Consider the following 285,000-nt stretch of genomic DNA (forward strand, 5'->3'; position numbering starts at 1 on the left):
CATCCATCCATCCATCCATCCATCCATCCATCCATCTATCTACATTAGCAAACACTAGTCACAACATTTTAGTCTACAGTATACAAGGCTGGTGTAACCTTCAATCACAAACATCTCTACAAACTGCTTAAGTACTCAAACTGTATAAAGCTGGAATACAATACAACAAATAAAAAAAACACTTGTTTTTTTACCTGTGATTTTAACTGATGCCACTTTAGGTCAATCTATAAACAGGTCTCTCATATATTATGTGAATGCTTATTCATGCCAAAAGCAGTGAATGTCTGGACCAGAATTAACACAATGGCATGACTAAAGTGACATTTCCTCCTAAACTCATGCATCTATGAATTAGCCCAGCAGGTTTTTTTCCTTCTGGTTGAGTTGATGAGTGTGTCGTGGGCGTGTGAATGACGCCAAACGTACGGCCTGATACAGGCGGCGTCTGGATGAAAAGTGCATGTGTAAATGACTTCTAAAGCTTCCTACGCTGAACACAAACAGACGCCAATGCAGGGGAGGATTTTCTTCTTTTCTTCTCTTTTGGAGGGCTCCAATCTCTAAAAAGGGGAGGTTCATCCAAAAAATCTGTCATCATCTACTCACCCTGGTGTCGTTCCAGAACCACATGACATTCTTCCTCCTGTGGAGCACAAAAATAGGATGCAGAATATCAAAGCTATGTTTTTCCAAATATTTTTTGAAAGAGATATCCAGTTCAACCATTAAAGTACCACACTGTGCTGCTCGTCATCATTGTTGCTTCAGCTTCTTTTTTTATAGGTCACAAGCAGTTCATGACCTTTAAATACGTCACAGGCGAGGAAGTTTCATAAGCTCTTGCCTGACTTCACTGATTACAATCCCTAATCTATGGCTTATTAAGACATGATATGTCAACATTGTGACAGGTGCCAGTGGATTACGCACTTCCTCTTATTCATCCAGCAGACGTGCCAAGCAGACGCTCAACCCGAGCAAAGTTCGGCAGACTATGACGTCATTGCAGGGATAATGGAGTTTCCTTTTTCCCGTTTTAATTGAAGATGGATAATCCTGTTTGTGCATTTCAGGTCAAACCATTCAGATGAGGATTAACTGGAATCATTTATAAATGATATTGCTTTCCCTTTTGAAGAAATCATTAGCTTTTAATGTACAATATCATTTTTATAAATAGCTTTTTTAGTGGTAATAGAGAGGCTGGGTATGTGTCAAGAGGGGGAAAGTCAAGTCAGCTCTGAGAGAGTGAGAGAGAGAGAGATGCGGAAATCTTTCCGTTGAGACACAGCAAGGACAAACTATCGATCTGATCTGCACTCCTGTCAACGCAGACCGTCCAGAGCACAGAATCACACCGTCTCTCTCTTTCTCGCTATTCTGCACTCTTTAACATCACACATGCTTTTAAAAAATTCATATATTGAGATATTAACGAGCTACAGATTTCCACAATAATTCCGTAAAGTATTCTATTCTGTGAAGTATAAGGTTGAATCTCAAAAATCATGTCAAAGAACATATCCAGTTCATATTTCACCCCAAAATCAAAAGTAAAAATTTGACATTATATTTTGCATTAATAAAATGTAGCTTATTTTAGGATCATTTAATATTTTTGCATTATGACACTGTTTTCAAGAAAATCTTTACTGCTGTAATGAGAATCAACATTGAGAATAATTAATTAAAAGGGGTCCTTGATTATGATTTGACTTTTTTAACTTTAGTTAGTGTGTAATGTTGCTGTTTGATCATAAACAACATCTGCAAAGTTACGACGCTCAAAGTTCAATGCAAAGGGAGAGATTTTCTTTTACAGAAATCGCTTTTTTAGGACTACAACAAACGGCTGGTAGAGACTACAACGAGCTTCTTCCCGGGGTTAGTGACAACACTAACCCTAAAATGTACATAAACCCCGCCCCCGAGAACATGCAACAAAGGGGGAGTGGCCATGTTGGGCTGCTTTAGAGAAGAGGAAGAGTTGTTGTAGTAGAGTGTTGTTGTCATGCCGTCATTTTACACCGGACTGCTTCACAAACGAGGGTCAATTCAACACAAAAGATGAACATGACGGCACATGCTAGTGGATGAGTTGAATCAACTCCACAGCAACTACATCAATTTATCCACTAACCATTCAGAAACGTCCAGTTTCATTCTAAAAGTTGTAACTTCTTCCTGAGTTTCTCCATCAGTGTCGACTCCGGTTTGAACAATGTAAGGCTGAACACTTTCGTCATTTTGGCTGCGCGAGATTCTCCAGCTTTGTTGTTGTTGAGCTGTTAAAGCTCCACCCTCTTCTGGAAAGCGCTAGCTCATTTGCATTTAAAGGGACACACACAAAAACTGTGTGTTTTTGCTCACACCCAAATAGGGGCAAATTTGACAAGCTATAATAAATGATCTGTGGGGGATTTTGAGCTGAAACTTCACAGACAAATTCTAGGGACAACAGAGACTTATATTACATCTTGTAAAAGGGGCATTACAGGTCCCCTATCATTAAAATAACATCACAGGTTTGAGTCAGGGCTGTAATAATGTCTTTTTTGAAGAGTTGAAAAAGAACAACCCCATACCTTTTTAAGCAATAACGCATGTCTTTGCATTAAAAGGAGCAAGAACTGATGTGAATCAGTCGACCTGTTGACCTTAACAGGAAATCTGTTATACTGTATTTCCATATCAGAACACACAGTGACCCCAAAAAGTTTGGAGCCTTAAGCTGCGCTGCATGGAGCACATATTGATTGCATTAAATAACAAAATTCCAAATCGAGTGGCTGTACATGCGTGTCTCAGATGCTGTGGAATCTTTTTACTTTGATTTCTTCATCATTTTTTTTTTCAATGTCTTTCAGGCAACTGGTGTTTTGGTGATTTTTAGTGGATGTATGAAGTCAGTTCACGCAGGTGTCCTATAGAAGAACTACAGGTGAAGTTCATCACATGAAATGATCAACTTGTTCCACTAACAACAAACAAACCAAAATGTCCAACATTGTATATAGCGTTTTATCATTTCAAACCCACAAACCTTTCTGTTGCTTGAACTTCTGCTATCTTTTAAAAAAAAAAAAAAAAAAAAAGCCACTTGATTTGATATTTTTATATCTAATGCAGTGGCATTGAAATGTTTCCTAAGTGTACTTTTTGGGGAACTCTAACTGTACAGTTACACACAGTATGTATTGGAAATTCAAACTCTGTGATCAATACAGCAAAGTTTCTTCAATAGTTCTTTGCAGCATTTTAGATACACTCTTTAAAAGAATGCTTCCAAAAGGGTATTTTTTACAGCAATGCCACAGAATAACCATTTTGGGTTTTCCAAAGATCATTTCCTAAAAGAACTATTGTTTTCTTAGTGTAAAGAACGTTTTAAAAAAATCTAAAGAGCCTTTTTTAAACTATAAAGAACCTTTTTGTGGAATGGAAAGATTCCATTGATGTTAAAGGTTCTTAATGGAACCATCAATGCCAATAAATAACCTTCATTTTTAAAAGTGTATCAAAAACACGTGACTATAAAGGGTATTTGAGTTTCTATGTGGTTCTTTGGAGAGATTTTTTTAAGTTGCTGTAACCTACCAACCCTGAGCAATAAACGGCAAATATTGCACAGAGTTGCTCAATCAGCATTTCTGAATGAAAGTCCAGGGAAAGGTTATCCATTTAAAAAAAAAAAGAATACAATTGTGAACTGTCAGAGGCTTCCCCAAGCAGGGAGGTCTGGAGTGCGTAAAAAATGCGGATTCCCTTGTGCCTCAAGAGTGGGGCGGTTTAGTTTCAGCCCCTCAGAAGACAGTAGAACAGCCGGGCCAGCCTGACTCAAACCCGCAGATAGTGATTGAGAGTGATGGTTAAATGGATTAGAGAGAGAGGGAGGGAGAGGGAGAGAGAGGGGAGGGAGATTTGCCATGAAGCTTTCTGCCCTTGAACACACAGGGCAAATCTGATCCAGTAAAGTAGACAGCACGCGCACTACAAGTTCATATTCTCACTTTTGGATACTTCGCGCACACGCACACACACCCTCCTCCAGTAATTCAGCATCTCCTGCAGAAGTAGGGCACCGTCCTCCCGTGACGAACCGACAGAGTGTGCATTAAAAAAACTCTCCGGCAGGGAGGAATAATAATAAAAAAAAATAAAAAACAAACACGGAAGAACCGCATCCTCGCTGCGGGAGGCGATGCCGTTTCGAGCGCTCGGTGAGTCCATCTCAACTACTTCAGCAACCCGGATGAACGCAGCTCCCGTTTCAGAAACGAGCCTGTCAGAGCGTCTCACTTTTGATTAATGTTTTGAAACCCCAAAAAGTTGTTTCTGCTCGAGTTTAAACGTAAAAGCAGCTCTCTTACCGAGTTGTACCGCGGAATGTGTTTTATCCGTCACGCAGTTCCTCATCTTCACAGGCGGGACGCGCGCACGACACACCCCGTGCGTTGCCGTCCGCTCTGCAGAGGGAAGACGATTTAAAACTGTTATCTGATGCTAAACTACCACAGTTATCAACTTTAGTCACGTTTTGTGTCACATTACGGATGTTGGATTACCTCCAGGGTGTGTACGAGGAATATCGATGCTTGTTTGAGATGTTTTACAGTACAGTATGGAGGAGTAGCCTGTTCTGTCAGCCAGTGGAACTTACGTGAGGCAAAACGAAAATATAATATCTAACAGTTTTAATTACTTTTATTTACAAAATTAAGCTCTGACATGATCAGACTGCTGGTGAATGAAGAATTATAAACAACAGGAATGAGATTTTGCCGTTACGCACTACTCTGCACTGTAAATATGTTAAATTTGAGGTAAAAACTGGTACTGTAGTTGTGGTTACCACGGTGACTATATTGCAATCATTACGGTAAGACTAAATATTGTATATATACTATATATATACACACACACATTAGCCTTACTAACCTACAGTATTTGTAAATGCTAAATAAATCTAAAACATTAACTAGTCAACATTAAATAAAAACACATATAAACTTTTAAAATAAAACCTTAACAAATGTAATGCTTTGTGCAGGGAATTCTTTGATTTGTAAAGTATTTAAAGAATATTTTACCTTAAAAAAAGCATGATTTGTCTGTTAAAATATGATATTTTCTAGGGTCTGACTTAAAAATTATATACTTAACAATATTTCACAGTTAAATATAATATAATATGAAATAGAAAAAAGTTGTTTACAGTAAAATTGCATGAAATATCTGTTGCAATTTTCTAGGCTCGGACTTAAAAATTCTATACTTAACAATATTTTACCTAAAAAAAATATGCATTACAGAGTTGAATATAATATAAAAATATGAAATATAAAAAAAGTTGTTTACAGTAAAATTGCATGAAATATCTGTTAAAATATGATGTTTTCTAGGATCTGACTTAAAAAATGTCTTAATGTAATCAGGTTTTATCAAATACTTTTCACTTGAATAAAACCAGTTTATTCAATGGTTATGATGCCTGATTGTACGGACATGCATTGCATTTGCAATTTTTGAAACTGATCACTGTGTGCGTATCTGCACATGTGAGATCCTTCCTCACTCCTCCCTTTTCCCAATTGAAATGAAACGTGGATCATTCAGGAAACTATTTAACATACAATATCAATATCTGCATGATATATCATGCACATCCCCTTCTTTGCTGTTCCTTGAATTCCTGCCTTATATAATTTCTGTCTGTTAAATGTGTGTGTGTGCATGTACCACGCATGTTCCTCACTCCAGACTCGTGTTGTATGCGAGATCAGCCATCTGTCCGGACTGGTGGCGGTTCACAGGATGACATGCAACGTCTGTTTAGGGGGAGGGTTGGCAAATTAGACCATCAGCAGAAAGCATTGCTAGAAAAAACAGGCTGACATTCAGTGCTTGTGTGCGAGTGAAGAAAACAGCAGTGAAGTAAAGCACTAAACTGTGTGGTGTTTGTTTTCAGGACCACGGACAGCAGCTGCTGAAGTCTGAGAGATGAGGTCAGGCGGATATTTCTGAGTTTGGAAAGGGGGATACACACACTTCATGTGTGGGACACGGACCTACAGCACACAAATATGCTCTGTGGTGACGCAGTCCAGGAGCTGCTATGGATGTAAGCCCAAGCATCAGCACCTTTGACCCAACACATCAGGACAGTGTCCAAACACACAGAAGTAAGACTTGTCCTCTCAGTGCAAACAACACACACACCAATAAACTTGCTTTCCGAGAATTTCCCTCAACCTCATAACAACAAAACACTTTTTTTTTTCTATTGATCTGACTTTTTCCTCTTGGAGTAAATGAAAGCATGCCTGTGGCGAAGTTATGGGATGTTTTAACCTGACCACCGGTGCTGCTGTTTAATGTTAACACGTCCCACCTCTGAACCCACGGTGTCCCTTTCCCATTTCTCCGGACCTTCGGAAACCCCCTCTTGGTCACGCGCCTGTCATGCGGGCACGCGCGGGACTCCTCTACCTGCTGGTGCACGTGCTGGCGAGAGCTCGAGGCCAGTACGACCTGTGCAAGTCCCTCGTGAGCACGGACGAAGGCGCTGTGTGGGAGCATTACGCGTGCCAACCCAAAGCCCAGTTCATGAAGGAGTACATGCGCATCCTCGTCGAGCCGCCGGGCATCACCTGTGGGAACCCGCCGGAGAGATTCTGCACTCTGGTGAGTCCTTACAAAATATAATGCTGTTAATAACGTGAAGATAACTATGCTGAACTATGTGTGAAGTTTCAGCTCAAAATCCCCCACAGATCATTTATTATAGCTTGTCAAATTTGCCCTTATTTGGGTGTGAGCAAAAACACGCCGTTTTTGTGTGTGTCCCTTTAAATGCAAATGAAGAGGGCGGAGCTTTAACAGCTCAACAACAACAAAGCTGGAGAATCTCACTCCCTTTGTTGTGTGTTCTCAGTCCTTAAAAAGCGATTTCTGTAAAAGAAAATATCTCCCTTTGCATTGAACTTTGAACATCACAACTTTGCAGATGTTGTTTATGCTCAAACAGCAACATTACACACTAACTAAAGTTAAAAAAGTCAAATCATAATCAAGGACCCCTTTAAGAAAACAGCCTATACATTATATCAATATTACCCCCCAAAAATGTCAGATTCACATATTGAAAACAACCAGAAATAGTACACCACCTGGGCAACTTTGGCCTGCTTTTGTCAACATGCCATGATCGTGGACATACTAATTCTAATCTTGCATACTATTTAGGACAGATAGTGTGTAAAATAGGGAAGTAGGGTGTGATATTAATATACAGGATGATAATTCCTGCTTCTCACAACCAGAAGTTCAAAGTTTATGTGTCACATGGTCAGCAGGCTTGACAGTGATGTGTTTCTTCCTGCATGCTTTTTCTGCTCATTAGCCTGACAAAGACAATTAAGTGACGTAACATTTTCCCAGTAGCCGTGACTGACTTTCCTTTAAGGTGCCTAAGAATGCTTTTTCACAAGATGTAATATAAGTCTAAGGTGTCCCCTGAATGTGTCTGTGAAGTTTCAGCTCAAAATACCCCATAGATTTTTTTTTTAATATTTTTTTTTAACTGCCTATTTTGGGGCATCATTAACTATACACTGATTTTGTCAGCGCGCCGCCCCTTTAAATCTTGCGCTCCCTGCCACACGAGCTCTCGACTATATTACAGTGCATTTACAAAGTTCACACAACTAATATAACCCTCAAATGGATCTTTACAAGATGTTCCTCATGCATGCTGTATGCATGCTTCAAATTATGTGAGTAAAGTATTTATTTTGATGTTTACGTTTGATTCTGTATGAGTTTGAGGCTATGCTCTGTGGCTAACGGCTAATGCTACACTGTTGGAGAGATTTATAAAGAATGAAGTTGTGTTTATGAATTATACAGACTGCAAGTGTTTAAAAATGAAAATAGCGACGGCTCTTGTCTCCATGAATACAGTAAGAAATGATGGTAACTTTAACACAGTTCGTAAATGGGAAGAAGGAGGCGAGAACCGGCGAACATTCAACGTAACTTTAATTCAAAAATAAACAAAGAACAAAACGAAAGTAATGCCGGCAGACCCTCGCGGACGTCTGCCGGCCACACAAACATAACAAAACCATAACATAAAGTCCAGGCCTGGTCCTCTCTCGTCCTCCACGGTCGTCGCTCCTCCTTTTATGCTCCCGGAGCTGATTATAAAATGGACAAACCCAGTGATTGGGTTGTTTTGACCCAGTATTTGGGTTAAATGTTTGACCCAACCTGCTGGGTAGTTTTATTTAACTCAACTAATGTTGCTCTTTGGTCATTTTTTTACCCAAAAATGTGACTTTTTTTACTTCATCAGAATGATATGAAACTTGGTAAAGGTTTTGGCACTTAATGTGCAAAATTCATTCATTCATTGAAAATTAATGGGTGCCGAATTTCATCTAGTGGAAACTTTTGGTACTGCAGCCAAACAAAATCTTACTGAAAGCTCATTTTTTTAAATATCAAGCTCAAATTTGAACTTGATGTATGACTTTAATTTTCTTGCAGTTTTAGAGCAAAATGTGTTTTGAAAATATATATTTCATATAAAAATTGAAAATTGTATTTTTGTGCATTTTTCATAACAATAAACATACAATTCTGTAACTTTTTTTAAGTTAACTTTTTTAGCCATGTGTTGTCTTTGAAAAGAGATCAGAATTAAGTCGGTGCTCTAAAGCATTCAAAATGTTTGAGTTTAAGTTGGAAATTTCATTTTCAGGTCTATGCCCAAAAAGTTAATATATACATTATAACTACAGCATAAATTTAACTTAGTACCATAAATCTCCTAAAAATAAAAAATATTAAATAAAAACATTATTAACAGTCATTTCATTGAATTATTATTTTTTTGAACAACACATGAAGAGCAACAGAGATGAACCAAAATAGGCTAGAAATTAACATTTATTAATATGTTTACTAAATTAACATTTATTAATAAGTTTAATAGATAATAATTAAATAATAAACATTTATTAAATTGCTTGATAATAAATGCACACCTTTTGATTATTACTGTTGCGTCTAGTAATTATGTGTCTGATTTTTAATTTCCAACCTATTTTGGGTTCATTTTAAGCCTGACATATAGTCATTTTTATCAAAAGTTGAGGAGGTCAAACATTTAACCCAACTGCTGGGTTAAAACAACCCAATCACTTGGTTTGTCCATATTTAACCCATCTTGAGTTGTTTTTACACATTTACATGTTTTACACGTTTGTGGGTCACATCCGATCTGTGCCATATGGGAGGAAAAAATTGGCTGACTTTAACCATGTAATGTAAATGTGGCCTCAGTACCTGGGATGGGACGGACCTCAGGCAGATGTTTCCGGTTTGTTCCCCTATCCATTTTTTGACCACCAGCCACATGGCCCTTGCAGACTAAGCAGGGCTCGCAGAACGATGCCAACCTGCGCCCATCATGGGGGCGGAGGTTTTGAAGCAGCGTTAATTTGAGCAGGATCTGCCATGCAGGTCACCGACCACAGCAGAAAAGAATGCAGCTGAGGTCAGCATGCGTGGAGAGCAGAAAGCCGAGGTGTTGTTTACCCACGTGGGTTAGTTGGCAGAGTTAGGCTCACAGGAACAGAAGACTGGGGGGGCGAATTTTGCTTCCCTAACAGCAGGGTCAGCAGGTTATTCTCAAGGGCAGAAGGTCACGTGGTGCACCTTGGGTAATATAAATTGAGATGATGATGAAAACATACAGAATCAAAAGATATTCCATCAGTTAATGAGTTTTTTTTTTGTAGAAGAAAATGTGATTGGTGTTTGCCTGTGCACAGTGCTGTATATTACAGGTGGTTGCCAAGGTGTTGCTATGCAGTTGTTTTGGGTGGTTTCTAGTGCCAGATAGGAAGAAACAAGAGCATATACAAATACTAGTGTCAAGGGAAAAGAGGTAATACAGCAGTGATCAAATTATCCAGACATCGCAATGTCATACACAGACACACAGACTTTGTTCACGACAGATGATTACAAAGAAATTGAGACTTTTCTGAATGAAGCTGCTGATGGGACTCAGAGTTATTGGTCTCGCATGAGAGCCGGAAATGGACGAAGCTCTAACACACTTAACAGTTAATGATCTGTTTAATGTTAGGTTAAAGGAGACCCATTTTCTCATACTGACTCTCTCTCTCTCTCTCTCACACACACACAACTTAAAGGAATAGTTCACTAAAAAATCACAATTCTGTCATTATTCACTCACCCTTGGAAAATGGTGCTCAAATTGTATGAATGAAATTTTAGGGTGCTTTTTAAGATTTTTTTGGGGTCATTTTTTAAAGCTTGACAGAATCTCTCTTTTATTGCACAGAGAACAGTGTGAACATTTTGCAAAACTTTGTGTAAATCATGACAGAATCATGATTTTTGGGTGAACTACCCCTTTAAACCCCCTAGATGAATTTGTTTGAATCTTGTGGCATGCAAGATGCATGGATTCTTACTTAAACCAGGACTGGAAAAGCTAAAACACACACTTCCACATTTACGCAAACACAACTTAAAGGGATAATTCTGTCATCATCTACTGACCCCCATACTGTTTGAAACTCGCATGAGTTGAAATGTGGTGCTCTAATTGTATGTATGACTACTTTTACGATACTTTTATGATGCTTTTTGTTAATTAAAAAACAAAACTGATAGCATTTGTCCCAATTTACTGTCATTGCATGGAAAAGAACAGAGTAAACATTCTGCAAAACATCTTCTTTTGTGTTTTTTGGTATGTAAATCATGACAGAATTATCATTTTTGGGTGAACTATCCCTTTAAACCCTAGATGTTTTTTTTTTTTTTTTTTTTATTGTGATATGCAAACTTTGAATATTTGGATTCTTACTGAAACCTGGGCTGAAAATGCTAACACACACAGTCACACATACACAAACAAATTTAAAGCGATAGTCGTCATTTCATCATATTGTTCCGAATTTGCACGACTTGGAATAAAGTGCTCAAACTCTTTTATGAATATGGACTAAGCTTGACATCATATGTCCACATTTATTGTCATTGCATGGAAAAGAACAGTGTGAACATTCTGGAACATTTGTGTTCTATTGTATGTAAATCATTACAGATTCTCAACTATGCCTTTAAACCACTAGATGGAATTGTCTGAATATTGTGGCATGCAAAGTTACTCTGAAAATGTTGATTCTTACTTAAACCTGGACTGGAAAAGCTAACACACACACTCTCACACATTTACACAAACCACTGAGCCTTGAATTGTTGTGCTGGAGTGGTCCGTTAATGGACTGGCCTCTGGAATGTTCCTCGGGTCGTCCCAACCTCTTTAATATTGATGGAGCCCTTAATGGTCCCGCAAGCAGACATCCACAACGCGCCCGAACATTTTCCTTTTACATTCTAGACATGACGAGGTCGGGCAGGCTGGCACAGTCAGCACTTTACAACAGACGGGATCCTCCTTAGCATCTCTTCTTCCAAGAAAATGACAAACGCAGATAACAGAGAAAAGCGGGATGGAAACCGACAGTGTGGTTAAAATTACTGCATTAAACTTTACAAAAGGGGATCTTTTGAAATACAGTTTGTGTTATGAAACATACATTAAGTTTCAGCACTCACAACCTGTCCAATCTAAAAAAAAGCATCTTTTAAAACTAAAACTAAAAAAGTCTTGTTCTAAACTTTCATAACTTTCTGACTTCAGCTAGATAAGCTCATCAACACATGATTGAATGTCCACGTTTGCATATTAACACTGTGTCACGCGACCATAGACTGTAAAAAAATATGGACTTAGTGTCCGTGACGTCACCTGTAGATTTCTGAAGCGCATTTGCCAACTTGGCAGTGCGTCATCGTGCATCACTCCCGGATAACTGAAAATGGGCAAAGAGGCGGGACGTGGTTGGAACTGAGGTGCCTGGTTGCTGAAACCACGCCCACCTAGCTCGACGTGATCATGTTAGCAGGCTAAGAAGATATCTATCTATCTTAGATACTATCTAAAATATTAACAAAGATAACAAGTTATATCAGTAAAAAGTGCTAAAGGTTACAGTGTCTGTTTTACGATATAGATGCTCCAGCACCAGTAATATTGTAATTTGTGTCAACACACAAATTCAAAACGGGATTTCACCTTAATAATGAAATGGCGATTGTGAGATGAATCCAATCTGTCACACTTGGGTAAAATGTCTTTGAGCATCCACTGAAAAACAAACAACAAGCGTTAAATCCATGAAATATTGATATATTATCCATTGTTTGCATCACATTTCTTCTGAATGATCTGCTCTTAATCATCGTTCTTCAAGAAATTATACAATCTGAGCAGCGTTTATGTTGTAAAACTGTATATGATTGTATACATTGGATTCTTACAAACAAATGAGCCCGCGTCCAAAGTATAATTTTTCAAAATAGTGCAGCAGTTTTAGTTATAATATCCAAGCAGTGCTGTCAGAGTTTATGGTGTCTTGAGAGGCATATTCTCTATTGTCACTGTGATAAATCTGGTGGACAAAACTTTTAGCCAATGTCAAGACGATCCAACAAGTGTGTTCTGTTTATCTTCCGCATGTGTGCACATATACACAGACGTACATCTGTCTCGACCATAAGCACAGCAAGCCATATTAGTTGATAATTGTATGAAATAATCCTGAAAAAACACAAACACGGCAGAGATGCCAAATTTAGCAGCTGGAATTAGCTGAGGTGACGGCTCACAGACAGCAGCGCGATCCACCTGTCACTCAAGTGACCACGCCCTTAATTATGCAGAACTTTAAAGCTTAATATAATTTAAACGGATCAAAAAAATTCACCCCCCTCAAGTCCTTTGCACACTGAGTCTGTGTGCGTTTTTTCGTATATTCGTAATCCTAAAAATTCGTCACGCACAGAGAACTTGCACACTGAGTCCGATGCGTATTAATGAATGCACTGTGGGGAAAAAAAAAACGCAAAACAATACAAAATGAAGTCTTCAAGCAGTGAGCACGATTTAGTTGTCCTCTCTCTCCTTAAAAAGAGGAAATATTGGGTCCATCCAATTTCAAGATTGCATAGAGAGAAAGGAGAATTCACCTCATCAAGGAGCTGCGTGATTATCCAGAGTGTTTCAAAGATTACTTCAGGATGTCAGTCGCTCAGTTTGATGCTTTGCTACTGGCACAATCTGTCTTTATATTCGGTCTCTTGTATTCCTCACATTGTTTGTCATTCAGTGCTGCTTTTTTGTGCTGTAGGCGACGTGGATCAACTTGTCAGATGGCATTCGGGATTTTTGCGTTCGTGTACGGTGGCTCTGAATTGTCAAAACGTCTCTCAAAATGCGTGCCACGGATGTGAAAAACGCAGAAAATCGAACCTGATCCGAATATTTTTTTGACGCATGAAAGTTTCGGAGGCAGTGTGCAAACGTGATTGACATAACATGAGTTCGAAGTTATTTTTTAACGTGCGAAAATTTTGCATGCGAATTTCGGACTCAGTGTGCAAAGGCCTTCAGAGTTGTCATGAAGGGGAAAATTAGCTGTATAGACCAAAACCAGAATTTGTACCAGCCTGTAAGCATGTTTTTTTTTTTCTGCTGTAAAGTTGGGCATTTTAACATGGGACTCAATGAGATTCTGCTCTCTTTGTCCCTAGCGGCCAGTCGATGAATTGCAGTTTAAGTCACTTCCGTATTGGCTTCAAGAGAAACTGGGGGAGGTTGCCGCTTGGATCAAAATCCACGTTATGCCGCGGTCACACTATATTTTGAACATGAGAAATTTCATTGGATGTTGCAGCGGTCATGATATGATGTCACTGCATCTACAGTGTCTTTTTTATAAACATGAATTCAACATATAACATATAGTAATACACTAAAAATGTAAAAATATACAACCTACTCGAATTTATTGCAAAAATATCATTCTTTTAATTCAGCCAAGAGGTCATACCGTGACAAATCAATCTTCTACTAATCAGAGTTTTTGTCCGCAATATGGTTCTAATTTAGCAACGGTTTCTATTTTTCTGCGACGTCGCTGCTGGAACAACAACACAAAGTATGTCAATGATAATCTCAGGTACTGTTTATGTGCTTTATTTATTGTTAAAATCATCTAATTTCCATTTGAATATCATTTTGTGTTCTCAGCTTTGTAGCCGTACTGAAAGTAGTTGTGGATAATTCACCTCAGATCGTGAAAATAAGTAAATGGGCACAAGGACATCAACTCATTGTGAATAAACAAGTGTATTCTATGACAAAGATTGTTTCAGTCACTCAGTATGGACTTTAAATAATGTTTAAATTGAGTAATATTTATGAATTTGATTTTGTACTCATCCATTTCATTGTGATCGCAGCGTGCTTCCCAAGAGAGCCTGCCCTCGCGCTCTTCTAATTGGTTGCGGTTTTTGATTGATTTATGTTGCGTCTCGTAGTTGCGTCGCGTCTGGTGTAGAATCTTATCACATCACGTGTAGTTCGCACATATGGCAGCTATTTATTGTTCAGAGATCTGGCCCACACACCCACAAGGAGGAAGTAGGACTATAAAAACACTATTAATAGAGTAAAATAAAGAAAAGTCATGAAAAGAGGGAGTGTAAAAATGGCCTGAGTACTTATTTTATAACCACCGATCATATAAAGAAACTAAACACCATCCATTTAGTTCCCATTGATTAGAAGTCCTGCCCTAATTTTTTTCTCTTGACACAGCATATCCAGTTCAATCAGAAATATGTCAGATTACACAAATGAGTTGCAAACGTTATTTCATGCTGATTGCAATAATATTTCACATCTCACAACAGCTAATCTTTTTCTAGTCTGTGTGAGTTAGTGTGTGTTTTGTGTTCATTGCTGTGGTTGCATGCTTGATGTGTGTGTGTGTGTGTGTGTGTGTGTGTGTGTGTGTGTGAGAGAGAGAGAGTGTCCCAGTTTGTGCATTTTCTGACCAGGGTCCAAAATTAACACTCACTGAGCTGCATATGTGAGTAAAAATGTCCTTTTCAGGGTTTCTCCTCAGTTGAATGGTAACTTAAACTGCAATATAATGCACACAAATCAATCTGTCTACTAAAGAAAATATCTGTCGTGACTCAAAACACTTTTACCAGTGGAAATATAAATATATAAATCATATTTTTTTATTTAGAACTCCATGTGGTGACAAATACATGAAGCCATCAAAATCAAAACAAGGCAAAAAAATCAAAATGTCCCTTGACATCTGGCTTGTTTTATAGAGTATATAATGCCGCAAATGAGATAATATCAATAATGCATGGAAAACAGCTAAATAAGTAGATTGTCATAGGTACAAAATTGTATAATTTGTAATAAAATAATGCAAAATACAGTTTAATGGCAAGTAATACAAATTTATCGCTAAAATCACCCACAAATCACCCACCATTAACTGATGTGACAAAAGTTTAAATTTGGCCCCTGTGGCACAGATTGTTTTCAAGTGGTTTCTAAGTTGGTTCATATTATCTGGAAAGAAAAAAGGAAAGAGAGAGAACATGAGAATGAGAGAGAAATCCCTAATGATGGGGGAATCACAGCTTAGCTCAGCGGAAAAAGGGAGCGTGCACACACACACACACACACACACTAAATGTGTTGTTCATGCATACACCTCTCTGAAAGTGCACAACCACAATGCACATGAAACAATGAGACGTGTTAATGTGTGAACATATGTTGTGTGTATGAAAGTAAAAAACCCTCATGCTACCAAACAGCACTCTTTGATTTAGAGGCACAAATGAGCCAATGCTATAAATAGAAATAAGAGACAGACAGAGAAGCGGGAAGTGAAGAAGAAAGAGGGGGAGGAAACAGGAAGAAGGGAGAAGAGAAATGACAGAAAGTAGAAAACAATGAAACACTGCTTGTTTAGAATAGAATACTAACCTATTACTTTCTGAACATACTGTATACTGCCTACTTTTTAAAAATAGTAAATGAAACAGTATGCAATATCTAATTTCATAAAGTAGCATGCGTCACGTAATCTCACTGTTGCATGTTTAATTCAGTGTCCAGTTTTCAGCTATTTTCTACCATTAAATAATGCACAAAAAGTCATAGTTGAGCACATTGCATTATGCAATACACTATCGCTGTCACTTCCCTATAGTATACAAAAACAGTACACTAATCAGAGCAGAATTTCCAAATACACAGTATTCAGTAGGTGAAAATGTAGCCGGATGACCTACTACTTCCGCTGAGATTTTGAAGTGCGCATTCAATGGATACTTTACTATCCCATAAAGCCACGGGAGAGTTAAAGGGGCTCTATGTAAGATTTTTACTTTAATGAAGCATAAAAATACCCCGATATGTTTGCAGATATTTAGGAAACATGCTAAGTTCACCTACTTGTTTCTCAGAAAAACAATGCTACAGCCAAATATTCTACTTTGAAAATGTGCGTTCCGTGTCGGAATGTCTGTTTTTATTTTGGTCTGTGGCAAACCGTGTGCTGCCAGTTTACCCAATAGTATTTCGACATCGCAGGTTGCCAGTTGGCGGAAAACATCGCGTATTGCAGCCATGGAAACCAACAAACAAACTGGGTCAGAGAATCACAGATTCTACTTGACCTAAAAAGCCTCTGAATGCATCTAAATATCTCTATGAACATCAGCATGTTAAAACAGATAAATCACCTCCTCAGCTTTCATTGTGGATTGCGCTCCCTATTGTTGCTGGCGACCCGTGTCATTGAACGAGGGGGCGGGCCAAACAATATTTTGAATTTGGACTGCAGTACCTATTTTGAACACTGGGTGTCATTCCTACATAGAGCCCCTTTAAGTAATGCAATTGACGCGTAGGTCACATGACAGTAACAACATGGTGGATGTAGTACGTCTGTATTTCTTTCATACTACCATATTCATACTACACTGTAAAATCCAATTAGTTAGATTTGCTTTAAAAAAAAGCATTCAAACCGACTGCCTTAAAAAAAACAAATGCAATAACAATAGCATGTTGTACTGACAAATGCTTAGTTAGTATAGTTTACTTACACAAGTGTTCTAGTACCTAAAAAGAACTGTAGAGTGTACTTGATCATTTACTTTACATTTACTCTTGACTTAGTATAACTACCATTGTTGTGTTTTGAAGTCTGTGTGTGACTCAAGCATTGTCAGTTGCATGATATTGTCACAAATATAGAGGGATCATATCAACTCGATTAAAAGTTTCAAAAGGTGTTTGACAAGTGTTAGCAGCAAAGTTTTTAAAAGTTCATTATTTGACATAGTTATATTATATATAATTCATATATAAAATGCATACTTCCCTTCCTTTAAAATCAAATAATTGTGATTTCTCGTTGCATAGTTGCATCAATAGGAAGATAATTACAATTTATGAAGTCCCAAATGCCTGTCCAAAGTGAACACTGATCACCATAACGGTGAGTTAAAATATAAACATTTAGAAAAATCACCATCAATTTATTAAGGGAACACTGATCACCATAATGGTGAGTTTAAACAAAAACATTTAAGAAATCGGCTTATGTGATGTTCTCTTAAATTTTTCAGTTATATTGACGATTGAACATTTAAGATGACTTTGGGAGATCAGTCAATGCAAACAGAGAAAGATAACTGCAGAATTGGAGGAAATTAGTAAAAAGAATTGCCCCATCTCAAAAACTTTTTTTTTTTTTTGCTTGACAAAATGGTACCCAAACCAATTAATTGATTAATTAATCAATTAATCTTAACTTGGGTTTTCTGAGTTAAAAAAGGTATAGTATGTGAATAGTACAGATTACTATTTTTTTCAGTTAAGTACAATAGTACTTAAAGACATTAAGTAAAGTTAACTAAAAGTGTTAGTTAGAATCACTGTTAAATTTTACAGTGTATAGAACATTTTTAACAGTCGTGAAGTAAGTTCAAATTTAAATGTAATACCTACTCAGACAGTATGCAATTTTGGACACACCACATGTCACTCATAGAAAAAAAGGTTCTATAGAACCTTAAAGGTTTCTTTCAGGCGCTTCATATATAGAACCTTTTAGGGTTTTTTTTTTATTTTAATTAAATTGTATGAATTAAACAGCTCATTACATAATTTATGACTAGAAAAAGTAATTTATTCTTAATATAGAATTTTTTTTGACATAAAGGGTTCTTTAAAATTGAGCCAAAAACCCCATTGAACCTTTTTTTCTAAGAGTGTATACTGTTGTATACTGCACATTTGAGCAAAAGTAGTCATTTGGGTATTCTGTGCACAAAGAAAATGTGCTTACTGTGCATAGTAAACATACTACATACTGTAGAAAGAGAGTAGTACAGAAACAAAGGGAAAGATAAAAAGAACTGAGTGAAAACAGCTTGAGATGGACAGAGAAAGACAATAGACAGCTGGCGACTAGTGTACTACTTTAATAGGATGAATCTGTCGCCTCAGCCTGATCTCACTGATGTCAGTGCACAGCCATAAAGTTTGACCCAATATATCTTTCTAAAAACTAAACAAGAAAGCAAAGATAACTTTTTTAAGAGTTCTGGAGATCTAGAAAAAAGCTTTCTTAGATAACTTTTTATAGAAAATATGGAAATGTATTCTATGCAATACATTTTCCATATTCTTTGTTCTAAACTAATGCAGTTTAATGCAATAAGCAACTAAAAGGAAGCACTACAGAGATTTACCCCTTAACCATGGTAAATAAAAATCTATGCAACACACTGCCTCAACTGCAACACGATACAAAACAGCAATGTTCAATAAATAAATGTATTAAAAATAATCATCGTAATAAACATTTAATTCATAGCATAAATCAGAGCAAAAAACAGCTTTTCCAATCACATATTCAGTCTGTCATCCCTGAATTTCATAATATCTATAACAAATAAAAAAAAATAAAATAAAAAAAAAAGATTTATTACATGTTAGGTTGTACGAGAATTACTAGTACTGTTCATCTTAATACCCACATAACTTGAAGAACTTATAAAGAAAGTTACCAAAGCTTTGACCTCATAGTTTTTCATTTCGAGAAGACGAATGTGTTTGCAAGCCCTTTCCGACGCTCCAGAACTTTTATTAAAAAACAGCCTTTCTAGGTTTTGCCATCTTGTGGATTTTGTCATGAAATGTAGTTGCAGTGGATTTTCTTTTGGCTAAATTTACACTTAATCACGACATGCACCTGTGCCGAAACACCAGGTGAGGGCCGCTGTTAGCAGTTCTGTTTGCTTCTTCATTGCTTTTATTATTTGATGTGCTCTTTATTTAAATCGGATACCTGTACTGTATATTTCTATACTTCATACACTGCAAAAATAATAGTCCTGCTTCACACTCACATCATCACATCAATAAAGAAATGAAATATAAAAATATTATATATATATATATATATATATATATATATTTTTTTTTTTTTTTTTTTTTTTTTTATTATTAACATTGATTAACAAAGCTTTGTTAGAAATCCTAGTGAGCTGCCTAACTAAACAACATTTTAAGAAATCATAACTGTGCTCTTAGCATACAGGTTGCTCTAAATATTAAGCAAAAAAATGATTCTGCCTTCTAAGACACTGTTGTGTGATATTTATGCAAGTTTACATCCCGCACCCCTTGCATATTTATTAAATATTTTGTCTAATGTAATAATTTCATTATGCTTTCAGCCATCAATAAGACTGCAGTGCTGTCAGCTCCATTTAACACATTTTATCCCCCTGAAAAGCACAGAGAATACAAAAAAAGTCCATCTGGGGATCTTATGACGTTCCAATTCAGTCAGGATGCTGCCTTAGAAGGAAGCTGCCTATGCTTACTATAGTCATGGAGAACAGACTAGGCTTTGGAACAGACGTACACTTCCGAGTGTATTCCTCAGAGTGTTGTATTCTTAGTGATGTTCTCGTAAACCAAATGGGGCTCACATTGTGTTCTCAGTTTCTTAAAGACCACTATAACTCACTCTCTCACACACACACTTTTACAATAAGAAAGTCTAAAGGTATATAAATCCACAGAGACAACAAAGAGAGAGACAGATTAACCGATTTTACAATACTGATGTTGCACTCTAACTGATTGCGTGCAATGTGTTTGGTGCTAGGTAAACTTCCAGTTTAATGGTGATGTAATGTCCCAGTTGGTTGGTTTAACAGGCTGCTATATGGATGCTGTGACAGGGATCTAGCTCCATGCTGATTGTTGTCGCAGCGACGGGATTCCAGCGCGGATAATTGCTCTAGGAGCTTAGTGATGTGGGCCACCTGCCGGAACAGTTGGCCGTGTATGTGTGTGTGTTTATATGGGCCAGGAGGATGGGATTGTCTGGAAAGCATATACATGCTAGTTTTGCATCTTTGCCACATGCATTATTGGGCCAAGGTCATGGCAAAGACATGGACAAAATTCATTAGTGAGAAAACCTGATCTTCTATTATAATATTAAAGCTGTGTTTCTTAAAAGTGTTGAGACATGCATGCATTCATGCATGCATGCACAAACACACAAGCACACACATGCACATTTGCAAGCATGCAAATATACACGCACACACAAATGTAAATATACATATGCATGAAAGCACATGCATGCATACAGGCATGCTCAAGCAATCAAAAACAACAATACAAGCATGTTAATACATGCACATATACACACAAGCATTGCCAATACATGCAGACAAGTATGCAAAAACCCAAACATGCACATACTGATGAAAATATGCATGCACGTACATGCATGCAAGCACACACACACATCATTTACTGTAATTTGCACTCAAACTATCCTTGTTCACATTACTTAAAAAACTCATGTAACTACATAAACTTAATTTAACTGAGTTGTTTCTACTAAAAATGAGTATTGTCAGCTTTACTTAATAATGGTTTGTACAGTCAGCTTAACATTGCTGAGTGAAACGCACAAATTAATGTTGACATAACCAACTGGGTAATGAATCCTTATTTCTCAGCATGCATTAGGAGAGTAAATGTAGGGATTAAAGTGTTATTTTATGTGTTTTTATGTTGTTCAATGAGTCAATAAATGTGTTCGCCTTACATAATAAACAAAACATTAAGTAAACTGCACATATAAATATAATGTAATGAATGATTTGTATTTACTCAAAGTCATTTTGTCAGCTCTACTTGAATTTCCTTTGTTCATACATCTAAATTGTTATATGTACAAATTACTCAACTTGACACTGCTTTTTTATGCAAATTCTACAATTTCATAAAAATAGTACTAATGAAATATGAGCTAATGATATTTTTATACCCTACTCTAAACTAAACGTTCTACGTTTTTACATTTTCATTATTTAGCATGTTAATTAAGCCGTTTCCCTCATGGGAGCCGTTGGCAGATCCTAAGAATGTAGGTGATTTGGAGTTTTACTATCATTCTGGGGACATTTGGTCCCTACAATATAAACAAACGCTGAGCCACGCACACACAGCAGATACACACATCGTGCTGTCAGTCGCACAATACACACCGTAAGTCCACTAAGTGTGTCAGAGGGTTGGGTTTCAGTGGATTTGGGGGTTGAAGGTTTCTGTGTAACATTCTCTTCCTTAATCCAACTATAGTTTTAGCGTGTCAGGGGTCAGAAAGTGTTTGCTTGCTTGAATGTGTGCATGCATGTGTGCAGATGTTGCAGTCAGGTCAGATGATGGTGTCTGATCCTGTCTGTCTGCAGAGGTTTTCGCTCTAATTTCATTATCAGAGAAAAAAAGAGGAAAGAGAAGAACAATGGATTAAAGGGGAGATAGAGGGGTGCGTCTTGAGGAAATAGAATTATGTTGAGCAGAAATGAGTGGCAGTAAGAACAGAGGTGTAATGTGATCTTTGGGAAGAGGGTAACATTAAACCCCTTTACTGGAGGGAGCAAATAGAGCCAGACGATCCGTCAGAACGGAATTAGTGTACTGTAGAATGTGTGTCTGAAGGGATTAAGATGTGCAATTTGACCTGTACAAGTTCAGAAGAAAAACTATTCACTGAATTTTCCAAACTGCACAAGTTCTGTGACATCAAATGCCTGAATTTTGATGTAGACACTATAGCAACTTAATGGGATAATGCAATATACAGTAGCTGCAGAACTATACTCAGTGCCAAGCATTGCACATGACATATTGGAATTGGTCAAGCAGAAGCTGTAAATTCCAGGCTCATGCGTGTTGCATAAAAATGGGTAACAAAAGTTCTGATTCAATTGGATGCTGCACAACTCCAAACGCACAGGTTTTTACCTGTCCAACAGGAAAGTTGAGGTACCAGGTTGCTAAAATGAGAGCTTTCGAGGAACTAGTCGTCACTGGACTTCCCAAAAAAATTGACATAAAATCTTTGAAAAATATTCAAGAGGATATTAGCAGCAAGTCAATGAGATATCAGATAATACTAATAATATAAAAATTATTTACTACCAGATAAATTGCAAAAAAAAAGTTTGGGGTCGTGAGATTTTTGAAAGATGTCTCTTCTGCTCACCAAGGCTGCATTTATTTGATTAAAATACAGTAATATATTACAATTGAAAATAACCGTTTTAATCTTTAATATGCTGATTTGGTAATCAAGAAACATTTCTTATTATTATTAATGTTGGAAACAGTTGTGCTGCGTAATATTTTTGATGTATAGTAAGCTGAAAAGATTTTTTTTATTTCAGTATTTATTAGAAATATAAATCTTTTGTAACATTATGGATGTTTTTACTGTCACTTTTTATTAATTTGTGTCCTTGCTAAAAAAAATCAGAATTTCTTAAAAAAAAAAATAAAAAATTGACCTGGAACAGTATGACATAAATAATAAAATATTTATAATAATATTATTATTTTAATTTGTGTAATTGTGAATAATATTGTGATTGTGAATTTGATAAATATTACATAATAATAATATTGTATCTATATCTATACAGCATATATATATATATATATATATATATATATATATATATATATATATATATATATATATATATAGAGAGCTTTCAAATGGTACCAATTATCTGCAAACTCAATATGAAAAGTATGAATAACAGTTAAAGTCCCCCTGTAGTGAATGATGACCAAAATGACATTTAAACAATTTTTCCTGTAAAAAAAAAAACACATTTTCATGCCTGAAAATAGTTTGAATGTAACTGGTAAAACACCTTGACTGCACAACATTGCTTCGTTTAGAATACATGGATCTATATGCTAATTAGTTCCACCTCCACTTAGTCTCTCGAGCTCAGAGTTCCACTCGGTCAACTTACTGAGGTAAACGCTGCACAATAGTATCACTTTTTACAACGTCGGACACATAAACATAATTAATATGATTAGCCTTTTGCATATAGTTTATAGTTTTCATATAGAAAAATGCATATAGTTTATCATAACATTGTAATATAAATCATATACCCGCTATATTGCGAAATCTACACGTGATTGGTTACAAGGTAGTTTGTGACGTCAGAAACACCAGCGATTTCAAAGCACGTTTTTGAGATCACTGCAGTTTTTAAAGATAAAATACTCAGAAATGACTTATGAATTTGTACATGGTTTTTCTGAATGCATATTAGAAACACCACATAGACATATAAACAACATTAAAAACTTGATTTTCACCACAGGGGGACTTAAAAAAAAAAAACATTAGTCAAACTGATTATCGGTCCATCTGTAATTCTAGTTTATACAGACAATCTGTGAGTTCGAGTAAATCTAGATTCAGAGACGCTTTATCATTTTACAGCCCCTCTTTATTCTCTCTCTGTCTTTCTCTTACATACACGCACTTTGTTTTATCTCCCCTTTAATTTATTTTTTATTCTCCGCGTGCCTGACTTCATAAATCAGATGATGTATTTCCCAAGATGCACTGCGCCGTACAAGCTTCTCATATGAGCGTGTATTTCTCTGTCGAGGTGTGCGTGTGATATATCAACACACAGATCCTGAATACATGCTCAATAGACAGATTCAAAGCCATCATACCTGAACGCAGCTGTCTGAGCAGGCACTATAGTTAGATGATCATCTACTGTGTGATGCTATAAAGAAAGCTGATAGAAATGACCCAGATTTTTAATGATGTGCTTGTGTATGTGTGTGTACAGCAGGAGTTTGTGCTCACAGATCAACACTCCCTGCAGTCTTTGCTTTTAATAAAAGCCCACGAGTTCTTCACTGTAGTTTTACCATGACAAGTGTGTGTGTGAGTTTACAATCTGTCTCACTCACAATATCTACCACTCCCTTTTCTGTGTACCACACACACACACTTTTTACCCGTCTCTATCAATCACTATCATACCTCCTTTATGAACAATCACTGTTTGCCTTTGTCAAAAATAAATGTGTTTAAATGTACACTTGTAGTTTACTTAAAATCATGTACTGTATATTTTTAAGAATCTGAACTTATATAATATACATAAAATAAAATACTAAAGCACATGTATGGTACTTGAATATAATTTTAACTGTAGTGTGTTATTCAATATTGCAGTTAAAGCGTTAGTTCCCCCAAAAATGAAATTTCTGTCATTAATTACTCACCCTCATGTCACTGCACACCCGTAAGACCCAATTTTTTTTTTTGATGAAATCCGAGAGGTTTATGACTCGTCCATGGACAGCAATTTAACCAACACTTTCAAGGCACTATTGCTCAAACACAAATTATTTTAAAAACATAAAAAAGGTCAAGAGCCAACTAAAACAAACCCTGACCACCACAATGGTGGCATAATATATTGACCAATAAAACACCAACATCAAAACCTATATTAATTCTCAAAAAGAAATTATTTAGACATGTGACAGAAATAAAGTCAATATGGTTAATCATATCTTGAGAGATTTAATGTCTTTTACCTTCAGTTGATTTCAATTAAATGGTTTTGGCTGAAGTCACTTGTAGTTCTTGTGTTTCTCTTTTCTTCATTAATTCTGCTTGTTAACAGCAGGTGTTCATCATTAATGTTCAATCATCCCTTAATTAATAGCTTAGTTATCTCATTAACTTTAACTCTGCTTCAGTGTTATTTTAACAGTATTCAGAGAGGGACCAAATGTTATCTGAGCAAAGTTGATTTAACTCTGTGGATTTTACTGTGAAGGTACTTAAGACATTGTTAAAACATGTTTTGCCCTCCAGGTGGGCGTTCCTATAAGGCAGTGGTTCCCAAACTGGGGTACGTGAGGTGACAAAAGGGGGTACGCAAACAAAATGCTGAGTAGTTCATTTAATTCTACCTTATATTAAAAGAGCATGTATTTCTAACTGCCAAAATGCCGTAAATCCAGTACATTTAATAAAATTACCTCATCATTTGCAGTCAAAAATGACTGTATCCACTGAAGCAGTATGAATATTATAGATTACGTGCAGAGTCTGCCGCCTAAAATCGCACTACATTACTGTCGTTCTCGACAATGCACCTTTGTAAAAGGGGGGATTTAGCACTTACTCACATGAAGAACAAATATAGACACAGATAATGGATTAATTTCGATTTAAGACTCAAACTTTCTCTGATATAAAAACATAGTTTGTTTGATAGCCACCTACTGGCGGTTTTAGTTTAATATTTAACCCTCAGGGGTCTGAGGATTTTTGGGGCCTTGGAGAAGTTTTGACATGCCCTGACATTTGTGCTTTTTTCAGTTGTTCATAAACATATTAATGGAAAAAGTGTCATTACACTGTATTCAGCACAAACTAGGCTACAATAATATGTGAGGAACATGTATGTACATGTTTGTATTTTTGAAGGAATAACGTTTATGCGTGGTTGGTTATTGAAAAAACTAAAAATTTAAGTCACTGAAATAAGGCCAAAAAATATATATTAAATCTTTGTTCACAAGACTTCTGGGTATTTGAGGTTGTAGACTAGAGTTTTTGCTTCAAAATGAGGTAAAAATTATGCTGCCTGCTTGTTCATATAAAACAATAGAGAGATTAAAATTTTCTAGAACATCTTTGGTCAAGAAACACAGTATGCGTGGAGGCGTGAATAATCATGAATAATGAGTTATTCTCACCTGAGAAGACAAAAGAATTGCATAAAGAGCTCTAATGAGCTGCATAAATAATGAGCTCTTTCAGTCAGGTAGGTTGTGAAAAAACCCTCTGTTGATCATGTCTCAAATCTCATCATAATGTAAATCAAACATACAGAAAAAATAGCAATACTGTGAAATATTATTACAATTTAAAATAATGGTATTCTATTATATTCTTTAAAATATAATGTGTTTCTGTGATGCAAAGTGTCTGAACAATTATGTTACCTCTATGGCATTTCATATAGGCTTTTAGCTTAAAAGCATGCACATTTGGAGGAATACTGATGGATTCTCACATGTTTGTCAATTTTCCATACAGAGGAGTAATATTTATTCAGGATTTATTGTCATTACTATGAGTGCTGGATACTGTGTTTTGAATATATACTTTAGATTTTAGTTTTTCTAAGAAAATGTTTGTTTGTTTGTTTATTTATCCATGTCTTTTTATATAACTGGTATCAATCTCAGATAAAATAATTTGCCAGATCTATGGAAACTCTACTTAGAGGTTGTTCCACATTATTAAGCATTATTAAGTTCTCATGCAATATGAGGAGGAAGAAAGATCTTTCTGAAGATGAAAAGCATGAAATGGTGCAATGTTGTGCAAAAGGCATGAAAACAACTAATATTGTGTGAAACTGAATGGAGATTATCAAATTATCATAAGATTTGTGAGTGATTAGAGCACAGCAGAACATAGCTGCCTTTTAGCAGGAACAGGAACTTTCATTAAAAAGCCTTTATCTGACCGAGTTTTGCTGTGCTCTAAATCACTCACAAATCTTATGATAGTTTGATAATCTGCATTCAGTTTCACAAAATATTAGTTGTTTTAATGCCTTTTGCACGTCATTGCACCATTTCATGCTTTTCATCCTCAGAAAGATCTTTCTTCCTCCTCATATTGCATGAGAACTGTGACTTGCTTAATAATGTGGAACAACCTCTAAGTAGGGTTTCCATAGATCTGGCAAATCATTTTGTCTGAGATTGATACCAGTTATCTAAAAAGACATGGATAAATAAACAAACAAACATTTTCTTAGAAAAACTAAAATCTGAATGTTTATTCTACTGAAATATTGCTGATATGTCACTTGCATAATAATTTGGAATTGAGTGTATGAACATATTACATTCATTTTGCATCAAAGTATCCATTAAAAGCCGCTAAAGTGTACTGACTGTTTCTGTGTCTCTCACTCTTGGTCTGCAGGAGAATCCATACCTCTGCAGTGATGAATGTGACGCGTCTAACCCTGACCTGGCTCACCCGCCGCAGCTGATGCAGGATCGAGAGCGCAGCGGCCTGATCACCTACTGGCAGACGGTCACATGGCGGCGGTATCCCCAGCCTCTTCAAGCCAACATCACCCTGTCCTGGAACAAGACCCTCGAACTCACGGACGACATTCAAATCACCTTCGAGTACGGCCGACCCACTATCATGGTGCTGGAGAAGTCGCTGAATTTCGGCCGCACGTGGCAGCCCTACCAGTACTACGCCGACGATTGCATGGACACGTTCAACATGCCTCCGAGACGCGTGCGCGACCTGAACGCGGCCAACGCCACGCGCGTCATCTGCACGGAGCAGTACTCCCGCTGGGTCGGCTCAAAGAACGAGAAGGTGGTGCGGTTCGATGTGCGATCGCGCTTCGCCATCTTCGCCGGCCCGAGGCTGCTGAACATGGAGGGCTTGTACACGCGGATGGAGAGCATGAAGGGTTTACGAGATTTCTTCACGTTCACCAATCTCAGGCTCCGTCTCCTCAAGCCCGCTCTCGGAGGAACCTACGTCCAGAGAGACAACCTGCTCAAATACTTCTACGCCATTTCTAACGTGGAGGTGCTAGCCAGGTAAGAACACACAAACTATAGCAGCAAACTACCAGCGTTATATGGAGGCCCAAACCTTTCTGTCATTTGCGTATTATTAAAGAGTCATAATTTTCTTCACGATTATGAAATAAACACAGGCATTGGATTAGAAACCTAGAAGTACATACTTCAATTACATACTTCACCTTTACATGAAAATGTTACATTATTTGAAAAAGTAACCCAGGTATATAATTATTTTTTTTTAAAATAATATCTATTATATATCTAATGTATATAAAAATACATATTAAACATCCTGAAAAATTCCGAACCGTCACGGTACGGACGTCACGCTTCGTTTCATGCAGTCAGACGACGAATACAGTCAGTCACAGGCGATCCACACTCCGATCCAGAAGGGGGCGCACACGGTAATGCAACGCTGTTTGCTACAACAGGAAAAAGCGCAGAAGAAGAAGAACAGATGATTTATGCATAGATATGTTTACATGTTCGAGAATAATAACTCACGTAGCATTGCATTTACCTCAGGCAAGTCATTTAGTGTCCACAGCATGTGAACTCTAGAGGAGCATTTCTCTAAATATATGCATTATATTAGCATATATTACCTCTTAATAATATCTTAATTATTTAAATAAGGTTAAATAAATTTGTCATGAAAAAAGTAACTGTTTAAAATGATTATATATCAAAAATGAATTGGAGTAAAAAAAAAAAAAAAATTATAATTAGATTAAGAAGTTAATGGAAAATCCGCCTTTTTTGTGCAATTTACATGTTTATTTATTTATTTATTTATGTATTTTTGAGTGTTGATTATTATATCTAAAAATAAATAGCAACTGAATTTAATAGTTTGGACTCTGTTGTTAATTGTAACCTTTAATATTATAGTAATGTGCAAGAAAGGGCTTCTAGTATATAGATAGTTTTTTTTTTTTTATCCTTAAGAAAAAAAAAAAATATATATATATATATATATATATATATATATTATAAATGTATATATTTTTTATTAAATAATGATATAATTATTATTCAAAATTTCTTGGTCATCCCACTATCCCCAACAACTTTGCACAGAAATAATTGCTGTTTGTTCACTTACTCGGTATTAGATGATGGCTAATCTACCCCATGCTATCATTGTCAGTAAAGCGACTCTACTGAGTCAGGCCAATTATTATCCATAAACCATTTGGAGCAACTCATCTAATCAGATTGTGCTGTGTATAATTATAGAGGCAAACAGATGCTTGTTATCATAATGCACGTTATCATTACCAATAACTATTATAACTATCAGGAGGCGCACAAATGATCTGCAATAATGCTCGAGTCATTACTTGTAGAGATATTGACTGTCATAATGGAATAAATGAGACACTGGGGTCTATCACAGCTCTGGTCTATAACTGCAGTGACTGACAGCCTGTTAACAATAACCTTTTCTTTTCTAACCAATCATGACATGACAGCTACTGCGTTAAAGGAATAGTTCGCCTCGAATACATAAAATTCTGTCATCATTTACTCATAATAATTGCTTGTCTGCACACAGATTTTTCAATAAATATATATACATATATTCATGAAATATTCGCCCACCACAACAGAGGTCATTAACTTAAGTTTTAAGGGCTGGAAAATGTTAATACAAAAATAAATTATGATTGATTGCAAAAAGTCTCAACTAATTATAAGTGGACTTCAGGCCATAAAATGCTACAAAATTGTAGAAATACATCCCTTACATCTGACGTATAAGATATGAAACCACATCACAGACAGACAACAGTGAGCATAATGACTGTAGAAAGTGAGCTGAAGAAAGGAGTGAAGCTTGAACGAGAACATGTGTCAGAGATCACAGAGGCACAGAGAGATGCCTATGGGCAGCCCAGATGGAAACCGCACGCTTTTCCGGTTTCCTGCACTGATGTTGGGGTTAAATCTGTGGATTGAGTTTAATTATGGTAAAAATTTATAAATCAGAACTGAGAGTACTGGCGCTTCCCGTTAATAGGGCACAACAGGGTGTCCTGTTACGCTTTTAAAGCATGATTAGAGGCTCAATTCACACATCAAATCGAATTTTTGTTGTATTTGATATCTTTGTTAATTGCAACATAAATGTAACATACTGTAGGATGACAAATGACTCATTTTAAACACATATGTCTGTATCCCCTTGTCAGTGCAGATTGTGGCCTGTCCAACCATAATCATAATTTACATATTCTGTTGAACTGGTGTTCAGTTGACCGTTTTTAACCAATTTTAATAACCACAAAACACAACACTGACATAATGTGGAGCCTTTTGTGACAGAAAAACAAATAATCTCATTTAATTTTTCTTTATTTTTATACAAACTGTTGACTGATTTAATCAGTCTTAGGCATTCAACCCTGTTACCCAAGTTTTTATTAAAAAAAAGTTTAAAATAATAATAAAATGTATATGATTATATATTATTAGAATATTAATATAAATAATATTACATAATAATAATAGTTATTATTATTAATCCTGTTACAAGTATAAATAAGATGAAAATATATATACAATATATAAAATATATAAAGTTTTAGATGTAAAACTTTGTGCATGATTATTATCGTCATTATTCTTACATGTAAAATATGTTTATCATTAATTACCAGCAGAAAACAATACTCATACAGAATAATATGACCATTTTCTGAAACTTAAGCATCTCGTGTCAGTTATGATGTTGTTTTAAAGGAAAACTATTATAATTGTAGGCCCTAATTTGTAACCTGTTCATCGAACGTGCCAACTTTAATCTTATTAGTAACTGAAAACATAAAATATAGCGTCCATGTGGGCCGTCTATATACGTCATTTTTATTATATTACATTCTCAGTATATATGATGAGTACATGAATACTGAGAGAACGTGTTTATTGTAAGATTTATGGATTGTCATTTACGCTCTGAGAGAGGATTTAGACATCTGTATTAAGATACACTTCACTGCACTTTCACTCATATTATCAAGCGTGACAACGCACGTACACACACTCATCTTCTGCTGTGACGTACAGTACCTGTTTCTGTATGGACGGCTGCTGAGGTTGCAGTGCGCTGTGATTAATTTGACATACAGTTGCATTTGAATTTATAAAGTTTAATCCTGACATGTGCAGTTCTCATGACAGTTATGATGACATGTATGTGTGTCATTTCCTGTAGTATTTAGTCATAAATAGCGGTGTTTAAACACACCGATATGCACACACACACACCCTTGGTAACACAATCTGATGATCAATAAGTTATTCTTAGGCTGAGACTGGGTAAGATACAGCTGATGGCTCTCGATCGATCACAACAAGTGTGTGTGTGAGTGTGTGTTATGTTTCCTGAAGCAGACCACCATGAATGTGTGTATAAGAGTGAGTGTATTTTGTGTTAGAGAGTAGATGTTATACACTGAAGAAAAAAAAAAATTGGTGTAGGAACAATTTTCTCTCAGAAATCGCTAGTAAATTTTACAAACAATTACGAAGAAAAGGCAAGTAACACACTGTTGGAGCCACGCTTTTCACACTTGAGTGTAGGAGCCAGATTTGGAATTTTTTCCCTCAAGGTTTTCCTGGTTTTCCATTTTGGTCTCATGCTGATTAAAAGAATAATTTATCCAGAAATTCAAATTCTGTCATCATTTACTCACCTTCATTTCGTTCCAAACCTGTATGATTTTTCGTCTCTTCTGAATGTTTTAAAAATATCCTGGTCTTTTCTACGTACAGTATATAATGGAAGTGAATGAGGACAAATGTCAAAAATAAACTTCTGAAGGTATACAGTTACTTTATGTGAAGCAGACTGAAATTGTTATTCACTGACGTCCTCCTACACTGAAAGAATTTAAAACAAATTTCACTCAGAAATTGCTTGTAAATTTCACAAATAATTACAAGCAACATATTCAACACACAATGATTGAACATTTTTTGGTCCCAAGACTTCCACAGAGTATATATCTACCTTATTCCTACGCCCCATGACACTTTGCGTGAATTATAACTTCATTTAAGCTGTAAAAGACTCGCTCTGTGAACGTAATGATATTTTTTTTTAAACTGGGCACAATGAGATGACATTATTATACTCACCCTTCAACCATCAAACATTAAAAGGACATTTAAAAGTGTAAAAGCATCAACATGGTACTTTCAACAGTACATGAATAACCCCAAAAGCACGATTCTTTCCACAGCAATAATGGATGGGTTAAATATCACTTTAGTAATATACAGTGGGTACGGAAAGTATTCAGACCCTCTTACATTTTTCACTCTTTGTTATATTGCAGCCATTTGCTAAAATCATTTAAGTTCATTTTTTTTCCTCATTAATGTACACACAGCACCCCATATTGACAGAAAAACACAGAATTGTTGACATTTTTACAGATTTATTAAAAAAGAAAAACTGAAATATCACATGGTCCTAAGTATTCAGACCCTTTGCTGTGACACTCATATATTTAACTCAGGTGCTGTCCATTTCTTCTGATCATCCTTGAGATGGTTCTACACCTTCATTTGAGTCCAGCTGTGTTTGATTATACTGATTGGACTTGATTAGGAAAGCCACACACCTGTCTATAACAAGACCTTACAGCTCACAGTGCATGTCAGAGCAAATGAGAATCATGAGGTCAAAGGAACTGCCTGAAGAGCTCAGAGACCGAATTGTGGCAAGGCACAGATCTGGCCAAGGTTACAAAAACATTTCTGCTGCCCTTAAGGTTCCTAAAAGCACAGTGGCCTCCATAGTCCTTAAATGGAAGACGTTTGGGACGACCAGAAACCTTCCTAGAGCAGGCCGTCCGGCCAAACTGAGGTAAAGGAGAACCCAAAGATCACTGTGTACAGTGTACATTAATGAGGAAAAAAAAATGAACTTAAATGATTTTAGCAAATGGCTGCAATATAACAAAGAGTGAAAAATTTAAGGAGGTCTGAATACTTTCCGTACCCACTTTGTGGTCATTTTGGAACCTCAGCCCCCAATCATTTTATGAGAAAAACAGCAGTCAGGATATTTTTTAAAAAACAGGTTTTGTTTTACCGAAGAAATTCAAGCTGGTTTTGAACAACATGAGGGAGAATAAATGATGACAGAGTTTCCACTGAGTGAAATTTTGCTTTAAATTGAGAGTTTGTGTGTTTGACACCATAATTAAAGCTCTAGAGTAACAGACTGGATGAGATCTCACACTGACAGAAATCCAGTAGGGATGCATGTGAATACAAAGATTTGTATTTGGCATTTTAAGAGATTTTTAATCCCTTTTTTTAATAATCTCAGACATCCTTTTTTTGCTTCCTGAAACACATATTTGGAAGAATGACCCTTTCATTACCATACAGGGTTATTATCCTTTACTAAAACTATATGTAACAAAATAAAAGTTACAAGGTTTGTTAGATCAAACCTTATCAAATAAATATAGATAAATGCACTTGATATATTGATTTGAGTTAAAAAAAAAGATTTTATTATGCAAGATTAATGAAACAATAGAGATATAAAAACTACCACAGCTGTGTAGGAAATCAGTTCCATTATACCGTTTAGCGTAAATAAACATTAACATTTGGCAGCAGAATGCTATGATTGACCAATCAGAATTCAGTATTCCAGAGCTTTGTGTAATAAAAATCACAATAGCAAAAAAAATAAATTACAACAATAACATATATTTTTAGCATTTTTCTACAGAGAACTGTCAGAAATTTGTGAATATCTGCAATGAGGAGGAGAGCAGAGGGTTTACAGTAGATGAAGCTGCAGTGACCTTCAAAAGCTTGTGATGGAATATAAGAGTGCAAATATTATCTTAAAGTGACAAATCCTACACTTTTCCCTGAAATATTGTCTTACACAGCATTTTTGTCCCCTGAAGTTTACTTACTGTATGTCACTCACAGTTTCTAGCACCAGAATCACATTTTAGTTTGTCATGATTTCCCTTTTACCCTTAGAATTAAACTGGCTAATTTGCTACTGTACCTTTAAGACGTCTAACCTCTGCGTTACCAGTGTAGTTGACACAGTTAATCATCACAGTGAGTAAATTCAGAATGTAAATGTGAGATATTAATATGTTAATGGAGGTGGTCATATTGGGATGCCATAATTATGAAAATTTCAGAATGGGTTTAGCTTTAATAAATCATCTGGATGGACTATAGATGGAGTTTTTCACATAGCATGTCATATATTGCATCAAACTTTTATTAAACAAAAATCAGAAATATTACATTTAAAATGCTAGTGATGCATCAAAACTAATCATGTTTTCTTGATTTTCTGCGAGTATCATGATTTACCATGTCTCAGAGAAAAACACTATTTTGTCAAGTGGCTAACAGCAGAATCAGATGCAGCTTTATTTTTAGTAACAGTAATACAGCATTTTTTCCAACATGTTCTCCAACTAATATAGGTCGCTTGTCACTTCCTTGAAATACGACCCATAGGAGCGTTTACTAAAGTTGCGTCCCTATCGACAACAGGACACTTTCATTTTAATGCAATGTTGCATTTTAATGCACTTTCATTTTAATGCATTTTAATGATTATCTGCATCATATTTCAGGTTTCGCGTAGCTCAATTGGCAGAGCATTGCAATATCAATATGCAATCATGTGATCATGTGATCATGCGATCGTGGGTTCGATCCCAGGGAACACATGTGCTCATAAAGTAAAAGTAAAAATGACCTGGACATTCTGAAATGTGTCATGGTTGTTTGCTGCAGTCTTTGTAAAACTCTGTAAAGTCGTGATGTTTGAGTTTCCTTTACAACTCTATCAATCCCTGTCTATTGGAATCCGCAGTGGATCCTGAGAGAATTCTTTAATACAGTCTCTCCAGGGGTCGACCACACACAGTTAACACAATCTCAACACGCTCCCTCTTCTCATGCCCTTCGGGGGGAGGAGGACACAGAGCTATAGTTATAACTCAGAGAGACAGACATCCTGGCTTTTCACAAAGTCACACCGCGTTACGCCTGTAGCAGCTGCAGTGTGTGTGTGTGTGTGAGATCTCTCATGTACTGACACCAGTCAGCCCTCAAGAGCTTTGAGAGTGCAGATTATTCATTGGCGACCTGTAGCTGTCACACTCCGCTCTTATATACATTGTAGTTGCGACTGCATCAAGTGTTGGGCATTTAAATATTAAGCAGAACTTCTGCATTGTAAACTATAATTCAACTGGATCTTGAACTTTTTTGTCAGTTCACTTGAATCTCCGTTTCAGTCCTTTCACAAACTTTTCATTATTTACTGATGCACTGAAAAATATTCAGCCGAAAATGCATTTTCAGTTTTGGCTGAAACAGTTTTGGAGAGCTGAAATCATTGAGCGAAACGGTGACGTTTACTTAGCGCTCCTCCGATGCCGTGTTTTGACTGTGTCAGTGTCTGTTTCGTAAGATGTTCAGATTTCTATCGATTTCTCATTTTTAAGTGATCTTTGTTTCAATGAACTGATCTTTTAGATCACTGCTGTATTCAGTTGATGTGTGAACAAAGCTTCACTAGCATTATAATCACAGTAACCTTTGTGCTTTATTACTTTTGAAATGAAACAAAGGTCTCAGATTTCATAATCTGTCTATAATGAAATTCAAAAAATAAACGTCATTTTGACGGGCTTTAAATGTGACATGTGTGTTTAAATGTGTGTGTCAGATCGATGAAGCCGTATCAGGAAAGCCATAAACTCATTAGCCAAATAGAAAAATGATCAAAAGAGGAGCATTTTGATAAATAAAAGCAGTGTATTACATATTCATTATAATTCTACTTAACCTGTTGTGTTCTTTATTTAATGTATGTTTGAATAAATCTGCCTGGGAAACAATTTTATATAAAAACAAATTCATATATCATTAAAAAAATTTTCTCTGGATTTAATCTGGATTTCACAAACCAACAAAATATATCACTGTTCTAGTGGTTTTTGTATATTTTAATCCAAAAATCGTACATATTGTGCCTTTAATTGATTTTTATTACTGCAGTAGAATTCAAATTAAAATAGTATAATTAAAATATAATACAGTAATATGAAATAAATTAAATATAATAGTAAAACATATATATATATATATATATATATATAATTATAATACAAATAATAATAAAATATTTAAATGTAATGCTTATTACTGTAATGTGATTTTTTTTAAATGTATATATTATTGTATACATATATACATATAATATACATAGTAAAAACACATTACATTACAGTAATGAGAAATTGGGGTGGTGCTTAATTGTTATGAAAATGATGTCAAAATACAAAAAAAATGTTTAATTTTCTTTATGCAAATTTGAATTTTCTCAGACCCACATCTTTATAAGTATAACGTGTGTTTTGGTTTAATTTTCATTCTGTTCCCTATTCTGCTTTGCCTGACTTCTGTTCCCAAATTAGTCTGATTTTTGATTGAGTTTTGCACGTTTCTGGTTATGTTAATTATCTGTGTGTATTTAAACCCTCTGTTCATTCAGTTTCTTCATCGTCCGGTATCATCAATGTTTGGTTGTGAATTATATTTCGTGAGATTCTCCTGTTTTTGTTTCTCCACTCCGTCCTTGTGCGCTTTATTACAGCCACCCGTGACAATTATCAGCAGTTGCAGGATTGCTCTCACTCCTCTCATTCAAAATGCTCTGTGTCCTTGGCTTGCGAGTAACTTTTTCTGAGCAGCTAGCTGTGCTGTAGTTCCCGTCGGCTGCCCCATGCCACTTCTGCTATCAGTCAGATGATGCATGTCTTCATCTGCTACTGCTGTAAGTCACTGATACTGGAGGATAGATGTTATGTTAGCGGCATCATTCAGTACAGCTCAAGTGAGTAAAAAAAAATCACAAAATAAGCACTGCTGCTTCTTACTTTCCTGAACAAACAAAGTAAGCTCCCCTGAGCTGTGACTCCCCTGGGTCTCCGGGATTTTATTGCATGTCTTTTGCCTCGTAACCTTCTAAGTGTTTAGCAATCTTGAAGATTTTTTGCTGATTGTGTGTATTTAATTGTGCTGCATTTGTGATACAAAAATGACATAAGCATATTTCTGATTTATTAAAGTATACTGAATATAAAGCAGGTAATATTTTGCATTACTATATGTGCATATATATATATATATATATATATATATATATATATATATATATATATATATATATATATATATATATATATATATATATATTCTCAATAAATATTTTATATTTTTTCAATATTTCATTATTAATTAATTTAATGTAATAATTAAATTATATAAATGATTAAATTAAATTATATAATATTAATATGTATTGGGTTTTTTTATATTTAATTTAATGGTTATTTAAATAATCAAACAATGCAAAAATTTAATTTTGATTACTGTAATTTGAAAAAATTTAAAATGCATATATTATTTTAAGCACTGTCAAATGATTAATTGCATCCAGAATAAAAGTTTGTGATTATATATATATATAAAACAGCTATCAGAATGATATTTTTCACATTACTTTAATATTTTTATTATTATTTTTTTATTACTCTCTCTCTCTCTCTCTCTCTCTCTCTCTCTCTCTATATATATATATATATATATATATATATATATATATATATATATAATCTAAAACTATAAAAGCTATATAAAAATATTAAAAAAATAATAATAATGCCAAAAAAACTACAAAAACCTGACTAAAAATCTTAACTAAAACTAAAATGGAAGTGGAAAATATAAATATAAAAACTAATTCAAACTCTTAATAAAGGGCAATAGTATCTCAATGATACTAAAATAATAGTGATGCATATGCTGAAGTCCCTGGACTGTTTTTTACTCCCAGCCCATCGCTGGACTAGACCTTTTAATATCTAACAACTTCAGAGAGACTGTAGTGTGTTCAAATCAGTGATAATTCAGATAGAGCAGCACATCTTCACTTCTTCAAAGGTGCTTCAAAAGAGGAAAAAAGTGAAGTGAGAGGAGAGAGGTGTCAGTGCAGACGGAGTGATTTATGCTCCCACATAGACGGCTGATTTGATAATCAGTGTATTCTGCCTCCGCTGCCTCCAAACTCACTGTCAGCATTTTCCTCATCCTCCCTGTTTCTTTTTTAATGCAGTTATTTTCCTGAGGAGAACTCCTTCAATGTTTAAATGAACAAACAAAGTAAAACAAACAAATGAGCTTTGAGTCTCATGTCTCATTTTCCATCTCTACATCTCTGCATGCCTCCTTCTCTTTAGCAATCCCCATATTTACTGTTTATTTCTCCAGAGAACCACCCAGAGAGAGTGAAAGAGAGAGGGAAGGAAGGTGTGAGGATGTCCTTGGAAAGAGTCTATTTTCACAGATGCTAAAACATTAGCATACTCAAAGCTTTCACACTCCTCAGCAGTGTATTTCTAAAGCGCTGGCACTATACAGCCTGTTACTATAAACACAGTTACTAAATATCACAAGGATGTGCAAATAATAGAATAACTGAACAGAAACAGAAATATTGTATCATGTTCTCCACAGAGGAAGTGTAATTTGAATTGGAATGGCATTGGAAAGATCTATCTGTCTGTCTGTCTGTCTATCTATCTACATTGAACATTGAAGGTATAGTACTATATATATATATATATATATATATATATATATAATGTAACTAGAGTGAAATCTAGTCTTATATTTGAAGACAAAAAAGAATACATTTTAGAAAACAGATGATAAAGAGAAATGAATGTTAGATGTAGGTACTGAACAATGAATTATTAGGTCTCTCCCTCTGAATTTAATGCCTATGTACTTAAGCTGTAATATAAAAAGTGTATGTGTGTGTGTCCTAAATGTATGTATGAGTTACTTTTAATGCAATGACTGGGAAATAGACATATTGAGGAAGAGTCCAGAACTTAATAATCTTTTATTGCATTGTATATGCTATGAAAAAAGCAGTAAACAGTGTGCAAGAAATGAGAGAACTACTGAACCATGCTAAGATCTTCATCTTTATCAGCCCTAAACAATCAAGCCCAGTATCTATCCATCCATCCATCTCTCTCTCTCTCTCTCTCTCTCTCTCTCTCTCTCTCTCTCTCTATTGATCATTAGATATGATGTTATAGTTCCTAAGAAAGTATGTTCACTCCAAAAATCAATATTCTGTCTTCATTTACTCACCATCATATCGCTCCTCATGACGATATTACATCTTTCTTCCATGAAACACTCGTCAGGCAGAATGTCCAAGCTGCTCTTTTCCATTCAACAAAAGTAGATGATGAGCTTCATAAAAGACAAAAAAGCACCATTAAAGTAGTCTATATTATATCGAAGCATTGAAATAAAAACAAATAAAAAAGATAATTGTGACTTTTTATCTCACAATTCTGGCTTTTTTCTCAGAATTGTGAGATTTAAACTCACAACTGTGAGTTATAAAGTCAGAATTGCGAGTTATAAAGACAGAATTGCGAGATATAAAGTCAGAATTGCGAGATATAAAGTCAGAATTGCGAGATATAAAGTCAGAATTGCGAGATATAAAGTCAGAATTGCGAGATATAAAGTCAGAATTGAGTTATAAAGTCAGAATTGCGTGTTATAAAGTCAGAATTGCGAGATATAAAGTCAGAATTGCGAGATATAAAGTCAGAATTGCGAGATATAAAGTCAGAATTTTGAGATATAAAGTCAGAATTGCGAGATACAAAGTCAGAATTGCGAGATATAAAGTCAGAATTGCGAGATATAAAGTCAGAATTGCGAGATATAAAGTCAGAATTTTGAGATATAAAGTCAGAATTGAGTTATAAAGTCAGAATTGCATGTTATAAAGTCAGAATTGAGTTATAAAGTCAGAATTGAGTTATAAAGTCAGAATTGCGAGATATAAAGTCAGAATTGCGAGATATAAAGTCAGAATTGCGAGTTATAAAGTCAGAATTGAGTTATAAAGTCAGAATTGCGAGATATAAAGTCAGAATTGAGTTATAAAGTCAGAATTGCGAGATATAAAGTCAGAATTGCGAGATATAAAGTCAGAATTGAGTTATAAAGTCAGAATTGCGAGATATAAAGTCAGAATTGCGAGATATAAAGTCAGAATTGCGAGATATAAAGTCAGAATTGAGTTATAAAGTCAGAATTGAGTTATAAAGTCAGAATTGCGTGTTATAAAGTCAGAATTGCGAGATATAAAGTCAGAATTGCGAGATATAAAGTCAGAATTGAGTTATAAAGTCAGAATTGCGTGTTATAAAGTCAGAATTGCGAGATATAAAGTCAGAATTGCGAGATATAAAGTCAGAATTGCGAGATATAAAGTCAGAATTTTGAGATATAAAGTCAGAATTGCGAGATACAAAGTCAGAATTGCGAGATATAAAGTCAGAATTGAGTTATAAAGTCAGAATTGCGTGTTATAAAGTCAGAATTGAGTTATAAAGTCAGAATTGTGAGTTATAAAGTCAGAATTGAGTTATAAAGTCAGAATTGCGTGTTATAAAGTCAGAATTGCGAGATATAAAGTCAGAATTGCGAGATATAAAGTCAGAATTGCGAGATATAAAGTCAGAATTTTGAGATATAAAGTCAGAATTGCGAGATACAAAGTCAGAATTGCGAGATATAAAGTCAGAATTGAGTTATAAAGTCAGAATTGCGTGTTATAAAGTCAGAATTGAGTTATAAAGTCAGAATTGAGTTATAAAGTCAGAATTGCGAGATATAAAGTCAGAATTGCGAGATATAAAGTCAGAATTGCGAGTTATAAAGTCAGAATTGAGTTATAAAGTCAGAATTGCGAGATATAAAGTCAGAATTGAGTTATAAAGTCAGAATTGCGAGATATAAAGTCAGAATTGCGAGATATAAAGTCAGAATTGAGTTATAAAGTCAGAATTGCGAGATATAAAGTCAGAATTGCGAGATATAAAGTCAGAATTGCGAGATATAAAGTCAGAATTGAGTTATAAAGTCAGAATTGCGAGTTATAAAGTCAGAATTGCGAGATATAAAGTCAGAATTGCGAGTTATAAAGTCAGAATTGCGAGTTATAAAGTCAGAATTGCGAGTTATAAAGTCAGAATTGAGTTATAAAGTCAGAATTGCGTGTTATAAAGTCAGAATTGAGTTATAAAGTCAGAATTGAGTTATAAAGTCAGAATTGCGAGATATAAAGTCAGAATTGCGAGATATAAAGTCAGAATTGAGTTATAAAGTCAGAATTGCGTGTTATAAAGTCAGAATTGAGTTATAAAGTCAGAATTGAGTTATAAAGTCAGAATTGCATGATATAAAGTCAGAATTGCGAGATATAAAGTCAGAATTGAGTTATAAAGTCAGAATTGCGTGTTATAAAGTCAGAATTGAGTTATAAAGTCAGAATTGAGTTATAAAGTCAGAATTGCGAGATATAAAGTCAGAATTGCGAGATATAAAGTCAGAATTGCGAGTTATAAAGTCAGAATTGAGTTATAAAGTCAGAATTGCGAGATATAAAGTCAGAATTGAGTTATAAAGTCAGAATTGCGAGATATAAAGTCAGAATTGCGAGATATAAAGTCAGAATTGAGTTATAAAGTCAGAATTGCGTGTTATAAAGTCAGAATTGCGAGATATAAAGTCAGAATTGCGAGATATAAAGTCAGAATTGCGAGATATAAAGTCAGAATTTTGAGATATAAAGTCAGAATTGCGAGATACAAAGTCAGAATTGCGAGATATAAAGTCAGAATTGAGTTATAAAGTCAGAATTGCGTGTTATAAAGTCAGAATTGAGTTATAAAGTCAGAATTGTGAGTTATAAAGTCAGAATTGAGTTATAAAGTCAGAATTGCGTGTTATAAAGTCAGAATTGCGAGATATAAAGTCAGAATTGCGAGATATAAAGTCAGAATTGCGAGATATAAAGTCAGAATTTTGAGATATAAAGTCAGAATTGCGAGATACAAAGTCAGAATTGCGAGATATAAAGTCAGAATTGAGTTATAAAGTCAGAATTGCGTGTTATAAAGTCAGAATTGAGTTATAAAGTCAGAATTGAGTTATAAAGTCAGAATTGCGAGATATAAAGTCAGAATTGCGAGATATAAAGTCAGAATTGCGAGTTATAAAGTCAGAATTGAGTTATAAAGTCAGAATTGCGAGATATAAAGTCAGAATTGAGTTATAAAGTCAGAATTGCGAGATATAAAGTCAGAATTGCGAGATATAAAGTCAGAATTGAGTTATAAAGTCAGAATTGCGAGATATAAAGTCAGAATTGCGAGATATAAAGTCAGAATTGCGAGATATAAAGTCAGAATTGAGTTATAAAGTCAGAATTGCGAGTTATAAAGTCAGAATTGCGAGATATAAAGTCAGAATTGCGAGTTATAAAGTCAGAATTGCGAGTTATAAAGTCAGAATTGCGAGTTATAAAGTCAGAATTGAGTTATAAAGTCAGAATTGCGTGTTATAAAGTCAGAATTGAGTTATAAAGTCAGAATTGAGTTATAAAGTCAGAATTGCGAGATATAAAGTCAGAATTGCGAGATATAAAGTCAGAATTGAGTTATAAAGTCAGAATTGCGTGTTATAAAGTCAGAATTGAGTTATAAAGTCAGAATTGAGTTATAAAGTCAGAATTGCATGATATAAAGTCAGAATTGCGAGATATAAAGTCAGAATTGAGTTATAAAGTCAGAATTGCGTGTTATAAAGTCAGAATTGAGTTATAAAGTCAGAATTGAGTTATAAAGTCAGAATTGCGAGATATAAAGTCAGAATTGCGAGATATAAAGTCAGAATTGCGAGTTATAAAGTCAGAATTGAGTTATAAAGTCAGAATTGCGAGATATAAAGTCAGAATTGAGTTATAAAGTCAGAATTGCGAGATATAAAGTCAGAATTGCGAGATATAAAGTCAGAATTGAGTTATAAAGTCAGAATTGCGAGATATAAAGTCAGAATTGCGAGATATAAAGTCAGAATTGCGAGATATAAAGTCAGAATTGAGTTATAAAGTCAGAATTGCGAGTTATAAAGTCAGAATTGCGAGATATAAAGTCAGAATTGCGAGTTATAAAGTCAGAATTGCGAGTTATAAAGTCAGAATTGCGAGTTATAAAGTCAGAATTGCGAGTTATAAAGTCAGAATTGCGAGATATAAAGTCAGAATTGAGTTATAAAGTCAGAATTGCGAGATATAAAGTCAGAATTGCGATATAAAGTCAGAATTGCGAGATTTAAAGTCAGAATTGAGAGATTTAAAGTCAGAATTGAGAGAAAAAAGTTTTTCTGACTTTATAACACGTAATTCTGACTTTATATCTCGCATTTGCGAGTTTAAATCTCACCATTCTGAGAAAAAAAGTCAGAATTGTGAGATAAAAAGACAAGAATACCTTTCTTTCTTTTTTTTTTTTTTTTTGTGGCGGAAACAAGTTTCCATAATATTAAAAGTGCGCAATATATTCTGTCATAAATTATGGTGAATATAAATGTAACAGAAATTTAAGCCTGGTAGTTCACAAACCTTATTCGCACTTGTGTTCCTTTTAAAAATGACATAATTGACAGCAAATGAAATCAGTTCTCACATGTCATGTGACCATTTATTTAGCAAAATTTGACAATGTCATGAGTGTCTCAAAAGTGTCTCTCACAACAAGCTGTTGTATGTAAAATATTGCCTACAAGTTGTATGGACAGCATTTTACAGCACTTTTTTTGTATGGAAAATACAAAATACACTTTCCTTGTATGAAAAATAGAAGCTCAGACATTCTATCCAAAATATCCATCTGCGCTTATTGGAAGAAAGAAAATAATGTCACGAGAGTGAGGAAATAATCATATTTGTGTCATTTGTGAGTGGACACTTCCAAAGCAGTGGACAGCCAGAAATACTGAAGAAAGCATCACTTACTACACTCTTAAAGAGAAAGGTTTTCACAGCATAGAAGAACCACTTCTGGTTCCCCAAAGAACCTCTCAGTGAACAGTTCACTGAAGAAAAAAAAACAAAAAAACTTTTTCTTAGTGTGAAGAACATTTTATTAATCTAAAGAACCTTTTTCCACTATAAAGAACCTTCTGAGCAATGGAAAGATTCCACTGAACCATCCATGCCAATAAAGAGCCTTTATTTATAAGAGTGTAAACTTCAGTCTGATCCCTGCATCTTCTGCTGCATTTCTCCCTTCACCTCCCTCCATCTCGCTTTCAGTCTTTGCATGTTGAAGAAGCTTTGAGGAGACATTCTGTGTGTGTGTGTGTGTGTGTGTGTGTGTACAAGGCTGTGTTTTCTCTGTTTGTAATCTATTTTCCTCTACACGCACTTAAAAACCTAGTCTCTGCACTGAATTCCTAGCTTGGATCTCTGGCGTACACAAACACACACAGATACACATGCTTTTTTGCTGCAGTCTACGTAAATTATTCACTTTCTGCTGTGCAGTGAGACGCCCCACAGAAACCACACGCTGCGACATGCAGAACACATGCAGAAATACTACATATAGTATTCACAAATCCCCACTGCAGCCAATACATAATTACCGGTTACAGGTAAAAATATATAAAGATAAATAAAAAAAGCAGAACACTTTTAACCTTTTAACACACATACACACACACTCAGTTGTGTTCAGTTGAAGGTCATCTCTAAAAGCTCTGTCTGAACTCCTCTGGGGTCTGAGCATGCCCAGTGACCCTGTGACCTTAATGCTTTTATCGTGTGGCATTATGGGTGATGACTGGGACTTAGGTGGGGGTTAGTTTATATACACACACAAATACAGTAGTCAAGGGAAACTAGCTAGAAACTAGTCTGCTAAGCTACTCATACTTGTAATCATTGTTAAATTACATTTAAGTCCTTTAGCTAGCCACAAATAAAAAGCAAACTAAAAAGTATGAAATGCTGTTTAAAGCCCACTTTGATTTCAAAATATGACATTTTGGAGTTAAACAGGATATTTCATAAAACATATATGATGGTAGTGAGAGGGGGGGAAAAATGAAGGATTAGTTATGTGACCTGGAAAAAGAAGAAACATTTATTAAATTGTAATGAAAGGTTAAAGTAAAAAAAATCATGATGAAACCAGAAACGTTTAATTTTGACTTACTACCATATGTACACTATACTGTTCAAAAGTTTGGGGTCAGTCAGATTTTTGTTTTGACAGAAATTAATACCTTTATTCAGCAAGAATGCATTAAATTGATCAAACGTGACAGTAAAAACATTACAAAAGATTTCTATTTCAAACAAATATTATTCTTTTGAACTTTCTATACATGGTTTCCACAAAATTTGAAGCAGCACAACTGTTTTCAACATTGATAATAATCAGAAATGTTTCTTGAGCATCAAATCATTATATTAGAATGATTTCTGAAGGATCATGTGACACTGAAGACTGGAGTAATGATACTGAAAATTCAGCTTTGATCACAGGAATAAATTACTTTTTACAATATATTAAATTAGAAAATAGTTCTTTTAAATTGTATGTATATTTTTACAATATTACTGTTTTTACTGTATTTTTCAAATAAATGCAGCTTTGGTGAACACACAAATTTTTCAAAAGCATATATGAAAACCAGCAATGCAGTATTTTATTAGTCTCGAAACATATGCTGTGCACCACACGCTCTTTGAATGCAAATGCATCTTGCTAAACATGCTCAATTTGGCACGTTGTTGCTTTCTGAAACACAACAAAAGCATTTGCATAAACTCTTTTACATTCTGTTTCTCTTTCAGTTCAACTACTCACATTGCAGAACAACTATTTGAGGAGAATCCACAATTAGTTACAGTCGACATGTTCATTGCAGTTACCTGAAAAATAACACATCCAGTTTAATAACGCAGGCATTTGAGAGACACTCAATCATCCCCTTGAGTACTGACTGTGTTACCGCCACACTAACACAAGACCACATGTCATGTACTGAATACACACTACTGAAAAATGTTTCAAGTTAGTAACAGTGTGTAACTATGCTGAATGGGAAAAGTGTGTGGATAGACAGATGGAAAGATGGGAATGAGTGTGGCTTGAGGAGGAGAAGAACAAGCCAGAGTTTGAATGAGTGGGAGTTGGAAGGAATCGCGGAGGGAATACCACTCTCACTGAAGCGTGACTGAAGAGCAAAGCAGATAGACCGACTGAGAGAGAAAGAGAGAGAGTTTAGAGTGTGAAAAGCAGTGCTAACACTGAGAATACTATTGATTTCTGTAGAATGAAACAAAATAACGATTACATCAAAACATGTGATTATGATGATTGAGATGAATGAATGTTTTAGTCTGTTAGTGAAACTTGTGTTGTTAGTGTAATTTAAAACTAAAACTTAAAAAAAAAAAGGTTATTGAAACACTGCAGAAAATAAAATACAAATATTAGATTGAATATGTAAACTAAAAAAAAAAACGTTTTGCCAAAAATGAGAAATATTGCTTTGGTAACTACATGAATTAAGATTAATCTGAAGTACTAAAATGAGGAAATGATATATTAAGAGCGTAAATTTCAGCGGGAAGCCTCAGTTTAACGTTGAAAGAGAGTGAGGTAAGATAAATAGCGAAACATCTAACATGTCAACTGTTTTGCAATAGAAATGTTAAATGACTGACAGTAACATCCAGTTATGCAAACTATTTTTTCGCAAATATGGCCATTTTGAATTGAAAATATGCATTTACGTGATTCGTGTTGGACAAACAGGTTGAACAAACATTTAACCCAATCGCTGGGGTTGTCCATTTTCAACCCATCTTTGGTTGTTTTTAACCCAGCATTTTTTAGAGTGTGGTTACACTTTATTTTAAGGTGTCGGTGTATAATTATACATTTAAGTAATGAGTAATAATAATAAGCGATATGTTTTTTTTGGTTTGGTTTGGGGTTAGTTGCATGTCATTATGCATATTTAGAGTTATTACACATTAAGTGTAGTGTAAATAAGGACACTGTAAAATAAAGTGTTACCAATACTATATAAAAAGTACTAAAATAACATTGATTGAAACAAGATTAAGTATGGAAGACTGAAGAGAAAGACACAGAAGAGCATTTATATTTAGTCAGTTTAGATAAATACATTTATAATACTCAAATTAAACTTAATCATGTCCAATTATAGAAAACACAGATAGGATGTGAACCGTAAACATGCTGTACTAGTGTGAACATATCACAGACTATTATTTTGAAATAAAGCTAATTATAATTGCAATAAACGTCCTTGAACTCAAATCCTACCTCTAACAGAGAACTTGAAGAACACTGACATGATTTATGGATCATTTTTATCTTTGAAGACATCCCCAGTAAGGTTATGTGAGATTTAAAGCTTCAGCTTTACCCAATGGGGGCAGAGCTTAGCAAAGAGTCAATTGAATCTAATAGAAATTTACGACAGCCTTTTGTAAAGCTAACGATGTGCTACACAACGATCACATACTGTAACAAACAAATTAATTATTTTTTTATTATTATTTCTGTCAGACCAGAGCACAAGAAAAGGGTCAGTTTACTTTATTAGATTTCACCAACTGCTCTTTATATGCCTTCATCTCTTCGTCTCAGAGGGAAGGAATCGTTCATAATAAATTGCAGGAAAAGTGTGTGAGTGAGAAACAGAGCGATCTGGTGGCACTCTGTCATCTAATGAACAGAGGAGGAAAAAGAAGAGACAGAAGACAGACACAGAAAATCAGAGAATGAGAGAGTTCCTGGCTTCTGCTGAGTCTCAGTGTGGATTCATGTTTGTTTTGTTTGTTTGATTTGCTCATCGTAAAACCTCTCACATAATCCATAACTCACAGAGAAAGACAGTCAGAGCGATAGTTCCGATTAGAATTCTGATTCCAATTAGATTCTAAAAGGCTTTTACGTTGTGATGTCATAGTAGAACCTTTTCAAATCTAAAAAGAACTTTTGATTCTCTAGTTCTTAAGAAAACCTAAATATACACTTGCATGAACTTTTTTTTTTTTTTATCCAATTAACTGTATAGCAAGAATATATTATAATATTTTATATACTATACGGCCAAAAATGTTTTGTTTTTTTTTAAGAATAATGTACCTGTTCTGTATGGAAGCATGTTTCCACCGTGAAATAAAACATAAAAAAGGTAATTGCAACTTTTTATCTCACAATTCTGAATTTTTCTCTCACAATTGTATGATATAAAGTCAGAATTGCATGATAAAAACTTGCAACTGCGAGAAAAAATGTCAGAATTCTGACTTTATATCTCACAATTCTGACTTTATATCTCGCAATTCTGACTTTATAACTCGCAATTCTGACTTTATATCTCGCAATTCTGACTTTATATCTCGCAATTCTGACTTTATAACTCGCAATTCCGACATTATAACTCGCAATTCTGACTTTATAACTCACAATTCTGACTTTATATCTCACAATTCTGACTTTATATCTCGCAATTCTGACTTTATAACTCGCAATTCTGACTTTATATCTCGCAATTCTGACTTTATAACTCGCAATTCCGACATTATAACTCGCAATTCTGACTTTATAACTCACAATTCTGACTTTATATCTCACAATTCTGACTTTATATCTCGCAATTCTGACTTTATAACTCGCAATTCCGACATTATAACTCGCAATTCTGACTTTATAACTCACAATTCTGACTTTATATCTCACAATTCTGACTTTATAACTCGCAATTCTGACTTTATAACTCGCAATTCTGACATTATAACTCGCAATTCTGACTTTATAACTCGCAATTCTGACTTTATAACTCGCAATTCTGACTTTATAACTCGCAATTCTGACTTTATAACTCGCAATTCTGACTTTATATCACGCAATTCTGACTTTATAACTCGCAATTCTGACTTTATATCTCGCAATTCTGACTTTATATCACGCAATTCTGACTTTATATCACGCAATTCTGACTTTATATCTCGCAATTCTGACTTTATATCTCGCAATTCTGACTTTAAAACTCGCAATTCTGACTTTATAACTCGCAATTCTGACTTTATATCTCGCAATTCTGACTTTATAACTCGCAATTCTGACTTTATATCACCACAATTCTGACTTTATATCTCGCAATTCTGACTTTATAACTCGCAATTCTGACTTTATATCTCGCAATTCTGACTTTATATCACGCAATTCTGACTTTATATCACGCAATTCTGACTTTATATCTCGCAATTCTGACTTTATATCACGCAATTCTGACTTTATATCTCGCAATTCTGACTTTATATCACGCAATTCTGACTTTATATCTCGCAATTCTGACTTTATATCTCGCAATTCTGACTTTAAAACTCGCAATTCTGACTTTATAACTCGCAATTCTGACTTTATATCTCGCAATTCTGACTTTATATCACCACAATTCTGACTTTATATCTCGCAATTCTGACTTTATAACTCGCAATTCTGACTTTATATCACGCAATTCTGACTTTATATCTCGCAATTCTGACTTTATATTTCACCATTCTGACTTTATATCACACAATTTTGACTTTATATCTCACAATTCTGACTTTATATCACGCAATTCTGACTTTATATCACACAATTCTGACTTTATATCTTGCAATTCTGACTTTATATCTCGCAATTCTGACTTTATAACTCGCAATTCTGACTTTATATCACGCAATTCTGACTTTATATCTCGCAATTCTGACTTTATATTTCACCATTCTGACTTTATATCACACAATTTTGACTTTATATCTCACAATTCTGACTTTATATCTCGCAATTCTGACTTTATATCACACAATTCTGACTTTATATCTTGCAATTCTGACTTTATATCTCGCAATTCTGACTTTATATCACCACAATTCTGACTTTATATCACGCAATTCTGACTTTATATCTCGCAATTCTGACTTTATATCACGCAATTCTGACTTTATATCTCGCAATTCTGACTTTATATTTCACCATTCTGACTTTATATCACACAATTTTGACTTTATATCTCACAATTCTGACTTTATATCACGCAATTCTGACTTTATATCACACAATTCTGACTTTATATCTTGCAATTCTGACTTTATATCTCGCAATTCTGACTTTATATCTCGCAATTCTGACTTTATATCGCAATTCTGACTTTATATCTCGCAATTCTGACTTTATATCATGCAATTCTGACTTTATATCGCAATTCTGACTTTATAACTCGCAATTCTGACTTTATATCACGCAATTTTGACTTTATATCTCACAATTCTGACTTTATATTTCACCATTCTGACTTTATATCACACAATTTTGACTTTATATCTCACAATTCTGACTTTATATCTCGCAATTCTGACTTTATATCACACAATTCTGACTTTATATCTTGCAATTCTGACTTTATATCTCGCAATTCTGACTTTATATCACCACAATTCTGACTTTATATCACGCAATTCTGACTTTATATCTCGCAATTCTGACTTTATATCACGCAATTCTGACTTTATATCTCGCAATTCTGACTTTATATTTCACCATTCTGACTTTATATCACACAATTTTGACTTTATATCTCACAATTCTGACTTTATATCACGCAATTCTGACTTTATATCACACAATTCTGACTTTATATCTTGCAATTCTGACTTTATATCTCGCAATTCTGACTTTATATCTCGCAATTCTGACTTTATATCGCAATTCTGACTTTATATCTCGCAATTCTGACTTTATATCATGCAATTCTGACTTTATATCGCAATTCTGACTTTATAACTCGCAATTCTGACTTTATATCACGCAATTCTGACTATATCTCGCGATTCTGACTTTATATCACACGATTTTGACTTTATATCTCGCAATTCTGACTTTATATCGCAATTCTGACTTTATAACTCGCAATTCTGACTTTATAACGCAATTCTGACTTTATAACTCAATTCTGACTTTATAACTCGCAATTCTGACTTTATATCACGCAATTCTGACTTTATATCACACAATTCTGACTTTATATCTCGCAATTCTGACTTTATATCACGCGATTCTGACTTTATATCACACGATTTTGACTTTATATCACACAATTCTGACTTTATATCTCGCAATTCTGACTTTATATCACGCAATTCTGACTTTATATCTCGCAATTCTGACTTTATATCACAAGATTTTGACTTTATATCTCGCAATTCTGACTTTATATCACACGATTTTGACTTTATATCTCGCAATTCTGACTTTATATCACGCAATTCTGACTTTATATCACGCAATTCTGACTTTATATCACACAATTCTGACTTTATATCTCGCAATTCTGACTTTATATCACGCAATTCTGACTTTATATCTCGCAATTCTGACTTTATATCACAAGATTTTGACTTTATATCTCGCAATTCTGACTTTATATCACACGATTTTGACTTTATATCTCGCAATTCTGACTTTATATCACATGATTTTGACTTTATATCTCGCAATTCTGACTTTATAACTCGCAATACTGACTTTATATCACGCAATTCTGACTTTATATCACACAATTCTGACTTTATATCTCGCAATTCTGACTTTATATCTCACAATTCTGACTTTATATCACGCAATTCTGACTTTATATCTCGCAATTCTGACTTTATATCACGCAATTCTGACTTTATATCACGCAATTCTGACTTTATATCACACAATTCTGACTTTATATCTCGCAATTCTGACTTTATATCACGCAATTCTGACTTTATATCTCGCAATTCTGACTTTATATCACAAGATTTTGACTTTATATCTCGCAATTCTGACTTTATATCACACGATTTTGACTCTATATCTCGCAATTCTGACTTTATATCACGCCATTCTGACTTTATATCTCGCAATTCTGACTTTATATCACACGATTTTGACTTTATAACTCGCAATACTGACTTTATATCACACGATTTTGACTTTATAACTCGCAATTATGACTTTATATCACACGATTTTGACTTTATAACTCGCAATACTGACTTTATATCACACGATTTTGACTTTATAACTCGCAATTCTGACTTTATATCACACGATTTTGACTTTATAACTCGCAATTCTGACTTTATATCACACGATTTTGACTTTATAACTCGCAATTCTGACTTTATATCACAATTGTGAGTTTAAATTTCACAATTCTGAGAAAACAAATTCAGAATTGTGAGAAAAAGTTGCAGTGACCTTTTTTATTTGGCAGAAACAAGCTTCCATAGTTCTGAACTTAAGAACTAAGAAACTTTATTTTTCCAAACACAAGCCATTTTACAAAATATTAATTGAGAAAAATGTAATGGGGACTGTAAACGGGGACACCATGTGCAAAATTACTAGGCAAGTTGATTTTCTGATTATATTTTTTTCCAAGCACTTTTTACAAATTCCAAACCACATCAATCTTAATAAATACTATTAATTTTGTATTTAATCATATATAAGTGATATATAATTGTTCATGAAGGCTGGAAATGAAAAACGCTTTATATTTGGGTGTGCATAATTATTAGCTATGTTTTCTTTTACAGGTAAAATGAGATTTAACTCAGACTGAAAAGTCAAAATTATTAAATGCCCATGAAAAGGATACTAATGAAAAAAGTTAAGTTAAGGCATGACCAGTGGACAGCAAAATGCTTGTTTGGTCAGCAGGGTCAGACAAAAACAGCTGGAGAAGAAAAGACTAGAGACCAGAAGAAAGTCATACGTGAATGCAGTTGATTGTAGGGAAGATGAAAACATTGCCTAGGGAATCAGGCATTAATTAATTAACAGGGTTCTCATGGTCATGGAAAACATGGAAATGCTAGGGAATTTTAATATTGCAATTTGCAGACCTGAAAAGAAATTTTGTGGAAATAATAAAATATTGAAAAGGCATGGGAATTTCTGTAGTGAATTTCAGTTTTTCTAGTTACACTCTGCTATAAAATATTTAGTCAGCTAGAAATGCTCTTTGTGAGTGCAATTTATTCTAAAAAAAAATACTTATCCTGTAATCACAAGGACAAAAAACTTGGAAAATTAATGGAATTTTAAAGGCGTGGGAAATCTGTGCTTGAGCTTGGAGCCAGGAAAGTGACCAGGTTGTGGAGACTGAAGGTCAAGTTCATCCTCCAGAGCATCTGCACGTATCCCGATGGAAACATTTTTACTTACTGTTATTGAAGGAACCATTCAATTAAATTACTGCCTTAACTAGTGGCTACATTTCAAAAAGGCTGCATTTTATTTGAACAGTTTATTGAAAGTGTTTTTGTTAAGTATCATATTTGATACATCAAAGCTTTTATGGCTCATATAGTATTATATAGTGAGAGCTCATACTCGAAGAGGAAAAAAAATATTTCAGTTTTATTTAGAGGCCCAAACTGAGTAAAAATGTGCAGTTTGGTGCAGATGCTGATATTTATATGGTCAAAAGGTAAGATGAAATTCTGATGCTTGTAATGTAAATCACTGAGCTGATCTGAACAAAAATCTGTGAATGTTAGCACAGCATTTGTATACATATGTGAGAGGTGAGGGGCAGCAGATGGTGGGAGTAATTCTGCTGTCCCAGCTGCTCGTACAGGGCACTACAGAAGCATCCTTATCCCAGCAGGACCCCTGCGCTCAGGGGAACTGCCTCTCAGAGGAGACAAACGCACATTAGACCCACACACAACACACCAAACTCCTGGAGTTCACAGTGCAAATCCCAGGGAAACTCCTAGTTGGTTCAGAATGACTCTATTATGGAAGCTCATTTCCGCCACTAAATAAAAAAAGAAAAAAGGTAATTGCGATTTTTTTTTTCATCTCACAATTCCGACTTTTTCTCGCAATTAATGAGCTATAAAGTCAGAATTGCATGTTATAAAGATAGAGTTGCAATATAAACTCACAATTCTGACATTTTTTCAGAATTGTGAGATGGGTAAGTGATGTGACGGGTCATTTAATAATAATAATAATAAACAAAGATATGACATCTTAAGCATGTAAGGTAGTACAACTAGATCTCTTTTATTGAATCCAAAGTGTTTTAATTATATTTTGCATATATCAAGGTATTTTAAAGATTTTGAAGTTTCAAAAGGTCATTCGGTTTAACCGTCCAAAGGCCAATGCAGCCATTTCATTTGTGATTAAAATATCTTCAAATATAATAAATGTATATATTATTTTATTCTGGCATGATTTTATAACATCATATATCAACATAGTGCAAAACGGTATTAAAATTATGTGTAGAAGTCGTTGCTTTGTTATGAGAAAGAATGTCCAGAAAAAGGAATTTCATTGATGTCATTCGGAGTAACCAATATAAAGGGACCATTTTGGATCAAGTCATGCGCTCAATATCATGTGACAGGATGTGACATCATTCAGACACCTGCAAAGGACCACATGGTCATGAAGCAAAGTAACTAACTCTCTTTTAACTATTTGAAAAATTCATGTTTTCACTTGATCATACGCATGTCCCGAAACATCAGGTCATTCGGTGCAACCGCTATAAAACATGGAAAATGCTGTAATATTTTAAAAACTTGTACTAAATATAAAATGTTAGATTGTCCTTTTGCTAGATAGATATCAGCCTGTTAGCATCATTTAAAAAAATATCGTCATTCGGTATAATTTTGGTTAAACCGAATGACTTTTTTGGTGAAATTTTGTCCATCTTGTAAAAAAATGACGAAAGCAGTTTTAACTGATTATAAAAACCACATAATCTCATTGTTAACACTTAATAATAATAAAACAAAATTAATTATATCTCCATTATGTTTTTTTACACTTTTAAAAACCTTATCCGTCAATGACCCAGATTTAAATTCGGAGAAAAAGCGTCAGTATTTTTTTCCCTCACAATTGCACATTATAAAATGTAATTGCAAGTTTATATCTCACAATTCTGACTTTATAACTCACAATTCTTTTTTATTTTTTATTTCATGGAGGAAAAATCTTCCATACTCTCTAGATGCTTAAAGAGGTCATAACATGGACAACAGGATTGTTCTTGCTCATTAATAACTTGCTGAATTATTTATGACATCACAATCACATTAACATATGACCCGCCTACATTTACATATCACATATGTGCATTCATTTATCATTGTTTTGGTTTCTGGGTTCTTTAAAACATCAGATCACACATGCCTTTCTAAACAACTAGAGAATAAAAAGTATTTTGTAAAGTTTTTGGAAGGTTCAAATGTATGGCATTAGACTATAAACCCCTTTTTTTGGCTAAACACTAATTGGAGCTTTTATTTTTTTTAAAGTGCACATTGACGCACACGGAAAGGTCTGATAAATCAAGTAACACTTCACACTACAGACCGCCAGACAGGTTCAGTCAGACCACTTCAGTACACACTAAACCGCATCTTGGAAGAGCAATGGTGTCAGAGAACGAGGTTAAAGGAGATGGAGGGAAGGAGAAAGAGGGGGAAAAAAATGTTCACAGGCAATGGAAAAGAAAAAGCAAGAAAAAAAGAGTGTGAGAGAGATAGATGAGGGTTGGCTCAAGGTACAGGATGATGTTGTGAATATTTGATGCTGATGGATCCTTGTTCACTCCAGCGGAACAAACTGGATTGAAGCTCAACAGTAACACACACACACACACACACACACTGTGCTGCTCAGGTGGAAAAGTCTCATTTAGGATCAGGGCCATTTGGTCTTACACAAACGCTCATTTCTGCTTTACTGGGCCCAATCTACAGCAGCACACCTGTGTTCATTCCTCTTGATGCATTTCCACCTGCCAACACACACTCACACCTGTAATTTATATCTCTGAAAGCACTCGGCCCTGCTTGAGTGCAACTTATAGAGGAGGTTTGAAATGCTTTACTGGCCTTCATACCATATTCATTCATTTATTTGGCACATTAAATCATTAAAAACCACAGTGTCAAACTGTCTCAAATACTTCTATCCTGCCTCTTTCCTTGAAAGAAAAAATGGTGTGGAAAAATAAGTTATTCAGAATCAAATTCAGATGCAAATTTAGATTAAAATTTCAGATATAAAAATGTACATTTATTGTATGTTCACATTCAAATTCAAAATTTTGACATTAGAATTTAAATCAATTTTCACATTAACATTAACCAGTGTCATTATTGTTAAATAAAACTAAAATATCATATATTGTTTACCCACAAACGAGGGTCAATTCAATGCTGGATTGAAGTGGATGAGTTGAATCAACTCCACAGCAACTATAAATTTATCCACTAACCATTCAGAAATGTCCAGTTTCATTCTAAAAGTTGTAACTTCTTCCTGAGTCTCTCCATCAGTGTCGACTCCGGTTTGAACAATGTAAGGCTGAACACCGTTACTGACAATCCTCATTTTGTCTGCGTGAGATTCTCCAGCTTTGTTGTTGTTGAGCTGTTAAAGCTCCGCCCTCTTCTGGAAAGGGGGCGGGAGCAGCAGCTCATTTGCATTTAAAGGGACACAGACTGTGTGTTTTTGCTCACACCCAAATTGGGGCAAATTTGACAAGCTATAATAAATGATCTGTGGGGGATTTTGAGCTGAAACTTCACAGACACATTCTGAGGACACCAGAGACTTATATTACATCTTGTGAAAAGGGGCATAATAGATGCACTTTAAAATTTCAATTTACATTCAAATGCACATGAAATTCATCAGATTTGCTGTATTGGCAGTTCTGTAATGCAGTACAGCTAAAGCAATGGCATGTAAAAAGCACGAAAAAAATGCAATAAATGTCTAATAATGTCTGTCCATCTTTCTGTCATTCAGGTGTAAGTGTAATCTCCACGCGTCTCAGTGTGTGTATGTGGACGGCAACTTACAGTGTCAGTGTGAACACAACACGACCGGACAGGACTGCCAGCGCTGCAAAAAAGGATACAAAGCCAAGACCTGGAAATCAGGATCTTATTTACCAACGCCAAACGGATCCCCCAACACGTGTGAGTAAAATACACACCCTGCCAAATGCAACAAAATATAGATACTGTTCCTAACCACAGAGACAAACTTACAATTAAAGACAAAAAGATTGTTCCTGGTTGCTAGTTTCTGTTGTGAATAAAAATTTCTTGAAAATCAATATCAGGCACTCATAATAATCAGATCTGAGCCAGTCCATTTTATAATGTTCTATTCTACTATAAAAGGGAATTAATTATCTCCAAAATCATCCTACACTACAGGTCTCGCATATCTAAGCCCGTCAAACTGAAATTTGCTCATTATTTTCTGGGTTCAGAATTCCTCGACCAGAATTCCTCTGAGCTTCAGAGATCTTTACACTCCGACACACACAGGGAAACCAGACGGACGGTTATCCACCGGCCTGGATCTGATTTATCCCAGAAAATGTGGACAAAACGATCAGTTGGGACTGAAATGAGAGATAAAACAAAAGCAAGACAAAGAAAAAAGGAAGATAAGGACACAGCGATAAGAGATAAAGCGAAAATTAACACAAATTTTATTTTTCCTCCCTCTGTACAGTATCCAAAGGGAGATCCTTTGGAACACAACATCCCTCCATTTTACCAGCAGCACGCATGATAAAATAATAATCTAGGGCATCGCACACACACACACACACACACACACACAGACACAGATGAATTCAGCAGACTGCAGATCTCAACTCACTTCCCTTACACACCCGAGCGCTGCAGAGCCTTTTAGACTTCACAGACCTGTCAGCTCACAGTAAGATCAAGACTGCTGGTGTGGCGGCCCAATTCCCAGAGAACAGAGAAGAGAAGAGCGCAGACGCACACCGCCATACTGCCGTCCCAGCCTACAAAATGTTCCCAAATGCGCTGCATGACAAACACACACGCACAGGTTCCTCTGTGGAGAAAGTGTCCCAAATCTGCACTAATCACCGTCTGAACAAGAAACACTAGCTCTGTTCCAAATCCTAGTGAGATGCCTGCCTAGATAGTATTAAAGTCTTAATTATGCAGCATTTGTGGTTGCACTTTTTACAGTATGTGCACTTACGTGTACTTACAATGTACTGGGAAGTATTGGGTAATATATGGTAACTACATGGGTTAAGGTTAGGTTTAGGGTTAGTACATAGAAATTACCCATTTATTGTAATTAAGTATATAGTATGTACATGGGGAAGATATGGAAGCTTGTTTACGCCATGAAATAAAAAATAAAAAAGGCAACTGCGACTTTGTATCTCACAATTCTGACTTTTTCTCGCAATTGCAAGATATAAAGTCAGAATTACGTGTTATAAAGTCAGAATTGCGAGATATAAAGTCAGAATTACGAGTTATAAAGTCAGAATTGCGAGATATAAAGTCAGAATTACGAGTTATAAAGTCAGAATTGCGAGATATAAAGTCACAATTGCGAGTTATAAAGTCAGAATTGTGTTATAAAGTCATAATTGCAAGATATAAAGTCAGAATTGCATTATAAAGTCAGAATTGCGAGATATAAAGTCAGAATTGCGAGTTATAAAGTCACAATTGCAAGATATAAAGTCAGAATTGCGTTATAAAGTCAGAATTGTGAGATGTAAAGTCAGATTTGTGTGATATAAAGTCAGAATTGCGAGATATAGTCACAATTGTGTGATATAAAGTCAGAATTGCATTATAAAGTCAGAATTGCATTATAAAGTCAGAATTGCGAGATATAAAGTCAGAATTGCGAGTTATAAAGTCAGAATTGCAGGATATAAAGTCAGAATTGCGAGTTATAAAGTCAGAATTGCGTTATAAAGTCAGAATTGTGAGATGTAAAGTCAGAATTGTGTGATATAAAGTCAGAATTGTGTTATAAAGTCAGAATTGTGTGATATAAAGTCACAATTGCGAGTTATAAAGTCAGAATTGTGTTATAAAGTCAGAATTGCGAGATATAGTCACAATTGCGAGATATAAAGTCAGAATTGCATTATAAAGTCATAATTGCGTTATAAAGTCATAATTGCGAGATATAAAGTCAGAATTGCGAGTTATAAAGTCACAATTGCAAGATATAAAGTCAGAATTGTGAGATGTAAAGTCAGGTTTGTGTGATATAAAGTCAGAATTGCGAGATATAGTCACAATTGCGAGATATAAAGTCAGAATTGTGAGATGTAAAGTCAGGTTTGCGAGATATAAAGTCAGAATTGCATTATAAAGTCATAATTGCGAGATATAAAGTCAGAATTGCGAGTTATAAAGTCAGAATTGCAAGATAAAAATTCAGAATTGCATTATAAAGTCAGAATTGTGAGATGTAAAGTCAGAATTGTGTGATATAAAGTCAGAATTGTGTTATAAAGTCAGAATTGTGAGATATAAGGTCAGAATTGTGTTATAAAGTCAGAATTTTGACATAAAAAGTCAGAATTGCGTTATAAAGTCAGAATTGTGAGATATAAAGTCAGAATTGCGTTATAAAGTCAGAATTGTGAGATATAAAGTCAGAATTGTGTTATAAAGTCAGAATTTTGACATAAAAAGTCAGAATTGCGTTATAAAGTCAGAATTGTGAGATATAAAGTCAGAATTGCGTTATAAAGTCAGAATTGCATTATAAAGTGAGAATTACGTTAAAAAGTCAGAATTGCGTTATAAAGTCAGAATTGCGAGTTATAAAGTCAGGACAAAAACGTTCTGAAAGTGATTCCAGCGATATCGTTCCTCTGTGCCGTTATTGTTATAGTTGTGTTGTGGATTCTGCTATTCTTTTACATTTAGATAATAAACTAAGCTTGGATGTTATTTACGTCCCACAGTGTCTCTGATGCAGAATGTTCCAAATCAGTCACTCATGATGTTCCATTTCAGTTCGGATGCTGTCTTAGAAGGCAGCTGTCTATGTAGAAAGCAACTCACTAGGTTCTGTAACAAAGCTACTGACACACACTTTCTCTCTCTCTCTCTCTTTCAGGTTCTCAGGCTCTGGCTGGCTCTTCTTCTGGTTCCAGTAAGTACAGAACCCTCAAGAAATGAGAGGATGGGTCTTTCATCCTCTCTCTTTCTCTCTCTCTCTCTCTCTCTCTCTGATATGTCAGTCATCCCTCTCTCTCTCTTTCTTCATTGTCTCTGTGCTCCATCCCTCGTTATGTCTTCTTCATTTTTCATGGGCCACCCATCCCGTGGCTTTCATCATCGTCAAACCACCGAATCTAGCCGCAATTCAGCCTAACATCAGAGAGCAGGAGAAAGAAAGATAAAGGGAGATACAGAGGAAGGAACATAGAGAAGCAGGAAAGATGACGTGATTCCTTGAGGGTTCAGAGAGAATATGAGAAACTAAAGATTCACTCAGAGGACACGCCTACATCATAACATGAACTAAACACACACACAAAACTACAGAATCTCAGCCAACATCTAAAAAGGGATTTCCCAGAAAACAACAGTACAGCTGGTGGTTCGCTCCCAGACACACCCCTGCAGAAATTCACCATGGTAACCTTAGTTCTACCAGAAAGACTTGGGAAGTAAAGAAACGTTTGAATACGATTTATTCAACAGTATGAATGTAAATATTAATGATAAATGTTAAAGTTCTTTGGTGTAGGCCCCGTCCATAGTACAATCCGGAGGGTAGCAGACGTTTGCAGATCCTGCCTTAAGATGAAGGCAGGGGCGGAGCCTACCCCCATTGTATGGACAGGGACCGACCTGGTGGTGGTGGGGAGGATGGGGGTGAACGCCGGCGTTGGTATCTGCGAACACAATAGTGGGTGGGAACAGAACTTATATACTCAGGTGATGTGTAATGATTGGTTAGATAATGAGCAATGACGTGCATTAGAGTCTTCCGGGTAGAACTTCCGCTAAATGCTCCCATTTCCCACCAAATCACCATAGTTACTGGAATTATTGTTACAACAATAAAGCTGTGGTAAGTTGGCGTTGTTGTAGTTAACTAAAACTATTAGAAAATCATCAATCAAAAAATAAATCGTTAACTGAAATAAAAATGAAATCAAATAAAAAATTAGTTGAAAACTTCTGCTTACACTTTTTTTATTTCAGTTAAAAAATAAAATAAAATTAAGCTAAACAGAAATATTTAAAATAAATAAATAAATAAAACTAATAAAAATGACAAAAGCACAACAAAATTACTAAAACTAAAATCAGAATGAAAACTGCAAATATAAAAATAAAGGCTAATTCAAAATATAAAAAAAACCCATAAAATAAAGAAATAATTCTATAAAAACAGAAAAAATCATATTATATTATAATAATCTATTATTTATATTCTATTAATTTTTAAAGCTTATTTATACATATTAACTATATTTTAATAGTTTAATATTTAAAGGTTAATGATAATTTTATTATATATATAATATATATTCTTTACAGTAAAAAAAAGCACAAATGAGACAACTTTTGTCATGCAGTAACAGGTAAAGGTAAAGGACATTTACAGAAAATTACAGAAAACAAAAAGAAAATATATTAATTTATACTGGTTTTACAGTAGTAGCAATAACTATATTAAATATGATATTTTCACAGAAACTATGGTTACCATGGGAAATGTTTCTAAGGGATTCCTCTATGATTTAACATTTCAGCAGTTATCTTTTAGACTAGACAACCACTGTTATTTCACAAAAAAAGAGGTTAACGAACTATCCCTTTATCAGCTGAAGCAACTCATCCCATGCCAATCTTAAAAATAGTGATTAACTGGTCAGTTGCTCACTAAAGTCGCTTAACGAGTGTTAATTGTGGACCCTGGGTGTAGCTGCATGAAGGTGGAGGCAGATAAAGGTTTGTATGTGTGTGAAAGTATCTAGCAGGATCTCTATGCACTTCTAACTGAAGGACGGTTTACAAAACACATGTGTTCAGAAACTTTTCTCAAACTCGCTTGACTTTATGTGTTATGGCGGAGCATGTCTCAATGAATGCTGAGTAGATCCTGTCGCCACAGTCTAATTTTAAAACTGTCCGTGTTCCTGTGGGAAAGCACTTAGTGAAAGTGGAGCCCTTTTTAAGAGCAATTGTGTAACGTCGTAAAGCTTTAAACTGCCTTCCAGTGACACGGTGCTGGTGCATCTGAGCGGCCATTCAGGAAAATTAACTGTGGGAATCAACAGGAAATGATGTCACTGGAGTCACATTAGAATTTAGAAGTCCTGCAGTCCTGACGTTTTTAAAGGGATAGTTCACCCAAAGCTTGAAAAAGCCAGGATATTTTTAAATATAACTCTGATTGTGTTCATCTGAAAGATAGTCATATACACCTAGGATGGTTTGAGGGTGAGTAAATCATGGGATAATTTTCATTTTTGGGTGAACTATCCCTTTAAATTGACTGTGAAGGCACGGGAGTGTTTGTGTGTAAGGCACACTACACATGGCTCTTTTTGGGGTTGTGTGTGTGTGTGTGTGTGTGTGTGTGTGTGTGTGTAGCATATGGTCTAGAGAAATCAAACTCATAGATCATGTCCGTGTTTTCTCTCCCCTGTAGTCAAAAGGTCTACAGGTCTCCCACACAGGGGGAACAACACACACACACAAGCACATAACATGCACACACCACACTAACACAAACACACACGCTCATATGTGCAAGAAGAGGGGAGATGACATGTAGGCCAGTGTGTGTGTGTGTGTGTTCATATTAATGTGTGTGGGATGAATGTCCTGCACACACACAGACAGGGATTATACGGTCAGTGTAAGTGTGTTCAGACAGGGATTACGAGGTCAGAGCGGCGAGTCTGATCCTCTGGGTGCTGGTTGGTCAGTTGAGCAAATAGCCACAAGAGGAAGAACAAACCAATACACACAAACACCACAGGAAATGACAGGAAGACTGTAAATAAATGATAAACATTCTCTTTCATTTAGGAAAATTAGCATAAATCGGTCAGTGTTTGTTTTGTATACTATATTGTTCAACAGTTTTGGGTTAGTATTTGTTTTTCGAAAGAAATTAATACTTTTATTCAGCAAGGATGGATAAAATTAATCAAAAATGACATTTATAATGTTTCAAAATGTTTAAATAAATTTTAAATAAATGCTGCACTTTTAAACGTTGTATTCATCCTGAAAAATATGAAGCAGAATAACAGTTTTCAACATTGATAATAAGCAAATTGCATATTAGAATGATTTCTGAAGGATCATGTGACACTGAAGACTGGAGTAATGATGCTGAAAATTCAGCTTTGATCACTGAAATAAATTACATTTTTAAATGTATTCAAACAGAAAACTATGGAAGCCCGTTTCCGCCACTAAAAAAAAAAAAAAAAAGCCACTTAAAAAAAAAAAAAAAAAAAAAAAAAAAAAAAAGATTAATTGCGACTTTTTATCTCAGAATTGCGAGTTATAAAGTCAGAATTCTGAGATATAAAGTCGCAATTGCGTGATATAAAGTCAGAATTCTGAGATATAAAGTCGCAATTGCGTGATATAAAGTCAGAATTCGGACTTTTTTTCTCGCAATTAACTGATGGTCAGTATCTCTGTCTGTAACAGTGCATCAACGATAGCCGTGCTGCCGTGAAGTCTGAAGCTGTTGGATGTATTAAAATGTGCCACTTCATCTTTGTCTGATTTATTGCGCCTCCGCCACAGCTGATTCTTCTTCTTCTTATGATTATTATGATATTGTTATTATCGTGCAAAATTCATTAGTGTATCCATTCTGTTAAAAACAACTTTTATTGTCCAAATACCTCGACTGTAATTTGCAGAATTGCATGATTCTACCCTTGAATTGCAAAGTTAATGAAACATGATAGGTATTGGTTGTTTTAGTATTAAGCCCACTAGATGGCAGTAAAAGCTGTTTTTTTCTCCTTGAAACGCTGTGTACAAGGTTACCGTGGAAACATTATATATGCATATTCCTGCATAATGCATATGTCCGGAGACTAATCTATATGTGTCTCCTCCAGTAAATTCAATATTTCTTTATTGGTAAATCGGCGCTAGAAATAATCCTTTATGATGTCCTCTATTTAATGTATAATAATAACAAAGCAGCAATCCTGATGGTCTATTTAATGTATAATAATAATAACAAAGCAGTAATCCTGATGGTCTATTTTATGTATAAAAATAACAAAGCAGCAATCCTGATGGTCTATTTAATGTATAATAATAACAAAGCAGTAATCCTGATGGTCTATTTAATGTATAATAATAACAAAGCAGTAATCCTGATGGTCTATTTAATGTATAATAATAATAACAAAGCAGTAATCCTGATGGTCTATTTTATGTATAAAAATAACAAAGCAGTAATCCTGATGGTCTATTTAATGTATAATAATAACAAAGCAGTAATCCTGATGGTCTATTTAATGTATAATAATAACAAAGCAGTAATCCTGATGGTCTATTTAATGTATAATAATAATAACAAAGCAGTAATCCTGATGGTCTATTTTATGTATAAAAATAACAAAGCAGCAATCCTGATGGTCTATTTAATGTATAATAATAACAAAGCAGTAATCCTGATGGTCAGTCGCAATGAAAGGAAACGCAAGCAAAGTAAGAACTGTGAGAAATAACGTTTAACAGTAGTGAGAAAAAGTCAGAAATTCTGACTTTATATCACGCAATTGCGACTTTATATCTCAGAATTCTGACTTTATAACTCGCAAATGCGACTTTATATCTCAGAATTCTGACTTTATATCACGCAATTGCGACTTTTTATCTCAGAATTCTGACTTTATAACTCGCAATTGCGACTTTATATCTCAGAATTCTGACTTTATATCACGCAATTGGGACTTTATATCTCAGAATTCTGACTTTATATCACGCAATTGCGACTTTATATCTCAGAATTCTGACTTTATATCACGCAATTGCGACTTTATATCTCAGAATTCTGACTTTATATCACGCAATTGCGACTTTATATCTCAGAATTCTGACTTTATAACTCGCAAATGCGACTTTATATCTCAGAATTCTGACTTTATATCACGCAATTGCGACTTTTTATCTCAGAATTCTGACTTTATAACTCGCAATTGCGACTTTATATCTCAGAATTCTGACTTTATAACTCGCAATTGCGACTTTATATCTCAGAATTCTGACTTTATATCACGCAATTGCGACTTTATATCTCAGAATTCTGACTTTATATCACGCAATTGCGACTTTTTATCTCAGAATTCTGACTTTATAACTCGCAATTGCGACTTTATATCTCAGAATTCTGACTTTATATCACGCAATTGCGACTTTATATCTCAGAATTCTGACTTTATATCACGCAATTGCGACTTTATATCTCAGAATTCTGACTTTATATCACGCAATTGCGACTTTTTATCTCAGAATTCTGACTTTATAACTCGCAATTGCGACTTTATATCTCAGAATTCTGACTTTATAACTCGCAATTGCGACTTTATATCTCAGAATTCTGACTTTATATCACGCAATTGCGACTTTTTATCTCAGAATTCTGACTTTATAACTCGCAATTGCGACTTTATATCTCAGAATTCTGACTTTTTATCACGCAATTGCGACTTTATATCTCAGAATTCTGACTTTATAACTCGCAATTCTGAGATAAAAAGTCGCAATTAATCTTTTTTTTTTTTTTTTTAGTGGCGGAAACGGGCTTCCATAGAAAACAGTTCATTTAAATTGTAATAATATTTAACTGTTTTAACTGTATTTTTGATCAAATAAATGCAACCTTAGTGAGCAGAAAAGACTTATTTCAAAAACATTAAAAATCTTACCCACCCCAAACTTTTGAACAGTAGTGTATATGATCGGAAGACAGAGATATCAAGAATATAATCCACATTTGACTTTGAATGGAACGCAGCATAAACTCAGAGTCTGTATGTGGTTCTCCTGTTGCTGTAGTTTCAGTTAAAGGCCTGCAGGTGTTGTTTTTAAGTGCTTATTTATTTGCTATTGTTCATCTTTAATGCCAACAGTGACTGACACTTCAGCTGAAGATTTCACTACAGCTATAACAGATTTGCCAGATTTGAAAACAGGTGGGACAGAGTGATCCTCAAAGGCTCCCATAGTTATAGCAATAAAGTAGTAACCTGGCTTAAAGGGGAAAAAAGCTAGAAATTATGCATACACTCTAAAAAATGCTGGGTTAAAAACAACCCAAGTTGGGTTGAAAATGGACAAACCCAGCGATTGGGTTGTTTTAACCCAGCAGTTGGGTTAAATGTTTAGTTTTGCCTGATTAGTTTTATTTAACCCAACAATTGTTTAAAAATTGCTATATGGCTAGCTTAAAATGAACCCAAAATAGTTGGGAAATTAAAAACCAGATGCAATTAGATGCAACAATAATAGACAAAAGGTAAATGTTTATTAATAAGCTTTAATATTTTATTAATATACATTTATTAATACGCAATTTAATAAATGTTTATTGTTTAATAATTATTCATTGAACATTAATAAATGTTCATTTCCAACATACTTTGGGTTAATTTTAATTAAGCAATACAGTAATTTTTAAACAATAGTTGAGAGTTAAATAAAACTACCCAGCAGGTTGGGCAAACATTTAACCCTACCGCTGGGTTAAAACAACCCAATTGCTGGGTTTGTCCATTTTCAACCCAACTTGGGTTGTTTTTAACCCAGCATTTTTTAGAGTGTAGAATCGGCAATAGACTGTAGAGATTCAGATCTAGAAACCTGGTTATATAACCTGAGACTACAAATAATAATTCTGCTAAAAACAATCGTGAATAAAAACATACTGATTAGGTGAACTTTACAGCTCAGCCATTCATAAATTCATGTGCATATGTGCCATGACATTTAAAACACATTTAAAACAAATGCTTCTGCTACTTTTCACAGTGCAATGCAAATGACTCAATTATTACTCTATATTGTTTTATGAAACATAAATATGAGGTGGGAGATCTGATTAAAAGAAAAAAAGGTGCTGCCTGGACACAGTAAGTCCTGAATATAACATATCTAGAGTAATATACATAGACTATACTAGTTACTGCCTTACAAACAGAGATTAATGATGATGTAATGCGCCTTAATCCAACAGAGCGCCATCTGCAACTCCATGAGCGCACACACGCACAAACACACATGCACAAACACATGACAATCTGCATTAAACCGCAGCTTCACAATCTAACAGCATCTCACTTAAGACCTTACTATTACAAATGTGCTCCAGTCAGATAAACTGATGACGCGCTGGGTTCGGCAGTATGCACAAGCAATATCAACCACAAGTTCATCTCTTTCTTGACTTGTTGCACTGGACTGGCAAATGTGAAGATATTTTTATCTGAAATAAATCACTGTATTTATTAGGGCTGGGGCAGTAAATCCCACAATAAAGGACAATGAAGGTGCAAGTACATTCCCCAAATGCACAAGCGCTCATCTTCATGAGCATTTGAGTGTGCGCTTAAAAAATAGCCTAGACGCCATCTGCTGTTAAAAACTAAGCTCGAAATCGATTCAAAAGAGAATCACAATGCATTTGTAAAATCTCAGAATCGATCCACAAATCTAGTCCCAGCCCTAGTATTTATGAGAATTAAATGGCATGTGTTGATTCAACACAATAACAAATTGATTGTTTTAAAATTTCGTTACATACTGTATCACATTTAAACAAAAAATGATATCAGGCAATGATATCAGGCAATATCAGGGTTGTGCGCCATTCAGGACTGAACTAAAAATGACTTTTAAATTCCAATTCAGTTCTTGAATTTGAATTGATGTACTGTAGCAAACGCAATGAATTGCAATTCAAATTTGAAATCAAAGACAAATTTGGAATGTTTTTAAAAAAAGGTTAAAAAGGTTTATGGCCTTATGGATAGACAGACAATAAATGTAAATGGAGCAAATGGAAGACTTCATTTAGCAGATTGAACATGTGTTGCATTATTTTTAATTGAAATTCAATAAATTCCTGTTCTTGTCATTGCAGTTTAGCTTCCTGTAGGGTGTGACCAATTCAACTGAAATCCATACGCTGTTAAACCCAATAATTTACGGTAACTCAAACCATTTGAGGAAACTGATTGCTTAAACCATTTAAAGGAGACCTATTATCCCCCTTTTACAAGATTACATGTTTCTGGTCCCCCCAGAATGTGTGTGTGAAGTTTCAGCTCAAAATCCCCCACAGATCATTTATTATCGCTTGTCAAATTTGCCCCTATTTGGGTGTGAGCAAAAACACATAGGTTTTGTGTGTGTCCCTTTAAATGCAAATGAGCTCCCGGCCCCCTTTCCAGAAGAGGGTGGAGCTTTAACAGCTCAACAACAACAAAGCTGGAGAATCTCACGCAGCCAAAATGAGGATTGTCAGTAACGGTGTTCATCCTTACATTGTTCAAACCGGAGTCGACACTGATGGAAAGAGTTACAACTTTTAGAATGCATCTGGAAGTTTCTGTATGGTTATTAGATAAATTTATGTAGTTGCTGTGGAGTTGATTCACCTCATCCACTAGCATGTGCCATCATGTTAATCTTTTGTGCAAATCCAGTGTTGAATTGACCCTCGTTTGTGAAGCAGTCCGGCATAAAATGGATGGTAACAACACACAACAACAACTCTTCCTCTTCTCTAAAGCAGCCCAACATGGCCCCGCCCCCTTTTGCTCATTGTAGTCCCTACCAGCTGTTTGTAAAAAGAGATTTGAAGTACTATAAACTCATATACATTACGTTAAATTCACTTATATATTAGTGTTGGTTTAGTCAATAATTAGAGCAAACTCAATTTAAAGATTTTTTTTATTCCTCTCATTCAGTTTGTCTTAACAACTATAAAGCTACTTAAATGATTTGAGGAAACCGACTGCCTTAAATGGTTTAAGTTCATCAAACTCAAAGTAATAAATTTACAAAAGACTAAGCAAAAAACAACATTGGTACAAAGCAATGATGACAGAACAGGAGCACTGTAAACTTCAATAAGCTTATAAAGTCAAATTGAGTTCACACAACTTTTTTTTATTAAGTACAATTTGAGTGAAAGGAACTAATTTCATTTAATTAATTTCACTGTTCGGTTTTACAGTTGATTATTCAATTCTGAATTTTTGCACAACCCTAGTCAGTATACACTGCATGAGTAAGCAGTATACTATTATTCCATTCTGAATATTTTAATACACAGATTGAACATGGAATGAATTCATAACTGCCTCTGCAGTGCAGAATGGGATTCCACTTGACACTAGCGCCCCCCATGTGCATTGAAAGCAACTGCAAGAACCAAACTACAAGATTTAAAATGCAAGAGGTTTTGTTAAGCTCAGCACTTTGTATTTGTGCGTGTATTCCATGCTGACTCTGATTTCTCTAACCCGTTTCTATTACACTCCCCCTCAAATCTCATTAGATGCTCCTCCAGTGCACGTAGATACTGCAAACCACATCCCACTAGCTAAAATAGACCCTAAGTCCCCCACAGAAGCCCTGCCCCCTGCCACACCACCCCCTTCTCATATTCTCACACAGGACACACCCCACAAAGCCACACCCCTGGAGGAGGGGCCTGTTCACAGACATATAGAGAGCAGAGGTAAGGGCACTAGTTTAGTGTGTGTGTGTGTGTGCTAGTGTTACTAGTATGCTATAGAAGCATCTTTCAAAGACTTGTTTTGGCAGTCAAAGCACTGTAGCCAAGCCAAGAGCTCAGTGACTTTGCTGCCAGTAAGTCATCTACTCAAACGTACCCCTAGAGGATTGTGGGTAACGGCTCCAAAGCATGTGCACTGTGGGAAATCAATGCTCAATTAGACAGTGTTTTCCTCTGTCAAAATATAGAGTGACTTTGCATCTTTCAGCACAAAGCGGATTAGGGCAGCCTGTGAATATATAAAACAAAGAACCACCGCACACATCCACACTCATTGATCGAAGTGCACATACGCACCCGAGGAATGAATACTGCATGACGTTTAACGAGTGAACGAGAACTCCGGCTTGAGCTCAGATCAGAAAACGTCAAGCTGGCGTGAAAAAAGAGAGGGAAGAATAAACCGCTCAGCTGAGACGCGAGACAGAGCAGCTCCTCGGATGGATTTAATAAAGTTGGAGAACTTTGAGATTCCCAGTAGCATAACGCGTACGTGTGTTGATGAAATTACAGCATGGTCGTTGTGTACACGCAGGAGCGTTTGTGTACCTCAAACAACACCGATCTGTCGTTCGAGATTAATTGCAGTTTGGTTTGTCTGTTTAACGTCATATGCCACTTTTCATGTATTAAAGTAGTACACACACCCTTGCAACCACATAGCAAACCACATTGGGCAGTCAATTTAGTTCAACTACATTCAAATTAAGAATCACATCAATAAAGCTTAGACACAACAAGCAAAACCAATTGAACAGAAACTGTAGTTGCACTCCATTGCACAGCTGATTCATTCTATCATACGGTATCGGAATACGGTATTATCACGATATTGAAATTATTCGCCAAAAAAAATAAATAATTTGTAAATAATACAGTTACAACTTTTGATTTTAATAATGTTAATGATTGACAAATGCTTTAGAAGTATTGTTCATCGTCAGTTTTTGTTAACTGTTGAATTAACTAATGTTAACTAATGAAGCTAGATAGTAAAGTGTAAATGAACAGAGTCAGAACATATGCAAACAAAACATAGGGCATGTTGTAGTCCAGGTTAAAATATAAAAATGTATAAATTTGAAAATAAATGTACTTTAAATATTTGGTGCTGTGATGAACACCATTGCAAATACAAAAATCTGAATGGCTGTTTGAAACATTTAAAGCAGAACTTTTTTACCTTCATAAATAGTTTTCTAAGTCCTTTCGATGGTTAATTGACTTGTAGTGGTGTGTTTCAGGCGTGCACTAACCCCCTCTAGCATTTCTACGCCAGAAAACAGCACTTGTAAGTTGAGCTGCGCCGACCCGACACAATCTCGCCTCATGTTCACGCGAGAGTGACAAAATGCTTTACGGTAATTCAAAAACAATGTATATATTATGACTTTATAAGACAATTTCGAAAATTACCCACCTCCATCGAGATTTCTTGTACTGTATTTGCAAAACTACTGTGCTGGTGAGCGTTGTAGTCGTTGTAGTCCGGAGCTGCGCTTGGAGTATTTACGGCAGTGTGATTTACTGAAGGAACCTGTAGGGGGAGCTTCACAAATCTTCCTGAGTTCCGCTTTAAAAACTAAAAGCTAAAAGGCAGTGCAGCTGCTTTGTTTACGAGTGTTACCGGGGTAACCGCTGCATTTATGCTGTTCCATCAGCGCCCTCTGCTGTCAGAGAGTGAATATGCATTTATTCAATGCAGTGCGTCTCCTTCACTCGTTCCATCATACGCTGCTCATGCGTGTTGGGCTTGTTTACATGAGTGCGCGTGTCCCTGTGACGCAGCATACAGTGGTTTTGTGCATTTTAAACGCTTGATGGGTAAAGTATTCTTAAAACGCATTCTAAAAATCTGAATAATTCATAATAAATAGTTATTTACGGTATTTTGAAATGCCCAGGACAACAATATCGGGCATGTTCATTATATATATCGTATTACTGTATACCGGCACATGTCTAATGAATACATACAAAAAGAAGGTAATATGTCATTTAAATTATTTCATTGAGATTAATATTTGCTATTGATTAATATTTTGTCATTCAGTGTTTTAGACATATTTTCAAAGCCCTGAAAGGCCAAAATGACATTTCCCTCTTTTTGATAAAATGCAGTATCTCACAGACATAATCCCCAAACCAAGCATCCAGGACAAATCATGATTCCTGCTGAAAAAGAGAGGACACACCACAGAGAAACTGAGAAAGAGATTGTGGAAGGTATTCTTAGATGTCCAACAAGAGTTCTAGTACCATGGCAGATGTGGTTTTAGTAACATTTCCCTAATTTGTGGTTGACAGATGAAAAGTGTACCACAGAGGAGTTTATGGTCTGTGGTCGCTATAGATTGAATATATAGTGTGAAACTCTTATGATTGATGTACAGGTTGTTATTTCTGGCTAGTGTGCAGGCCGTTCAATGGCTGTTTATAGAGCACAACACGGTGTATGTGTTTGTGTGTATGAACCAACATTGTGATTATCCGAATGATTGCAACCAAGCAATCCCTACAGCACCACGAGTGGAGGATTCTGGGAAGGGTGAGGAGATTTCTGAGAAGAAAGAGAAGACTTCTGGGAAACATGAAGTCATTGAAGAAGAAGTAAAGAGAGTGGAGAGTGTTCTGGAGCATAGCAGACACAGGGAAGAAACTGGTATGAAGTGTCTCAATGTGTTTTTTATTCCACTGTTTATCTGCTGTATTTTTCAATCTCTGAATCATCTTATTAGTCACCAGTGCACCTGAACCTGCTGAATCAGAGCCAGAGTCTGTCGAGTCAATGCCGGAATCTGCAGAGTCAATTCCAGAGCCTGTCAAGCCAATATCGGAATTACATGAGCCAATGTATAAACCTCATGTTCACGAGTCAATGCCAGAATCTCATGAACCAATACAGAAATCACACGAGTCTATACAGGAAAATAAAGAGCCATTACCAGAATCTCATGAGCTAATAGTAAAACCTCATCAGCCAATGCATAAACTTCATGGGCCAATAGTGAGTCCACATGAGCCAGTAGTAAATCCACATGAGTCAATGCATAAACCTCATGAGCCAATAGTGAAACATCATGAGTCAATGCATAAACCTCATGAGCCAGTTGTAAATCCTCACGAGTCAATGCATAAACCTCATCAGCAAGTAGTGAATCCACATGAGCTAATAGTGAATCCTCACGAGTCAATGCATAAACCTCATGAGCCAGTAGCGAATCCACATGAGTCGATGCATAAACCTCATGAGCCAGTAGCGAATCCACATGAGTCGATGCATAAACCTCATGAGCCAGTAGCGAATCCACATGAGTCGATGCATAAACCTCATGAGCCAGTTGTAAATCCTCACGAGTCAATGCATAAACCTCATGAGCCAGTAGCGAATCCACATGAGTCAATGCATAAACCTCATGAGCCAGTTGTAAATCCTCACGAGTCAATGCATAAACCTCATGAGCCAGTAGCGAATCCACATGAGTCGATGCATAAACCTCATGAGCCAGTAGCGAATCCACATGAGTCGATGCATAAACCTCATGAGCCAGTAGTGAATCCTCATGAGTCAATGCATAGACCTCATGAGCCAATAGCGAATCCTCATGAGTCAATGCATAGACCTCATGAGCCAATAGTGAATCCTCATGAGTCAATGCATAAACCTCATCAGCCAATAGTGAATCCTCATGAGTCACTGCATAGACCTCATGAGCCAATAGCGAATCCTCATGAGTCAATGCATAGACCTCATGAGCCAATAGCGAATCCTCATGAGTCAATGCATAAACCTCATGAGCCAATAGTGAATCCTCATGAGTCACTGCATAAACCTCATCAGCCAATAGTGAATCATCATGAGTCAATGCATAAACCTCATGAGCCAGTAGTGAATCCTCATGAGTCACTGCATAAACCTCATCAGCCAATAGTGAATCATCATGAGTCAATGCATAAACCTCATGAGCCAGTAGTGAATCCTCATGAGTCACTGCATAAACCTCATCAGCCAATAGTGAATCATCATGAGTCAATGCATAAACCTCATGAGCCAGTAGTGAATCCTCATGAGTCAATGCATAAACCTCATGAGCCAGTAGTGAATCCTCATGAGTCAATGCATAAACCTCATGAGCCAATAGTGAATCATCATGAGTCAATGCATAAACCTCATGAGCCAATAGTGAATCCTCATGAGTCAATGCATAAACCTCATGAGCCAGTAGCGAATCCTCATGAGTCAATGCATAAACCTCATGAGCCAGTAGCGAATCCTCATGAGTCAATGCATAAAACTCATGAGCCAATAGTAAATCCTCATCAGCCAATAGCGAATCCTCATGAGTCAATGCATAAACCTCATGAGCCAATAGTGAATCCTCATGAGTCACTGCATAAACCTCATCAGCCAATAGTGAATCATCATGAGTCAATGCATAAACCTCATGAGCCAGTAGTGAATCCTCATGAGTCACTGCATAAACCTCATCAGCCAATAGTGAATCATCATGAGTCAATGCATAAACCTCATGAGCCAGTAGTGAATCCTCATGAGTCACTGCATAAACCTCATCAGCCAATAGTGAATCATCATGAGTCAATGCATAAACCTCATGAGCCAGTAGTGAATCCTCATGAGTCAATGCATAAACCTCATGAGCCAGTAGTGAATCCTCATGAGTCAATGCATAAACCTCATGAGCCAATAGTGAATCATCATGAGTCAATGCATAAACCTCATGAGCCAATAGTGAATCCTCATGAGTCAATGCATAAACCTCATGAGCCAGTAGCGAATCCTCATGAGTCAATGCATAAACCTCATGAGCCAGTAGCGAATCCTCATGAGTCAATGCATAAAACTCATGAGCCAATAGTGAATCCTCATGAGCCAGTAGTGAATCCTCATGAGTCAATGCATAAACCTCATGAGCCAATGGTGAATCCTCATGAGTCAATGCATAAACCTCATCAGCCAATAGTGAATCCTCATGAGTCAATGCATAAACCTCATCAGCCAATAGTGAATCCTCATGAGTCAATGCATAAACCTCATCAGCCAATAGTGAATCCTCATGAGTCAATGCATAAACCTCATGAGCCAATAGTGAATCCCCATGAGTCAATGCATAATCCTTATCAGCCAATAGTGAATCCTCATGAGCCAATAGTGAATCCTCATGAGTCGATGCATAAACCTCATGAGCCAATAGTGAATCCTCATGAGTCAATGCATAAACCTCATGAGCCAATAGTGAATCCTCATCAGCCAATAGTGAATCCTCATGAGTCAATGCATAAACCTCATGAGCCAGTAGTGAATCCTCATGAGTCAATGCATAAACCTCATGAGCCAATAGTGAATCCTCATGAGTCAATGCATAAACCTCATGAGCCAATAGTGAATCCTCATCAGCCAATAGTGAATCCTCATGAGTCAATGCATAAACCTCATGAGCCAGTAGTGAATCCTCATGAGTCAATGCATAAACCTCATCAGCCAATAGTGAATCCTCATGAGTCAATGCATAAACCGCATGAGCCAATAGTGAATCCTCATGAGTCAATGCATAAACCTCATCAGCCAATAGTGAATCCTCATGAGTCAATGCATAAACCTCATCAGCCAATAGTGAATCCTCATGAGTCAATGCATAAACCTCATGAGCCAATAGTGAATCCTCATGAGTCAATGCATAAACCTCATGAGCCAATAGTGAATCCTCATGAGCCAATAGTGAATCCTCATAAGCCAGTAGTGAATCCTCATGAGTCAATGCATAAACCTCATGAGCCAGTAGTGAATCCTCATGAGTCAATGCATAAACCGCATGAGCCAATAGTGAATCCTCATGAGCCAATAGTGAATCCTCATGAGTCAATGCATAAACCGCATGAGCCAATAGTGAATCCACATAAGCCAGTAGTGAATCCTCATGAGTCAATGCATAAACCTCATGAGCCAGTAGTGAATCCTCATGAGTCAATGCATAAACCGCATGAGCCAATAGTGAATCCTCATGAGCCAATAGTGAATCCTCATGAGTCAATGCATAAACCGCATGAGCCAATAGTGAATCCACATAAGCCAGTAGTGAATCCTCATGAGTCAATGCATAAACCTCATGGGCCAATAGTGAATCCTCATGATAGTGAGTAGTGAATCCTCATGAGTCAATGCATAAACCGCATGCCAATAGTGAATACTCATGAGTCAATGCATAAACCTCATGAGCCAATAGTGAATCCACATAAGCCAGTAGTGAATCCTCATGAGTCAATGCATAAACCTCATGGGCCAATAGTGAATCCTCATGAGTCAATGCATAAACCTCATGGGCCAATAGTGAATCCTCATGAGCCAGTAGTGAATCCTCATGAGTCAATGCATAAACCTCATGGGCCAATAGTGAATCCTCATGAGTCAATGCATAAACCTCATGAGCCAATAGTGAAACATCATGAGCCAATAGTGAATCCTCATGAGTCAATGCATAAACCTCATGAGCCAATAGTAAATCCACATAAGCCAATAGTGAATCCTCATGAGCCAGTAGTGAAACATCATGAGCCTATGCATAAACCTCATGGGCCAGTAGTGAATCCTCATGAGTCAATACATAAACAACATCATGGACACATACCCACTGAGCCAAAAGTAGAGTCTCATGAGCCAATACCAGAGTCTGTCAAGACGACGCATGAATCTGTGCTGCCAAACCTAGAGTCTAAGCCAAAACCCGAATCTATCCCACCAATTCTGCACTCTGTCAGGATTTCATCAATACATGTGCCACATGAAGAGGAGGAGGAAGGGTCTCATAAACACACCAATGTTGAAGGTATGGCTCAGATGGTAGTCTCAAACAGCCTGTAGTATAAATGTAGAATTGATTTAGAACTCAATAGAAATGGCAAGTGGTTTTTATACTCTTGAGTGACTGATAAATTACATCTTTGACATTTGTAGACTTCATTAAAGCTCATTTCATTTAATACATTTTGTAGATGCCTATTACCAATTTGACAAGTAAAAATGGCACTGTCTGATAAATTCATAAGTGGTCATTTTCTTCATGGTGGCCTTGTGAGTGATTCAGACATTATTATTTGATCTGTGGATTGCTCAGTCCTTATCTTTGCTCATCTAGAGCCACACAAACACTCAAAAGAGGGTGAAGGAAAGCCCACCCATAAGTGGGAGAGAGAAGAAAAAATGGAGGACAAAGATGAAGAGAATAAAAAAGGTATCCTTATTGTGAGGTAGAGTAGGAGTGCATTGTAAGTAGTGAAGTCTATAACTCTGTATGCATAGTCATTAGAACCCACATTTACAATAAACTGCATTAGCTTCTGTAGTCTGACACTTTTTAGGTTGTATATATTGTAGTACACATGCTTGGTAGAGAATCTTTGGGCCTCAATGATTCTGTCCCGCATTAGACAAGCAACCGCTCCCGTAATCGGACTGTTAGCTGCAGATTTGCTTGCCGTAGACTCCATCGCAGTGTTACTAGATGAACATGTAAAATAAGACTTTTCATTCTCCAAAGCTCTTCTGAAGTTCTTACTATCTGGAGGGAAACAGACTGTCCAGCTGAAAGGCATCATATATGACGATTTTCAAGGTGAGAAAGTCACGATAGTGAGATGAGAAAATGAAAACAGAGATCTCAAAGTACAACATCACAGTATTTACAAGAATGAGGGAATGTTCTTAAACACATTACAGTGTTTATAAGTGGAAGGGAACAGTAAGGTTGAAGATTCTAGAACCTCCAACTGTTCCCTTGTACTCAAACACTGAATCTAGAGTTGACGAACACATGAGTGCTTTTGAACAGTCAGTGCCATATATAATTTTTGACAAGAATGAAAACACGACGTGATTTAAGTGAATTGTACTGTTCTTCAACAACATACCAATTGTTTAGCTGACCAAACATCTTTCCAAAAGCTTCCCACAGTTTGGAAACACATGTGATCTAGTACCTTTACAACACATGCCATTGTAAAGACATTTTCATTTGTGTAAAATTCAATATGGCGTCTACCCTGACTTTGTCAGGTTGGTGGAAGGGAAGGAGCAAGGACTCAATAATGCAGGAAAGGAAGGGCTTTATTAATAATAAAAATAAAACAAAACAAGACACCAAAAACTACCCCGTGGGGGAAAAACAGACTTGACAAACCGGACTCGACTCGACTCGACTCGACTTGACTTGACTTGACTTGACTTGACGACACACAAGGAGAAATACGACATTCAGTGACAACGAACCAGCACAGGACTGCAAACACAAGGAGAATAAATAGGAGAGCAAACAAGGCAGGAAATGAGGGAGGACAGGTGGGGCAAATCAACCAATAATGAGATAACAAGGTGGGCGGGGTCAAGACAATAGACATGAGAGCACTTGGCACAAAGAAACACATGACAAGCCATGTGCTCACACCAAACAAAACAAAGACAAGCACATGGCCAATGAAGACAAATCACAAGCCATGTGCTTACACAAGACGAGACATGAACACGTGACTATGAAAACTCATAAGCCACACAAAACAAGACAACATGAGAGCACGCAGCCCGTGAAACACAGACTGTGTGCTACACAACATGAAAGCACGCGGCAGGTGGAAATAACCGCATGCTACACAAAACATGAGACAAGAGCGCACGGCAAGTGAAAGTACACACAAACCGTGTGCTCACAATAAAGACAGGACTGGGAGCGCGAGCGTCCGAATCCCGACACGAAACCGAAACCAAACTAGACGCGAGTGCCGGGATCCGAACGCCACGCTCCCAACATGAAACAAGGCACGCAGACAAGAGAGCGCACAACCCCGAGAACACTCGAGACTGTACGCTCACACAAAAACACGACAAGAACGGGAGTGTCAGAGCTCGGTCACAAAACCAAGAAATAAACTAGACCGAAGTGACAGAACCCTGACACTACCGCCCCCCCCCCCCCCCCCTCTAAAGGGACGCCCCCTGGGACAAACATGACAACATACACGACACAAGACAAAAACACACCAACAAGACAACATGACAGAAAAGAAAATCAGAACACAAAGACAAAGAGAGGAGGGAGGGAGGGGAGCCAAGTCAGTCAGAAAAACAAAACAGGATCAAAATGTCTTTAAGGAAACCAGGGAGGGATGGGAGGGTTGAGCCAGGGAGGCTCAGGTAGGTTTGGGGTCCCGGCTGAGGGCCAGGGTGGGACCGGCGGGACAGACCAGGGCGGGACCGGCGGGACAGACCAGGGCAGCTTCAGTTGGTCTGGGGTCCTGGCTGAGGACCAGAGCAGTACTGGAGGGACCATCCAGGCAGGCTCCAGCAGGGCAGACAGCTTGGCAGGCAGCAGCAGGGCAAGGCGCTTGGCTGGCACCGGCAGGGCAGAGCGCTCGGGTGGCGCTGGCAGGGCAGACGGCTTGGGTGGTGCCGGCAGGGCAAGGCACTCGGGAGGCGCCGGCAGGGCAAGGCGCTTGGGTGGCGCCGGCAGGGCAAGGCGCTGGCAGGGCAAGGCGCTCGGGTGGCGCCGGCAGGGCAAGGCACTGGGGAGGCGCCGGCAGGGCAAGGCGCTTGGGTGGCACAAGAATGGCCTCTGGGGTGGCCTCCTGGCCTACAGCGGGCTCTGGGGTGGCCAGACTTTCAGAGTCGGAAGAAACCTTCCTTCTCTTCCTCCGCTTACGTCGACGAGGTGATGGCTTGGAAATAGCTGCCTCCGAGGACACTGCAGCATCCTCAACCACCTCTGCAGGAGCTGCAGCTTCTTCCACCGCCAACGGGGGCACTGCAGCTTCGTCAACCACCAACGGGAGCGCTGCAGCTTCTATGAACCCCTTTGGGGAAACTGTAACAGGAGGATTCCCATTCCAATCGAGGAAATCCACAAATTCCCCAAAAGTCAGATGATCCAGGCCCCTCATCGCCCACCAGCTCTGGGGTACATCAAGGGCATAATTGAAAAGGTCTTTGAGTGCTGTGTCGTTGAGCTCCAGGCCCTCTGCAGCTCCACTGAACTCCACAGCAAACTCCCTCAGGTCAGTACCCTCCTGACGGAGGGAGCTCAGGATCTTAAATTGGAGCATGCGCTGGAAAAGAGGGCTTGAGACAGTGGAGGTTGGTGGACGGTGCAAGCCCTTCTTCCGCTGAGTCCTCATGTTGGCTGGTTCGTTCTGTCAGGTTGGTGGAAGGGAAGGAGCGAGGACTCAATAATGCAGGAAAGGAAGGGCTTTATTAATAATAAAAATAAAACAAAACAAGACAACAAAAACTACCCCGTGAGGGAAAAACAGACTTGACAAACAGGACTCGACTTGACGTGGCTTGACTAGGACTTGACTTGACTTGACGACACACAAGGAGAAATACGACATTCAGTGACAACAAACCAGCACAGGACTGCAAACACAAGGAGAATAAATAGGAGAGCAAACAAGGCAGGAAATGAGGGAGGACAGGTGGGGCAAATCAACCAATAATGAGATAACAAGGTGGGCGGGGTCAAGACAATAGACATGAGAAAAGTGAAAGTACACACAAACCGTGCGCTCACAATAAAGACAGGACTGGGAGCGCGAGTGTCCGAATCCCGACACGAAACCGAAACCAAACTAGACGCGAGTGCCGGGATCCGAACGCCATGCTCCCAACATGAAACAAGGCACGCAGACAAGAGAGCGCACAGCCCCGAGAACACTCGAGACTGTATGCTCACACAAAAACACGACAAGAACGGGAGTGTCAGAGCTCTGTCACAAAACCAAGAAATAAACTAGACCGAAGTGATAGAACCCTGACAGACTTGGGCTTTAGATCAATAGAGGCACAGGTAACTGTGAAGAGTTCTAGAACATGTTACAGTAGTGATGTGAATTAATGGCTTGTACTGTATAGAATTCAAGAACACGTCACGTTGAGAGTTCAAAAGCTGAAGTCTTGCTAAGTTTGATGATGTTTCTCTACATGTCACTTCCTGTCTTCTTTCTAACTCTCATCAATCCCTTCATCCCTGCTTTACTGTATTATTTGTGATATGTAAGGTAAGTGTGTTGTGTGAAATGTGTGACTCATTTATATTTCATTGATTTGCCTGTTCCTATGTGCTGAGACAGGCTCTGTACCGAGTTATCGCTCTCTGTCCCTTTTAAAGTGTGCATAAATATTTGAAAGAAACTTCTGAGGTGAAATAAAAATTCTTTTTACTGCAGTTTACTGTAATTACAGCTGTGCCTTTGAATTTACAAACAGACATATACAGCAGGTACAACATTAGATTAAGCTATACAATTTTAATGATTTGCCATGTTTAAATGTCAGACTATCATATTCATGATCCAAACACATTATAATCTTACTTAGATTCCTGTTTGGAGTTGACAAAAGTTCTTTCACATGATTCACATCAGTGTTGCCCAATACACTGAACTCTGTGAAGCAAAGCATCAAGCTACAGCATTATCCCTAGCTCAAGCATTGTAATGCAACACTTATGCAAATTATTTGAACTTTCACATTGATTGCCACTCATCTTTAAAGTGTAGCCAATCAAAATCAAATCAAAAAACAAGATGGAAGAAATACTGACCCAGTAACATTGAAGGTATAACACGATATTCAAAAAAAATTACTTTCTATGATATATAACCCTAATTACACAGTAAGTACATGTAGTTGATTACTATTACTTAGTACTTAATTGTATAATTAGACTGTAACAAGGACACCTTAAAATAATTCTCTTTTGGTGTCCAAGGCTGCATTTATCTGATGCAAAATACAGTAAAAACATTAATACTGTGATTTTATTACAATTTAAAATAGCTGTTTTCTATGTGAATATACAGTATTTTGAAATGTAATTTATTCCTGAGATCAAAGCTGAATTTTCAGCATCATTAATCCAGTCTTCAGGGTCACATGATCCTTCAGAAATTATTCTTATATGCTGATTTGCTACTCAATATATATTTATTATCAGTGTTGAAATCGGTTTTGTTGCTTCTTATTCTTTTGGAAACAGTGATAGATTTTTTGATGAATAGAAACTTTAAAAGAACAGCATTTAATTGAAATAGAACCTTTTGTAACATTATGATTGTCTTTACTGTCACTTGTGATCAATTTAATGCATCCTTGCTGAATAAAAGTGTACACCACCATGCACTTTCTTTTTACCTACATCGTACCTGTCAGATGGAGGTCAAAGTGTTGCTTGTGTTGAGAGTACACTCTGATGAAAATCAAGTGAAAGGCACTGATTCAAGTTCCAAAGAAGGGCAGACACTAAACGTCATTCATTAACGCAGTACACACTGTGAGTGACAGAAAGAAACAGACCTGAGAGAGAGATACAGGACAGGTGTGAATGGGAACTGGGAAAAGCCCGGCAGTTTGAGAAAAAGATCTGCTTCAGAAGACGAAGAAACAGCTGTTTTAGAGAAAACATCTGTCATCAGATTTCCCAACATCCCTAGAGCACACACACACACACACACCCTCTCAAACACCACACTCACGTGCATGAGGAGTGGGCAAGACTCCCGTAAGAGTGTGTGAGATATCGCCCTGTCAGCAACACACACGCACACAAATCTGGAAAGCCACAAAGTGGCGCAAAAAAAAAAAAAAAAAAAATCAAGTCAATAGCTCTTTATTGATACAGCATCAAGACTGATGTAGTTTGTAGACGTTCTTAGTCCACCCAGAACATTTATTTAAACTAAACAGCAAAAAAGTGAAATCATTTTTAGAATCATCTTATGATGTCATGAGCTCATTAACATATAATCACCCACATTTACATTTCAACACCTTGGACTTGAACGACATCAAAGCAACACGCAACATGGCAGAATAAGTCCCGCCTTCTAAATAAAAGAGCCAATCGCAGATTGGTAAAGTCATTGAGTCACTGCACCTGCCGTTTTGGTGAGAAATCGAGTCCCCCCAGGATTAAACCAGTGATCCTATCGGTTTAATGGGTAGTCTTTTTAGCGCCTGATTATAATTCCTGCAAAATCACGTTATGGTTTAAAATGAGTTATAATGACCATTAATGTCTTTTAAATTACATAGTTCATATACTAGCATATAACTGAAGCTATAGGTTTTTTAGTTAGCTTATGTACTAGCATAGCATACATCTACCCGATTAGCCTGCTAGTTTACAGATGTTTTTTGCTTCCAATATCGGTTTCCAGTTTGTTTTATTATGCAATACATAGGCATTCATTTTAGATTTCAAGCACATTTTTGTAGTGAAATAGGTTATAATTAGTCAAGACCTCATGATAACAACTTTTGATCAGGCATTACTATCTGGTTCCTAAAGGAGACCCAATTCCTGATGAGTTTGAGTGAAATTACTTGTCTTAAAGGGACTTTGATGACATTCTGCATTCCATTCCATCACATACTGAAAAAAAATCGTGTAGAAACAGTTTTCTACAATAAATTGCTAGTAAAATGACAAAGAAATTACAGGTAACACATTTAATTAAATGTGAAATTGTGAAGTTCACAGCAAAATCCCCAGAGTTAAATCAACTCTGCTCAAGTAACACTGAAGCGGAGTTAACGTTAATGAGATAATTAAGCGATGAATGAGCATTCGGTGATGAACACCTGCTGTTAACAAGCAGAATTACTGAAGAAAAGATAATCCTTCTCTTCTGAGATCTTGAAAGATATAATGTCTTTTATTTTCAGGTGATTTCATCTAAGACTGTGGCTGAAGTCAGTTGTAGTTCTTGTTTCTCTTTTCTTCAGTGATTCTGCTTGTCAACAGCAGGTGTTCATCACTAATGCTCAATCATCACTTAATCGCTTAATTATCTCATTAACTTTAACTCTGCTTCAGTGTTACTTTAACACTATTTAGAGAGGGACCATATGCACTCTGAGCAGAGGTGATTTAGTAATAGTAATAAAAATAGTATTTTCTTGGAAAACGTACTCCAGTACGTTTTTTTTTTTTTTTTTTACAACTTTCAAAAAAAATCACTTAATACACTTTTTACAGTGTATTATCTGTGATCTATCATTATCTTAAAAAGCAGGAACATCTTTCTTCACTCTTCTCTCTCTTTTAACCCTTTTTTACTTTAATCTAGTGTTGCTGATTTTGCCTTTTTTTTTCTCTCTCGCTCTCAGATTGTGAATGTAACGGACACTCGAATCGCTGCAGTTACATCGACTTCCTGAACATAGTCACGTGCGTGAGCTGCAAACACAACACGCGTGGTCAGAACTGCGAGCACTGCCGCATGGGCTTCTTCAAAAACACCTCTGCGGAGCCCGACGATGAGAATGTGTGTATCGGTGAGTAACAGCACATGTTTTTTTATATCTTGAATACTATACATGCATTTTACCCAAGGCAAAAAAAGATTATTAGATGATGTCACTGGCTCAAACAGTAGAGCATGGCGCTAGCAACGCTAAGGTCATGGGTTCGATTCCCAGAAAATGCATGGACTGATAAAATGTATATCTTGAATGCACTATATTTTTGTCTCAAATACACAAATTCTCAAACCAAAATGGACAACCTGACAAAACCTGAGGCGAGCATAATTGAATACACCTATATAACTTTTATATAAAATATATGATTTATACTTGACATCTCACCAATAATTAATTAATTTGAATTAAGCAACCCAGAAAGTGCAATTCATTAGATTTACATTAGCTGACTATAATAGGGTCCTGTGGTTTTCACAATGCTGAAAATGTAGACGGAATCACGGCATCCAATCATAAAAATGGAATTATAAGGTGGAATGTCTTGGAATTCAGCACATTTTGGATTAATAAATAAAGAAGTAGGACTGTACAATTAATCAAATCGTGATGTGGACTAGTGCCTGTTAATATTAAAGTGCAAAAAGAGCATGATTTCAATGAATTAGATGTGCTTTTTGATTACTAAAATTTAATTTAACCATTAAAATGAAAATCCAGAAAATTAAAAAAAAAAAAAAAAAAAAAGAAGAAGAAGAAGAAGAAAAGAAATCTAGAAAAATTAAAACAGAATTTGGGGAAAATGTAACTGATTTCATTAGGCCCTGCTATAAGCTATAAGGATCACCTTAATATACAGTAGTGAACATTTGAAGAGGATCAAATCCTTTCATCAAAGTTGTCCTAAAACCTTCTTCTTAGGACAACTTTGATGAACTTCTTTGATCCACTTCAAATGTTCACTACTGTATTTGCAATGCAGCAGTCATTGTCATCTACTGCGGAGTCATCAAAAATGGAAGAAATTACAATATTTACATTTACAATGCACAAAATTACAATATGCAAGGTGATTTACTAAGGTTTGCGCTAGTCAATTTACTGGCATTTGCAGCATTATTTACCACCCAAAGAAGCATGTCTTAACCTGACGCTAATTTGCGCTCTTATTGGTAGATTGCAGATTTAAACTTTGTCGGCTGAAGACTCAAGTTTGGTTTTAATCAAATTAATTTCAATTTAGTTCAATTTTCCTAATTCAAAATTCCTAATTTCGAACACACACTCACAGCGTTCGGCTTGGTCTTACGACTGTCCGAGCAGAAATGAAAGATACTCTCCATATGTTTTTCAGTCATCTCTGGTCATGTTCATATGTAAATTATTTCATCCATTAGATCTGAAAAAAACATACATTTACACTCCCATAGACGCTCTCCTCCAAGAAATCAGGACAGAAGAGGTTGAAAGTGGACAAAAGAGACGGATTAAAACACCAGGTGTAAACGGGAATGTCCCCCTTGTCTACTTGTGATCCAATCGACTAAAACGCATGTTAATACCAGGTGGAAACAGGACCTAGGAGAAAATCTTTTAAGAGTCCCAGCAGTGTGGCCTTCACTTAAGTGTGCATCAGGGAAATCCAACAGTCAGGAATTTGCATCAAAAAATCTTCCAGCAAACAGAGCCAGGAAATCCTCATAATTGAAACCAAAATTATATTGTTGGAGAAAATACTATAGATATAATCAGGAGAAATGAATAAAAAGACAATTGAATGAGGGTAGAAAGAAAGATAAACCCAAAGTCAACAAAGTTAAACTGCAACATTATCTTCCTGGGAGCATCTTATTAGAGATTCCCAGCGGTCCTCAAATAAACTTCCAGAAATAAACCCGGATGTCACAGCTCTTAAATCAGCGGCTGCTTCCAACCCGACGCTGAGAGTACCAGGATGGAGAAGGGAGTCCATCTGCCGCATGAGGAGGCAGGGCGCGGGGTAAATGAAAGCGTGCTGTGAAGTCAGCACAAATAAGCTCGCCCTCATCAGGCATGTGCCAGGTGCCAACATGGCACAGGGTCAACACCAGGATCTCCATGAGGAGAACATTTACCTCATCCTGAGCTCACAATAGCACTGTGTCTATAGAGTCTATTTTCAGGATTTCTCACAGAAGTGCAGCAATTTGCTCTAATACAGTTGGCTGCAGCCCAATGCAATATACTGATGTGTATAAAAATATCAGAGGAGAGTTTCCAAAAATATTAAAGCAACTCTTTAATATTTTTAAATAAAAACAACAGTTTTTATTCAAAAAACATTTTCCCTGAAAGTTTGAGTTTGCAAGAGTGCCATTATAAACACAACAAGGCTGTGAAAGCATATTATAGTCAGTAGATGAGTTTACGTGATGATGTTTAATCCCATTTAGACACTTGATAACAACCGCCTTTTTCAAGACAAGAAAAAGTTTTAAAAACACACACAACGGGGTATTACTGATGTGTTTTATGTATCAACATGAAAATATCTTGAGCTTGTGTTCAAAAATACAGCATCCCTACAGCACCAGTTATTGGAGATAACCAAAGAGAATGATGGGAAATGCAGTTTGATCAAGTCTGTCTCCTCATAAACCAGCTAAACGAGTGTTTTCTTGCATACTTTGTCACTGTTAAATGTTCACAAAATGCATACAAACTAAACTGTACCATCAACAAAACTCAGAAGCAAATTGGTATTAATTGTTATAAGAAATTTTGACATTATGGCGCCAATCATGTGTATTAAACTAACCAACAAATTTAATCTTATTGACATATTATTGCTCAAAAAACAATTACATGCTTACTCTGATTTTCTAACTACAAAAAGCAACTACAGAAAATGCAAACAAAGCTTAAGTATGCACAAAGATTAGATTCTTATGATTGAATATAATAACCACAAAATGCATGCAAGATAATTTCATGTCATATGCATGAAAATATTTATGCAGAGCAAACAAACTTGGGTGGTGAACTGAATTAAAACTGCCAATCAGCTAGAAAAACTATCAAGCCATTTTGACACTCAGCACTTACATTTTCAGAAATAAGCTGTACAAGTTCAATCCTTTTCCTGTGACTAATTCTCTCTCTTTCTTTTCAGAGTGTAACTGTAATACGATGGGTTCACTGCACGACCGCTGTAACGGTACCGGCTTCTGTCAGTGTAAAGAGGGCACAACCGGAGTCAAATGTGATGAATGTCTCCCCGGTTACTATTGGAAACAGGGCTGTTTCCGTAAGTACCTTCCCAATCAGACTTCATTCAACCCTCCCATCTAATTAACAAATCAATGTCAAAGTGTGCAGTCGCCTTTCCATGCTCCTCAGCCAGGTTTAAATCAGATATTAATTGGCACAGACCTTTACAAGTCTTTAGTTTCCTGAAGCCATCAGAAATAAAAGCAACAGTGTAAATAATTACTAGTTCTAGCTTGCAGTCTTTCGTCTTCACACAGTGGAGTTAAAGCAGAGTTAATTCAACCTCTGAATGGCTGAGAAATGAGAAAGATGCTTTAATGGTGTAGTTAACGCAAACTACCAGCAGGGGTTAACCAGTCAAGCTACAAGTATTCACTGATGAGCCAAAACATTATGACCAATCACATGTGAAGCGAATATCGTTGATCATTTCCCTAACAAGGCCACATATTAAAGGGTTAGTTCACCCAAAAAGAAAATTCTGTCATTCTCACCCTCATGTCGTTCCACACCCATAAGACCTTCGTTCATCTTCAGAACAGAAATTAAGATATTTTTGATCAAATCCAATGGCTCAGTGAGGCCTGCATTGCCAGCAAGATAATTAACACTTTCAGATGCCCAGAAAGCTGCTAAAGACGTATTTAAAACAGTTCATGTGACTGCAGTGGTTCAAGCTTAATGTTATAAAGTGACGAGAATACTTTTTGTGTGCCAAAAAACAAAACAAAATATTCAAGAATATCTAGTGATGGGCAATTTCAAAACACTGCTTCATGAAGCTTCGAAGCTTTACAAATCTTTTGTTTCGAATCAGTGGTTTGGAGCGTGTATCAAACTGTCTTTAGTTGCTTTCCGGGCACTGAAAAAGGAAATGATCTTGCTGGCAATGGAGGCCTCACTGAGCCATCAGATTTTATCAAAAATATCTTAATTTGTGTTCTGAAGATGAATGAAGGTCTTGCGGGTGTGGAACGACATGAGGGTGAGTAATTAATGACAGAATTTTCATTTTTGGGTGAACCAAAGCAAACAAGCAGTTCTTGTAATCAGCATGTTGGATGCTGCAGATATGGGCTGGAATAAAGATCTGAGCGGCTTTGACAAGGACCAAATAGTTATGGCACGGCGACTGGGTCAGAGTTTCTCTGAAACGTTGCTCCCGGTCAGCAGTGGTGAGAATTAATCAACAGTGGTCCAAGGAGGGACAAACCAAAAATAGGTGACAGGGTGTTGGGCGCCCAAGGCTCGTCGATGCACGAGGGCAATGAAGGCTATCCCGAGCCAAAAGAATGACTGCTGTGGCACAAGTCACACAAAATTTTAATGATGGTTATAGGAGAAAAGTGTCACAACACACAGTGCACCACACTCTGCTGCGTATGGGGCTGCAGAACAATCAGAGTGTGTTTGATGAACCCTGTCCACCGTTGAAAGCGCCTACAATGGGTACATGAGTGTCAGAACTGGACCTTGGAGCAGTGGAAGAAGTTCACCTGGTCTGATGGGCTCCGTGGACGGCCATGTACATGTGCGCTGGGGAAGTGATGGGACAAGGATACACTATGTCTATGGGATGACAACAATCCGGTGGAGGGAGTGTGATGCTCTGGGCAATGGTATACTGGGAAACCCTGGGTCCGGCCTTTCATATGGACATAAATTTGACACATGCCACCTACCTAAAAATTGTTGCAGACCAGGACCAAGTGTCCTCTTTCATTCTTTCGCATCTTGTCACACTGCACACATTGTTCAGGAATGGTTTTAGGAGCATGATGAAGAGTTCAAGGTGTCACCCTGGCCTCCAAATTCCCCAGATCTCAATCCAGTTGAGCATATGTGGGATGTGCTGGACCAACATGTTCAATCCATGGTGGCTCCACCTAACAACCTGCAGGACTCGAAGGATGCGCTGCTAATGTCGTTGTGCCAGATGCCACAGGACACCTTCAGGGTTCTTGTAGAGGGTTTTCTCAGCGATGCCATAGAAGAACCATTTTTCATTTTTTTCCCCAATATAAAGAGCCATTTTTGTGTAATAGAAAGGTTCCATGGATGTTAAAGATTCTTTGTGGCAACTTTGCAACTACAACTATGTTCTTGTAAAGTTATTTATAGTCAGTATAATGTCTGTTAGGGAGCATCAGAAGCCGCTTTTCCACCAAAATTATCCGGAACAATTTGTCCTTGGAGCATTTTTTTCCCTCAGACCTGTTGATGTCTGCATTTCCATCGCAGTCTAAAGTACCATGAAGTTTAGTCCGGTGACGTAGGACTGCGTGTGACTTTCCCGCTCCCGGGACTTTCCCGGCCCTGATATACTTCAAGTGAAGTTCTTTTTCGTTCTTCGTTTAGGGGTAAAACGAAGTTCGAAATACGTGAGCAGCTATATACTGTTATCGAACCTCTGATGCCGCCCACACTGCTGAACGCCACGGTTAGAGGAATACTGTATGTAAAAATGTTGCGTGGATTCCTCTCAGTAACAAAATAAACACAACAAAATTGAGAAACTAGCAAGGTTTTTTTAATAAAACAAACTTTGTTTCGGCCTGATTTTGAAATTACGTCACATCAGTTCGTTCTTCGGTTTCGTTTGAAGTATATCGGGGCCTTAAAGCCTGAACCTCAGGCTTTAAGGCCCCAACAATGGAGTTTCATTTTTAAAACGAAATTTATACTTAAAACGAAATCAAAGAAAGAACTGATGTGACGTCATTTCGAACAAATTCAGGCCAAAACGAAGTTTGTTTTGTGTACTTTTTGGAAGTTCGAAACAGCTTGCCAAAGCGAACTTTCAGGAAAAGTTCGTTCCAGCACCAAAACACCTTCGTACTTCCATTGGTCAGTGACGAAAACGTAACAGGAGGTGTGCGCTGAGGCTCCGCCTTCATTCGCGTCTCTCTTGATCTGTAGAGTTTGTTCAGGTAAGATCTCCGCGGGTGAAAACATTAAATTAGATAGCCGCTTTATAGTACAAAATGAAGTTGTGATTGTAAAAAAAATGAGGCACTAACACTGTTTTTCATGTTTGATACTGTAAAGCTGCTTGATTTTAAGCAATCTATTGAATAAAGGGTAACACTTTAGAATAACTCACGCTATGAAGCATTAGTTAAGCATTAGTAAATAGTTAATTTATCATTTATAAAACATTAATAGACATTAGTAAGCCATTTATCAATACAGCTATAAATGCTTTGTTCTTGATTTATAAGCATATCTATAAAGAGTTTAATAATTGTATTTTCATACTTTATTAATGATCAATTTATCATTTCTAAATTATGTATTACATTATTCACAAAGCAATTTAGGAGTTGTCAGTGGTTCATAAGATCATTTAGGAAGTGTAAGTACATGATTAATAAAATATTTAAATGTACATTTATGCATCTTATTATTTAGACATATAGCATTAGTTACTCAGTGTGTTAATAAATGCTTTATTAACACATTCCTAGTGTCAAAACTACCTCGGTACTAACTTTAAAACATTAGAGAACAGCAGTGCAGAAGATCACTGAACCTTTAAATCTCATTTATAAAAGCTTTACAAAGCATAAACAGTCCTCACTTTAGATGAGCTCACAAAAATAGTTAACTGACCACTTCTAAATGTTTTATAATTACCTGAATTAATCATGAATTGCAGTAGGAATATGTGTTAATAAAACATTTATTAGCACACTAAGTAACTATTACTATGTGTCTAAATAATAAGATGTATAAATGAATGTTTAAATAGTTTATTAATCATTTACTTACACTTACTAAATGAACTACTGACAACTCCTAAATAACTGGTTTGTAAATAATGTAATACTTAATTTAGAAATGATAAATTGATTATTAATAAAGTATGAAAATACAATTATTAAACACATTATATATATGCTTATAAATCAAGAATAAAGCAATTATAGCTGTATTTATAAACTACTTACTAATGTCTATTAATGCTTTATAAGTGATGAAATAACTATTAACTAATGCTTAACTAATGCTTCATAGTGTGCAGTTATTATAAAGTGTTACCGAATAAGGTGCTATATGAAGACGTGACGTGACTGGAGTGCTAATTTGCAGAGCTCGTGCTAACATACCCATGCTGTTATGATCAGATGCTTTTCTTATGCTTTCTATAATAAATGCTTACTGTTTTCTCATTTTTTTGTGTTTATTTTGTTACTGAGAAGAAAGTGCACGGCACATATTTACATATTCATCTAAACGTTAGATGTTCGTTTACAGTATATCGCTGGTCACGCATTTCGAACTTGGTTTTCCCCCTAAACGAAGAACGAAAAAGAAGTTTGTTTGAAGTATATACCGGACCCTTTACTGTATGCACCGCAACAGACTTTTAAAAATGGTGGTTGAAATAAAATGCTGAATGGAGTCAACCGATCAAAATGCAGCGTGAACTCATCCAATCAGCATGTTCAGTGCCTAAATCCTACCCCTGAACTTTGAAAAAGTACTACCTCATGAGCAGGGACTTTCTGAGGGGGAAAATTTACCTGGAACTTTATTTAGACCCTGGTCCCTGCAGTCGAAAACACACCGAGTACCACTCCAAAGTCCTGGGGAAAGTTCCTGACACGAAAAAGCGGTTAAAATAAAGTGTTAGCAGATATTAAGCAGACAGTCTTATACTCTGACTGGTAGTTTACATGATGTAGTTGCAAAGTTACTCATGGTTAGTAGAATGTCTAGAGAGGACCATCGAAATAAAGTGTTATTATAAAGTGTATTTTTAAGAGTGTAGTGACAAATAAAGTTGTATGGCTTATGATTCAAACATTGGAATTGGTACCAAGTTGTGTTGCACAAAAAAGGGGTGTGGTCTCATAATGAAGAGAGCGGGATTCAAGTGATCTGACAGCAGGCTGAGTCACAATGCATTAGACATCACCAGACATCAAAACAGCATATTACTGGTGTATAATGGGTTTGGCTTGTATTCCCTCTATCTGCACATTCTAAGAAGCCCTTGTTCATTGGAAACTGGTTTGTGGGGTAATGATCACATTTGTACCTGGATTCCCATGGTGATTTTAGAACCCCTGCGCACAGCGTTTTCCCTGTGATCCATCTTTAAGATGAAACAGGCCCACGGCCAGAACCGCCAGCTCTGTGAGGAGAGAGAACAGGGGAGAATCCATTAGGGACACACTTCCGGAGCTGGATTAGTCATTTTCTTCAAATAGATTTGTTTTGTTCTAGGGTTAAGTGGATCTGCATACAGCCAGTATTTATTGGTTCTGGTAAATGCACTGGATGAGCCGTTTGGTTAATGGTATGAGTTTTTTGTATTACATTTATAAAATATCATGCACTCCAAAAACTTACTTGTAAATAAAACAAAGGCTATTAGAGTGCGATTTACAAGAAAATACTATTTCAGGTTTTCTACTTAAACATTTCATGTTGATTTCAATGCATTTCTTGCTGTTTTCTTTGTAATTAATAGTAAAATTTACTATCAATTTCTGAGTGGAAATTTTATTTAGTGTGATCGTTTCAGCATTGCAAAAAAAATGTAACCCTATACATAGACAGTTTTTTTATAGGATATGTTCAAAATGCATACTTGTGCCGTGTACACTATACACTGCGTACTATTTCTTTAAAAACTGCGTGAAACAGAATGCATCATGTAATGACTTCGAGTAGTATAAATGCACTCTATTTTTCATAATAATTTTTCCAATAGATTTTCATTAGGGAGTTTTAAGCCATGAACCAAACCAACCAGCTACGAGGTGAATCATATAATTACAATCATTAAAAAGTATTTGAAATGTACATGAAGCATTGTGAATTACATAAATTAAAAATAAAAACTTAAACTAATGATATCATCTCACATTATATATACAGTATATGATAGATATGATATGATAGATATATATATATATATATATATATACACATATACCTTGCAGTGCTTCATGGGAGTAGCCGTGTGCTTCTTTTTATGCAATTTGCCTGTTTTGATTGTCTGATTGGTGGAGAGTTTTTTGCAAAATCATGGGTAATGTAGTTTTTCACCCGGAATTCCACTGTTAAACTAAACATGATTATTTAAAAAAATATGTTGAAGTAAGGCATGCTTCAACAAAAGCATATACAATCGATTAAGAACTTTGTAGCTTACAGTACGTTTGTCTTTAAAAGTGTATAAGGTATCATTCAGAATCAATTCCCCTGTGGAGAAAATGAATTTTTGGATTTTTACTTCCAGAATCCAACTATTGTGCTCTATATTCTACATTGTTGTCACATGTTCTGATCACGTGCATGTTTAATTCCAAGTCATCTTTTAAGTTTTTTTTTTTATTTCATGCAAAATGAGTCAAGAGATAATAACTACAACTGATATTACTCACCCTCAACATAACCTTTAATTTCCAGTGTGACAAATTAATTGTGTTGCATTCTGGGAAACAGTGTAGTATGCTCTGGTCGTATTGTAGTAGTAGAATATATGGCATTAGGCTATTCTGAACATAGCAATAGTCATGCTCCTCTTTATCATTTTCTGTCCTTTCTTTCTCCCTTACACACACACACACACACACACACACACTCATTGTTCACGGCAGAGACAGTTTGGGGTCAGGTGTGTAGCACCTGGTCTCATTAGTACCCAGACTCCTGTGACCTGCTGTGGCTTTTTAACGACACCAGACGCCCATGTTGAATATGACACAGATACAAGCCACCAAGCAAATGATCATGGCTGTGTGTGTGAGAGAGAGAGAGAGAGAAAGCAAAGGCTGCATTTATTTTATCAAAATACAGTAAAAACAATTGTGAAATATTATTACAATTTCTATGTGAATATAAATTAAAATGTCATTTATTCCTGTGATCAAAGCGGAATTTTCAGCATCATTCCTCAGGTCTTCAGTGTCACATGATCCTTCAGAAATCATTTTCGATTGTAATAATATTTTACAGTATTACTGTTTTTACAGTGTATATTTGTGTAATTATGTTAATTTTTTTAAAGCAAAGATTGGGAAAATTGTACATTAACCTTTTCCCTATGTTCTCCACAGCGAACGTGTGTGACGAGGAGTTACTCTTGTGCCAGAACGGGGGGACGTGCGTTCAGAATCAGCGCTGTATCTGTCCGCCTGACTTTAAGGGTGTTTTGTGCCAACAGTCGCGCTGCGAAGGAGGCAAAAAGTGCAACCGTGCCAGCGCGCTCACTCTGAGCCTGGCACTTCTGTTCTGCCCGCTCCTCGCCACCCTGCTGAGCTCCGCTGCCTCCTGAGATACTCCTGCTTCACCGGCAGCGGGCACCGAGAGGGCCAGATGCTCACCATCGCCCTCAGCAGGGTGCAGAACGTCGAGAACAAGAAGCAAAAAGACTCTGTTAGAGCTGGAAATCAATGGAACTCAAAATGTGCGCCTCACATATACGCGGAGGACGAATAATAATACCAAAAACACACACATACAAAATCAACAAGAAGTGAGTTTCTTGTGCAATAGCTGCGAAATTCAATACTGACCCCACTTCCTTCACTCTGATTGGCTCAATGTAGGGGCGTGTCCTCACAGCGATCGGAGACTGTAGGTCGTTTTCACAGAAAGACAGGAAAGGCCAAGCTTCACGTTTTTTTAAACTCCCTCGCTGCAGTTTTTAATATTCAGATGTATGTATCGAGCGCTCACTGTTATTCGCTAAAAGCAAAGAGTATGAATATTATTGTGATATTTGTTATATCATGACTATTAATATTTTAGGCACTGTACCGCTGGTTGTTATAGGAATGTTTGTCGCCACAGTTAGAGATCATTGATATTTACGAAGTATTCAGGACACAAACACGCTATCCAACTTGTAAGAGAAGATATCTAATCAAATGGAATTATTATAAACCCACACTATTTGACTATTTTTGGTAGAGAATATTTTTGTTTTGGATCTAGCCTACTGAAGAGGCAAAAAGGATTTATTACACTGTAAACTTTACAGCACACAAGCTATTATAGTACAAGAGGAATCTATAACGTAGAGTTTACACTGTACACTTTACAGTCAGGTATTACCGAGGATGAATTTACGCACTAAATGTACCAAGCAGAATTTATTAAATGGCAAACTGTACTGAAATGTATGGGATGGGCTTTATTTACAAAACTAAAAGAACTGAATGGAATTTTATGACACTGTAAACATTACAGTAAATGTGACTGTTACTTGGCCATGTTTGAGTTGTTTGTGTGTCTGTCATTTCTTCAGCACCACATAAAAATCGCATTTTGCAATAATATCTTAAACACACACACACTCCTTTTGAACTGTAACTGTTAAAACACAAATATGCTGGTGTTAAAGGGGACCTATAATGCCCCTTTCACAAGATGTAATATAAGTCTCTGGTGTCTCCAGAATGTGTCTGTGAAGTTTCAGCTCAAAATCCCCCACAGATCATTTATTATAGCTTGTCAAATTTGCCCCTATTTGGGTGTGAGCAAAAACACACCATTTTTGTGTGTGTCCCTTTAAATGTAAATGAGCTGCTGCTCCCCACCCCCTTTCCAGAAGAGGGCGGAGCTTTAACAGCTCAACAACAACAAAGCTGGAGAATCTCACGCAGCCAAAATGAGGATTGTCAGTAACGGTGTTCAGCCTTACATTGTTCAAACCGGAGTCGACACTGATGGAGAGACTCAGGAAGAAGTTACAACTTTTAGACGTTTCTGAATGGTTAGTGGATACATTGATGTAGTTGCTGTGGAGTTGATTCAACTCATCCACTAGCATGTGCCGTCATGTTCATCTTTTGTGCAAATCCAGTGTTAAGGGTGCCCTAGAATTAAAAATTTAATTTACCTCGGCATAGTTTAATAACAAGAGTTCAGTACATGGAAATGACATAGTCAATGACAGTGACAGTCTCAAACACCATTGTTTTTTCCTTCTTATATAAATCTCATTTGTTTAAAAGACCTCCGAAGAACAGGCGAATCTCAAGATAACACCGACTGTTGCGTAACAGTCGGGATCATTAATATGTACGCCCCCAATATTTGCATATGCCAGCTCATGTTCAAGGCATTACACAAGGGCAGCCAGTATTAACGTCTGGATCTCTGCACAGCTGAATCATCAGACTAGGTAAGCAAGCAAGAACAATAGCGAAAAATGGCAGATGGAGCAATAATAACTGACATGATCCATGATATCATGATATTTTTAGTGATATTTGTAAATTGTCTTTCTTAATGTTTCATTAGCATGTTGCTAATGTACTGTTAAATGTGGTTAAAGTTACCATCGTTTCTTACTGTATTCACGGAGACAAGAGCGTCGCTATTTTCATTTTTAAAAACTTGCAGTCTGTATAATTCATAAACACAACTTAATTCTTTATAAATCTCTCCAACAGTGTGTAATGTTAGCTTTAGCCACGGAGCACTATCAAACTCATTCAGAATCAAACGTAAACATCAAAATAAATACTATACTTACGCGATTAGACATGCTGCATGATGAAGACTTTGTAAAGATCCATTTTGAGGGTTATATTATCTGTGTGAACTTTGTTTATGCTGTTTAAGGCAAGTGTGAGCTCCGGGGGAGGGGAGCATGAGATTTAAAGGGGCCGCAGCATAAATTGCCTCATATTTAATTATGCCCCAAAATAGGCAGTTAAAAAAATTAATTAAAAAAAAAAAATCTATGGGGTATTTTGAGTTGAAACTTTACAGACGGATTCACGGGACACCTTAGACTTATATTACATCTTTTAAAAATATGTTCTACGGCACCTTTAAACTGACCATCTTTGGTGAAGCAGTCCAGCGTAAAATGACCACCTTTGTTGTGTGTTCTCAGGGGCGGGGTTTATGTAAATTTTGGGGTTTGTGATGTCACTAACCCAGGAAGAAGCTTGTTGAAGTCTCTACCAGCCGTTTGTTGTAGTCCTTAAAAAGCGATTTCTGTAAAAGAAAATATCTCTCTTTGCTTTGAACTTTGAGTGTCGTAACTTTGCAGATGTTTAGTCAGTGTGTAATGCTGCTGTTTGAGCATAAAGTTTAAGTGAAATCATAATCAACCACCTCTTTCAGTAAATATAAATATTTCTATATAAAATATTTACTTTGTTTTTTTACTGTTTTTGACCAATGACCTCATTTACAGGTTTTTGCCACTTCATCTTCAGACAGTCTATGCAAAAACAAACAGTTGGGTACTTTCCAACTCTTTAATTAGCTCATCTACAGTTTTTATCAAAACTTTTAGCTTCTCCCTAATAGTGGCATGGCCTGTTTGAAACATTTATCTAATGTTGAAGGCCAAAGAACAGATTACTATTATACAGGTTCAAGTTCAGCTAGGGTGAAGCCTACAGTGTTATAGCGCAGGCTTTGTTACCCTTATCTTGAAGGCCAAAAGAAGAGGTTACTATCATTATTGCAAGTGCAAGTGCATGTCAAGTTCAGCTAAAGGGAGACATATGGTGTAAATCACAGTGTAAATATATCTGAAATGTCTTGTAAAAATATATACTAGAACATAACTTACATAAGGGTGTAAGTAACCGGAAGTACACCGGAAAAAAAGAAATTGGTGTAGAAACAATTTTCACTCAGAAATTGCTGGTAAATTTCAGTAAATAAATGATTACAAAGAATCAGTAAGTAACATCATGAATTAAATGTTACATTTTGAAGTAGAAAGACTGAAATAGTCTGTTTTATTTCAGACTTTGAAAAACATTTTTTTTACACTGTACAAATTTCATCAAATAGGATGTTTTAAAGTGAGCCAAACAAACTAATACCACAAAACACCAAAAGAAACCATCAAATCTATTATTAATACTGGTGTTTGCACTGTAGTTTTCCCTCTAAAATGATGTCACGTCCTGTAGGATGTCATTTAGGAAATAGCATTTGCTACTTAAAATAATTTTACGAAAGACTACGAGTATTATGGAAAGTGATATTGAGGAAAAAGTAAACACCTAGAACTCGTTAAAATTAAAACATTTTCATGAAAATGTTTTGTTTGCATTCTAAAAATTTGATTTCAAAAAGGAAGAAATAACCCCAATATATCTTAATTGTCAGTTTATCATTTTACAAATTAGTGCAGCACCTGGGACACGACAAACATTTCAACATGCACTTAAACCAAAAAAATTAATGATTTAAAATTCACTTCATTATAATAGTGTGACTACATATACTGTAGTATGCAGTGATATTTTTAACTTTAAAAATTGTGAGTTTATTATTGCATCCAGTATATTAAGACATAATAACAGTGACCCAATCAAATCTTCTACTGGATCTTATATAACAGTCGTACAGGAACCCAGAGAGTTTTTTATATTTGGTCTGTGCGGTCATCGGACTTAATGAAATATCTGAAAATGACACCCGAGCCAGTGAGACAACAAACAGGATGCTGCTCCAATAACGTAAAATTACAACAAAAGCAAGATTCCAGAGGCCTTGCTGACCCGGCATCTTTCTGATGAGCGAAAAGTGCTGCGTCACGTCACAGTAGCAAAGTGTCCTGCACCTGAGAGGATCCAGCTTTCACCTTAGTCAGCAAGCATTGATTACCTTCCTCAGAAGATCAATACCGCACACAGGAAGAACACATCAAAACGGCTCCTTATGAATCCAAAGCTTCCTCCTTCAGGTAGAAACATGATTACAAAGATGATGCACATACAAACAGGCCCTTATAGGTGTTAAAGGGAATGAGCGTGGGTCATCTACGGGTTTGAGCTTTTCAGAATTGTTTGCAGTATAAGTCACATCATAAACCTCCAGCTATTCTAAACACAAGTGGTACTTTACAATGATTCAGGTTATCTTTGAACAATAGCAAATACATTTCTTTATCATGATTCCACCATAAAACACTAATGCAACAAAACTGAACAAATTAAGTTCACAAATGATTGAAATTTGTGTTGTAAAAGTTGCTGCAGAAACCAGTGAAGCTTTCTACTGAGGTTTATGAGCACAGATTATGTGGGCCTGCACAGACCTTTAGAGAGTATAATGTTGCTTGGACTTAAAACTGGGGCATGACAAACTGGTATAAACCTAGAAGTCTTACGCCACCTAGTGGTGAAAGAGACACTCGCACATTTTACCGTTGCCACCTTCAATTTAAAAATGTATTCCCTTCTTCTAAAGTTGCTTTTTGTTCCACAGGGTTCAAATCTACTCACTTAATCTAGAAATATTAGTATTTGAAAATGTAAAATGTCTGCAAAAATAAAAGGACATCTTGTTGAGAACATATGAAAAGCCTTTTATAAAAGCATAGGCTCGAGCGGCTTATTGCTTCAGTAAAGCATAGGTTACATGGACAAACACAATGCATATTAAGAGACCTGAGGGGAGGGAGGATGAGGTCGATATATTGATTGATCAACATTCATATACACCATAGTATTCATCCATTTCTGTGCATTTAAAAAAATATGGATTCCTAGTGGGAAAAATAGACTACCATGATATGATTGAGTGGATCACTCAAGATCTCTAACATGAACAGTTGCACGGCTTCAAGAATCAATTGGTGCAGTGATTCTCATAATACAAAAGTAGAAAAAAAAAAAAAAAAAAAAGGGAAACTTTTTAATTTCCTGTCTACAAAAAGTGCATTGGTACAAAACAAAGGCCTTCGTACACTTTTGTAAAACTGGTCACACAAAAGATAAAACTCAAGAAAAACACCACAGTAGACGATTTTTCAATCTCCAGGTGTCATACTTCAACTGTACAATGTTAAACTTAACTCTCATTTACAACTCAAACACATGACATCTTATGTTTGAAATTAAAATGTTAAGGAAGATTTCCCCTGGTTTCGTTCTTGGCCTTCTTCAACTCCTCCTGAATAATGGCTGTAATCAAGATTACCTGTACAATCTAACAGTTGGCTCAATCAAATATAAATCCAATTTAACAGAAAACACCTCATCACCACATCCTGTATGTTAAAAGTCAGTATAAAACAACCAAACACAAACGGCCCTGCATTCATGCACAACACACTCGCACAGCAAACCCTTCCCTGCAACAAACCTTAAAGCAAAGCTACATTCAAATAAGTGACAAACTATACAGACCAAAAATTGGATATTTTTGAACAAGTCCAACAGCTTAAGAAAGTGCAGTTATTGCATTAATACTTTTCCTTTTTTTTTTTTTTTTTGGGAGATGAGCACAGGGTCCAAAAAACTAAATCTGTTGTATCCCTCTTCTTGAATAAAATAGTTATTCAATGCGTGTTTAGCAGCAGAGGATGATTAGGAGGAAGCATTGCCATCAAACGAATTCATCAAGCGATAATACACTCTTTGTGCATGGTGGGCTTTCAAAACAGAAAGTGACATGAGGAAGAAACATCTCTTAATGCATTGCCGTGAAGCTTTAATGACAAATAAAAACAGGGATAATGGTTTTATCTCCTGTGTCGTCTTGGCGGTGAGAAACCGCGGTGTTTTGAAGAGTATCTGGAAGATTGGCCTGTACTTTGAGAGTCAGCATCATATGAATTAGCTCTGTGTGTTGGGAGGCGTGGCGCCGGTAAGCCCCGCCTGTCCTGTGCCTGTTCTCTGATTGGCCACCGCTCTGTAAACCGTGGATCTGTGGGCCTGTCACTGTTCCGTGGGTCTTTAGGGCATTCCAATGGTATCAGACGTGGCATAGACTGCTGCGCCTGACCGCTGCTCATGTCACGGTGGGAGTGTGGCGCGGGGCCGGGCTCGATTTCCATAGGAGAATGCGGAACAGGTGCGGTCGCGGTGCTTGATCTCCCAAGAGGGGGATGAGAGAGACTGCGAGTCGGCGGATCTCGTTTAAGAATCTTCTTGACGTCACTTTCAAAATCTCTTTGCGTTGTTTTGATTATAGCTTCCCGTCTCCCAGCATCCTCAATCAACGCTCCCCAATCACTTTGTTCCTGCAGAAATGTGTTGATTTCATTAAAACATCATTAAAAGCTCTTAAGCCCCGTTCACAAGAACGATAAACTATATTTGCGTCCACACTGCCTGTTTATTCTAAGCCCACTTGCTGGGTTTACAACAGGTTTTTGCAGTTCTTGTTGCATTTACACAGCTTTAACCAGCAGATGTCCTCAGCACGCCATGTCTTGAATGAATAGCTAGTGTAATCGATCTAATCTAATGGTGAATTTAGCTGACAAAGTCAATATAGTGCAATAATAACAGCTAGTGTTTTTCAATGCAACTTCTAAAGCCGAGTTCAGACTGCATGATTTTCAAAGTAGTCGGGTCACTGTTCTTTTCACACTGCATGACTATCTTGGCCAGCATTCAGTCGCTGCTGTGTTCAAACTGCACGATGGATCGGCGACAGAAGGTTTCACACTGCATGATTTTACATTAGGAAGAATCGCCGACAACTCTGTCCAGCACGCAAACTACGTTTCACAACCAAACACACGCGAGATGTGACAAGGAAACAACGCGATATCACGCGTGCAGGACCGGAGTTGTTATTGTTGTTGTTGTTGTTGTTGTTGTTGTTGTTATTAACAACAACAACAACAACAACATTAACAACAACAACAACATTAACAACAACAACAACATTAACAACAACAACAACATTAACAACAACAACAACAACAACAACAACAACAACAACAACAACAACAACAACAACAACAACAACAACAACATTAACAACAACATTAACAACAACATTAACAACAACATTAACAACAACATTAACAACAACATTAACAACAACATTAACAACAACATTAACAACAACATTAACAACAACATTAACAACAACATTAACAACAACATTAACAACAACATTAACAACAACATTAACAACAACAACAACAACAACAACAACAACAACAACAACAACAACAACAACAACAACAACAACAACAACAACAACAACAACAACAACAACAACATTATTATTATTATTATTATTATTATTATTATTATTATTAATTATAATTATTATTAAAAAAGCAAGAAGCTTGCAATACGAATTGCCCGTGCGCGGATTTGCAGCGAAAACAAGAAAAAGAAAAGAAGAATATGGAGGAGGAAATGGTTGGGGAGACTGTGGATTGTGTGTTCTGCAACGAGTTGGAGGTAAATAAATAACTTTTCAATGTGCTGCTGTTGCGGATGATCAAGCAAATGTTTGTGCTTTGTTTCTGTTTGATAGAATTATAATGTTTATCTGAAACGAAGCCATGCTTTCATATATTTTGGTCTATAACTCCTCCCCGAAATCCACGCTGCTCTCTATCTTGCTCTCTCATTGGCTGTCGGTCATCGCCGATGTAGTTTTCAGTCAGAACACTTTTCACACAGCAGGATTTTGAATCGCCGACAGGTCCAGATATTTAGCGTGCCACATATCTCACGGGTGTGGGCGACTCGTCTGAGATTCTCTCAGATCGCGTCTTTGCTCATTCACACTGTGTGATTGTCACTCGCGTGAACGAGCACCGATTTACCTGTGATTTCGGGCATTTGTCGGCGATTTCTCAAAACCTGTCGGCGAGCCAAAATCGGGGCTAAAATCGTGCAGTCTGAACTCTGCTTAAGCAATCAATAGATCCATTTTCTTTTAAGTATTCTTGAAAAGGGGGTTTGATTTGCCAAACAGCAGTGGCTTTTTTCTGAACCTCGACGATTAACTTCTCTGCAATGTCATTTTAAATGCATGAGCCGTTAAATTACAATGCATTCTGATTGGCTGTCAGTGTTTCATCATTCAACAGCTGGAAAGAAATCATTGTGAAAGTGATCCCAACAATATTGTTCATAACTGTGGTGTGGACAGTGCTGTTCTTTTATATTTAGAGCGATTTTTAAAACTTTATCTTTATTATAGTTTTCGTTGAATGGGCCTTTAGAAGTATTCAACAGCACCTCATCTGGTGGGTCAAGACAAGCGAGTGTATAAATCTCTACATTACCCTGAGTGTGCGTAGATGTCCCAGTATAAAGAGACTAAATCTGGCTCTGGTGATGGTTACGTTCATCCTCTGCCGATTTCCAACAAACCTTAAAAAGAAAGAAATACTGTAATGTTTGAAGCAGAAACATGAGCATTTCATTAGGTCACAATGATGTTACACACACTTACCCAATGGAACCCATTTTACTGCTAGCTCTTACACAAGACACAATGATGCAGTCCATTTCTCTGCCCTGAAAGCCGTCGACAGTATCTATTTCCACTCTAAAACACAGGTACACGTGTTATAATACAACTGCATTAAAATTAAAGTATTTTCAAGAGTACATTTAAAAAAAAAATTGTACAAAAATGCAAGACTATATTATTTCTTGTGGCATGCTGCAGTAAAATTGGAAAAAGTTACACTTTGATGAAAGACTATGAAAAACTTTCTTTGTAAGAAAATCTGCACTCACTGAAGTTGTTTGTTGATGCCTGAACCTCGAATGGCCTCCACTATGCGTTGTTTCTGGGCATTGTAGGGCGTGATGACACCCACTCGCACTGACTGCTTCTCGCCCAGCAGTTTCAACAGCAGCAAGACCAAACGGACCTCTTTGGGGTTCACAAATGAACTGACCAATAGAGAAACACAATAAGTTAAGTGTTCAGACACAAGTCCCACCCACAATCCTCCATTTCTTACTCTCTCTCCTTCATCTCTCTCCCATCCGTCACGTCGAACACTTTGTAAGGCTTGAAGGGCCAGGTGAAGGAACAGCGTTTCTGAGCGGTCTCACTGCGGGACAAAAGTACACAAATCAGAAGCCCTCATTTCTACTTGATGACCTTTGCGTGCAGACGTTACTTTGTCACACCTTGCAATGCAGATTAACTTTGGGGTATGATGCAACTTGGGATTTAATAAAGAAATGGCTTAATAAATTCTAACCAGTAATGTCATTAAGATGTTTTTGGCACAACTAATGTGTCCTTTTGTGATTGTAAATAATTAATATTGTTAATAAAGCTGCAAAACTTGTAAGATTCAAGGCCTTGTCACACTGAGATTTATGTATGCATTAATTCTATTAATAGAAGATGCATTAATTCCAGGAATGAAAAGAAACCCATTATTGACATCGTCAAACTGAATAATCCTTTATCACATCATCACTAAATAATAGCGGTAGGTTTCACCAGCAACTTCACAATATGGGTTGCATCACAATATCATAGTTCAATCGAAATTGAAACTGTGTCAAATGTGCAAGAGACACTACGTATCCACAAAATAGAGCGAGTCTACAGGATTGGTTTCAATTTTTGTGCCGCACACATCACCTTTGATAAAGCGTGTGAATAATTGTATTGTATTCATGTGGCTCTTGGTAAAAGACCTTTCTTCATTGTATTCTCGGTATGAATAGGCCTTAGGATGGCAAATAGGATAGCGCAAATAGGATGGCAACATCCATATCACTGGAACACGTCTTGAGGTCTGCAGTGTCCCGGTTTAGCGTGCAGTTAGCTGCTCATTGTGTTGAGCACTCACCACATGCACGGTCCTCTCAATGACCTTAGGAGTCTTAATTCAGACTTGGTTATAGTCCACTGCTCCTGATCATACTCCCTGCACTGCCCCTGCCTACACATCATAAACATGGTGAGTAGTCTGATTTCAGAGCATTCTCATCTCTCTCCCTCCCTACAAAATGCTTTGAAGGTAAAATTCACAGATAAAGATGTGTGTGCGTACCAGTCGTTCTGAAGAGCACTGTTGTAGATGTACTTGGAGGGGAATTCACAGATGTCCGGGTGCATGCGATACTGCACACTGAGGAGGAGGATGGGCGAGAGTTGTGGGTTTGATGGATGAAGATTCTTGCATAACCTTGCCATAAGAGATTGGTCATAGCCAAACTCCTTTGCTTTCTGTTCAAACACACATACACCAAAAAAAAAAAAAAAATCATATTCTCATATCTTGCACAAAATAATACAGTAAATTAAATGTGCAATAAAACTTTGTCATTTATATTTAATTCCATAATTTACAACAAGGCAAAGCAAAATAGAATTTTATGAATAAGTGTATGGGTTTATATGCTGTTAATTCAAATGCTCTATTGCTAATAATGGTGGGTTACCTGGGAGACAACTGTTGGTGGAAGCTGGTTGGGATCACCAACAAGGATTATGGAAGGACTTCGGTAAAGCATGGGAATTAGCGTCTCCGTTTCTTTGGCCTGACTAGCCTACAAATGTGCAAAGACAAAGTGGCTATTGGTTGGGAGCATTAGTATGTTTAGAATGTTAATTTACAAAATATAATGGTTTATATCAATGCTAAAATGTGCACTATGACAAAAGCCAAATAAAATGTATGATATTAAAAACAATTAGCCTTGATTGTGTTGTCTTAAAGGGTTAGTTCATCCAAAAATGAAAATACTGTCATTAATGACTCACTCTCATGTCGTTCCAAACCCGTAAGACCTCCGTTCATCTTCGGAACACAGTTTAAGATATTTTAGATTCAGTCCAAGAGCTTTCTGTCCCTCCATTGAAAATGTATGTATGGTATACTGTCCATGTCCAGAAAGGTAATAAAAACAAACAAAGTAGTCCATGTGACATCAGTGGGTTAGTTAGAATTGTTTGAAGCATCGAAAATCGAAAAACGACTTTATTCAGCATTGTCTTCTCTTCCGGAATCCTTTCCATTGAATCGATTCCATTGAATTGATTCCATTGAATTGATTCCATTGAATCCTTTCATCTGTCGGTGTTGGTAATGCACTTTTACATCGCTGTGGTTGTTTTTGGCGATTAGGACATCCGCGACATGCACACTTACGAACCATTTTAAAAAATATAGCAATACCAAAATACAAACAATGTAGAATAGCTTGAATACAGCGTGCGTCTCCCTCAGACTGTAAACGAAGCTCTGGCGCACCGGATAACACATCAGCAGCGTCTTACGTCAGCATCATCACTGCGGAGTCGTGAATCACACTCCGGAGCAGAAGGGGGCGGTAATGCACCAATAAAACAGGAAAGAAGAAGAAGAAGAAGAAGAAGAAGCGGAGTCATGAACGCGAATTGACAACAGACCCGGAAGAGAAGACAATGCTTAATAAAGTCATAGTTTGTTATTTTTGGACCAAGATGTATTTTTGTTGCTTCAAAATGTCACGGATGTCCTAATTGCCAAAAACAACCACAGCGATGTAAAAGTGCATTACCAACGCCGACAGATGAAAGGATTCAATGGAATCAGTGAAATGGAAAGGATTCCGGAAGAGAATAAAATGCTGAATAAAGTCGTAGTTTTTGTTATTTCTGGACCAAAATGTATTTTCGATGCTTCAACAAATTCGAACTGACCCTCTGATGTCACATGGACTACTTTGTCCATGTCCAGAAAGGTAATAAAAACATCATTAGTCTACCGTACATACATTTTCAATGGAGGGACAGAAAGCTCTCGGACTAAATCTAAAATATCTTAAACGGTGTTCTAAAGATGAACGGATGTCTTACGGGTTTGGAACGACATGAAGGCGAGTCATTAATGACAATATTCATTTTTGGGTGAACTAACCCTTAACTGTTGTACTAGCGGTAAGGGATTCACTTCATTGGAGATGTCAATAGATGGTAAGAGTATTCAGAATCTTACTACTTTAGTATTTGTCTAAACAACAAATCATCAACAACAGGGGAAAAAACAAAAACATTTAACGGAACCAAAACTAAGAGATTTTAGCACCTCATCGATGATAACACAGCTAAATGGTTCATGTCCCAGTCGACGGAATGCATTCTCGAGGACAATACTTCCACTGGTGCTGAGAGTGCAGCAGATCACATGAGCGTTCTGCAGCACAAATGCTTGACTCTCTTGACGCCTACTACGACACTAAGAAAAATACAAGATATATGCTTGATTGTAGCAAAATTAGAAGTATTGTGGAACATGAAGGTTAAATAATGTGCTTGTTTACCTCTTTACTCTGCCGACTCAGTCCTTCTCTCTCTTTCAGAAGCTCCCTCTTCTGCTCCATCAACCTCTTGAACTGTCATCCAACCAATGAGGTTACAAAATTTAACATTAAAATAATAGAATTGTATATTAATAAAACCACATTTATTTTTTAAGTAGTAGGATATATTCAGCATGTATAAATCAGTACACTAGCATTTCATTCGGAACAGTCTATATTCCTTGTCTTTTAGGATCTCTATAAATTGTTTTGTGGAGGATGCATTACATCAGTAGAATCCTTTGGTGTCTTTGCACATCGCTGGGAGATATTGTCAATATTCTGGTCCAGTTGCTCCTTTCGCCTTTGTACATCAGCTTCTACAACTTGCTGGGCTCGCTCTATATAGAAACACACACACACACACACAGAGCTTATACATTTACAAGTCATGAAATTATGCATATAGAGGGTGCATGAGTTTTATGTTAATACATGAATTTGTTTCTCACGTGCTCTAGCTTTAGTCTGCTGGTCAAGGCTGAAAAGTTTTAGTGATTTCGAGATGGTCCTTTCACTTCCCAGTCTTACCAAGTTTATGTCACCGCAGTTACCTGTACACAAAAGTGTTGCGTCACGTGCTTTAATGTGACAATATATGGCAATATATTTTTCAGCTGTTAATGCATGTGCAAGCTTGGAAACCTTGAGGAGCATTTCTGTTTTTGCATTTTTCTTTGAAGATCACAATGACTTTCTTCATCAGACTGTCAATGGCAGCGTTAGAGGGTGCACAGAGAAGAACGCGTGTCCTTCGAGTCTTGGAGTGAAAGTTCCCCGCAGAACCAGCACTGTTATTACCCTAAGCAGATCAACACACAAAACACACTCAGCAAAACTGGATCTTGAAAGTTCCAGTATGGTAAAGGTGTCCCTGTGAACATGCATAGTATCCAGGCATAAAGATAAATACCGAAGACAGTAGTTTGTACAAAAGGCCACCAATGGTTTTACTCTTCCCAGTTCCTGGAGGACCATGAATAAGGAGAAATTTTGGGGTCTTCTCCTTTCTCTGTATCATGGCAAGACCACAGGATATTGCTCTTGCCTGGTCCCTGTTGTACTCCTGGAATACGAAGAGAAAGAGAGCGAGATAAGTCAGAACGCATTATAAAAGGAATATTACAAAAGCAACATATAAGATTTTACCTATTGAACATGCATCACTCTAAAGGTACTAAAGCTCAAACATAAACAAGAACAGTTGTCTAGGGTTCAATTTTGGTCAAAGACACTCTAAGAGTATGACACACCCAGGTCAGTTCATGATTTGAAGCAGGTGTATTAAATGGAGACATACAAAATGTGCAATGCTGTAAGTCCTGGGATCAAGATTAGAAACCACTGTTTCAGATAAACCCAAACTCACTGGTACATCCAGATCCGGTGGGCTATGCAGATTGTGTGTGAAATAAGACACATGTGGAGCAAGAACAGGACGCAACATTGATCCATTTCGCAGTGAACACAGTGCACGGAACTCCCGGAATATGCTGATCAAAGATCCAATAACTTCACAGAGCACAGGTTGGGCATTCACCGAAGATACATTACCATGGGTCTGAATTGTCAAGTTTAGGGTTGACATGGAATCTGAGGAAAGATATAAGCAATGAGACTGTGCACATAAATGAGCTATATTATTAATTAGGACTGTGTACAAGTCACAACACCTGGACCTCTGGAAACATTGGACCGGGACACGTAACCAAAATGAGGATGTGCTTCATGGAAATTTGGTTCATCATGGGCATATGCCCCAGTGTTGTCTGGCAGCCAAAGCAGCACAAGGTCATCTTCTTTTGGGTACCGTTGCTTCATATCACTTTCCTGAGAAATGTTCGCTACAAACACAAGTACAACATTATGAAAATGTGTATACTTTCAAGTATCAAATCGCTAACTAACATTTAATTGACCTTGTATTAGAATACACTTTAACTGAACATCAGAAGATGATCTGCCCTACATAGCTGGACGTACCTGTGAAGCTGGCGCTAGCTGTGCGATTACTGTATTCTATTCCCTGGACCTTTAGGTTAAGCTTGACCCTGCCCTCTTTGAGCCATTCATTAGCCATCTATTGAAAACAGAATTAACACCATTAACACTGATACATGTTCCAAATCTTTTGCTTGTAATGGTTTGCTGCATAGCATTCTATTCCATCTAAATATTTAGGCATTACAGAACTAGGATGTAGACCCACCTCTTCAAATGCATTATTTAGCAGCAGGGGGTACAAGGTGTTGAAGTACTCCAGGTAGCTAGGGAACTTAACTGGCACCTCCTTCAGCGGCAGTTGGCATAGATCATTTGGACTCCCAAATGATTTGTAATTGTCAAGCATTCCATAATCCCATTTAAGGATTGCTTGGGTCAAGATTGAAAGGTCAAACTTTGGACTTTGATCAATCGGGGGTGCTGGTTTATGAACTGGAGCCTCAGGTCTTTGGTATACCTTGTAAGATGGTGGCTCTGAAGTAGAGCTTATTTTAGTACTAGTGACCAACTTGGGGCCCAGAGGCAGAGGAGTTTGTTGTGAAGGAAATGGCTTTGGGAATTGTGGAGGCGGCACAGGCTTGAATGTTTTAGGGGGTGGTATAGCTGGGGGTGGTCGGGGAATCTTCGCTTTAGCAACATTAGCAGCAGGAGGAGGCTTGGCTCCTTTTTCCATTTCAAGGACTAGTGAGGCACTGCGGGAGCTGGGGTTGTATATTTTTGTGGTAGATGGTTTGGCCTTTTTCTGAGACATTGGTGGCATGCCAGGCTTCAAGAACAAATGATCAGCAACTTTTTCATCATTACACATGGTAATCGAAAGAGGGGCATGAGGAGGTTTATGCGTCAACACTGGTTGACCTGGGATATCCGACTCACTATCTGTATCAAGGTCCATGTCAACAGGATCTCTCTGGGTAAGAAAGAGTTCTTCATTTTCATCCTCAATCTGCTCCATTTGAGAGCACAGTTCCATGTCGGTGGGTTCCATCTGAGTGAGGAACATCCATTCGTCATCAACCTCCTCATGTGAAGCGTGGGTGGCTTTTTCTTCTTCTATGTTGACATCAGCAGGCTCACTGGCTTGAAAGTACTTGGATTCTATTATTGTCCTATTACTTCCAACCCCATCGCCTCTAGAATTACTGGATTCTGATACAGTCTTTTCATTATCCTGCTGCTGGTCAGGATCAGGATGAAAGCGGGTAAAGAGATCACCATCCCCTTTGCATTCAACTGTAGGTTTTGATGAGGGTAGTTCACCTGGCTGATTTGTCCTTGCTGGTTTGGGAGCTAATGTTGTGATTGCTCCTGTTGCTGGCCTCTGATGCTTCTCGCGACTTTGCCTGAAAAACTGAATATCTTGAGATCCCATTAGTTTCTTGTTGCCTTTTACTATACGTTTCTGTGGAGAGGTCTTAGTGGGTCGACACACTCGCTTTGTCTTCTGTTGTGGTTTCACCTGCACTTTCTGGCCATGGCACCTCAGTTTAGCCACACAATCCAGGGAGCGCTGAGAAAGATCAAAGGCTTTTCTTTCCTTCTTTTTTAATCCCAAGCGCTCTGCTGTCGATTCTGGCTCAGCAAGTTTACGCACCTTCTTTGGAGGAACAATGGCAGGGGTGCCACGTGAGGTGGAAGCAGAAAAATAAGGAGAGGAAACGGAACTGGAGGATGGAGAGGAAGATTGCATATCAGATGAGGATGGAGTAGTTGACGAGGATGGTTCTTCCATGTCCAGAACTGGGGAGCTGCGTTTCCATGGGTTGCGCCTGACTTTTTGAGCAAGGGCATCAATTATCAATGGCTTTTTAGGCTGTAAAATGTCTTTCTTCTCAGATGGAATTGTTTTTGTACTTTTAACCTGCACAGGTTTTGGTTTGACAAATTTGTCCCAGCTTTCTGCAGTACTGGATTCTTTGGACAATGCACATGAATCTGCTGGCCCTTGTGGCTGCGGTCGTTGTCTGATCTTCTCTTCTGCTTGCTGACAGGCCCTCTCAATGTCCTCATCTGGAATCATTTCAGTATCTGAACTACCTGAGGGAGATGCTTCATGAGGAGCTTTTTCCACCTGTGGTTTGAGTGTTTGGTCTGATTTCTTTGTCAATACTGCTGCCTCAAATTCTGAATAATCCCAGGCAGATGCCACATATTGCTGGGTCTCAAACTCAAACACTTGCGATTCACTGAGATCATCATAATCACGCCCTGGACTCTCAGGCAAAACAGGATGTTCTGGAGATTTATTTTTCATTGTACATTCCTTGTCAATAGACCTCAGGATCTCATTTGGCCTCTCATCATTATCAGAATCTTCATCATCAGAGATAACAATGGTACTAGACTCTACATTTTCCTTAGAGTTGCCCGTGGACCTGGCATGCGTTTTTCCAACATCACTAGAGTCAACTTCAGAGTCACTAGATTCAATCTTGTAGCCAGAGGATTTCATCAATCGGGCTCGTCTGACATTGAGGGGTTCATCATCCTCATCATCATCCCCCTCAACAGCTCTAAAACCAAGATCCTCCTTAGCTGATGCCAAGTGAACAGGTTTTAAGGACTCACTCGGCCTTCTTTTGGTAATGGCTTCGATCTTTGACAAATTCTGGTTATTTAATTTGGATCGAATTTCCTGCAGCTTACCCAGATCTGGTTTAATTTGTGCCAACTCAACAGCAGGTCTCATCTCTGAAATTAACATGGGGGCAGGAGGTTCCTTTTTAGCCTTCATGATGTTCTCAAGACCGCTGCATAACTCTTTATCAAAGAAGCAATTTTCATCATTCCAAATTGGCTCCTCTTTAATAAAAGAGGAGCCACAGGCTCTGCTTGGACCTGCCTTCTGGTCCTCATGTTGTGGTTTCAGGGTTGGCATTGATTTTCTGGAAATAACTGTGTTTGTAGCTGCCTCTAATGATGATGTAGATGGGGATGGAACAACAGAGGATGCAGAAGCAGGTTTTTCTTGCATCGACCGGACTACACTTTTTAAACACCTTTGAAGTTCAATAGATTCAGAATGTGTTAGATTCCATCGTTTGTTTGTAGCTCCACGCAGCTGCTTGTTAAGCAAATTCAAAAAATGGGTAGCGCATGGGACAGATCCCGTCTTTATACCTTCTTTCAGCAGCAGTCGAATCAGTGTCATACAGCCTAGAATTATGGCACCAATACCACCTCCATATGTAGGCAGTCTCCCTACTATCCCAAGATTGTATGAGGTTGAACTGACGCTGTGAATCCCACCCATCTTGTCTGGTGGTCCATGTGGTTCATCCGATAGGACGATGCACATGACAATCACTTCCACCCACTTGGGGGCACAGCGAGAAAGTATTCCCATACGTCCTTCTGTAGAGTGTAGCTCAACAATTTGAATGAGGATACGGGTGAAGAACTCAGTCACTTTATCGCAAGAACTTGTCTGTCCGGTCAGTACGTGTCGATTAGCTAGTATCTTATCACATAGAAAGTGGATGACTTCACTAATATATGAGGCATTGAGCTCTGGAAGTTCCATTATGGAACGCACAAATGGAATAAACCACAGAAAAGTGCTTCCATATACACGCATACTCCGGCCCATTTCAGAATCAAGCACTTTGACCAAGGACTGCATATCCTCATAGATCACATAGTTACTGCAAATACCACTGTTGGATGTTGGACCAGATGCCTACATGATGAACAGAAGGAAAAAAAAGATTTTTCCTATCAACATTAGACAAAGACTACCAATAGAGTAGTGAATGTTTGTTACATAAAGTAAATATGCTGTGGTGCAGAAGAGCAATAAAAGAATAGAGCAATAAAAGAAATCTTACTTGGTTCGGTTTTTCTGAGGCATAACAGTCGTACACCATCTGACTGCAAGTCACCACATTGTCATCATATTCTGGCTCTTCTTTAACCATCCTGCTTTTAATTAAAAAAAATATTAAATCCCTACGTTACTTTCTGCCAACAATGCTTCCACCAAACATGGCATTTCAAAAATAACCATTTACTGTGCAAAAGGCACTACTTGAACCATTTGCTTTAACAAATATTGGGCAGGTTCAGTAAAGCAGAAATTAAAAAGAGTACTATTTTTAACAGTATCTGTTGATGTTCCCTGTTAATGTCTCACATTTAGCAATTAATCATCTCATTTTGAAACCCTGGGGAAATGCAATGGAAGAGAACTGATGCCACAATGAAATGGAATCATTACTCTTTTTTTTATTTTAGTAGGTTTTTGACTGGCAGATTTTTAAATTTAAGATGCAAGAAATGTACTGCATTTAAAATGCTTACAATGCAATGACTGCATGAATTCTCTTCCATAGATGCCAGACTTTCTTACCCTATGGTTTTTTGCTGGATGCTTCTTATTTCCGCATCATAACTGGCTGCTCCAGTGATAGTCTGGAAAGCCATACTAGGGTCAACCTGACCCCAGATCTTAGAACCAAGTCGGTCCAGAATTACCATAAAACAGTGGAGGGCTGGCCAGAATGGGTCAGAAGCTGGGTTATCCTCTGAAAATTAAAAAGACACTTTTTAAGTGGATCAATTTTAATACCAGCCAAATCTATTGTATCCCATCACATTAAAAACATAAGAAAATAACATGACATACCATTTTTCAACCTATCCATTGTGTTGAGTATGCAAAGTGGGATGTTAAACTCTCCCATGAACAGAGAGTCCATTGCCTCAGCGCTGAGCTGCGTTAGCAACATACAGATGCCTATAGGGCACAAAAGAGAATGATTTCAAAGAGATGATATTACATTTACCAAGACATGAGCGATAAAAACCATTTGCCAATTCCAGGTCAACCTGACACCATGTCCTATTCAAGCATGACACATGAACGTGTATCTGGTTAGGACACGGTGCCACGCTTATTATACAGTGGGTACACAGTAGAGACCAGAGAAATCCATCCCCTGAATTTTTGATCCCCACCCTTTTCTTCTAAAGATCCAGTTTCTATACCAACTACAGGATGGTGAAATCTTTGTCAAACTTAATTTTTTACTTAATTTAACAAGTTTAGTAACAGAAGGAAGTAAGTATGGAAAGGACATTAAGAAAAGAAGATTTCTACAAAACTGAAAACACAGACCTAGCCAGTAGTTCTTCTTATTTTGTGAATCATAGAGGTGAGACGGCAGCATTTTTACTGTGCCCCCTGCATAAGCCTCAGGATCCAAGTCTGGAAAATCCAAAGATATTCCAAGCTCAATGACATAAAACATGCAATTGAAAATCTCTTGAAGGTCATAGAAGCTGTCCCGGTCCACACTCTTCAATGTCTTTGCAGCATCGATTGCCCAACGGCGCACCTGGAATGGAAAGTTGGAGTAAGAACAAGGAAAACGATCAAAATGTAAAGAGCAGAGGACCAGAAGAGGACCAGTCTATTCTCTTACATGGCTTTTTGACTGAATTACCTGTTCATTGGGATGAACAAGAAGCAGATATGTTCCTTGATACTTCTCAAACACAATTAAAGAACTATTCAAATCCTGCAACTTGCACAAGGCCTTTACCACCAGATCACCTGTAGATAAAGAAGAGAATGTGTCAAAAAGCAGCAAACACATTCCTTTCAGATCAGATCAGCCATGCTTTTTCGTTTGATTCTGTTTGGACCCTTTTCAAAGGCTGTGATGACAGATCCACAGTTATTAAAGTGCCCCATTCTGCTTTTTCAAATGTTACCTTTCATGCAGTGCATAATATAGCCGTTTGTGGATGTAAAACGTCTACAAAGTTTAAAGATACGGTAATAGGTGCTTCATTTTTTTTTTGAACTGTAAGTGGTCGACCAAATCACAACAGACTGGGCAGTCTGACCAATCAGAGTAGGCTCACAGAGAGGAAGGGATTAGGGAGACTGATCTTCAGACAAACTGTTTAAACCTGGTATTAAGATGTGTTTTGGTCAATCGGATCACAAGTGGATGAGGGAGACTCATTCCCGTTTACACCTGGTGTTTCAATCTGTCTCTTTTGACCACTTTCAACCACTTCTGTCCTCATTTCTTTGGGCAGGTAAATGCATTTTATTTGTTTTTTCAGATCTTTTGATCTAATGGACAAATTAAGCTTGCGCAAATTACATATGAACATGAAAAACATACAGAGAGCAGCAGCTTTCATTTCTGCTCTGACAGCCAAAAGACCACACAGAACATGGTGAGTTTGTGTTACACTAGTGATCCGATCGACCAAAACGCATCTTAATACCAGATGTGAGCAGTGCCTTTGAACTGCCTTTTTTTAAATATTGGATGCATGTAAACCTATTGTCCAACACAAAATTAGGAAGCTTTAAAATAGCATAATGGGACATTTAACATTGTAAATCTTGCAATTTTTAAATTTTATACACTAAGAAAATATCAAACCACATGGTTAGAATTGTGGGTAACCTGGTTTGCAGGAACTCACACCTGCAATCTTCCAGTTTTCAGTCCTTATTTTTAATCTCTAGAAGGGATGATGTTGGTTATGGGAATATGACTTACACAGATCACGGTAGCAAAGCAGGTACGGATACTTCAAAACTTCAAACAGTGGGCAGCAGAGACGGTCATGGAATTCCGCAGGAGAGATCATTGACACCGGCTTTTCATGATCATCTTCAATGATAAATAGATCATCCTCTTCAAGCTCCTTGTCCAGATAGTATCCCAAAATATGCAGGAGTCGAGCCTTTTCTTTTTCCCACAAACGCTGTAAGAGATTGAGAATTTGACTCTAAGTGGACATGCAAGATGAAACCATACAACGTGGCAGTACGAACAGCACAGTTTTCAATAAAACCCTAAGGAACTGCATGAACTGTTAAAATGTACAGTATACCATAAATGAAATGCAAGTTGCTTTGGTAAATGTGTAATGTGAGAGATGAGATTTCTAGGTGTTAAATGGATCGTAGTTGATCTATGATCAGTACAGACCAATCCTCACGGTTCTGCATGCATGTGATTTGCGGATTGCAAAGTTTAACCATCATAGAGTGAAATATTACCAATTTACACATACAAGTGATTTTAAACCATTCCAGCACAAGAGGCGGCAAAAGAGAACTCAATTCAGTATTCGCACTGCACACATCCGTGGTGCGCGCAAACATACACAGGCACGCGAACACTGAACTGATTCCTCTTTCGCATCTCCTTGCTCTTGAACGTACACATACACACAAAATTATGTCAAAATACCCGTCTCGGCAAGCACAGTCAGTTATGAACGTAACCAACATGCGGTTTCGGTCTTCTACTCTGGACTATCCTATCAATCTCTCTTGAAGGTGTATCATGATTGTGCATGCAAATAAGAATAAGTTAAACAAATGGTCTTGGTTATATTGTATAGTGTTGGGGATACTTTTTTGGAGAAACAGCTAGGAATCTAGTCATTCATGAAAACAAAATCAAACAGACAAATGCATTAATTCTTTGTAGAATTTATAAAAAATAACATTGGGGAAAAAAAAAACCCTTGTTGTTCATGTAACAGTTTAGTCAAGGTTTATTTAATTGGTTACACTCACTTAGGAAAATTTCTGATCACTTCCAAAAGTCTAGACTACTTAAAAATAGAGACAGATTTAGTTATAGCACGCACAATATTCAGTTCCTTCCATGGCTGTTACAGGCACTTGTGACCTTCCTGGAGTATGCACTTTACACTTCTGCATTTTGATTGACACACGAGCATATAAAGAACTTCAACTAATATATATTATATTTATATATTATATTATATATTATATATTATATTATATATTAAAATTCTTAAAAAGTGTACTTTTATCAAACAAAGGATGTTTAATTTCTCAGTCTACAATGTAAAACTCAGAAGGTTATTATTATTATAAAATTCTTGAGATTTAAAATCTCTTTTACAAGAGGGTCCTGGCCAAGACCGGAAGCACATTTATTTGAACATAACAAAATACATTAATTTACATCTACAGAAATACACAATCACTCAAAAACAATTAAAGTCAAATGACTCAGAAACTAGATCCTTTAAATACCCTTAAAATAATTTAGTGATACCAACTCTTTAAATCAATATTGAGTGCACCGTGTCTCACTTCAGTAACTCCAAGCAAAACAACTAGCAGGCTGTACTGGTCACCAAATATTTTGTTCAACATCAAAAGCATTTCCTTATCATCGTGATGTTTCATGTGCAAGTGTAGGAGTGTTCATGCAAAAAAAAAAGATAAAGCAGAGAAAGATAGCTGGTGCTTAAGAGTGGATAACACAACGAATGACCATTGGTTGAGCAAAGTGTAAATAAGTTGGAAGAGTGAGATCGGAAAATGGTTTCAGGGCTGTGAAAGAATATTATAATGTAACCAGGGCCGTCCTTGGGGGGGTAGGTTGGCCCTTATTGGGAAGTAAAAAATTTTTTGGAGGGAAATGTTAACCTCTCACCCCCTTATTTGTTTCTCCACTAAAAGTAATGTATGCACAATTTCACCCAGATAATTTGTCATTTAGGGTATGCTCAAAGCAATCTTTTTATCAACATGCATCTTTTTACTTGACACCTGATTGGTGATATTAGTGAAGGTTTCATTCACTGTTAAAATTATGACTGTTTCTGACATCAGATTTCCAATTTTCCGTGGGGGTAGTCATGGGCTAATGGTTAACCTAATGTGTGTGCACTAACTTGGATGGGTTAAATACAGGACAAATTCCAAGAAGGAGTTACCATACTTGGCCTTTAAAGGCCACTTTCCCCTTTCATTGTCAATGTTCAAGTACATCTTCACCGAATGGGAAAGCATGCAGACCATTTCAGCACGCTGTGAAGAAGTTCAAAGACTTTGTATGAAAATGGGAGGCTTTGAAGAAATCAAGGGGGCGAAGGAGTGAAACACACCAGAAAAACAAAGAAGAATGTTGGATGGATCGTCATAAATATCTAGAACAGATCACAATTTTGGTTCTAAATTCACTTTAACAGTGCAGTAATTTCAGAATTAATAAATTCAGAATGCACCTAAAATGACTATAACCTTTAAAGGTGAACTTAATTTGACCTAATGATGTCCAACTGTTTAATGTTTCAGTAACTTTGCATAACAGGCTGTTCTCCAACAAGGTGATTATCTCCAAAAATCACAACAAAATGTCTGATCAACCACTAAATGTTCTGGTTTTATGTTCACATTTTGACATCATGAGACCTAGATGACACCTAACAATTGAGCAACAGAATCTGGCCATTGTGAGGCTTTAAATGGGATGTTCTCAGAGGGAAGTTGCCCCTGAGCTTAGAGTGTCACAGAGTGTCATCAGCAGGTTGCAGAAGAGACAAAGAGACTGGAAGAGTCACAGAAAGGCATAGATTTGGGAAAACCTACGGGATCAGTTGAGTTGTCGTGTAGAGGGTCATAACCCTGCACCCCAGAACCTCAATGACCTGAGGGCAGCCCTTCAAGACTGGAATGCCATGCCTCAGGAGTAGGGCTGCACGATTAATCGCATGCTATTCTCACGCGCATTTCGTCAGTAAAGCCGGTTCCCTGATTACCGCTAAATCGCCATCACCTGCTTTCAAATGAAGCGGCATTTAATAGACAGAGCCGTAGTTCACTGATAAGACACGCAATATCGCGTTCATATCGCAGATGAATCGCCTGCGATAATGAACGCGATATTGCGTGGCTTGTCTGTGAACTACGGCTCTGTCTAATAAAAGGCGCTCCGTTTAAAAACAGGTGATGGCGATTTAGCGGTAATCAGGGAACCGGCTTTACTGACGAAATGCGCGTGAGAATAGCATGCGATTAATCGTGCAGCCCTACTCAGGAGTCAATAAATCAACTTGTGAACAGCATGAGATGCCGTCAAGCTGTAATTTATGCTCAAGGGCACACGACATGTTATTGAGACATTGACATTTTTTGTTGTATACCCACTACTGTTGTTAGCTTTTGTTTCAATAAATTGAGATGAAGAAAAAACCATTGCATGCTTCAAATTAAATGCCTTACTTTCATGATTTAATATTAACCAGTACTAACCATACGTACTAGTTGGCATATGGACAAGCATATTATAATTTTTTTTTTTTTTTTTTTTTGTAAAAGTGTCCTGAACTGATTAATTTCTGAGGTGAATTTTCAATTCCACACACATAACATAATAACATTCAAGTTGAGAGAATAGCCCTAATACCCTCAAGGAAGTGGCTTATTCATAACAATAGTTTCACAGAGGCTGCAAGTTTCACAAAGGCTATTCATAGTTTTCAGTCACGTGACTATCACGGAGCCCTGGAGCGCAAAACAGCCATGTAACCGCAGTCAATTTTCCATCTTAAAAACAAATATATGTTAACAAGATGAAAGTTTTGGGCACTTGCGATGCATATACAATGATTTCAATCACTAAAAACAGCGGGACAATTTTTTAAAAAGCTAACGTGAAAAACACTAAGGTGGGTTGCACCAATAAGGATTAAATTAAGCAAATTTTATCACGAATCAAGGATTTTTTCATCTGGGTTTTATTTGAAATCAAGTTGTTTTGCACCACTTAAATTTTAAATAGATTAACTATGCAGAAAGACCGTTAGAATTAAAGGACTGATCAAACAGCAAAGGCAGAGGGTGAACCTACGCCAGGCTAAAAAAAAAAAAAATCCTTAGTGCAACAAACTCTTAAAGTGCCTTAATGTACGAAAACAGTGATATTAAAAGATCAAATTCAGTTTAACCCTTTTTGATGATGCATACTATATACAGGCGAGCAGAATATGAATGCAATGTTTTTTTCTTTATAATGGTTTTTCATGGAAAAAACGAGAAACCTCATGGTGCATTAATATTCTGTGTGCATTTGTTTGCCTGTACAAAGTATGCATAATCAATAAGATGCATATTGAATTTGGTCTTTTAATATCACCGTCTTACTACAAACCTGGTAAAAATAACTGGCGGGCAATGGAGGAAAGCCTTGTTTTGCCCTCCAGGTGGGCGTTCCTTTAAGGGTATGACGTCACGTGAAACTATGAATAGTATAATTCTCATTAGAGAAATTTTGGAATTTTGGGCATTTAGGCTTCTGCAGTCCTCAATTAGCCTTTGTCCAAACATACTTTGTTTGAAAACTATTTTTGTTTCTCCATTTTGGCCTTCCATCCACACAGAGATGGCATTTTTGTCCTATGAAAATGGAGCTTTTTAAAAACACCCTCCCAAGGGGATAAATTTGAAAACATTCACACTGTTGCTAAAGAGGTGTTACTTTGTACACTCTTCATACTAGGGGTGGTTAATCTGTCTGATTTCCCGATTCGATTGCGATTATTGAAGTCCCGATTCGATTACAGTCGATTTTCGATTATTAACGATTCTCGATTAGCGATTATTGATTTTCCATTTCACAACAGTAAACGAAAATACACTACAAAGTGATTGCAGTATTAAAAAAAAAGTCAGCTACTGAATTACTTAACTCTTTCATTGAGGAACAACAACTCAAAGCACTTTCTGTGTCTTGTAGTTATAACTTCAGAATTATTTGTATGTAGCTTATGTTCTGTAGAACACAGAAATGAATACATCACATTGTGTTGTGACTCATCAAGTTGAACTAAACAATAACAAATAAATGAAAGGCTTATTTCCTTTAGGAAGTAGATCAGAACCAACATACTGTAGAAATTGGACAATTTTCTTCTAGAAAGACAATGTGTTCAGGTGGAGGAAGACTGCAGGTTGCAGTCGAAACATGTCAAGGTAAAGAAAAAGTTTAAGTAGAAGCGATTGAGAGTGCGGCTCATGGTTGCATAGCAACGTCAGACGCCACTGGAGCGAAAGCGCATTGGAAAGGAGAATGCGGCGCGGACGCGATATGTGAATGCCCCTTAGAACGGCGACTTTTTCTTTGCATATCAGACAGGTAGCAACTAGAGAATAAGAATAAGAATAATTTAGCGGGCCGGATTATGTTTTATTTTTGAGATCAGTTGCGGGCCGTCAGTTTGAGACCACTGATCTAACGTCTTTGCTGCTTACTTGGCGGCCACGGCCAGTGCAGCTGGCATCCAACTTAAAGGTGCATTGCTGCCCCCTACAGTACTGGAGTGTGAAACAGATTAGTGGGGGAAAAAAACAGATGATGACTGCGTGCGTGGCGGTGGGTGGTGGGCCGACCCGCCGGCCGTCCTGGAGTACCGGCCGTTCTGTGATTCTCCAGATCACACAGATGGCCAGTCCGCCCCTGGCTGGGTGGATCGGTTGGTTGCTCGTTCCTGGTTCTTCCATTTTACACACCTGCTCTGGCTGCCGTTACACGCGCTTGCTAACTGGAACTGGGCGCGTTCGTGACGTTCAACTCCCAGTATAACATTTTTTACAAAATAAAATAATGCAAAAAAAAAAATAAAAAATAAATAAAAAAATCGATTTTTGAAAATTTAATAATCGATTCATACTCGTCCATAACATACTCGCGATTAATCAATAATCGTTTTTTTTCACCACCCCTACTTCATACCACAGTGGCGCAAAGACGAGAAAATGTACTCGCAATCGCCGTCCTGCAGCAAAACATGAGGGCAGTTGCGTTTTAAGCCAATTCTCACTGCACAAATGGCAACAACACCAACAAACATGTTGACTGTTGGATTTAGTGCACAAAAAAAAAAGAAAAATATTGGATGACCAACTACTTCCAGTGAGATTCTGAAGTGAGCATTCCATGGATACTTCACTATCCCATGAGGCCATGGGGAAGAATTTATGAACGGCAGTGAAGAGACGCAACTGGCAAAGCCGACATTCTTAACTAAGCGGCTATGTTTTACAACTGACCCCAGAGTATACTTGAGCGTTCTGTTTTTTTTAGGGTCACGACATCAATCCTTGTTTTGGTTCTTTTAGATGTCTGTGTTGCATTTAAACTCCAGTTGAACCACACCAGACACTGAGATCTGAAAACAATCTGATCTGATCCCCTGAAAACAAATTTGTCGCTCTGCTTATTTGGTGCACACCAGAGTTCAGATGGCAACGCGGATTCAAATGATACACACTAACAGAGCAATTGCACCAGAGTTCATTTTAATTTAACCAAATTTGCCAAGTATGAGCATGCCATAAATTATGCCTGCGCTGACCCACCTCAGCTCCTAGTGTGAAAGTATAGAGTTCTAACTGCTGTGCAATTGCATTCATGCAAAGTGCAAATAAACAAGCAAATAAAATAAATACCTGTGCCACCTTTGCATTGTAAATTTGGCATTATTTGCATACCTTGTGCAGTTCAGGGACCTTGTCTCTGGCTCGATGATACTCCATCACACACTCCATACAGCAGTTGAGATCCTCATTCAGAGTGGCCATCATCTCCGCAGACAGCTGCCCTGAACTGTAGCGATGCAAGATGGCAACGATCGCCACATCTCCCTCCGCCTTTAGGGCCTTGGTACACCACAGGCACTTATCCATGATCACCTGTGCATACACAGACACATGGATGGCTTAGTACGTTCTTGAAGTCTTCTCTGTGTGTTTTGATGTCAAAAGACAAACTTTATCATCAAAGTCGAGTTGGTTCACGGAGAAACTCCAGTTACAGTCGATATATTGTTACACCTCTAAAATCTTACTTCCTATAAATAGAACTTCCTCCCGAGCATCAGACTACAGAGAGCATCTACTACATCTGATCTTACAACCATTAATAATTTGAAAATTGTGTACTCTTGCTTTGCACCAAATTTTAAAACTTTTAATTGCCTTTGAATGCTCAAACGTGTAACAGATCACTGCAACACTGATATATGTGCTACACAACACTAGAAATGCAATATAGCTAATCTAAAAATGCACTTGTATCCAGTGTTGCCAAATCCGGCTACTTCTACACTGTTGCCGAGGGTTGTTTTTAAATGTCTGCAGGTTGAATAGACCCAAAATAACATGACTTTTAGTCCCTGGAATGCAAATTTTATCAGGGGAACCCTGCCAAAAATGCGAATTACACCCCCTGAAATGCCTTTGAGCTAGTTTTGAGAAGCAATTGGGCAGGTTTTGTTGTGAAAACCTGGCAACCCTGCTAGTATTGTCATTTTATATAGTCATATCGCCCAGCCCTATAGTAAAATGCATTCTTCTCTCCTCATTTCTCCAAAACCAATCTTTTTAGCAACAGTATGAACATTATACAAGTTGATTACACAAACAGTCTTCATATCAGACTAATACATTCCTGACCGTGGCCTTCAGAAATAACAGTTGATTAACCTTTTCGGTGATTATATTACAATCATAACAGATGCGACCAGTTAATTAATATCAGGTGAACCTTTCTGTACAACCATTTAAACTTTCTGCAACACCATTAATCCAACAGACACCGTTTCATGAGCAGATCTAAAGAAAAATGGCACCAACTAAGAGAAATCAGATTGTAAATATAATTTATCAAATCACAAACTTATCTCAAATCACAAACAATGATGTAATGGCCGATAAAGTGTGAACAGACATAACATTCAGCAGATAAGAAGAAAAACTTGAGTGGAGTAATATGTACACAAATCAAGGTTAAGATCACACCCTCTTCTGCAGCATCCATTTTATGTTGTACAATAATTGTAATCATACAATAAAATAAGGGTGTGTTAACTATGCAGCTGCAGGTACATATTCTGTTCAATGCAAATATGTGAATATAGTTTCTAATTTAATCATTTATATTTCTGATGGTCAGATTAGTGGATATAAATGTCCTTATTTGAATTAACCTAAAATAAGGTAAGCAAATTAGCAGATTATCAAGAAACGAAACTTATCAGACACTGTGGGTGTTTCCTGCTCTGATTTAACTTTCACAAAAAACAAAACGACCATAGAGTCAAGAGCTTGCAAACACTCAAAGACCAACAATGAAGAGGAGAAAACAATATATTTTGGATTAACACGAAGGTTTACAGTATCCACAAAAAGTACGAGAAAGCATAAGCTAAACTTCTCAAATTTACACTAACAAAAGTCTTGCTACAGTTGAATACTGATAAAACAGAGCATTTACTTTTTAACACAAGGCATGTCAGAGGCATAAACCATGAGGTCTCTGCAGGAAGAAGACTAAATCACACTAAATCAAATGTAAACACGAGGACTAACGTTACATGCAAAATCAGCTTACCCACAAAGCTCCAACGGAGGAAACTTTGCGTTTTTCAGGGTTGTTTCATCTCTTCCCCACACTGACACGGTTGTAAATACCTTATGTCCACTCAATAGTGTGTTTTACATGGTCTCTATCGATTTTGCTCTCCACTGAAAACACGCCTGCTGTAACAGAGTCGCGCTGCGGTGACGTAAGGGTTCGGACTGTGAGGCCCATTGCGCCTGCGCAGCTCCATAACGCGCGCTTCGCGAATATAAAGGGCTTGTGTTATTGAAATGGCCTTCTGGACAATTAATAAAACGCTTGATTTAAGTTGTGAAATAACCATGCACAAGGAAGATAATTATGCAATAACTGTTTAAGGAGTAGGTTAGTCTTACATTATGATTGTTTTTTGTTTAAAACTACTAAAAAATAAAAATAAAAAATAATAATTTCAGTGTATACCGAAACTATAGTTTTATATTTAAAAATATATATTACATAGATTTGCTATAAATATATACAGCTAGTGAAATGTAAATAATAATTCAGTTAAACTGAAGTGCATAAATCAGAAGTTGATAAATTCATTAAGTAAAAATTATAGAGAAACAAATTAAGTTATTAATAGTTGATAAAATCTAGAGTACTGTATCTAATAGATGAAGATCAGGATATAGATGAGCTAAGAAAAGCTAAACTATCAAAGACCTAGTCCGTTTTATACCATAAGCATAGGAAAACGTATATCCCACTCAAACTTATGTTTTGGTCTAATAAGAAAAGGTCAAACGGATTTATCCATTATGTCATAGTTGGTGTAACGGCTAGGTCAGAGTGACTGGTCAAATGTCAAAGATAGATGGAAATAGATACAAAAGGTGTTGTTTTGATTGAATTTGAATTTTGCAGATCTTGCATTATCACATGTCTGAAGAAATAATTCTGAGAAACAAATTCTGAAAACACCATCACTTCTGCAGTAGGCAGGCATCCAGTATCTAACCACAAACGTGTCAACATGACCCGTCACTTGAAGAACAATTGAATATAACAAGCATACATACTCTTAAAGATAAAAGAATAACCATAAAGGATTACATTAAAGAGTAAATACTTGAAAATATGATGAGGATTAATATATGGAGTAGGAGTACATTAATATATGAAATCAAAAGTAATATTGGTAAATCATAAGCCATAACTTATTAACATGAAATATGAATAAAATGCATGAATATGAATATTGACCATCATGGATCCACCAGAAGTGTACCTGTACTTTAATAATTTAAAAATATTAAAATGTTCATTTCAATGTATACCAAAACTATAGTTTTGTATAGTTAATAAAAAAAAGTACATAGATTTGCTAATAATTAAGTTAAACTGAAGCCTTGGAGTCAATCATGACACTGAATCAGCCATTTGGTCTGACAAACAAACACAGGTAAGTTAATACAGTGCAGTGCAAAGAGGACTGAACTGACAAAATGTCAACAGACAAGACAAAGCAGGTTACTTTTGATTTCAAATTTAGTAATTTTTAAAGAAATTTAAACAATAAATACCTTTTGTGGCTCTTTAATGTGTCGTGACAGATCGCTGTAGCGCCTGTGGCTCGTGAACCGATCATCTCTTCTTTCTTGTTAATTTATAGCATCAAATAAACATGAATGAACATCAGAAGGTATGTTGTTTCAATCGCAGAAAGACGTCAGTACGCACAATTTTTCAAGTTCAAGTTCACCGATGTTAATCTGCAAACTCCCCTGACTGCTTTGTCAGACAAAATGGCGGATTCTAATTGGTTAGATCGCCTGTCAATCAAACTCCTGGCGAAGGGTCAATTAACGTTGGTGGACTTGATGTCTTTCTGCAGTTGTAACAACATATAGTCTACCTTCTAATGTTAATTCATGTTTATTACTAGCAGGAAGAGATGATTCACATGCCGCTTGAACAGACATTTGTCACAACACATTAAAGAGCCACAAAATGGTTGAATATCTTTAAAAAAAAAAAAAATTTAAAAGTCAGAATTCCGATATTGCGAATTATATCACGCAATTCTAGGTTTATAACACACAATTCTGACTTTATAACAGGCAATTGCGAGATATAAAGTTAGAATAGTGAAACGTAAACTCGCAATTCTGAGACAAAAAAGTTAGTCGCTGCGTTCGAAATCGAATTAATTCTCTACTATATAGTACGCGAAAAATAGTAAAAGTACCCGGATGAATTATGATGGACACTTTACTATCCCATGTTGAAGGGATGTAACTGAAGCTGGTAGGTCATGTGACAGTAACAACATGGTGGATGTAGTACATCCAAATTCATCCATACTACATGCTTTCATACTATATAGAACGCACTTTTTAAACGGTCGTTAAGTAAATTTTAATTCAAATGTAGTGCCTACTCAACAGTACGTGATTTCGACGGAGCTAGTCTTTTTTAATCAGAATTGGACTTGATTTTATATCTCACAGTTCTGAGAAAGGAAGTCAGAATTGCGAGATATAAACTCACAATTGCGAGAAAAAAATAAGAATTGCAAGTTATATCTAGTTTATAACTTGCTACTCTGACTTTATTTCTCGCACTTGTGTTGTCTCGCAATTCTGACATTATGACTCGCAATGGTGTTTCTTCTCAGAATAAAAGGTTGCAATCGTCTTTTTTTATTCAGCAGTGGAAACAAGCTTCCATAATCTTGTCTGTTGGGCCATCTATGGAAGCTTGTTTCCCTCACTGAATTAAATAAAAGAAGCTAATTGCAACTTTTTTTCTCACAATTGTGTGATATAAAGTTGCAATTCTGACTTTTTTCTCGCAATTGCGAATTTAAATCTCGCAATTCTGAGAAAAAGTCAGAACTGTGAGATGCAAACTCGCACTTGCGAGAAAGTCTTTTTTTTCCCCTCACAACTGGACATTATAACACAAGTAAAGTCAGAATTGCGAGAAAGTCTTTGCAAAGGTTCAAACGAATGCTGGAAATGAATGGGAATTATGATAAATAAATACTGAGAGTGAATAAAGATTAAATCCTTTCTCTACCAGGGGACCCCTAGTGGTCCTTGACGTAATGCCAGTTCGCCCTTATAAAATATTTGAATATGAATATTTGTATAGTTTGACATATGACATGTCCAATATTCAGCCCTATTGTCAGTTATATTATACATACATTATCATCTTTTATGGGAACAAGTCAACTAACATAATAGTAAATTATTCTTATTTGCATTTGTTTGTCACAAAGACATTAATAATACCAATGAGCCAATGTTATTCTGGGGTCCTTGAGGACAGTTCTAAAAATGTTGAGATTCACTGGATTAAATAACTAGTATGCATGTTTGTAGACTTAGGAACTTATGATACACATTAAATAAATAAATCTTTTGCTATTACACAAGAAATCAGCATGCACATTTGCTCAGACCAGCACTAATAACTGCAACAGTTCATACATAAACATATTTTGTTTTTTATTCAGCCTGATATGAATTACACATGATAAAAGAGAGGATCATCTTAGAGTTATGCAATAATAACCTCCCTTCCCTTTATATAAACACCCCGTCACAGACAGTTTCTACATCATCCTAAAAGAGCAGAGGCCTCGGTACATGCTAGAGTTCACCTGAGGATTGGGTTCAGATTTTTATTATGTCCTTTTTCATATTTCCATTTGACATGTAATCTTTTCCTGTTGTAGCAGTTGCAAAGCCGTCCTTAAATATTCAAAAGTGGTATTATGGGAATGTCTTAAGCGGAAATTAGAGCAGAGATGTCAGGTGAGAAAATGGCCCACATCAGTGGAAAAATGGGTCAGAAATAGAAAAAAAAAAAAAAGTGTTATATTAAAAAGCTGAGAATTATTTTCTGCACTGTCAAAATGCATCCTTTGAGATGTTGATTGTATTAATAAAAAAGGAATGACAATTCAAATATTATTAAATATTACTGCATATCATCTGCACACTGAAACAAACATTATGCAATGGAGCCATCTGCTGAATTAAGGCCCAATAAATCTGGAAAAGGTGATATGTGATGTTGCAGAATGAAACATTTTGCAAGTACAACACAACATAACGTGAATTGGGTTGAAACAGAAGTACTACATTATTCTGACCAAAAACAGGCACTAATTTTGTTCCCATGACCTAATTTTGTTCCCAGCACCACTTGAAATAAATCTGGAACTAGTTGTAACATCTCCATGTTCTGAAATGCCTTTACGCACAAAACATTTAGCAAATCCACGAACATCTGGAGGAAAAATCGAAAGCAAAAGGGCTGCTTGGGTGACCATCTGTCAGTGGACAAACTTTAAAACAAAAAGGACCAGCAAAGAGCAGAAATACAAGAATCCTTGCCTCTACAAAAAACTAGTGTTAATATTACTTTTTTTTTTTAAAGTCTTTCGAATTGACAAAGTGCAAATTATTTCAGTTTACATTACACTTTTTGACAGGAATCCAAGGTGAATCTCGCAAAGCCTGTCGAGAACATGTTGCGTTTCACCCCAAAATCAAAAGAAAGAAATGTATTTTGCTTAAAGAAACCGAAGCCTATTTTTGGACCATTATGAGTTTTTTACGTTGCAACAATTTTCATGACAAAAAAAAGCACATTCTGTTATGCAATATGCAGTAAAAATAACAGTAATGAGAATAAAAAAATGCAATTTTGGGGTAAAACATGACCTTTATGCGGTATTCACCTGGAAGATTTCTTTCTTTTAGGATATACAAACGAGCAAAAGCGTTTTTCTTTCCCCCACCCCCCTCGTCTGTTTTCAATGCGGCATTTGTTTCTGCATTCCTCCCCTCCTCCTCCTCTCCTGTTTTTACTACCCAGCCTTAAATTCTCACTTTCCTTTCCCTGGTCCTTTAACGTGTCGTTTAAATAAAAGTAATGCCATGCTGATAGGTTTGCCACGTTGTAAAACTCTCTTTCACTCACTTCCACCTCACTCCACGTCACCGTTAAGATCGTCCCTGTTTATGAATAAAATATATATTACATTTGTCATTAAATAGCTTTGTCTCTTGCACGGTCTGCATGCATTAGGAACGCAGGGGCAGCCTAAGGACGGGGGGAGGAGAAGGCCATGTTGTCGTGCGAACGGTTGGGTCATGTGATAATAACGGTCACGTCTGCGATTCAAACTCGCTCCTTTGGTCCACAAGTACACTGTTCTGCGCTTTCACATCAACAAGAACAGTCCAGACTATGAAACTCCAGTGTGTTTGAGTGTGTGTGTGTGTGTGCATGTGTGTGTATGGTCAGTTTTCACTGGGGTTTTGCAGCAAATCACTGAAGCTTCGTTCCCAGCTTTCGTTGTCTGTTTCTGTATGAGAAGACGACAAAATAAAAATATAAGTCAAAGGTTTATAAGGCACTTTCCACAAATAGTATAAAGTAATAAAGGCATAAAACTACTAATGCAAGTTAGTTTTACACAACTCATTATAAATACTAAAATGTAAAATGTATCCATCTTACAAATGTTTCATGCAAACCTGTTACTGATTTTCCTGCTAATAAAGAAATTTAACTTTCCATTTAAATTGTGATACATAGGAAGTGACATCATTTGGTCCTTTTCTGCAGTATAGCAGGATAAGTAGCATCATCTCACTTTTTACACACATTGTAGTGTTGGCTGCATTCATAAGCTCAACCAGTCTGTTACCAAATTTATTTAGCAAAAATTATCCTATATTTCCTGCTAATTTACTCACTCCCATGTCATCCAAGATGTTTATGTCTTTCTTTTTTCATTTGAAAAGAAATGAAGGTTTTTGAGGAAAACATTCCAGGATTTTTCTCCATATAATGGACTTCACTGGGGTTCAACGGGTTGAAGGTCCAAATGTCAGTTTCAGTGCAGCTTCAAAGAGCTCTACATGATCCCAGACGAGGAATAAGAGTCTTATCTAGAGAAATGATCGGTCATTTTATAAAAAACAATACAAATTATATAATTTTTATCCACAAATGCTCATCTTGCACTGCGCCACACATTACGTAATCATGTTGGAAAGGTCACGCGTGATGTAGGCCTTAGTACTGCGGTACTTAGTACTTTACCTTTTTTTTGTAAAGGGTGTTTGACTTAGACTTTGTATGTTCACTTTGTAAACACTTGCGGTCTTGGCCACTTGAGAGCACATGCACATGACAGGAAGTAAGTGCACAAGACTGTCCCATGTCTTAAAAATGCCCAAGTGCAGGGCCCTTAATGCACACTAAACCCACACTATCTTGAATACCGCTTTGGAGCAGTATTCGAGGCTAAGCGTATCCCATCATGCATTCTGTTTGGGAACTCAAATGCCCCGAAATCGCGAGATGTCAAGGAAAACATTTGACTAAGTTTAGATTAAATTAATTATATATTACATATAATTTGGTAGTAAAACATAATGTGTTGCACATTTCATTGAATGAAAAGATGAGTAGGGCTATGTGTATTTTGTTCATCATTTGCAACTGCTTTTTATCACGCAAAGAAGCACCACAATTTTAAAATTGTGTCTTCTGTTAGTTACATAGCGACCACTGAACAGACATTTAGAAGTGTATTTTAAAATGCAGAGTATTGAAAATAATTATAATTATATAATATAATAATAATAATATAATTTCCAAAGTGATTACATAATGCATGGCACATCGCAGACCAGAGCATTTGCAGTATTAAAGTATAAAGTATATTAAAGTATATACATTTTTTTTTTTTTTTTTTTTTTTAGAAAATGAACGATGGTTTCTCTAGATATTCCTCGTCTGGGATCATGTAGAGCTCTTTGAAGCTGCACTGAAACTGACATTTGGACCTTCAACCCGTTGAACCCCAGTGAAGTCCACTATATGGAGAAAAATCATGGAAGGTTTTCCTCAAAAACCTTCATTTCTTTTCGACTCAAGAAAGAAAGACATGAACATCTTGGATGATATGGGGGTGAGTAAATTATCAGGAAATTTTAATTATGAAGTCCTTTAAGTTTATTAATAACATTTGGTCCCAAACTAGATAGACCCTATTAACATCACTTAGATTAAATTGGCAGCGAATTGTTACCCATTTTTGCAGTTTTTAAAATGTTATTGTATTATTTTATAAATTACAATACTGTTTAAATTTTTTTTTAATGAAGTCTCTTATGATCATTAAGGCTCTATTTATTTGATCAAAAATACAATAAAAACAGTAATATTGTGAAATATTATTACAATTTAAAATAGCTGTTTTTATTTCAATATTTTGTAAAGTGTAATTTATTCCTGTGATCACATTACTCCAGTCTTCAGTGTCACATGATCCTTCAAAAATGATTGATTTGCAGCTCAAGAAACATTTCTGATTATTATCAATTTTAAAAACACTGAATTCATTTTTTTTTAGACTTTTAAGTCTTCTTTCATGCAAAGTGTCAGAAAGGCCCTTGATCTGGTATTTTTCGTGGTGCTGCAGGTGAGCTTACCTGGCTTCTGATCTGGTTACTGTGTATTCAAACCACAGGATGTTGGGAATGAGACTTGTATCTCTCACCAGAAAAAACTCTGAGATGGGCCTGAGAAGAGAAAGAGAAACACATCATGATGGTGAAACACAGCTCAGTGTGTATAAGTGGGTTTGATTTATTCAGGATAATGATTGGTGAACATCTGTGTGTGTGCCTGCATCATTACCAAGCTGCTATCTTGGGAAAGAGTGGCGTAAGCACCTCTTGGGTGATAAAAAACCAAACCACTCCCATCACCATACCAGCCACACCCCCATAAATCACCTGACTCCAGGTGTGGTACAAGAGGTAGACTCTATGAACAAACAGCACAACATTTGCAATGCATCAATAATAATCCAACACTACGAAGAATAAAGACCCTGCACTTACTTTAAAACACATTAGGCAAAGCAAGGCGAGTTTATTTATATAGCACATTTCACACACAGTGGTTATTCAAATGGCTTCACACAAAAATCAGAAATACATAAGAATTAAAAGATTGATATAAAACACATTAAAAGAGTTAAGTAGAAAATACAAATTGATATAAAATGTATTAAAACAGTTTACCTGCTGTATGAAACGGACAGAGCCACAGACAGTAGAATGATGGACAGTATATGCCGCCATAACAATTCAACACACCTGGCATTGTTCGTCTGATGCATTCTGGGTAAAAGACAAGCCAAACAAGACACATTCTTTTATTTTGATTTGATTACAATCTCAAGAGATTCAGCTGTGTGTTACACTGTGGTGAAATGCACATTAAAAAATACCATCGTGGCAAACAAAAATATCTAAAAAAATTCACATGAAGCAACAAAGAATAATAATCAGTAACTTTTTCAAGACTAATAACACATTCGGGGATCCAGACCACCTTTTTTTTTTTTTTTTTTTACGAGGAGCACCGTAGCCCTTTACTGAAAATTTTAGGAGCACCATAAATCGACCTGCAATTATTAACACAATTATTCACATTTACAGCTTTGAAGTGCTGGAAAAAATTGTGTGAAGCACTTGAAAGTCCTTAAAAAGTGCTTGAATTTCACTCAAAACATTGAACTCTGAAAACATTCAACGACTACTGCCACAATACCATGATTACAGTTAGCATTACATTAAATCCATGGTGAATGTTAGTGATTTGTGGACTGAAAAGCCTTCTATAACTTGTTCGTTCATGGCACAAGAGCTGTTTGATCTGATATGGTTATAACAGAGAATCGTGTGTCGAATTTGAATGCTTCTCACTAGATCTCACTGCAATGTAAGTAATACTGTGGTGAACTTGAGATATACATACACATATACATACAATGATATCTGAAGGATCATGTGACACTGAAGAATGGAGTAATGATGCTGAAAATTCAGCTTTGATCACAGGAATAAATTACTTTTTACTATATGTTCACATAGAAAACAGTTATTTTGAACCGCAATAATATTTCACAACATTACAGTTTTACTGTATTTTTGATCAAATAAATAAAGCCCTGAGGAGCAAAATGTTTTAGTAAAATGTTATGAATAAAAAAAATGAATTTCTTACCTTAAATAAAGAAAAAGAAAAAAGTATACAACAAAAAACCAGATGAACTGAGAGTGACTGGAAGGCATCCCATACTCTGTCGTGACTGAGCTGTGTCCTCCTGTTAATAAGACAGGACAGAGAATTCAGTAACTCACAAAACATTGGGCATGTGCACAAGCAATCGACTAGCTGGGTACTAGTTATGTACCAAGTAATGAAGACAAATAAGACAACAATGAGAATAGCTATAAGAATCTCAGTCACAAACCAGGGTTAATATCATTAACTAAAACTAAAACCATTAAAAAAAAATTAATTGAAACAAAATGAACACTAACTGAAATATTAAAACATAGTGTTAAAAAGCAGTGCATTGACCACAAATATATTCTACTTAAATTCATAAATATTTCCTAGTGTTTGACTCCATTAATGGGAGTGAAATTTAGTATAAATGTGTATAAAATAGAAAACAGAGTTTAAAATCATTTTGTTTACGTCATTATTCACTCGCAACAGTTAACTTGGTGTATGTTAATGTCTATTTTGTGCACGCATAACGTTTACACATCAGGCCCCTCGGCTGGTAACTAAAAGGTTGCAAGTCAAACCCAAGGGTTGGCCCATGAACTACCCATTGCATCTTTGAGCACGGTCTCATATAATCTTATTTCTATTGGTATAAATTCTGGTCCAGTTTTTCAGACTATTCTGGCCAAGAACGCCTACTCAGACCGTCTGGCCGACATGTAAATCAATAAAGCACCGTTAGTTTTGTTTTTACATGCTGTTTTGTGGTGGAAAAAACTCACATGGCAGTCTACATACAGAAAACACTGCCACAAACTAAAATCTTATTGTCTTTCAAAAAAACTCCAAGTGGATTGTGACTGTTCTGCGGATAACTTTGGATTAAAATCACCATATCTTTATATATATTAACCCTGTCATATAAAATAATAGTCAGAAAAATCTAATTTTTCACAAATGGTACAATTTATTTAACCTTTCGACAAAATATGGAAAAATATGGTGTTTTTATTGAGCCATAAAAGCCTAATGAATAGTATAGAGTAATATATATATTCTCACTATATCTACTAGTGTAATATTTGGGAATATGGAGCTCATACTCGAAGAGGAAAAAAAACTGAGCAAAAAAAAATGCAATTTGGTGCAGTTGCTGGCTAAAAAGACGAAATTCTGTTAGCTTGTTATGTAATCTTCATAAGCGTATAACAAACTACTAACATAAAATGCATATAAATATCAGTCGTCACGCTATATCTGCCAATAATATGTCTTGGTAAGATATTTAAATGCTTAGTTTTATGATAAAAGCTCTATAGTTTAAAACATATAATGCAATGCAACATAATGATGATTGAGAGATGAACAAATAAACCTTCCTCAAAAGCCTAATGATCATATTTGATGATCAAATAGCATTTTTATAATAAATTATTTATGGATAATCAAGTAAACCTAAGTTGCTTCAGTCCAGTAAATGTTCACCCTGAAATATTACTAATGTAAGGCCCGCCTAATAGGTCCAATGACGGTTTCCCACAGGACGGGGAAGGTTTAAGCGTGTATGCCTTTTCAGCGTCTCTGTGAAGTTCACTTAATTTCACTCGTTTAATCTGACTCCAATTTCAAATGATTCTTATTCTAAGGGTTGTGTCTCCAATTAGAAATTAATCATTTGTTATGTATTAATTTAGATATTCGATTATTCTGATTACCTTATATCTTAAATTATTTCGTTCACTGCAGTCCCAGTATCGCTTTAGAAGAGTTACTTCGGCCGATTTGAGCACTCTTCCCGGACACAAACTCGTCAGTCTGACCTTAAACATTGGATGCAGGGTAAATATCTACCTTTAAGTCGGTCACGCTCTGCTTACTCGTAACAAAAAGCATAGTTTTGATATATTTACGAAAACTGCAACTTATTTAAGGCAGTGATTGTCAGAAATCGAAATGGACTTAATTGACGTGCCCTATGCTCCATCTATTAAACCTTTCGTATGAACAATCCTGAACACAGATTTGAGGTAATACCTTCGCTTTGATCTACTAGAAATAATGGATTAAGAATAATACAGAATCAACCAAATATAACATTTTATTTGTCAAGTAAAAATATATCATGCCAATTACATTACAATTAGACAATTAGAAGCCAATTCAGAAATGATAAATGCATAACATCGATTACTCAAAGAAATGCATATATACACAGGGATGGGTGAATGTCCTCAGACATTCACCCATCTCTGGGGGGCCTCTCCTACAGATGATCCCCCCTGACTGCTTTGCTCTTTACCTTTTATACCAGAACCAGAACAAAAGGATCGTAAATGTTTATTACACCAACACCTGTTTTGGGGGAGAGGAGAAGAGACACCACCCAAAAAGAGGACAGAATTTTCCTTAATTTTCCATCTTCTTCATAATTCTAGTGACTGCTATGAAATTGAGACCGTTTTACCAATCGCACTGAGACAAATTAAATGATACCAAACATGAAAAGGGAAAAACAATAGATACAAAAGTTACATTATATGTTTTGAATAACTTTCAATGACTTGAGGCAGGGGGAAGGAGAGTGTGTGTGTGTGTGTGTGTGTGGGTGTGGGTGTGGTGGGGGGAGGCGTTGTCCTTTTGGAGTGGGGGCAAGGTGTTGTCCATTGCTACTTCTTTGAGATCTTCTTTCCAGATTAAAGTTTTATTACTTTATTGCAGGACGCTTTATCTCAGTTTTTGTTTAGCAGGAAAATCAGGCCTTACACTAACAATATAAATGTTATTCTTAGGTTTACTTTATAAAAAAATTAGTAAAGATTTCACAGCAAAAAGACATGTGAACGTTTTTACAATTATACTAAAAGGCATTTTACATGCTAAACAAGAAGACATGTAGTAGATTGTGTGCAACATGTTTTTCAGCAAAGTTTTCATCATCTTGTTAATTTTTAGGTCGTAGAATCTTGCATATCAAAAATGATACAGCAGACTTTATCGGGTTAACATTCAGTTTTCATGGTACCAGATGCTCAAATGATCGTGTTCTGTATGACCATTAACAAACGACACACTGACATTACTCACCTCCACATGGTCGAGGCTCCTGTAGAATGTGTTTGAGAAGCCAGTTTAGCCCCTCATTCATGATCAGACCCCCAAAAAAAGAGATCTGAGAGAGAGAGAAAGACGCACAAGTGATGAAAAACGTAATGGAGAAAACTGTGGTATTTGCCGTGGTTTGGGATTTGACCCAATACCCTGCTGGTTTGTGACATCATGTGACTCACCGTATGTAGTTCTCTCTTAAAGACGATCAGAGTGACGAATCCGACGAGGATCGCTATTGGCAGCAGACTCATGCAGGCCAATACCTGCCCCGTCAGATCACCTGGACAAACAAAACAGTCAAAACTAACTGTTCAGAATAGCGTACTGCCTTACTACTCTGTAGTGTGCACTTTCTATACAGGCTCATTAAACGAAAGGTTAGACATACAGAAGTCAACATTTGAAGTGGATCAAAAACATTCAAAGTTGTCCTAAAACCTTCTTCTTAGGACAACTTTTTTTGATCCACTTCAAATGTTGACAACTGTATTTACACCAACTTGAATTAAAATGTTTTTTTCGAGAAGATAAGATGAGAAATGGACACTACTCAATAGTAGTGTTGTCAAAAGTACTGACTTTGAATTATGTGACAATACCAGCATTTCCCCTTAGCATTTTGAGCGGATTCTTAAACACCTCTGATTGGCCCTTGTGTTCACGTGCTCAACAGATCTGTCGGTGATTGGCTGCAATGTTCTCTAACGGAACTAAATGATTTTTATTACCATAAAAAAAAAATCAAAACGGTGGAAGCGGTGCCGCGGTGGACAAGTGATGTAATCGGTGTTGCAGCTGAACATTGCGTAACATCGACTATCACAGCAAGCCTACTACTCAATGAAACTAAAAACTTAATAATTAAGTAGTTCATATCATTAGACTGCACATGATTTATATGTTATAATAGCTGTTACACTATTAAAGTCGACATTTCACCCTACTAAATGCATGTGAACAATTCATCCATGCATATGTTTCTTTTCTTTTTTTTCATTTTGACCTCAATGTTTAAACAAAACATCATAACTGGATTTGGGATCTGGGATTGACTTCTTTCCGGTGACATATGCATATGACACATACTTTTGTAATCTTTAGAGACTGTTCACATCACAACTTTTGCACACTCAAGTTCATTATTTTAAATGCAGATGTGCAACAAGTGCACTGGGCAAAGCCATAGTTTCATCAAAATGCCATTCGTTGCATTTTAAATATGGATATATTTCTTACAAAACACATCGCTTCGCTTCAGAAGGCATTTATTAACCCCCTGGAGCCGTATGGATTATTTTATGATGGATAGATGCGCTTTTTTGGGCTCGTGAGCACCATTCACTCCCATTATAAAGCTTGGAAGAGCCAGGATATTTTTAAATATAACTCTGATTGTGTTCGTCTGAAAGAAGACAGTCATATACACCTAGGATGGCTTGAGGGTGAGTAAATCATGGGAAAATTTTCATTTTTGGGTGAACTAACCCTTTAAGAATTAATGGCTTAACATTTTAAATGTTAATGCATGACAAGTCAAAGCTCTGGGAGTTGTAATTAAGAGTTCAACGATGACGTGAATGCTTTTTAAAAGTTGGAATCTCATAATTACAGTAATGCCGACATGCCTTGAACTCATTCAAAAATTATGACATCACAGCCATGAGCTAATGGACATTTCTAATGACCTATACTAAAGATTATTCCATGCATGGCAAAGAATTAATATTTAAAAACAAATTCCTGTGCACAAAGCACTATAAGTGGGCAATTTCAAAACTGAGATAAGGCAAGCATAAATGTGCAGTTTGGCAAATGCAATGTTTTTATATATATATATATATTATATATATATATATATATATCACACATAAGTATTTGCCAAATTGCACATTTATGCAATCTTGCTTTATCTCGTGCATACTTATGTTTGCAGGTTTTACATCTCATGATGCACCATGCATGACAATTTCATATGCAAACACATCAAACTATCTGACAGGAGTTTAAAACACGGAAGATGTTCGTGGTTTTCTTCATGTTCCGCATCATTTCTCTGTGTTTGGCATTAGCAATAGTACATTTTCGACTTGCTTTGACATGTTCCAGCGTTTTGGGGTCAGTTAACATATTTCCAAACCCAGGGAGACCCTCACAAACGAAAGGACCCAGGAAGGGTGTGATGCAACCGGGAATGAACTGGATTAACCCAACTGAGCCACGAGTCTTTCACGAAACTTACAGGAGCAGTTGGCTCTTATGTGCTTCCATTAGACGCAGCTTATAATGCTAGTGTTGATCACTAAATTATCGATTCAATACTGAATTAGATTAATGTTTAACTAATAAGCCGTCAATATTGCTGAGAAACTGAATAAGGGTCTTCCAGTGTGGTGTACTAGTAAGCGTACAGCGCATGCGCACTAAACAAGCGCACTATTTGGCAGCAGGCGTTCCGTTCTCTGCGGAGCGAGCGCAGTATTTGGCAACCCAGCCCTGGCCGTGTCCATTCAGCTGCGCGATGTTTCACAGAAGCCGCTGCTCGAATAAAGTGGCGTATGATGATACGAACTGCTTTGCGGGGAAAACAAGAGTTTAAAAATGCTCTTACCAGCCGGATACTCTACGTGGGTTAAGGATATCGACCGCCATCGAGGTGGTGCCGAGCACTGCTCTTCCGACGCCATCTTACCCGGACACCGGGCATCAGTCGTCGACCAATCAGAATGAAACGCCCCGACGCGTTCGACCAATCAGATTCACCGGACGCTTCCACGACGCGCGGCCATTCACCAAGCGCGTTCTCAAAGGAAAAAAATCTGCACGGGAACAGCCGTCCAATCCGGCTGGACAAATGAAAATTGGATTTATTCAAATGAAAGAAGAAAAATTAAGTGAATGGGGAGATCCTCTTCAATTGATATCAACTATGTGAAGGCAACCAGCGCCACACACTCACTCTGGCCGAATGCATGTTGAAAAACCTCACAAAAATCAATAATAAATGCATGAAAATTCTTCATTTTAACATGGAAATAAATTTAATTTGTTTAGACACTTTCACATTTTATCCTAAATCAATGAAATTACACCTAGTCATAACTCAAATGTACATTTTTATACCACAAGGATGTGAATTTACCCCATTCTAGTCCTTTCAGGCACAAAGAATATAATTAAAGGTACTAAAATGGGTCAAAATAATCATATTCAGTAGGTTTCTTCTGTTCCAGAAGCAGTTCAATAGATAAATAGGATATGAATTGTCAATAATGACACGTTTTAAAGACAGATAGAAGAAAAGAAAGACTTTATGTTGACTAGGGAAGGCAAAATGACACAGTTTTCAATAATAAACACACTTGGTGCTTTGTTTTGATTCAGTTATTATTAGGGTTGCAAAATTCCGGGAATTTTCAAAGCTGGAAACTTTCCATGGGAATTAACATGAAATTAATGGAACTGGGAATTTGCAACATTGCAGGTTAGCCTATAACAGGGTCCTTAAATGTATTTGAAAAAAAACATTTTGCAGCATAATTTTGGTTAAAACAACCATATTTAATGCAATTTCAGTTGATTTTTTCCCCCCCTGCACATTCCTCAATCACATTCACACAGCACACTGCTTACTGCAGGGATATTGAGGACACACATCCTGCATGCACTTTGCATTCCCCCAGTCCATAACATGCTCATTTGATCAAAAATACAGAAGAAACTGTAATATTTTGAAATATAACTACTACAATAATGTTTTTCTTTTTTTAATATACATTAAAATATAATTTATTTCTGTGATGCAAATTTTCAGCATCATTACTCCAGTCTTCAGTGTCACATGATCCTTCAGAAATCATTATGATAATTTGATACTTAGTTATCAATGTTGGAAACTGCTTAATAACCTGTGCTACTTTTTTCAGGATTCTTTGATGAATAAAAAGTTAAAGAGCAGCATTTATTTAAAATAGAACGCTTTTGTAACAATATTCCACCATTCAAAATTCCTTTTTTTTGAAAGAAATTAATACTTTTTTTCAGCAAGGATGTGTGAAATTGATAAAAAGTGATATTAAAGTGATATTGTTAGAAAATATTTATATTTTGAATAAATTCTGTTCTTTTTATCTTTTTATTTATCATTGAATCATGAAAAAAGTATTACATGTTCCAAAATATGTTAAGCAGCAACACTGATAACTGAGTATCAAATCAGCACATTAGAATGAGGATCATGTGACACTGAAATAAATAACAATTGCTGCAATAAAATATATTTATTTTACATATTTACTAAAATAGAATTAATTGAATACGAAAAATAAATAACTGTAATTTCATGTTATGACCAAACAAAATGTTTATATTTTTGTTTTTATATGATATATTTTATTATAAATTTCCAAAAAATTCCAATTAATTCCCATAAATTCTCATAAATTCCCATAATTTCCCATAAAGTTTCCAAATCGGAATATTTCCAAAATTCCCGTAGAAAGTTTTCAGAAATTTTTCCAGAAACGTTCCGCCCCTTTGCAACCCTAATTACACCTAGTCATAATGTACACTCAAATGTACATTTTTTTACCACAAGGATGTGAATTTACCACATTCTAGTCCTTTCAGGCACAAAGAATATAATTAAAGGTACTAAAATGGGTCAAAATAATCATATTCAGTAGGTTTCTTCTGTTCCAGAAACGGTTCAATAGATAAATAGGATATGAATTGTCAATAATGACACGTTTTAAAGACAGATAGAAGAAAAGAAAGACTTTATGTTGACTAGGGAAGGCAAAATGACACAGTTTTCAATAATAAACACACTTGGTGCTTTGTTTTGATTCAGTTATTATTAGGGTTGCAAAATTCCGGGAATTTTTAAAGCTGGAAACTTTCCATGGGAATTAACATGAAAAAAAATGAAAAAAAATCATATTCAGTAGGTTTCTTCTGTTCCAGAAACGGTTCAATAGATAAATAGGATATGAATTGTCAATAATGACACATTTTAAAGACAGATAGGAAAAAAGAAAGACTTTATGTTGGCTAGGGAAGGCAAAATGACACAGTTTTCAATAATAAACCAATACAATGATTGAAACGTCATTAATTTGTAAGAACAAAAAGGCATTTGAAGAACACAAATACACACACCAAAAAGTTTCAAAGAAATAAAGACTTTCAAAGTTGTTTCCATCACCTCGGTTCGTCTTCTTTGGCCATCATTAGACACATTTCTAACATTTTAGACAGTGATTTATGTGGCTACAGCAGCTGTGGAGTGAAAAACATTCCCATATAGACACCTTCATCTTTCTTCTTGGTGCTTTGTTTTGATTCGGTTATTATATGAGAAACGGCACATCTATTAATATAAAAATCTGTTACTGTCAGTCAGTAACTCTTTTAGCACATTGGTGAATCTTTAATAATTACATCAAATATCAATAATCTTTAGAATAAGGACACAGACATGAGTGACTGCTTCAGAGCTTTAACAAGTAAAAGAATAGCAGGTCAAAACATTATTTCATGATGTCTTCTCTCAAAGCTCACGCAGCAGATTAAACCGTGTGTTCGAAAGTTTATTCATTGAAACCCCTTGGAATGATATGAAATCAAACATTTATACCTCCAGTCTGGCCTGTCTATTTCAAACACATTCGAACACTGAAAATAAGAATCAATCTTCAGTTTTAGAAAACTGTAGAAAAACCAATTTAAGTGAAATTTCAGGTGCACAATCTCAGTTATCAAATTAACAATAATTAAAGGGTTAGTTCACCCAAAAATGAAAATTCTGTCATTAATTACTCATTCTCATGCCGTTCCACACCTGTAAGACCTTCGTTCATCTTCAGAACACAAATTAAGATATTTTAGTTGAAATCCGATGGCTCAGTGAGGCCTGCATAGGGAGCAATGACATTTCCTCTCTCAAGATCCATAAAGGTACTAAAACATATTTAAATCAGTTCATGTGAGTACAGTGGTTCAATGTGAATATTATAAACCGACGAGAATATTTTTGGTGTGCCAAAAAAACAAAACAAAATAACGACTTATTTAGTGATTTGTGTTCTGAAGATTAACGAAGGTCTTACGGGTGTGGAATGGCATGAGGGTGAGAAATTAATGAATTTATTTTCATTTTTGGGTGAACTAACCCTTTGATATTGATCAGAGGCATAAAAATGTGTTTGGCAAGTTTATTAAGAATTATATCTTTGCATCCAAGTTGGTGCAAATGGTTTTGGGTCACAAAAAAGTATGATTTTAATTTAAGCAGTGCAGAAATCTAAAAGTGTGTATTTCATAAAGACAAAGAAGAATATATAAATTAAAACACAGGCACAAGACAACACTCATAACCCTGATTCTGACTGTTGCTCAAGCTCAAGTATGTCATTCAATGTCTTCTTTTATACTATATACAAACAAGGTCTTCTCCCACACTTTTAAATGAGAAAAACTCATTTCAGTTTTCATATAAATTATACATCTGTCCAACAAGATTAAATTCAATAGCAAAACAGAAAAAAACAAATTAAAAATACACTACATATAAGGTATAAGTATATTTTGATAAAAATAGAGAAAATTAACATCTGTATCTCTCTTTTTTTTTTTTTTACAAATAAAGTGCAATACACCCAACACTGGCAGAGCCAGTTTTAAATAGTCAATACGAGGACAAAACAAACACTATAATGATTCTAATATCTAATTTCTCAAATGCCTCCTGGCACAATTAAAGGATTAGTTCACTTCAGAATTCAAATTTCCTGATCATTTACTCACCCCCATGTCACTCAACATGTTCATGTCTTTCTTGCTTCAGTCGAAAAGAAATGAAGGTTTTTGAGGAAAACCTTCCATGATTTTTCTCCATATAGTGGACTTCACTGGGGTTCAACGGGTTGAAGGTCCAAATGTCAGTTTCAGTGCAGCTTCAAAGAGCTCTACATGATCCCAGACGAGGAATAAGAGTCTTATCAAGTGAAACCATCGGTCATTTTCTAATAAAAAATAAGAATTTTGTCTTTTTAACAACAAATGCTCGTCTTGCACTGCGCCACGCATTACGTAATCATGTTGGAAAGGTCATGTGTGACGTAGTTGAAAGTACCAATCCAAAGCGAACGTGCAAAGACTTATGCAAAAAAAGGTAAAACAATGATATTGGACGATTTGGAAGTTGTTTTTCACCCTACCGGTACTTCCTCCTACGTCACACATGACCTTTCCAATGTGATTACGTAATGCATGGCGCATCTCAGAGCAGTGCAAAACAAGCATTTGAGGTTAAAAAGTATAAAATTCTTATTTTTTATTAGAAAATGACTGATGGTTTCTCTAGATAAGACTCTTATTCCTCGTCTGGGATCATGTAGAGCTCTTTGAAGCTGCACTGAAACTGACATTTGGACCTTCAACCCGTTGAACCCCAGTGAAGTCCACTATATGGAGAAAAATCCTGGAATGTTTTCATCAAAAACCTTCATTTTCGACTGAAGAAAGACATGAGCATCTTGAGTGACATGGAGTTGAGTAAATTATCAGGAAACTTAAATTCTGAAGTGAACTAATCCTTTAAGGAACAAGGTCAAGTTTTGTCAAGGCTCAGCGACTTTGAGGATTGTTTTAGACATTTCATGAGCATTCTGTTTCAAAATGACCAGAATTGGCCTTATTTTCTAAAATGATTAGAACTTTAATTAGCACGTTTTATACGTTATTGCAGGTAAAATTTATTACCATATGACAGACCAATCAAAAGACGCTAGCAAATGTGTTTTGTTGTTTGTTTTTGAACTAATCGACAGCATCTGTGCCACTGTTTATTTATATATATATATATATATATATATCTATATATATATATATAAATAGATAGTATATGTCCCTCAAAAACAAACAAAAAATCCACTTTAGCATATTTCAACTGTAAACACATCTTTTTGTTTGTATTCACAAAATCAAGAAGTCGCTGAAATTATCGTAATGGCACAGATGCAGTTCATAGTGTTTAAGATCCAGAGCTTGAAGGTTTGAACTCACTAAAATAAAGCACATTTATTTGCCACATATATGAAGCTGATCATTCCTACTCCCCTAATAGTGACGGCTCTACATATTTGACCCAATACCACTGATGTATTAAATTTATAATACATAATGAATATCTATATAATAGAATAGTAGATAATCAGCCATTTTAGTCCATGAGCAAGCCTGAATATTGATGAACAAAACAAGGTGTATAAATCAAGAATGACATATGATGACAGAAAATATAACTACATTTTGTTGACTTAAATATCCGAGGATTACGCTCTGATGAACACTGTGCCTGATATATCGTGAGGGTGAGAATAAACCAACAGCACAAACCACAAGGGCTACAGCAACTCTCAGAGGACACAATTGAGCTCAGCTAATGTGATCTGGACCGCTACATCCTGTTTTAATGACGCACTTCCTGTGTGAGTCTCTCAAACTGCCTTGACATCTAAAACGTGCTGATAGATTTACACTAAAGTTCATAAATCTGTCTTGATTCTCCCTCTTCATTGTGTTCAGTGCAAGACTTTATTTGGCCATTGGCACAAAAATAAACGCTCAACAACACACTAACGGCCTGTAAAACAAACAAAAGCTAGTCTTTCGACGAAAGAGGCATGTGGGTTCGATTCGGAAGAGCTGCAGCTCAAAACGAGGCTGAACGTTTGGCTAAAACCAAGTTTGGTTTTTATTCAGTTCCTTCAGATCGTGGCGAGTTCCTCAAAGTTTCAGAAAGAATCCATTTCCAAAGCATTCGTCAATCTGGGCGAATCCCGGTTCATAAAATTCAGGTGTCTAGATAGCAGCACTGGAGTTTTTCGGGTGGCAAAGAAGCCGATCAAGAAAAGAGTCAGTCTCTCTAAATATTGGATGAAGTGGGACTGTAGCTGTAACGCCATTTAAGCGAATGCAGTTCTGTGAACTCTTTACAGTCATGCTGATTGGTCGGCGGTGACGAATAGCTAAATGAGGTCTGGGCTCTTTCAAAACTAGATAAGGTCATCAAGCATTCTGCACCTCAGTCTTGCTGTCCGCTGACGTCCGGATGCCCGCTGTTGTCTTGGCAAGGGCTCTTGGGTAGAGCTCCATTGGTCTCGGGTACACTGTCAATGCCCAGGTAACCCACTAGGATATCCGCCCGTCTGTGGGACAGACTGAGGATGTCTTCGGCCAGAGATGGGACGGACGTGAAACGCACCTTATCATGGTCAAACATGTCCTTCAGATACTGCACGATCTGTTGCTGTGGAGATCAAAGGAGAATGAATTTAGAAATAACTTGACCTCATCGTGTTTGAAGGGTCAGTGTGTATTAAATCGACTGGTGCTTTGGTGATTTTCAATGAATATATGAAGTTCTTTTGTCCTTTTGCATCTTGTTTAGCGACTGAGTGACTCGCTCATAAAGACTATCTTTGCCGCCATCTAATGGTGTAATAATGTAACTTCTGTTGCTGTTCACGGTCAGGGACTATTTTTTCCGGCGGAAGGAAGGCTTTTAGTTATTTTACTTCATGAAAGTTGCATTGATATATCATTTTTGGCTTTAATATTTGTATTGTGTGATAACCGTTTTATAAAAGCAATAAGCCCTGTGAAGCCGTGGTTTACAGTGAATTTATCACAGCTAAGGGCATTGTTAGGCACGGTGCGGAGTGGAGGACTTATTGCTTTATTTTAACATTTCTAACTTATTTTTGTCAAATGTTTTGCATGTAAGATGTGTTTGTGCATCTTTATGTACAATTAATGACACTGGTTGTGATAATTTCTTATCTAATGCAATAGTGAGAGAGATATCGAGTGAGTGAGTTTATTACCTGCATTCAGATTTAGCATTTTCCTTCAGGTCAGTCCTATGTTCATAATAAAAATCAGTTTGAATTTACGCTGCAATCCTGTCCTTTTAAGAGTTAATGGGTTTTCCCGTATCCTGCTGACACTGACAGTGCTAGTCAAAGCATTTGTCATTTGCATCTTGTTCCGTGTTTACAACAAATTTCAATATAAAAGTCTTTGCAACTGAGTGACTCGCTCATAAAGATGATCTTTGCCGCCATCTAATGGCGTAAACAATGTAACTTCCGTTGCTGTTCACAGTCAGGGACTATTTTAACATTTAACATTTCTAATTAGACATTTCTAACTTATTTTTGTCAAATGTTTTGCATGTAAAATATGTTTGTACATCTTTATGTACAATAAATGACACTTGTTTTGATTGTTTCTTATCTAATGCAATAATATTCAGAGAATTTCGTGTTTATATTATGGAATATATTTATATATATATTTATATTTATTTATTTATTTATTGATTTTAATACTTTTGTTCAGCAAGGATGCATTAAATTGATCAAAAGTGATCAAAAGCCACACCCCCAACATTATGAGGACATTCTGATGTCCTCTGCAAAAGAAATATTATTTCTTATGTGTATTCAATCAATGTTGTAGCTTTTACATGATCAATTTTGTTAATCTTACTTTACATAGATTCCCTTATATAACATAATATATAATCCTTATATAATCTATAATATATAACATAACTTTTAATTCATGAGAAAATGTCATTTGTTTTTTTTTGACATATAGATATAGACTATGTGTGTTACCATTGCATGTATTGAAAACAGTTTTTCTACCTTTATTGTTTAAGATATGTTGTTTCTGAAGAGTGCTGACTGTTTAAGAATGTAAGGGGATGAACCGAAGGTTTCGGAGGTTATGCTGAACATGTAAGGGTTCGATTTTGATTTATGAGCATGGAGATATACATATATTACCTTTTTATTTTTATGTCTAAGCATTGGGTTACTTTTCTGTCACACATTTAGTGATATATTGTTTTTAATGTTTTTCTCTCTCTGGTGTGTCAAAGCTAATCTACAGTTTCTGTGAAAAATGACTCTTTCTGCAGTCAAGCTCAGTTATCTGGGAAGAAATTTAGGGAGTTAGATAAGATGTTTCCAATTAAAAATATTTACACACGTCAGGTGGGCACAACTATCATGGGATGTTGGTGATTATTATGGGATGTTGGTGATTATTATGGGATGTTGATGAACCGGAAAATTTACTTATATAATAAAAGGAAGTAGGAGGCCTTATGAAAATTTACTCGTTTGTTTATCCAATCGATTTTGAAAGTCTTTGTTTGCTGAAAAATGAATAGGTATGATTTGACTGAATAAATACTCTGTTTTGTTTGGAGCTCACTTGGTAGCTCTCTGAGGTGTGTTTTTGTTGTAAGAGAGACTACCCTGATCTAAATATGATTTAATTAATTTTACTGTTAAACAAATATATATACACACACACACAGACAGGGTTTATGATCTGATCGCAGACATCAGTGTGTCACAGAGATCAGATTAGCATCAGATTATGTGCTGATCTGGATTACACTTCTGGATTACTCGAAGGTTTGTCTCACGTGTGATGAAGGAGCGTGGAGAATACTGAGAACGTCTTACCTTGAATATGGTGCACACCTCACTGAGGTGCTGTCGGGGGCCCAGAAACCCGAAAGCCAAAACTGGACTCACATGTTCGGAGATGGCATAGAAATGGGCAATGAAACCATCAGGAACCTGAGGAACAAACACAAAACAAGAGATACTATTACAATAAGAGTCAATGAAACGCTTAACAAACGTAACTCATCCAAGTGTGCTACGGATATGATTCCTCAAATCAAGCACTGTAGATCAGATGTGTTTGTTTTGTTTTTCACACTCACCATTAGCAGTCTCCTTTTGGCTTTTAGTACAGACCAACAGGCTGTAGCCAATGCCTTATTTAAACAGAGAGAGACAGAAATACAAATTATAGAATTTACTAATATTTGATCTTCAAAATAAAGGCTTCTCATTGCTTCTTAAGTTTTAGCAAATAACCCCTTTCTTATCGAGAACCAGTGTTTGACTTTTTAGGATTCTTGGGTTGCTATATGGTGCTTTTTAGGTTGTTCAGATTAGGGTTTTGTTTTCTGGGTTCTGCAAAACACCAGAACATAGATGGTTCCTTTATTTTTAATTGTGTAGATCCGATACGTTTGAACTCAAGCACGTTTTATTACCGTCTCTTTGAAACTGTCCGAGAGCCATCGGTTCCTCAGAACCGCAACCACTGAAGACGGAGGACTTTCCAGATCTTCAAACGCATCCATCAGGATAAAGTCCAACACAATGTCAAAGAAGTTCATACAGACCACCTATAGCACAATCAAAAGGTCAAAAGGAAGTCACATTTTTTTTAAATATTATTTATATACTATTGTGGTATTTATTAATATTTAGAATTAGCTTTTATTTTTATATTATAGTTTGTTTTGGTAATTTGATTAGTTTAGATATTTTATTTCATGTAATCTTTATTTAAATAATGAAAATGCTTTTTAATATTTTTGGTTTTAGTAAAAGGTTCCCAAGAACGTTCTTTCACAAGATGTAATATAAGTCAAAAGTGTCCTCTGAATGTGTCTGTGAAGTTTCAGCTTAAAATACCCCATAGATTTTTTTAAATAAATTTTTTTAACTGCCTATTTTGGGGCATCATTAACTATGCACCGATTCAGGGGCTGCCCCTTTAAATCCTTGCGCTCCCCGCCCCCCAAGCTCACGCTTGCCTTAAACAGTGCATAAACAAAGTTCACACAGCTTATATAACCCTTAAATGGATCTTTACAAAATGTTCGTCATGCATAATGCATGCATGCTTCGGGTCATGTGAGTATAGTATTTATTTGGATGTTTACATTTGATTCTGTATGAGTTTGATAGTGCTCCGTGGCTAACGGGCTAACATTACACACTGTTGGAGAGATTTATAAAGAATGAAGTTGTGTTTATGAATTACACAGACTGCAAGTGTTTAAAAATGAAAATAGCGACGGCTCTTGTCTCCGTGAATACAGTAAGAAACAATGGTAACTTTAACCACATTTAACAGTACATTAGCAACATGCTAATAAAACATTTAGAAAGACAATTTACAAATATCACTAAAAATATATTGTTATCAAGGATCATGTCAGTTATTATCGCTCCATCTGCCATTTTTCGCTGTTGTTCTTGCTTGATTGCCTAGTCTGATGATTCAGCTGTGCACAGATCCAGACGTTAATACTGGCTGCCCTTGTCTAATGCCTTGAACATGAGCTGGCATATGCAAATATTTAGGGCGTACATATTAATGATCCCGACTGTTACGTAACAGTCGGTGTTATGTTGAGATTCATCTGTTCTTTGGAGGTCTTTTAAACAAATGAGATTTACACAAGAAGGAGGAAACAATGGAGTTTGAGACTAACTGTATGTCATTTCCATGTACTGAACTCTTGTTATTCAACTATGCCAAGGTAAATTCAATTTTTGATTCTAGGGCACCTTTAACAATATCAACAATGGGACAGTCAAGAATAACTGCTTGAAATCCAACGTGAACACAAACAATATTGTTTAGGAACTAAAGAGACAGATAAACAGGACAAAATAGGACACACCCCTCGTCCTTCCAGCTCCATCTTGGTGACCGGCCACGTCTCTTCTCTCTGTGTGTACTGCAACATGTCATCATAACTCTCCAGAAACGCCTTTGGACTCTAAACATTCACACACACACATTCAAAAACCATCAAAAAAATCCAGACATAAAATTTTAAAATGACTGTTTTCACTTTATTATTTACAGTCTCAGGTTTTATTAAGCACAATTCATTAATGCATGCTATTTTATGGGGAAAAATATATATATAATATAAAATTGTATATAGTTTTTCATCAAAATGTAGTAACTTTCTCCACCTCTGAAACAACATTCCTTCCTGTTAAATGGTTAATAATAATAACACTCATCAAAAATTCTCATGAATAATACAGTCCTGCATACATTATTAACCACTGTATATTCAGAAATGTCACATTACACTTAAATAGGACCTGTTATGCCCTTTTACAGAGTCCTGATATTGTTTTTGGGTTGACAAGGACAGATTTTCATGCTTGATTGTTCAAAAAATGCATTATTTTTCTCATATTTGTCATTGTTGCTACTCCTCTCTTCCCAGTCTGTCAGTAACGCTCTGTTTAGTACCTGTCTCTATGAAGCCCCTCCTTCTGAAAAACACAATGTGCTCTGATTGGTCGGCTGGATCCCTGTGTCATGATTCACATGAAACACAGCTTCAAGCGTGTTTGGGAAATGTCCCGCCCCTTACCATAGCCGCAAGTTTCAACAAACTCAACTCAACCAGGCCCCGCCCCTTTACGGGAATTATTTAAACAAGGAATATTGTGACGTGTTTGAAAGATGAACATGTAAAAAAGCAGAATAGGTCCTCTTTAAGTTAAGGAGTTGAATCTGTATTTGTAAATCATTTTTAAAGCACCTTGTTGGCTTTGGCCAGGAGTCCAGATATCATCCGCTTCCCTGTTTCCATGAAGAACATTCTGTGTCTCTCATCCAGCAGCAGCACCTACAGATACAACAAACACATACAGATTTTACCAACAGCCCTGTTCCCATGTGTGTGTGTGTGTAATCATGTGTGAGAGTGTGCTGACCTGGAAGGCCTGTCGAACGCAGTGCAGTTTGGCAAGGAAGTCCTGATCGCTGTAACACTCCAGGAGTTCAGTTCTGTAAAACAGAGGGACAAAAATGACACTGAGTGTGTGTTCCCATCAGCCCTTGCTCCCTGACCTAATATGGAAATCCTCAAATCCCATAGGAGAATGCGTGAGGGGAACATCTGTACAGTATGTGCAGTTGTACACATGGTCTCATCTCATCTTAGAAACAGTGCTAATGTAGTGGAGTGTAGGGTTTAGGATATTAATATTCATTGTTTTATTCATTCATTAGCATTTATTGTGTAGGACAGCAGTTCTCAAACTTTTTGACTTAAAGGCCCCTGTTACAGGCTGTTTATGGTGCAATTTTCCACAATTTTCATAGCCTTAGCAGATTAAAGTTGGGCAATAATATAGTTTTGTGAGGATACAAGCAATTAAAATTTTATATATATGATATATCGCTTTATGTGAGTATATTTATATATACAGCTATATAAAGAGCTGGCGATGACACAGTTATATTTTGCAATAAAAGTCGAGCAGTTGATATTTGTTATATAGTTCATATCGCTTTACATAAAAAAGGTAATTGCGACTTTTTGTCTAACAATCCTGACTTTTTTCTCAGAATTGCATGATATAAACTCGCAATTGCGTCTTATAAAGTCAGAATTGGGAGATATAAAGTCAGAATTTCGAAAAAAAGTCAGAATTGCGAGATATAAAGTCAGAATTGCGAGAAAAAGTCAGAATTGTGAGAAAAAGTCAGAATTGCGAGTTATAAAGTCAGAATTTCGACATATAAAGTCAGAATTGCGAGAAAAAGTCAGAATTTTGAGTTAAAGTCAGAATTATGAGATATAAAGTCAGAATTATGAGATATAAAGTCAGAATTGCGAGTTATAAAGTCAGAATTGCGAGTTATAAAGTCAGAATTGTGAGATATAAAGTCAGAATTGTGGTGATATAAAGTCAGAATTGTGGTGATATAAAGTCAGAATTGTGGTGATATAAAGTCAGAATTGTGAGATATAAAGTCAGAATTGCGAGTTATAAAGTCAGAATTTTGACATATAAAGTCAGAATTGCGAGAAAAAGTCAGAATTTTGAGTTAAAGTCAGAATTATGAGATATAAAGTCAGAATTATGAGATATAAAGTCAGAATTGCGAGTTATAAAGTCAGAATTGCGAGTTATAAAGTCAGAATTGTGAGATATAAAGTCAGAATTGTGGTGATATAAAGTCAGAATTGTGGTGATATAAAGTCAGAATTGTGAGATATAAAGTCAGAATTGCGTGATATAAAGTCAGAATTGTGAGATATAAAGTCAGAATTGTGGTGATATAAAGTCAGAATTGTGAGATATAAAGTCAGAATTGTGGTGATATAAAGTCAGAATTGTGAGATATAAAGTCAGAATTGCGTGATATAAAGTCAGAATTGTGAGATATAAAGTCAGAATTGCGTGATATAAAGTCAGAATTGTGAGATATAAAGTCAGAATTGTGGTGATATAAAGTCAGAATTGCGAGTTATAAAGTCAGAATTGCGAGTTATAAAGTCAGAATTGCGAGATATAAAGTCAGAATTGCGAGAAATAGTCAGAATTTCGAGTTAAAGTCAGAATTGTGAGATATAAAGTCAGAATTGTGAGATATAAAGTCAGAATTTCGAAAAAAAAGCAGAATTGCGAGTTATAAAGTCAGAATTTCGAAAAATCAGAATTGCGAGATATAAAGTCAGAATTGCGAGAAAAAGTCAGAATTTCGAGTTAAAGTCAGAATTGTGAGTGATTAAGTCAGAATTGTGAGTTATAAAGTCAGTATTGCGAGATATAAAGTCAGAATTGGAGGAGGTTTCCGCCTCCTTCTTCCCATATATATACGAACTGTGTTACATTGGCCTCCCAGGTGGGGCTCATTAACTCTCGCACCACCGGCCTTGCGCTGTTCCCTCTCGGCTCTCGCCCGCCCTAGTCGCCACAGTAGGATATAATATTTATCCAAATTTATTTACTAAGGGATAAGGGTCCCAGTATATAATATTTAGGGTGTCAGTATGCAGTGTGTAGTATGCACTACCTCAGTGATCTGCAGGCTACGTCTCCATCTCTCACTAAACTCAGGGCTTCTTCGTACAGAGCTGCCGGCTTCAGCGGATGATACGTGTCCTCTAGTGAGAACGTCTCAAACAACTATAGAGACAAAGTGGGAAGTGACATCATATACATGCAGGACAACTTGCACGTGTCTGTTGACACAATGTGTGTGTGTCCTGACCTCAGCGGCGGAGAAAAACGAGTCGTCCGACGTGACTGTCGTGGCATCGTCGTCTTGGATTGGATGGGAGCTTCCCACTGTGGGCAGAATCAGCGTTCCTTCACTCTCTGCACACAAACTACTTCGTTAAGGAAGTTACAGAGAACACATTGGTGACATAACCCAGGGTTGCCAACTTTGGAGTGAGATTTTGATGACTGATTTGATCACATTATGATCCAATAATTAAATTTTTAATTGGGGGATAAAAATATCTTAATTTGTGTTCTGAAGATGAACTGAACGGTTGGTATGGCGCTTCATATAATTAAAAAATGTTTTAAACAAATCAAAAAAACAATTCTATTTTAAGCTGTCTTTTTATTTGGTGTAAGAGCATGAGACAGAGCCTCAAAAAACATTTGGCAACCCTGCATAAGCATGTGTTTGAGCGCATCTGACCCAGATCAGCGAGCAGGCTGTCAGGTGGGATGGTGCTGCCGAAGTCTTCCTGTAGATGGTAGGCTCGGTGCAGCAGAGATTCCAGCTTCTCCGCAAACTGGTGATTCTGAAGTTCAGGCTGAAAATCAAATTGCAGTTGAACAGAAATCACACAGAGAAAAAAGGAGTGAGATGAACACATGACTGTTGGTATTTTTACTGTAATGATGCTTACGAATAAGAGATATTTACCGAATGACGCTCAACGAGTTCTGATCCTTGCAGGGCGAGACTGCTAGAGCCGGATGCACCGGAGTGAGCTCTGTGTCTGATGTTTAAAGCCAGTTCCCACTTCCGAAGAGCTTCCTCAAAAAGCTCCATACCTGCAGGAGGAAAAGACCTCCATCAGCTGCACACACTTATGCTCACCAAGGCTGCATTAATTTTATAAAAAATACAGTAATATCGTGACATATTATTACAATTTAAAATAATAATTTTCGATTGTAATATATGTGACCCGTATTGGCATTAACAGCTACAGGCAAAACAAGTCAAAAATGTCAATCAGAGGTTTTCACAAAAATTAGTTCATTAAGCCCTCATCTAACGATCCAAAGGCTTCAAATCGCAATTAAACATCTTAATATATCTATTTGTATGCTTCCTGAGAGGAGCACCTTTCCTTTGTCCATGAAAAATGCTGTTTTTTCTCTGCTCGTTTTGGTATCATTTTAAAGCGCATAGTAAATTGTATATAATGTATATATTATAGTATTTACAACACTTTGTTAATAAATGCTATACTGTATTAACTATAGTGAACTGATAAACTATAATGCTGTAGTATACTTTAGTTTTTACTACAGTAAACTGTATTTATTGTAGTGTATATAGCCTATAGTTGTAGAAAACGTAGTACAGTATTGGGTAAAGTAATTTGTTTACATTACTATAGTTGTTATATAACCATAGCAACTATAGAATGACCACAACAAATTAACTGAAGTACTTTACTATAGTATGGTTCTAAAACACTATAGTATTTTTGACTTTGCTGACTTCAAACAGGTGTCATTTTTTGTCGTATTCCAACAAATCATTCATCATTTAACAGAGATTGTGAAAATAACAATATCAAATTTTTGACAATCTGCTCAGCACGGGTCACATATATTAAAATGTAATTTATTCCTGTGATCAAAGCTGAATTTTCAGCATCATTACTCCAGTCTTCAGTGTCACATGATCCTTCAGAAATCAATCTAATATGCTGATTTGCTGCTCAAGAAACATTTCTTATTATTATCAGTGTTGAAAACAGTTGTGCTGCAGGATATTTTTGTGAAAACCATAAACAGAAAGTTCTAAAGAAAATAGAAATCTTTTGTAGTATTATAAATGTCTTTCCTTTCACTTTTGATCAATTTAATGCAAAAGTATTAATTTCTTACTTGCTGACCCATACAGGAGAAATATTATTTCGTATGTGTATTCAATCAGTTTTGTAGCTATTTTGTTAATCTTACATGAATTACACAGATTTTCTTAACTTTTACATCATGAGAAAATGTCATTTGTTTTTTGACATATAGATGTGTGTGTGTGTGTGTGTGTGTGTGTGTGTGTGTGTGTGTGTGTGTGTGTGTGTGTGTGTGTGTGTGTGTGTGTGTGTGTGTGTGTGTGTGTGTGTGTGTGTGTGTGTGTGTGTGTGTGTGTGTGTGTGTGTGTGTGAACATTGCATGTATCGAAAACAGATTTTCTACCTTTATTGTTTAAGATATGTTGTTTCTGAAGAGTGCTGACTGTTTAAGAATGTAAGGGGATGAACCGAAGGTTTCGGAGGTTATGCTGAACATGTAATGGTTCGATTTTGATTTATGAGCATGGAGATATACATATATTACCTTTTTATTTTTATGTCTAAGCATTGGGTCACTTTTCTGTCACACATTTAGTGATATATTGTTTTTAATGTTTTTCTCTCTCTGGTGTGTCAAAGCTAATCTACAGTTTCTGTGAAAAATGACTTTCTGCAGTCAAGCTCAGTTATCTGGGAAGAAATTTAGGGAGTTAGATAAGATGTTTCCAATTAAAAATATTTACACGCGTCAGGTGGGCACAACTATCATGGGATGTTGGTGATTATTATGGGATGTTGATGAACCGGAAAATTTACTTATATAATAAAAGGAAGTAGGAGGCCTTATGAAAATTTACTCGTTTGTTTATCCAATCGATTTTGAAAGTCTTTGTTTGCTGAAAAATTATGTATGATTTGACTGAATAAATACTCTGTTTTGTTTGGAGCTCACTTGGTAGCTCTCTGAGGTGTGTTTTTGGTTGTAAGAGAGACTACCCTGATTATCAGAAATAAATATGTTTTAATAATTTTGCTGTTGAATGGCCTGACTTTAATCTCATAGGTGAACGGTAGTATATTTATTAAACGTCTCTGAATGTCTTTACATTAGATAAGAATGACAAGTGTCATTTATTGTAGAGAAAGATGCACAAACACATTTTACAAGCAAAACATTAACATAATATTTTTTGTGGAAACAAGATATTTTGATGAATAAAGATCAAAAGAACAGCGTTTATGTGAAAAATATTTTTTTGCATCCTTTGCATGCTTTTTTGCACCCTAAATCAAGCATTTAATGCATCCTTGCTGAATTTTTATACTTCAAACTGTTGAACAGTTGTGTAGCATGTAACAAAGTATGTAGTATGGAAGACAATACAAAAGATCACGTGACTAAACTACATTACCCATGAGATACAGGTTCTCAGCATTGGCATCCTCTCCGACTCCTGCCTCCTCCGCCACTGGCTCCGCCTCCCACGGCATCCCAGTGTTCACTGATTGGTTGGGAGAGGAGGGGACTCGCATCTGAGGCAGATCCAAACAAAACGGTGAAAAACTGCCAGTTAAGCCTTTTTGTTAACAAATAAACAGGTAGACAATGTGAGATTTACGCACAGAGGCGATGCTGTGTGAAGAGCTGGAGTGTTTGCTTTGTCCGAGAGACGAGACGCCGCTGAGCGCGTCATTACTGCGGGTGCTGGGACTCATCATCTGCCGCCCTGGAACCGGACCTGAATGCAGACAAATGAACAAGCAAAAGGAAAATGAGATCCATGTTCTTTTGTATATAGCATTTACAGGTGACACAAAACACTGGATATATATTTTTTCTTATATATTCTATTATATGATGTACCGATTAATTAATCTCAAATTAACTGCACATTAAATTTGGCTGAGAAATTACCCCCAAAAGATCATTTAAAGTCATTATTGTGTTAAATGAGAAAGTTATGTTATTAATATAAAATGATGAATGTACAAAAAAATTTAAATACTATAAAATTGCATAACATAAAAGCATAATACATGGACATGCTCACCTCTCTTGAGCGAGGCCGGCCGGCTGGTTCGGAGCAGCTGTTCTGGGATGCCCACAGGTTTCTGCGCTTCTTTACTGGCCACCTGCTTCCTCTTCCTGCCCCGCCTCTTTAACTGATGTGCGGTCAGTGCCAGAGCGACGCTGCCCAGTGCCGTGGCGAACAGCACCTTCTTCAGACTAGGACTCAACTTCAGCTGAGAGAATATGGACTGAGAGAGAAACAGAGAGATTGAGTCGGAAATGAGGGATGCCAGAAAGAAAATGCATTCATTATTACAAAAAAATAAATAAATAAATAAACAAATTGCTGAAAACGTCAACAGAATGCAGTTTTATTTGCATCTAAATCAGATTAATGATTAATCCATTGTGTCCAGAAGTTTATGAACAAAACGTATATATTTATTTATTTATTTATTTATATAATGTTTTGATATATTTACATTGAAAATATATTTTAAAAATGGATGAAAATTTTGAGAGTAAATATAAGCAAGAAAAGTAATTAAAACATTTTATATAAATATATTTTAACAACTATATTAGCATTTTGGTGTATTTTGAAATATATATTTTTGCTGGATGGAATTTCTGCATATATCTTAAAAAATACATTTTTGGTGAATGAAAATATATATATTTTTTCAAATATTTTGGGAAATATAAATATATTTACATTGAAAATATTTTTACAAAAATTAGAAAAAATATATACTTATATTAGAGGGAATATAAGTAAAATTATTGAAACATTTTTATATAAATTTATATATTTTCCAATATTAAAATACAAATGAAAAATAAATAAATAAATACATACATATACATATATATATATATATATATATATATACATATATATATATATATATATATATATATATATATATAGGGGGAAGGGAATTATAATCCAAGAATAATTGCAAAATTGCATAAATTCATCTTTTTATTTTTTAACAAAGTGTTAAAATAACAAAAGCACATAACACAAATGCTAAAAAGTAAACTAAAAAGAAAACTGAAAATATTATTAAAATTAAAAGATCATTCAAAATATCAACAAATAAATAATACTAAAATAACACAATCAATCAGCAGCTGATTATTCAAAATTGAGATTTTTTTATTTTTTAAAATCGTAGTTTCGATATTATTACATTTTACAGGTTTAATTTTATTCTTTATCAAAATTCATCAAAGCAGCAAAACTTTCATTTATAGTTGACAGCTCTGCGTAAAATATATATCAATTCTTTTCCTTCAAAATCTGATTTTTGGTCAAATTCTGTTTAAAAAAAAATAAAGTTAAAGTAAAAAAAAAAAAAAAATAAAGTTACATTTTTTGAAGAAGAAGAAGATAGCATTGTTACAACTATACCTGGGCTGTAGTAATGCCTTCGCAAACTCCCTCAGACATATTGTCGTTTTTTCACTTTGTTAGCAGACCATGTAAAGTCCAACACCACTGTGGTATATAGTAGTTGTGTATGTATCGAGCAGTTGTGTGGCGTATGATCAGATATAGAGGTGCGTACCTGTCCAAAGGTGGAATACAGGAACACAGGGATCTCAGCCACGGTCATGGCTAAGGCCTGCATGATGGACATGCCCTCTGCACTTCTGAATGACATCTCAGCTCCGCCCCTCCCTCCTGCAGATGCTTTCACATCCGAGTCGCTCCAAACGGATCCCGGAGATCAATTCTGGCCTCTAGGCTGGACGTGACACTGACTGGAGATCAGCAGGACTCATGTACAAACAGAGCTTCCAGGTCTCCGCATTTTCATTGCCTTGGAGAACAAAAAACATTTCATATCATTTTAATGGTTTAGATGAGAAGCTTTGCTTATATAAACAGATTCAAACAGTCCATATTCAAAACATGTGTCACAATGACATGTAGTTAGATTCTAGATTCTAGTAACTCACGTTACAATAAAAGCTTAATATAATAATCTGTCTATATATAATAGGGTGAATCTCACAAAACTATACACAAGGAAGGAATAAATTATATTTTGCATGAAGAAAATGAAGCCTATTTCTAATATTTAAATAAAATGGGGGGATAGATCAATTTAAACAAATCACACGCCCCTTCTTCATTCATATCTGACCGTTCAAGACATAATTTTATGAATTATAACATAATTGCACAGTAAAAGTGGTTCTTGAGGAATCATTTTTCTCAGAAATATAAAGGTTTATGTTGAGAATTCATCATATTTACCTGCAGCTACATTATACATGAATATCAGAAGTCACTGGCAACTACAAAAATCATACTTATTTTATTATTACTTATAGTATTTATATTGATTCATAAATAAAGTGAGCTTCCATGTGTCCATGTCCTTAGCTTAGCTCAACACACACACACCAGGCTCTTTCAGGATAGTGTCCCAGTCATATAAACATGAATATATGCTTAAAGCGGAGATAAGATCAGACACCAATAGCAGATTGAACTGCAATATTAAAAGTGAAATACTGAAAAGCAGCCCACACTCACTTTCTCCTGGCTTGGAAGGACATTTTCATTCCGCATTCACACACTAACCTGTGATTTCCTGGTGGGCGGGGCAGAGTTTTGAGCGACAGCTGGAAAAACGTATAACGGCTCTAGATGGCTCGGCGGTAACCAATCGGGAAAGAGGAGGGAGTTACGTAGAGCGTTGATTATCCAATGACATCAACAGTCGCGATGCGACTCTTGGCTCTCCATGAACTGACGACTGACTGTATCGAGCACATATTAATAATAATTATTATTATTATTATTATTAATATAATAATGATTACTTAATTATAATAAAAAATTGTTGACTACATAAAAATATTACGATTGCGTTTAATGTACATTGTATGATAAAATATGATGAACTTGATCCACAGTCATAAAAAGTGGAAATAACACAAAATAATAAAGCGATATTTTATTCATTTTAAAAATGCCCGTAGTAATATGGTATTTTTGCAGTTACCATGAAAAAAAAAGGGTTATGATGATGATAAATTGATAACGGTGATTGTTTTTTTAAATATAAAATTTGAGATAGTTATTTAAAATTTTAAGATAAATTAAAAAAAATTAAAGTTATTTAAACGTATTAATGTCTCGTTTCAAATTTTTAAGATAAATAAAAAAAAAAAAAAAAAAGTTATTTAAACGTATTAAAGGGTTAGTTCACTCCAAAAATGAAAATTCTGTCATTTATTTCTCACCCTCATGTCGTTGCACACCCGTAAGTGCTTCATTAATCTTCGGAACACAAATTAAGATATAGGGAGCAATGGCATTTTCTCTCTCAAGATCCATTAATGTACTAAAAACATATTTAAATCGGTTCATGTGAGTACAGTGGTTCAATGTGAATATTATAAAGCGACGACAATATTTTTGGTGCGCCAAAAAAACAACAAAATAACTACTGTATGATGGCCGATTTCAAAACACTGCTTCAGGAAGATTCGGAGCGTTATGAATCTTTTGTGTCGAATCAGCGGTTCGGAGTGCCAAAGTATATATATATATATATATATATATACACACACACATACATACATTATATCTTTCAAATAAAATGTATTCTAATCTTTCCCCTAATCTTTCCCCTACGCTTTATTTATTTATTCATTCCTCCATATATAATATATTATTATTATTATTCTTCCAGCGTCACACTCAGAAGCGGAACTAAAGTTACAGCAGCGTTTCCCTGTCGGAACGTAAATATCAGCGTGCCAAGGAAAAATGTGAGAAGGCTAATCTTACAGCTAATTATGTGGTTATCTATTGTTTTTCACACTGTCCATATATTGATTACCGATTACATTTAAGGTAAATAAAATCAATATATAAAAGACTGTATGTTAATATTGATGTTTATTGTCGTTCCGCTGTTATAAGTTTCTCATGGTGTCAGCAGGTTTCTTACAGTAGATATAAATAAACTGTTAATGTTTAAATCAAGTTATAACAGTACTGAGTATATGTATATATAAGTATGTGCTAGTGCTTTTATTTGCACACTGTCATTGAATGATTGAATTAGAGTACTTTTTCATCCATATTTTCTCAGGAAAATGAGTGTTTCCTCCCCAGTTGAGCGCATGGGTTGGAGCTTCAGCCTCAATAGGACATGAAATCCCTGGTATTGCCTTCATATCCCATAGTATGACTGGGAAATGTGTCAGAAAATAGTGTATTATTGACTCTCTCATGTCCTTCATCCCTCAGAGTATTCACTGGATCTGCCTCCTCTTCCTCTCTGTGTGTTTGTTGCTATGGTACAATCATGTGATGAGGACTGGGCTTGCCAGGAAAACAGGTCTCCATGGTTACGTGAGGGTTCATCCCAAGACTCGCTCAAGTTTGTATGTAAGTTGCATTCCACCTTTGAACCGTAATACAATTCAGTTTTAAACTGTGCACTCTTACTTTTGTTCATATAATGTATTTTATTTACACTTCAGTTGCTGGACGTCCGCTGCAGCCGCTGTGCTGTGGTGTCCAGTTCCGGGCAGATGCTGGGCGGCGGACGGGGTCACGAGATCGACCAGCAGGACTGTGTGATCCGGATGAACGCTGCGCCCACCGTGGGATACGGGGCTGATGTGGGGAACAGGACCAGCCTGCGTGTCGTCTCTCACACCAGTGTGCCACACCTGCTCCGCCAGCAGGGATACTTCTTCGAACAAGAGGCGGGAACTAGATACGTCGTTTGGGGCCCTGAGAAAAACATGAGGCAGGATGGAAAGGGGAAAATCTTCAATGCACTAGTGATGCTGGCCAAGAAGTACCCGCATACACACATCTACACCGTCACCAGAGAAAAGGTTCAGTACTGTGACAGTGTGTTTCAAAACGAAACAGGCAAAAACAGGTCATTTTTTTTCTCTAGTACATCATGTAAAAAAATTAATTGGATTTTCAGATTATTAAATGACGGTATTTCTTTGTCTCTGTCAGGATGAAATCCGGGGCTTTTCTCAGTACAGGGTTTTTTACGATGATTTTGGCTCTGGAGTTGTGTGACAGTGTTCTGGTTTACGGAATGATTGACGGCTCTTACTGCAGGTGAGATCTCATGAGTTTCATTGTAGGGAAATGCACAATTCATTCAAGATTATATATATATATATATATATATATATGTGTGTGTGTGTGCGTATATATGTATATATTTATATATATATATATTATATATATATATGCATATATATACACATACATACACACACACACACACATACATATATACAGCTATGGAAAAAATTAAGAGACCACTTAACATTGATTTCTGAACTTGGAGTGGTCTCTTAATTTTTTCCATAGCTGTATATATATATATATATATATATATATATATATATATATATATATATATATATATATATATATATATAAAATTAGATCTCACCTGTACAGAAACCAGTTTACAGAATTGCTGCACTGTAGAATTTTTAAACTTGTTTGCAGTTTTTTTTAATACTTGTGCATTTAAAGCTCAATATATTATGTAATCGATAGGTTTATAGTGAATATAAATTAAATTATGAAGTATTATATATATAATGCACTGCAGTCCACTAAGTTCTCTGCTTTGGCTTGATTACAGTCTCTCTAACCACTCGTTCGTGCCGTACCACTACTACGAGCCGTCCCGTCTGGATGAGTGCCGGATGTACCGCGTTCATGAACACGCGAAGAGGGGCGGCCATCGCTTCATCACTGAGAAACTCATTTACAGCCGCTGGGCCTCTCAGGGGAAACTACGCTTTGTTTACCCACCCTGGTCACCATAGTAACATCAGCAGGTGTAGGTCGGTCTTCAGCAAACATCTCTCCTCGCAATGTAAAAACACTGTGGTGCTTTTAGTGTGTAAATCAGTTTGGCTTTTAAATCATGCTGCTTTTATTTTTGTTTCATATGGTACGATTTTATTTCTTCTTATTTCATTGCATTCATAATGAGCCTTTTGCATTTTAATAATGTTTATCATTTTATTGAGGCTGAGAGTGTCACAAATGTGAATGTCTTTTGTATGTTAGTCTGATCTTTGGTAAACTGAACTAGCTAAACTCATCTGTGTGAGAGGAGAGGATCTGGATTCATAGTTGTGAATTCAGGATCAGGAATATTCATGATGGCAGTCAAATGACATTTACTTCACAGTTCACATAATACCTCTTCTATCAAACGTAAATAATCAAATTATTTCTACATTGCATTGATCATACATGCAGAATCATGTCTGATTAAATCCCTGCATTGATCTGCTATAACAAGAATACTACTTAGACTACTGAAGCTCAGTTAACAGTAGTCAGGATAGCTGAATCCTTCATGCTAGTCATTTATATATTTGTATTAATTATTATTACGTTATCTATTTATTAGTAAGAATCTTGCACAACACTGACACCAATGCTTTTGTTATTAACACTGTGATTTCCTAATATTTCAGTCCTTTTCAAATCAACCAAATTTCAGAAACTTCCCTTGCTCAAATGTTTGATGCTGTTCATATTTGTTCTGAAGAAAGAGTGATGAAAGGCAAAAATATTAAATGCTATGGATTAATATTTAATGAGTAATCTGATTTTTTTGTGGAGGGGGCTCAAAATGACAATTTTCACCAGTTTTGGAGCCAAATTACAGGGGAGAAAAATGATTTTAGAGTGATGGCAGCATCATGATTTTATTTTTACACATAGATTGGAATTATTAGTAAAATCTGTTGTCTTGTATTTAATTTTATGAAAAAAGCAGTTTTTAATTTTTTTTTATCTCAAGTTTGCATGCGTTTAACTCAAAAAGTCGGAATTGCGAGTTATAAAGTCGGAATTGCGAAATATAAAGTCGGAATTGCGAGTTATAAAGTCAGAATTGCGAGTTATAAAGTCAGAATTGCGAGATATAAAGTCAGAATTGCGAGTTATAATGTCGGAATTGCGAGTTATAAAGTCAGAATTGCGAGATATAAAGTCAGAATTGCGAGTTATAATGTCGGAATTGCGAGTTATAAAGTCAGAATTGCGAGTTATAAAGTCAGAATTGCGAGTTATAAAGTCAGAATTGCGTGATATAAAGTCAGAATTGCGAGTTATAATGTCGGAATTGCGAGTTATAAAGTCGGAATTGCGAGATATAAAGTCAGAATTGCGAGATATAAAGTCAGAATTGCGAGTTATAAAGTCGGAATTGCGAGTTATAATGTCGGAATTGCGAGATATAATGTCAGAATTGCGAGTTATAATGTCGGAATTGCGAGTTATAAAGTCAGAATTGCGAGATATAAAGTCAGAATTGCGAGTTATAATGTCGGAATTGCGAGTTATAAAGTCAGAATTGCGAGTTATAAAGTCGGAATTGCGAGTTATAATGTCGGAATTGCGAGATATAATGTCAGAATTGCGAGTTATAATGTCGGAATTGCGAGTTATAAAGTCAGAATTGCGAGATATAAAGTCAGAATTGCGAGTTAGAATGTCGGAATTGCGAGTTATAAAGTCAGAATTGCGAGATATAAATTCAGAATTGCGAGTTATAATGTCGGAATTGCGAGTTATAAAGTCAGAATTGCGAGTTATAATGTCGGAATTGCGAGTTATAAAGTCAGAATTGCGAGTTATAAATTCGGAATTGCGAGTTATAAAGTCAGAATTGCGAGTTATAAAGTTGGAATTGCGAGTTATAATGTCGGAATTGCGAGATATAAAGTCGGAACTGCGAGTTATAATGTCGGAATTGCGAGTTATAAAGTCAGAATTGCGAGTTATAAAGTCAGAATTGCGAGTTATAATGTCGGAATTGCGAGTTATAAAGTCAGAATTGCGAGTTATAATGTCGGAATTGCGAGTTATAATGTCGGAATTGCGAGTTATAAAGTCAGAATTGCGAGTTATAAAGTCAGAATTGCGAGATATAAAGTCAGAATTGCGAGTTATAATGTCGGAATTGCGAGTTATAAAGTCAGAATTGCGAGATATAAAGTCAGAATTGCGAGTTATAATGTCGGAATTGCGAGTTATAAAGTCAGAATTGCGAGTTATAAAGTCAGAATTGCGAGTTAGAATGTCGGAATTGCGAGTTATAAAGTCGGAATTGCGAGATATAAAGTCGGAACTGCGAGTTATAATGTCGGAATTGCGAGTTATAAAGTCAGAATTGCGAGTTATAAAGTCAGAATTGCGAGTTATAAAGTCAGAATTGCGAGTTATAATGTCGGAATTGCGAGTTATAAAGTCAGAATTGCGAGTTATAAAGTCAGAATTGCGAGTTATAATGTCGGAATTGCGAGTTATAAATTCGGAATTGCGAGTTATAAAGTCAGAATTGCGAGTTATAAAGTTGGAATTGCGAGTTATAAAGTCAGAATTGCGAGTTATAAAGTTGGAATTGCGAGTTATAATGTCGGAATTGCGAGATATAAAGTCGGAACTGCGAGTTATAAGGTCGGAATTGCGAGATATAAAGTCAGAATTGAACTCCTAAACTTGACATTCTGAGAAAAAACATCAGTCTTTTTCCCCTCACAATTGGATGTTATAACACGCAATTGTGAATTTATATCTCACAATTCTGACTTTATAACTTACCATTGTGACTTTATATCACAATTCTGAGAAGAAAAGTCATAACTGTGAGATAAAAAGTCGCAATTACCTTTTTCATTTTTATTTCAAGGCGAAAACAAGTTTTAGGGGTTTGGTTAGTGTAAAGGAATAGAATATACAGTTTGTTCAGAAAAAGCATTATGCCTATGGACTGTCCCCATAAACCACACATACAAGTGTGTGTGTTTTTACAGCCACTAAAATGTTGATTTTTCCTGAACATCAGCTGTTATGGCGACTGTATGTACAGATAGGTTCATCTCTGTGTGCATAAATACTGTCTGCAAGTCATTTCCACTATTTTATTATTTGCCACGATCACAACCCTTTGTTTATCTAATTTTTTATTTGAGGATTTTCTGTAAAGCTGAAAGAAAAGGCTACCATGCTTTTATGATTATATAAGTTTATTTTTGTATTTAGTCAAAGTTGAAAGGTGCAAAATGTGACTGCGGATCATATGGTACTATTTTCAGTATTTCAGTACTGCATTCGTTCTCTGAAGACTGTCCTTAGTGCTTGTCTTATCAATGTTTATCTATTTCATGTATTAACCCCAGAGAATTTAACTGTATGATTTGTAAATTATTATATAACAAGGTCATATTATGAATTAATATCATAAGATGATATTGAGTTTACTGTATTTTTTTTTTTTTTTTTTTAGTTTTGTCATATTTTTTTTAATACTGTACTCTGTATTTAATGCTTAGCTAATATGAGTTGTGCTTAACATCTAAAATGACTTAAAATAATCAATTTGTTTTCAAAAAGTGTTTTTAAATTTAAGAGATTTTAGCACACAGTAGTTTCAGCTGTCTATATGTGATTCAGCTGAAGTCATTCTGTGAGGAATCAGGCTAAAGTTAAGGCTTGTCTTGATATATATCTGACATTTACATTTGCAGTTATTAAACTAAGCAGTGTTGTGATCTAATGTGTATCTGGTTTGTATTGCCTTATATATTTTAATTGTTCAAGACATTAATAGTTTAAAAATATATAAAAATATTAATAAATTAATGTATTATATCTATAATATTAGTGCTGCACAGATACATCGGACAATAATCGGCATCGGACGATAAAAGCAAATTTTCACACTATTGGGTGATGTTCAATATTAATAGTAATTATACGAATTAAAAACAAAATATTAATTCAACCTTCAGAATTTAGTTAACGTGTGTTAATATTAATTTGAGTAATGTGTTTATGAAATGGAGAGAATAAAGTTTTTATTTGCATTTCTTACAAAATATAATGATTAATTATAATGAAATTATCATTAATTTAAAAGAAGGTATAAAAGGCAGAGCCCCCAAACTATCAGTATCAGCAGATATCACTCTGAATAATCAGTTTCTGTGGAGAAATTTAGTATCGGTGCATCAATATAATGGGTCATTGATATGTTTTTTAAAAGTGTAAAAAAAACCATAATGGAGATATAATTAATTTTGAAGTTTTATTAAGTGTTAACAATGAAATTATGTGTTTTTTTATAATCAGTGAAAACTGCTTTTGTTATTTTTTACAAGATTTCACCAAAAATTCAGTTTCACCAAAATTTCGGTTTTACCGAATGACGATATTTTCAAACAATGCTAACAGGCTGATATCTAGCTATCTAGCAAAAGGTCAATCAAACATTTTATATTAAGTACAAGTTTTTAAAATAATACAACATTTTCCATGTTTTATAGCAGTTGCACCGAATGACCTGATGTTTCAGGACATGCGTGTGATCAAGTGAAAACAGGAGAGTTAGTTACTTTGCTTCATGACCATGTTGTGGTCCTTTGCAGGTGTCTGAATGATGTCACATCCTGTCACATGATATTGTCCGCATGACTTGATCCTTTATATCGGTTACTCTGAATGACATCAATGAAATTAATTTTTCTGGACATTCTTTTTCATAACAAAGCAACGACTTCTACACATAATTTTAATACCGTTTGTTATAAAATCATGGCAGAATAAAAAAACATACATTTATTACATTTTAAGATCACAAATGAAATGGCTGTATTGGCCTTTGGATGGTTAAACCGAATGACCTTTTGACACTTCAGAATCTTTAAAATACCTTTATATGTAGCAAAATATAATTTAAACCTTTTGGATTCAATAAAAGAGATCTAGTTGCACTACATCACATACTTTGGATGACATATCTTTGTTTTTTTTTTATTATCATTAAGGCCTTTGGACAATAAAATGACCCGTCACGTCATTGATCCTATTATAAATAGAATATATTTCTCACATAATATGGGAATACACAGTAGAAAACGCATTTACGCGCCTGTTTCTCATCTGTTTCAGTCTATGGTTTCACACAAGAGCATTTTCATTGGTCGATTTGATGCTGACGTTTGAGGGTTCTGGCTCGGGTGTGCGGCGCATGCGCACATGCTCCTTCGGCGGAGATGAGTCTGAGCCAGCGGTAGGAATGATAATGATGATGATGATGCTGCGCGGATACAACAACATCCAGAATAAACCCCTGACGCATCGGTAAGAATCGCGTTCAAACATCATGATTGATTCTCTGTAAGCGCACAGGTGTGTCGAGCCGTGAATCGGTTTACTCTGCAGATCAGACGCTTTATCCTGGTGGTCAAATCAGATTATACAGGGGCTCGTGCGGTGGAAACACACGGCTTTCATCAATGCATCATCTTGATAATAATACTGTAGTGTTTATTTCTGCTAAATTGTTATTACGGGTTTATAGAGGACCTTGGAGGTATGACATATTTTAAAATATTATTGCATAATAATATTCAGACCAAAATTAGATTTTTGCTCTTATTCTATTATAGTCTTATGCATATTTAAATTAACAGTTAATGTAATTTAATGAGTGAGTCTCCTGTCAGATTAAATCATCATGGCTTGTGTCTTTCTCTGTTTGTATTATGGGATGAAAATACCTCTGCATTAGCAGTGCATGTTATTTCTATACATACTTTTGAATTGAATTGGCATTTGTTTACACACAGGCTTGGTGGTGTATAACATGTCAGGGCACAGAAAACTGATTTTTATGATTTCACGTTTCTCTCTCTCTCTCTCTCTCTCTCTCTAGGCATGATAACTGAAACCTAATAGAAGGGAAACAGGAGAATGAGGCCTGTAGATAAAGTGAGTAGAAAAACCCTTAAAAGTTTAGAGATATAGTGATTTTAGTGAGGGGAAGGGAATACTGGTTAATTGCATTGTCAAGAGAAAACAATTTGATAAAGATTTAAATCATGAGGAAAGATATAACAAAAAAGCAGAAAATTGTTGATCTTGGAAAATCTATAGCTGCCTTGAAGTTTACATAAGGTGATATACTGTAATCACACACACACACATGCTGTGCACTCAATACCACATCCGGTGAAGATGACATACTTTGCATTATTTGGGGACAGGACAGGAAATAAATGTCTAGCAAGGTAAAAATCAGATAAAACGTGCAATAAAAAATGTGTGTATTGCTAAAGCCATTGATGCAAACGTGATTTAAATGCATTGATGCAAGTAAATAAGGTGATAGACGCAAGTAACATAGCAATCAATGCATGCAGGTGATGTGTTAACGCAAGTACACCGTAAAAAAGAATTGTTGGTTTAACTTAAGTTAACTTGCCTTAAAATTTTGAGTTCATTGGAATTAAAAATGAAGGCGATCAGCAGAAACTCAAAATATTATGTTATCTGAACCACATTGATTAAGTTGATTTGACATAAGAAAAAAAGTTTTGACAAATACACACTCTAAAAACTAATTCAGGGGACCTTTAGTCATTACTTAAATATATATATTGTTGTGAAATAAAAAAATCAAGTTCTGAAATGCTGTTAGACTTTTTCCTTGTAATTGTTATTTTATTGAGCTTGGATGACACACAAATTATGCCTATTGATTCAATATACTATCATGACTGTTTTAGTTAATCAAAAATGTATTTAATTTTAAGTTCTGTTAATGTAAAATACAATCTGATGACGTGTAAACGTGTTTCATTGTTTTGAGTTGTATGAACACTTCTTTTAATTTAGATGAACTTAAGTGAAACTGGGCTGGGATTTATATTTCCCATCATGCTTTGCCCATGGCACTTGAAAGGGAGAGTAAATGCTAAAATTAAGTGTTATATAATGTTTTTTTGCACAAGATTAATGGTAAGGGAGATTTCGCAGTAATTAGTGTTTTGTTATGCTAATTTAGAAGAGTTTCTGTTAATGTGGGAGATTTACCATCATGGTGACAAGCGGTGCTTGGTAAAATGCGTTTTATTGTGTCCAAAAAGCGTCTTCACCTTACTTAAAACATTATGTTGGATCAACTTAAATAGTTGCATTCATGTTGACAATTTTTAAGGTCATGTTACTTAGAAATGTGTTTTTATTGTGGCAAAAAAACGTCTTCCCCTTACTTAAAACATTATGTTGGATCAACTCAAAATATTGCTTTGAATTAATGTAATTCTCCCAATTGGCTTAAGTTAAAAATTCTATTGAAAAATGTTAACATATTTTTTTTTGTTGAACCAATGTTTTATTTTTTAGAGTGCAGTGTAGAAGCAACATGTGCGTAAATGAAGAGTGTTGTTGCAAACGCAAAACTAACTCTTACTGCATAAGAGACAAACTCGTTCAAAATTGTTTTTTTTGTTGTTTTTTTGCAAGAAAGGTCAGACAGTCATTCAGAAACACAAGCTTGAAAGCTTCCCCTCACTTTTACATCTCTAACCACCAAGGCTGACGCCTCTGTCCTTTTACCATATCAGGAACATGTTTACCACTTCAGTGTTTTCCACTTGTCACCCAAAGAATGCATACTTATGCACTTCTGACAAAAACAAAATCATGTAACCATAAGCATATAAGTAGAATCATATGGAAATTATTCAGAAACTCAAAATTTCTTCCACAAGAGATAATGTGCGTCAAAAGTGAATATAAAAACTGGGGCTCTTAGAGCTCTCTTTTGGAGCTTACAAGCAGAGAACATATACTGAGTAGAGAAGGGGGTACGCTTTGTAGGAACCGTGGATGAAACAGACAAATCCCACTAAACATTGGACGTCGGATAGATGTGCAGATCATGTCTATTTGACGTCCAAACTAGGTCCACTATTTGGACGTCCAACCATGACCCAACTTGGACATTCAACATTTGACCTTGAACTGGGTCATTTTTTTGGACGTCTATAACTGGTGCAGGAAATTTACATGATTAATATGTAATATTTGTTTTATAGGGCCTATCAACATGATTAATACATGAAGAGTTCAGATGCAAAAGCCTCTCAGGGTGCGTTCACACTTGTCATGTTTGGTTCGATTAAAACGAACCCTGGTGCGATTGCTCGGTTAGTGCGGTTCATTTGAACATATGTGAACGCTGCCATCCGAACCCTGGTGCGCACCAAACAAGCGGACCGAGACCACTGAAAAGATGGGTCTCGCTCCGCTTCCGAACGAACTCTGGTGCGGTTCGAAATATATATGATCACAACACGGAGCAAAGACATGTAACCGAATCAAAAACAGAAAGACGAGAACCTAAAATGGACAGAATCCGTTTTTTCTCGTCATAGTCGCGAGTTTGCCCATGACAGGCATCAGACGCGCGTCTCCACACAGCAGATCGTTTGTGTGTGTGATGGATGGATTCTCGCCGGTGTTTTGACTACTTTACTCATGTTATAAGCTCTTCACGAGTTCCCAGCTGGCCAAAATACCATCACATGCAGGCTACGCACCGTTACGCACACACAACGAACGCATTTACCTCAGAAAACAGCACTGTTTGGGATTTTTGTTAAGTTCCATCTCAAAATAGGCAATACGTCATAAAATCCGACCAATCACGTTGTGAATGTATCCCTATGCCTGAAGGTTAGGTATCTTCTGGTTCGGTGAAAAAATTGCCAATCTGAACGCTAACCGGACCAGGACTAAATGTTTTTTTTTCTTTTTTGGTCCGGACCAAATTAACCAAACGAACCGAACTACAAGTGTGAACGCACCCTAAGTGCCATCTGAAATTTTCTTCTAGAATGATCATTTTTATCAAGCTTGTATATTTAAGTTCAATAATTTCACTTAAATGGCAATGCAAATTAAGTGAAAGTACTTAACTAAACAAGCTTTATAAAAATGATCATTCTAGAAGAATTTCAGATCTGAACTCTTCACACACAGATTATTTAGAAACAAACACGATTTATTATGTAAATGCCTATTTATTTATTCAGGCCATGTTTTTTTTTTTTTTTTTTTTACATTTTCCTGTTTTTCTTTAACTGGTTTATTTAAAGTAGCCTAATCAAGTTATTTCTTTATGCATACATGTATTTTTGCATGTATCTGTTTATTTATTTGGAAATGCAATTTCTGGGAAATTATAGTTCAGAAAATAATTTCATGGTAGCATATATTAGGCCTATCCTCCTTATTTCTAATTTAAAAAGAACCAACAGCAGCTAAAGGACAGGCGAGGGCTTCGGACTTCAACCAAAGAGACAAAAACCAGTCAACATCACTCTGATTGGTCGAGGCAGCACATCATCATAACCCAACCAGTAAACGCCACTCTGATTGGCCGAGGCAACACAACAGGCATTTCGCGCGAATGCAAAATGACGGCACAGCTTTTCAGCCTGCATCGCTGGCATCGCTGCATTTATTTTTGAATAAAAATGAAAATGGTGATATTAAATTGTGATTTATTTGTATTTGTATAAGTGTAGTGTTGTATGTAGTCCCGTGTTTCCAGAGGGTGGAAGACATGTTTTCTATGCCAGTTAATTTTCCTCAAGCTTTGTTTGGCTCAACAGCTAGTTTCAACAGGAAGAGAGATGCATACAAAGATGTAATGCATTTCCTGTTGAAACTAGAAGTTGAGCCAAACAAAGCTACAGGAAAATTAACTGGCATAGAAAACATGTCCTCCACCCTCTGGAAACATGGGACCACAGTTAAACGACGTCCAAAATAAGTCTAAATTTGATGTTGAGAAGACGTCCGCAAACGACCTCATTTGGACTATAAATAGCCCTTACACGGAGGTCCCACGGACGTTAACATTAGACGTGAGGAAGACATCGAAAAACGCGTTACAAAACAACCCCTTCAATGGACCGAATTTGGACGTCCAAAAATGACATGAAAAAGACGTCACTCCGACGTCACATTGCGCAGCGGGATGAATCATTCAGATGATTCTTTCAAAACATAATTCCAGAAACCCAAGCTCAGAGAACCTAATTTTCGGCTCCAGTCTGTCTACAGAATAACCCTTTTATGGCACCCATGCTTCCTGACTGAAGGAGAGATGACAAACTTAAGCTATTTGTAGCAACCAAAGGGTCACCAGAAGATAAAGAGTGTTTGATCTCCAGATCAAAAGAGAAAGAAACAATGCAGGCCTCTGAGTGACCTAACTTTACAGAAAAAACAACAAAAACAAAGTTTCCACAACTAAAACTGCATGGAATTGTTCCAAACTATTTGAAATGGACTTATCAAACATCTTTCAACTGCATCAATTTTATATTGTGTCCACACATACTACCTGTAACCAGTTATGCTTTCCCAGGTAAAAAAAAAAAGTACACTTCTATAATGTACTTCAAGTGCTCTATTTGCACGCACTAATTTTGTACTTAATATACTAAAAATTCTTCTTTAGTACTTCTTAAGATCATCTTAAGAGCATCTAAGTGTACTCAACTGTGCTATTTTGAGACAGCATGAAATATGAACTAAAATGTGCTTCTAATATACTATCTCTATATTTAACAAATGTATTTAGATATCACTTATAGTACATTTGAACCCATAGTGTACTACAAGTGGTAACTAAATATATTTTTTTAAATAGAGATAGTATATTAAAATCACATTTTAGTTCATATTTCATGCTGCCTCAAAATAGCACAGTTGAGTACAATTAGATGTTCTTAAGATGATCTTAAGAAGTACTAAAGGAGAATTTGTAGTATATTAAGTACAAAATTAGTACGTGCAAATAGAGCACTTTAAAGTGTTAGTTCACCCAAAAATGTCATTAATGACTCACTCTCATGTCGTTCCAAACCCTTAAGACCTCCGTTCATCTTCGGAACACAAATGAAGATATTTTAGATTTAGTCCGAGAGCTTTCTGTCCCTCCATTGAAAATGTATGTACGGTATACTATCCATGTCCAGAAAGGTAATAAAAATGCTGAATAAAGTCGTAGTTTTTGTTATTTTTGGACCAAAATGTATTTTCGATGCTTCAACAAATTCTGACTAACCCACTGATGTCACATGGACTACTTTGATGATGTTTTTATTACCTTTCTGGACATGGACAGTATACCGTACATACATTTTCAATGGAGGGACAGAAAGCTCTCGGACTGAATCTAAAATATCTTAAACTGTGTTCCGAAGATGAACGGAGGTCTTACGGGTTTGGAACGACATGAGGGTGAGTCATTAATGACATCATTTTCATTTTTGGGTGAACTAACCCTTTAAGTACATTATTGAAATGTACTTTTTTTCCACCTTAGAATACCCACAATTCATGTAAATGTGATAACTTTTGAATGGTTGAATGAAAGTATTTCATGTTTGGAATGCATTTAAATCTGTAATTTATGTCTAAATTATGGCTTGAATGAAATCTGTGTAAAATGTATCATATTCCATTTAATAGAAATTGTCTAAATGGTATTCTCTGCCGAAGCCAGCAATTCCAGGGACCGGAGATAACACTTATTTTATGATTGAGGGCAGAGAAAAGCAACCTTTTGAAACAAGACGATATCTGTTTGACTATCGCTAAGAAAATACTCAATTTTTACTTAGTGTACATAGCATGTAATTGCTATTTAAACATCGTGCAAATAGCCGCTGCGGAAATTAATACAGATGCTGCTTTTTTTTTTTTTTTTTTCTGGACTTGGTTAAATATCCACATTCTTCATTTCTTCATTCTTTCGTTTGCAGGGAAGAGAAAATATTTTATCCCATTGCATGATCATCTGGTGTTTTCACTTAAGTTTTGTAGAATTCCATTGACAATGTTGATCTGGTTAATGTCTTTTTAAATATTCACTTTCCCTTATGGCCAAGGAGGAGAATTGGTGGCTCACATTCAGCTGACAGACACGATACACTGTATTTTTTGCATTTATTTCAACATTTAACTGATGCAATTAGGAGATCCAAGGTCAGATGATTAAATTGATTTTTATTGCTTGTCAAAATATAATCAGAAAATAAATGATAAATTAATTTGGAATTATAAAAATGTAAATTTAATAAATGAAATTGATCATGACAGAATAATACAAAAGAGTTATCAATCACCTTCCAATATCTCTGAAAAAGTCCAAAATACAAGTATTATCAAAGAAAATGTTAGTAAGATCTAAATATAATCTTAATCAAAAATCTAAGTATAATCTATAAGTCTGAGTGAAATGATCTTGCTTATGAAGAATAAAGTTTGACGAGATCTCGTTGGTGCAAAGAGCAAGACTTCTCGTGACTGAGAAGATGTCAAAACGAGACTAAGACATACAAGAGAAAAGACACCTTCTTATACCTTAAAGCTAGTAACCAACACCAGTAAACCACTGTTAAAGAGCTATTAAAGCGAATCAGAAATAATACACTTGTATGAGTGACAGCATTTTGCAGGTCCAAAGTAGAGTCTGACAGTGTTACTAGACATGAGATTGACAAATAAGGTATTGGTTCCCCTTTTCGTGGAAATCAGATACATCTGTGAAAACAAAGACCTATAATGTTTACTTTTTGACCCATGCACACATCTACTTCTGGCCTTTTAAAAATATATGTACTTTATCACCCTTGTATTTACATATGCCAATGGAAACTTAAGACACTGTGTGCATATGCAGCTGCAGCAGACTTAGAAAAACACACTGTAACCCTTAAAAGGCTTTTCATGAAAGAAACAGTGTACATTTGCTATAAAATCATAAAAACATAAAACAATAAATGATTAAAATATAACTGATTAAATGATTGATTATAATCAAGAAAAACATTGCATTTTCAATCTGATATGATTTCTATAAAAATATAATTAAGAAGTTAAAGGTGCAATATGTAAAATTTCTGCAGTAAAATATCCCAAAACCACTAGGCCAGTGTTATATATTTTGTTCACTTGAGTACTTACAATATCTCAAATGTTTACTTCTATTTGTAAATTGTGAGAAAATTGCAATTTTAACCAAGGCTCCGGGACATGTGAGGAGTCGCCTGTTAATTGCGTCATGCCCGCATTACCCTCAGTTTCTGGTTTTATTTTGTAGAAACCATGGAAACACCAAAGACGCTTTAATATTTACATGTTTTAAAAGACAAGGGAACAACTGTTTTGATATATTTATAGACAGAAAGCTAATTGTTATATAGCTCAACACGTTTAGTCTTATTGTTTAAATCTTTTTTTTTTTATTTTTTTTTTAACCATGCCTCAGAGAAAAACACTATTTTGTAGCAAACATAGCATAATCAGATGCAGCTTTACTTTTAGTAACATTAATGCGGCATTTTCTCCATCATACAGTAAAATTAATTGCCATTTATCAGCACAAGCCATCCAGCATTTAATATGGATTTAGCTTAATGCATTAGCTAAAATTAATAGCTAAAATCGATCTAGCTTAATGCATTGTGCAACAGTGTTTCACAGCAGCCACAGAGCGAACTCTCAGAGTAATGTTATGACATCATTTTTAACACACTCAAATGTATCTAATATGATAAACTGTGCTGCTTTACCCCTCATACCAATTAAGCGACACTCTGATGCTTTTTGGTTAACAGCCACTAGGTGGCGCTTCAGTAGCACGGCAGCCATTTTGAGGTGAAAATGCCAACTGGACAGTAGAATCAAACACATCTTAAGCACCCAAAATCGGCGAATCTCACAGCCAAATCAGAAGCTAGCTCAATGACACAAAATTGCATTAAACCGTCCAGTTTTTTCCCTGAACACTGATGTGAGTTCCTATTGCAATTCTCGATTCAGACCTACAATGGTGACATTTTTCACAATCACAACAACAAAATACTGCCCTGAACTCATTTGCAGAAAGGAAGCACGATATAAACAAACCAGACTGGAACTCAACCAAAAGACTACTGAATAACACAAGACGCGTCACTCGTATTGTTTGGAATGGGAAAAAGTGCAACAGGCAATATGGTGAAATAAGTCCCGCCTTCTAAATAAAAGCCAATCGCTGATTGGTAAAGTCATCGCATCACTGCAGCGGCCGTCAGAGACAGTCAGAGATAGGAGCTGAACTTGAATGCCCGAGAGGCATTTCAAAGATGGCTGCCGAGTAGGCATGTGACGGTAACAAATTTTCATGTTGCGATAATTGCTTAAGCTTTTATCACGATATTGAAATAAGTTGCAAAAAAAGCGTTCTCATAGTATAACAGGTTTAAGAACTCTTTTTCTTATTACAAAAAGAACTCTGAACATTTAAATACAATAACGCAGTACACAAAAAATGATAAAGTAAAATGTTTCAAACAGATTAAAGTCCAAAAGAATTATAAAGAACAACAGGTAACACTATATAAGGTCTCGTTATTTAACGTTAGTTAATGCATTAACCAGGATTAAGAATGAGCAATAGCTACATTTGTTACAGAAGGTATTTTTTATTGTTGTTAATATTAGTTAAAAATTATAACTGATCATTGTTAGTTTTAGGTCCATTAAGTAATAATTACAACTTTTGATTTTAGTAATGTTAATAAACATTAACTAGAAATTAACATTAACTAAGATTAATAAATGCTATAATAAAAAGTATTTTTCATTGTCAGTTTGGTAATAATAAATTAACATGTTAACTAACGAAGCCTTAAGTCATCAAGTGTTACTGAACAATAACAAATTTTATTTATTTAATAATCAGAACATTAGCATGTTGTTGTCCAGATTAAAATATAAAAATGTTTAAGTTTGAAAATAAATAACCTATTAAGTCTTTAAGTATTAAGTATTTGGTGCTGTGATGAAAAACATTGCGAATACAAAAAACAAAAACAAAAAAAAGAATGGCTGTTTGAAGCATTTTAAATACTGTTCAGTAGTACCGCAGCTTTGTTAACGGGGTTTCCGGGGTAACCGCTGCACTTCTGCTGTTCCATCAGCGCCCTCTGCTGTCAGAGAGTGAACGTGCACTTTCATTCAGCGCATCTTCACTCGTTCTGCCATGTGCTTTTCATGCACGTTGGGTTTGTTTACATAGTGTGCGTGTCTCTTTGACGCCACATACAGCGGTGTTGTGGATTTTATACGGCTGATAGGTAAAGTATTCTTAAAATGTAATATAAAAATTTTAATAATTCGTAATAAATAATTATGCACTGTATTTTGAGGTGCCCACAGTAACAATATTGTGTATATTCATTATTGTGATATATCTTATTACCGAATATCAGCATAAGTCTACCGCCGAGTGAAATGACTTGTCTTAAAGGAATTTCGTGCATCATCAGAACCGCTTTATTGCAAAGTCGCAAGCAGAGCGGGCCGAGGGAGTGCATAAGCAGGGCGAAGAGCCAGCTGTGGTGCACTGAAGAGAAGTGGCTCATTGTGACCAAGATCAGGGCTCTCGAGTTTCATCAACAGTTTGGAGTGAGATTACATCTGTTAGGGAAGGAGCCACTCAAATATTTGCAGCAGCGGCCCCTCGGCCCAATTCTCTCAAGCTTTTGCTAGCAGAAGTGATTTCGTTCAGGAACCATAAAACCAGAATGCTAAAAAAATGAAAGGGTTGGGTGTGGATTTGGGGTCACAGGACATGCTCCCTCATGAGATTCATTTGTGCGCAAAATGGTCTTTTGTGGTTTCATCCACATGCAAAGTTGGTTAAAGGGATAGTTCACCCAAAAATGAAAATTTGATGTTTATCTGCTTACCCCCAGTGCATCCAAGATGTAGGTTACTTTTTTTCTTCAGTCGAACGCAAATTATGATTTTTAACTGCAACCGCTGCCGTCTGTCAGTCAAATAATAGCAGTAGATGGGAACTTCAACTATAACAGTAAATAAAACTTGCTTAGACAAATCAAAATTAAAACCTGCGGCTCGTGACGACACATTAATGTCCTAAGACACGAAACGATCGGTTTTTACCTCTAATACACCACTATGTCCAACTTCATTCAGCTTCCTGTTAGTGAGGTCAAAAAACGCGTTCTGAAGACGGAAGTGATGTCTCGCCCATATACTTCAATGAGCGCCAGACATCACTTCCGTTGTCAGAGCGCGATCAGACCTCACTAGCCGGAAGCTGAACGAAGTTGGACATAGTGGTGTATTAGAGGTAAAAAATTATATAAATACTGTTCGGTTTCTCGCACAAACCGATCGTTTCGTGTCTTAGGACATCAATGTGTCGTCACGAGCCGCAGGGTTTCATTTGGATTTGTCTATGGAAGTTTTTTCGACTCTTATTGTTCAAGTTCCCAATCACTGCTATTATTTGACTGACAGACGGCAGCGGTTGCAGTTAAAAATCATAATTTGCGTTCGACTGAAGAAAAGAAGTCCTCTACATCTTGGATGCACTGGGGGTAAGCAGATAAACATCAAATTTTCATTTTTGGGTGAGCTATCCCTTTAATAACATAACTGCTTCTATTATAGCATCTAAAATCTTATCAATTTGACAGAATTTTACTTAAAGAATATTACATAAACTGTTAAACTTATATTGAAAATGTTAATTTTCTGTCATCTGCTAGGTTTTTCCCTAATATCTGTCATTATTAGCAGAACACATTTTACACAATTGTTTAGTCAATAATTCAAGAAGGTTCAGACTTTAAAGCTCTAGGGCCCTATTTCAACGATTTAAACACAAAGTGTAAAGCGCACGGCGCAGGTGCACTCAGAGCGTGTCCAAATCCACTTTTGCTATTTTAACGACGGAAAAGCGGTCCGTGTACCGGGCCGCATTTTTTAAATGGGTTGTCCCTATTCTCTTGATGAGTAATGGGCGTAACGTTCAATAAACCAATCAGAGTGTCATCTCCCATTCCCTTTAAGAGCGAAATGCACTCGCGCCATGGCGGATTGCTATTTACATGGCGGAATTTGTTGGCAGAAAAGCTGAACACTTTTCAAGCGAAGAAACCGATCTGCTCGTGCACGAAGCAAATGCAGGCTTGCAAACAGCTCCGCGTGATCAGTCAGTTAATATATATGTGTGTTTATTGGCAAGATTGTTCAATTAATTAGCCAGTTTCGTTCATCATTATAAGTAGGCTGATAGGCTGAATTGAAAATAGGTAGCCTAATTCTAATACACGCAATGACTATTCATAATTACATTTTTATATTTATGTAGCCTACACAATAATATTCTTTTACACTGTAATCCTTTTGTTTTTAATATTTGGCATGTTTGTGTGATGCGCATCCCTGTGTGTAATAAGCAAAGTCAACGCGCACTGTGGACGCGCCCAGAGGCGCAGTTTCTACCAACGCGCTCTAACAAAAAAATATTGCGCCATTGACTTTAGACCAGGTTTGAGTTGGTCTATGGCGCAGTCTATTTTTAGCTCCTTAAAATAGCAATGCGCCAGCAATGCGCTTGAACACACCTCTCTTAGACCAGCACGCCCATGGGCGCACTAACTGGCGCAAATGCATTTACTAATTTAAGGACGTGGCGCTGAACGGGAAAACGCAAACGGTGCCGAACGCAAACTAGCAAACATACTTGCGCTGCGCCTTGCGTCGCATTGCGCCGGGTGTATTATAGGGCCCATTATCTTGATTCTAACCTGTACTTGGCCTTATGAAAATTGTCTTGTAATATATTTATAGCATTTGTTACAATAAGGATATAATTACAGGTAATAGCAGCATACACACATAAAAACTATAGCCACAACATGCAACATTTGTAATATAAATTTATAATCAAAATTTATGTTGGTGCAGGATGATGTTTTCTCAGCGCCGCGATAGGAACAGCTTGCACAAATCTTATCAAGGTGTGGCGTGTGAGCGTGTGAACTGGCTGAAATGCATGTCTCACAGTGAATGCGTGAGACTTGAGAGTCCCGCAAGATAGTGTTAGGTGGTCGTGGTAGAAACCACTCAGGGTGACGTGAAGTCATTATGAAACATTTAATGGTATAGTTGGAGTTCAAAGAACTTTACATGCATACATAAACATATGGATAATTCTATAATAATGTCGAGTTTGTATGTGTCTGTGTTTTATTCAGCAATGGCAGCAGGGGCAGCGGATGGTGATTTATGGGACGATCTTCCTCATCATGACCCTCCTCATCCTCTACAGCTCGAACAGCTCAGCTGATATTTACAGCTCCTTTAAAGTCAGTGAGTTTCATCACACGGTCAAAAACACCAACCTCAAGAAATGGGCTGGGAAGGAGGGATATCTTCCTGTTTACGGCAACAAGGTGTGAAATTCCTGTTTATGTGGCATAAAATTGTGTTTTTCAGGCTAAAATATATGTACGCTGAAAAAGAAATTGGTGTAGCAAGAATTTTCATTCAGAAATTGCTAGAAAATTGAGAAACAGCAAGTTACATTGTATTTATGAAGTAGAAGAACTGAAATCATAAAAAAAATTAAATCTTCAAGTGCCAAAATATGCTGCGAAAAGATAAGAAAATACATTTCTAATCTTAAAATAAATTTGGGTGAACACAAATATATATATTTTATATTAAATACATAAAATATATTTTGGACAATATAAATATATTTACATTGAAAATATATATATAAAAAAAACGCCAAAAATATGTAAGTAAATTAAAGCAAGTAAACTAATTAAAACATTTTATATAAATATATTTTAACAGCTTTATTAACATTTTTGTATATTTTGAAATATATATATATTTTTGTTGGATGGACTTTTTGTAGCATTTTTGTATATATCTTAAGATACATTTTGGATGAATGAAAAATGTATTTTTGTTTTCAAATATTTTAGACAATATAAATATTTACATCGAAAATATATGAAAAATTTAAGAAAATACATGAGGGAATATAAGGGAATATAAATTTTTATATAAATATATTTGACCACCTATATTAGCATGTTTTATATTTTCTAATGTTAAAATACAATGAATATATATATATATATATATATATATATATATATATATATATATATATATATATATATATATATATGTATAAAATATGTCAAAGATATAAGATATCAAAAATATCAAAAATGTCTGAATTATTTTTGACTATATATTTATGTGTGTATATATATATATATATATATATACATATATATATATATATATATATATATATATATATATATATATATATATATATATATATATATATATATATATATATATATATATATATATATATATATATATATATATATATATATGCAGTCAAACCAAAATGTATTCATATATATATATATATATATATATATATATATATATATATTTGCTGGATGGAATTTTAATTGCATTTTTATATATTTTTAAATCTTAAAATACATTTTGGGTGAATGCAAAATGGATTTTATATATATGTAAATATACATATTGGACAATATAAATATATTTACATTGAAAATATATATATAAAAAAAACGCCAAAAATATGTAAGTAAATTTACATTGAAAATATATATAAAAATGGACAAAACATATATGGGAAAATATAAATAAGTAAACTTATCATAACACTTTTGTATAAAATATATTTTAACATCTATATCAGCATTTTATATATTTTGAAATGTATTTATTTTTTGCTGGATGAAAAAGAAATGCACTAGAATTCTTGCTGAAATAAATGAGTTGTTCAGTGTGGTGAATTGTTGTTTCAGAGCATGAACCTGCACTGCCATCAGTGTGCATTAGTGACCAGCTCTAGTCATGTGTTGGGGACTCACGGCGGAGACGAGATCGACCGTACGGAGTGCGTCATCCGCATGAACGACGCTCCGACCTCTGGGTACGCATCAGACGTGGGGAACCGGACCAGCGTGCGCGTCGTGGCTCATTCCAGCATATTCCGGGTCGTCCGCAAACCTGCAGAGTTCCTCAATCGCTCGGACATCTCCGCCATCATATTCTGGGGCCCGTCGTCAAAGATCGGACGCGACTCGAAGGGAACTCTGTACCGGCTGATCCAGAGAGTCAGTATGACCTACAGTAACCTGTCCTTCTTCGTCATCTCGCCCAGCAAAATGCAGAAGTTTGACACACTCTTTCAGAAAGAGACCGGCAGAGACAGGTGAACACCTTCACTTCCAGATGTGCACTGCACTTTAACATGCTTTTTTCAGTGTTTTAATGTAACTGTTACAGAAATTTTATATTATGTAAAATATTAAATATTATATTATCTATTTTCCATATATTTTGTTTTCAAAATTTACCACAATATTCATTTCACACTGTTAAATGGGAAGGATTTTATTTTTACATTTTCTTGTTCTCATTATATTATTTTAATATGTCTATATAGTTTTTGTTTTTAGTTTATTTAGTTTTAGTTATGTTAGTACTTCATAGACTAAACTGAGAAATGTTGCCTGAAATAAAATCATTTTTATATATATTTTATTTCAGTTGTAGTTCTTTCTATCTATCTATCTATCTATCTATCTATCTATCTATCTATCTATCTATCTATCTATCTATCTATCTATCTATCTATCTATCTATCTATCTATCTATCTATCTATATCTGTCTATCTATCTATCTATCTATCTATCTATCTATCTATCTATCTATCTATCTATCTATCTATCTATCTATCTATCTATCTATCTATCTATCTATATCTGTCTATCTATCTATCTATCTATCTATCTATATCTGTCTATCTATCTATCTATCTATCTATCTATCTATCTATCTATCTATCTATCTATCTATCTATCTATCTATCTATCTATCTATCTATCTATCTATCTATATCTGTCTATCTATCTATCTATCTATATAGTAACCACTCAGAACAACCTAGCAACCACCCAGAATACCTCAAGCAACCACATAGCAACACCTTAGCAACCACCCCAAGTACCTTAGCAACTGCATAGAAAAACCCTAGCAACCACATAAAACCCTTGCAACCACTCAGAGTAACCTAGCAACCACATAACATCAACCTAGCAACCACCTTGATTACCATGACTTACTCTATCTATCTATCAATCTATCTATCTAGCTAGCTAGCTAGCTAGCTAGCTAGCTATCTCATAGTAACCACCCAGAACAACCTAGCAACTGCATAGCAACCACCCAGAACACCATGGCAACCGCCTAGAAACCACAAAAATCACCCTGGCAACCCTGGCCGAGTACCCTAGCAGCCACCCAGAATACCTTAGAAACTGCATAGCAACACTTAGCAACCACCCAGAGTACCCTAGCAACCACATAGCAACCACCCTGAGTACCCTAGCAACCGCATAGCAACACTCTAGCAACCACCCAGAATACCTCAAGCAACCACCCCAAGTACCTTAGTACTTGCTTAGAAAAACCCTAGCAACCACATAAAACCCTTGCAACCACTCAGAGTACCCTAGCAACCACATGATATCAACCTAGCAGCCACCTTGATTACCCTGACTCACTCTATCTATCTATCTATCTATCTATCTATCTATCTATCTATCTATCTATCTATCTATCTATCTATCTATCTATCTATCTATCTATCTATCTATCTATCTATCTGTCTGTCTATCAAAACTACTAGACTAAAACTGAAACTTTCAAACTGAAAACTTTTAAAATTGCTTCAAACTTTCTGGACCGGCTTTTTCAAGCCAACTTTTTTCATCTAGTTTCAGTTGTAATGTTTCAAGTAATCTTTTTTTTTTTTTACAGTTTTAATTTAAGTTAATGATAATAACCCTGCTACATTACAACATGGTAAAAAAAAATATCTTGATTGTATAATATTCATTAAAATAATAATATCGCCCAACCCTAATTTGTTCTCTATTGCGTTGGCTGAACATTGTTTTGATTGTCGTTTCCTGTTTTCACAGAAAAAAGTCTCAGTCCTGGTTAAGCACGGGCTGGTTTACCATGGTGATTGCCATAGAGATGTGTGATAGCATCAAGGTTTATGGGATGGTGCCGCCAAACCATTGTGGGTAAGATGAAAGTTTCACTCCAGTGTTGAGTTGGGCAAGAGCAAATTTCATTGTATCATTGGGGAAAATATTTATTATAAAACGTAACGTAAAATAATTGTGTTTAACAGCAGAATCTGTGGTGAAAAAACTACATTACCCACGATGCTGTACAGAAAATTCCACCAGTCAGAGAGCCGTGAAAGTAATCAGTTACAAAAAATTTTTTTCCAAAAAAATCAAAGCTTGTAATGTGATTCACCTCATAGCTGATTGGTTTGCTTCATGGCTTATGATAAAGTGGGCAGCACTGTTGCTCTCTATAAAGGCAAAAACAATAATAAATGTTAATCTAAGAATACTAAATCAATAAAATCTATTTTCCTGAATTGTTTTTCCTCCAGGAAACGCCCTCAGCCCAAACGAATGCCCTATCACTATTACAAACCCAGAGGTCCAGACGAGTGTGTAACGTACCTGCAGAACGAGAGGGGGCGCTGGGGATCACACCATCGCTTCATCACTGAGAAACAGGTGTTCGCGCACTGGGCCAAGCAGTACAACATCAGCTACGCCCACCCAACGTGGTGAACAACACGTGAGAAAACCATCCGACACATCCAGCCTGGTGAGTTGGATCCAACATGGTGACCTTCTAATCCAAAATGGCTACCATTTCAGACGCATTGCCTGCTCAGAAACATTATCCAGTATGGCTGCTGGTTTCTCTTTGATCTGGATTAGAAACTGAGCCAAAATGGAGGCTATTCAGGGATCCAGGAACAAGGCTGGACAATCTTTGTTTTCCTTTGGAAAATGAACAGATGGAACTTTAATTGTCTTGAGCATGACATCTACCTATTACTGCCATAAAGTACACCTTCTCTTACACAGTTTTACACCCATAATCCATCATTTCTCAGAGAATGGATGCCTTTTGGAATGAGAAATGCTTTGTATCAGTTGCCAAGTGAAAGATTCAGTTACATCTTGTGGTACAATCAGCACATCTGAGTGTTAGTCATGTGAAAATATCAGAGTATACGAATGAGAATTGAAACAACTTTACAAGATTGTTTTATTTTGTAAATAAGAACTATGTAAATTATTCCAAAACAAACAAAAAATATTTTTACAAGTTTATATGGCTTTAAAATGCCCTAAACAAAACAATATTACAATAAACTATTAAAAACACTTTTTAAACAACCAAGTAAAAGGTTATTTTAAATCACATTGTTTTCAGATGGAAGGCACATTTTGTGTGTGTTTTTGGGAAGCTGTTGGAATGGAGTTGTTTATGCCTTTATTATCTAAAAACAATAAATATAGTAATGATAATAATTAAAACATCCACTACAAGGACATGTCCGGATCATTTTTCACCCCAAAATCGAAGAAAAAAAATAAGAAAATCCATTAATCGGGGGTGTACAGGATGCAGAAGCATTCATGTTTTGCATTATGATAATTTTAATGATCCAGTTCTCAATACTGAAATGTTGAAATTGATTTCAATTGTACAGTATGTGTACGTTGTATTGTCATATTTGTTGCACTGAAAGATTTAAAAAAACATTGTGTCCATATATTATGATTTTAACTAAAACTATTAAAAATCATTTTCATTCATTGAAATAAAATAAAAGTATTAAATGAGAAATGTAGATTTAAAAAAACTGAAATAAAATAAGTTAAAAATAACAAAATAATATTATTAGGGCCAAGCAATAATAAAAAAATAAAGCCATCTTGAGATTAAAGTTGTTGAATTCCGAGAAAAAAGTCGTTAAATTTCGAGAAAAAAGTCGAAATAAAATGTTGAGAATAAACTCGTTAAATTACGAGAAAAAAGTCGTTAAATTATGAGAACAAATTCGTTAAATTATGAGAAAAATGACGTTAAATTTCGAGAAAAAAGTCAAGATAAAATGTTGAGAATAAAGTCGTTAAATTACGAGAAAAAAGTTGTTAAATTATGAGAACAAATTCATTAAATTATGAGAAAAATGACGTTAAATTTCGAAAAAAAAAAGTCAAGATAAAATGTTGAGAATAAACTCATTAAATTATGAGAATAAAGTAATTAAATTACGAGAAAAAAGTTGTTAAATTACAATAACAAATTTGTTAAATTATGAGAAAAATGTAATTAAATTTCGAGAAAAAAGTCAAGATAAAATGTTGAGAATAAATTTGTTCTTGTAATTTAACGACTTTTTTCTTATAATTTAATGAGTTTATTCTCAACATTTTATCTCTACTTTTTTCTCGAAATTTTACAATATTTATCTTGAGATGGTTTCATTTTTTTATTATTGCTTGGCCCTAATCCTCTTCCGTATAAATTAAATTAAACCCAAATGATTTTTTAAAACTAAAATTGACAGTCACATAAAATTATTAAAACAAAAAATTACTAAAAATAAATTAAATTAAACCCAAATATTTTAACTAAAATTGAAAAAAGCACATAAAATTACTAAAACAAATTGATATATATTATATATATATATATATATATTATATATATATATATATATATATATTATATATATATATATATATATATATATATATATATATATATATATATATATATATATATATATATATATATATATATATATATATATATATATATATATATATATATATATACACACACACATCATTGTCATTTCCATTAACTGAAATAAAGCTGAAATAAAATAAAAATATTAAAAGTATTATAAAATATTATTTATAAATAAAATAAGTTGAAGTATTAAAATTGCTAAAACTAAAATATTAGACCAAAAATTTATATAAAATGTAAAATATTTAAACTAAAATTGACAAAAGCACATAACATTAATAAAACTAAATCTTAAACTGAAAATATAAAAATATAAGCTAATTTGAAATACTATAATAGTATATAAATAATACTAAAATAACAATGTTGGGATTTTTCCGGAATGCATATCACATAATTGTCATTTTAATTTAAAATCTTACTGGACCTAAAACTGGCTTCATATAAAATATAATTTCATTTTTTCTTTTGATTGTGGGTGAAACATGACCTGGACATATCTTTGTGAAGTTCAACCAACAAGCAGAAAAATATATACTCATCAACACCAACAATCACAAACATACTGTGTCGCGTTTAAAGTGATGTCAGCGGTGTGTAGAGGCCTTTCGGTTTATGACGACCTTTTTAACAAGTAGTTCTGATGTTATTGATCAGTTGTACAGTTTGAATTTTTCTGGCTACAGCTGTTAGTGTAAAAACACATGTTTAAATATCACGCTGAATCGCTTCTATTTCTAAATGAGTATTTTCATATGACTGTTGTAAATGCTCTGCTCTCATTGGACGATGCCTTTTCTGGCACTGCGCTTTCATTGGAGAACTCAAGTTGTTGTCGGTAACAGGTAGTTTTGTGCTGCTTTGAATGTCTTGCCTTTGGTTTGTATAAGACCCATAAATATGCTCGGGTTCATACAGAATTCAGTTGATCTTGAAAATAATCAAGCATGAGAAGAACGGAATGACAAATTTCACTGGAAACATCCGAAAAACATTACATTTTTAAATTTAATTTTCATGTCCTGCTCGAAATGACCTCAGTTATCACCCTTAATGTTAAAACCTTCATTTCGTTCTTTAAAATCAACCGTCTGCCCAAGCACAAGAGCAGAGGGATTGTGGGTAATGGGCATTGTATTGAGATGAACTGATCTGGACAGGGTTTCAGACTGAAATCAGTATGTACCTTTAAGATAATGATGATGATTACTCGTGGTTGCAGTATTCTGACAGTATATGAGCGGATTGTTTTGCTCATTATGAATGTTCTTTACATGCCTGTCTTGAAAAAATAAATGTATATGTTTGAAAACAGACTCATGAGTTTCATGATTTGTTTGTTTATGGTTCTAACTTTGACAGTTCACTGATACAAAGTAATATTTCAATAAAGAGTCAATACAAAATGATTCACAAAATGTACATGGATAAAGAATGCAAAAGTTCTTTACGCTTTAAATTCATAAGTTCAGAGGCTTTTGATTTTACAGATGTGAGTGCACACGGTCAGCTCATCCAGTTGCTGCACTTCCTGCTGCAGACAGTTATAGTCCTTTAAATGCACTTCCTGTGGTCATCCTTTGGACAGGTCAGGAAATACAGCTGCGATTTTCTGCCTGAGTCCTGATAAACTGATCAGTATGGCCTCCTGAATGAAGAATAAAAACAATTAATGAACTGAAGCAGTTTAACAAGAACATGAACTTTGTTCAAAACACTTTTTTATGGGGAAAAAATATTATTTTCTAGGGCTGGGTTCATTTGGATATATATCAGGTACAGTACATGTCATTTTTCACAAGAAAAAAAATAAATGCAGTAAATTATACAGGAAACCCTGTTATTTGGTGCATTACTGTAATATTAAAGGTTAAAATTAACAGTTGATTTGTATACAACCATTTAAATTGCAAATTTTTTTATAATAACTGCTTCTACTCCATTTAAGGATTTATTCAAACATACATTAAATATTGAAGAACAGATTTTTCTCCATATAGTGGACTTCACTGGGGTTCAACGGGTTGAAGGTCCAAATGTCAGTTTCAGTGCAGCTTCAAAGAGCTCTACATGATCCCAGACGAGGAATAAGAGTCTTACCTAGAGAAACCATCAGACATTTTCTAAAAAAATATGCTTTTTAACCCCAAATGCTTGTCTTGCACTGCTCTGTGATGCACCACGCATTACGTAATCATGTTAGAAAGGTAGGTGGAAGTACCGCGGTAGAGCGAAAAACTTCAAAATTTTCCAACTTTTACCTTTTTTTTAAGTGCTTTTGACTTAGTCTTTGCACATTCGCTTTGTAAACACTTGCTCGGTACTTCCTCCTACGTCACGCATGACCTTTCCAACATGACTACGTCACATGTGGCACATCACAGAGTAGTGCAAGATTAGCATTTCTGGTTAAAATGTATATAAATTTTATTTTTTTTTTAGAAAATGACCGATGGTTTCTCTAGATGAGACTCTTATTCCTCGTCTGGGATCATGTAGAGCTCTTTGAAGCTGCACAAACTGACATTTGGACTTTCAACCCGTTGAACCCCAGTGAAGTCCACTGTATGAAGAAAAATCCTGGAATGTTTTCATCAAAAACCTTCATTTTTTTTCGACTCAAGAAAGAAAGACATGAACATTTTGGATGTCGTGGTGAGTAAATTATCAGAAAATTTTAATTCCCCCTATGGAGCCCTGTACAAAAATGCATTTTCTCTCTCACCTCGGTGCGGATGGTGCGACTGCCCTGCCCAGGGCAGGTGTTGAGGTAAAGGTCAAAGAGCACGCTGGGTTCATTGATGTTCAGATTCTCATCGGCATCAACACTGGCCTCCAACCCCTGAAGACCACCAAACACCACCAGCATGTGCCTGACAGAGAAAGAAGTTGAGTTTTATTTCTCAGAAAATCAAAACAGCATATTTAAAACATGTAAACTGTCAGTTCAACTTTAACCTTTTATCCAACTTTAATTGCCATAATTACAGATGCAAGTTTAGTCTCTTTTGAAAGCAGACACATAGATTATAAGTATATATTTTATAAAACATGTTTTATGCTAAAACTGCTAGAAAATCAAAGCCATAAATCTAAACAAATTTGAGGTTGATATCTCAAAAACTGAGCTTTTAGTAAGATTTAGTTTGGGTGCAGTACCAAACATTCCCAGTAGTTGACCTCCAAGCAATCTTTTGAACACTTGGCATGAAAACTTGCACATGACATGTGGACAAAAATATAAATATCATGGTCACAAATTAAGAAATTGTTCCCTCGTTTTAATAAACTGTGGCCATGATTTACTCATTTGTTCCCTATTTTTAGTAAAATCGAGGCCAATTATTAATAATTAATTCCCACAACTTATTCATTTGTTAATTGTGGCCATGTTGTACTAATTCATTAGCTCGTTTTGATTTAGTAAAACAAGGAACAAATTCTTAATTCATGGCCACCATTTCCTAATTCATTCACTTGTTTGAGTTTTATTAAACGAATTAATAAAAATTAGGAAATTAATTCTTAATTCATGGCCCAATATATGTATATTTTTTCCTGCATGTCATGTGCAGGGCTTGGTAAAACTTAACTATGATTTTACATGTACATCGCTATTTCAAAATAAAGGTCTGAACTCGACTCAAGACTGTGATGAGTTATCTTGTCGCAAATTAATCATTTAAAATTAAAAAACTAGAGTCTAAAAGCTTTCAAATGATATATAGTTTGTCAAGATTACTTAAGTAATTAGTTTTAGAATAGGATATTATTTTTAAAAATTCGTCCCAGTGGGACAGTGACATCTCTGAATACATGTATCAGCCATGAAATAAGACACCTGCAGAAACCCATGAGAAACTCACTTGAATGGAGACAGAGTGACGTGATCTGCGTTCTTCCCCTTCTCTGATGTGCCAATGGTCAGATCATACCCGCCTTTATACGGACACTCTGTGAACACGGCGCCTACAGAAACACACATAAGAGGAACTCAGTTTCAGTGCTACTAGCTTCTGGGGAATAAAGGATGAAATAGATGAATAAATGGGAAGAACTCACTGAGACAAGAAGCCAGTCGGACGCTGTAGCCCCAGTACAGCCCACCTTCTGTCTTCGGGACGTGAGGAGCCACAACTGCACCTTTATACACTCTCCCCTCTGAAACACAGGGTTCAAATTAATGTCACAGATTTGAAAGCTATGTTAGCTCTATCCACTTTATTTTTCAACACAGAACATAGTTCACCCAAAGATGAAAATGATCCCATGATTTACATGATGATGACATGTTTTGTGTAGTATTTTAAGAGTGTAGAGAGATTAACTCGATAACATTTGGAGAACTTTTGAAGCATTTTGCTTGGTTTGACTCTCTGATTGGTGGAATGTTCTGTATAGCATCATGGGTAATGTAGTTTTTCACCCCAAATGTGTGTGTGTGTGTGTATATATATATATATATATATATATATATATATATATATATATATATATATATATATATATATATATATAGAGAGAGAGAGAATACGGAAGCAGGAAGTACGTTCAAGGCGATATTATGTGTTTATAAAGCATATACAATTGTATTTTTTTTTTTTAAATGACCGATCGCTTCTCTAGATTAGACTCTTATTCCTCGTTTGGTATCATTTAAAGCCCTTTGAAGCTGCACTGAAACTGTAATTTGGACCTTCAACCTGTTGGTAGCCGTTGAAGTCTACTATAAGGAGAAAAATCCTAAAACGTTTTCTTCAAAAACTTTAATTTCTTTTCGACTGGCGAAAGAAAGACATGAACATCTTGGATGACATGGGGGTGAGTAAATTATCAGGAAAAGTTTATTTAAAAGTGGACTAATCCTTTAATGGTGCCACCTGGGCCCGGTTTTTCAAAAGTAATCCACTAGGATTTTGGATAACGGATTGGATCAAATCTTGAAAATGTGTTTTTCAAAAGAAAAAACAGATCACATAATCGGATTAGATCACGTAATCCAATCTTGGATCAAACCTTTAGTTTGGGTTTTTCAGCTTTTTTTGTAGGATTTGAATCACTTTGATCCAAAAAAACAGGATTATCCTGATCCCAACAGGGGGTAGGATTTCAAGGTGGATTCCAGGAGGAAAATGTAGTAAAACTTTAAAACTAGTCAAAAAATACAACATTTTTATCATGTAATATACATACACATTTTTATCTTGCTTTTGATTAGTTTAACTGTTAAAGTAATAAATTAAATGCAGTAACCTACTTTTGGTGCCATAAAACAATCCCTAAACAGCTGTAAATATCCAAGAAAAATCTATTTAATTCAAAACCCATATTCTTTCTATCATCATGTCCCTTTAGGGCCTCCGTAGAGCACTGGAAATCCAGATTTGGTGATCCTGAAAAGTTCCTATCCGGATCAGATTGATCCAATCCGATGTTGCTTTAAAAAACTGGCTCCAAAAGTAAGCTGGATTACGTGAGCACGGATCGCAGAAAAAGGATTACTAAATCCGGATCAATTTTATCCGGATTAAACCTTTTGAAAAACCGGGCCCTGGTGATCAACTGTAAAAAATAAACATTTTACCTCTACCTAACAGGGAAAACCATCAACAATCAAGAATGCATGATTATATGGCGTCATGGCTTTGCAATGAAAAAATGTTGTTTTAATGGAAGTCAATGGGGCAAAAACAGCCATGAACAGTAAATGAGGGAGAAAAAAAATAATCTGATGCTGCACAAAAACTAACAAAGCATCAAAGCCAATGTTGTTACTAATCTTTCACATGTCCAAGACTGTGATAAAAGGTAAAAAATAGTCCAGTCCAGTCCACAATCACTTTTTATATTGAAAATAAGCCATTTTTTGTGGGTTTTTTCCCCAAATCAGTGACATAATTTATGAACTTAACAATTAAAGAGTAAAAATCCTGTTTTTTTTTTTAAATATTTAGTAGTTTTGATCAGGACTGAAGTTGATTAACAGATTTATGCAAAAAAAAAAAAAATTTATCTGATACATTTTTAAAGCAGTTTAATTTAGTGGATGTTTTTATCCTGAACATAACAAAAGGGTAGTGAATTTGAACAATATATGAAATATATTAAAAAATATGTTTTTTTTTTGCTTAATGTGATTGCATTTTTATATATGTATATATAATTAGATAAATAGATAGTTTGTCATATATATATATTCAATTAATTTCAATAACTGTCAATGTTGCAAAGTTTATCAATATAATAAAAGTAAAATTAAAATGAAACTGAAAAATAAAAAATATAAGCCATTTCAAAATATGAATAGTGTGAGCAGTGTGTTTACCTTTGTTTTGGTTCTTGTTGAGCTGTACAGTCACTCTCAGTCCCGTTTTTAGCTGTTTATCGATCTGAACTTCCTGTAGACAGAATAAACAGTCTGAGGTCATTTCCTGTTCAATGAAAGATCATCTGCATGTCTTCAAACACACACCTTCCTCATCCCGCAGTTGACGAAGGACCCTTTCCCCGGTTTGCTGGGCCGGTCGAGCACAACCCCCTCTCGAAACTCCGCCTCCTCATCCATGCGCATGTGATGCGGGCTGTCCAGAGGATTCAACAGACCTGAAACACATTGAAACTGCTTATGCAAACATTCAGATCTAAAACAGGGTCAGTATTAGATTATGTGAAACTCACCAGCAAACTGCAGGTCTGGATGCCTTGGGAAGAATGATTTCCGCAGATATCTGCACGCAACACAGATATGATGCCTCAACGTCTACATGCACATTCATATGACATAAATCTGACTGTAACAGCACTCACTGTGGACACTCGAGGTATTGCAAGATGCGTGCGAGCTGGACACAGGCCTGGCCTTTCTTTCCAATGCCTCTGAACTCTCCCTCAACGCTCCTGAAATATTAAGATAACATTTTGAAGCTTGTACTATGCATTCAAAAAGCAAAACTGCATATCTATGCATTTAAATTGTCAGCACCTGATAACACTGCATTATATTTGCTGAATGATATCCAATACTTGTTTCTAACTAATTTTGGGGTGCTGATTCCAAAAATAGAGCCTTTTTTGCTGTAGACATCACACTTTACTCTGACTCATTATTGGCCAGCTCCTGCGTCAGCATCACACGCATGCGTCGTCCTGCTCACATGACCAGAGCCGGCCAATACTGAGCTGCTGTTCGGACATAAACATGGAAGCTCTGCAATGAAAATACCGTAGCAGAATGAATAAAGTCATTATTTTGTTTTGTTTTTCTGCATAATATATTACGGTTGCACCACTGTAGTCACGTTGACGGTTTTACTACCTTTCTGGACGTCAAAAGGTGCAATGTCGTTGCTGCCTATGTGTGGATCAGAAACCCTCAGATTTCATCAAAAATATCTTAATTTGTGTTCCGAAGACAAACAAAGTCTTACAGGTTTGGGACATGAGGGTGAGTAATTAATGACAGAAATAAAATTTTTGGGTGAACTATCCCTTTAAAGGTTTTAATTATATGCCAGCGACAGAAAAAAATGCAAACATGACCCAGATGTTTTTGGCTACATCTTTGAGATTTTTATTGCATCAACACTGACAGAAAATGTATAACCTTGTGTTTATATTTAATTTCTTTTGACATTAAAATGGACATCTTATACGCAATTTAATTGACATTAAATGACATTAAAGGAGATCTATAATGCCCCTTTCACAAGATGTAATATAAGTCTCTGGTGTCTCCAGAATGTGTCTGAAGTTTCAGCTCAAAAGATAATTTATTATAGCTTGTCAAATTTGCTCCTATTTGGGTGTGAGCAAAAACACAGTTTTTGTGTGTGTCCCTTTAAATGCAAATGAGCTGCTGCTCCCCGCCCCCTTTCCAGAAGAGGGCGGAGCTTTAACAGCTCAACAACAACAAAGCTGGAGAATCTCACGCAGACAAAATGAGGATTGTCAGTAACGGTGTTCATCCTTACATTGTTCAAACCGGAGTCGACACTGATGGAGAGACTCAACCATGGTGTCCTCAGCGGCTCAGATGCAAAGAGTCTGTACGCACTGTATGTAATGACTTTTGTTGATATTTTTGGACTCAGCATCATCAAATTAGGTAAATTTAGGCCAAATCACAGAATTTGTTGTCTGGATGTAGTGCTATGTAATCAATGACAAAAAAAAAAAAAAAAAAATCAAAGTAGCGACTCACTTCGCGTTCTCGCCCAGCTCGTCAAATATGACCACCTCATCCACGCAGAACACACCACACGCCCGGGCGATCTGACCCGCCAGGTACGTCCGCAGCTCTGGTGACTGAGCATTATCCATCACTGAGCCTGGCAGGGCCACGCTCAACGTATACGCCCGACCTGACAAGACAAAGAAGGACGGTTTTACTCTGATATAGTACTATATAGTACATGGGTTTTCAAACTGGGGTCAGGGAAATGTTTAGAGCAAAACATTGAAAAAAAGAACAAATACTGTAAATAAATAATCAAAAATAAGAAATAAAATTGAAATAAATAAACTAACAATGCATTATATAGTACTATAGTAAATAGAAAAAAATAATAATTAGAGATCGACCGATATATAGATTTACCAATATTTCCCCTGATATTTAAGCATTTTACCATAATCGGATATCGTTTTTGTAATATCGGACTTACCGATAAAGCCGCCATCTTGTGGGTGTTTTGAGAATTGCGCGCATGATCGCCATTACAGCGCATCTGAGGGGAGACGAGACAACGGCGTGCACATATACTTACCTGCTTTGCTGTAATTAGTAAACTTTATTTAACATAACAGCCATTAATGCACAAATTAGATGTGTTACATAAATGCCTGAAATGTAGCTAGTTTATGCAGCTTGTCTCTAAGAAATAGAGACAAGCTCATGGAGTCACGTAAGATGTCCTGTCCCAATAAAGATGTTATTTTGCATGAATTAAATAATACAGCCATGAATGAGCACGTTGGAAATAAAAGCGCTGAATTTAACTCTCTCTCTGTTGTCTATGTTCATCATTAGTCTCGTGAAGTCGTCTACATTTTGCTCTTCACTCAGCAGGTTGATGCTCGACCACCGCATGTAACTTTAACAAGATTCACTTGTTTAAAACACCATAATTATATAAGCATTTACTATATAATAATTAATTCACTAATTAACATCCAAGTAAAGCAACTCTATAGAAATTAATTATTTATTATCTCTGTGAGCGATCGCAGTTTGAGTATAGTTTTGTGTAAATGCATAGACAAACAGCGCTTTGTCAGCAGATATTTCATAATCTAGAACAACAAAAGCATTATTAATAATTCTGATAACAAACCAGTTGAGAAATGCAATAAAATACGATGTTTTGTTTGTTATATTCCAATATTCCAGAGAATATTATTCAGTTATTTAACATTATCCAGCGAATTATTCTTCACTCTTTAGCCAATTAAACAGCTAATAAATCTACTAAAACTGTAGTTTAAAATCAAGTATTACATTTCTGCAATGTTGATACGACTCCTGTCTTTAATTTATTTTCTCCATTTGAAAACATTAGACATTCTACATTTATTTTGCTTATTGTTCACATTAGTGTTGCTGCTGATGCTTTTTATAAATACAATTATTTTTGTAATATGAAGATTAAAATTAACACGAAAGACTGTGCAACAGTGCACTTTTTTTTTGCACTTTCATTTATTAGAGTATAAATAAGATTTGTGTTTGTGTTTTGTTTTCTATGCAAAGAAGGAGTGATTGTTATAAATGAAATGGTTTGTCAGTGGTGGTGTAATCGTGTCAAAAACAGAAGTATAACAGTATATAAATATCGGTTCTGCATATCGGTTATCGGGTACATAAACACACAAATTATCAGCATCGATTCTAAAAAAAAAAATCATTATCGGTCGATCAATAGTAACAATTGAAAAACTAAATAATTTCCAAATATTATTTAGACATTTATAATATTATTCATTCAAAGTTTAAAGCCGTTATTAAATTTGAGCGTGGGGTACTTTGTACGAGGATGATCATGTCTGAGAGTCAGTATGGCATCTAAATAATTGAAAATCCCTGGTATAGTTCACATTATAGTGGGATGTACACAATGTAGTAGTGTTGCTCACCTTTACTTTCCTTCTCTTCCTGCTGAACATGCTGCTTGTTTTCCTCCTCTTTCTTCTGCTTCTGCTCCTGTTTCTCCAGCTGCTGGATGAGTTTGCTCTCTTTCCTCCGTCTCTTCTCCTCTTTCTCTGGGGATGAAGACACAGATTCAGCACACATCATGTGCAATATGATCATCAGAGTTCAAGGTGAACACTGCTGAAATATGATCGTCAGGCTTCTGAGGAAGGTTTATTTGATCATCATTGTTTTGCATTGCATTTTAAAACAGCAGAGCTTTGATCATAAAACTAAGCATTTAAATATAATCTTACTAAGACATATTATTGGCAGATATGTATATGCATTTTTTGTATGTTATAAAGATCTCATTGAATTACATAGAATTTCATCTTATTTTTTGTAAATATAAATATCAGCATCTGCAACAAATTGAATATTTTTTGCTCAGTTTGAGCCTCTGAATAAAATTGTGTTTTATTCCTCCTTGAATATGAGCTCCATATTCTCACTATATGAGTCTTGATGGATCAAATATTATACAAAACATAACACATATGCAAACATTTTTAGATTTTCTTTTATATTTAGTATAAAGGTTTAATAAACAGCTTTGTTTTGAAAAATATTTTTTTCTGACTATAATTAATGCGTCTAGGGCATTTTTATACGAAATAGAAATCCCAGCTTGATGTCAAAAAATGTTTTTTAAATGTAGATTATTTTCAAGCTGTCACTTACTTTGCTCTTTCCGTTTCCTCCAATTTATTCTCTCTTCACCCTACAAATGGAAATAGAAATATTATAAACACGTGACATTAAACTGACATAAACCGAGTATTTACTAGTTTTAAATAATTAAATGTGACACAAAACATCATGATAATGAACTTCATTTTTATAGCTCCAAATATATAATGAGCACAATAATGTAAAAAACAAATTAAGTTCCAACCTCTTTTGAGGGTTTATTTTGTTTAATTTTCTTCTCTGGAGGTTCATCAGCCATGCTGTCCTGTGTGTGTTACATCTACAATGATCCTCGAGAGAACAAAGACTCAAATATTTGGTTCCTAACGTTTCTTAAGTATTTAGCACCACGGATATTAACTGAAACATATAAGTAATGTATCCCTTTTCAAAATATATATCAAGAATGGTTAATACTCAAAACAGGCGTAGGTTTGCAGACATTATTAGAGTGTTGTGACCGGAAGCTTTTTACAGACGCGCTTCCTCTACAGAACAGACTCTGAGTGAAGAACATCGCGAACTCGAGTCTTAAATAAAACCATCAAAATATCAGATACAGACACCAAACAGCGGATTAAACAACACCTGACAGCTCTATAAACACTTCAACAGCACAGATCACATCATGGTGAGAAGGAAAACTCTGTCAGTGTCGTGTAAATGTGTTTGTTTAGTGCGAGTCTGGCTGACATGTGGCTGTGTGTGTGTTTATGTTTAGTATGAGTCGTTTCTGTGCGTAATATGTAACATATATATTTTATACGTAACTACATAACAGCATATTGTTATTAACCTTTATGTTATGTTGGGGGATGTTTCATCACTTTTGAGTCTTAATTTGGCTCTGTGTTTCAGCAAATTGAATGATTTTTGGTGACAAATCTTATTTTGATACATATTTTGGGAAAATTTTCAAAAACTCAACAGTACACTGTGGGCAAATTCACTACTCTTTCGTTATGTTCTGGATGAAAACATCCACTAAATTAAACTGCTGTTAATTTATCTGATAAATATTTATTCAAATTTTATTTTGCATTAATCTATTAATTAGTCCTGATCAAAACTACTAAATGTTTTTAAAAAATCCAGGATTTTTACTCTTTCATATTTTGCATATTTTGATTTTCTCAGTTAAATCACAGTAAGTTGGCGTAAGGTCACACACACACATACACTATAATATGCTGTTATACTCCATATAACTCCATATAAATGCCAGAAACTAAGCTTTTTTTGCACAGGCCTATCTAAATAGTTAAAGGATTAGTCCACTTTTAAATAAACTTTTCCTGATAATTTCCTCACCCCCATGTCATCCAAGATGTTCATGTCTTTCTTTCGTCAGTCGAAAAGAAATGAAGGTTTTTGATGAAAACATTCCAGGATTTTTCTCCTTATAGTAGACTTCAACGACTACCAACAGGTTGAAGGTCCAAATTACAGTTTCAGTGCAGCTTCAAAGGGCTTTAAACGATACCAGACGAGGAATAAGAGTCTAATCTAGCGAAACAATCGGTCATTTAAAAAAAAAAAATACAACTGTATATAATTTATATACATAAAATATCGCCTTGAACATACTTCCCCGCTTCCGTATTCTTCAAAATGCTTACGCTGTATGTCCTACACCTTCCCTATTCTACTTACGGAATGAATGCGGAGCCAGTTTAGTTTTTTCCGTAAGTAGAGTAGGGAAGGTGTAGGACATACAGCGTAAGCTTTTTGAAGAATGCGGAAACGGGAAGTACGTTCAAGGCGATATTTTGTGTTTATAAAGCATATACAGTTGTATTTTTTTATTTTTTAAATGGTCGATCGTTTCGCTAGATAAGACACATATTCCTGGTTTGGTATCGTTTAAAGCTCTTTGAAGCTGCACTGAAACTGTAATTTGTACCTTCAACCTGTTGGTAGCCGTTGAAGTCCACTATATGGAGAAAAATCCTAAAATGTTTTCCTCAAAAACCTTCATTTCTTTTCGACTGACGTAAGAAAGACATGAACATCTTGGATGACATGGGGGTGAGTAAATTATCAGGAAAAGTTTATTTAAAAGTGGACTAATCCTTTAATGGTGCCACCTGGTGATCAACTGTAAAAAATACAAATTTTACCTCTACCCAACAGGGAAAACCATCAACAATCAAGAATGCATGATTATATGGCGTCATGGCTTTGCAATCAAAAAATTTTGTTATAATAGAAGTCAATGGGGCAAAAACAGCCACGAACAGTAAATGAGGGAGAAAAAAAATAATCTGATGCTGCACAAAAACTAACAAAGCATCAAAGCCAATGCTAATACTAATCTTTCACATGTCCAAGACTGTGATAAGAGGTAAAAAAATATCCAGTCCACAATCCCTTTTTATATTGAAAATAAGCCATTTTTTGTGGGGGGTTTTTTCCCCCAAATCAGTGCCATCATTTATAAACTTGGCAATTAAAAAGTAAAAATTCTGGATTTTTTTTTTTAAACATTTAGTAGTTTTGATCAGGACTGAGGTTGATTAACAGATTTATGCAAAAAAAAAGATTTATCTGATACATTTTTAAAGCAGTTTAATTTAATGGATGTTTTCAACCCGAACATTAAAAATCTGTTTTTTTTTTTTGACTTGCTTTAAGTGATTAAATATATATATATATATATATATATATATATATATATATATATATATATATATATATATATATATATATATATAATATTAGCAAAATCCATAAATTGTTATGTGGTCTAGCTATTTTTCCCTCTGTTTATGTGATAATACCATAGTACTTTACATTATGCAAGAACTGTGGTTCATTACTATGAAGGCGTAGCTTATAATATTTGTGATTCATCTTAAATTGTTATTACAACCCCCAGTTAGTCACAGAATTGAACAGCTCAGTTGATTTGCATCGTGTTATCTTTGTGTTTATATTTCTGTCTGTTTGCTTGCACTTTGATTTGTGATGCATAATACTTGTCACATACAGTCATACATTTACCTGTATATTCAATATAGATGGAGAAAAGTGTAATCAGTGAGTTCAGTTATGATCACATGGATGTAGATTAATATTTGGGAAAACATTTAATAGTCAGTATTATAACCCTCAGACAAAATGTAGTTGAACTCCCTGTGTTTGTCTACAGCCTCAGAACGAGCACATCGAGTTACACCGCAAGCGTCATGGCTACCGCCTGGACCACCACGAGAGGAAGAGGAAGAAGGAAAGCCGTGAGGCGCACGAGCGCTCGCACAAAGCCAGAAAGATGATCGGCCTCAAAGCCAAACTCTACCACAAACAGAGACACGCTGAGAAGATCCAGATGAAGAAGACGTAAGCTTTACTTGCCATCAGATATAGATATAGGCTAAATATCAAGGAGTTTTGATGACCTGTGGCATGTTTATTTGCATTACAGCATTAAGATGCATGAGCAGAGGAAGAGCAAACAGAAGGATGATGACAAGACGCCAGAAGGGGCGGTGCCAGCTTACCTGCTGGACAGAGAGGGCCAATCACGCGCCAAAGTTCTCTCAAATATGATCAAACAGAAGAGGAAAGAGAAGGCTGTAAGTATCCAATCAGACATTGCTGAGTATTTTCTCCTTAAAACTGCATTGACAGTCATGTGGTTTGAAAAGCATACCTTTTTTCTGCCGTCACACACATGTTGTAACCAATCCAGTCACAAGCGGCGGAGCTTTTCTTCACTTACTTTCTATGATGCATTTCTAAGGATGCTGATTGTTAGAAGGCAGCTGTCTGACTCTGAGATGGCAAATGGAAACATGGTTTGTGTAACATTAGCAACACATTATTAGCTGTTTGATAACATAGTCAAGCCAAAAGCTAATCGATTGTCGTTATGTGTCCGCCATTGTAGAGAGCGATACATAAAACACATTACCATTCTGATACATCGACTTATAGACAAGCCTGTATAATTCACTCTTCCTATTCTTCTTCTGAATCACATTATGGTTCAGACATATTTGGCTGAATTAACCCAATATTTCACTTGCTGTTGTGCAGCGTTTACTACAGTTGACAGAGTGGATCAGGTATTCTGAGCTTGTGTGAGTGAGTGGAGGCTGAGACTAATTTGCATATTCATGATTCCATGTATACTAAATGAAGCAAGGGTGTAGAGTTACATTCAAGGCATGAATAAATTATTTTCACAGGAAAAAAAACATTTAAATATGCCATTTTGATTATTAAATTTGAGTTTTAAGGGACAAAATTATTGACTGCCGGGGGTTTTAAAAGTTGGTCCAGTGTTATTTTAGTTTTTATTTTAGTTTTATTGATATTTTGAATTCTTTTATTTTTAGATTTTTAGTTTCATGTTAATTTTTTTTTTTAGTTTTTAAATTTTGCTATTAAGTTTAATTTATTTTTAAGTTTTAGTTAGTTTCATTTATTTCCAGTTAATTTTTTTATATTTATATTATATTTTATTTCAGTTTTATTTCAATTAACAGAAATGTTGTTAACGATGTTAACGATAATAACCAACTTGCACCCGAGCAAAAAGCTGTGGAGCAAATATGTGAAACTATTAAGTGAAAGCTAGAAGGTTCTGCTTTATCTTTTGATGTTCAAAGGAACTTGCAAGAGAAAAATATAAAATAAGTTTAGACCAATCCAGTCCTTCATTTTTTTTCTCTCTCTCCTTTTATATCCTTGTTTGTTTAGAAGTGTCATATCACAGAAGTTTAACTACTATTTCATGTTTGTTTGTTTTTTCCCTTACTGTGAGGTGTCCATGCTAAGTATAAGGTTTGTTTGATGTGTTTCTTTAGGGAAAGTGGGAGGTTCCTTTACCGAAAGTCCGAGCCCAGGGTGAAACCGAGGTTCTGAAAGTCATCCGCACAGGAAAAAGACAGAAAAAGGCCTGGAAGAGAATGGTGACCAAAGTCTGTTTCGTAGGAGACGGTTTCACACGAAAACCACCCAAATATGAGCGCTTCATCAGACCTATGGTAAAATATCACCCATGCAAAATATATTATTTATATATATATATATTTATTAATACATTATTTATTCATCTTTAACATAAGTTATTAAAATACATCTGTTCAGTGTTAGTTTGTTTCCTCACTTCCATTAAATAATATTAACAGATGCAACATTTGATTTGAAGTAAATGTTGAAATAAACTAAGATTATTAAACGCATCAGCACAAATGGAACCTTATTGTAAAGTGTTACCAAATTGTAAATGTCTCCAGGGTCTGAGGTTTAAGAAGGCACATGTCACTCATCCCGAACTGAAGGCCACGTTCTGTTTGCCCATCCTGGGGGTGAAGAAGAACCCTTCCTCCTCCCTGTACACTACGCTGGGCGTCATCACCAAGGGAACGGTCATTGAGGTCAACGTCAGTGAGCTCGGATTGGTCACGCAGGGCGGGAAGGTCATCTGGGGTCAGTCTGATTGGCTCTTTACTTTTTGGCTATGCAATACTTAAAAATGTTTCACAGGATGAAAAATGAAATGTGATGTTGTGTTTCAGGTAAATTCGCCCAGGTGACGAATAACCCAGAAAATGATGGCTGTATTAATGCCGTGTTGCTCGTATAATGGAAACCTGAAGCGTTTAACATGGAACTGTGACTCTTTGAGTACAGCCGGGAACGGCTCTTGCGTGGATGTCATTGTCAGCGTATCGGAGATCTTGAAATCACAAGACAGGATGATTTGCTTACAGTTGGATTTTGTCTTCATATATGGACCCAATGCTCACAAAAACACGTGGATCAGAAATAAAGTGCTGTTCATTTTCAAATAAAATTTTCAGCTGTTTCTCTTTGCATTTATTATTTTTCCATGAAAGTTTCTGCATTCTGTGTTAAGAGAGCAGACATTTAATTTTGTTATATTTTATTATGGTGGTACCATGAGACTGATGTAATCAGACAGTAACAGCTGTATTCATGTGGATTCCTGGAGCACTTCTTACCTGCCATTTACATCATTCACATGCCATAAACATATTAAGAAGTGAAGTAATCATTTACAGACCTGTGGCATTTAAGAGAGGGGGAGGGAGAGAAATGCGTTCTTAAAGGGATAGTTCACCCAAAAATGTATGAGTTTCTTTGTTCTTTTGAACACAAAGAAGATATTTTCAAGAATGCTGGCAATCAAACAGTTGACGGTACCATTGACTTCCATAGTAGGGAAAAAAATACTAGAGTCATTGGCTACAATCTTTAAAATATTTTCTTGTGTGTTCAACAGATGTTGTCCACTTATACAGATTTGGAACAACATGAGGGTGAGTAAATGATGACAGAATTTTCATTTTAGGTGAACTAACACTTTAAGGCCTTGTGCATGTGTGAGTTTTGACAGTTAAAGGTACAATATGTTTTTTTTTTTTTTACCGCTAGAGGTGGCTTATTCAAAACAAAGGTGGAAATCCTGCTGGATTTAGAGATAATTGTGCAAAATCAAGGTGCCATCGAACTAATCATCTCTAAATCCAGCGGAATTGAAATATTACACCATGATCACACAGATCAGCAGAGTTTGGTGGAGATGCACGAAACGAGTCATTCACACCCTGAATGGAAGTATGTTGATGTTTAGACCTGTCACTGCAAAGTTTGGTGGTTGTAGCTTGAAAGCTCAGTTACATTGAGAAGACGTTCAGAACGATTAGTTTAAATAGTATGTTGGCCTTCTCAAACCAACATAATTAGGGTTAATTGTACAAATATCAGAGAATTTTGAAATTGTGATTTTCATAAATACATTTTTATAGCTTTGATCTCTAAGTATTTTATTAGCTAGAATTTGTAGTGTAAATGTAGGATATGTTTGAGTTTTTTTTTTTTTTTTGCATTTTTCATGTGCAGGCGATGTTATCAAAATGATCCCCGTTCATGGATCCGCAAAAAGATTAAAAATGCTGTATTATGTCAGGGACGTCACAGTTTCCGTCACCATTTTCACAAATTCCCGTTTTTGTAGTTTACATGGAGACAATAACTGTATGGTTTTCAAAAACGTACACTCTGGGTACACAACAATTATGTAGCTAAAACTGATTTTTTTTTTTTCTTTCTACATATGACAACATTATCGGAGATGACAACAGTTGTTTTCAAAAACTTGCACTATGAAACCCATTTTCAGGCCACCAAAATGCTGTTGTCGTGTAAATGAACGGCCAAAACGAATAAAAAAGCTTTCCGTTTTTAGTTGAACATTGTGTCGTAAACATCCCCGTTTAAATATGGCCTTCTGTGGAAACCCTGTTAATTTCACATATCGGAATTTTGAAATTGTGATTTTTATAAATACATTTTTATAGCTTTGATCTGCTCTAATTACTTTATTGGCAGGAATTTGTAGTGAAAATATAGGGTACGTTTAAGTATTTTCTTTTGCATTTTTTGCGTACAGACAACAACGTTATCAAAACGATCCCCGTTCACACAATCAGGGACGTCACCGACACCATCTTCATAAATTTGCGTTTCTGTTGTTTACACGAATACAATAACTGTATAGTTTTCAAAAACGTACACTTTGAAACCTGTTTTCAAATGTTTACGTTTCCAGGCCCCCAAAACGCTGCTGTCTGTAAATGAACGGCCAAAAATCATCAACTTTTCCGTTTTTAGTTGAAAATGGTGTTGCGTAAACTAGAGTCTAGTTTTCTGGCGACGTTGTGACTGTCTGTGACTGTGTAATGATGTTCTTGCTCATGGACCACTGAGAGGCTCAATAAAAAAAATAATTGAAATTAACTTGCCAACATGCACAAAAATAAAATTCTCAAGACCAATCGAGTAAGTTTGGGTCATAAAGCTTTATCAAAATCAATATGTAGATTGAATCTTTCAAGTATTTTTCCCATTTTATCTTGGTGCATCTCAAAAATAAGTTTCATAGTGAAATTATGTTCAAACCAGATCAAATAATGACCAGTGCCTATAATAGATAAAATAATAACTGTATTCTTGTAAAATAAAAAGGCACTGTGATTTACTCAACAAAACCTTCAATCAGAACCAATGGCATTAGAGACTTTGTGACATTGCATGTTAAAATCGACAACACAGATCTGAATCCTGACAATGACAAATTGGAAAAGCAAATGATCATTAAGTTTCAAATGCCAAAATGAGATTTGGGTTAAGCTACAAATATCTCCTAGCTAACAATCGTCTTCATCCCAAACATTCCAACCCATTGTTTATATTATAAAATGGCATTAATAAACGTGTGTGATATTTCAAGATAAAGGCATTTTTTTTTCTCTCATGATAACAATTAATACAGATCAACACATAAAATCGCCGACAGCCAGTGTTTTCTTTTTTTGTAGCTCCACAATGTGCAAAGTCTTTTAAAAAAGTTCTTCTGCTACTTCATTTCAACAGAAACGCCCTTGAAAACAAGGACTTAAAGCAGCTGCTCCGACAACAATAAAAGTCCATTAGTGTATAAAACACTTGTGACTGAATAAAAAACATCCCTCTTTAGAGAGAGCATGACATCATGTAATGTCAATTCTGCTCCAGTTCTTTCTATTGCAGAAGAACAGAAGGGATTTCTGTGAAAAAAGCACACAGACGATAACCAGTTTGCTGTTTTTGAGTCTGTTTGTTCCCTCTCGTTCAAACATAGAAGTCCAGTCTGCTGGGGATGACCTTGCAGCCCTGCATGGAGAAGACGCGCTCCTCTTTAGGGAAGTAGTTCAGTTCGCTGGCCATCGTTTCAACCACTTTTTTATCCGGGGCGTGACCCTTGGTGACCATCTCGGCCAAACCGCACTGAATGATGTGCTTGTACTCCAGAGGAAGGAACGGCACGAAGAAATCCACCAGGTTCTTATCGATTAAACTAGTGTGCCAGAAACCACCTGCAGATGGAGAGAGGAAAACAAATGTTTATAAAATCCCCATTATGCTATTTTAAAGGTTCCTAATATTGTTTTGGAGTCTCCTACAGTAGATTTACATGCATTCAAGGTCAAAAAACACTTGAATTTTCTCATAATACACACTGTAGCATCAGCTCTTTTCTCAAAGAGTCTGAAAATGGTTTGTTCAAATATTCAATCTCTCTAAACCCCTCCTTTCTGAGAACCTACTCTGCTGCTCTGATTGGTCACAAGACCCAGTATGTTGTGATTGGTTTACCACTTACAGCGCATGTTGGAAACAAAACTACAATTAGCATATCTGAATCTCAGCTCTTTTTTCCTGTATCAATCTCATCCTTTAGAAGTGCATCAAAGTGGATTCACAGCGCTGAAAACAGCGTCTTCTCAACATAAAATACATGTAAAAAACTCTTCCTGTCTCAAGCACAACTGTAGTGTTTGTGGGCAGGGCAAAGTAAACGCTGTTCGCTGGTAGCCAATGAAGAACATAGCTGGGAATTATGCAAATGTATTACATTGTTATGTAGATTTGAAACAGGAAGTGAGAATGGAATTTCTGGTGACTCACTTCAGCTGTTCTGAATCTATTCTTTCTTTTAGGAGACAATAACTTTACAGTATTCCAAAAAAAGCATAATTAAAGAAAAATTAGATCTTCATTACATTGGAAACCGTAAAACTACAGTGAAACTAATTAACAAAATGACTGTTTAATGCAAATGATCCATAACGAATTTCTGCTCCATATTTTAGCAGATGTGAAAAAGATAAGAGGCATGTGACGTACTGTTTTTGTTGTTGAAGACGGACAGTGACAGTGCCGTCTCTAGATCCTTCAGCTGGATCTCCTCTCGTTCTCTACCGTCCTTCCAGAAATCCAGAGCCACCTGAACGATGTTCTCACCGCCGGCATTACTATAAAAACAGAAACAACTGGGTATAAAAGGGTCGTGTGATTCAAAAAAGAGGCCTTTATGCCATTTCAGAGCAAATACATACAAGTCAAAAGTTTGGAATAATTGCTTTTTTAAATGTCTCTTCTATTCACCAATCCTGCTTTTATTTGATCAGAAATACTTGAAAATATTATTACAATTTGAAACGACTGTTTCTATTTAAATTTATTGTATAAAATGTCATTTTATTCCTGTGATCAAAGCTGAATTTTCAGCATCATTACTCCAGTCTTCAGTGTCACATGATCCTTCAGAAATCATTCTAATATGATGATGTGCTCAATTATTATTGGTGCTCATTATTAATAATGGTTGAAAAGTTTTTCTGCTTAAAACTATTAGAGAACAGATCTTATAACTGTAATAATATTATTTTTACTGCATTTTTGATCAAATAATTTGATCAAAAATGCTGTAAAAATAATATTATTACAGTTATATATATATATATATATAAACATAATATATTTTTTTGTCCGTTTAGTGGGATTGATGGGCGGTACAATGATGAATAGTGACCAATTGCATTAAAGAATTAGTTCACTTCAGAATTAAACTTTCCTGATAATTTACTCACCCTCATGTCATCCAAGATGTTCATGTCTTTCTTTCTTTCTTCATTTGAAAAGAAATGAAGGTTTTTGAGGGGAAAATTCCAGGATTGTTCTCCATATAGTGGACTTCACTGGGGTTCAACAGGTTGAAGGTCCAAATGTCAGTTTCAGTGCAGCTTCAAAGAGCTCTACATGATCCCAGACGAGGAATAAGAGTCTGATCTAGAGAAACCATCAGTCATTTTCTACAAAAATAAATAAAAATTATATTCTTTTTAACCACAAATGCTCATCTTGCACTGCGCCACGCATTATGTAATCATGTTGGAAAGGTCTCGCATGACATAGGCGGAAGTACCTTAAAACATCTAATTTCCTCCTCCAACTTCAAAATCATACAATATCATTGTTTTACCTTTCTTTGTAAAGGGCATTTAGTCTGTGCATGTTCGCTTTTTAAACACTGGATTGGTATTTCCACCTACATCACATGTGACCTTTCCAACGTGATTAGTAGGGCTGGGTAAACAATATCGATTTCTCGATTTTAATCGATTCTCATTTTTACGAACCGCTATTGATTCTTAAATCCCAAGTATCGATTAGTCTAGTCCGTTTTCAGTTGATAAATGAGCAGAATATGTAGCACATCCCATCCAATAAATCGCAATAATCTTTGTGCTTTGTTACTTTTGATAAGAAGAAAAGTCTCAGATTTAAAATGACGTTCATCTTATTATGAGATTCAAAAAATAATACAGTTTTGGCGCTGTTTAATGTGACGTGACAGATCGCCGAAGCCAGGCCTAATGATTATGCAATGCGTGACGCATCTCAGAGCAGTGCAAGATGAGCATTTGTGGTTAAAAAGTATGGTTTCACTAGATAAGACTCGTATTCCTCGTCTGGGATCATGTAGAGCTCTTTGAAGCTGCACTGAAACTGACATTTAGACATTGAACCCCAGTGAAGTCCACTATATGGAGAAAAATCCTGGAATGTTTTCCTCAAAAACCTTCATTTCTTTTCGACTGAAGAAAGAAAGAAAGACATGAACATGTTGGATGATACGGGAGTGAGTAAATTATCATTCAGAAGTGAACTAATCTTTCAATTACAGATTTGCAGATTTAAATTTTCTATGTTTAAGTACGCAAACACTGACCTGAGGAAAATGAAGATGGCCTGTCTGTACGACACTCCGTTCAGATTGTCATAGAAGTCCAGGTAAGGTTTTATACTGTCGATCAGCCCCGGATGCATTTTATCCATTTCATCAAAGATGAACATGGAACGTGGGCAGTTGGAAACATTCCCCCTCACCCATTCCTGTAACTGGGACTAAACAATCGCAAACATACAATTTGTACAGATATGCCATTTTGTTGGTGAAGTAAACACATAATATAATTTCAATGCATTTGCATATATAAACAAACACATTACCTTATATGTGTCGATGTGAATCTCGTGAGGAAAGTGTGCCGTTGCTGTAAACAGATGAACAAAACTGCTCGACATTCCTTTCGCGTACAGATTTTCAGCTATGAGCTGGCTTACGAAGTTCTTCCCAGTCCCGGTCCAGCCGTGGAGGGACAGAACCAGCGGTTTCTTTGGGTTTTCATTTTTCATGAAGCCCGTGACGGCTTTCAGGATGACCTGAGCAGCAACGTGCTGACCGTACAGCTTGGTGTCGAGGTCATACTTCAGACCTGAGGGCGAGAGGACAGATTCACAGTCACCTATAGCAAGCCGTTTTGACTTTTATTCATTCTCAGGATATAAATATGTGATATCAACAATTCAGTTTTTGATATCAGGAATTACATTTCCATTAGTAACAATGGCAAATCTTGATAGCAACAATTCAATTTTCACTAGTTAAAACTAGAATTCTTGATATCTGTAGGCCTAATTGTTTTTTCACCATAGGCTGCCATTCAAATTCAATTGTTGATATCAAGAATTGATTTCTTACTAAATTCCAATTTCACATATCAGAAATGCAATTCTTACTAGTAAAAATTATAATTTTATAATCATATATAATTGCTAGTGTTACTAGTGCAAAATAACTATTCTTGATATCAACAATTGAATTGCTACAAGTAACAATGATCATTTTTGATATTAATAATTCAATTGTCACTAGTGATATTAAGTTTCTGATATCATGCATATGATTGTTACTAGTAAGAAAGCCATTTTAGATATCTAAAATTATACTGATATCAAAAATACATTTTCAGATATCAAAAATGAACATTTTTACTAGTGAAAATTGAATTGTTGGTTTCAAGAATTTAATTGTTATCAAAATGGCTTGCCATAGTCACCATATGCTTCATATATGACATCTGCAACATGCATCACGTTTCTTTGTTTACAATGATAATTTAAAAATAAACAGAGTTTAGCTGCAATATTTCAAAAACAATAATTATTATTAGTATTTAAAAAAAAACAACATTATAATAGAATCATAATAAACGGGATAAGTGGCTTTTTGGTGCTTTTACGAGACACAATGAACTAAACCATGATCAAATCAAACCATAATACACATTTTGATCACATTTTCACCTGTTGCATTAAAGTTGACCCAGTTCTCATGACAGGTTTCATACACATAGCGATAGAGTTTTCTGCCCAGATAAGCAGCTCCTGTCCCGACCAGCAGTGAGGTGGACACGGGCTCGACGGCCTCCACGATCAGCCCTGAGATCAGGATGCAGTGCAATAAGGTTGTCCACGCGCGATGCGGCCGAGCTTTCATTTTACTACATTAATCATCGATGCTTTTAATTGGAAACGGGGAAAAAACAAAACGAAGGCTCCAACTCACTCACAGCCCGCACTTCCTACTTGGGGAAAAGTGACGCCGATTGAGTGCGACGAATCGCGCATGCGCGCAGCGTCCGGTTCGATAATACACATTATGCGTGTTCTGGCTGCTTATTTGTATTGCATTCAAGCGCAGGGAATTGATTAATGTAAATAAAAATAAATGTGGATTTAATTCATTTTAATATAATGTGGGTTTATAGGTTACCATATGAACAGCATACGCACTAGCAGTGAAGACAAAGCTTCCCGTACACACCTGTTTTATTGTAAGAGATCCACTCCGGTCTGCAGCACTCGTGAAAGTAATAGAGCACGTTCTGATAACTGGCCAGAAACCCGGTGAGAGCCGCGGCCATCCCGACCGCGATGCTGGTGCTGATCGGCTCTATCGCCGCCGTGATCGAGACAAATCCAGCGAACACCAGCCAACATGTCAACCGCATTCTGCAGTGTGACACTGGAGAGGAGCAGTCGATCTAAATCTACAGCAGATCGATATCGTCCTAATGCGTTTAGTAAATAATGTGAGCAACTTCCGTGTCAATAGCCAAAGCATCCGCTGAGATCGAGCTCGCGCTGGAGGAGTTCCACACTGTGGCGTCACTGTATCCAGATGAAGGCTGATTATGATACAAAAATGTTTGAAATATAAGAAAGCTAATATTTGTATTTGCACATCTGTATTTTGGTTGCGCTATATTTTACATTATTTTTTATTATTAATAAGCTAAAACGATCCCTGGAGTGTAATATATATATATATATAAGTTTTGTCTGTTCACCAAAATTGCATTTATTTAATACAGTAAAAACAGTAATATTGCGAAAAATTATTACAATTTAAAATAACTGTTTTCTGTTTGAATATATTTTGCAAAGTAATTTATTCTCGTGTTGTCAAAGTTGAATTTTCAGCATCGTTACTCCAGTCTTTAGTGTCACATGATCCTTCAGAAATCATTCTAATATGCTGATTAGTTCCTCAAGAAATATTTGTTATTGTTATCAATGTTGAAAACAGTTGTGTACTTTTTTTTTTTCAGGATTCCTTGATGAATAGAAAGTTCAAAAGAACAGCATTTATCTGAAATACAAAGCTTCTGTAGCATTATACACTACCGTTCAAAAGTTTGGGGTCAGTAAGAATTTTTATTTTTTGAAAAGAAATTAAAGAAATGAATATTTTTATTCAGCAAGGATGCATTAAATCAATCAAAAGTGTCAGTAAAGACATTTATAATGTTACAAAAGATTAGATTTCAGATAAACACTGTTCTTTTGAACTTTCTATTCATCAAATAATCCTGAAAAAAAATATTGTACACAAATATTTTGTACAATTGTACAGCAAATTGACATATTAGAGTGATTTCTGGAGGATCATGTGACACTGAAGACTGGAGTAATGATGCAGACAATTCAGCTTTGATCACAGGAATAAATTACATTTTAAAATATATTAAAATAGAAAACAGTCATTTTAAATTGTAATAATATTTCACAATATTACTCTTTTTACTGTATTTTTAATTAAGTAAATTCACCCTTGGTGAGCAGACGAAACTTCTTTTAAAAACATTAAAAATCTTACCGATCCCAAACTTTTGAGCGGTAGTGTGTATATATATATATATACACACACACTACCAGTCAAAAGTTTGCAAACATTACTATTTTTAATGAAGTCTCTTCTGCTCATTAAGGCTGCATTTATTTCATAATAAATACAGAAAAAACAGTAATATTGTGAAATATTATTACAATTTAAAATGATGGTTTTCTATTTTAATATACTTTAAAATATAATTTATTCCTGTGATCAAAGCTGAATGTTCAGCATCATTACTCCAGTCTTCAGTGTCACATGATTCTTCAGAAATCATTCTAATATGATACTTTTAGTAATACTACATTTACTTTTACTATGATACTAATTCTGACACTTTTTCAGGATTCATTGATGAATAAAAAGTTTAAAAATATCAGCATTTATTTAAAATAGAAATCTTTTGTAACAATACACTACCGTTCAAAAGTTTGGGGTCAGTAATTCTTTTTTTCTTTTTTTTTTTGAAATAAATTAATACTTTTATTCAGCACGGATGTGTTAAATTGATAAAAAGTGATAGTAAAGATTTTTTTATATATATAATAAAAAATTATTAAGCAGCACAACTGTTTCCAACATTCCAACAATAACTGAATATCAAATCATCATATAAGAATGATTTCTGAAGGATCATGTGACACTGAAGACTGGAGTAATGATGCTGAAAATTCAGCTTTGATCACAGGATTAAATTATATTTTAAAGTATATTAAAATAGAAAACCATAATTTTAAATTGTAATAATATTTCACAATTTTACTGTTTTTTCTGAATTTATTATGAAATAAATGGATCCTTAATGAGCATTAGAAAAACATTAGAAATAGTAATGTTTCCAAACTTTTGACCAGTAGTATATATATGTCGCAAATTAATAAGCAGAAGTTTGCAAATGCCTATTCCATACTATCCCCAAGAAGAAAAAAACAAAACAAGATTTCTTAAATATTATGACAAAAAATAGATTATTTAAAGAAAATCCATATATTTAGAAGCTTTTATAGTGTATCAGTGTCTTTGTATGTTGTTGTATTAATACAATTGTAGTGTCTGTGTTCATGTCATTTCGCAACTTTGTTTGGTTATATTTTATAGTTTTTAGATTTTTATTTTTTATTTATTTAAAAATAAACAAACAAACAAAAACGGTTTGGGCATTTATATCATGTTTGGTGCATAAGAAGCATATTACAATGTTATATTTTATCATTACATCATGTCAAATTAAGATTATTATATTATTATATACATATTTTGTATTACAGAAACACCAAAGGTATACAAAATATCCACAATTTTTGTTAAAAACTAGTAGTTTCAAAGATTTAAAAGGCATGTATTCGGCATAAATAATCACCATTATTTGTGCGGTCCTTTCTTTAATGCCATATAAGAGATTAAATTGACATCTATACTGAAAATATATCACCAGACAGCAACTGGATTTCATCAAAGGCTGCACAATCATACAGAAGACAGGAACACCCAAAGGGGGACTGGAACCCTGAAGGCCGAGACAGATTCAATTATGTCTAAAAATAAAGATATTTTTGATGCTAACCAGTGTTGACACCTGTCACTCAAACACCTGTTACTCTGACTGATACTGGAGTCTGACAGATACAGCTGTGTTTAGCAGATGTGCCAAAATATCAATATCCTTCAGAATTTAACTGAGAGTCCCGGATAATATTTGATATCTTATATTTTGATAGGAACCAAATCATGACCTCTTTATTTTAATGTATGAATAAATGAAAAGCTGTTCTAGAAATTCATATTCAACACATTATAACCTCTTAAATGAAGTACTATTTATGCTCAGGAAACATTTAAAGGGTTATTTCACCCAAAAATGAAAATTTTGTCATTACTCGCCCTCATGTCGTTCCACACCCGTAAGACCTTCGTTAATCTTCGGAACGCAAATTGAGATATTTTTGTTGAAATCCGATGGCTCAGTGAGGCCTGCATAGCCAGCATTGACATTAATGTACTAAAAACATATTTAAATCTTTTTTTCATATTTAAATCTTTTTTTACTAGTACAGTGGTTCAATATTAATATTATAAAGCACCGAGAATATTTTTGGTGTGCCAAAATAACGACTTATTTAGTGATGGCCGATTTCAAAACACTGCTTCAGGAAGCTTTGGAGTTGAATCATTATGAATCAGTGTGTCGAATCAGCTGTTCGGAGCGCCAAAGTCACGTGATTTCAGCAGTTTGCTGGTTTGACACGCAATCCGAATCATGATTCGACACAAAAGATTCATAACGCTCCGAAGCTTCCTGCATTAGTGTTTTGAAATCGGCCATCACTAAATAAGTCGTTATTTATTTTTTATTTTTTTGGTGCACCAAAAATATTCTCGTCGCTTTATAATATTAATATTGAACCACTGTACTAGTAAAAAAAGATTTAAATATGAAAAAAAGATTTAAATATTTTTTTAGTACATTAATTGATCTTGAGAGAGGAAATGTCATTAGACCTCACTGAGACATCGGATTACAACAAAAATATATTAATTTGTGTTCTGAAGATGAACAAAGGTTTTAACGACATGAGGGTGAGTAATAAATGACATTATTTTCATTTTTGGGTGAACTAACCCTTTAAGAATGGATGGATGAATAGATGTAATGATTATGTATGCACTCTAGGTGGCAGAAATGTCAATCTATTGTGAAATGAACGCCTGTTCTGCATTTTTGACTATCCAATGACTTGAAAAAAGATATATAATAAGATAAAGGTGACGTAAACAAACATGACGAAAGAAATATTATTAATAATAATAATACGGAAAAAAATTATATGAAAGGTAATTAATATTTAATTTATGTAATAAAGTAAAGTAAAGCAATAAAATAATCATAAAAGCTTAAAATAATAATGAAAATAATTTTAATTATGTATTTAATCACACGGAATTGTGAGACATGCCGCTGACGCGTGACGTCATTTCCGGTTCTGCCATTTTGCGGTTGCGGATCAGTCTTGAGCTGCTGGTGCGTTTCTTACCGAATACCGTTAATTTAGTCTAACATTACAGCCCAAATCAACCGGAAAAATGTCAGATTTTGACAGCAATCCCTTCGCGGACCCGGACTTCAGCAACCCGTTTCAGGTAACGTCACAACACTGCTGCTTTTATTATTGTGATTCGGTGTCCAGGTTTTTACATATGAAGTCAATACATTTTCGAGACATTTCGATTACCTTTATGCAAAATAAAGTAATTTAATCATTATATCTTCAGTGGAAAGACCGAACCTGTTGTTCAGCAGTCGCTTGTGTAAAAATATGCCATTATTGGCGTCTTTGGTTTTGTTATTTAGCTTTTATTATTATCAAAGTATCTTTGTTATTATTATTACTAACGTTACCGGGTTTCTGATTCGGATTATGAGCTCAATTCAGTCCAAAGAAGCCGTTAATAAACTCTGAATTACATTTGACTATATCAGCATTTAATCGCTTACGGCTTTATTTTTATTAATAATATATTAAGATGACAGAAGCTAGGTTTAGTTTCTAACCTGGGCTTTATTTGGCATGTTTTGGGCTTTCTGTTATATTTTGTAGTGTCTGTTTACTAGTGAATGATCTGTTGTTATTGAAGCTGTCAGTGTCTGAAATGAATATGGTCCCTTTAAAGGCTGTAAATGGTTGTGAATAATGATGTTTAGGGTCAATAAAGGATGATGAGTGTGTGTTTGGGCTGCTGGGATAGATGGATGGATGTAGGCCGCCCTGTTTTGATCAGTGATATGACTGTGTGTGTTTGCGGCTCTGGTCAGCTGAGGGAATTAGATCCCTGCAGCCTGTTTTATTTTTCATTTTGTGCAGCTGCATTGATCCAAATATGGAAGCATTTGTCGTTTCTGCACCTTAATGCATCAAAGCTGGTGAATTTAGTAGATATAACACCACTTTCTAAAAGAGTTAACCCTATCAAGCCTGCTGTGACATATTAATTTCTACATTTATTGCATACTAACATGTTCAAAAGTTTGCTGAAAAACCTGTTGCACAATCTATGACATGCCTTCAGTCCTCTGATTGATAGTTTACACGCAAGTAAAAGCCTTTTAGTGTAGTTGTAAAAATGTCCACCCTCAGGTTATGGTTTACATGTCTATTTACTGTGAAATCTTTACTGATTTTGATGAAGTAAATGTAAGAATAACTTAGTATATTTCAATATGAAAACTTATTGTACTGAAGCAACTTAGGTTTCATGTTCAAAAATGTCAGTATCAAATATGATCATCAGGCTTTTTAGGAAGGTTTACTTGTTATCTCTCAATCATTGTATTGCATTGCGTTATATGTTTTAAAACTACTTAAACTAAGCATTTAATATCATCTAACTAAGACATTATTGGCATATATAGAGTGGCTACTGATATTTATATGCATTTTATGTAAGTATCTGCTATAATGTTATAAAGATCTCACTGATTTACATTATGAGCATCAGAATTTCATCTTACTTTTTGTACATATAAATTTCAACATCTGCACCAAATTGTATATTTTTGCTCAGTTTGGACCTTTGGTATGATGTTGATATTCTCACTATATGAACCATAAAATTGATCAAATATTAATCAATTAAAAAAACAAAACAACACACACACACACACGTTACCCTGGACCACAAAACCAGTCATAAGTTGCACAAGTTTATTTGTAGCAATAGCCAACAATACATTGTATGGGTCAAAATCGATTTTTCTTTTATGCCAAAAATCATTAGGATATTAAGTAAAGATCATGTTCCATGAAGATATTTTGTAAATTTCCTACCATAAATATATCAAAAATGTATTTTTGTGAGTGGATATGCATTGCTAAGGACTTAATTTGGACAACTTTAAAGGTGATTTTTTTTTTGCACCCTCAGATTTTCTAATAGTTATATTTCAGCCAAATATTGTCCTATCCTAACGAACCATACATCAATAGAAAGGTTATTTATTCAGCTTTTAGATGATGTCTAAATCTCAATTAAATAAAAAGACCCTTATAACTGTCTTTGTGGTCCAGGGTCACTTTTCTTTTACATTTTGTCTAAAGGTTCAATAGATTGTTTCATTTAAAGAAATGAGACTATTATTTCATATGCCTTGCTTTTATACACATTTTATACCATCTGTCTGGAGTTTGTCCTCCGTTGTTTTCCTTTTCCTTGTAGTCTCCGGGGAGAATCTGTATGTTTGACATTACAGGTGTTGTAGACTCACAGGTGGGATCGAACCTGTCCTGGAGGTGCATGGGGACAAATGCAAATTCATGCACAGCAGATTGTGGCCTTTGTTCGGCCGGATAGGACATGATCATTTAGACCTCTTTTGGTCACCCAGGTCTCTCTCTTTCTCATTTCTGATACCAAACCACCCACACAAACGTTTGTACACACACACACACACACACACACCAGTAACAGCAGCAGTTTTACCTCCTCAGGAGTGTTTCTATTAAAGCATACCTCTTAAGTCATCATTAAACTCAGCTGGTCAGACGTGATATTTCGTTAAGTGATCAGCAGTAATGGAATGCAGTCTGTCATGGGGTTGCCGTGGTAACTCAACACCAGTAGTCGACCGACTGTAGCGGCACATGTCTGAATAATTCATGCGTCTTTCTGATTGCATTGTGTTTCTGACTCACGTCTTCAGTGCATATAGACTGTCTTGATAGAAATGAGCTTGGAGATGTTGATTAATTTGCTGGTTTTTGCTTCGAGAACTCATGTTTAATTGACAGGAAACCTGTTAGATGTTTGCTCCATCTCAGCCAATCATCATGCAGATAGTGGCACCTTCATTTAAGTATAGAACAAAGTCCCTTTAAGACAAGTCATTTCACTCAGCGGCCATCTTTGAAACACCTCTCAGGCATTCAAGTGCAGCTCCTATCTCTTTGAATGGGGAAACATGAAATTCTCTAAATCTGTTTGTCAAGCTTTCGATTAAATTTCCTATTTGAAATCACCAATGAAATATAACAACAACTGTCTCATGAATTTTGTTTCTAAACATTCGAATCATGACAAAAAACGCTATTTTCAGGCTGGATCAAGCTAATGCGCATGCACAGTTCTAAATGCGCGTCTTGTGCCTCATTTCGGAGGCGCACATCTGACTGTTTCTATAGAAACCGGAGCTTCTAACAGCCGCTGCAGTGATGCGATGACTTTACCAATCGGCGATTGGCTCTTATTTAGAAGGCGGGACTTATTCCGCCATATTACACGTTGCACTTTCTCCCATTCAAATCAATATGAGTGACGCGTCTTGTGTTATTCTGTAGTCTTTGGTATAGAAGCTTAGTTGAATCCTGCTGTGATGATACCAGATGTTGGTGGAATTAGTTCAGAACATTTATGTGCAGCTTCTGTCTGTATGAATGTTCGTGTGTCACAATGCATCAGCGCAGTACCTCAATAGGATACACATCCAATGGTCTAAAATCGCTGTAATGTCCAAACTGGCAAGCCTTAAAACACCTACAACTGACAAAGTTTAGTTAAGATGCAAGTGAAAGTGATCTCACTTTGGGGCTCACCACTCATGCGCTGTCTGTGTGTTGATTTGCCTTTTGAGTTCACCGTTGTGTTGCTTCCATGCCGCTGACTGGACAGGGTGGAGTCACGCGACTGCACGTACACATTAGTATGTTTAAGGGGAAAGTATTAGATTAAAAAGCCGAAATAATCGAAAATTACGTAGGTTAGAGGTTCTGTATTTCGGTTTCGATTACTTTTCTATTAATCGTCCAGCCCTAACGTGAGGTACGCCCGCTTTCTTCTTTCAGCCAAACACAATCAGAGTTATATATTAAAAAATATCCTGGCTCGTTCAAGCTTTATAATGGGAGTGATTGGAGGATGAGTCCAAAAAAGTGCATCCGTTGAACATAAAATGTACTCCACGTGGCTACGGGGGGTTAATAAAGGCCTTTTGAAGCGAATTGATGCATTTGTGTGAGACAAATAAACTTATTTAAACACATGTACACACAGTTTCATTATCTTTGTTTTAAATCTGTATCTGAATTGTCCTGCCCTGTGCAGCTTACAGTCTCCCGTGTCAAAACAAACTCCACGAGGCGTCAGTTGTTTCACTTCTAGAGGCCGATCTCGTACTGTGACAGTGGACCTTTCTTATCCACTCCAACAATGGACGCAACCTGGAAAAACTAAGTATCGATGTTTGCGGATAACCAAGCAAGCAGTTATCGGTGCTGATTAATCAGCAAAACCGATCAATTGGTCGACCTCTACTGAAAATTACCCAACACTACTGCACAAGCACCATGAAATCATAAAGTAATGATTTTGTAATACAACAGCTTTGTGTTAGAAACACAATTTAATTTAATCAAAACATCCACCTTAGCTCTCCTCGGCATGCAAATGAAGACAGTTTTCATTTGTTCTTCAGAAAACACAAACTCTTTGGAGGATGAAGCATTCTTCACCAGAGTTTGCTGTTTGGTAAAAATTAAGTTAAACATTTGTGACTATGAAGGCAATTTAAATGAAACCACAGAGTAAATAGTCTTTATCCTGGATGAGATCCTTGTAGAAACAAGTCTCACTTCATGCCTAAACAGTCTGAAATGATGCAGCCTCAACAAGTAGGCGTGCTGCAGGATGTTGCAGAACTGGTGCACGGGGTGTGTGCTTGAGACAAACTGAACGCATGCATGCATGTGGCTCTGACAGAGCAGATTTTACCTTATTATAGTGGTTTCATAATGCAGCAACTGTCAGACTCGTAAAATTAGTCAGCTGTGTGTGTGTGTACAGTGCCACTAAGGTAAGGATGTAGACTATCCAAATGAGGTCCGTCTGATTCTGTCCGTCACTCAGTGGTCGTAATGAGAACACAAGAAGCGAGAGAGAAAACTCTAATGATCTGATTAGATGGATGTTTCTGGAGATCTGGGCCGCTCTGCAGATGCAGGGGAACCTATTACAGTGAGCCACTGTCACTGTGTGTGTGTATGTGTGTTTGCCTTCATTCACAGTGTTTGCTGAGGGAGTGGTGACTAAGAAGTCGTTTTATTTTAGTTTCTTAGCCACTCACGTCATCACTGGTGGAATGTTATTGTCACGGGACACAGAGGTGGTTTCACTGAATGAGAGTTTCAGAGCTTATATTTATATAATAGATGCAGGTTTACATAATGCCTTATGTTGTTCAGGACAGGTAAGCAGCTCACTAAGTTTCGGTCAGGAGCCCTTGTGTCTCAGCATCAAGATGTCTTGTCACTTTCTTGCCCGATAGAGTGGGCGGGTGGATTTGTTTCTGCAATTTGCTTTCAGCGATACTTGGACACAGGTTTTCTGAAATATATTTTACTAAACCATAACCTGTGAGATAGATAGGAGAACAAGAAAACGGCATACTAATCTGTAGGGCTGGGTATTGATGGAATTTTCACGATTCAATTCGATTTCTATTCACATGCTTTCGATTCGATTCAGTATTGATAATGGGAGTCAGTTGGTACTACTATAATAATATTGAAGGTTAAAATTGACTTATTTATATACAAACACTTAAATTACATGATGTTTTATAATAAATAAAATATATTTTTTTAAATATAAACATTTAAATCGTGGCTGTCCTAACTGATTTATTCAAAAATGCATTAAATATTGAAGAACATTAAATATTATAATGAATTTGTAACGGTGCATAGCTATATTTGCTCTCTAGAGTTCACTTTTCTAGCTGACTAACATATAGTTTTTCTGAGGTAAATGTGACGTTATGTGACATTGTTTACAAGCTGTTTTATTGACGTCTTTCAGAGGTTAAAACACTGATTGAGCGATTACACGAGACATGATACAGATTTCGGTAAGATATACTGTATCTTTTAACATACCTTCAGATGTTCATGCACGTTTATTTCGCTGTAACTGGTATTAAAGCGGAGGAGAGGATGATCACATGCTTCTCTTTAACTGAGGCGCTAAAGCGATCTGTCACGCCACATTAAACAGCGCCAAAACGGTATTTATTTTTTGAATCTCATAATAAGATGGACGTCATTTGAAATCTGAGACTTTGCTTTATATCATAAGTAACAAAGCACAAAGATTATTGCGATTTATTGGATGGGATGTGCTACATATTCTGCTCATTCATCAACTAAAAACAGACTAGACTAAATGATTCTTGGGATTTAAGAATCAATATCGGTTCGTAAAAATGAGAATCGATTAAAATCAAGAAATTGATATTTTTTACTCAGCCCTCATGGCTCATGGTTATTACTTAGTACTTTTTTAAAAATGTTATACTACAGTTTATATATTGTTTTTTGTTTTTTGTAAATCACATTGTCACATTATTTTCACGTACTTGCGGTTTTGTAGCTTTTACTTGTGCAAATCCGTAAGGTGACATTTTAGGTTTCACATGTCTTATAACCCACGCAAGCCTGCTTTCTTTTGTCTGTCCTTTCCAAAACAACATTTGACCTTAATAGTGAACATCCTCAGTACAGTCAGTGTTCAGATGGCCTTTACAACACAAATAAACCCTTGTTTAGAAAATCTTCTCCACATAAACCACAGTCGTGTCAAACCAGCCTAACACCTTGGGTTTGTTCTGCATCTGCTCAGGAAAGTTTGCAGCAGTTTTGTTTGCATTAATCTGATTTGCACTATTTTCATCTCGGCTATATTCAACACTAATCTTGTTACTGTCTAAAATAAGCTTTCATTTGTGTGAATACTTGATTGCTTTGTGTGTCGAGCCCCCGCATACATCCTGAAATCATCTGTAGTCCTGAAAGAACGCAGCACTGAAGGAGGTCAAACCCAAACGCACTGCTGGGGTTGAGTTTCCCGCTTTAGAATCGGGTTGGTGAATGTGAGCAGCCGCATATAGAGTGATGCGACATAAACGTTCATTTTCAATAGTTTATCTTCACAGTTTGGGGTACAGGTTAAAGCGCATCAACAGATTAATGTGTCATACAATCAGGTAAACAAAACAAGTGGCTCAAACGTAACTTTGGCTCCGCCCCAATTTGCCTACTTTTGTGTCTATGACTAAAAGTATGTGCTTCGCTAGTGATGGTGAAATTGTATACGTTAGACTACACCATGCATACATCATAAAATTGATAAATGACACCACAAACCCCTTTGACATCAGCATGAGCTTAATTGATTACCAAAAAATCAATTATTACTTTTCTGTTAGGTGCATATATTTAAAAGACATTTTTATTCAACATTTTATTTTATTTTATAGCCTACTATTTATATTTTATTTTAATATTATATACTACATCTTGAGTATGCAAAGCATTAGTGTGTTGCTCATCTAGATAATTTTCCTGTGTGCGTCTGGATGTTCAGACACACTTAAAATGCTTTCTAGGTAGGCAGCTCACTAGGTTTTGAGAGACGGCCACAGAGGGGGAACATGCCAGATTCATGTCAGGTGATCATAGAGTGTGGCATCACTGTCTCACAGTGTGTGTGTGTATATGATAGATTACTGAAGAGATAGATACAGTGTTATCCTGCTACTACAAATGTGTATTTGTGTGCATGACTATCCCATTAAACATTTATCATTAAACAGACTGAAATATTCATGGCTCCGGAGTCCTGACAGTTCACCAGCCGTATGAAACGGATCCGCCTCAGGACCTGAGCTCTGCATACTGGGGCTGCTATGGAAACAAGGGGCTGTTTTAGTGTGTGTGTGGTATTGTAGTTAACGCTCTTTGGACCTTGTGCTTTAAATGAATCTCTGGTTTAGTTAGTGGGGAAATAGTGAACTCTTTATAGAGAAACACAGGAGTTTAATAAGGTCTCTTCTCTGCTGTGTTTGGAATTAAAGGGTTAGTTCACCCAAAAATTAAATTTCTGTCATTAAATACTCACCCTCTTGTCGTCCCAAACCCATAAGACCTTCGTTCATCTTTGAAACACAAATTAAGATATTTTTGATGAAATCCGAGGGTTTCTGAACCACACATAGGCAGCATGTGCTTTTGGATGAATTGCCAAACCGCATGGAAAAAGCTGCGGTTTTGAAAATACCCATGTTCGCGTGGACAGGGCCTCAGTCTCTTATTCTGTTAAAGGAACACTCCACTTTTTTGGAAATAGGCTCATTTTCCAGCTCCCCTAGAGTTAAACAGTTGAGTTTTACCGTTTTCGAATCCATTCAGCCGATCTCCGGTTCTGGCGTTACCACTTTTAGCATAGCTTAGCATAGTTCATTGAATCTGATTAGACCGTTAGCATCGCGCTTAAAAATGACCAAAGAGTTTTGATATTTTTCCTATTTAAAACTTGACACGTCTGTAGTTAAATCGTGTACTAAGACCGACGGAAAATAAAAAGTTGTGATTTTCTAGGCTGATATGGCTAGGAACTATACTCTCATTCAGGCGTAATAATCAAGGAACTTTGCTGCTGTATCATGGCTACAGCAGGCGCAATGATATTACGCAGCGTCTCTCACATACGTCTCCATGGTTGCAAGGCACGTTCCCTGTGCAAGCAGGGGCTCACGGGCGCTGCGTAATATCATTGCACTGCTGCAGCCATGGAACGGCAGCAAAGTTCCTTGATTATTACACCGGAATGAGAGTATAGTTCCTAGCCATATCAGCCTAGAAAATCGCAACTTTTCATTTTCTGTCGGTCTTAGTACATGATTTAACTACAGAAGAGTCAAGTTTTAAATAGGAAAAATATCAAAACTCTTTGGTCATTTTTAAGCACGATGCTAACGGTCTAATCATATTCAATGAACTATGCTAAGCTATTCTAAAAGTGGTACTGCCAGAACCGGAGATCGGCTGAATGGATTCGAAAACGGTAAAACTCAACTGTTTAACTCTAGGGGAGCTGGAAAATGAGCCTGTTTTCAAAAAAAGTGGAGTGTTCCTTTAATGTAGTAAACAGTGCAGCACTTCCGCGTTCTACGTCAGAAGGCCAACTGAGTATTGGCCAACGCTGTACATGCGAGCAGCGCGATGCATGTGATGCTGATGCAGGAAATGGCCATTAATGAGTGCATTAGGGAGCTCGCATTTTACTTTCGCTTTTAAATTCGCGATCGCACTTACTCTGTGTATAGAGAGCGGCAGTGCTGAGCGTGAATTTTACAAGATAAGACATTTATCAGACGCTTAGGTGAATTCTCAGGCATGGTCTTGTCAGTCATCTCGCCTTACTCTCGTTACGCTGCATTCACACGGGGCGCCGACGTTAACGCTTCTCATTTACTTTGAATGGGTGACGTCATGCGTTGCCGAACTGAATTGTGGGTGCCGACTAGGGCTGCACAATACATCGCATGATATGAAAAATAACATTGAACTTGAACATTGAACTTCTTAGTACGATTTATGAAACCGCAAAGGCTGCGATTACTTTTTTTATGCGCAGCTTGTCAATGAAGTATGGCTCCAAATGCTAATCCATCTGAAAGCACTGTGAGTTTGAGTCGCTTATAATGTACATTTGAAAAAGCAACACGCGTCAAACTTCTTTTCAGACATGTCTCTTGTCCAACAAAAGACAACATTTAATAACATGTTTTTACTCCAAACTCACTTCATAACGACCGTTGAGCATCCTTCTGTGAGGTGATGTGGCTTCTTACACACAATAAGGCAGTCATGTATTTATTAGTCATGTTTAATTAATCAAAGTGTTTCAATCTTCTGTTTATTCAGCTAGAGCGATATGATGCGTGTTATCTTCTTCTGCTACAGGGCAAATTTTGAGTTTCTGCGCAAGAGCACCCTCTGGCTTTCAGATGGAGAAGCATTTAATACTGATCACAGAGCCGTAAAGCTCTGACAAGCTGCGCATTAAATAATCGCAGCCTTTGCCATATCGCGTGCGATTTTATCGCGATAAATCGTGCAGCCCTAGTGCCGACGCATCGCTGCCTTCATGTTGCAAGTGGCAGTAGTTGAAGATTTCTCAACTTTTCAAGCACCAACGCAGGCGTCAGCCAATCAGATCGCTTTATGCAAACACCCTAGAGCATTCGCTAGCCAATTGCCTTCAAGCAACACTGAAAAGTAATGCGATTGGCTGTTATCATTATAACGGTCACGTCAACACAAGCTTCAGACACGCCCTCCGTCAAGCGTTAATGCCGAAGCCCCATATGAATGCAGCTTTACGTGATCCGTGAACTGTGATTCCTGCTGCATTGTGTGCACAACTCTGCAGCTCATGCTGGATGAGCGGAGCAGATGTTTACAATAGTTTACAATTGAAGCGACTGTAATGCAATTGAATCAAATGTTTATTTCTATAAGCAAAACAACCATGGAGGCGGTGCTGCGGTGGACACCGTAATGTAATGTAATTGTAGCGGTGGCATATTCTATACTAATTTTACCTTCACACTCGTGATGGCAATATTGCTTTTCACTCAACGAGAAATCTCATCACATTCTAATATTGCGACAAGACCCCCTAGTTGTCAGATATTTAAAACTAATTGGTATTGTATCGGTCATAGAGAAGCAATATTGGTTGATCTCTCGTAATCTTTGCTCTGAACCAGAGTTGGTCTCTCCCACTCATCTATTTATAGCTTTTTGCTCTGTGTAAATTACTGGAATCAGGCAGGAGAAAATTACAGGTTCCGTCTGATATTCCTGATGTTCTGGGCTGTGGAAACGGAGAACAGAATGTGTAGTATTTCCTCTTTGAAGCGTGACATAATGAGTTTCTCAGCTCATGTGTTTGCTTTCTCTCTGTTGTTCTGTGCTTTAATCTGATGCAGACTCAGCACTGGGTGTCAGGATTAGTTTGGCTCGGTCTGGAGTTCTCGAGGTTCTACAACATCTGTGTGACGTTAGTCAAGATAATCGTGCCCTTATCAGCATCACGTGATGGCAAAGTTTGAGTTTGTGTAGTGCCGGTTATTTAGATCTAAGTTTTATGGTTGTTTAACAGCAGCAGTTAAGCTTGTTTGTTGTAGAACCTTGTTGCAAAGTTGAATAGTGTTTATGTAGGTGGTCATATATTGTGAAGTCATAATCATAATGGTTTCTGAAAGAGTTGGCCTTGCTTTGAAGTTCTTTTACCCTGCAGCTGATGTGTGTAAATACGATGAGCCAAACAACCGTACAGTTACTATAGAATTGTATCTACTGTAACTGTATACACTGTTCAATTTTGTAAAGCCAAACCAAACATCAGAAAGTGCTTTATTTGCTAAATGCGATCTCACACACAAAGAATTTGTTTTGATTTACAGGAGCTCTGAGCACTTGCATAAATATGCAGGAAGATGCATAACAATAGTCTCACAAAGCCTCGTCTGAGCCTCAGACGGCAAACCCATGGACCGCCCACAGTCTGTGCACTAAACATCTGATGCATTTTGCATGCAGAACAGGAAAGTGCTTTCTCAATCTAGTAAGCACTGATCTGATTGGCCGAATTTACTCAGGTTTATTTTATCAGTCCGTTTGGAAACAGTCATGTTTACAAAGTACCAGGTTGATGAGCGCTCCTGAGGAAGAAACTATCATCAGTGCTGGTCAGGTTTCTGTTTAGAAAAAGGAAGATGCATATAGTCAGACAATCAGATTTAAAGTTTACTACTAAATCAACAAAAATTAACAAAAACCTTTACAAGTGTGTGCATATCAGTTTAAAATAATGTTACTTGAAGTAATCCGATTACATAACTCAAGTTACTCGTAATGCGTTACCCCCAACACTGATGCATATTGATTAAAAAATAATATCCTAGTAAAAATTCCTTCTTTTTGAACAGATAAATACTTAAAGGCTGTTTCCTCTTTGTTTTCTTCAGGATCCATCGGTGACACAAGTAACGCGGACTGCCCCACCTGGCTTGGAGGAGTATAACCCTTTCACAGACTCGAAGCCGGTGAGACGCCCAGTACACAGACAAACTGACACTTATGAGATGCTGTGAATTTTGTCTTCAGATTATTGTGTGCAAGTTTCCTAAGGACAGTAATAATTAGAACAGGTCGAAAATCCCATCTGCCAATGCACTCTGGCTCGCCATCTGCATCTGTGTTTGGAAGTGCTTCTTTTGTACATACTGCACAGTATATACTACTTTTTTTTTTTTTTGAAAATAATGTGTGAAAGTCTGCATAATGCAGCGATAAAGATTTCAAACCGCATAATGCTTATTGTAGCCAATCAGACATATCTGATGAGCACGTGAACACAATGACCAATCAGAGGTGTTTACGAATCCGCTCAACAGCGCTCAAAGCGTCACATGTTTAAAATTTCAGTACCGACTTTGTTCCGCTGTCAGTACTTTTGACAAAACTAATACAGATAATGTGGCTGATGTTCATTTCTTTCATCATGCTGATAATGGAAGGTCAGTTCAAACACATTGCATTGTGGGATCTAGTATTCCATGCGGTGTGCTCTGTTTTATACTGTACATGTACGTGTAAGTGTAGTAGGTCATCCAAATGTGTGTATACGGTGTGCTTTGTACATATTGTATATTTCAAAATTAGTATATAGTAGTATATTTTTTCTGAACAATGCCAGAAACAAAAAGAGAGAGATGCAGACAAGGAAACAAACAAGCATACATACAGTACCAACAATAAACATCATTCACAGTGTGGTATAACTAGTGAAGCTGTACCAGTGTAGGGCTCGCTGCCCAGAACAGCCCACACTCACACAAACCCGTCAGTCGACTGAAGGTATTTATATTACATTTTCTTTCTCCTTAATTGTGCACAGAAATTGCTTCATTTCTGAATGATCCAGAACATTCAAAACACCAACAAACACATTCAGTCAGTCCGGATTTCTGAATGAAATGAAAAGATGTTAAGTTGTTATTGTGTGTGTTGTGATTGATATGAAATTGTGTGGTGTTTTGTAAGACGTTGTGTGTCTCACATTTTATTTTGTGGCATTGTAGGTCCCGCCAGGCTCCGCCCCTAAATCAGTCCCGCCCACAGCCAACACACAGCCAGCCATCATGAAACCCACTGAAGAACCGCCAGCTTACACTCAACCTCAGCAGACACAGGTACATGCAACTCATTTTATTTTCTATTTCATTAACTTAAAATGGAAGTGTAGCAGATAAGAGGGTGTAAAAGTAGAAATGTGAAGTTTAAATCATTCGTTTGAGATGGCACTAATGTCCTCAGGGGATGAACAGTGCTTTATAGAAAGTTGCATCATGTCCCTTCTTGATATTGCTATGTTAGAGATGTATGATTTGGGGAAAAATCTAATTGTGATTTTAAAATGTATTTTTTTCCTGGTTCGCACAGCTTGTTTTGCATGTTATAAGCAACTCAAATGCAGAGATTGTTGCATATGTTGAAAAACAGGCCACTGTGGAAGACTGAAAAAACTGAGCAGCTCACGTGTAAAAGAACACGTGCTTCACTTTGAAACATGCAGTGCATGTGTTTAATTAAATCACAGTCTTTTTGATTTCATGATCTCGCTAAGCCATTTTGCAGCTTATTTCCATTGATCATGCAGCCCTAGTTGTAGGGCTGGGTAAAAATATAGATTACTTGATTTTAATCGATTCTCATTTTCACAAACCGATATCGATTCTTAAATCCCAAGAATCGATTAGTAGAACATTGTAGCGCTCATCCCATCCAAATAAATCGCGGTAATCTTTGTGCTTTGTTACTTTTTGAAATGAAACAATGTCTCAGATTTCAAATTATGCCAATTTTATTACGAAATTCAAAAAATAAAGTTTTGGCGCTGTTTATTGTGCCGTGAAAGATCGCTGTAGCACCTCAGTTCAAAAGAAGTCGCACTTGAACTGATTATCTCTTCTGCTTTTACTAGTTACAACACAAAATAAACATGAATGAACATCAGAAGGTATGTTAAAAGATAAAGTACAACTTACCGAAAATAGTATAGTCTCATGTCATCGTTCAAAGACATCAATAACAGCTTGTAAACAATGTCACGTAATGTCACATTTACATGAAAATGGAAACAGACCATCTTCAGACTAAAACTTATGGAATTCAAGACGATTCGTCATACCATTCTTGAATAACGGGGGAATTAATTTTACGCTTTGCGAAAATAGATAGGCTGTATCTCCGCAATGCTTTATCGTATTCAGACTAAACTTGGTCCATGTCATCACAAGCATGACCTGAGGTTACATGCTGCGTTTCGGCGCGTCACTACTGGTCTGGAGATATGAAAAATGGCTATTTTTGTTTCTGTACTTCTGAACGATTTGACCAAAAATCACAAAACTGGTCTCTTTAGATTCGGTGCAGCATGCCAAGTCAAACAATTCCCAATTTTCCGATATCAGCCATTTTGAATTTGGTTGCAAAATGCTATATTTTACGAATGCATTGGCGTATCATTATTATGGCATTTCATGTTGGCATGACTTATCGTGCCTTCTATGTGCTTGGCCCCTTAATGGCTGCTTGCAGCTATATTTTTTTACTGTAATTGACTGCATAAAGTTGAGTACTCCTTCAGCATTGTCTTAGAGCAGTGGTTCTCGACCTTTATTCCCAGTGGGCCACACTGTGCAAAATCAACAAATACTATAAGAAATTCTTCTTTTTTACACAGTGTTTTTATTTCACAATGTGTTGAAATGGCTGGCAGTGTGACTTCTTCATATCAAAATGAAACTCTCGTTCAACAAACTCACGTTACACAATCCCCTGATGTACAGTATGTCAAAGAAAATGAGAACAATGTATTCCACCAAATAAAAACTAACTTACTGACATTAGCATTACAGTAATAAGATAATAATGCTCAATCAACATACACCAAATGTATACAAGCACTTTACTATTTAACTCTAGATGTAAATTCTCTTCAGCAGCATCGTAACAGTCACCAAACAATGACAGAATGTTTTATTGGCCACAGACGTCTTTAATAAGCAAATGTTACTCAACTCTTTTTACAAACAACGTTGAACGCATTGTAATTACAATCTCTGACAATATCAAGCATTCTGTCACGTCGCAATCCCTCGCGCAGCATCCGCGAGTGCGTCAATGCGGTTATTTTTTATCAATTTAAAATACAAGTACATTGTACGTTTTGCATATGCCAAGTACTTTACTACAGAGCAAACAAAGGCTGCCCATCTCGCTCATTGACAACAAACTGATTCATCCATTCTTCTTATTTTCGCTGCTGATGCTACGACTCTTCTTGTTTGCAATGTGTTCCTTCATTGGTATTTTCCTCATTTCATTTTTCTACTTTAAGAGCACATTTGTCCATTTCGATCCCTAAATTTGCAAAAATAATGGCTACTATTGGAATTCTGACAAATCAAGCGCTTGCAAGTGTTTGTTCGTCCGTATATAGTAGGTCTGCGCATGTCTGAAAATAACATATGATCACCAAAATGATTTTATATGACAAAAAAACATTATAGTTCAAACAAATTCATTTAATCCATTTTAATTTAATTTAAAAACAAAAATAAATTGTTAAACTGGAATTTATTTTTTAAATGTGGTGGGCCGCACATGAGTTTGGGTCCATATGAAGCAGAACCCCTGATGCAAACGTCGCTGTCAGAGGGTATTCACCATTGAAAATCCTTCTTGATTTTTATAAATTTGGACTCAAATGCTCAGTAGGACAACAGAAGCTTCCAGCAGGCAAAAGCTCGGAGCCGGTCTGCTCACGAGTGCAGTAATGCTGTATAATTCAGCACGCCTGAGGGAGAGGGAATGCCACGCTCCAGACATATGGACGCACAGACACAGTTTGGGTGTGCATCAGATGACTCACTTGCTCCTGCTCTGTGTGGTGACGTCACATGCTTTGAGTTAGGACACATCAAGGTGATCCAGAAGGCAAATCAGAACCTGCTGTTATTGGGCTCAGTGTCTGTTACTGTAGTTTTTAGTGTGCAGTACGCAGCAAAGACAAGTTTAGCCTCAGGGTGACAACAGAAGGCTTGTTAAAGAACTTGTTGCCCACTGGCTTGATTAAGCCATGTGTGTCACGTGATGCTGCCTTCAGGGAGAGCTGGGGATTTCTGAGCCCTTAAAATGACCCAGAAACAAGGACAGTATGCATCAACAGATTGGCTTAGAGTGATTCTTAAAATTATAATCTGGGACGCTGCTGTAATGAGTGCAGAGTGTGTTGCCGCTACAAGGCCCATGTGTGGTTGGGTCTTTATTTTTGGTTAAAACATACCTGACTGTTTCAGTCATTTCAGCACAAACTTTACATGCCAAAGGTTTTGGGATTTTAAAAACGGTCTGTTAATAAAAGAACAATTTCCAAAGTCTACAGTGTGTATTTGGTAAACAGTATAAAGTGCAAACAAAAACTCTCACACCCCATGTAATATTTAGCCTACACCACAACCACCTCCGTTTACGGAAGTAGAAGTTTTGACATTTTCAGTCAGGCTTCATATTCATATTTATAACCAGCCAGAAGTCACGTAGATCTCACTAGCGGTGTCGTTACCTGTCTTAATCCGACTCTAAAGTAACCCTTAAGGTGAGTGGCTGATCATAACATTTCGATTTCATCGATTTGATTGGCTGTTTCTGATGCTAGGTGGTTTTATATTGTGACTCACTGGTGGTTTTATTTGGTAATCTGACGTACTGTTTCTGATGATTATAGTGATTGTGATCTTGTATTGTGTTACTGTATTGACAAGATATGCATTAAATACATGTATTAATATTAAATTAATTTAATTGGTTTATTTTATATTAATATTTAATACTTTGTAAATATTAAAATAAACTAAACTAAACTAAAACAATGGCATGAAGCTTTTAAGTATCTCACAATCAAGTAAACATTGCATTTAAGTAATTATTAATGGCATATAAAGTAATAAAGAACTTTTTCCCGAAACTTTCATCGTCTGCATGCTTGAGTACAATATTGTTAGTAAGATTCTTTTTTTTTTTTTTTTTTTTTTATCAAATGTGACAGTAAAGATAATTATAAAGTTACAAAAGATTTCTATTTCAAATAATTGCCTTTTTTTTCATTTTCTATTTACAGAATCCTTTAAATTATCAGTTTGCACACAAATGTTGTGCAACGCAACTGTTTTCAACATTGATAATAATCAGAAATGTTTCTTGAGCATCAAATCATCATATCAGAATGATTTCTGAAGGATCATGTTCCACTGAAGACTGTAATTTATTCCTGTGATCAATTACTTCATTTTAAATATATTTAAATGAAACAATTATTTTAAATTGTAATTATGTCATAATATTACTGTTCGTACTGTATTTTTATCATATAAATGTAGCCTTGGTGAACATAAGAGACTTTCAGAAACATTCAAAAGTCTTACCAGCCCCAGACTTTTGAACGGTGTTAAAGCTTTACACACTTTGCTTGAGGTCAGATGTCTTGCCGTAATCAGTTACGATATGGGTTGGCATATTCAAATTTACAATGTGTTACAACTCATTAGATAAGATATAATGTAGACTTGCATTGTCAGACAGACACAGGCCCTCACGGTTTGTGATAGCTTCTGACAGCTGTGTCTTCTGTAAACAGTCTGAGAAAATGCCTTTGGAATCAGTTGTGTGTTGTGATGTTAACTGAAGTTATGTTCTGCTGCGCCTATAAGCAGTATTTGTGTTCATAACCGCCTTTTGTCTGTGTGCATGTAGGATCAGGCACGAGCCCAGGCAGAGTTATTGAGGAGACAGGAGGAGCTGGAGAGGAAAGCCGCCGAGCTGGACCGCAGGGAGAGAGAGATGCAGTCTCTCAGCGCATCAGGAGGTGAGTTTTTAGCCTTGCGTCAAGCCTGGTCCATGCTGTACAGCTTATTTTGCTCAGAAACTGCTCACACAGGAAGCTACTGACTTAGAAACCTTACAAATACCACACTGACCAACCGTCACATTCTGCTTTTAAAACGATAAACAACAAGCACATATATTCGTGCAAATCTAGTGCCAGTCCAGAGCAAGTATATTATATTGTGTTGACATCAGATACTACACTCTAAAAAAAATGCTGGGTTAAAAACAACCCAATTTGGGATGAAATTGCTTTTTAAAAGTTAAATATTTAATAACTTACGTTTGAAAACAAATCCGACCATATTTCATTTATTTTTTCTCACGCCAACGAACAAAAAGCACAATGTCCAAAACTCGCCACAGCCAAAAAATTTCTCTTTCCTCTCTGCTTCGATTAGTTTCCTTCTGTTTTTCACATATATTCCAGTACAGAGTTCTAAAAACATATTTTAACATCCAAATTAATATTCAGTATTATAATGAATAAAAATCAGTTTATTTATGCGAGATATGCTGACTGACATCTCATCTCTGTATACTGCATTAAATAAAATGATTTACAACACTGTAAAGACTTTACAGACAAAATAAAATGTATATAAACACTTTTTAACGAAGTAAAGTACCAATTCGGTGGCATTGAGATCTGCTCTCTCTTGACGAGGATGCAAAACCCCTGCGCTCTGTGTAACCTATCAGCTGGGTTGCTGTAGTAAACTAAATGCCCCGACATACTTAAAACGAAATTGAAGAACGAACTGATGTGACATCATTTCGAACAAAATCAGGCCGAAACGAAACTCAATTGGAGTTTGTTTTGGAAGTTCGAAACAGCTTGCCAAAGCGAACTTTCTGGATAAGTTCGCTTCGGCTGGTCCTCTAACCGTCACTCTCAGCAGTGTGGGTGGCGTCAGATGTTCAACTACAGTACGGCTCACGTATTTCGAACTTCGTTTTACCCCTAAACGAAGAACGAAAAAGAACTTCGCTTGAAGTATATCGGGGCCTTAAGCCACTGCTGGGTTGTTGCATCGCAGAGCGCGTGGAGGAGGGGTGTATTGTTTAACTGTCAGTGAGATTGACCAGCATCTAACCCAGCAGCTGAGTTACACAAAAACTACCCAACCATGGGAAAAATAACCCAACAGGCTCAACCCAGCAACTGGGTGGAAAAAAACAACCCAGCTTCTATTAGAATGTAGTAACCAGGGTTGCCAGGTTTTCACAACAAAACCCGCCAAATTGTCCCTTCGCCTGGAGTTTGATTGACAGGCGATCTAACCAATCATAATGCCGAATCCGCCATTTTGTCCGACAGAGCCGTCAGGGGAGTTATATCAATGTTGGTGGATTTGAACTTGAAAAATTATGTGTACTGATGTCTTTCAGTGGTTAAAATGTGGTTCATTCATGTTATTTGATGATATAAATGAACTAGTAAGAAGAGATGATCGGTTCATGAGCCGCTTGAACTGAGGCACTACAGCGATCTGTCCTGACACATTAAAGAGCCACAAAACGGTATTTATTGTTTAAATTTCTTTAAAAATTACAAAATTTGAGGTTTGAGACTTTGTTTCATTTCAAAAGTAACCTGCTCTGTCTTGTCTGTCGATACGTTTTCAGTGTCCTCTTTGCTCCGTGTATTTTTTACTGTGTAAGAACTTGATTTGTGGCGTGAGAGGGGCATGGCTTGTCGGACATAGTAACAGTAACTAAAGGAGGCAGGTCTTTGTGAATGGTCAATTGCTTCTCTAAAATAGCCCAAAACTATCTCAATCGCGTTTTGGGGGGTAAAATCTGCGTAAAATTCGCAGGTGCTAAATATCATGTTATTTTGGGTCACTTCAACCCGTGGACATGAAAAACAGCACGCGGCAAAAGTGTTAAAGTAGCCCAATTCCGCGGGAAAACTTGGTTGTAGCAGTTCCATAGATATTCTGTATCATCATAACACATATAGCGAATGAACTGAAGCGCTCTCAAGCGCACACGCTACTGTTCACAAGTTTGAAGTTTTTGTCTTCAATTGATCAAAAGTGACAGTAAAGACATTTATAATATTACAAAAGATTTGTTTCAAATTAATGCTATTCTTTTGAACTTTATATTCTTCAAAGAATCCGTAAAGTTTCCACAAAAATAAGTTTCTTGAGCAGCAAATCAGCTGCAAATTCAGCTTTGCCAGCACAGTTATTTTTACACAACATATGGGGCAGGTTAGATTTATATATCCACAATTCAGCATAAAATCTGATTGAGGATGTGTTCAGGTTTGGTTCGGGTAAAACGAACTCTGGTGCATTTGCTTTTTTAATGCGGTTCATTTGAATAAGTGTAAACACTGCCATCTGAACCCTGGTGTGCACCAAACAAGCGGACCGAGACCCTTAAAAAAGGTGCGTCTCGATCCACTTCCTAACTAAATCTGGTGCAGTTCGACTAAAATAATAATGTAGCATGGAACAAAGACATCTAAACGAACCTAAAACAGGATGTGTTGTCACGATGCAAACACTAATAAGGACAGAAAACTCAAGGATATCTGGTGATTTTTTTTTTTTTTTTTTTTTTTTTTTTAATCTTTAGATTCAGTCTTAAACTGGCAGTGTGAATGCTAAGCTAACCAGGACTAAATTTATCGTTTCTTTTTGGTTCAGAACTAAAGAACCAAGAGAACCAAACTACAATTTTGCGGCTTATTCTAACCAAAAGTCGCCATGAGTTACAAGTTACATTATCATTCTGTTGCAGTTGTACCCCAGTTAACCACCTTTCTTCATTGTGCTCATGTTGCATCATCCTCCTCTTTCTTTCTATTTTTAATTCTTTTTTTCCTGTTTGGTTCCCGTTTCTAAGGCAGGAAAAACAACTGGCCTCCTCTTCCAGAGAAGTTTCCGGTGGGTCCGTGTTTCTATCATGACATATCGGTGGACATACCTGTGGAGTTCCAGAAAACCGTTAAGATCATGTACTATCTCTGGATGTGTGAGTGTCCCTCGACCAATCCCATAATGCCAGCAGTCCAAAAAAAGCTGCCAAACTGAAACCAAACATTATGCCTATGAAGGCCGGACAACAGAAACAGAAAATTACCAGGAAATTTGAATTCTGAAGTGAACTAATCTTTTAACTGGCTGTTAATACAGAGGGTGTGCATTAGTGTTTACTCACATGATTGTGCTGATGAGTTTTATCCGTGTCTGTTTGGGAAGGTTTTTGGTATATGTAATAATAGTGTTAAGACTTCTGGGAAATTAAATGAACTGAATAGACTTCAGGACTGTTTGTGCCGCCCAGAGAATCTGACTTCTATTTGATGAGTTTCATACTGGAGGAGATCAGTCACATGGTATTGGACAAGCAAGGGAGGGGCGGAGCCACCATGCATCATGTGATTTAAGGTATCATGTGACTGGTATCATCAGACTAGACTTTAAGTTTCGCCTGACCTTGTTGTGTAGGAATTTGGGAGGGAATTGGGCAGAGACAGAGAGGGACCGGAGTTATTTGTGCAGTAAATGTGGTGAAAGAACCGTAAGGTATTTTCTCTCTCTGGTATGACACTGCCAAATTCCACACCAAAACTGCAGTTGACTCTGAGACTGAAAGCATTTTCCATGAATAGGGTGCAACTTGAGCTCCCCATTATGTTCTTTACCAATAATCCCATACAATTTTTTTTATTTGCAAACCTCATACAAAAGAAATACAAAATAAAATAGTTTATATAAATGTTTAGTTTGACCCCCGCCTGAGGTTTACAGTCAATATTTTCTGAAGGTTATGCTTCTTCTTGTTCACAAAAAAAACTAAACAAATGGTATTGGTGGAAAATGCTTAGATGTGCAATTTGATTCCAGCAGGAGGATTCCCTGTGAATGATGGGTGGTGAATACACTGTTGCTCTGCTTTAGATTATATAAATGATTGAACAGTCTGGTGTTGAGCTTGACTATTAATGGAGCACCTTCTGAGTGACTCTGAAGAGGTTTGGAAATGAGTCTGTTAATATAACAGAGATGGTGGGTGTTTAGACCACTTGAATTATTAACAGGTTCTTGGATAAAACATTCATAAAAATTATAAATGAGCAGTTAAAGGGTTAGTTCACCCAAAAATGAAAATAATGTCATTAATTACTCAGCCTCATGTTGTTCCACACCTGTAAGACCTTCGTTCATCTTCAGAACACAAATTAAAGGTGCCTTAGAATTAAAAATTGAATTTATCTTGGCATAGTTGAATAACAAGAGTTCAGTACATGGAAATGACATACAGTGAGTCTCAAACTCCATTGCTTCCTCCTTCTTATATAAATCTCATTTGTTTAAAAGAACTCCGAAGAACAGGCGAATCTCAACATAACACAGACTGTTACGTAACAGTCGGGGTCATTAATATGTACGACCCCAATATTTGCATATGCCAGCCCATGTTCAAGGGCAGGACATCTGGATCTGTGCACAGCTGAATCATCAGACTAGGTAAGCAAGCAAGAACAATAGCGAAAAATGGCAGATGGAGCGATAATAACTGACATGATCCATGATATCATGATATTTTTAGTGATATTTGTGAATTGTCTTTCTAAATGTTTTATTAGCATGTTGGTAATGTACTGTTAAATGTGGTTAAAGTTACCATCGTTTCTTACTGTATTCACGGAGACAAAACTGTCGTTATTTTCATTTTTAAACACTTGCAGTCTGTATAATTCATAAACACAACTTCATTCTTTATAAATCTCTCCAACAGTGTGTAATGTTAGCTTTAGCCACGGAGCACTATCAAACTCATAAAGAGAGCGTAAAACTAATCCATCAAGCAGTTTAGTCCAAATTTTCTGAAGAGACTCAATCACTTTATATGATAAACAGATTGAATTTAGGCTTCCACTCCCCTCATTTGTGAAGGCTGATTATGGAGGGACAGAAATATATCAGATGTCATCAAAAATATCTTAATTTGTGTTTTCATGATGAACAAATCTCTTACGGGCATGAGGGTGAGTAATAAATGACAAAATTTTCATTTTTGGGTGAACACTTTAATTTTTTTCACTCTAGTTTATTTTATTTTAAACATTGTTTAAGTTTGCTAAACAGTCATTATGTTTTTAGAATTTTTTTTTTTTAATTAATTTAGTCAGTTTTAATCAGTTTAAAAAAAGAAAAAAAAAAAAGCTTTATAGTGAGTTTTTTTCCCCCTAAACTATGGGTGATGTTTCATTCATGGTCTCTTCTCTCATGTTACTCTCTTCCAGTCCACACGGGGACGCTGTTTGCAAATATATTCGGCTGTTTGTCGTGGTTCTGTGTGGATGCGTCGAGGGGAGTGGATTTTGGTCTGGCTATGCTCTGGTTTATGCTGTTTACACCCTGTTCATTTGTCTGCTGGTACAGACCCCTGTATGGAGCATTCAGGTACACAAACACACACACACACTGTACCTTTTATGGAGAATTCAGATTGTAACCGTTTTCTCTTTCTCCCTCTGAAGGAGTGACAGCTCTTTTAGGTTCTTTGTGTTCTTCTTCGTCTATATCTGCCAGTTTGGTGTCCATGTGCTGCAAGCCATTGGCATTACAGGCTGGGGAGCCAGGTGAGAAAACACATTAGACTGCAAATAGATTCCAGTCTATTTTTAAAATGCTTTCTAAACCCCCAAAATTAACAATTTTAAAACTTCTAACAGTGAATACATGAAAACCTACTGTGACCACAGACCGTATAGAGCCGTTTCTTCAAACATAGTGACTGAATCATTATTAAAAATGGATTGTTTACAGATGCACTTGAATTTATACTTGGTCATAATTCTTCACTTGATAATTTGTCATTTAGTTTGTTCAGATGACATGTGTGACATAAATGGATGACATGCCGATTTTAATGAAGAAAAAAAAAAAATATTCCCCCATAAATGGGAAAAATGCTTTTTAAAATGGGCAAATGTTGACTGTTACGAAAAAAATGTTAATTTCAGACACTTTCTTTACATTGTTTCATCATAGACTATGTGATATAATGACTGATTGTGTGTGTGTGTGTGTGTGTGTGTGTGTGTGTGTGTGTGTGTGTGTGTGTGTGTGTGTGTGTGTGTGTGTGTGTGTGTGTTTAGTGGCTGGATCTCTGCACTGACCGGGCTGAACACGAGTATTCCCGTCGGCATCATCATGATCCTGATCGCTGCCCTCTTCACCGCGTCAGCTGTCATGTCTCTCATCATGTTTAAAAAGGTGATCCACCTTAAACACAAAATTCATGTCATATAAACATATTTGCTTCACCTCAAATGCACCTGCTTGGACATTTGCCATAACAGTGTTGTTATTGTTCACTAAATTTATACTTCAACTTATTTTATATTATTTTAGTTTAATTTGTGTAAGTTTAAGTAATAAAAGTGAGACTGAAATTAAATTAAATAAGTTGAATTTAAATAAAAAATATACAATATAAAATACAATACAATATATATACAATACAATGTAATATACAATATAAAATCACAAACTTAAACTAAATGTAAATAAAATGAAGATATATAAAAATAAAAGCTGAATATATAATAATAAAACATTAAAAATGTTAAATTAAAATGAAAACTAAACGTATAAAAATAAAAACTAATTCAGAATGTTAGTTAAATAGAAATTAAACCAATATAAAATCTCTAAAACTAAACTAAATGGAGATAAAAATGAATGAATAAATAAAATTAATATATAAAAATAAAAGCTGAAAATATAAAAAACAAACAAAAAACAAATTCAAAATGTTAAATCAAAATGAAAACTGAAAATAATGAATAATAGCTAATTCAAAATGTTGAAATTTTATATATATATATACATACATATATATAAAACATTAAAAATGTTAAATTAAAATGCTAATTAAAATGAAAACTAAACATATTAAAATAAAACCTGAAAATATAAAAAAAACTAATTCAAAATGTTAAATCAAAATGAAAACTGACAATAATTAATAAAATCTAATTTAAAATGTTAAAATAAAATGCAAATTAAACCAATATAAAATCACTAAAACTAAATTGAAATAAAATGAATAAATAAAATGAAGATATAAAAATAAAAGCTGAAAATATAAAAAAAACTAATTCAAAATGTTAAATCAAAATGAAAACTGACAATAATTAATAAAAGCTAATTTAAAATGTTAAAATAAAATGCAAATTAAACCAATATAAAATCACTAAAACTAAACTAAATTGAAATAAAATGAATAAATAAAATAAAGATAAAAATAAAAGCTGAAAATATAAAAATTCAAAATGTAAAATTAAAATGAAAACTGAAAATAATAAATAAAATCTAATTCAAAATGTTAAAAATAAAATGCAAATTAAAATGAAAACTGCACGTATAAAAATAAAATCTAATTCAAAATTTTAATAAATAGAATAATAACACAACCATAACCAAAGTGAAAATCAGTCAAATTGTAGGAGTTGTAATTGGTTTTCCAGTTCAGTCCTTCATTTCTCTTCATTTTTAGCCAGGTTAGTTGTTTCAAGTATAAATATAGATACAACTGTATAAATATTATAAGTATATAGATGTTATTTCCAGTAGAATCAAACATCTGTGTGTTTATTTGCAGGTCCATGCGCTGTACCGAACCACCGGCGCCAGTTTCGAGAAGGCGCAGCAGGAGTTCGCCACCGGCGTCATGGCCAACAAGACGGTGCAGACCGCCGCCGCTAACGCCGCCTCCACTGCTGCCCGGGGAGCCTTCAAAGAGCAGATCTGATAGGTTCAGAGAACTTCAAGTCCACCCACGCTACTCCGACCCCACCCTCCTCATTCCTCCTAATGTCCTTACAGCCATTCGTCAGCGCTGACTGGCTGTTCAAGACCACACCCACTCTCATTGACTTAATGCACTCCTGTGACTGACTGAGACCCCGCCCACAGCTCCTCCCCTCCTGTCAATCGGCAGGTGTGCTGACCTGTTCTTTAGTTGGAGTGTGTGTGTGGAGCGCCTGTGTGTGTTAAACAGCCTAAAGAGTCACTTTATATGTTCACATCACTGTTGGGTGTTTGTCCTTGTTAAACAACAGGAAGTGATGTCATCAAATGTCCTTTTATGGGATCCAAGGAAAATAGAATGGTTATGCCCTCACAGGTCTGTCTTACCGATCATCTCCGCTTAAACAAACACTCGTAAGATGAGCGATCTCACACAGTTACACAAGTCCAGGTCACATTTAATCTCAAATTCAAAATTCACTCCATTTTGGTGACAATTAAGCATTTAAATCCATTTCTTCGCATTATCGAAATTGGATTTTGGGGTATAATATGACCTTTTCTTAGCGAGATTCACCCAACTATCCTGCAAATGAGCCATCAGTACACGAAGACGCCCATCAGATGTGACCGTAAACGCTCCACACGCAACTCAGAGGGTCTCTTCACCTGTAAATATATAAATATATATATATACAAACCTGTATGATGACATAAAGTATTGACTGATTTTAAACATATGAATGATTCTGAGGCTTTCTGGTTTCTTTTGTCTTTCTAATAGAGTTGTTTTGGAATGGAAACTAATTCTTAAAAGCGTGAACCACTCAGGATACGTTCCTGCACATGCATGGGAAGCTTGCCGGGCCGTGGATCATCATCTCTCCCAGTCTAAACTGGAAAACACTTTTAAAATCACAATTAAAATCTTTGCATCACGCCCCAAAACCGCATATCGCTAACGACAAGTCTAATTTATCCTGCGGATGTGTGTAAGACTGTGCCGTGCTGGGCCGTCCTGAGGTTGGATCCTTAATCGTGTTCTGAATCATTGTCTGTGTAGTTTGTTTTCCTCTTTTTTTTTATTGACTGGAGCAGAGAACCTTGTAGCCTTGGTTACTGTCGCCAAGAGACAGCCAAGTTTTGCGATTATGGGATATGTATCAAGATGCAAATTGATCTTGATCTTAACCTTTCAGCAACACTCTCTATGTGTGTGTGTATGTGTGTGAGAACAAACTGTGTTCATCAGTATTGAGTTTGCATCAGCTTTGGTTTGAAGTCCGACACATTTTGCTTTAAAGGAATAGTCCAACAAAAATGATTCTTAGGTGAGCTATTCCTTTTATTTCAATATGTTCCTTATTAGTGTTGTCAATTTTAAAGGATTAGTCCACTTTTAAATAAACTTTTCCTGATAATTTACTCACCCCCATGTCATCCAAGATATTAATCTCTTTTTTCATCAGTCAAAAAGAAATTTAGGTTTTTGATGAAAACATTCCAGGATTGTTCTCCTTATAGTGGATTTCAATGGCCTCCAAATGGTTGAAGGTCAAAATTACAGTTTCAGTGCAGCTTCAAAGGGCTTTAAATGATACCAGACAAGAAATAAGGGTCTTATCTAGCAAAACGATCGGACATTTTAGAAAAAAATACAAATGTATATGCTCTATAAACACACAATATTGCCTTGAACGTACTTCCGGTTTCCGCATTCTTCAAAAAGCTTACGTTGTATGTCCTACGCCTTCCCTATTCTACTTACGGAACGAATGCGGCACCAGTTTTGTTTTTTCCCGTAAGTAGAAAGGGAAGGTGTAGGACATACAGCGTAAGCTTTTTGAAGAATGCGGAAACCAGAAGCACATTCAAGGCGATATTTTGTGTTTATAAAGCATATAGTTTTATTTTTTTAGAAAATGACCGATCATTTTGCTAGATAAGACTCTTATTTCTCATTTGGTATCGTTTAAAGCTCTTTGAAGCTGCACTGTAATTTTGATCTTCAACCGTTTGTAGTCCATTGAAGTCCACTATATGGAGAATAATCCTGCAGTGTTTTCCTCAAAATCCTTAATTTATTTTCTACTGACGAAATAAAGACATGAACATCTTGGACGACATGGGGGTGAGTAAATAATCAGGAAAAGTTTATTTAAAAATTAACTAATCCTTTAAAAAATATGACGGTTTGAGCGCTGTTGAGCTGATTCATAAACGCCTCTGATTGGCCATTTTGTTCACGCGCTCATCTGGTATGTCTGTGATTGGCTACAATGATCAACGCTTCACATATGTTGTAAATAGTCATCAGTGGCGCTCTTCACGGAGCGCTTGAAAGCAAGCGTCTCTCAGCGGACCGTTACTGCTTTCAAATTCAAACGATCCCGCTTTCTTAACGCTTTCAAATTCAAACGCTCCCGCGCGTTGATAATTGTAGCCAATCACAGATATACTTGATGAGCGCGTGAATACAAAGGCCAATCAGAGGTGTTTACGAATCAGCTCAACAACAGCACTCAAACCGTCAATTTTCAGTATCGACTTGTTATCGCGGTCGGTACTTTTGACAGCACTATTCCTTATTTTATTTAAAATCTTATGGAGTGTCATATTATTTTCATTCTTGTACGGTTCTCTGAGTGTGTGTGAGTTACAGCAAGTCGTTCTTCCTTTTATAAATAAATTTCAACAAATGGCACCTGAATGTTCCTCTATTTTGTTTTTGAAATGCTTTCATTTAAAACCGGAAAAAAAAAAAAACACAAGAATCTGTTGGGAGCGCGAGACGACAGATACTGACGTGACCTCTTGTGTGTGATACAATGGATCGTGGCTTTAAGCTGTCTTTTTTAAATTAGTGATGTTAGCTAACTTAGTTGAAACACTGATACGTGAGAAATGAATTGAAGAAAATCCATCACTGGTTGTACTACTACTACTCTGACATTATTTAAAACAGACTCGAGGGATGTTTGTATATTTTGTATAACTAAAGGAACGGTGGCCTGTCGTCCTGAATTTCATTGTACTGTACAAATGCACTCCTGTCTCGCTCCTTTAGTCGCATGTTCAGTAGTTTGAGTTTTGTATATTTATTGTATTAACACAAAAATAAAATAAAAAAAACTACATAACCCATGTGTCTCATTTATTATGTATTGTTTTTCATTTCTGGCTAGTGCAGTTCTTGGATGTCTTCTGTAATATTTTTGTATATCTGAAACAATGGAAGGAGGTTGATTATTCATTAAAGAGTGATGATTTATGACCTGGAGAAAAATGAAATGATGTATAAATATTTCAGTTTGTAACTTAGCATTGTTATTCTTAAATGATTGTTAATAATACTAATAATAATGGTATTAAAATGCATATTTTTTCAGATGATTAGGCAGGTTATACACATCAATAGACATTTTTATTTATATTAGGCTATCCATTTAACTCAATAACATAAAACTATGAATTGTTAATTCATAAAAAAACGTGATTTGTTAAAAGGGTCCTTGATTATGATCTCCATTTTTTAACTTTAATTAGTGTGTAATGTTGCTGTTTTAGCATAAACATCTGTAAAGTTATGACGCTCAAAGTTCAATGCAAAGAGAGATATTTTCTTTAACAGAAATCACTTTTTAAGGACGAAAACAAACGGCTGGTAGAGACTACAACAAGCTTCTTCCAAATGTATCCACTAACCATTCAGAAACGTCCGTTTCATTCTAAAAGTTGTAACTTCTTCCTGAGTCTCTCCATCAGTGTCGACTCCGGTTTGAACAATGAACACCGTTACAGACAATCCTCATTTTGTCTGCGTGAGATTCTCCAGCTTTGTTGTTGTTGAGCTGTTAAAGCTCCGCCCACTTCTGAAAAGCTGCAGCTCATTTGGATTTAAAGGGACACACACAAAAACGGTGTGTTTTTGCTCACACCCACATTAGGGCAAGTTTGGCAAGCTATAGCCTAATAAATGATCTGTGGGGTATTTTGAGCTGAAACTTCACAGACACATTCTGGGGACACCAGAGACTTATATCTTGTAAAAGGGGCATTATAGGTTCCCTTTAATAATAGAAAAAGAGCCTATCTGCATTTTTAAAATGCATCTTTTTAGCTCTTGGTGATTTTTTTTTCTCAACTTGTTGACTTCATATTTCTCTTGAATAAATGGATGTTAATCAATAATAATCTTTCAATGACCCCTGCCCATCCTGAACAATCAATCTAAAGCTTTACCTAATATTGTTCTTGCAGTATTTATGCAATACACTCAAAGACTACAGCAAATGTGATCACAAAAACTAAAGACTTGATTTAAGATTAGGCAAAGCTCCAAAATCTTCTTTGAGGAGTACAGAAACAAGCATTATATCCAAAATATTAGAAATGCTGTTGCACAGTCATCTAATTTTGAATGTTTCCTACTTGTTTTTTTATATTGGAATTTTATATACACTTTAAACACCGTAAAGATTCAAATTCATTAAAAAAAAAAAAAAAAAAAAAAAAGATAAAGTGAGGTTAAAAAAACATCGTCCCTAACTAACCGGTTTCGTCCTCCAGAGGGCGCGCGGTTTCGATGGCTCAGAAAGCAGAATCCTTCACAGTACCTCAAGACGTTTTCTTTGTCTTATTGCAGACATTTGTACACTAAAAAGTAGAATCGTTTAGATATATTAACTCAAAATATTAAAATATCTAAAAGATGTTATAAATTGTTATTATCCTGTCACACCTGATGGAATCAGTCAGAGCAGCGTTGAGAAAAGTAACAGGTGTCACGTGATAGTCAATGGTTGTGTTTCATCTGTGGTTTACATCGGTTTCACAGACACATTTTAAGCCTAGTCCCAGACTAAAGTTTGAGCTGTCTTAACTGAAAACAACTGCACTGACATCTTAAAGGGTTAGTTCACCCAAAAATGAAAATAATGTCATTTATTACTCACCCTCATGCCGTTCCACACCTGTATGACCTTTGTTCATCTTCAGAACACAAATTAAGATATTTTTGTTGAAATCCGATGGCTCAGTGAGGCCTGCATAGCCAGCAATGACATTTCCTCTCTCAAGATCCATTACTGTACTAAAAACATATTTAAATCAGTTCATGTGAGTACAGTGGTTCAATATTAATATTATAAAATGACGAGAATATTTTTGGTTCACCAGAAAAAACAAAATAACAACTTATGGCTGATTTCAAAACACTGCTTCAGGAACCTTCGGAGCGTTATGAATTAGTGTATCGAATCATGATTCGGATCGCATGTCAAACCACCAAACTGCTGAAATCACATGACTTTGGCGCTCCGAACCGCTGATTCAACACGCTGATTCATTATGCTGAATTATAACACTCCGAAGCTTCCTGAAGCAGTGTTTTGAAAATCGCCGTTATTTTGTTTTCGTTATTTTGTTTTCTTTGGTGCACCAAAAATATTCTTGTCGCTTTATAATATTACTATTGAACCACTGTACTCACATGAACTGATTTAAATATGTTTTTAGTACATTAATGGATCTTGAGAGAGGAAATGTCATTGCTGGTTATGCGGGCCTCACTGAGCCATCAGATTTCAACAAAAATATCTCAATTTGCGTTCCGAAGATTAATGAAGGTCTTACGGGTGTAGAATGACATGAGGGTGAGTAATAAATGACAGAATTTTAATTTTTGGGTGAACTAACCCTTTAAAATATGTCAGTGTCATTGTTTTGTCTCAAGATACACCATGTTTTTTTTCTAAGGCATGTTTAGCTACTTTAATTGAATTTAAGGCCTAATCCTGGATTAATCTAAGCCCTGACTGTGAAACCAGGCCTGAGAAATATTAATAACCATTGACTTGAAAGATTATTTAGACCCATCATAATTGACCGCTAATCCATCAGGACTAAAATAAATACCCTTTTCTCTCAGTAGAGGGCGATACTTAACCAGTATTCAGAATTCAAGAGTATTTAGATCGAAAAAGCCTAATTTTAAATTTATATTTACATTTACTCAATTTTTTACACACTCCTAAAGTTGAGAAAAGACATTTAAAAAACTGATTAGAACTTTATTTTTCATATGTATAAGTGTATGTAGACCAAAACAGCCTCATTTTACATTTACATAAAATTTTATCTATTCAGGTTTTACACCCACCCAAAGTTGAGTAAAAATGAACTAAGAAATTATATTATTAAAATAATTATGTTGTATTTAAAAAAAAAAAATGCTTAGGCATTGAAATGATTCTATTATTTATGTAAACCCCCTCTATATCGATATCAGGACACAGACATAAAAACAGCAAGAGGGAAAAATTTCCCCGCATAATTTGACTGTAAAATGAGTCACACCTTTCTTACCTGCGCGATCACGTGATCGCTGAGGAATGAGTTGCAGTCTTGGAGTGTGTCGGTTCAAAAAGGAAAGGAAGAAAAAAAAAAAGAAAAGAAAGAAAGCCTCCATCCCAGTGTGTGTATAATGGGTCTGTAGGAGTAAAGCTTCTCCTCGCCCGACCTGTTTTTCCAGTTTGATTGAGGACACACACACAGAAGAGCTCTTCCACACTGACACGGAGCGAACATGGAGCAATAAAACACCAAACACCTTCAGAGGATCCACACAAGTCCATTTGAGATCGGTAAGTCATGATGTTTGAGTGTTTAAACACGCTTTAAGGGCTTTGTGTTCTTGTGAACGGTGTTGTTGAAGGTGTGTCACACCTGAGTTCCTCTACCTGTGTGTTTGGATGCACAACAGCAGAGAAACGCATCCTCATATGCGTGTTTGTAAAGATTTATCGGTAGAGCACGTGTTTAAAGTGTCTTCGATGATTCTTGGGTTTATTAAGGAAGACTTTTGGCTGTAGTTGCGGTAAAGTTTCTTTATTTGTTCGAGGTCAGCATTGGCATCATATGAAGGAGTGAAGTATAGGTTGACAATATTTTTCTTCTGCATATGAGAATGATTATAAACAAAATGTCGGATTTTGTGTGACATTTGTGCGCTAAAAGTACAGTTTGTTTACAATTTACTGTGATTGCTCCATCGATTATGCACTTATCAAACATACTTGTACACACATGTTTGGTCTAAGTGTGAAAGCAATTCATTTTTACATGTTTATTGTACACATTTAAATATAAACCTAAAAGGCGCCCACTTAGTTTTGTTTGTGTTGGGCTCTTTTGGACCCCAAATGTAAAGAATATGAAGTGAATTTCAGCCTCTGGGAGTAATAACACCCCAAACTGTCCTGTAGTCAGAAATCAGATCTCTTGTTTTTCTCGAAAGGTCTGTCTTTCATGGTAGAAGATTTAATTTCATGTGTTTCTGTGAGTCAATCTTTCCGTCAGGTGTCAAGTCAGATGAGCAGGTATCATCGTGTAGATTCGACTGATATATGTTTTCAGGGCCGATATTGATTTATTATGGATTAAGTAGACCGATAACCGATATTTTGAACCGATATATATTATGATTTCTGTCATAATGATAATGATTTCTGTCAGAGGTGGCTGCATCAGACCCAAATAACGTATTATTTAATTATTTTAGTGGCAAAACGGTTTTGAAAATGACCGATACCGATAACCATAAAAATGCTTAATATAGGCGCCGATAATCGGTTTACCCCTAGACTAGAGCACAACTGAAATTGGTACATTAGTGTCATTTAAAACATAATAATGAGCCCAAATTGACTTTATCATATAAAAAAATGGTGCATGTGAAATTGTTACAGTTTGCGGTAATATAACTGCACTGCAAAACATTATTTTCATTATTTGTTATCACAACATTTTTTATTTGTCAAATTAACTTCAATAATTAATCTGGTTCAGATAACAACATAATATTTCGAGTTTCTGTCGATTAAACCAATCGCCTTCATTGTATTAATTCAAATTTTAAATGAACTCAAAATTTTAAGGCAACCAGGAAACTTACTTACTTTTTTAAGTTAAACCAATAATTCTTTTTTTACAGAGTAGTTTGCTGATTATTATACACTATAAAAATGCTGGGTTAAAAACAACCCAAGTTGGGTTGAAAATGGACAAACCCAGAGACTGAGTTGTTTTTACCCAGTGGTTGGGTTAAATGTTTGCCCAACCTGCTGGGTAGTTTTATACGGAAGAGGATTAGGGCGAAGCAATAATAAAAAAAACATCTCGAGATTAAAGTTGTTAAATTTCGAGAATAAACTCGTTAAATTACGAGAAAAAAGTCGAGAGAAAATGTTGAGAATAAAGTCATTAAATTACGAGAAAAAATTTGTTAAATTATGAGAAAAATGACGTTAAATTTCGAGAAAAAAGTTGAGATAAAATGTTGAGAATAAAGTCATTAAATTATGAGAAAAAAGTCGTTACATTACGAGAACAAATTCGCTAAATTACAAATTTGTTCTCATAATTTAACAACTTTTTCCCCCCTAATTTAATGACTTTATTCTCAACATTTTATCTCGACTTTTTTTCTCGAAATTTAACAACTTTAATCTCAAGATGGTTTTATTTTTTTATTATTGCTTGGCCCTAATCCTCTTCCGTAATTTTATTTAACTCAACTATTGTTTAAAAATGACTCTATTTCTTGCTTAAAATGAATCTAAAATATGTTGGAAATTAACAAGTTAAATGATTAATAATTAAACAATAAACATTTATTAAATTTCTTATTAATAAATGTTCACCTTTTGATTATTATTGTTGCCTCTAGTAATTATGTGTCTGATTTTGATCATTTTAAGCCAGTAATACAGTAATTTTTAAACAATAGATGAGTTAAAAAAACTGCCCAGCACTTTGAGCAAACATTTAACCCAACCGCTGGGTTTGTCCATTTCAAACCCAAATTGGCTTGTTTTTAACTCAGCATTTTTTAGAGTGTAATAATTAGGGTTTTCACCATCTTTGATTTCCAGGCCATAAAAATTCACGTTCAGTGAATACAATCTTAATTCATAAATCTCAATATAGCTTATTATGAATGCAGTCTCTCTACAATGTCATTACAAAAGTCTGGGAAAGGCGAGGAAATTCATTGCTAAATTCATATTAATGAGAAATGCTCATATGTTGTGAACCCAGCAGACAGTATATGGTCCTGAATGAACGGTGGGTGTGAAGCATCACTGGGGGCTTGCGGTGGGTTTCTCTCTCTCTCTCTGATGAATGAATGAATCTCCTTTGAGAATGTCTGGACATGTTTCGACTTGATTGCTGTTCTCTTATGTGGGTTAAATTGATGTGCCTCTTTGCTGTTAAGAGCTGTGTTACTCACAGAACTGGTTTATTCTGTGTCCAGAAGGACTGGAAACATTGAGTGGGTGCGGTTTCTGTTCAATTACAATAACAATCTGAACCTTTATTGCGTACTAGTTTTGGAGCTGTAGCAGATAAACATGTAAAAGCAGGTCATTTTATATGTAAGAATAATAGATATATTAGTAGGTAACCTGTTTTCACAGGCATCAAACTATGTATTAAGATTTTTTTCCCCCTGTATGTTGACTTAAAATAATGATGATGATACTAGAGATGCATGGATTTGGCTGATCGTGCAATAATTTTATATATAATTAACTAGTATGATGCTGATATTATTACAGCATGTAATAGGCTTACTTTAATGTTAATGTATTATATAATATATAAATGTTATTTTAGATTTAGCATTAGAATTAAGCATCATTAAATTATAGTTAATTGTTACATTAGCCCATATAATGGTGTATAACAAGTACGTACTACAGTATATATTTTTACAGTATAATTTTGATCTAATTTTACATGCATCAAGTAAAATCTAGTTTCAAATCATTAATATATGGTAGAAAAGATGCAATATACTATTATAGTTTTTGATATTTTGAATTAGTTTTTATTTTTCCAGTAATTTTGTTGTTTTTGTATTTTTTTTTAATAGTTTTTATTAATTTGTATTTTAGTTTTAGTTATTTTAGTATGTCAAGTTAAATAAAAATGAGACGTAGAAGTGTAGCTGAAATAAAATAAATTAGTTTTTATATTTTATTTAATTTCAGTTAATGTTTATATATTATATCAACAACTGAAAATGATTGTTTAGTTTTAGCTAACTTAAAGAGTTTACATAGAACACATGATGGTTAGTTGTGGCGTTCTGTGATTTAAATATGTTTGTATAATGATTTCTAAACTTAATTGTGTGTTCATCTTGATGGATTGTTTTGTGTTGTAATGGACTATTTTCCCTAGCAGATGCTTTAAGCTAATCTATCTGTAAGATAATAAACTCAGATCAATATTTATGTGCATTTATATGTGTATTTGGTAATTAGTTGTTTAATAATACACAGTCATTATTGTCAAAAAATTCCTTCAGGGTGATATCATGGGCATTAAAGGGATAGTTGACCCAAAAATGAAAATTCTGTCATCACTTACTCACCCTCATGTTGTTCAAATCTGTATAATTTTCTTTGTTCTGTTGAACACAAATGAAGATATTTGGAAAAATGTGTTAAACTGAACAGTTTTGGGGCACCATTGACTTCCAGAGTAGTTTTTTTCCTACTATGGAAGTCAATGGTGCCCCAAAGTGACCTGGCTACAAACTTTTTTCAAAATACCTTCCTTTGTGTTTAGAAGAACAAAGAAATGTATACAGATTTTGAACATGAGGGTGAGTAAATGATGAGATTAATGTTTGAAGTCAGATGTCAGTAGACTGGGAAGTTATTAAAATGAGTGGTTCATTCATAAATCCTTAAAATCTTACCTTCATGCTGTGGAAATACAAACCGGAAGACAGAATACGAGTGCAGCGCTGAAAAGGGGCGAGGCTACATAAGGCCTATATAGAGTGCAACAGTTCCTGCCCCCTTATTTTTAATCATTTTACATTCACTTTCCCTCATTTTTAAAATTGATTTGTTAAAGCGTTATAAGCCGTGAGCCAAGCCAATCAGATACACAGCACTACAAACTTTGATTTGAAGCAAAAAAAAAAAAAACGAAAATTGGGCAAAAAGACAAAGCTACAAGACTGTGAACTTAACGGTTTTAGTGATGGAAAGAACTACAATCCCATGAAGCATTGCAAGTTAGTGTTCGAAATCAATTTCCTATGGAGAAGTTTGTACTTCCAGAACCCGGCCGCTGAACTCTAGACCCGTGCAGCGCTAAATTAGATCATCAGGTGTGATTCTTGAATTCCGTGTAGTTAATTTGTAGGTTAAATGCATCATTGAAACCACTTCACACAGAGTTTAGTTAGTTGTGACTCAAACATCAAGTGCATGGTTTATGCATGCGGCATCTGTCCCGGAAGACCCCCATCCTCACACATCTCCTGTTTCTGCTCTCCTCTAGTCTTTCTCTAATGGAGGATACTGTTACCCATACTGCTCTAGCAGGTATGAGAGGCCAAACACATGTAGTGGAGTGTAACATGACTCAATTGTGTTTCTGTAGGAAGACGTGGGAAAAGTTCACCTCTGTAAAGTGTTGGTAAACAGTGTTCTTTAGCGTTGAAGACTTCAAATATATATATATAAAATTATTATTATTTAAAGTCAGCATGGAATCAAATTTTACCCTTAATGCATATTCCGGATCATATTTACACAAAGAAAAAAAAGGTTGTGTTAGTGATTTTTCCAGTCAATTTCTGATTGATAACATCAAGTTCCATGCACGGTAAAAAAAAAAAAAAAGTCCACCTATTTCAACTTAAAAAGTTTAGTTACTGCCTCATTATTTTTTAAGTAGGGCTGCACGATATATCGCATGCGATTGTCACGCGCATCAGTAAAGCCGGTTCCCTGATTACCGCTAAATCCGCATCACCTGCTTTCAAATGGAGCGGCATTTAATAGACAGAGCCGTAGATCACTGATAAGCCACGCAATATCGCGTTCATATCGCAGATGAATCGCCTTCGATAATGAACGCGATATTGCGCAGCTTGTCAGTGAACTACGGCTCTGTCTATTAAATGCCGCTCCATTTGAAAGCAGGTGATGGTGATTTAGCAGTAATCAGGGAACCGGCCTTACTGACGAAATGCACGTGACAATCGCATGCGATATATCGCCCAGCCCTATTTTTAAGTATCAAATTGGCTTTACAAGTCAACTCAGATTACATTTAAAATCGAGTTTAATCTCGTACAACTTATAAAAAAACGTTGAAATTGCTGGAATTATTATGATGAGTTAAAATAATGTGAAAACATACATACGTTGCCATTACTTATTATTTTTATCTTTCTCCTGTTTTTCCGGAGGGCGTCTGATATCTAATTTGATATGGATTTTTAAATGTTACGCTAATATCAAGCATCGCTGTAAAAAAATTACTGTTGCAAATAGTTATCACAACTTAAATTTTAGTATTAGAATAAATAATAATGTGTTGCTTTAACTTAAAGTAAGTGTTTGTGCTGCTTTAAAATTTTAAGTCTAGTCAACTTGGATATTTGAGTTATCTCAACCAAAAACGCAAAATTTTAAGTTGATTGTTACAGTCGTTTTTTTTGGTTTTTGTTTGTGTTTGTGGTTTTTACAGTGAAACAAGCTGAATGATAGAGTTGCAAAATTCCTAAAATTAGCTATTTGTTTTGCATGCTTCTTCACTCAAAAATGTTTTAACGTGGTATATTATATCGATATTGCCGTTGTAAATGTCTCAGAACTGACCAAATAAAGAGCTAATACTTCAGTATCGCTTGTTAATTGACTAAAATTACAAAGTTGCAGTGATCTGATGACTTTAAAGATGTCCGAAAGTAAATAATCATAGTCATATCTACTAATTTAAGACCACTAAATATAGATATTAGCGCTGAACTCGATAACTATTTTTTATGTTATGGCCTAGCCAATAAAATATGCTTATAATGTTTTACCTCTAAAAACCTCAGGTCTTGTACCTGCTACAAGTGAAAGCAGCCATCAACAATCAGTAGAAATTTGAATAACTAGAAACTGAAAATGAGTATTATGGCATATAAAGAGCGAATCCCTGATGATATGCTTCCATTATCTATTGATTATTAATGTCTTGTATTTCTGCTCACCTCCTTATGTTGCTTATGTCACATATTTTTACTTTTTTTTACTTTTGTCAAAGTATTTTTTAGTGGACGGTTATGTAAAGAACGACCGCAACTGTCTTAATCTTAATCAAATGAAGCTCCGCGTTTCTCCATTAACAGTCACTCATCAGTATAAATTCAGTTTAGTGCATAATAAGGGCTAATATTTGTCTAAGAAAGTAGCAGAGAGTTGTAAACAGCTCGAACTGATTCAAGACGTTTCCATTGGATTTTCTTGTGGCCACTCTAGTGAAAGGGCTGATGGGTATTCTGACAGGATGATGTGCTTTAAAAAAATAAGTTTTGTAAGATGCATTGGTGCATGCATGCATGAACCACAATGCAAAGATGTGAGGAGGTTTTGGTGGTGTGTGTTGCACTCTGTCAGGGTGAAATTTAAGCTTTAGGAAAGAAATTTTACAAATCAGATCTTTTAAATATTTCCATTGCTTCTTCCAGATTAGTAAATGTTTTAAATTAGCCTCAGATGTTCCTCCTGAGAAAGTTTAATGTGCCTAATAAAAGTCAATCAGACATTTCTCACCAAATTCTTTCTAGATCAACTGATCTATTATCATTTATTTTAGTGAATTCAGCGTCTGTTTGGTATTATAACACACATGACCACACGTTCAGGTTTTTGATGGGTTTTTGAGAGTCTCAATCATGTTTCTGTTCTGTTCTGTAAAATCGTCTTTCCTCCAACACGACACAAACAAATCGCTCACCAGAAATGAATGGCCACGACTCCAGGATTTGAATTATCTGACTTGTAAAGCAAATGGGTGAGAATTTGAATCTAGTGAATTGCAAAACTGATTTGCACAAGGCATCTTGGGAAAGTTTTTGCTGAGTCACTCTTCTTAGATCCATGCGGTGTGTGAAATGCTCTTTCGAAAGCGTATTAAACAATTATTTACACACATTAATTAACACATCTATTTCATAACACACAGTCTATACTAAGATCTTTGCATATTCTGCTGTTTATCAGCATGTTTTTGTTTTGTTTTTTGTCTTTAAATTAAGTTTCTGTGTGCTTCCTATTGTAACTTCTGCAGTTAATGTGGTTTGTTGCAAGAAATAAGTTCTAGCAGGTTGGCAAAGAAACCATTGTGATGCTTAAACCTCAATTGAAACTAATTTTTGTGTAAGTAGTTGGTATAATAATTGTTGGTCACATTAAATTCAGTGTGCATATTTATGTAAGAATGGGTTTTTATCAAATTCCCTTTCAGGCAAGTCGTTTCAATTGGAGGCCACCTTGATAAAACCTCAGTGAAGCTATTTTACTGAAAATTTACTGAAATACAGAACAAAATCTCCAAAAATGTTTGTCAGTATTACATTTAAATAACATTTTGCATTTTAAAATCCCCAATAAAATCTGCTAACATTAGCTATATATCAATTTTGGGATTTTTGCATAAAAATGTTGGAAACTAAGGATGTCAATTTACATAAATTTTCATAATCGATTGTTGTTTAAATTAGCGATCAATTAATAGATTAATCCTTAACCTTAAAGGGTTAGTTCACCCAAAAATAAAAATTTCTCACCCTCATGTTGTTCCACACCCGTAAGATCTTCATTCCTCTTCAAAACACAAATTAAGATATTTTTGATTAAATCTGAGAGGTTTATGACTCCATAGACAGCAATATAATCAACACTTTCAAGGTCCAGAAAGGCACTAAAGACATCGTTAAAACAGTCATGTGACTGCAGTGGTTCAACCTTAATGTTATGAAGCAACAAGAATACTTTTTGTGCACTAAAAACAAAACAAAAATAACAATAATAATGATTCTGCATTCTGATGCAGATCCTGCACTGGATGTAAACAACATATGAGAATGACACAGAAGAGAAGAGATTGTTGAATAAAAAGTTATTTTTGTTTTGTTTTCGCGCACAGAAAGTATTCTCGTCGCTTCATTACATTAACCCTTAAATGCATGACTGTTTCGCCAATCATTCTTACATATTCGGGTCTTTATTGACCCGGATCTATATCTAACACGGAAGGATCTCTACCTGTCGCGATAATATAAAACTCTTCTGATATTAGAGTAGCAATTTCAGAAGAATAGAATAAATTGTATTTTGTTACCTTTTGGACCTTGAAAGTGTTGATTATATTGCTGTCTATGTAGTCATAAACCTCAGATTTCATAAAAAATATCTTAATTTCTGGTCTGAAGATGAACAAAGGTCTTTCGGGTTTGAACAACATGAGGATGAGTAATTATTAATTACATATTTTTCATTTTTGGGTGAACTAACCCTTTAACCTTTTAAATCCAATGTGTGTGTGTGTGTGCGTGTGTGTGTGTGTGTGTGTGTGTGTGTGTGTGTGGGGGGGTGGGGGGGGGGGGGGGGGTGTTACTAAGTTATCATGTTACTTAACCACTTGCTTAACTAATGTATGCAAACACATTGTTTTAGAGGACTGACATTACATTGAGATTATTAGTTTTCTATGTAAAAGCTGTATAATCCAAATGACTGGAAATGTTATATGTGATTTCCATCTTCAATGATGTCAGGCATTTAAGGTCCGTGTTTGATAAGAGTTGGAAATTCACAAATGCATAAATTCAAAATTTAGGCCTAAATATTTTCTCATATCGGTCCTGATGGCAGTGAGATGTCGGCAGAAGCTGCTTTATCTCTCCTCTCAGCTTGCACAACAGCAGGTGATCGTGATCTCAAAGGGATCTCTGTGTTTTCTCCTTCCCTTTATTTCCCGAGCCCATCCCCCATGTGAAAGAGTTACCATAGCACGGCCCTGGGCGAGACTTTCAAAACTGTTTCCCGAGACCAGAAGCACCTGGTCGCTCATATATTCACATTACTGCAGACCTACAGAAGGTCTTTGTGGGCGTGTGTGGCGGTTTTGTCTCTTGAATGGGAATCTTTGTTCTCATCATCACAGGATTGTGAGTATGTGATGACGTATAATCATTCGTGTCGGAGATCAGGATAGTCGTTTTGTGTCATTCACGGAAAAGGAAAGAGTTGTGGATGGAAATAAGGCTCTGGTGAATTTTTTTTTTTTCTGAAAAATGCAAAACCCTCAACAAACAAACTCATAGATACAAATATTAGATGGTTTCCATATGAAAACATACCTTTTTAAAGCCAAAAGTCTCTTATTTAAACATTCCAGAGCTACTTGACATTGAAATGTTGGCCTGCATTGACAACTGACATCAGCTATTGTTAACAGAAAAAAAACACATTTTTGAAGTGGATGATATAAATAGTCAGGCAGACGGCTGAGGACTTGATTGTGTGTAAGTGGATATCATCTCACTCACCTAACGTGTTGTTCAGGTAATGTCAGACTGAAGGTATGTTAAACAGTGTGCATGCTGCAGCTAATTTACTCTACATGAATAGTGTTAAAGGTTATACACGTCATCTCTAAATCTGTAAGTTCTAGATTAACTACGGAGCCCCTCGCATGACAAAAATAATAAATCATGTGTACGATTTAGCAAATTGAGGTAACTAAATAGGAGGGCTGGGTATAAAAAAAATATTGGTTTCTCGATTTTAATCGATTCTCATTTTTACGAACCGATATCGATTCTTAAATCCCAAGAATTGATTAGTCTAGTCTGTTTTTAGTTGATGAATGAGCAGAATATGTAGCGTCTCCCATCCAATAAATCGCAGTAATCTTTGTGCTGTGTTACTTTTGATATGAAGCAAAGACTCAGATTTCAAATGACGTCCATCTTATTGTGAGATTCAAAAAATAAATACCGTCATTTTGGCGTCGTTTAATGTGGCGTGACAGATCGCTTTAGCGCCTCAGTTAAAGAGAAGCATGTGATCATCCTCTCCTCCGCTTTAATACAGTTACAGCATGAAATAAACATGCGTGAACATCTGAAGTATACAGTACAACTTACTGAAATCCGTATCATGTCTCGTGTAATCGCTCAATCAGTGTTTCAACCTCGGAAAGACGTCAATAAAACAGCTTGAAAACAATGTCACGTCACATTTACGTCAGAAAAACACATTCAGTGACCATAAACTCGTTAATCAACTCTAGAGAGCAACATTCTGATAAATATAGATATGAACGGTTACATATTCATTATAATTTTTAATGTTCTTCAATATGTAATGCATGTTTGAATAAATCAGTCATGACAGCCGCGATTTTAAATGTTTATATTTTAAAAAAACTAATTGGAGTAGAAATATGATTATGTAATTCTAAACCTTATTTATAATAAAAACATAATTTTTGTGTTTGTATATAATTATATACGTTAATTTAACCTTAAATATTATTATAGTAGTACCAGCTGAGTAGTTTACAGCATTAGTTGAGAGATTTTTTTTTTCCTCTAGAAAATTTCCCATGTACTGTAACTGAAATACTACATCTAAAATAATCGATATCGAATCAAAATTGTAATCGAAGGGAATCGAAAGCATGTGAATAGTAATCGAATCGAATCGTGAAAATTGTCAATATCCAGCCCTACTAAATATTAAATCGTGCGCATGATTTAGCAAAATGAGGGAATGAAATAGTAAATCATGCACAGGATTTAGCAAATTGAGGGAACGTAAAAGTAAGTTATGCACACGATTTAGCAAATCAAGGGAACAAAATAGTAAGTCATGCACAAATTTAAAAAAGCAAATCAAGAGAACAAATTAGTAAATTGTGCGCATGATTTAGCAAATTGAGGGAACGAAATAGTAAATCATGCACACGATTTATAAATCAAGGGAATGAATTAGTAAATCATGTGCACAATTTAGCGAATCAAGGGAAGGTAATAGCAAATCAAAGAAGATTTTGTACTCTTTCAGAGCGTCCCCTTCCGTATAACAATGAAAATATGGATTGACGAAAAAAATTTCCTTGGCAGGGAAGTGCTGGAATATTATGTCAATGGCGGGGATACAGAATTTTTCATATTCTATATTGAAATAATGTGAGTTATTCATTGTTTAGACTGTTGTAACTGAGCAGGATTGGAAATGTGGCAAAACAGACACAGTTATCCGGTGATTCTGATAATCTCAACATGTCATGTAAAAATCATTGTTTTCAATATGTTATTACGTACATAATGTGTATTTAATGTGACCTCAAGATACTTTTAATTTCCGTATAGCATCTCCAGGACCTGAAACAGCCACAAATGGTTATTGAAGAGGATTTTGTCAAATTTAGAGCTCAACACAAAGCGGAAACCAATGTAAGATGTGGCTTGTTAAACAAAACCTTAATGAAATCCTCCTATTCATCCACTTGAAATGATTGTTTCTCTCAGACCTCAGCTTTTCATAGCTAAAAATGTCACCTACTGTGGCATTGCATCACATACGCAAAGCACGTCGTGGATAAACATGGGTGTGTGTTTTGCATGATGTGTTTCTTTCTCTTTCCGGGTGTGTGCTCTGTTACGCTCTTTACACAGGTTTGCGGAAGCATCCTGGTGGGATTTGTGTTTATTTCAGCATTGGTATTAATAGCAGTTCTGTTTTATTAGTTCAACTCAGACTTTAGGGTTATTTTTATCTAAAATTACATTCACACATCCAGTTTATTGGCACTTCCTGCTATTTTTGTTGTTGGTAAATGTGTTAAACAATACTTCGGTCATCACTCATTCATGTGATGAAAAGAAGGACAGTCAATGAATATTTAAAGAGGGATTCATCACTGCTGAATTTTTCCAAATTAATCCCTTATCAAAGATTAACCTTAGTTGGCTGGTATCATTGAAGATACTTTAGAGATGCTTGAGCGCTCAGCTGGATCGAGAACACCTCATGTTTCCATAAGACCAGAGGAGGATCATCCTGTGATTGTGGCGGCATTTGCATCTGAGAAATGAAACTCATCAGTCATTAAAGTTATCCCTCTGACTATTTACTTTCTTAAACCAATGTTCCTGATCTTATTATGCATTACTCATCAATGCATGCTATTATATATTGCAGTATGAAAAAATGAACTGAATAGCTCTATTTGGAAAGAATTAATCATTCTAGAATGATTTTGTAGCTGAGTGAATACGCATAGAAAATAATGAACAAATTACAAACACAGATAAATATAATAGAAATAAATAGTGCTTTATATATTTCAGGTAAGACTAACAGTATTCAGGTACATAAATTAAATAATCAAATGTAAAATAACAAAAGTGATTTGTCTTTTGTTGTTTGATAAACATTCATGAAATAGAAAGCAGCAGGAATATTAGGCTGTTGTCACTTTAAGACCGAAAGTGTGGATCCAAAATACTGTTAAAGGTGCAATGTATAAAATTTGGGAGGATCTACTGATGGAAATGCAATATAATATACATAACTATGTCTTCAGTGGTAAATAAAGACCTTAGATAATGAACCGTTATGTTTTTAGTTCCTTAGATTGAGCCATTTCTCTCTATATACACCGCGGGTTCCCTTACATGTTGTTTTTGCGCCGCCATGTTTCTACAGCAGCTGTAAACGGACAAACACTCTACAGAGCGCGTTTAGTCACCATGTTGTTCTTCTAAATCGTTCGTGTTTTTAGAGGCAGCTTGCATCGTCGCTACGTTGAATAGGCACAAAGTAGTAGTAGTAGTCATCTGGTTTATTAGAAGCAGAGACTTGCTTAATTGGCTACTCTCTTCTGTTTTAGACGACGATGTGTTGGCCAGACGGGCACCGATTTTTACGTCATGCAGACCCTAAGGCTTAACCAAGGCTTTATACATCCGGTTTACTTTCTTGATTGTTTAGTTCAGAATTGAGTGTCTATTGCGGATGCGCACATCGTTATTTCAATGCTAAAGCGATATATCGTGCAGCCCTTCGTGCTTGCATCATGTATGATTGTTTATTAATGAATTACTTATTGATATAAATTTAATTCATAAAAACCTGTTTAAATAAACCTGACACACTGAAATCAAAGGGTTAGTTCTCCCAAAATTGAAATTTCTGTCATTTATTACTCACCCTCATGTCGTTCCACACCTGTAAGACCTTCGTTCATCTTCAGAACACAAATTAAGATATTTTTGATGAAATCCGAGAGGTTTAAAAATCGTCCATAGACAGCAATATAATCAACACTTTCAAGGTCCAGAAATGCAGTAAAGACATTGTTAAAATATTCAGCAATATCCTCTCTTCTGTGTCATTCTCATACATTGTTTACATTCAGCGCTTCCAGGTTCTGTGTCAGAACGGCTCCTGCGTCAGCATCACATGCATGCGTCGTGCTGATCATGTGATCAGCTTTGGCCAATACTAAGCTGGCATTCGGACGTAAACACGGAAGCCTTCAGTGTGCTTACTGTGTCATCTGCGTAAGGATAATGACACAGTAGAGAAGAGATTGTTGAATAAAGTCGTTATTTTTGCACACAGAAAGTATTCTCATCACTTCATAACATTAAGGTTGAACCTCTGCAGTCACATGACTGTTTTAACGATGTCTTTAGTGCCTTTCTGGACCTTGAAAGTGTTGATTATATTGCTGTCTATGGAGTCATAAACCTCTCGGATTTCATCAAAAATATCTTAATTTGTGTTCTGAAGATGAACAAAGGTCTTACGGATGTGGAACAACATGAGGGTGAGTAATAAATGACAGAAATTTACATTTTTGGGTGAACTAACTCTTTAAAATGGCCAGTTTCTGTGGTTTGGCTATATTTATTAATTTTATAATTTTACTTTTTTGTTGGATATTGTCGATATTGAAATTAAATGAAAGCATGTGAAAGATTGGTGCACAAACGGTAGCTCAGGTTGGTCAAAAAACGCATGAGCAGAAGCGTTAGTATAATACAATATCGGCAATCACAGACATTCACATTTGGATGGGAATAGATCACCTTTGCCGAAAAACAGTATGTAATTTGCTCTGGAATTTTTACTGAGGTTGTGTGAGAAAAACACATGGCAGATTCGGACGGGATTGAACAAAGCATGCCACAAATTTCTCTAAGGTCCTCCATGCAAACTAGTCGTGTCCGAATAGAGCTTATAGAAGCTTTTCACCACCCAAATAATTCCCCATGGATGAAATTATTTTGCCCAACAATTTATTTTGTTCTCTTTCAAGAAATCTGTTTCGCTCTCAAACGCTCTCAGAATGGGTTGCTGTGAGCGCTGTGGACTTTGAGTTTGTTCCATAAAAGTCATTCTGTGTTTTATATTGTGTATTTATAGGCATTTCTGGAGCTCAAACAGTAGAGCATGAAACTGGCAACACAAATGTCATGGTTTTGATACCCAGAGAAAGCATAAAACATGTCTTGAAAATATGTAAAAATGTAAATGTACCACAGTAACACCAGTCAAAATAAGTGACTTTTTTTTTTTAATGTAAATTATAAAATAATATTATAGTAAGTTAACTTTATATAAAAATATTTTACTTTCTTTTACTACTTTTTTTAAAAACTGAACAAACAAATTTGTTTTATAGGAGCTGTGTATATTACATTTTGCCTTATGAAAATGAGTGACATCATCTGACCCACAACCTGACAAAACTAAATAACCTGAAATGATATAGTGTGTTTTACTGTCAGTATGGATGCCTGTATAGATGTGGTTGTGTGTGTTTTGTGACTGCTGGTGTAGAATGATGGACAGGGATTATGTGGTGTGCGTGGCGTTTCCTGTAAGTCGAAGGTGGAGCCGCGTGTAATGTCAGCTGTTTGTTTTTTTGTTTTTATATTGTATCAGATCAAATGTACTGTTTATCAGTAAAATATTTTTTCACCAGCAGCACATCGTGTCCTGTAAAGCGTCTCTGTTTCAAAGGCAGACTATGTTTCCTACTTGGTTTTTGTGTACTTCATTTCGTAATTCTCATTGTCATTATGAACACTAGACTTTCTGCAGGATTGGGTAACATGTGAAAAGCCGCTGATCACATGGAGAACTAGGAATCCTACTTAGAACGAAAGAGTCGATTAATATTAATAATAATAATAATAATAATGTATTATTTAACAATATTATATAATTAATAATCGTTTAAATAATTAAAACCTTTAAAAAAAAAGCAGTTTTTCTAGTGAAATATGGAATAGTTTTGCTCAGTTATGCTCAGCTCTTAAATATTTTATCATCATATTATCATAGTTCACTCTTTGTTGTTTTCAAAATAGCCTTTATGTATAGTTGAGATCATAAGTTTATGTACACCTTGCTGAATCTGCAAAAAATATGGATTGCATTTAGCTTTTTATGTAGTACTGCCATGAATAAGCTATTTTATATAGTCCACAAGACAAAATAATAGCTGAATTTACACAACTGAAATGGTTCAGAAGTTAATAACCTTGATTCTTGATTCATAGATGCATCTCCTCACCTTTCAGTGAGAACTCTCCTTTTTGAGATCAAAATAGGTCACCAATGGGATTTGCATAGATCCAATGAGCAAGTGTTTTTTTTGGGGGGTAATTGTGAACTTACAAGGGTAAACTTACAAGAGCTGGTTGTTTCAGTAAGTACTGTACAGTGTTTCCTTTACTCTTTACTTTAAAATTACTATGCTTATTATTGGTAATATTTTATGTATTTGAGGTCTGAGATGTGGCGAACAGTATTGCCGTCTAATCAGCCAATATTGTCTTAAATATCCTGCTTAGCACTTTGTCTTTTATGACATGACATTTTAACCAAATGTTGATTTTGGTAAAATGTTGCAACAATGTTAATTTTTTTTTTTTTTTTTCATGAAAAATTACAGTTTTGGACATATAGGGTAATAAAAAATAACTACAAATGAGCATGTTAAGCAAATAACTTAAAAATGCGCGATGTTCTCACCCTTTTTCCCCTTTTTTACCTGTTTGCATCCCTGTAATACTGTGTCATTTCCTGGATCAGCAACAACGGTTTGTGTGTTTTGTTCATTAGTTCCTTGTTTGTCCTGAGCAGTTAAACTACCGTTCTTGAAACTGGGTCATTTGTGTAAAGTCAGTTATTATTTTGTCTTGTGGTCTATATCTGTTATGTGAAATAGCTTATTTTAAAGGGGTCCATTTTTTAACTTTAGTTAGTGTGTAATGTTGCTGTTTGATCATAAACAACATCTGCAAAGTTATGACGCTCAAAGTTCAATGCAAAGAGAGAGATTTTCTTTTACAGAAATCATTTTTTAAGGACTACAACAAATGGCTGGTAGAGACTACAACGAGCTTCTTCCAAATTGATCCACTAACCATTCAGAAATGTCCAGATTCATTCTAAAAGTTGTAACTTCTTCCTGAGTCTCTCCATCAGTGTCGACTCCGGTTTGAACAATGTAAGGATGAAAACTTTCGTCATTTTGGCTGTGTGAGATTCTCCAGCTTTGTTGTTGTTGAGCAACCGAAGCGTGAGCTGTTAAAGCTCCGCCCTCTTCTGGAAAGTGAGCAGCTCATTTGCATTTAAAGGGACACACACAAAAACGGCGTGTTTTTGTTCACACCCAAATAGGGGCAAATTTGACAGGCTATAATATATGATCTGTGGGGGATTTTGACCTGAAACTTCACACACACATTCTGGGGACTCCAGAGACTTATATTACATCTTGTGAAAAGGGGCATTATAGGGCATAATTTGACATGTTGCTGTACGACACGCAAATCTATCGATTATTTGGTCTCTTCGCTGTTTATGTAGCTGTTCAAAAGGGATAGTTCACCTAAAAATTAAAACTCTGTCATCATTTACTCACCCTCAAGTTGTTTCAAACATGTTTAAACTTCTTTGTTCTGCTGAACACAAAAGAAGATATTTTGAATGAATGTTGGTAACCAAACGGTTTCTAGTCCCCATTGACACAAAAATACTATACAGATTTCTCATCCCTTTAATGTAATATTTTTGTCTGTCTGCAGTGGGACTCTCAAGATGAGCACTCGACAGCGAGGAGGTTCCCTGGAGGAGCCGGATGATGAGGTTATGCCCTACAGTGACGATGAGACGGACGACGAGTTACAGTCAGAAGATGAACTGGAACGTATAGACCAGCTACCAGAACCGGAAACCAGACCCGCACCTGTTGCCGGTGAGTTTGAAGATTGATCTGCGTAGTGTAAAACACTCCTGTTAGTGCTTGTTTCGTGTTCTGATTTTTTGTCGTTTCTTTTCCTCTCAGAGGCCAATTGGAGCATCCGTGCAAATGACAGGGAATACTGCAAGCGACCCGAGTTTCAGAAAAAGGTCTTTCTGTGCATCAAGAAAAGCAGATACTCTGTAAGTAAAACCTGTAGTGTTAAAATTAATGGAATAATTAATGTTTTTGAAAGAAGTCTCTTCTGCTCACCAAGGCTGCATTTATTAGATCAAAATTACAATAAAACAGTAATACTGTGAAATATTATTATAATTGAAAAGAACTGCTTTCTATGTGAATATGTTAAAATGTAATAAGGGGTTTCAACGTTACGCTCGCTGAAACCCTATTGTAATTGCTAAAATTTCCAAGGATCAGCATTCTCCCCTAAAAGTGATCGGTCAGACCAAAGCTTAAGTCATAGAGACTTGAAATTTTGAGTGCTGGTAGAACTCACGCCGTCTACAACGTCACCAAAGCTCGCCCTGATCGGCCTGAAGGGGGCGCTACTGTGGTCAAAAGTATGGATTTGCTCATCGTTCTGGCGAAATTTCTGGGGATTTGGGATTTTTTAAAATATTTTGTGAACTAGTACTAGGTTTTTGACCTGATTGGAACCAAACTAGTGCAGCAAGATTCTCTGGAGTCTGATTGTCAGTAATTATTAAAAAAAGTTGAATTTTCGATTCACGGTCACTAAGGGCCGCCAAAACGTGCAAAGTGGGCGGAGCCACTTTTACTAAAATGACTTTAATTCGTGAGCGGAATGAGATATTTTCACCAAACTTGGCACACCTATGTAAGAGCTCGTTCTGTGGTCACGTGTTAAAGGACGTGGTCACTGGCCACTTGGTGGCGCTATAACAGCAAAAAACATGAAAATGGCTGTAACTTCTTCACCGTTAGTCTGATTGACTTGAAAATTGGCATGCAGTGTCTTTGTCCAAGGTGCCATGATGGTCTATGAGGACGTTGACGTATCTCAAAAAACATGTCCGCCATCGGCCAATGAAGTTTGAGCAGCTATCAGACAAGGTTAACGGATGCCGATCGGAATTAAACACACTGCGCCTGTTTGACTCATGGCCTTAGAGGCCTGTGAGAAATTCAAAATAAATCGGCCACTGGGGGCGCATTCGCATTTTCACATGCGGCCACAACATTCGTACCACATGATAGAACTCCTCATTCTGAGCAACTTCGCCTCTAGGACCGCCTCTGTCCTTCAAAGCGTTCGTTAAATATTGGAGATTATTTTCTCCCAAGGTTTTTTTCTCCATTTAACACCTATTTACCACTTGTTTTGCACCTGATGTCACCTGTTGGAGTTTGGGTTCCTTGCCGCTGTCGCCTTTGGCTTGCTTAGTTGGGGACACTTGACATTTGACTTGACATTTGATATTCAACAGTGCTTTGGTCTGCCTGCATTGACACTATTCTTTAAGAGCTGCTGTGCAGCCAAAATTATATACCAGTTATCAATGTAAAGCTGCTTTGACACAATCTGCATTGTAAAAATCGCTATATAAATACAGGTGACTTGATTATTTCGAAAAACCATCTTTGGGGAACTAGTCCTAGATTTTTGGCTCAACCTCGATAACTGTTAAAAAGCTTTAAAAAAAATTATATTTCCTATTGTAAATTGCCTGTATTTGCTATAAATGGTCTTTTCCATCTATGATCAACTGTTTTGTTGTAGTATATTGATTTAAAAAAAAAAGAGTAGCCTTTCTGAGCCTTTTCTTTGTAATTATTACAAACCTTTGACTGGTACTGTATAAGGTTAAGAAGTTTGCTTAAAGGTGCTTAAAGTAAGCTTATAAGAAAAAGTTTGGTCCCTAAAAGCCTTTGTTCAAGACACTAACCTCTAAAGATTGTCCTGTAAATACTGTAAGTGTTCCCTGCATCTGATAATGATTTCCCACTCCTTACTAACACTAAATGCCTCACATGCTGGATTTTCCGGCGTTGAGACAACAAACAGTGAGTGTTTTGTGCGGGCAGATGTTTTCATCTTAAACTGCAGAACCATGAAAGTGAGTCTATACTTTTACCGTGAACATGAACAAACCAGCATGTTGATTTTCTTCAAATGAAGATTAATGTTTAGTTTTCTGGGAAGGACCTCTGTTTAATGTTAATGTCGAACTGCATAGTTTTTCTTTGACAAATGTTTAATTTTTTTGTCGGATAAATCATGAATCACCTTTTAAATGCATGTGAAAAACAACAGCGACAACATCACATAGTTTAGCTTGCTTATTGATTATACTCATAGTTCATAGCTATACTCATAGTGACTTAGCAAACATTGCAAATGGTAAAAAATTTGTCACTCTCAGTATTACAGTATTTTGGTTCATCAGACGCCACCAGGAAACAACCTGAGAAAAAAAAAAGTGACACGTCATGCATTTCGTTCGTAATTCGTCATCGTGCTCTTATCTGTTATGGTGTGTTAAACAACCCTAAAATCTTTCACATGGGCAGATGTGGCTTGGCCTTTATTATGGTCTAAGCTGTGAGATTTTATGCTCATATTCTTACATAATTTACTCTTTAAACTCCTCCACTTTGAATGGAGTTGTTGCTTGTTTAAGTTCTGTGGTATGACAATTATCTTAGACTAGAAAAACTAGTCCTTTGGTGTCAAATTGCCTGAGGTTTGCTGCGTGTCATGAGATCTAAGCAGCGATGTCTGGATTTGTCTTGAGGTTGAAATGTTACTCTACGAGAGCATCCACAGTCAGATTTAGATGTGTTTTGATTTGCATGTATGGAAATCAGTTGGGTTGGGCAACACTGAGATATTGAGTGAATGGGACTAAAATAGGGAAAGAGTAAAAAATAAATAAAAAATGTGACAGAAAAACACACAAATTAAGTTGAGATGCAGAGACACATTGAATCAGACTTGAATCCGTAACAGTGCTGCTAGTTGAACCTTTTGATTTTTATTTATTTATTTATTTTTATTTAAGGTTTCAAATGTTTCTTTACTATTCCAGCCTCATATTTCAGAAACCTCATGAGAAAGTGTGCATTATTACACAACTGACAAACTTATTAAAGAGCCTTGGGTTAAATGAGATGGTATTTTTCTTTACAAAGTCTTAAAGTTGGCATTAAAGGGATGTTGCGATCGTCTTTTCTTCCCTATTGTGATGTACAGTGCATCCAGAAAGTATTCACAGTGGATCACTTTTTCCACATTTTGTTATGTTACAGCCTTATTCCAAAAGGGATTAAAGTCTAGTCAAAATTCTACAAACAATACCCCATAATGACAACGTGAAAGAAGTCGTTTTTTTTTTTTTTTTTTTTTTGAAATCGGCAATTAGAAGGACCAAGTCGTGGTGGGGGATGTCATCCAGGGTTTCTTGCAGTTGATCGTAGAAGGCGTCCTTGTCAACGTTGTCGGCATCTTCAATGGGTGCGTAGGCTTTGATGACGGTGATCTTGGATAATCATGTTTGGAATCGGGCAGTAATGATTCGATCGCTGGTGGGCTTCCACGCTTCGGCTGCCCTTTTGGACATGACGATGCCGACTCCTTGTGTGTGCTCTGCGTCATGGCCCGAGTGAATGATGGTTTTGCCATCATTGACCAACCGGCCACTGCCCGTCCATCTCATTTAGCTTATCCCAAGGATCCCATTCCGTATCTCTGAGCCATTGGCTTTTTTATGGGATGAAGTCAAAACTACCGTGGCCGACCGAGGCTTGCTATTCAGGCCAAAGTGTTCAATCTTTGTTTCATCAGACCAGAGAATTTTGTTTCTCATGGTCTGAGAGTCCTCCAGGCGGGCTGTCATGTGACTTTTACTGAGGAGTGGCTTCCTTCTGGCCATTCTACCATAGAGTAATCAGGCCTGATTGGTGGAGTGCTGCAGATATGGTTGTTCATCTGGAAAGTTCTCCTCTCTCCACAGAGAAACGCTGGAGCTCTGTAAGAGTGACCATCGGGTTCTTGGTCACCTCCCTGACTAAGGCCCTTCTCCCCCGATTGCTCACTCTAGGAAGAGTCCTGGTGGATCCAAACTTTTTCCATTTATGGATGATGGAGGCTACTGTGCTCATTGGGACTTTCAATGCTGCAGAAATGTTTCTGTACCCTTCGCCAGATCTGTGCCTTGATGCAATCCTGTCTCAGAGGTCTACAGACAATTCCTTGGACTTCATGGCTTGGTTTGTGCTCTGACATGCACTGTTAACTGTGGGACCTTATATAGTCAGGTGTGTGCCTTTCCAAATCATGTCCAGTCAACTGAATTTACCACAGATGGACTCCAATCAAGTTGGAGAAACATCTCAAGGATGATCAGTGGAAACAGGATGCACCTGAGCTCAATTTTGTATGTCATGGCAAAGGCTGTGAATGCTTATGAACATGTGATTTATTTTATTTATTTATTTATTTTTTCCCCATTTATTTTTAATAAATTTGCAAAGATTTCAAACAAACTTCTTTCACATTGTCATTATGGGGTATTGTTTGTAGAATTTTGAGGAAAATAATCCCCTTTGGAATAATCCTGTAACATAACAAAATATGGAAAAAGTGAAGCGCTGTGAATACTTTATTGATGCACTGTATATACGATTGAAATGGCTTCTCAAACAAGAACAAATGTAGGGCTTGAGTTTGTTTATAGGGTGTTGATTGGATGGTTTTGGTTTGCTATTGGTGGATCTCCTGTGATTGACAGGTTGCCCCTCCCTGGCACCAGTAAACATGTCATCAGAGAAGAGATGTTAAGTTATTTTGATTAAAGATTGTGAGGGCGCATGAATTAACCTTTTAAACCTGAAGTGTACCTCCGGCGGTACTCCACCCCCTGTGGAAAAAAAAATCATAATCAAATTACTAAGCAATCACTGACAGGAATAACACAAAATAGTTATAATTTTAAAGCTTAGACACTAATTTTTTTATGCATTAACTCTTAATGAGTACTGAGCAGTCCCTCTTAACAGGGTGTACCGCTCACAGGCGCCACCTAGCTGCGAAAAAGTCATATTTTTCAAAACTACTGCCTTGATAAACACAAAATAGGTGTCATTTGAAAGCTTACGGTCTGAACTTTACTAAGAACCAATTTGATTAACTCCTTAAAAGAGTTATTTGCTAATTTATGAAATACAGTTTTTTTACTGTGTACTGCAATGAGTCAAAAACATCATACAGCTCAGATAGTCATGTGTCATATGTCATTTGAAAGGTCTCATGGAGTAGAATGCAAGAAGCATAATTGTTTCAGGCTTTGAATAAACTTGAGCGAGTTTTTGTATGTAAAGTCCCTCAAGACTCATATGTAAATAATATATGGATGCGGCATTTATGTCACGTTTTCGCTCGTAACTTCATGAAGCATGCTCCAATTGTGGAAAATGGAGCATCGTTATTTACAACAGATTCTCACGATTAAAATGAGTCCAAAGCGTCGATCGCGACATGTTCTTCATGGAGGAACTATTTTTAAAATGCCCATTAGGGGGTGTCAAGTGCTAAAAAAAAGGCTACAGAGCAAAAATGCCTTCAGGGTTTAAAGGATTAAAAAAAAAAATAATGATGTGCACGGATAAATATTTTAAAATAAATACTGCAATATTCCATTAAAAACAAGAATTGTCTGTTTTGGTTTCATGGTGACTTTAAAGTTTTGTTTATGTTATTCTACATTCTGCAGGAAATGTTTTTTATAAAGTGATTTTACCACTGGGACCTTTATCTGATGTTAAGTGTCTCAATGGTGATTGTTCACCAATCAGTCCTTGTGGGGTGAGAACCTGCCAATTGCAAGACTTTGAATTTCTTGAATTTCTTTTAATTTAAGGGCAATGGGATCAAGACATACAAATACAACGCCTTGACCTTCCTGCCGCTGAACCTGTACGAGCAATTTAAGAGGGCGGCCAACCTCTACTTCCTGTGTTTGCTTGTCCTGCAGGTATGGACCAACAAAACACTCTAATAGTTTACCTCACATTTATCACTAATTTTACCACAGGGCTGTTGAATGCATGAATCCGATTGGTTGATGAAAGTTCTAAGGTGTGCAATTATTTTCAGGAAATCTTTGCATTTAATGTGACACACACAAAAACGGCGTGTTTTTGCTCACACACAAATAGGGACGAATTTGACAAGCTATAATAAATGATCTGTGGGGTATTTTGAGCTGAAACTTCACAGACACATTCTGGGGACACCAGAGACTTACATCTTGTGAAAGGGGCATTATTGGTCCCCTTTTAGGAAAATTGAAACAACAGGCTCAATCTTGATTTTATGTTGTCAATTTAGGAATATTATAAACTTGTGATATGAATTTCATCTGTTTTAATGTGTCAGATCATTCCTCAAATCTCCACTCTGCCGTGGTACACCACCCTGGTCCCATTAGTGTTGGTGTTGGGCATCACTGCCATTAAAGACCTGGTGGACGACCTGGTGAGTCCCTGCACGTGTTTTGTGATGTCACGGTTTGTTGAAAGGCAGACATTAATTGACGGGACGTGATAATGGTTTCTGTCATTTGATATGTCTCTCTCGTTGAAAGGCGCGACACAGGATGGACAAAGAAATCAACAACAGAAAATGTGACGTGCTGCTCAATGGCAGGTGAACACAAAACTTTAATCTACTATTGAAGTGCTTGATGTTTGTCAGTGAAACGTTTACATAAACATAACATTTTGGCATTAATGCTCAGAGAAAAATTCTCATTTGTCAGATTTGTAGAGACCAGATGGATGCACCTACAAGTTGGTGATGTGGTCAGACTAAAGAAAAACGATTTTATCCCGGTAAGTCCCTCGTCACCCTTTTTTATTTATTTTCTTTTCTTTTATTTTATTTTATTTTATTTTATTTTATTTTATTTTATTTTATTTTATTTTATTTTATTTTATTTTATTTTATTTTATTTTATTTTATTTTATTTTATTTTATTTTATTTTATTTTATTTTATTTTATTTAAGAGAGATTCTTAGAGATTCTTATCTGTTGTACAGCTCTTAAAAAATAAAATAAAATATATATAGATGTGCCATTATTTTTATATATGATTTTATTTATATATATAAATTCATGCATTATACAAAAAAATGCATTATAAAATTATGCATTGAAATAAATACAGTTTTGCATTAAATACAATAATGCATAATTATAAAAAATATATAATCATGCATTATACAAAAAAATGCATTATAAAATTATGCATTGAAGTAAATACAATTATACATAACACTTTTTTAATCAAAGACACTTATATACTGATATATTGAATGAAATATGCTCTTATAAATAAAATAAAATTATATAAAATAAAATATTTAATTGATATAAATAATAATCTTTTTTTTTTAACGCTGATAGTATTATAATATTAGTGAAATGTCCACAGCAATATTCCAGGACTTTTTCTTGTTTATATGGATCCTAATTATTAAACATGTGATTGTCATTACACGCATACCTTGAGTATTCATTTTCTGTCATGTCAAATCTAAGCTAGCATTTCCTCCATTTTACATTTTTTCAGTTTCTTCATCCCTCCAGTCTCTTCATTCATTCTTCTGAGGTCATTTTTAAGTTCATTTCTCATTTTCACTTGTGTTTTGACCTCATGTAGGCCGATATTCTGTTGTTGTCCAGTTCAAATCCCAACAGTCTGTGTTATGTAGAGACGGCTGAGCTTGACGGGTAAGAAGAAACACCACAGAAACATCACATTACACAACCATACAGTGATTGTTAGATCAGTTTTCCACCTTCAACCCTTTTATAGTCATAATTTAGTTGTCCTGGCCATAACCATACAAACATTTCTATGACTTTTTTATAACATCAATCCAGTGATTGTTTGAGTTTATTTGATGTGTTTGCTCATTGAGTCATAACAGAAATTGTGTAATGGACATGTTCTTTGTCTTGTACAGTTCAGTACATTTCAGTTTAGACTTTCACATTCAATAGACTCATAAATCTGGTCTTGGGTTTGTCTGTCTGTGCACTTTTTCATTGTTTAATGTTTCTTAAAGGAGGATGGGATGAGATGTTGTCAAATGGCTTTTATTAGTTTTGTTAATTAATCGTTGTTTTGTTTGTCTAGAGAGACGAATCTGAAGTTTAAGATGGGTCTCAAGGTGACAGACGAACTACTTCAGGAGGAGAATCAGTTGGCTGGATTTAATGGTACGTATGAGAATGACTGTTTGACAGTGTTTGACAGACTTTGACTAAAAACAGATGATTTGTGCACAAATAGTTTCAGGATTGTGAATGCGGGCTCTCGTGTTCTCATGTGTTGGTCTTAAACCGTGTCCTAATCCAGCATCAGATCCTTTTTCTGTCCTGTGTGAAAACAAAATGCTGCACGAAGCAGCATAGCAAGTGTGGTGGGATTTTGAAATAACCGTATTTAGAGACTAAGCAAGTGATAATGTTATTGCTTCCGAATTTGCAGTATATTTGCTTTGTGTTTCTCTCAGCGATGATTATGTGCGAGGAGCCCAACAACCGCCTGGATAAGTTTATGGGAACGATGATCTGGGACGCTCAGAGTTACGCGCTCGACCTCGACAACATGCTGCTCAGAGGATGCAAGATCCGCAACACAGACGTGTGCCACGGGCTGGTCATATTCGCAGGTCAGAGGTCGACATGCGCTCATGTTCACGGTTCACTAGTGTTTTGATGTTCTTAAAAGCCTCTCTTCTTTCTTCAGGTAATGACACTAAAATCATGAGGAACGGAGGGAAGACCAGGTTCAAACGCACCCGGATAGACATTCTCATGAACTACATGGTCTACTCGGTGAGTTAACTTGTTCAGTTCAGTGACATTTGATTCACTCACCTTTAGGCAGTTTGACAATTTAAGTCATTTTTATTTTTATTTACATTTTATTTATTTATAGTGCTTTTGTAGTTTTATTTATCAACTTTCATTTTATTTAAAAAGTGTATTTATAGAGGTTTATTTTTTATTTATATAGAGTGCATTTGTAAAAATTATTTATTATTTTTATTTATTGAGAGTGCATTTATAATTGTTATTTATAGAGTGCATTCATAGTTTTATTTATTTATTAATTTTATATTAATACTTTTTATTGAGTTTTTGTTTTATTTATAGAGTGCATGCATAGTTTTATTTGTTTTCCCTTTTTTTTGTTTGTTTGTTTTTTATTTATTTGTAGACTGCATTTCTAGATGCTATGTTTTTATTTATAGTTAGTGCATTCATGGGTTTTATTTATATTTTTATTTTTTTAATGTTTTCTTTGTTTTTTACTTTTAATTATAGACTGCTTTTTTAGATTTTATATCTTTTATTTATATTTAGTGCATTCATAAGGTTATATTTATTTTATCTATTATGTTTTTAAATGTTTTTTTGCTTTTATTTATAGACTGTTTCTAGATTTTTATATTTTTATTTATAATTAGTGCAATCATGAAGTTTTTGTTTGTTTTTTTATTTTTAATTATAGACTGCTTTTTTAGATTTTATATATTTTATTTATATTTAGTGCATTCATAAGATATTTATTTTATCTATTATTTTTATGTTTTTTAATGCTTTTTTGTTTGTTTTTTACTTTTATTTATAGACTGTTTCTAGATTTTAATATCATTTATTTATAATTAGTGCATTTATGAAATTGGATGAATTTGATCTTTCTTTATTTATAGACTGTTTCTAATTTTTTTTATTTTTATATATTTGCATTCATGAAGTTTTATTTAGTTTATTTATAAAGAGTGCATTTTTAGTGTTATTTTATCATAGGTTATTGTTTATTTATTTGTTTGTGCTTTACTTTTATTTATAGTCTGCATTTCTAGAGTTTTCTTTATTTATTAATCTTATATAGAGAGACTGCATTTATAATGTTTTGTTCATTTGTTTTTATTTATAGAGTGCACATTTATAGAGAAATATTATAAAGTAAATCCATTATCATTAATATTTTCATCACTCTCTCTTTCTCCCTGGTAGATCTTTGCGTTGTTGGTGTTGTTGTGTGCTGGTCTGGCCATCGGACACACGTACTGGTACGAGAGCATCGGCTCTAAGGCCTGGTATCTCTTCGACGGCCTGGACCAAACGTCATCTTACCGAGGCTTCCTCAGTTTCTGGGGCTACATCATCATCCTCAACACCATGGTGCCCATCTCTCTTTATGTGAGGTACGATATCAATGCTCCAACATCCACACACAACAGTCGCTGAGCACACAGATTGTCAGATCATTCATTCGTTTTTGTTCTCCTCTTGTCCTTCAGCGTGGAGGTGATCCGTCTGGGTCAGAGTAAGTTCATTAACTGGGATCTGCAGATGTATTACGCTGAGAAGGACACACCAGCCAAAGCCAGAACCACCACCCTGAACGAGCAGCTGGGTCAGATCGAGTACATCTTCTCCGATAAAACCGGCACGCTCACTCAGAATATCATGGCCTTCAAGAAGTGCACCATCTCAGGATGTACTTACGGTGAGGGCTTCGACAAACTGCTAACCTTGTAAAAAGTTTTTAGAGGGCAGATGGGAATAATATAAATCCTGAAATGCTTCTTGAGGAAGTTAAACCTATAAAGCCCAAATTTCTAAGGCCTCTAAATGATCAAACTTTGCTGAAAAATCTCAAGTGTGAAAAGAGATGATACAAGTGTTTAACCCTCTGGTCCTCTTCACACTTTGCTCCTTCCTGGTCAAAAGTGACTGAAAGCTTGAAAGTTTTTTTTTCAGGGAAACCAATGTAATATATTTTTGTTCAAAAATGTTATGATGCTATGGAATATTTATAGAATTTTTATTAGCTATTTTCCCCATTGAAAATAATACACTTTTTTTCTAATATATTTTTCAATTAAATCAGTTAAAATAGAGACAAGGAATTTAAAATCTGATTTTTTGAAGGTAGATTAGTGCCATCTGGTGGGAGTAAAAAAGAAAAACTTGTGTAATGTTGTAACCACTAGATGCCTGTATAACTCTATATAAAGTGGCTTATAATTTCTCTAGTGGTTTTTAGACAAAAATACTTTAGACTATATATATATGCTAAAGACTCAGCATATATAAAACTATAAAAAAAAACTCATTTAAAAAGTCGAGATAAAATGTTGAGAATAAACTCGTTAAAGTACGAATTTGTTCTCATAATTTAACAACTTTTTTCTCGTAATTTAATGAGTTTATTCTCATAATTTAATGACTTTATTCTCAACATTTTATCTCGACTTTTTTCTCAATTTAACGAGTTTTTTCTCGAAATTTAACGAGTTTTTTCTCGTAATTTAACGAGTTTATTCTCAACATTTTATCTCGACTTTTTTCTCGAAATTTAACAACTTTAATCTCGAGATGGTTTTATTTTTTTATTATTGCTTGACCCTAATCCTCTTCCGTACAAACCTGAACACAGAGGAGGACATTTTGTTACACATAACATCAAAATTCAATAAAAATGGAATGGGTATGCTTTTTCACAGCTTAATAAATCTGGCTCTGATCGGGTTTCAACCTCTTATTTGAGTCTTTTGGCTCAATTTGACCATATTGTTACAGCCACACCAGCTCATTTGTGTGTATAATAGTGTGTTGTGTGTGTCTCTGCACGTGTTTGAGTGCGTGTGTGTGTGTGTGTCTGTTTTGTACTCTTGACATTTTAGAGTGTCACTCCTTCATTGCTGTGCACTTTTTTTTTTCGGCACAGTGGCTGATTTGTAGTTTGTACCACCAAAAGTTTATCTGAGTTTTCATATTTTTTCATATTTCCCATTCATTTCCTATGTCGGTCATTTTTCGAAGAGGAAAAGAGGGTTAAGTGTTAAAAATGCAAACGGATGAGTGTCAAAGGCTGGACCGATGCCGTGTCATGTGTCTGATCAGATATAATCCTTCATGGTTGATCTCTGACCTCCTGTTTGTGTTTTTGGCTCCTGTGATTCCGGAGACGTGTCTAAATGTGCGTGTGTTGGTGTTGTGCTGTTGTCTCGTGTGTGACAGTGTGTGACTGTGGGAGAGATTTGAGCCTTTAGTTTCACAGAGGTCAGGTTTCTGTGGTTGGGTACAGTGGATGAGATTAAAACACGCTGACACCTTTGACCTTTCCATAAAGTAGTTTAATTATATCACTCCTTTTCTGTAATCACGTCACATTATTAGAGGTTTTATTAAAGCAATTACTGATGCTCATACTTACAAATCCCTGTAAGTGTTAAACGTTAAAAGGTATCTTGCGGCCTCTGGTTCTGTGGCGCTAAAGTGTGCTTTAGCAGGGGCGTTGCCTGTGGTATCATCTAGCGCTATTTTTTATGTATTATTGTTTTAAATAATTCAGTGACCTAAATTAGTGTGAAAATTGACAACTCTCTGTGATCGTCTACAGGTGATCCCGCCAGTGCAGATCGTGGAAAGGTACGTTTTCAAAGTTCATTTATATAATTTAATGTGTTACCTTATTATTTTTTATTTATAAAGTGCATTTATGGAGTTTTTATTTATTAATTTTATATATAGAGAGAATGCACTTATAGTTTTCTTTTTTATTAATTCACAAAGAGGGGTTTTATAGTAATATTTTTTTATTTATCATTTTTTATAGAGACTGCATTTATAGTATATATTATTTGTTTTTTATTTATAGAGAGTACATTTTCAGTTTTATTTGCATTGCATTAATGGAGTTTTAATTTGTTATATTTATAGTTTTGTTATTTATTTATTAATTCCTAGAGTGGGCATGTAGTTTTATTTTTATATATAGAGAGTGAATTTATAATTTTATTTATTGATTTTTATCATTTTATTTATTAAGGGTACATTTATAGATTTTTATTTATTTAGACTACATTATCATTTATTTTATTACCTTATTATTTTTTATTTATAGAAAGTGCATTTATAGAGTTTTTATTTATTTATTTATTTTTATTTATAAATACTACATTTAAATTTTTTTTTTTTTATTGATCAATTCATTTATTTTATTATTTTTATTTTAGTGCATTATTTATTTTTTATTTTTTGAGTGCATTTATAGAATTTATTTATATTTCTGTAGAGTCAGTGCACTTATAATTTTGTTTTAATTTGATTGAACTTTTTATGCATTAGAATTTATAGTTTTATTTTATATTTATGATTTTTTATAGCGTGCATTTATAGAGTATTAATAATTTTTTATATTAAGAGAAAGTACATTTATAGTTTTATTTATTGATTGATTTCAAATATAATTTGTTATATAGAGTGCATTTATAGCTTCATTATTTTATAGAGAGTGAATTTATAGTTTTACTTATTGATTGATCGATTGATTTTATTATTTTATTTATTGAGAGTGTATTTATAGAGTATTTATTTATATGATTTATTTTTTATTTATAAAGAGTACATTTACAGTTTTATTTATTTAAGAGAGAGTACATTATTTATGACGTGAACATATGTGATTTAATATAGTTTTAGCTAGCTTCCTCACAGCTGGGGCTTTTAGTCAAAACTGTTTAGTTTGCCGCTTATTTGTAACATTGTAATTTCACTTTCTCTCTGATTTTTATTTATTTATTTATTTTTTCAGCTTGTGGATTTTAGCTGGAATAAACACGCCGACAAGAAATTCGAGTTTAATGACCAAACCCTCATTTCCTGCATCCGTTCAAAGAAGGACGCGCAAGTACTGGAGTTCTTCAAACTCTTGTCCCTGTGTCACACTGTCATGGTTGAGCAGAAAGAGGGTGAGGACAACAAAACATCTGATCAAATAAATCAAAAGTAAAAAAAAATATGTAGCTGATATTACTTAAAGTTAATTTGTGTACTGCATATTTCGGCACTTTCAGATGAGTTGGTGTACCAGGCCGCATCTCCTGATGAGGGCGCTCTGGTCACGGCCGCACGCAACTTTGGGTTTGTGTTCCTGGCCCGGACGCAGGACACCATCACCATCATGGAGATGGACCAGGAGGTGACCTACACGATGCTCGCTCTGCTCGACTTCAACAGCGACCGCAAACGCATGTCCATCATCTGTGAGTCCTCTATCTCTTCTTCAGGTCCTGTCTGTCGATCACTGTCATCTGTTTCTCACTCTTTTGTGTGTTTGTGTGCAGTGAAATTTCCAAATGGTCGTATCCGTCTGTACTGTAAGGGCGCAGACACTGTGATCTACCAGAGACTTGCTCCAAATAGCAAACATAAGGAAACGACACAAGAAGCTCTTGATGTGAGTACCAACACATTTATTAACTTCATTAGCAAATGCAAGTTTCTGTGATGTTGACCTTTTTTTTATTTAACAAAAGGAGAGTTTTTAAATCTCTCAAGCTCCAAAACATGCAAAAAGCACCATAAAAATATCATAAAAGTACTCCATATTACTCGTGCTCGATATTCAATTGCTTTTCATGAAGAACAGACTGAAAAAGCTGCTGCACCATGTTAAATTATAAAATTAATAAGTGATACTATAAATGTACTCTATATATATATATATATATATATATATATATATATATATATATATATATATATATATATATATATATATATATATATATATATATATATATATATATATATATATATATAATCAAATTTAACAGCTTTATATCTGAAGGTTTTAAGTGTAAAATAATTGAGTTTGTTTAGTAGCTTCGAAAGCTAGAATTTTAGATGGATGATGGATGGATAGATGGATGGATAGATGGATGATGGATAGATAGATGGATAACGGATGGATGGATGGATGGATGAATGACAGATGGATGATGGATAGATAGATGGATAACGGATGGATGGATGGATGGATGGATGGATGGATGGATGGATGGATGGATGATGACGGATGGATGGATGATGGATGAATGGATGATGGATAGATAGATGGATAACGGATGGATGGATGGATGGATGATGACGGATGGATGGATGGATGGATGGATGATGGACGGATGGATGGATGGATGGATGACAGATGGATGATGGATAGATAGATGGATAACGGATGGATGGATGGATGACAGATGGATGATGGATAGATAGATGGATAACGGATGGATGGATGGATGGATGGATGATGACGGATGGATGGATGATGGATGAATGGATGATGGATAGATAGATGGATAACGGATGGATGGATGGATGGATGGATGATGACGGATGGATGGATGGATGGATGGATGGATGATGGATGGATGGATGGATGGATGGATGATGGACGGATGGATGGATGGATGGATGACAGATGGATGATGGATAGATAGATGGATAACGTATGGATGGATGGATGATGACGGATAGATGGATGGATGGATGGATGGATGCATGATGGATGGATGGATGGATGAATGGATGGATGGATGATGGATAGATATATAGATGGATAACGGATGGATGGATGGATGGATGGATGCATTAATGGATAACGGATGGATGGATGGATGGATGAATGACAGATGGATGATGGATAGATAGATGGATAACGGATGGATGGATGGATGGATGGATGATGACGGATGGATGGATGATGGATGAATGGATGATGGATAGATAGATGGATAACGGATGGATGGATGGATGGATGATGACGGATGGATGGATGGATGGATGGATGATGGACGGATGGATGGATGGATGGATGACAGATGGATGATGGATAGATAGATGGATAACGGATGGATGGATGGATGGATGACAGATGGATGATGGATAGATAGATGGATAACGGATGGATGGATGGATGGATGGATGATGACGGATGGATGGATGATGGATGAATGGATGATGGAAAGATAGATGGATAACGGATGGATGGATGGATGGATGATGACGGATGGATGGATGGATGGATGATGGACGGATGGATGGATGGATGGATGACAGATGGATGATGGATAGATAGATGGATAACGGATGGATGGATGGATGATGACGGATAGATGGATGGATGGATGGATGGATGCATGATGGATGGATGGATGGATGATGGATGAATGGATGGATGGATGATGGATAGATATATAGATGGATAACGGATGGATGGATGATGGATGGATGGATGATGGATGATGACGGATAGATGGATGGATGGATGGATGATGGACGGATGGATGACAGATGGATGGATGACAGATGGATGGATGGATGATGACAGATGGATGGATGACAGATGGATGGATGGATGATGACGGATAGATGGATGGAAATATTAATTGATAAGACTGATGATAGACCAATGGATGGATGGATGGATGGAAGGAATGGACGGATGGATGGATAGAAAGAGATTTAGATAGATAGATAGATAGATAGATAGATAGATAGATAGATAGATAGATAGATAGATAGATAGATAGATAGATAGATAGATAGATAGACAATTGAAATTGAAATCTACAGACACAGAGATAAAGTGTAGTAAAAGAAACACTTTGAAGTGTATTTGGGATGTTTTTTTTCCACAAACAACATGTTATGAAAAGCCAAAATAACCCAAACGCTCAAAAGTGACCAGAGCATGTAAAACAAACAATGTTTTTGCCTGTAGTGTCTTGCCTCTATGCAGGTTATCATGCGGTTAAATGAAAGTTTTAGGTTTTTTATGCTGAAAAGTTTGTTTTCTCTCTCAGATCTTTGCGAACGAGACTCTGCGAACTCTGTGTCTCTGCTACAAGGACATCAGTCAGGAGGAGTACGACGCCTGGGCTCAGAAACACCAGACCGCCAGCGTCTCAATGGGGAACCGCGAGGAGGCTCTGGATGAGGTGTATGAAGAGATCGAGCAAAACCTCATGGTATGGAAATAAGAATGGAAAATCATCAGTTTAGAGATATTTATTTAGCATTTATTTATTTAGAATGCATTTATAGACTTTTATTTGTTTACTTATTTTATTTATAGAGTTAATGTATATTTATTGCAAGTGCATTTATAGTTTTGTTTTTATGCATTTATTAATTCATTCATACAGATATATAATTGATCAATGTGTCATTTTTGCTCATTTATACAGCTGATTGGAGCGACAGCCATTGAGGACAAACTTCAGGACGGCGTTCCGGAGACCATCGCAAAACTGGCCAAAGCTGACATCAAGATCTGGGTTCTGACCGGAGACAAGAAAGGTGAGCGATGAATGTGAAATATTTGTTATATATGTTATTTTACGGGAGATTGGTTTGATTATTAATATATTTTGTTTGTCACATGCTCAGAGACCGCTGAGAACATCGGATACTCCTGCGAACTGCTAACAGACGACATGAAGATTCACTACGGAGAGGATGTGAAGTATGTTTAAGTGCCTAATGATTACATCAGTTCAGCAGAAATCCCGTCCTGGAGCCGATTCTAAACATTTCATTGGCCATGTCAATCACAAACCTGCCCGTCACTGTAACCTCAGCTAAAAGGACGGGATTTCCGCTGAACTGTTAGGGAAAAAAATCACGCTTAGAGATCGACCATTTGGTTTCTAAAGTCTAGAATCTGCCGTTCTTTCTCTCTCAGTGTACAACTGAGGAACAGACAGACCCAAAGGCGAAACGACCCTCAAGGACGCATTAAGAAGCTGAAGGAGCCATTTTTCCCAGAGTCGGGCAAGAACGCCCTCATCATCACTGGAGGCTGGCTGGTACGATCCTCATCCACTAACTGGCTCTCAGATTATGTTTTAAGACTCTCTAAACAGAAAGCAGTAGGGCTGTCGATTCTCAATTCGCGATGCAATGATTCTGGATCAATTCTGATATTTTCTCTCTCAAATCGATTCTGAGCTTTGTTTATACAGCAGATGGCGCTCTAGGCTAGTTTTAACCACACATTCAAATGCTCATGAAGAAGAGTGCTAAAGAGCGCTAGTGTGAGTCACGTTAGTGGTTAAATAAACTTGCACCTCGGCTCAGAATGCTTTTATGACGCGAGATTAATGTAAACACAGCGCATTGTGAACACTCTTGTAGTTCGCTTCAACCTTTTCGAACTTTATGAACGATTATTTTAGGTTTAAGTGGTGTGTATAAAGGAACCGGAAGCAAGCAGAGTACTGGTGTTTCTAAAACACGTAGCACCATCTGCTGTTAAAAACTAAACTCAGAATCGTTTCTAGAGAAAATCGGGATACATCGGAAAATATCAGAATCGCTCCAGATTCTTTGTGAATCGAGAATTGATATATAGTCCCTTCCCTACAAAACAGTGTTTCCCATTAATCTGTGCTGCCACAGTTTCATAATGAGTCGTAAAAGCATAAAAGATCTCTAACATTGTTTTGCGCCATTGCTTAGGCAAAGTATCTGTCAAACGAACTAAAATCTAATTTCGATTTTTTTTTTTTTTTTATAGTGACTCACCAGGTTGATTAGGACAACAGGAAGTAAATAAAAGATGTTACAAACTTGTATGAATTTAAAATCACTTTCTCCTTTCCATGCAGAATGAGATACTGTACGAGAAGAAAAAGAAGCGCCGTCGCTTGCGTCTGAAGAACCTCAGGAAACGACACACCAACTCCACCAACCCTTCGGACATCAACCAACCCATTGATGACTGGGAGAAGGAGAAGAGACAGGAAGACTTCGTTGACAT

The 285,000-nt window shown here is 35.9% G+C and overlaps 11 protein-coding genes across 23 annotated transcripts in view; 6 read left to right on the forward strand and 5 right to left on the reverse strand.

Moving 5' to 3' along the window:
• Positions 1 to 4,176: 4,176 nt before the first annotated feature.
• Positions 4,177 to 95,707, forward strand: ntng2b (netrin g2b). The gene is made up of 8 exons (XM_067375240.1): positions 4,177 to 4,223; positions 5,972 to 6,687; positions 27,393 to 28,036; positions 56,914 to 57,086; positions 60,043 to 60,078; positions 83,906 to 84,073; positions 87,150 to 87,284; positions 94,321 to 95,707. The coding sequence occupies exons 2-8, from the start codon at positions 6,466 to 6,468 to the stop codon at positions 94,536 to 94,538; spliced, it is 1,596 nt and encodes a 531-aa protein (XP_067231341.1). The 5' UTR covers positions 4,177 to 4,223; positions 5,972 to 6,465; the 3' UTR covers positions 94,539 to 95,707.
• On the reverse strand, positions 36,749 to 124,629 carry setx (senataxin). Of its 6 annotated transcripts, XR_010893552.1 has the most exons (28): positions 124,461 to 124,618; positions 122,561 to 122,761; positions 115,797 to 116,004; positions 114,717 to 114,826; positions 114,389 to 114,608; positions 113,897 to 114,007; positions 113,621 to 113,795; positions 113,100 to 113,193; positions 109,478 to 112,951; positions 109,252 to 109,348; positions 108,942 to 109,112; positions 108,638 to 108,861; positions 108,182 to 108,334; positions 107,914 to 108,070; positions 107,721 to 107,822; positions 107,497 to 107,609; positions 107,230 to 107,301; positions 106,995 to 107,144; positions 105,367 to 105,474; positions 104,976 to 105,151; positions 103,923 to 104,015; positions 103,693 to 103,851; positions 103,403 to 103,498; positions 103,233 to 103,320; positions 92,292 to 92,387; positions 91,774 to 91,849; positions 39,269 to 39,373; positions 36,749 to 36,892 (listed from the first exon to the last, which is right to left on the reverse strand). XR_010893552.1 is itself a non-coding variant. In XM_067375238.1 (27 exons), exons 2-27 carry the CDS (start codon positions 122,753 to 122,755, stop codon positions 60,660 to 60,662), a joined length of 6,885 nt encoding a protein of 2,294 aa, XP_067231339.1. In that variant the 5' UTR covers positions 122,756 to 122,761; positions 124,461 to 124,618; the 3' UTR covers positions 60,605 to 60,659. The 6 variants fall into 6 exon arrangements, 5 of the variants coding, with proteins under 5 accessions (XP_067231339.1, XP_067231340.1, XP_067231337.1 ...); XM_067375238.1 differs by lacking the exons at positions 36,749 to 36,892; positions 39,269 to 39,373 and adding an exon at positions 60,605 to 60,826; XM_067375239.1 differs by lacking the exons at positions 36,749 to 36,892; positions 39,269 to 39,373 and having other exon boundaries at positions 91,721 to 91,849.
• Positions 124,630 to 127,931: 3,302 nt separating this feature from the next.
• On the reverse strand, positions 127,932 to 139,378 carry dolpp1 (dolichyldiphosphatase 1). The gene is made up of 8 exons (XM_067375739.1): positions 139,255 to 139,378; positions 136,826 to 136,926; positions 136,623 to 136,707; positions 133,527 to 133,626; positions 132,539 to 132,637; positions 132,150 to 132,278; positions 131,942 to 132,031; positions 127,932 to 129,801 (listed from the first exon to the last, which is right to left on the reverse strand). The coding sequence occupies exons 1-8, from the start codon at positions 139,328 to 139,330 to the stop codon at positions 129,765 to 129,767; spliced, it is 717 nt and encodes a 238-aa protein (XP_067231840.1). The 5' UTR covers positions 139,331 to 139,378; the 3' UTR covers positions 127,932 to 129,764.
• A 4,818-nt stretch (positions 139,379 to 144,196) lies between these two features.
• Positions 144,197 to 159,977, reverse strand: miga2 (mitoguardin 2). 2 transcript variants are annotated; one of them, XM_067375707.1, is made up of 16 exons: positions 159,918 to 159,977; positions 158,941 to 159,195; positions 157,407 to 157,614; positions 156,979 to 157,094; positions 156,768 to 156,888; positions 154,245 to 154,375; positions 154,014 to 154,131; positions 153,573 to 153,649; positions 153,375 to 153,487; positions 151,283 to 151,355; positions 151,108 to 151,194; positions 150,223 to 150,321; positions 148,798 to 148,932; positions 148,459 to 148,512; positions 148,193 to 148,309; positions 144,197 to 145,956 (listed from the first exon to the last, which is right to left on the reverse strand). In XM_067375707.1, the coding sequence occupies exons 2-16, from the start codon at positions 159,034 to 159,036 to the stop codon at positions 145,732 to 145,734; spliced, it is 1,770 nt and encodes a 589-aa protein (XP_067231808.1). In that variant the 5' UTR covers positions 159,037 to 159,195; positions 159,918 to 159,977; the 3' UTR covers positions 144,197 to 145,731. The 2 variants fall into 2 exon arrangements, with proteins under 2 accessions (XP_067231808.1, XP_067231807.1); XM_067375706.1 differs by having other exon boundaries at positions 153,573 to 153,679.
• A 1,137-nt stretch (positions 159,978 to 161,114) lies between these two features.
• st6galnac4 (ST6 (alpha-N-acetyl-neuraminyl-2,3-beta-galactosyl-1,3)-N-acetylgalactosaminide alpha-2,6-sialyltransferase 4) lies at positions 161,115 to 164,478 on the forward strand. 3 transcript variants are annotated; one of them, XM_067375605.1, is made up of 6 exons: positions 161,115 to 161,161; positions 161,488 to 161,559; positions 161,646 to 161,782; positions 161,882 to 162,291; positions 162,378 to 162,485; positions 163,027 to 164,478. In XM_067375605.1, exons 3-6 carry the CDS (start codon positions 161,693 to 161,695, stop codon positions 163,211 to 163,213), a joined length of 795 nt encoding a protein of 264 aa, XP_067231706.1. In that variant the 5' UTR covers positions 161,115 to 161,161; positions 161,488 to 161,559; positions 161,646 to 161,692; the 3' UTR covers positions 163,214 to 164,478. The 3 variants fall into 3 exon arrangements, with proteins under 3 accessions (XP_067231706.1, XP_067231705.1, XP_067231704.1); XM_067375604.1 differs by having other exon boundaries at positions 161,646 to 161,786; positions 163,027 to 164,475; XM_067375603.1 differs by having other exon boundaries at positions 161,119 to 161,246; positions 161,646 to 161,786; positions 163,027 to 164,475.
• A 3,968-nt stretch (positions 164,479 to 168,446) lies between these two features.
• Positions 168,447 to 187,706, forward strand: st6galnac6 (ST6 (alpha-N-acetyl-neuraminyl-2,3-beta-galactosyl-1,3)-N-acetylgalactosaminide alpha-2,6-sialyltransferase 6). Of its 3 annotated transcripts, XM_067375953.1 has the most exons (7): positions 168,447 to 168,551; positions 169,126 to 169,181; positions 181,334 to 181,531; positions 182,954 to 183,363; positions 185,139 to 185,246; positions 185,357 to 185,430; positions 185,630 to 185,835. In XM_067375953.1, exons 2-7 carry the CDS (start codon positions 169,164 to 169,166, stop codon positions 185,695 to 185,697), a joined length of 876 nt encoding a protein of 291 aa, XP_067232054.1. In that variant the 5' UTR covers positions 168,447 to 168,551; positions 169,126 to 169,163; the 3' UTR covers positions 185,698 to 185,835. The 3 variants fall into 3 exon arrangements, with proteins under 3 accessions (XP_067232054.1, XP_067232052.1, XP_067232053.1); XM_067375951.1 differs by lacking the exon at positions 185,357 to 185,430 and having other exon boundaries at positions 185,630 to 187,706; XM_067375952.1 differs by lacking the exons at positions 168,447 to 168,551; positions 185,357 to 185,430 and adding an exon at positions 168,700 to 168,783 and having other exon boundaries at positions 185,630 to 187,706.
• A 226-nt stretch (positions 187,707 to 187,932) lies between these two features.
• On the reverse strand, positions 187,933 to 198,952 carry spout1 (SPOUT domain containing methyltransferase 1). Its single transcript, XM_067375821.1, has 12 exons — positions 198,888 to 198,952; positions 198,674 to 198,713; positions 197,935 to 198,060; positions 196,004 to 196,163; positions 194,611 to 194,700; positions 194,482 to 194,531; positions 194,276 to 194,406; positions 194,129 to 194,201; positions 191,866 to 191,964; positions 191,670 to 191,772; positions 190,529 to 190,676; positions 187,933 to 189,451 (listed from the first exon to the last, which is right to left on the reverse strand). The coding sequence occupies exons 1-12, from the start codon at positions 198,939 to 198,941 to the stop codon at positions 189,377 to 189,379; spliced, it is 1,149 nt and encodes a 382-aa protein (XP_067231922.1). The 5' UTR covers positions 198,942 to 198,952; the 3' UTR covers positions 187,933 to 189,376.
• Positions 198,953 to 199,153: 201 nt separating this feature from the next.
• Positions 199,154 to 204,500, forward strand: nsa2 (NSA2 ribosome biogenesis homolog (S. cerevisiae)). The gene is made up of 6 exons (XM_067376334.1): positions 199,154 to 199,313; positions 201,834 to 202,021; positions 202,107 to 202,257; positions 203,494 to 203,673; positions 203,926 to 204,118; positions 204,208 to 204,500. Exons 1-6 carry the CDS (start codon positions 199,311 to 199,313, stop codon positions 204,273 to 204,275), a joined length of 783 nt encoding a protein of 260 aa, XP_067232435.1. The 5' UTR covers positions 199,154 to 199,310; the 3' UTR covers positions 204,276 to 204,500.
• A 491-nt stretch (positions 204,501 to 204,991) lies between these two features.
• Positions 204,992 to 212,608, reverse strand: tor1 (torsin family 1). 2 transcript variants are annotated; one of them, XM_067376333.1, is made up of 5 exons: positions 212,208 to 212,608; positions 210,551 to 210,816; positions 210,270 to 210,445; positions 208,382 to 208,509; positions 204,992 to 207,570 (listed from the first exon to the last, which is right to left on the reverse strand). In XM_067376333.1, exons 1-5 carry the CDS (start codon positions 212,392 to 212,394, stop codon positions 207,326 to 207,328), a joined length of 1,002 nt encoding a protein of 333 aa, XP_067232434.1. In that variant the 5' UTR covers positions 212,395 to 212,608; the 3' UTR covers positions 204,992 to 207,325. The 2 variants fall into 2 exon arrangements, with proteins under 2 accessions (XP_067232434.1, XP_067232433.1); XM_067376332.1 differs by lacking the exon at positions 212,208 to 212,608 and adding an exon at positions 211,688 to 212,198.
• A 3,938-nt stretch (positions 212,609 to 216,546) lies between these two features.
• On the forward strand, positions 216,547 to 243,655 carry scamp1 (secretory carrier membrane protein 1). Of its 2 annotated transcripts, XR_010893613.1 has the most exons (10): positions 216,547 to 216,695; positions 228,418 to 228,495; positions 229,534 to 229,644; positions 234,269 to 234,380; positions 237,263 to 237,391; positions 239,670 to 239,829; positions 239,907 to 240,008; positions 240,528 to 240,645; positions 242,036 to 242,855; positions 242,969 to 243,655. XR_010893613.1 is itself a non-coding variant. In XM_067376268.1 (9 exons), the coding sequence occupies exons 1-9, from the start codon at positions 216,639 to 216,641 to the stop codon at positions 242,183 to 242,185; spliced, it is 1,017 nt and encodes a 338-aa protein (XP_067232369.1). In that variant the 5' UTR covers positions 216,547 to 216,638; the 3' UTR covers positions 242,186 to 243,654. The 2 variants fall into 2 exon arrangements, 1 of the variants encoding a protein (XP_067232369.1); XM_067376268.1 differs by having other exon boundaries at positions 242,036 to 243,654.
• Positions 243,656 to 248,540: 4,885 nt separating this feature from the next.
• Positions 248,541 to 285,000, forward strand: part of atp8b1 (ATPase phospholipid transporting 8B1) — a 45,839-nt gene continuing 9,379 nt past the window's right edge. Inside the window, exons 1-22 of the mRNA XM_067375606.1 lie at positions 248,541 to 248,828; positions 266,168 to 266,337; positions 266,428 to 266,525; positions 272,226 to 272,339; positions 272,744 to 272,842; positions 272,952 to 273,013; positions 273,126 to 273,198; positions 274,030 to 274,100; positions 274,510 to 274,592; positions 274,889 to 275,047; positions 275,125 to 275,213; positions 276,402 to 276,592; positions 276,689 to 276,897; positions 278,797 to 278,825; positions 279,991 to 280,147; positions 280,253 to 280,441; positions 280,523 to 280,635; positions 283,043 to 283,207; positions 283,427 to 283,538; positions 283,629 to 283,704; positions 283,924 to 284,047; positions 284,849 to 285,000. The exon at positions 284,849 to 285,000 is cut by the window's right edge and continues 140 nt beyond it. Coding sequence (XP_067231707.1) covers positions 266,181 to 266,337; positions 266,428 to 266,525; positions 272,226 to 272,339; positions 272,744 to 272,842; positions 272,952 to 273,013; positions 273,126 to 273,198; positions 274,030 to 274,100; positions 274,510 to 274,592; positions 274,889 to 275,047; positions 275,125 to 275,213; positions 276,402 to 276,592; positions 276,689 to 276,897; positions 278,797 to 278,825; positions 279,991 to 280,147; positions 280,253 to 280,441; positions 280,523 to 280,635; positions 283,043 to 283,207; positions 283,427 to 283,538; positions 283,629 to 283,704; positions 283,924 to 284,047; positions 284,849 to 285,000 — 2,522 coding nt within the window. The 5' untranslated portion in view covers positions 248,541 to 248,828; positions 266,168 to 266,180. The remainder of the gene's footprint in view (positions 248,829 to 266,167; positions 266,338 to 266,427; positions 266,526 to 272,225; positions 272,340 to 272,743; positions 272,843 to 272,951; positions 273,014 to 273,125; positions 273,199 to 274,029; positions 274,101 to 274,509; positions 274,593 to 274,888; positions 275,048 to 275,124; positions 275,214 to 276,401; positions 276,593 to 276,688; positions 276,898 to 278,796; positions 278,826 to 279,990; positions 280,148 to 280,252; positions 280,442 to 280,522; positions 280,636 to 283,042; positions 283,208 to 283,426; positions 283,539 to 283,628; positions 283,705 to 283,923; positions 284,048 to 284,848) is intronic.

Source organism: Chanodichthys erythropterus, chromosome 22, assembly GCF_024489055.1.
Source record: "Chanodichthys erythropterus isolate Z2021 chromosome 22, ASM2448905v1, whole genome shotgun sequence".
Taxonomy (NCBI): Eukaryota; Metazoa; Chordata; class Actinopteri; order Cypriniformes; family Xenocyprididae; genus Chanodichthys; species Chanodichthys erythropterus.

Bases quoted from the DNA above. Each gene is read 5' to 3' on its own strand.
- nsa2 (XM_067376334.1), top strand. The intron at 202,022-202,106 runs GTAAGCTTTACT...TTTGCATTACAG, and splicing joins AAGATCCAGATGAAGAAGAC to CATTAAGATGCATGAGCAGA. The intron at 203,674-203,925 runs GTAAAATATCAC...AAATGTCTCCAG, and splicing joins AGCGCTTCATCAGACCTATG to GGTCTGAGGTTTAAGAAGGC.
- ntng2b (XM_067375240.1), top strand. From the start codon at position 6,466: ATGCGGGCACGCGCGGGACTCCTCTACCTGCTGGTGCACGTGCTGGCG. The intron at 60,079-83,905 runs GTAAGTACAGAA...TCTCGCTCTCAG, and splicing joins TGGCTCTTCTTCTGGTTCCA to ATTGTGAATGTAACGGACAC. The intron at 87,285-94,320 runs GTAAGTACCTTC...TGTTCTCCACAG, and splicing joins TTGGAAACAGGGCTGTTTCC to CGAACGTGTGTGACGAGGAG.
- scamp1 (XM_067376268.1), top strand. From the start codon at position 216,639: ATGTCAGATTTTGACAGCAATCCCTTCGCGGACCCGGACTTCAGCAAC. The intron at 216,696-228,417 runs GTAACGTCACAA...TGTTTTCTTCAG, and splicing joins ACTTCAGCAACCCGTTTCAG to GATCCATCGGTGACACAAGT. The intron at 229,645-234,268 runs GTACATGCAACT...GTGTGCATGTAG, and splicing joins CTCAACCTCAGCAGACACAG to GATCAGGCACGAGCCCAGGC.
- st6galnac6 (XM_067375951.1), top strand. The intron at 183,364-185,138 runs GTGAACACCTTC...CTGTTTTCACAG, and splicing joins AAAGAGACCGGCAGAGACAG to AAAAAAGTCTCAGTCCTGGT. The intron at 185,247-185,629 runs GTAAGATGAAAG...TTTTTCCTCCAG, and splicing joins GTGCCGCCAAACCATTGTGG to GAAACGCCCTCAGCCCAAAC.
- spout1 (XM_067375821.1), bottom strand. From the start codon at position 198,941: ATGGCTGATGAACCTCCAGAGAAGAAAATTAAACAAAATAAACCCTCA. The intron at 190,677-191,669 runs GTGAGTTTCTCA...TTTCTCTGTCAG, and splicing joins GTCACTCTGTCTCCATTCAA to GCACATGCTGGTGGTGTTTG. The intron at 189,452-190,528 runs GTGAGAGAGAAA...TTCTTCATTCAG, and splicing joins GTCGCACCATCCGCACCGAG to GAGGCCATACTGATCAGTTT.
- dolpp1 (XM_067375739.1), bottom strand. From the start codon at position 139,330: ATGGCGTCGGAAGAGCAGTGCTCGGCACCACCTCGATGGCGGTCGATA. The intron at 136,927-139,254 runs GTAAGAGCATTT...TTGTTTGTCCAG, and splicing joins CCACGTAGAGTATCCGGCTG to GTGATCTGACGGGGCAGGTA. The intron at 132,032-132,149 runs GTAATGATGCAG...TTCTCTTCTCAG, and splicing joins TTTCCCAAGATAGCAGCTTG to GCCCATCTCAGAGTTTTTTC.
- setx (XM_067375236.1), bottom strand. From the start codon at position 122,755: ATGGATAAGTGCCTGTGGTGTACCAAGGCCCTAAAGGCGGAGGGAGAT. The intron at 108,071-108,181 runs GTATTTATCTTT...TGATCTGCTTAG, and splicing joins TGTACAAACTACTGTCTTCG to GGTAATAACAGTGCTGGTTC. The intron at 103,852-103,922 runs GTAAGAAATGGA...TCTATTGGTCAG, and splicing joins AGAGAGATGAAGGAGAGAGA to TTCATTTGTGAACCCCAAAG.
- miga2 (XM_067375706.1), bottom strand. From the start codon at position 159,036: ATGTCATTCAGAAGTGCAGAGGGCATGTCCATCATGCAGGCCTTAGCC. The intron at 157,095-157,406 runs GTGAGCATGTCC...GTCTGCATTCAG, and splicing joins GCCGGCCTCGCTCAAGAGAG to GTCCGGTTCCAGGGCGGCAG. The intron at 145,957-148,192 runs GTAAGACGTTCT...TGATCTCCACAG, and splicing joins AGGTGTGCACCATATTCAAG to CAACAGATCGTGCAGTATCT.
- st6galnac4 (XM_067375604.1), top strand. The intron at 162,292-162,377 runs GTCATTTTTTTT...TGTCTCTGTCAG, and splicing joins AACGAAACAGGCAAAAACAG to GATGAAATCCGGGGCTTTTC. The intron at 162,486-163,026 runs GTGAGATCTCAT...GCTTGATTACAG, and splicing joins ATTGACGGCTCTTACTGCAG to TCTCTCTAACCACTCGTTCG.
- tor1 (XM_067376332.1), bottom strand. From the start codon at position 211,880: ATGAAAGCTCGGCCGCATCGCGCGTGGACAACCTTATTGCACTGCATC. The intron at 210,817-211,687 runs GTGAAAATGTGA...TCTCGCCCTCAG, and splicing joins GGTCAACTTTAATGCAACAG to GTCTGAAGTATGACCTCGAC. The intron at 207,571-208,381 runs GTACGTCACATG...CTCCATCTGCAG, and splicing joins CGTCTTCAACAACAAAAACA to GTGGTTTCTGGCACACTAGT.